Source organism: Ambystoma mexicanum, chromosome 8, assembly GCF_040938575.1.
Source record: "Ambystoma mexicanum isolate Mex_15411 chromosome 8, UKY_AmexF1_1, whole genome shotgun sequence".
NCBI classification, from domain to species: Eukaryota; Metazoa; Chordata; class Amphibia; order Caudata; family Ambystomatidae; genus Ambystoma; species Ambystoma mexicanum.
This window is the reverse complement of record NC_090929.1, coordinates 664,811,784-665,100,141: the sequence shown is the minus strand read 5'-3', so window position 1 is coordinate 665,100,141 and position 288,358 is coordinate 664,811,784. Positions and strand designations below refer to the sequence as shown.

General features: G+C 44.7%; 1 protein-coding gene across 1 annotated transcript; it reads left to right on the top strand.

The window, feature by feature from the left end:
- The first annotated feature begins 58,089 nt into the window (after window positions 1-58,089).
- On the top strand, window positions 58,090-238,385 carry TAS1R1 (taste 1 receptor member 1). Its single transcript, XM_069610529.1, has 5 exons — window positions 58,090-58,277; window positions 97,266-97,572; window positions 167,847-168,059; window positions 226,307-226,427; window positions 237,381-238,385. Exons 1-5 carry the CDS (start codon window positions 58,090-58,092, stop codon window positions 238,310-238,312), a joined length of 1,761 nt encoding a protein of 586 aa, XP_069466630.1. The 3' UTR covers window positions 238,313-238,385.
- Window positions 238,386-288,358: the final 49,973 nt, after the last annotated feature.

The following is a 288,358-nucleotide window of genomic DNA, read 5'->3' as shown; positions in this document are numbered from 1 at the left end:
TTCGTCACCACTCTCAGGGTACCCGCTGTTTTGATGTGTTCATCCACAGTCCAGGTCATGTAATTACACTGTCCATTTGGGGTACAGTAGACCCATCGTTCCACGTATTTCTTATGATCCTTTGGATACCCGACCTTTGTTCCCTCAGGTACTACAGTGCTGGGCTTTATGTATAACCCCTGATGGCTTCACCAGTCAGCTCCTTTGCTTCCGGTTCATCCTTGGCATCAATCATGATCTTTATTCCTACTGCCTTCTTGGCAGTTTTCGTAATTTGTACAATTATTATCCTTATCATACAGAATCCAAATATGATTATCACTAATATTGCTCTAAGGAACTTCAATACGTTTGCCATCTAATAGGGAATCATGAGAACTGGAAGGCAAACCAACTGTCATCTTCAATAGATGAGGTCTCGTCCATCATTTTTATGCGTCAATCTGTCAACATCGATGTAGCCTCTGTCAACATCTCGTTTTCTCCGTCATGAGATGATTTGAATGTGCAACATGATGTCCTGATTTTGGTGCAAACCCCTCCTTCCAGAGCTGTGATCATGTCGAGGACATACAGGTTCTGGAGGGTCATCAACTTTATGCCCTCAGTTCTTCCTTTATTGCATTGAATCCCTCTATAGTGGCATTGATTGTTTGTAGCAGCTCCCATCTGGTAATTTGTAACTATCTGGTGTTTACAGCAACCTGAATACAAGGCATGAACATAGATGTGTACTACACTGCAGTTTTACTGAACAATTTGTGCTAATCTGGAATGTCATCAAAAGCTGCTGAGAAGTAGTTTGATCTCTTTTTTGCCGGAGTTCTATTGACCTTCTTCTTCTCAGGTGATCATTTACTTTTGCAGTCTTCAATCTTCATATCACTTTGTGGGATCACCAATACTGGAACATGGATGTATACCAGAGAGCACACTCCACCCCAATTCCTCTGTAATTTCATATAGGCTCTAGATCCTCAGGCCTAATACTGATCCATTAGGCCATCCATCCCTCTCTACATTCCTGGAATGTCCATGGTGTTTTTACACCCCTTGATATGTCTGATATAATTATTTCCCTTGCTTTGAAAGCACATGGTTGCATTTATTAATGGGACTATGATACTGGCCCAGCTTGATTCTCCACCCATGTCAGCAGTTTAGAGTACTTAGACCATGACTTCAACCACTCATCGTTCATGCTTCTGTTCTTAGTAGATGAGCTGCACATAACATCAATCCATCTCGCCCATAGATCAACAGCTATGACCAATCCTAGCATCCAGGCATTCCAGTCTTCTCCGTCATGTCAGAGCAGTTAATTCTCTTCATTTCCTCAATGATTACCTCATCCTCCCTGCAGCAGGACACACAAGCATCCTATCCGTCCATCCAGGTTCCTTCTCCATTTGTGTTGTTTTGATATAATCATCTTGGTATGGCAACAACTGTCTTGATCTCCATTGCAGCATTGCCCAGTTCCCTTGGAACTGTCCTCTGGTAGTCCACGCCGCCAGATGACTGAGGTACTTGATCGCTGCTAAGAGTCTCCTTATCACTGGAGCATTCTTGGGATCATCCAAAAAGGTGTGAATTTTAACATGTCTCCTTACAAGGGCAGGGTAGGATTGAAGTATGATCACAAACATATGAAGACTTCTGGAACCATGTATTTTATCAAATTAATACAGTTGTTCTCCACTAAATGAATCTGGATATTGATCCCTCTTTGAATTTCTAATCAGGAACTGGCATTTAGGCATAACGCTGATGCAATATTTATTTCTTCAAAGAATGTATAAAAGTTAATTTCAGCCTCTGGAATTTCTCTGCAAGTCATTGCACTCCCTGCAAAAAAATATAGAGAGTGTCCATTGAATTCCAGTCCAAAAGATATATGTGCTAATCACATGCTGCTTTATTGTCCTTCTTCTTGGTGATTGATCATGTTTGCACGCGTGGAAATTTTTCTTCTTGTCTTCCTTCTGGGTCAGCAACCACTGGAGGGAAGGTCTCACCGTTACAAACCTTCACGTCACCTAGATGCAGCCAAACTCATCTTCCCAATACCTTAACTGCAGAAGGGGAGACTTCCTCAACAACAAAGGGGTCATTGAATTGAGGTTTGTGCCACCTCATAGTGAAATTCTTGATGGGGATCAGGTCCCCAACATATAATTTTGGTGGTGGCAATAGTTCACTTGGGTTCATTATTGGATCATTATATTCCGTGTTCCTAGAACTCTTCCCCCCGATGCTTGACTTGATCTGAAATAAAAGAAATACTGGTAATCATACATGTCAAATAATTGTGCATTTCATCACCTAGAGTCGTTGCTACACTCTGTGCATCACTACATACTCTAGAGGGAGGCATAAGAGGCATCCTCATACAATGCCTTGTCACTAATTCATGAGGGGTAAAGTGGTGGTCAGAACCTGGCTGATTGCGAAGGGCATATAAGGCTAGGGGTAGGCAATATTGCCATGCCTTCTTTTAAGATATTTTAATCTTGGCGGTCCTCTACTTTAGGAGGCCGTTGAGTAGCTCACATATTCTGTTTGCTTTAAGGTGATACGCAGAAGAAAACTTGTGCTTTATACTTAATAGGACCCTCTTTGTTTGAATAGCTCATTGACAAAATGATGCCCATTACCGGATCTTAGTACTTCGCACACACTCCACCTTGGGAAGACTTCACAGAATAAAAATGTTGCTGCGCCAGTGGCATCATGGTGTGCAAAAGGGCCGTCTTTGATCCACATGGAGAAGGGGCACACTACCACTAGTAAATACCTGTATCCATTACATGTCTTCAGCATATCAACATAGTCAATATGTAAATGCTGAAAACAGACCATTCAGTCGAGGTATTACTCCTCTTATTGTTCTCAGTGTATGCCCAGTAGTAAACATTTGACACACAATGCAATTCACCATGAACTGTGCAAAGTGTTCCAGCAAATTAGGAACTAACCAGTCTTCTGCAATAGTGGCAACTAGACTTTCTCTGGGTATATGCACCGGGTAATGCAGTTGTTCAGTGTGACGTTCAGGAATTCCATTGGCATTAATGGCTTTCCAGTGCTTTCCTGTCACCATATAGCTTCCGTGGGGGATAAAGAGCACCCCCTTTGTTTCCATAGCTCTTGCTCTTCTTGGGAGGTGCTTCCCTGAATCTCTATTAGTTGCATAATTGACAGCATATTAAACCCTTCTCGTACTAACATGCCTCTAGTTGAACCTTCTTTAATATCTTCAGTGTCAAAACTTGAAATATCTGGGGAATATGCAACCCTTTTGGCTTCTATGTCTGCAGCATCACTTCCGTGAGAGATAAAGTCTGTTTGTTTAGTATGGGCTGCGCATTTTACGACTGCTATGGCTACTGGGAGTTGTAGGTGGACACATGCTGTACTGGAGCGCCGTCTGCATGGAGATAGCCCCTCCTTTATTAACGTGACAGCCCTGCATGTATGGTTGACGTCACATAAGCAGAGTCACTGTACACTGTCACTTCCTGCCCTTCATGCTTCTTGAGTATGACAATACGTGCTACTAATTCTGCTGCATTCACTGAAAAGTGAGACAGTAGTCTTGCACTTGCCACTACTTCAAATTCACCATTTAATCTGTGTTTTACCACTGCAGAGCCTGAATGTCTTTTCCCACTAGTGTGGTCAATTTTCGAAGAACCGTCAATAAAAAACAATACCACCCGCCCGCCAAAGCATTCTCTTTCACACAGGGTATGTCATCATAGAATTCGACATAATTTGCACAGTTATGCGCATGATCACCATCTTCTACTGGTTCAGCTACAAACGTGGCTGGGTTCACTATTTTACATCTTGCGATTTTAATAGCTGGATTGGAAATCATTACTTCATAATATGAAGCTCTTTGCGATTTTAGCGTGCCTTTGCGTTTCTCTAAAATGGCAAATAAGTCATGCTCCACATAAAGAGTCATAGAACAGCCCATGACGATACTTGTAGACTTCTCAATTTCAAATGCGGCAGCAGCCAAAGATTGTTCACAAGGGAAATGTCCCTGCATAACTGGATCTAAAATCCTGCTATAATATGTCGATGGATTATACCTCAGGGTCATCCTTTGTGGAAGCACTGCTGTCATTACTGCCACATTTGTGTGTGAAAATAAATAATATTCCTCACTGTAGTAAGATATCAGTAAGATGAACTAAATTCATATCTCCAGAGAACCCTTGAGCATTAATGGAAATACCTGACATTTGATATTTTCCCTCCCGTATGCATGAGCAAGTCGCCCCAGTCTCTACAAGAAAAGAAAAGGCTTTGCCTCCTATCGTCAAATCGACCCTTTTTTCCTCTTGGGGGTCTCTGGTGTCACACATAGTACTGAACATATCAAGTCACCCTGTGAGCTGTCCTATAGGGGGTATAAGTTCATCCCTGTGAAAGGGTTTCCTTCTACCACAGTAACACCCCCTATGCTAGGTGTGAGTGCCCTGGATTTGCATTTTGGTGTGTTTGCATAGGTGCTTGTTGTGACTGCCCTTGCGGTGGGTACTGCTGTTGTACTTGCTGTAATTGTGGTCCCTGTGCCTGATAAGATGTCTGATCCTGGGCAAAGCCCTCTCTTGTTTGTGTACTGTATGGTGCTGGATAAGCTGTCTCCACATTTTGTACACTCCCTCAGCTCCTAAATACGCGCTCAATATGCCGTTATTGCACAATTCTAACACACTGGGGGTGGCCCTCTGGCAAATCCTCCTTGATTATATCATCTCTGTGCATTCTGACTCTCATTCTGAGTGTTCTGAATCCACCCTGGTTATTTTGAAATCCGCCTCCTCTTTTCCTAAAACCTAAAACTCTGCCTCATGGTGCAAACCCATAAGCACCTTGATCCACCGTGCGTAAATTATTCGCCTGTGATGTACCTATTGCTTCTTGCATTCCCATTCATTCTACGCTTGTCAATACCACCCCTTCTATGGCACATTTTGACAATTTTTTCTGAACCAACTTTGTTTCCTTGATTTTTCTATTTTCATCCTTCTTTTTGTTTTTCTTTTGTAATAACCGACAGAGATGTACTATAGTCAACTGTATCATAGCCCATGGCTTTGCTTCCATCCCCACTTGTTTTTTCATCAGTCTTTGTACTGGCTCTGGTAACCCCTGACATAAAATATGATAGAATAGTGCCACTGTCTTTTCCCAAGGCTCACGAGTTTCAAGCTGCCATTTCTCCTGAATATACGCAATGGAATATTAATAACATTTCTTGCTTACAACAAAAAGTTGAACTTCTGGCTGGAAATAAATTAATGAATTCCCATACTTTTTACAATGACTGTATTCAGATCATTGCCCAGTCATGTAAAGGTATTAAACCAACTTTTACCCATAAATATAAATGGAATTCAACTTTCAATGATCTAAAAAAGGATTTACGTAAGGCCCTTCGAAAGCTGCCTAAAAATGTAAGCAGTATGCAAAAGATAGCCCTGAAAACGGGCTATCGCAATAAAATTAAACAGATAATTCACATGATGAAACAGAGAGAAGCTGAATCAATGCTTGAAGCCTTGCTTCTAAAATCTGCCTCTGAGATCTGGATTATTATTAATTCTGCCTCTGGGAACTGTTTTAAATCTACACAACTAAATGGTATTGATGAAGGAACTTGGAAAGACCACTATCAAACGCTTTTGTTTAAACAAGACTTAAAAGCCCCTATCCATTGATTGTGATCTTTCCGAACTTGCTCAATTCAAATTCGATTCCATCAATATCTTACTAATAATCAAAACACTCAGTTCATCACGGGGTCCGGGTCCAGATATGCTCACAAATTTTATATTTAAAGCGCATCCGGAAGTCTGGGCTGAGGTCCTAAATCAAATTTTTCAAATTATAATTAAGACCAAGACAATTCCACCCTCTTGGCAGACTGCCATAGTGTTACCAATTTGTAAACAAGGGGACAGAACAAATCCCTGTAACTACCGTCCCATTGCTCTTCTAGATGCACCTGGCAAAATACTAGCAAGACTCTTAATCAGAGATTTTACTAAATGGCTGATTAAGGAAAATCTAATGGATCCTCATCAATCGGGTTTTGTCGCCGGCATCGGTACAGCACTAAATTTAACATTAATTGTTGCAATTAAAGCACAAGCAATAAAAACCAGACAACCGGTTTAAGTAGCATTTGTGGATTTTAAACAAGCTTTTGATTCAGTTCAGAGAAATATTTTATGGAATAAACTTTTATCTGCAAAGTGTCCGTCGTGTATTATATTTTTAATTCACCAATTTTATTCTAATACCTCGATTAAAATTAAATGTTTGACTAAAGGTCTTTTATCAGAATCTATTGAGACAAACGTAGGGTTGAAACAAGGGTGCCCATTTGCTGTGATTTTATTTAATTTTTATATTAGTGACTTTTATAAAGCTCTTAAGAATATCCAGACTTTCTCTCCTAAACTGGGCGCTTATCATATTCACATTTACTCTACGCAGATGATCTAGTTCTTTTTGACTTAACTCCAATAGAGCTGCAAAGAAAGTTATCAGCCCTATCTGCATTTGCCGAACAAAATAATCTGGAGATAAATGCCAAAAAGTCAAATGTTCTAATATCTAGTCATGTTAATAAAAGATCCCAAACTACATTCATCTGGTCCCTTGCTAAGCACCCACTGGTATGTGATAGCTCGTACAAATATTTGGGAGTGATTGTTAACTCTCATTTATGTGAGAAACCATACAAAGAAGAATGGTGGCGACCTAAGCTAAGGCACTACAGAGGAAGTATGGTAAATTCTCCTTGATTCCTGCACGAACATATTATTTACAAAAAGCTGTCCCCATCATTACTTATGGTGCCCAGTCTAAATTACTGGATAAAGATATCAAGTGGGATGTATTAGAAGGAATTTTTTGGAAAATTATCTTACCTGTTCCTACAAGTATGCCAATTCCTCTTATCCGCTACGAAATGGGGCTAATATCCTTAGAGGTAGCTGTGCAGTGGGCAATGTTAGCCCTGTATAGGAAAATCCAGTTATCCTCGGACCTCTCTAAAAATCTGTTCTCAGTTCTAAAAAATCTGTCAAATAACACTGTGAATACGCCTCTGTCAAAATGAGAACTTCAATGTGATGCTCTTCTAGCAGCAGCTGATATTAAACTAGAAACTTTCATTCAATTTCCAGATAAAGCAAAACTACAACTTTATAGGACTGACTGGATTAATACTGGAAATAGATGCTTAAATTATAAGGCGTACAAGGCCAGATCCTTTTTATGCAAAGCACTGAATGTGATACCTTTATATATTCAACATTTTCCAGATAGATCCTACGCAGACACTTTTCTACATTTTCGCTTAAATCTGTTACCTACTAAATCCCAAAAGGCACTTTATGACAAAGATCTGGCTCTGTCGACTGAATGTAGATTCTGTAAACTTGTGAATCATCCTGAGACTAGTGCTCATTTCATCTCGGAATGTATCGGTTTGGTAGACCTGAGGAAGAATTATTTTTGTTAGCTATTTCAAAGAAAGACCTTTGTTAACAAAAGATCAACTGTGGCACAAGATTTTTAATGCTACGTCCGTCTCATTCGTAATTGCAACTGTACATTTTATTTTGAAACTGAATTCATGACATATTAGCCTTGTTTGATGCTACAGTAACTGAATTTTAATCTAAATTGCTGTAATTGATGTTTATATTATGTGTTTTAATTAGTGTTTTATATTGTTAAAAGCTTCTTACTAATCTTATTTTACTTCTGTGGAAGTGTCTTTGCTGCTGTAACGGTTGTGCTAAGGTATCATAATACCTTATGTTAATGTAAGATAATATTGAAAAAGTTGATGTGTGAACTAACACAATGTTTTTTCAATAAAAGAAAAAAAAATATACGCAATAAGGTCTTCATCTTCCTTCATTTTGCGGTTCATAATTGCACCCATATCAGAGGTGTCAGGATACTGTACGAGAGCCCTCCAAACATCTGACCTACAATTATTAAAGGGCGCTCCATCATGTGCTGTGTTTTGTGCCATCACATTTGCGTACCCCACTCGCCTCCATATGTCATCAGTCCTCTCCCCAAGAATGGCTGCCAGGAGACCTGTTATGTCTCCTATAGCCAACATGTTTCCCCCTGTCATTTTTTCTAATTTGTATATCCATTTCCCAGCCCCCGAATACAAACTAGGGAGCTTGCATTTTAAGTTATCCTTATCCATCTGTGGCCATTGAATGTAATGTGGTCTTGATCCCCCCTTCTCTAGGAAGGGGAACTGTGTAAACCCCATCCCGTTGTCGGATCCTACTATTAGTACATCTATGGCAGGGGTAATCGTCCCTATCCGCCTTCTTGCTGGTAACAACCTTAACCTGCTCACATACAGTGGGGATTCTCTCTTCTCACTACATGATCGTCTTTGGGGTAGCTCAGGACATGATATGGGATCTGGCGTTCTTACTTTAGGGTACTCCAGATCTGACCATCTTACTTCCTTATCCATCTGTTGGCTTCCCAGGGGGCGCACGCACCCTCTCCTTCTACCTCACGAGTTGACTCTCTTTCTTCGTCTGACATTTCCAAACCCCAACTGGTATGACTATCATCCCCCTCGCCTTTTTCTAGATTTAACCTACTCAAAGACAGTGCTTGGCGTTCATCACTAAACATGTTTTCTTCCTCAAATTAGCAGTTGAGATACAAGGGATCGATTAGTGCTCCCCAATTTCCATACTCACTATCCAATCTTAATTGCTGTTATATTTTATCGATCTTTTCTTCAATGTCTTGCGCTCATATCTTTCTTCCTCTAGCGCTTCTCTAGGTAGTTCTGGCATTACCTCCTTTATTGGGCGAATCTCTCTCATTCCATCCCATCTTATTTCTCCACTTGGCCTCATTTTTTTCATTAAGGATGAGATTGGCATCTAAACCTCGCTGCCTCCTGTTCTGTTTTATTTCTTCATCCACTTCCCTTTGCTTTCTCGCATCCCTTCTAGCTTTCTTTTCCTCTTGCCTTCGTTCTTCCCTTCTTGCTCCCTGCCTTCGTTCTCATTCTTCTCTCCTCTGAGGCCCTTCTTTGTGCTGCTTCCTCCTCTCTTTCTTTCCTTCTTATCCCTTTCCTCTATCTGTCTTTGTCTCTTGTCATACTTTCTTTGTTCTTGCGCCCGCTTCTCATCTTTTTCTTGTTCTTCCCTGTATATCTGTTCCCATCGATCCCTGCTTTTCCTTCCTAGCTCATCCTCCCTAAATCTCCTTTCTCTTTCCCTTTCCCTGTTACCTCATCGGCCCTGTCCTTTTCTCCCTTCCATTGCTTAATTTCTCGGTCTACATCTGTTGATATATTCAGCCTCTCACCTTTTTCTTCCTCATCTCGTATAGATTTACAGACATCTTCCTTTCTTTTGATTTCTTCTTGACTGGCCTCACTACTAGAAGCAGGGGGTTCATATGTCGGGTTACTATACCCAGCCACTGCTTTCAGTTCCTTTAAAGGATAAACTCCTATCCCTTGAGTAGTTACACTCTTAATCTCAGACAGGGTAAGAGGAGCTGAGGGCTCATTGCCCACTCCCTTATGCTGATTAAGCATCCACTCCTCCGGTGGTAGGTCCTCCTTTTCCTCTTGGTACATCTTGCAGAGTTCTAAAATTGCCAGTCTTTTCTCTAACTTCTTTCCTGTGTATGCAGCGTGTACGGTCATGTGTTGCAATACCGCTTTTTTGACAATGATCCCCCTTGTGGCCACGACATGAACATTTTATCCGCTGTGCCCTTTACCCATTCTGCACTGTACTGTTTGCACTTGGGCGCATGTTTTGGCAGTGTCTTACAAAGATGCATGAGATGAGTGTCCTCCATAATGGCAAGTCTCTATTGACTGTTGCTACTTACCAGGTCATTAAAGAAACCTTTTATCCAACTCAAATCACCACCTTTAGTTTTAAAACAAATATGAGCAAGCAGCATCAATCGCTGCTCAATTCTCTTTTATTTCAAGAACCTCTCTATCTTTTGATTGGCGCCAATCGTTTACTACACCTTAACTTCAAACACTGTCACCTTCGACCTTTCACAGTTCTATTACTTCTTGATAATTCACATAACAAACAATATTTAGAATAATCACACACTACACATTAATAACCCTGTGATCACCTTCCCTTCATTATTAACCATTTATAATAAGGGGTATACTTCTCTAGCCTCTACTTATTTTAACCTATACAGGGTTTAACACGTCACCTTTCACGGTTTTCTCTTTTATCACTACTCATGTTGGAGTTTGAGACGTCTCCTTCCAATTCCCATGAACTAGGATTTCTTTTAGGCGCTATCTTAATCTACACAAAATGTCCTGTTACTCTAAATATCACAATCCCTGCCCCTTTATATTATATTGCCATTTCGCTCAGTCTACTTACATTCGTTAATCGACTTGAGGCCTTCGGTTTCGACTCCTCCTTCAATTCATCAAGTTCACCTTCTGCCCGCAGAGCGCCTGCGGAAACCGAGCAGGGATTTCTTCAAAGCGGGACCTTCCCACCATCTCGACTCTTCTTGCAGGTTTATTTCTGTCAACCGCTCTTCACAGGAAACACTGCAATCTTCCAGCTAATGGCAGAGTATGCCCGATCATCCGAAATACTAGCGCAAAACTAGTTTGGGTCTTGAAACCATCCGCACTGCTACCACGTGAGTTTATGGCCCTAAGGAACGTGTATATGGAATGGATGGAATTACACCAGAGTAATTCTGAGTCCAAATAACAGAACCAACTCAGGAGGGTGGCAAAGTACTGTTTTATTAACAATTACCTAAAACGGGGAGGTTACAACGAACATCAACGGACATACGCTCAGTCTCTCAATGATCTCAATTCAAATTCGATTCCATCAATATCTTACTAATAATCAAAACACTCAGTTCATCACGGGGTCCGGGTCCAGATATGCTCACAAATTTTATATTTAAAGCGCATCCGGAAGTCTGGGCTGAGGTCCTAAATCAAATTTTTCAAATTATAATTAAGACCAAGACAATTCCACCCTCTTGGCAGACTGCCATAGTGTTACCAATTTGTAAACAAGGGGACAGAACAAATCCCTGTAACTACCGTCCCATTGCTCTTCTAGATGCACCTGGCAAAATACTAGCAAGACTCTTAATCAGAGATTTTACTAAATGGCTGATTAAGGAAAATCTAATGGATCCTCATCAATCGGGTTTTGTCGCCGGCATCGGTACAGCACTAAATTTAACATTAATTGTTGCAATTAAAGCACAAGCAATAAAAACCAGACAACCGGTTTAAGTAGCATTTGTGGATTTTAAACAAGCTTTTGATTCAGTTCAGAGAAATATTTTATGGAATAAACTTTTATCTGCAAAGTGTCCGTCGTGTATTATATTTTTAATTCACCAATTTTATTCTAATACCTCGATTAAAATTAAATGTTTGACTAAAGGTCTTTTATCAGAATCTATTGAGACAAACGTAGGGTTGAAACAAGGGTGCCCATTTGCTGTGATTTTATTTAATTTTTATATTAGTGACTTTTATAAAGCTCTTAAGAATATCCAGACTTTCTCTCCTAAACTGGGCGCTTATCATATTCACATTTACTCTACGCAGATGATCTAGTTCTTTTTGACTTAACTCCAATAGAGCTGCAAAGAAAGTTATCAGCCCTATCTGCATTTGCCGAACAAAATAATCTGGAGATAAATGCCAAAAAGTCAAATGTTCTAATATCTAGTCATGTTAATAAAAGATCCCAAACTACATTCATCTGGTCCCTTGCTAAGCACCCACTGGTATGTGATAGCTCGTACAAATATTTGGGAGTGATTGTTAACTCTCATTTATGTGAGAAACCATACAAAGAAGAATGGTGGCGACCTAAGCTAAGGCACTACAGAGGAAGTATGGTAAATTCTCCTTGATTCCTGCACGAACATATTATTTACAAAAAGCTGTCCCCATCATTACTTATGGTGCCCAGTCTAAATTACTGGATAAAGATATCAAGTGGGATGTATTAGAAGGAATTTTTTGGAAAATTATCTTACCTGTTCCTACAAGTATGCCAATTCCTCTTATCCGCTACGAAATGGGGCTAATATCCTTAGAGGTAGCTGTGCAGTGGGCAATGTTAGCCCTGTATAGGAAAATCCAGTTATCCTCGGACCTCTCTAAAAATCTGTTCTCAGTTCTAAAAAATCTGTCAAATAACACTGTGAATACGCCTCTGTCAAAATGAGAACTTCAATGTGATGCTCTTCTAGCAGCAGCTGATATTAAACTAGAAACTTTCATTCAATTTCCAGATAAAGCAAAACTACAACTTTATAGGACTGACTGGATTAATACTGGAAATAGATGCTTAAATTATAAGGCGTACAAGGCCAGATCCTTTTTATGCAAAGCACTGAATGTGATACCTTTATATATTCAACATTTTCCAGATAGATCCTACGCAGACACTTTTCTACATTTTCGCTTAAATCTGTTACCTACTAAATCCCAAAAGGCACTTTATGACAAAGATCTGGCTCTGTCGACTGAATGTAGATTCTGTAAACTTGTGAATCATCCTGAGACTAGTGCTCATTTCATCTCGGAATGTATCGGTTTGGTAGACCTGAGGAAGAATTATTTTTGTTAGCTATTTCAAAGAAAGACCTTTGTTAACAAAAGATCAACTGTGGCACAAGATTTTTAATGCTACGTCCGTCTCATTCGTAATTGCAACTGTACATTTTATTTTGAAACTGAATTCATGACATATTAGCCTTGTTTGATGCTACAGTAACTGAATTTTAATCTAAATTGCTGTAATTGATGTTTATATTATGTGTTTTAATTAGTGTTTTATATTGTTAAAAGCTTCTTACTAATCTTATTTTACTTCTGTGGAAGTGTCTTTGCTGCTGTAACGGTTGTGCTAAGGTATCATAATACCTTATGTTAATGTAAGATAATATTGAAAAAGTTGATGTGTGAACTAACACAATGTTTTTTCAATAAAAGAAAAAAAAATATACGCAATAAGGTCTTCATCTTCCTTCATTTTGCGGTTCATAATTGCACCCATATCAGAGGTGTCAGGATACTGTACGAGAGCCCTCCAAACATCTGACCTACAATTATTAAAGGGCGCTCCATCATGTGCTGTGTTTTGTGCCATCACATTTGCGTACCCCACTCGCCTCCATATGTCATCAGTCCTCTCCCCAAGAATGGCTGCCAGGAGACCTGTTATGTCTCCTATAGCCAACATGTTTCCCCCTGTCATTTTTTCTAATTTGTATATCCATTTCCCAGCCCCCGAATACAAACTAGGGAGCTTGCATTTTAAGTTATCCTTATCCATCTGTGGCCATTGAATGTAATGTGGTCTTGATCCCCCCTTCTCTAGGAAGGGGAACTGTGTAAACCCCATCCCGTTGTCGGATCCTACTATTAGTACATCTATGGCAGGGGTAATCGTCCCTATCCGCCTTCTTGCTGGTAACAACCTTAACCTGCTCACATACAGTGGGGATTCTCTCTTCTCACTACATGATCGTCTTTGGGGTAGCTCAGGACATGATATGGGATCTGGCGTTCTTACTTTAGGGTACTCCAGATCTGACCATCTTACTTCCTTATCCATCTGTTGGCTTCCCAGGGGGCGCACGCACCCTCTCCTTCTACCTCACGAGTTGACTCTCTTTCTTCGTCTGACATTTCCAAACCCCAACTGGTATGACTATCATCCCCCTCGCCTTTTTCTAGATTTAACCTACTCAAAGACAGTGCTTGGCGTTCATCACTAAACATGTTTTCTTCCTCAAATTAGCAGTTGAGATACAAGGGATCGATTAGTGCTCCCCAATTTCCATACTCACTATCCAATCTTAATTGCTGTTATATTTTATCGATCTTTTCTTCAATGTCTTGCGCTCATATCTTTCTTCCTCTAGCGCTTCTCTAGGTAGTTCTGGCATTACCTCCTTTATTGGGCGAATCTCTCTCATTCCATCCCATCTTATTTCTCCACTTGGCCTCATTTTTTTCATTAAGGATGAGATTGGCATCTAAACCTCGCTGCCTCCTGTTCTGTTTTATTTCTTCATCCACTTCCCTTTGCTTTCTCGCATCCCTTCTAGCTTTCTTTTCCTCTTGCCTTCGTTCTTCCCTTCTTGCTCCCTGCCTTCGTTCTCATTCTTCTCTCCTCTGAGGCCCTTCTTTGTGCTGCTTCCTCCTCTCTTTCTTTCCTTCTTATCCCTTTCCTCTATCTGTCTTTGTCTCTTGTCATACTTTCTTTGTTCTTGCGCCCGCTTCTCATCTTTTTCTTGTTCTTCCCTGTATATCTGTTCCCATCGATCCCTGCTTTTCCTTCCTAGCTCATCCTCCCTAAATCTCCTTTCTCTTTCCCTTTCCCTGTTACCTCATCGGCCCTGTCCTTTTCTCCCTTCCATTGCTTAATTTCTCGGTCTACATCTGTTGATATATTCAGCCTCTCACCTTTTTCTTCCTCATCTCGTATAGATTTACAGACATCTTCCTTTCTTTTGATTTCTTCTTGACTGGCCTCACTACTAGAAGCAGGGGGTTCATATGTCGGGTTACTATACCCAGCCACTGCTTTCAGTTCCTTTAAAGGATAAACTCCTATCCCTTGAGTAGTTACACTCTTAATCTCAGACAGGGTAAGAGGAGCTGAGGGCTCATTGCCCACTCCCTTATGCTGATTAAGCATCCACTCCTCCGGTGGTAGGTCCTCCTTTTCCTCTTGGTACATCTTGCAGAGTTCTAAAATTGCCAGTCTTTTCTCTAACTTCTTTCCTGTGTATGCAGCGTGTACGGTCATGTGTTGCAATACCGCTTTTTTGACAATGATCCCCCTTGTGGCCACGACATGAACATTTTATCCGCTGTGCCCTTTACCCATTCTGCACTGTACTGTTTGCACTTGGGCGCATGTTTTGGCAGTGTCTTACAAAGATGCATGAGATGAGTGTCCTCCATAATGGCAAGTCTCTATTGACTGTTGCTACTTACCAGGTCATTAAAGAAACCTTTTATCCAACTCAAATCACCACCTTTAGTTTTAAAACAAATATGTGCAAGCAGCATCAATCGCTGCTCAATTCTCTTTTATTTCAAGAACCTCTCTATCTTTTGATTGGCGCCAATCGTTTACTACACCTTAACTTCAAACACTGTCACCTTCGACCTTTCACAGTTCTATTACTTCTTGATAATTCACATAACAAACAATATTTAGAATAATCACACACTACACATTAATAACCCTGTGATCACCTTCCCTTCATTATTAACCATTTATAATAAGGGGTATACTTCTCTAGCCTCTACTTATTTTAACCTATACAGGGTTTAACACGTCACCTTTCACGGTTTTCTCTTTTATCACTACTCATGTTGGAGTTTGAGACGTCTCCTTCCAATTCCCATGAACTAGGATTTCTTTTAGGCGCTATCTTAATCTACACAAAATGTCCTGTTACTCTAAATATCACAATCCCTGCCCCTTTATATTATATTGCCATTTCGCTCAGTCTACTTACATTCGTTAATCGACTTGAGGCCTTCGGTTTCGACTCCTCCTTCAATTCATCAAGTTCACCTTCTGTCCGCAGAGCGCCTGCGGAAACCGAGCAGGGATTTCTTCAAAGCGGGACCTTCCCACCATCTCGACTCTTCTTGCAGGTTTATTTCTGTCAACCGCTCTTCACAGGAAACACTGCAATCTTCCAGCTAATGGCAGAGTATGCCCGATCATCCGAAATACTAGCGCAAAACTAGTTTGGGTCTTGAAACCATCCGCACTGCTACCACGTGAGTTTATGGCCCTAAGGAACGTGTATATGGAATGGATGGAATTACACCAGAGTAATTCTGAGTCCAAATAACAGAACCAACTCAGGAGGGTGGCAAAGTACTGTTTTATTAACAATTACCTAAAACGGGGAGGTTACAACGAACATCAACGGACATACGCTCAGTCTCTCAATGATCTCCACACAAAGTATGGTCTTTATACTAAATAATGTGTCAGAGTGACGTCATGCTACGTAGCAATAGTGAAAAATCTATCAAGGGTCGGGATTGGTTAAGGGAAACATCTAAGGATACATTTCTATAGGAGCTAGGATTGTTATTGACTGCCCATTATCAGGTGGACAATTTATGCCTATCTCTAAAAACATGTAATTTCAGGAACATTATATTCACAGTTTCTCATTGGTCTTCAAACTACAAGGTCCTTTATTATATATGACCTGATATAATTGGTTGCCACACTTGTGCCATGTCTGGAGCATTTGGTTAATCTAGCAGCACGTAAGCCCAGACCCAGACACAGGGAGATAGAACAAGAAACTACCTCACCACCCAATTAGCGCAGCATTTCTCATTGTCCATGACTTCTGCCATGAAATTGTCTTTGTAATTGGCCTTGCAGAGTATCCTTGTCTTTGAGAATGCACGGGTGGGAGGGCACACACTATCGTGTCTGGAATTTGAAGTTCAAGCTCTATTTCTATCCTTGACTCACGTGACAGGAGACCAATTTGGTCCATTTCACAGCTTTTAAATGCGCCAACTGAATTCAAGTTTGGCATCCTTTGTGTTCATTCTTGCACCTTAATGTGTGAAGGTTCATCCTCTGCATACTCGTCCTTCTTCAGAATAGATAGCTGACCTCGCTTCTTGAATCTTGCCTCCAGGCCAGAAAACCTCGCCATGCAGCTCCATGAGCCTATTCTTGCTACAACATAGTTTTCCATTCCTGCTTCATGGGTTCTGGCTTACTAAATTCATGATACTAATGTTGAGTTTCTGTACAATGGTGGCTTTGCCTGCATTCTATTTACTACTCATAGCTAGCTTCTATGGTGACTTAATCTATCTTGTTTTTCAGCGTCTGTACATTTATTGAACGGTTGTGTTCTGCAGCACTTTGCTCACGTGTAATCTTTTTCTTGTATACTTGAGAGTTCACTTGGGCCTTACTTCACCATTAGCCCTCTAGGATCCATACATCATCTTCAGCCAGTGTCTTGAGATGTTGTGCATACTCTTTTATGATGTCATCAGTTCACCCGTCCAGCTTCTCTTTATACTCCTTCAGGGTTTTCCTCCTGTGTGTTATCATCACGTCAAGGGCACATTCGGTAGGGTTGTCTCAATGGGTATCTTCTTTCAAACACTTGCTGCGATATTGGTATTATGGCTGGTGTTAGGCATGGCACAATCTCATGTCTCCAATACAGGGGAGGTGGGGGGCGGGATCTCCTGCATATGTACATAGCTGCTCCTCTGCATTAGCCTTAGTCATTACAACACATATTTACCCTGTATTCACACTAAAATCAATACAGCACAAATGTAAAACATTTTTCCACAGCATAAATAAAACATCACTGTTCACCTAAAAACCCCTTTCTTTGGTACATAGTCCTTTTCATATAGCACAGAAGGGCCATAGCTGCTAATGCTGAGTCAGCGGTCAGAAGGAAAAGTAAAGCCGGCCTTTATAAGCGAATGTCAGTGTGCCTAACAACCAGCAAAATTGTAGACCTTCTCACTTCCTTATATGTCGGACAAAACAGCACAAAGTGCTTCAGGTCTTCTCTTGCCGCCCCACATGCTGAGCAGCTGTGGCTATTGGGAAGGCCAGACCACTTTGCAGTGTTTCCTCTTAGTTGTAAACAGTCAAACCTGGATCTCGTGATCAGCCAACTTTCTCGCTTTTTTGTACTCCTAAGAAGGTAGGGCTGAATCTTGTTCATCCAGGGTTCTGCAGGGTTCCTATCTGAGTTGGTGTCAAATTCCATACTCTCCCTTTTTTTCTTCATCATCCAATAGATAATCTGTTCATAATCTCTCACTTGGCTGCTGGATAACAGGGTATCGGGTGTATGGAGCGTAAAGATATTGCTATTAGACAGAGACTCTGTAACATGGGCTAGCCAAGGAATGTTAAGTCAATTTTTTTTCCCGATAAGGCTCCGGATAATAAAATGGCACAATGTAGCTCACTCAGTGGCCCACAAACGGAGACAAAAATTACTTGGAGCTAGTGCCCATTGGTCTTCCCAGAACTTCATCCCCAGTACTGAAACACAGGGGGAGGAGCCCGGGAGTACCAAGAGCCGTCAAAAAAAAAAAAAAAAAATGTTTCCTTCACCTGAAGCTCTGCTGCATTCATATATCCTCATAGTGGCTCTCCATACAGAGTGGCCACCCTGGTCTAGGTCACGTAAACCTTTAATTCCAAATCCAAGGGATGGCCCTGACAGCATGACAAAAATACGGGAAATAGCACCTAACTTCTGGGTCATCTTCATAGATTATTTTTTTATGTGGGCACTGCCGTGACTGACTCTGAGATTCTAAAGCCCAGATAATCGAATTCCTTCACTCTAGGAAGTGTGGGAACATCCTTCATGTCCCCGTTACACACCATGGTGCGCATGTTTGCAGGCCTCTTTACCCCTAGACACCCCATTATCGCGGTCTTGGAGGTGTTAATTTTTTTACCCGAAATTGTCCATAAATGCTGCATAGACATCTATCAGAATCTGTAAGGCCCTAGGTGTTCTGGCTACTAGCACCTCATCATTAGCTAAAGCCAGAACCGGAAAGAGCCTCCCACCCAAATGCGGGCAGCCTGCCCTAGTGTTCACAAGAGTTTTAGAGAGCCCATTTATATACAGAGTAAACAATATAGGGGCCAGACGCAGCCCTGGTGAACCCCAAGCCCAACATCAAAACAGCATGTGCACTGCCCCCCGGGTCCAATGCGAACACAAGCCCTGTATTCCCTATGAATTTCTTGCAACATGACCAGAAATACTTCCAGGCATACCAAGGACCCCAGCACTGCCCACAGCTTTGCTCTGTCCACTTTGTCGAAGGCCGTGCTTAAGTCCATAAAAGCGAGATAAACCGCCTTCCCCATACAAAACACAGAATTGGAAATTTAATAAATACAGATTGAGGCTCTGTTCCATGTTTCCCAGGCCTGGACGGAAGCCAAACTGGATGTCTGAAAGTATGCCCCCCTCCAGAAGCCAGGACTCTATATGCCACAGCAGGAACCTTCCAAATATTTGAAGGAGGTGTCTAAAGGGAGACATCGGACACATGTGGTCTCCCTTTTTGAAAAGCAGAAATAGTGGCAGTTTTCCATGATGGGCGGACATTGCCAGAATTTAAACAGACATTAAACGCCAGGGACAACAGTGGTGCCCATAGGTCAATCAGGTCCAAAACCAGGTCTGGCATCTGGGCCAGGGGCCCGATTTCAGGCTTGGGCTTTCATGGCCGAGGAAACCTCCTCTAGGGTGAAACGCAAGGAAGTACTGTTGCTCCTTACTTCTTCAGGTGATCCACTGCCTCCAGACATCGAGGCAAAATGTGCCACCCAAGCTTGCGTTGCCATATGAGTACCCTTTGGACTTTCGGATGAATTATGATTTGGTCCCCCCTTCACAAGTTTCCAGAAAGCTTTCGAATCGTTTGCCCTCATGGCTTCTAAGAAGCCTTCCCACACTTCCTCTTCAATGTCCAGTTTCCTTTTCCCCAACACAGAGCGATAATGAGCTCTCGCCCGAATAATGTCCTCCCTGGAGATGACAGATGATTTCAGAGCCTTCAGAAATTATTGTTTAGCAGATGTGCAATGTGCATCAAACCACCCCTCCTGCAAGTTTTCCGTTTTTGCCTACACTGTACCACAAAACCCTCAGTGAGTGCCGCCAATAGACTAATGAAGCACTCCACTACCCGCTCCAGGCTAACCTCATTTTCTAAAATGCCACTTATTTCCAAATATTTCCCAGCCAAGATGCTGAAATGCCGACCGGAGGCTTTATTTAATTCTTTCCCAATTGATTCTTCTTTAAGAGACTGCTTCTGCTTCAACCGGACAGGGGACGCTATCAAGTGGGGTTTCCCCTCCCACAATCCCCCTCAATGTCAAAGTTAAGGGGTTGTGATCACTACTAGGGTCTGCCACCACATCAAGACTTACTATATTTCCCCACGAGTCCAAGGATAAACAAATGCGATCTATTGTAGAAGAGCCCTGATGGTTAAGAGATGTCAGGTTTCCCGGGATGTCAGACACGATGCAACCATTTACGTACCGCATCCCCCATTGTATGAGCCAGGCACCAAACTCTAAACACTTTGCACAGGCTCGGGGGTCCTTCATTATTGGTTTCGGGATGTTCCAGACATGCAGGCTGCAATTTTGACAGAAAGAGGCCATAACTGCCACATGTCCAGCACAACCACAGCCATGAAATTACTTGAGTAAGAGATGACAGCATGTCTCCTGCCGTGATCCATAGGGCCATCTTTCGAGGGATGTATACAGTAAAACTTTGTACCAAAGCAAAGGCATAAACTTGTGCAGTAGGCTTCCAAGTATGCTGTTCATGGTACATACCCATTCAAGTCAATGAGGAATTAAACAGGGCCTCAACAGACATTAGAATAACATATGTTACTACCTCATATTCTGACATACAATCAAGAAGAACAGGGACGATTGAAGTCTTGGCCACAATAAATGGGCCTTATTATTAGTTACCCGGATCCCTCAGGGTATTACTGCCAGGATACTGGAAAACGGTAATACCAGCCTCTGACCTGCTGGAATTGGAACCACCCTCTTTGAACTCTGAATCAGATCATGAAGGTCGAACCAACAGACCTTGACTCCAACCGCTGGAGCAGTGCGTCACTCATCGACACAAACCAACGGACCCTTGTGAACCATGCAAACTCTATGACCCAAATGCAGCATTCACACCACACCAAGCTCCTGCTCCAAACCAACTAGATGCTATCTTACTGCTGATATCCAGCACAACCCACCACTCCCGCAAAATGTTCCACCCACACCACCATACAGCTCAAAGCCTGGTTTGAAACTGTCAGACTGCCGAACACTGGAATAAGTGACTTACCCTTTCTCCCTGCTCACCTTTTGGGGCCGAAGAGACTGTTTAAGTGCTTTTTTGCCCCATTATGTCCTACAAGCCATACCCTTTTTGAGTTCCTTGTTGCATTTCCTACCTGTTTTTTCTCCCTGCTGAATATACAGAGTGCTGCATCTTTACATTCTGCATTCCCTTGTCTTCCTTTAGAGTGATGTTTTTTATAGTGTTTTTGATAGTTAAGTGTACAATTGATTTGTTTAATTGTAGTATGTATTTGTATAGAACCTTGATTGGACATTCTTTTATTTTGGAACTGTTGCTATATTGCTTTTCTGTGAAGGTTCCTACTGGCTCACATTCACACCCCTTATGAGAGGATGGCCTTCCCTCGGCCCACGTTACCACAAAAGGCAAAGGAGGTATCTCTTAGCTGTGCCTGTTTTACATTCATGATTGGGATCATTATTGGTATGTAGAAGCGTGAGGGCTGAGTAGGGAGTTTAGCCAATACTCATATGTACACCCCCGCAGAGCAGAAGCCATTTTGTCATAACGAGGGCCTGTTTTTTAGTGTGTCTTCAAACTTTAAGGAAGTTGTATAGGTATCTGAAAATGCAGCCATTTGGACTATGCTAGGATGGAAGCCGGTGGAGCAAGACATTGACTGAAACCTGTAGTAGTATGTTTAGTGCTTTAGAAGGAAACTCTGCAGCTGGCAGGAGATCAACCCAATTATAGTCAGCGGCAGAGGAGAAATCACACCAATATTGTTTGGGTGTCGTCTGATTTAGCCTTTCTGTTTGTTCATTGGTCCTTGGTTGGAATCCAGAGTTTAGGGCTCTCTTGATTTCTAACATAAATGAGTCCAGAAAATGTTGATGCATTGTGGTCCTTGGCCAGAAAGAAATAATGGTAGTTGGCAGACCATGTAGTCAAAAGATGCCTATGAGAAAGATCATGGCCATTTGTGATGAAGAGGGCAGCTTGCTGAAGGGAGATAAATGATCTTGTTTAGTGTATGAATGAATTGTCACCATTATAGGGGTGCACACGTTGCATAGAGGAAGTTTGGTGAAACTATCTGTGAACATTATTTGCGATGGTCCATTGGGCAGTGGCAGCTGTAAGAGCTCCGTGTGGACTGTTGCTTAGGTGCCTGGCTTGCCTGTGGTCCTTGCAAACATGTGTGTGTACAATGGAGTCTAGACATGGCCGCCAAATGGAGTCTTGAAGAGTTTTCTTAGTGGCAATGAAGATTGCCCATGCTTACAGCGCAGGATAATTTTGATTCTATTAAAGACACAGAGGCGAGCATCAAGCTGTACTTTCTTTAATACTGCAACTCACAGCATTTCAAAATCTGAACATTTAAACTCAACTTTTTCATTTTGTGATTTAGATGACATGAAACGTGCACGAGTTTAAAAAGTTTGACTGAAAACTACTAACCCCATGAGCCTCTAGTGTTCAGTAGTCCTAAGGCTCCCATTGTCCACCTATTAGAGCCTGCGGTACAGTAGAAGTAGCTTCAGGCCCGGGTTCTTTCCTCTTTCTTTTGGCAGTGAAACTCTGCCTGAACTTGAAACATAACACTTCTTGCACCATTCCAATACTTCTGCGCTCCGAGGACTCCAACTCTTGTTTCAGGGCCTCGGTTGATCTGGTAAGACTGAGCTTAGACACGTGCTCCAGAAAAAACAAAACTTGCTCTCTTTCACTTTGTCCATCTCAAGCCGTCTTCTGCTCATCTATGAGAAATTGAGAGCAAAATTGTAAGGGTGGGAAATACGTCAGAGAGTTTATACACATGAAACTTCTCGCCGTATTCTGGGCGGGATATAATGCTCGCCTCCGTGTCTTTAATAGAATCAAGACTACCCTGTGCTGTAAGCATGGGCAATCTTCATTCTATGCCAAGACAGGAGGTGAGCATTATGCTTGTTCAAAGCTCTCTACAACTCTATTAGATATTTCGGAGACTGGTTTACAATAAAAAGTCTTAAGTGTCGCTTCGGAAGACCAATCAGTTGATTTCATAATGTCTTGTAATGACACCACTGCTGTGAAGGCTCTAGATGCCATTGCTCCTCTCGCAGAATGCGCGCCAAATCTGGATAAGTCTATGCCCGCCCACTGCATAACCTCTCTGATCCTTCTGGATATTGTGGCTGTGGCTACGGCATGATGTGGCTTCCAAGGCGCTATAAGCAGCTGGGTCACTCCTAATGGCCTAATGGTGGCTGTTGCTAGTTCGCAATCTTTTATGCATTGTGCTACGCAGATTTTCTTGTTGTTTGGAAAGTAGGGCTAGGAGATAATGTTTGAATCGCATTTTGTTCTTTTTGCTATGCTGAAAGCTACGCCTTCTGGGTAAAAAATCTTCCTATCTATTTCTAATGCCCTAACATCCGATACTCTTCTACACGCTACTAAGCAAATCAGCATTGCATGCTGTTTGCTAATGTTCACATTTTGAAATTCTGTGAGTTGCTGTATTAAAGAATGTGCAGCATAATGCTTGCCTCCTGTCTTGAGATAGAATTATTTTTTGTACACTGCAGGTCTGCTATCATGGCACACGGTCATGACATGTACCTGTAATTCGCTGGTAGGAATATCAAGGGATTTTTTTTGTGGCTGTTTCTTTTGATTCCAAGGATTTTGGGTAGCCAGGGTCTAAAAAGCTAGAGAACTGAAATACTTGTCTTTGGCATTTTTGTTCCTCACAGTAATCACATCCAATTTTTGTGCGGCCTTTTAGCGTTCTGCGAGAGAAGTATAACACAGTCAACTAATTTCGCACTCACCACGACTTCCAGATTCCCGACAGCCTTGTAAATGAATGAAAGGTATACATTATCAATCTTATAATCTATCAAATTAATACAGTTGTTCTCCACTAAATGAATCTGGATATTGATCCCTCTTTGAATTTCTAATCAGGAACTGGCATTTAGGCATAACGCTGATGCAATATTTATTTCTTCAAAGAATGTATAAAAGTTAATTTCAGCCTCTGGAATTTCTCTGCAAGTCATTGCACTCCCTGCAAAAAAATATAGAGAGTGTCCATTGAATTCCAGTCCAAAAGATATATGTGCTAATCACATGCTGCTTTATTGTCCTTCTTCTTGGTGATTGATCATGTTTGCACGCGTGGAAATTTTTCTTCTTGTCTTCCTTCTGGGTCAGCAACCACTGGAGGGAAGGTCTCACCGTTACAAACCTTCACGTCACCTAGATGCAGCCAAACTCATCTTCCCAATACCTTAACTGCAGAAGGGGAGACTTCCTCAACAACAAAGGGGTCATTGAATTGAGGTTTGTGCCACCTCATAGTGAAATTCTTGATGGGGATCAGGTCCACAACATATAATTTTGGTGGTGGCAATAGTTCACTTGGGTTCATTATTGGATCATTATATTCCATGTTCCTAGAACTCTTCCCCCCGATGCTTGACTTGATCTGAAATAAAAGAAATACTGGTAATCATACATGTCAAATAATTGTGCATTTCATCACCTAGAGTCGTTGCTACACTCTGGGCATCACTACATACTCTAGAGGGAGGCATAAGAGGCATCCTCATACAATGCCTTGTCACTAATTCATGAGGGGTAAAGTGGTGGTCAGAACCTGGCTGATTGCGAAGGGCATATAAGGCTAGGGGTAGGCAATATTGCCATGCCTTCTTTTAAGATATTTTAATCTTGGCGGTCCTCTACTTTAGGAGGCCGTTGAGTAGCTCACATATTCTGTTTGCTTTAAGGTGATACGCAGAAGAAAACTTGTGCTTTATACTTAATAGGACCCTCTTTGTTTGAATAGCTCATTGACAAAATGATGCCCATTACCGGATCTTAGTACTTCGCACACACTCCACCTTGGGAAGACTTCACAGAATAAAAATGTTGCTGCGCCAGTGGCATCATGGTGTGCAAAAGGGCCGTCTTTGATCCACATGGAGAAGGGGCACACTACCACTAGTAAATACCTGTATCCATTACATGTCTTCAGCATATCAACATAGTCAATATGTAAATGCTGAAACAGACCATTCAGTCGAGGTATTACTCCTCTTATTGTTCTCAGTGTATGCCCAGTAGTAAACATTTGACACACAATGCAATTCACCATGAACTGTGCAAAGTGTTCCAGCAAATTAGGAACTAACCAGTCTTCTGCAATAGTGGCAACTAGACTTTCTCTGGGTATATGCACCGGGTAATGCAGTTGTTCAGTGTGACGTTCAGGAATTCCATTGGCATTAATGGCTTTCCAGTGCTTTCCTGTCACCATATAGCTTCCGTGGGGGATAAAGAGCACCCCCTTTGTTTCCATAGCTCTTGCTCTTCTTGGGAGGTGCTTCCCTGAATCTCTATTAGTTGCATAATTGACAGCATATTAAACCCTTCTCGTACTAACATGCCTCTAGTTGAACCTTCTTTAATATCTTCAGTGTCAAAACTTGAAATATCTGGGGAATATGCAACCCTTTTGGCTTCTATGTCTGCAGCATCACTTCCGTGAGAGATAAAGTCTGTTTGTTTAGTATGGGCTGCGCATTTTACGACTGCTATGGCTACTGGGAGTTGTAGGTGGACACATGCTGTACTGGAGCGCCGTCTGCATGGAGATAGCCCCTCCTTTATTAACGTGACAGCCCTGCATGTATGGTTGACGTCACATAAGCAGAGTCACTGTACAGTCACTTCCTGCCCTTCATGCTTCTTGAGTATGACAATACGTGCTACTAATTCTGCTGCATTCACTGAAAAGTGAGACAGTAGTCTTGCACTTGCCACTACTTCAAATTCACCATTTAATCTGTGTTTTACCACTGCAGAGCCTGAATGTCTTTTCCCACTAGTGTGGTCAATTTTCGAAGAACCGTCAATAAAAACAATACCACCCGCCCGCCAAAGCATTCTCTTTCACACAGGGTATGTCATCATAGAATTCGACATAATTTGCACAGTTATGCGCATGATCACCATCTTCTACTGGTTCAGCTACAAACGTGGCTGGGTTCACTATTTTACATCTTGCGATTTTAATAGCTGGATTGGAAATCATTACTTCATAATATGAAGCTCTTTGCGATTTTAGCGTGCCTTTGCGTTTCTCTAAAATGGCAAATAAGTCATGCTCCACATAAAGAGTCATAGAACAGCCCATGACGATACTTGTAGACTTCTCAATTTCAAATGCGGCAGCAGCCAAAGATTGTTCACAAGGGAAATGTCCCTGCATAACTGGATCTAAAATCCTGCTATAATATGTCGATGGATTATACCTCAGGGTCATCCTTTGTGGAAGCACTGCTGTCATTACTGCCACATTTGTGTGTGAAAATAAATAATATTCCTCACTGTAGTAAGATATCAGTAAGATGAACTAAATTCATATCTCCAGAGAACCCTTGAGCATTAATGGAAATACCTGACATTTGATATTTTCCCTCCCGTATGCATGAGCAAGTCGCCCCAGTCTCTACAAGAAAAGAAAAGGCTTTGCCTCCTATCGTCAAATCGACCCTTTTTTCCTCTTGGGGGTCTCTGGTGTCACACATAGTACTGAACATATCAAGTCACCCTGTGAGCTGTCCTATAGGGGGTATAAGTTCATCCCTGTGAAAGGGTTTCCTTCTACCACAGTAACACCCCCTATGCTAGGTGTGAGTGCCCTGGATTTGCATTTTGGTGTGTTTGCATAGGTGCTTGTTGTGACTGCCCTTGCGGTGGGTACTGCTGTTGTACTTGCTGTAATTGTGGTCCCTGTGCCTGATAAGATGTCTGATCCTGGGCAAAGCCCTCTCTTGTTTGTGTACTGTATGGTGCTGGATAAGCTGTCTCCACATTTTGTACACTCCCTCAGCTCCTAAATACGCGCTCAATATGCCGTTATTGCACAATTCTAACACACTGGGGGTGGCCCTCTGGCAAATCCTCCTTGATTATATCATCTCTGTGCATTCTGACTCTCATTCTGAGTGTTCTGAATCCACCCTGGTTATTTTGAAATCCGCCTCCTCTTTTCCTAAAACCTAAAACTCTGCCTCATGGTGCAAACCCATAAGCACCTTGATCCACCGTGCGTAAATTATTCGCCTGTGATGTACCTATTGCTTCTTGCATTCCCATTCATTCTACGCTTGTCAATACCACCCCTTCTATGGCACATTTTGACAATTTTTTCTGAACCAACTTTGTTTCCTTGATTTTTCTATTTTCATCCTTCTTTTTGTTTTTCTTTTGTAATAACCGACAGAGATGTACTATAGTCAACTGTATCATAGCCCATGGCTTTGCTTCCATCCCCACTTGTTTTTTCATCAGTCTTTGTACTGGCTCTGGTAACCCCTGACATAAAATATGATAGAATAGTGCCACTGTCTTTTCCCAAGGCTCACGAGTTTCAAGCTGCCATTTCTCCTGAATATACGCAATGGAATATTAATAACATTTCTTGCTTACAACAAAAAGTTGAACTTCTGGCTGGAAATAAATTAATGAATTCCCATACTTTTTACAATGACTGTATTCAGATCATTGCCCAGTCATGTAAAGGTATTAAACCAACGTTTACCCATAAATATAAATGGAATTCAACTTTCAATGATCTAAAAAAGGATTTACGTAAGGCCCTTCGAAAGCTGCCTAAAAATGTAAGCAGTATGCAAAAGATAGCCCTGAAAACGGGCTATCGCAATAAAATTAAACAGATAATTCACATGATGAAACAGAGAGAAGCTGAATCAATGCTTGAAGCCTTGCTTCTAAAATCTGCCTCTGAGATCTGGATTATTATTAATTCTGCCTCTGGGAACTGTTTTAAATCTACACAACTAAATGGTATTGATGAAGGAACTTGGAAAGACCACTATCAAACGCTTTTGTTTAAACAAGACTTAAAAGCCCCTATCCATTGATTGTGATCTTTCCGAACTTGCTCAATTCAAATTCGATTCCATCAATATCTTACTAATAATCAAAACACTCAGTTCATCACGGGGTCCGGGTCTAGATATGCTCACAAATTTTATATTTAAAGCGCATCCGGAAGTCTGGGCTGAGGTCCTAAATCAAATTTTTCAAATTATAATTAAGACCAAGACAATTCCACCCTCTTGGCAGACTGCCATAGTGTTACCAATTTGTAAACAAGGGGACAGAACAAATCCCTGTAACTACCGTCCCATTGCTCTTCTAGATGCACCTGGCAAAATACTAGCAAGACTCTTAATCAGAGATTTTACTAAATGGCTGATTAAGGAAAATCTAATGGATCCTCATCAATCGGGTTTTGTCGCCGGCATCGGTACAGCACTAAATTTAACATTAATTGTTGCAATTAAAGCACAAGCAATAAAAACCAGACAACCGGTTTAAGTAGCATTTGTGGATTTTAAACAAGCTTTTGATTCAGTTCAGAGAAATATTTTATGGAATAAACTTTTATCTGCAAAGTGTCCGTCGTGTATTATATTTTTAATTCACCAATTTTATTCTAATACCTCGATTAAAATTAAATGTTTGACTAAAGGTCTTTTATCAGAATCTATTGAGACAAACGTAGGGTTGAAACAAGGGTGCCCATTTGCTGTGATTTTATTTAATTTTTATATTAGTGACTTTTATAAAGCTCTTAAGAATATCCAGACTTTCTCTCCTAAACTGGGCGCTTATCATATTCACATTTACTCTACGCAGATGATCTAGTTCTTTTTGACTTAACTCCAATAGAGCTGCAAAGAAAGTTATCAGCCCTATCTGCATTTGCCGAACAAAATAATCTGGAGATAAATGCCAAAAAGTCAAATGTTCTAATATCTAGTCATGTTAATAAAAGATCCCAAACTACATTCATCTGGTCCCTTGCTAAGCACCCACTGGTATGTGATAGCTCGTACAAATATTTGGGAGTGATTGTTAACTCTCATTTATGTGAGAAACCATACAAAGAAGAATGGTGGCGACCTGCACGAACATATTATTTACAAAAAGCTGTCCCCATCATTACTTATGGTGCCCAGTCTAAATTACTGGATAAAGATATCAAGTGGGATGTATTAGAAGGAATTTTTTGGAAAATTATCTTACCTGTTCCTACAAGTATGCCAATTCCTCTTATCCGCTACGAAATGGGGCTAATATCCTTAGAGGTAGCTGTGCAGTGGGCAATGTTAGCCCTGTATAGGAAAATCCAGTTATCCTCGGACCTCTCTAAAAATCTGTTCTCAGTTCTAAAAAATCTGTCAAATAACACTGTGAATACGCCTCTGTCAAAATGAGAACTTCAATGTGATGCTCTTCTAGCAGCAGCTGATATTAAACTAGAAACTTTCATTCAATTTCCAGATAAAGCAAAACTACAACTTTATAGGACTGACTGGATTAATACTGGAAATAGATGCTTAAATTATAAGGCGTACAAGGCCAGATCCTTTTTATGCAAAGCACTGAATGTGATACCTTTATATATTCAACATTTTCCAGATAGATCCTACGCAGACACTTTTCTACATTTTCGCTTAAATCTGTTACCTACTAAATCCCAAAAGGCACTTTATGACAAAGATCTGGCTCTGTCGACTGAATGTAGATTCTGTAAACTTGTGAATCATCCTGAGACTAGTGCTCATTTCATCTCGGAATGTATCGGTTTGGTAGACCTGAGGAAGAATTATTTTTGTTAGCTATTTCAAAGAAAGACCTTTGTTAACAAAAGATCAACTGTGGCACAAGATTTTTAATGCTACGTCCGTCTCATTCGTAATTGCAACTGTACATTTTATTTTGAAACTGAATTCATGACATATTAGCCTTGTTTGATGCTACAGTAACTGAATTTTAATCTAAATTGCTGTAATTGATGTTTATATTATGTGTTTTAATTAGTGTTTTATATTGTTAAAAGCTTCTTACTAATCTTATTTTACTTCTGTGGAAGTGTCTTTGCTGCTGTAACGGTTGTGCTAAGGTATCATAATACCTTATGTTAATGTAAGATAATATTGAAAAAGTTGATGTGTGAACTAACACAATGTTTTTTCAATAAAAGAAAAAAAAATATACGCAATAAGGTCTTCATCTTCCTTCATTTTGCGGTTCATAATTGCACCCATATCAGAGGTGTCAGGATACTGTACGAGAGCCCTCCAAACATCTGACCTACAATTATTAAAGGGCGCTCCATCATGTGCTGTGTTTTGTGCCATCACATTTGCGTACCCCACTCGCCTCCATATGTCATCAGTCCTCTCCCCAAGAATGGCTGCCAGGAGACCTGTTATGTCTCCTATAGCCAACATGTTTCCCCCTGTCATTTTTTCTAATTTGTATATCCATTTCCCAGCCCCCGAATACAAACTAGGGAGCTTGCATTTTAAGTTATCCTTATCCATCTGTGGCCATTGAATGTAATGTGGTCTTGATCCCCCCTTCTCTAGGAAGGGGAACTGTGTAAACCCCATCCCGTTGTCGGATCCTACTATTAGTACATCTATGGCAGGGGTAATCGTCCCTATCCGCCTTCTTGCTGGTAACAACCTTAACCTGCTCACATACAGTGGGGATTCTCTCTTCTCACTACATGATCGTCTTTGGGGTAGCTCAGGACATGATATGGGATCTGGCGTTCTTACTTTAGGGTACTCCAGATCTGACCATCTTACTTCCTTATCCATCTGTTGGCTTCCCAGGGGGCGCACGCACCCTCTCCTTCTACCTCACGAGTTGACTCTCTTTCTTCGTCTGACATTTCCAAACCCCAACTGGTATGACTATCATCCCCCTCGCCTTTTTCTAGATTTAACCTACTCAAAGACAGTGCTTGGCGTTCATCACTAAACATGTTTTCTTCCTCAAATTAGCAGTTGAGATACAAGGGATCGATTAGTGCTCCCCAATTTCCATACTCACTATCCAATCTTAATTGCTGTTATATTTTATCAATCTTTTCTTCAATGTCTTGCGCTCATATCTTTCTTCCTCTAGCGCTTCTCTAGGTAGTTCTGGCATTACCTCCTTTATTGGGCGAATCTCTCTCATTCCATCCCATCTTATTTCTCCACTTGGCCTCATTTTTTTCATTAAGGATGAGATTGGCATCTAAACCTCGCTGCCTCCTGTTCTGTTTTATTTCTTCATCCACTTCCCTTTGCTTTCTCGCATCCCTTCTAGCTTTCTTTTCCTCTTGCCTTCGTTCTTCCCTTCTTGCTCCCTGCCTTCGTTCTCATTCTTCTCTCCTCTGAGGCCCTTCTTTGTGCTGCTTCCTCCTCTCTTTCTTTCCTTCTTATCCCTTTCCTCTATCTGTCTTTGTCTCTTGTCATACTTTCTTTGTTCTTGCGCCCGCTTCTCATCTTTTTCTTGTTCTTCCCTGTATATCTGTTCCCATCGATCCCTGCTTTTCCTTCCTAGCTCATCCTCCCTAAATCTCCTTTCTCTTTCCCTTTCCCTGTTACCTCATCGGCCCTGTCCTTTTCTCCCTTCCATTGCTTAATTTCTCGGTCTACATCTGTTGATATATTCAGCCTCTCACCTTTTTCTTCCTCATCTCGTATAGATTTACAGACATCTTCCTTTCTTTTGATTTCTTCTTGACTGGCCTCACTACTAGAAGCAGGGGGTTCATATGTCGGGTTACTATACCCAGCCACTGCTTTCAGTTCCTTTAAAGGATAAACTCCTATCCCTTGAGTAGTTACACTCTTAATCTCAGACAGGGTAAGAGGAGCTGAGGGCTCATTGCCCACTCCCTTATGCTGATTAAGCATCCACTCCTCCGGTGGTAGGTCCTCCTTTTCCTCTTGGTACATCTTGCAGAGTTCTAAAATTGCCAGTCTTTTCTCTAACTTCTTTCCTGTGTATGCAGCGTGTACGGTCATGTGTTGCAATACCGCTTTTTTGACAATGATCCCCCTTGTGGCCACGACATGAACATTTTATCCGCTGTGCCCTTTACCCATTCTGCACTGTACTGTTTGCACTTGGGCGCATGTTTTGGCAGTGTCTTACAAAGATGCATGAGATGAGTGTCCTCCATAATGGCAAGTCTCTATTGACTGTTGCTACTTACCAGGTCATTAAAGAAACCTTTTATCCAACTCAAATCACCACCTTTAGTTTTAAAACAAATATGAGCAAGCAGCATCAATCGCTGCTCAATTCTCTTTTATTTCAAGAACCTCTCTATCTTTTGATTGGCGCCAATCGTTTACTACACCTTAACTTCAAACACTGTCACCTTCGACCTTTCACAGTTCTATTACTTCTTGATAATTCACATAACAAACAATATTTAGAATAATCACACACTACACATTAATAACCCTGTGATCACCTTCCCTTCATTATTAACCATTTATAATAAGGGGTATACTTCTCTAGCCTCTACTTATTTTAACCTATACAGGGTTTAACACGTCACCTTTCACGGTTTTCTCTTTTATCACTACTCATGTTGGAGTTTGAGACGTCTCCTTCCAATTCCCATGAACTAGGATTTCTTTTAGGCGCTATCTTAATCTACACAAAATGTCCTGTTACTCTAAATATCACAATCCCTGCCCCTTTATATTATATTGCCATTTCGCTCAGTCTACTTACATTTGTTAATCGACTTGAGGCCTTCGGTTTCGACTCCTCCTTCAATTCATCAAGTTCACCTTCTGTCCGCAGAGCGCCTGCGGAAACCGAGCAGGGATTTCTTCAAAGCGGGACCTTCCCACCATCTCGACTCTTCTTGCAGGTTTATTTCTGTCAACCGCTCTTCACAGGAAACACTGCAATCTTCCAGCTAATGGCAGAGTATGCCCGATCATCCGAAATACTAGCGCAAAACTAGTTTGGGTCTTGAAACCATCCGCACTGCTACCACGTGAGTTTATGGCCCTAAGGAACGTGTATATGGAATGGATGGAATTACACCAGGGTAATTCTGAGTCCAAATAACAGAACCAACTCAGGAGGGTGGCAAAGTACTGTTTTATTAACAATTACCTAAAACGGGGAGGTTACAACGAACATCAACGGACATACGCTCAGTCTCTCAATGATCTCCACACAAAGTATGGTCTTTATACTAAATAATGTGTCAGAGTGACGTCATGCTACGTAGCAATAGTGAAAAATCTATCAAGGGTCGGGATTGGTTAAGGGAAACATCTAAGGATACATTTCTATAGGAGCTAGGATTGTTATTGACTGCCCATTATCAGGTGGACAATTTATGCCTATCTCTAAAAACATGTAATTTCAGGAACATTATATTCACAGTTTCTCATTGGTCTTCAAACTACAATGTCCTTTATTATATATGACCTGATATAATTGGTTGCCACACTTGTGCCATGTCTGGAGCATTTGGTTAATCTAGCAGCACGTAAGCCCAGACCCAGACACAGGGAGATAGAACAAGAAACTACCTCACCACCCAATTAGCGCAGCATTTCTCATTGTCCATGACTTCTGCCATGAAATTGTCTTTGTAATTGGCCTTGCAGAGTATCCTTGTCTTTGAGAATGCACGGGTGGGAGGGCACACACTATCGTGTCTGGAATTTGAAGTTCAAGCTCTATTTCTATCCTTGACTCACGTGACAGGAGACCAATTTGGTCCATTTCACAGCTTTTAAATGCGCCAACTGAATTCAAGTTTGGCATCCTTTGTGTTCATTCTTGCACCTTAATGTGTGAAGGTTCATCCTCTGCATACTCGTCCTTCTTCAGAATAGATAGCTGACCTCGCTTCTTGAATCTTGCCTCCAGGCCAGAAAACCTCGCCATGCAGCTCCATGAGCCTATTCTTGCTACAACATAGTTTTCCATTCCTGCTTCATGGGTTCTGGCTTACTAAATTCATGATACTAATGTTGAGTTTCTGTACAATGGTGGCTTTGCCTGCATTCTATTTACTACTCATAGCTAGCTTCTATGGTGACTTAATCTATCTTGTTTTTCAGCGTCTGTACATTTATTGAACGGTTGTGTTCTGCAGCACTTTGCTCACGTGTAATCTTTTTCTTGTATACTTGAGAGTTCACTTGGGCCTTACTTCACCATTAGCCCTCTAGGATCCATACATCATCTTCAGCCAGTGTCTTGAGATGTTGTGCATACTCTTTTATGATGTCATCAGTTCACCCGTCCAGCTTCTCTTTATACTCCTTCAGGGTTTTCCTCCTGTGTGTTATCATCACGTCAAGGGCACATTCGGTAGGGTTGTCTCAATGGGTATCTTCTTTCAAACACTTGCTGCGATATTGGTATTATGGCTGGTGTTAGGCATGGCACAATCTCATGTCTCCAATACAGGGGAGGTGGGGGGCGGGATCTCCTGCATATGTACATAGCTGCTCCTCTGCATTAGCCTTAGTCATTACAACACATATTTACCCTGTATTCACACTAAAATCAATACAGCACAAATGTAAAACATTTTTCCACAGCATAAATAAAACATCACTGTTCACCTAAAAACCCCTTTCTTTGGTACATAGTCCTTTTCATATAGCACAGAAGGGCCATAGCTGCTAATGCTGAGTCAGCGGTCAGAAGGAAAAGTAAAGCCGGCCTTTATAAGCGAATGTCAGTGTGCCTAACAACCAGCAAAATTGTAGACCTTCTCACTTCCTTATATGTCGGACAAAACAGCACAAAGTGCTTCAGGTCTTCTCTTGCCGCCCCACATGCTGAGCAGCTGTGGCTATTGGGAAGGCCAGACCACTTTGCAGTGTTTCCTCTTAGTTGTAAACAGTCAAACCTGGATCTCGTGATCAGCCAACTTTCTCGCTTTTTTGTACTCCTAAGAAGGTAGGGCTGAATCTTGTTCATCCAGGGTTCTGCAGGGTTCCTATCTGAGTTGGTGTCAAATTCCATACTCTCCCTTTTTTTCTTCATCATCCAATAGATAATCTGTTCATAATCTCTCACTTGGCTGCTGGATAACAGGGTATCGGGTGTATGGAGCGTAAAGATATTGCTATTAGACAGAGACTCTGTAACATGGGCTAGCCAAGGAATGTTAAGTCAATTTTTTTTCCCGATAAGGCTCCGGATAATAAAATGGCACAATGTAGCTCACTCAGTGGCCCACAAACGGAGACAAAAATTACTTGGAGCTAGTGCCCATTGGTCTTCCCAGAACTTCATCCCCAGTACTGAAACACAGGGGGAGGAGCCCGGGAGTACCAAGAGCCGTCAAAAAAAAAAAAAAAAAAATGTTTCCTTCACCTGAAGCTCTGCTGCATTCATATATCCTCATAGTGGCTCTCCATACAGAGTGGCCACCCTGGTCTAGGTCACGTAAACCTTTAATTCCAAATCCAAGGGATGGCCCTGACAGCATGACAAAAATACGGGAAATAGCACCTAACTTCTGGGTCATCTTCATAGATTATTTTTTTATGTGGGCACTGCCGTGACTGACTCTGAGATTCTAAAGCCCAGATAATCGAATTCCTTCACTCTAGGAAGTGTGGGAACATCCTTCATGTCCCCGTTACACACCATGGTGCGCATGTTTGCAGGCCTCTTTACCCCTAGACACCCCATTATCGCGGTCTTGGAGGTGTTAATTTTTTTACCCGAAATTGTCCATAAATGCTGCATAGACATCTATCAGAATCTGTAAGGCCCTAGGTGTTCTGGCTACTAGCACCTCATCATTAGCTAAAGCCAGAACCGGAAAGAGCCTCCCACCCAAATGCGGGCAGCCTGCCCTAGTGTTCACAAGAGTTTTAGAGAGCCCATTTATATACAGAGTAAACAATATAGGGGCCAGACGCAGCCCTGGTGAACCCCAAGCCCAACATCAAAACAGCATGTGCACTGCCCCCCGGGTCCAATGCGAACACAAGCCCTGTATTCCCTATGAATTTCTTGCAACATGACCAGAAATACTTCCAGGCATACCAAGGACCCCAGCACTGCCCACAGCTTTGCTCTGTCCACTTTGTCGAAGGCCGTGCTTAAGTCCATAAAAGCGAGATAAACCGCCTTCCCCATACAAAACACAGAATTGGAAATTTAATAAATACAGATTGAGGCTCTGTTCCATGTTTCCCAGGCCTGGACGGAAGCCAAACTGGATGTCTGAAAGTATGCCCCCCTCCAGAAGCCAGGACTCTATATGCCACAGCAGGAACCTTCCAAATATTTGAAGGAGGTGTCTAAAGGGAGACATCGGACACATGTGGTCTCCCTTTTTGAAAAGCAGAAATAGTGGCAGTTTTCCATGATGGGCGGACATTGCCAGAATTTAAACAGACATTAAACGCCAGGGACAACAGTGGTGCCCATAGGTCAATCAGGTCCAAAACCAGGTCTGGCATCTGGGCCAGGGGCCCGATTTCAGGCTTGGGCTTTCATGGCCGAGGAAACCTCCTCTAGGGTGAAACGCAAGGAAGTATTGTTGCTCCTTACTTCTTCAGGTGATCCACTGCCTCCAGACATCGAGGCAAAATGTGCCACCCAAGCTTGCGTTGCCATATGAGTACCCTTTGGACTTTCGGATGAATTATGATTTGGTCCCCCCTTCACAAGTTTCCAGAAAGCTTTCGAATCGTTTGCCCTCATGGCTTCTAAGAAGCCTTCCCACACTTCCTCTTCAATGTCCAGTTTCCTTTTCCCCAACACAGAGCGATAATGAGCTCTCGCCCGAATAATGTCCTCCCTGGAGATGACAGATGATTTCAGAGCCTTCAGAAATTATTGTTTAGCAGATGTGCAATGTGCATCAAACCACCCCTCCTGCAAGTTTTCCGTTTTTGCCTACACTGTACCACAAAACCCTCAGTGAGTGCCGCCAATAGACTAATGAAGCACTCCACTACCCGCTCCAGGCTAACCTCATTTTCTAAAATGCCACTTATTTCCAAATATTTCCCAGCCAAGATGCTGAAATGCCGACCGGAGGCTTTATTTAATTCTTTCCCAATTGATTCTTCTTTAAGAGACTGCTTCTGCTTCAACCGGACAGGGGACGCTATCAAGTGGGGTTTCCCCTCCCACAATCCCCCTCAATGTCAAAGTTAAGGGGTTGTGATCACTACTAGGGTCTGCCACCACATCAAGACTTACTATATTTCCCCACGAGTCCAAGGATAAACAAATGCGATCTATTGTAGAAGAGCCCTGATGGTTAAGAGATGTCAGGTTTCCCGGGATGTCAGACACGATGCAACCATTTACGTACCGCATCCCCCATTGTATGAGCCAGGCACCAAACTCTAAACACTTTGCACAGGCTCGGGGGTCCTTCATTATTGGTTTCGGGATGTTCCAGACATGCAGGCTGCAATTTTGACAGAAAGAGGGCATAACTGCCACATGTCCAGCACAACCACAGCCATGAAATTACTTGAGTAAGAGATGACAGCATGTCTCCTGCCGTGATCCATAGGGCCATCTTTCGAGGGATGTATACAGTAAAACTTTGTACCAAAGCAAAGGCATAAACTTGTGCAGTAGGCTTCCAAGTATGCTGTTCATGGTACATACCCATTCAAGTCAATGAGGAATTAAACAGGGCCTCAACAGACATTAGAATAACATATGTTACTACCTCATATTCTGACATACAATCAAGAAGAACAGGGACGATTGAAGTCTTGGCCACAATAAATGGGCCTTATTATTAGTTACCCGGATCCCTCAGGGTATTACTGCCAGGATACTGGAAAACGGTAATACCAGCCTCTGACCTGCTGGAATTGGAACCACCCTCTTTGAACTCTGAATCAGATCATGAAGGTCGAACCAACAGACCTTGACTCCAACCGCTGGAGCAGTGCGTCACTCATCGACACAAACCAACGGACCCTTGTGAACCATGCAAACTCTATGACCCAAATGCAGCATTCACACCACACCAAGCTCCTGCTCCAAACCAACTAGATGCTATCTTACTGCTGATATCCAGCACAACCCACCACTCCCGCAAAATGTTCCACCCACACCACCATACAGCTCAAAGCCTGGTTTGAAACTGTCAGACTGCCGAACACTGGAATAAGTGACTTACCCTTTCTCCCTGCTCACCTTTTGGGGCCGAAGAGACTGTTTAAGTGCTTTTTTGCCCCATTATGTCCTACAAGCCATACCCTTTTTGAGTTCCTTGTTGCATTTCCTACCTGTTTTTTCTCCCTGCTGAATATACAGAGTGCTGCATCTTTACATTCTGCATTCCCTTGTCTTCCTTTAGAGTGATGTTTTTTATAGTGTTTTTGATAGTTAAGTGTACAATTGATTTGTTTAATTGTAGTATGTATTTGTATAGAACCTTGATTGGACATTCTTTTATTTTGGAACTGTTGCTATATTGCTTTTCTGTGAAGGTTCCTACTGGCTCACATTCACACCCCTTATGAGAGGATGGCCTTCCCTCGGCCCACGTTACCACAAAAGGCAAAGGAGGTATCTCTTAGCTGTGCCTGTTTTACATTCATGATTGGGATCATTATTGGTATGTAGAAGCGTGAGGGCTGAGTAGGGAGTTTAGCCAATACTCATATGTACACCCCCGCAGAGCAGAAGCCATTTTGTCATAACGAGGGCCTGTTTTTTAGTGTGTCTTCAAACTTTAAGGAAGTTGTATAGGTATCTGAAAATGCAGCCATTTGGACTATGCTAGGATGGAAGCCGGTGGAGCAAGACATTGACTGAAACCTGTAGTAGTATGTTTAGTGCTTTAGAAGGAAACTCTGCAGCTGGCAGGAGATCAACCCAATTATAGTCAGCGGCAGAGGAGAAATCACACCAATATTGTTTGGGTGTCGTCTGATTTAGCCTTTCTGTTTGTTCATTGGTCCTTGGTTGGAATCCAGAGTTTAGGGCTCTCTTGATTTCTAACATAAATGAGTCCAGAAAATGTTGATGCATTGTGGTCCTTGGCCAGAAAGAAATAATGGTAGTTGGCAGACCATGTAGTCAAAAGATGCCTATGAGAAAGATCATGGCCATTTGTGATGAAGAGGGCAGCTTGCTGAAGGGAGATAAATGATCTTGTTTAGTGTATGAATGAATTGTCACCATTATAGGGGTGCACACGTTGCATAGAGGAAGTTTGGTGAAACTATCTGTGAACATTATTTGCGATGGTCCATTGGGCAGTGGCAGCTGTAAGAGCTCCGTGTGGACTGTTGCTTAGGTGCCTGGCTTGCCTGTGGTCCTTGCAAACATGTGTGTGTACAATGGAGTCTAGACATGGCCGCCAAATGGAGTCTTGAAGAGTTTTCTTAGTGGCAATGAAGATTGCCCATGCTTACAGCGCAGGATAATTTTGATTCTATTAAAGACACAGAGGCGAGCATCAAGCTGTACTTTCTTTAATACTGCAACTCACAGCATTTCAAAATCTGAACATTTAAACTCAACTTTTTCATTTTGTGATTTAGATGACATGAAACGTGCACGAGTTTAAAAAGTTTAACTGAAAACTACTAACCCCATGAGCCTCTAGTGTTCAGTAGTCCTAAGGCTCCCATTGTCCACCTATTAGAGCCTGCGGTACAGTAGAAGTAGCTTCAGGCCCGGGTTCTTTCCTCTTTCTTTTGGCAGTGAAACTCTGCCTGAACTTGAAACATAACACCTCTTGCACCATTCCAATACTTCTGCGCTCCGAGGACTCCAACTCTTGTTTCAGGGCCTCGGTTGATCTGGTAAGACTGAGCTTAGACACGTGCTCCAGAAAAAACAAAACTTGCTCTCTTTCACTTTGTCCATCTCAAGCCGTCTTCTGCTCATCTATGAGAAATTGAGAGCAAAATTGTAAGGGTGGGAAATACGTCAGAGAGTTTATACACATGAAACTTCTCGCCGTATTCTGGGCGGGATATAATGCTCGCCTCCGTGTCTTTAATAGAATCAAGACTACCCTGTGCTGTAAGCATGGGCAATCTTCATTCTATGCCAAGACAGGAGGTGAGCATTATGCTTGTTCAAAGCTCTCTACAACTCTATTAGATATTTCGGAGACTGGTTTACAATAAAAAGTCTTAAGTGTCGCTTCGGAAGACCAATCAGTTGATTTCATAATGTCTTGTAATGACACCACTGCTGTGAAGGCTCTAGATGCCATTGCTCCTCTCGCAGAATGCGCGCCAAATCTGGATAAGTCTATGCCCGCCCACTGCATAACCTCTCTGATCCTTCTGGATATTGTGGCTGTGGCTACGGCATGATGTGGCTTCCAAGGCGCTATAAGCAGCTGGGTCACTCCTAATGGCCTAATGGTGGCTGTTGCTAGTTCGCAATCTTTTATGCATTGTGCTACGCAGATTTTCTTGTTGTTTGGAAAGTAGGGCTAGGAGATAATGTTTGAATCGCATTTTGTTCTTTTTGCTATGCTGAAAGCTACGCCTTCTGGGTAAAAAATCTTCCTATCTATTTCTAATGCCCTAACATCCGATACTCTTCTACACGCTACTAAGCAAATCAGCATTGCATGCTGTTTGCTAATGTTCACATTTTGAAATTCTGTGAGTTGCTGTATTAAAGAATGTGCAGCATAATGCTTGCCTCCTGTCTTGAGATAGAATTATTTTTTGTACACTGCAGGTCTGCTATCATGGCACACGGTCATGACATGTACCTGTAATTCGCTGGTAGGAATATCAAGGGATTTTTTTTGTGGCTGTTTCTTTTGATTCCAAGGATTTTGGGTAGCCAGGGTCTAAAAAGCTAGAGAACTGAAATACTTGTCTTTGGCATTTTTGTTCCTCACAGTAATCACATCCAATTTTTGTGCGGCCTTTTAGCGTTCTGCGAGAGAAGTATAACACAGTCAACTAATTTCGCACTCACCACGACTTCCAGATTCCCGACAGCCTTGTAAATGAATGAAAGGTATACATTATCAATCTTATAATCTATCAAATTAATACAGTTGTTCTCCACTAAATGTATCTGGATATTGATCCCTCTTTGAATTTCTAATCAGGAACTGGCATTTAGGCATAACGCTGATGCAATATTTATTTCTTCAAAGAATGTATAAAAGTTAATTTCAGCCTCTGGAATTTCTCTGCAAGTCATTGCACTCCCTGCAAAAAAATATAGAGAGTGTCCATTGAATTCCAGTCCAAAAGATATATGTGCTAATCACATGCTGCTTTATTGTCCTTCTTCTTGGTGATTGATCATGTTTGCACGCGTGGAAATTTTTCTTCTTGTCTTCCTTCTGGGTCAGCAACCACTGGAGGGAAGGTCTCACCGTTACAAACCTTCACGTCACCTAGATGCAGCCAAACTCATCTTCCCAATACCTTAACTGCAGAAGGGGAGACTTCCTCAACAACAAAGGGGTCATTGAATTGAGGTTTGTGCCACCTCATAGTGAAATTCTTGATGGGGATCAGGTCCCCAACATATAATTTTGGTGGTGGCAATAGTTCACTTGGGTTCATTATTGGATCATTATATTCCGTGTTCCTAGAACTCTTCCCCCCGATGCTTGACTTGATCTGAAATAAAAGAAATACTGGTAATCATACATGTCAAATAATTGTGCATTTCATCACCTAGAGTCGTTGCTACACTCTGGGCATCACTACATACTCTAGAGGGAGGCATAAGAGGCATCCTCATACAATGCCTTGTCACTAATTCATGAGGGGTAAAGTGGTGGTCAGAACCTGGCTGATTGCGAAGGGCATATAAGGCTAGGGGTAGGCAATATTGCCATGCCTTCTTTTAAGATATTTTAATCTTGGCGGTCCTCTACTTTAGGAGGCCGTTGAGTAGCTCACATATTCTGTTTGCTTTAAGGTGATACGCAGAAGAAAACTTGTGCTTTATACTTAATAGGACCCTCTTTGTTTGAATAGCTCATTGACAAAATGATGCCCATTACCGGATCTTAGTACTTCGCACACACTCCACCTTGGGAAGACTTCACAGAATAAAAATGTTGCTGCGCCAGTGGCATCATGGTGTGCAAAAGGGCCGTCTTTGATCCACATGGAGAAGGGGCACACTACCACTAGTAAATACCTGTATCCATTACATGTCTTCAGCATATCAACATAGTCAATATGTAAATGCTGAAACAGACCATTCAGTCGAGGTATTACTCCTCTTATTGTTCTCAGTGTATGCCCAGTAGTAAACATTTGACACACAATGCAATTCACCATGAACTGTGCAAAGTGTTCCAGCAAATTAGGAACTAACCAGTCTTCTGCAATAGTGGCAACTAGACTTTCTCTGGGTATATGCACCGGGTAATGCAGTTGTTCAGTGTGACGTTCAGGAATTCCATTGGCATTAATGGCTTTCCAGTGCTTTCCTGTCACCATATAGCTTCCGTGGGGGATAAAGAGCACCCCCTTTGTTTCCATAGCTCTTGCTCTTCTTGGGAGGTGCTTCCCTGAATCTCTATTAGTTGCATAATTGACAGCATATTAAACCCTTCTCGTACTAACATGCCTCTAGTTGAACCTTCTTTAATATCTTCAGTGTCAAAACTTGAAATATCTGGGGAATATGCAACCCTTTTGGCTTCTATGTCTGCAGCATCACTTCCGTGAGAGATAAAGTCTGTTTGTTTAGTATGGGCTGCGCATTTTACGACTGCTATGGCTACTGGGAGTTGTAGGTGGACACATGCTGTACTGGAGCGCCGTCTGCATGGAGATAGCCCCTCCTTTATTAACGTGACAGCCCTGCATGTATGGTTGACGTCACATAAGCAGAGTCACTGTACACTGTCACTTCCTGCCCTTCATGCTTCTTGAGTATGACAATACGTGCTACTAATTCTGCTGCATTCACTGAAAAGTGAGACAGTAGTCTTGCACTTGCCACTACTTCAAATTCACCATTTAATCTGTGTTTTACCACTGCAGAGCCTGAATGTCTTTTCCCACTAGTGTGGTCAATTTTCGAAGAACCGTCAATAAAAAACAATACCACCCGCCCGCCAAAGCGTTCTCTTTCACACAGGGTATGTCATCATAGAATTCGACATAATTTGCACAGTTATGCGCATGATCACCATCTTCTACTGGTTCAGCTACAAACGTGGCTTGGTTCACTATTTTACATCTTGCGATTTTAATAGCTGGATTGGAAATCATTACTTCATAATATGAAGCTCTTTGCGATTTTAGCGTGCCTTTGCGTTTCTCTAAAATGGCAAATAAGTCATGCTCCACATAAAGAGTCATAGAACAGCCCATGACGATACTTGTAGACTTCTCAATTTCAAATGCGGCAGCAGCCAAAGATTGTTCACAAGGGAAATGTCCCTGCATAACTGGATCTAAAATCCTGCTATAATATGTCGATGGATTATACCTCAGGGTCATCCTTTGTGGAAGCACTGCTGTCATTACTGCCACATTTGTGTGTGAAAATAAATAATATTCCTCACTGTAGTAAGATATCAGTAAGATGAACTAAATTCATATCTCCAGAGAACCCTTGAGCATTAATGGAAATACCTGACATTTGATATTTTCCCTCCCGTATGCATGAGCAAGTCGCCCCAGTCTCTACAAGAAAAGAAAAGGCTTTGCCTCCTATCGTCAAATCGACCCTTTTTTCCTCTTGGGGGTCTCTGGTGTCACACATAGTACTGAACATATCAAGTCACCCTGTGAGCTGTCCTATAGGGGGTATAAGTTCATCCCTGTGAAAGGGTTTCCTTCTACCACAGTAACACCCCCTATGCTAGGTGTGAGTGCCCTGGATTTGCATTTTGGTGTGTTTGCATAGGTGCTTGTTGTGACTGCCCTTGCGGTGGGTACTGCTGTTGTACTTGCTGTAATTGTGGTCCCTGTGCCTGATAAGATGTCTGATCCTGGGCAAAGCCCTCTCTTGTTTGTGTACTGTATGGTGCTGGATAAGCTGTCTCCACATTTTGTACACTCCCTCAGCTCCTAAATACGCGCTCAATATGCCGTTATTGCACAATTCTAACACACTGGGGGTGGCCCTCTGGCAAATCCTCCTTGATTATATCATCTCTGTGCATTCTGACTCTCATTCTGAGTGTTCTGAATCCACCCTGGTTATTTTGAAATCCGCCTCCTCTTTTCCTAAAACCTAAAACTCTGCCTCATGGTGCAAACCCATAAGCACCTTGATCCACCGTGCGTAAATTATTCGCCTGTGATGTACCTATTGCTTCTTGCATTCCCATTCATTCTACGCTTGTCAATACCACCCCTTCTATGGCACATTTTGACAATTTTTTCTGAACCAACTTTGTTTCCTTGATTTTTCTATTTTCATCCTTCTTTTTGTTTTTCTTTTGTAATAACCGACAGAGATGTACTATAGTCAACTGTATCATAGCCCATGGCTTTGCTTCCATCCCCACTTGTTTTTTCATCAGTCTTTGTACTGGCTCTGGTAACCCCTGACATAAAATATGATAGAATAGTGCCACTGTCTTTTCCCAAGGCTCACGAGTTTCAAGCTGCCATTTCTCCTGAATATACGCAATGGAATATTAATAACATTTCTTGCTTACAACAAAAAGTTGAACTTCTGGCTGGAAAAAAATTAATGAATTCCCATACTTTTTAAAATGACTGTATTCAGATCATTGCCCAGTCATGTAAAGGTATTAAACCAACTTTTACCCATAAATATAAATGGAATTCAACTTTCAATGATCTAAAAAAGGATTTACGTAAGGCCCTTCGAAAGCTGCCTAAAAATGTAAGCAGTATGCAAAAGATAGCCCTGAAAACGGGCTATCGCAATAAAATTAAACAGATAATTCACATGATGAAACAGAGAGAAGCTGAATCAATGCTTGAAGCCTTGCTTCTAAAATCTGCCTCTGAGATCTGGATTATTATTAATTCTGCCTCTGGGAACTGTTTTAAATCTACACAACTAAATGGTATTGATGAAGGAACTTGGAAAGACCACTATCAAACGCTTTTGTTTAAACAAGACTTAAAAGCCCCTATCCATTGATTGTGATCTTTCCGAACTTGCTCAATTCAAATTCGATTCCATCAATATCTTACTAATAATCAAAACACTCAGTTCATCACGGGGTCCGGGTCCAGATATGCTCACAAATTTTATATTTAAAGCGCATCCGGAAGTCTGGGCTGAGGTCCTAAATCAAATTTTTCAAATTATAATTAAGACCAAGACAATTCCACCCTCTTGGCAGACTGCCATAGTGTTACCAATTTGTAAACAAGGGGACAGAACAAATCCCTGTAACTACCGTCCCATTGCTCTTCTAGATGCACCTGGCAAAATACTAGCAAGACTCTTAATCAGAGATTTTACTAAATGGCTGATTAAGGAAAATCTAATGGATCCTCATCAATCGGGTTTTGTCGCCGGCATCGGTACAGCACTAAATTTAACATTAATTGTTGCAATTAAAGCACAAGCAATAAAAACCAGACAACCGGTTTAAGTAGCATTTGTGGATTTTAAACAAGCTTTTGATTCAGTTCAGAGAAATATTTTATGGAATAAACTTTTATCTGCAAAGTGTCCGTCGTGTATTATATTTTTAATTCACCAATTTTATTCTAATACCTCGATTAAAATTAAATGTTTGACTAAAGGTCTTTTATCAGAATCTATTGAGACAAACGTAGGGTTGAAACAAGGGTGCCCATTTGCTGTGATTTTATTTAATTTTTATATTAGTGACTTTTATAAAGCTCTTAAGAATATCCAGACTTTCTCTCCTAAACTGGGCGCTTATCATATTCACATTTACTCTACGCAGATGATCTAGTTCTTTTTGACTTAACTCCAATAGAGCTGCAAAGAAAGTTATCAGCCCTATCTGCATTTGCCGAACAAAATAATCTGGAGATAAATGCCAAAAAGTCAAATGTTCTAATATCTAGTCATGTTAATAAAAGATCCCAAACTACATTCATCTGGTCCCTTGCTAAGCACCCACTGGTATGTGATAGCTCGTACAAATATTTGGGAGTGATTGTTAACTCTCATTTATGTGAGAAACCATACAAAGAAGAATGGTGGCGACCTAAGCTAAGGCACTACAGAGGAAGTATGGTAAATTCTCCTTGATTCCTGCACGAACATATTATTTACAAAAAGCTGTCCCCATCATTACTTATGGTGCCCAGTCTAAATTACTGGATAAAGATATCAAGTGGGATGTATTAGAAGGAATTTTTTGGAAAATTATCTTACCTGTTCCTACAAGTATGCCAATTCCTCTTATCCGCTACGAAATGGGGCTAATATCCTTAGAGGTAGCTGTGCAGTGGGCAATGTTAGCCCTGTATAGGAAAATCCAGTTATCCTCGGACCTCTCTAAAAATCTGTTCTCAGTTCTAAAAAATCTGTCAAATAACACTGTGAATACGCCTCTGTCAAAATGAGAACTTCAATGTGATGCTCTTCTAGCAGCAGCTGATATTAAACTAGAAACTTTCATTCAATTTCCAGATAAAGCAAAACTACAACTTTATAGGACTGACTGGATTAATACTGGAAATAGATGCTTAAATTATAAGGCGTACAAGGCCAGATCCTTTTTATGCAAAGCACTGAATGTGATACCTTTATATATTCAACATTTTCCAGATAGATCCTAGGCAGACACTTTTCTACATTTTCGCTTAAATCTGTTACCTACTAAATCCCAAAAGGCACTTTATGACAAAGATCTGGCTCTGTCGACTGAATGTAGATTCTGTAAACTTGTGAATCATCCTGAGACTAGTGCTCATTTCATCTCGGAATGTATCGGTTTGGTAGACCTGAGGAAGAATTATTTTTGTTAGCTATTTCAAAGAAAGACCTTTGTTAACAAAAGATCAACTGTGGCACAAGATTTTTAATGCTACGTCCGTCTCATTCGTAATTGCAACTGTACATTTTATTTTGAAACTGAATTCATGACATATTAGCCTTGTTTGATGCTACAGTAACTGAATTTTAATCTAAATTGCTGTAATTGATGTTTATATTATGTGTTTTAATTAGTGTTTTATATTGTTAAAAGCTTCTTACTAATCTTATTTTACTTCTGTGGAAGTGTCTTTGCTGCTGTAACGGTTGTGCTAAGGTATCATAATACCTTATGTTAATGTAAGATAATATTGAAAAAGTTGATGTGTGAACTAACACAATGTTTTTTCAATAAAAGAAAAAAAAATATACGCAATAAGGTCTTCATCTTCCTTCATTTTGCGGTTCATAATTGCACCCATATCAGAGGTGTCAGGATACTGTACGAGAGCCCTCCAAACATCTGACCTACAATTATTAAAGGGCGCTCCATCATGTGCTGTGTTTTGTGCCATCACATTTGCGTACCCCACTCGCCTCCATATGTCATCAGTCCTCTCCCCAAGAATGGCTGCCAGGAGACCTGTTATGTCTCCTATAGCCAACATGTTTCCCCCTGTCATTTTTTCTAATTTGTATATCCATTTCCCAGCCCCCGAATACAAACTAGGGAGCTTGCATTTTAAGTTATCCTTATCCATCTGTGGCCATTGAATGTAATGTGGTCTTGATCCCCCCTTCTCTAGGAAGGGGAACTGTGTAAACCCCATCCCGTTGTCGGATCCTACTATTAGTACATCTATGGCAGGGGTAATCGTCCCTATCCGCCTTCTTGCTGGTAACAACCTTAACCTGCTCACATACAGTGGGGATTCTCTCTTCTCACTACATGATCGTCTTTGGGGTAGCTCAGGACATGATATGGGATCTGGCGTTCTTACTTTAGGGTACTCCAGATCTGACCATCTTACTTCCTTATCCATCTGTTGGCTTCCCAGGAGGCGCACGCACCCTCTCCTTCTACCTCACGAGTTGACTCTCTTTCTTCGTCTGACATTTCCAAACCCCAACTGGTATGACTATCATCCCCCTCGCCTTTTTCTAGATTTAACCTACTCAAAGACAGTGCTTGGCGTTCATCACTAAACATGTTTTCTTCCTCAAATTAGCAGTTGAGATACAAGGGATCGATTAGTGCTCCCCAATTTCCATACTCACTATCCAATCTTAATTGCTGTTATATTTTATCGATCTTTTCTTCAATGTCTTGCGCTCATATCTTTCTTCCTCTAGCGCTTCTCTAGGTAGTTCTGGCATTACCTCCTTTATTGGGCGAATCTCTCTCATTCCATCCCATCTTATTTCTCCACTTGGCCTCATTTTTTTCATTAAGGACGAGATTGGCATCTAAACCTCGCTGCCTCCTGTTCTGTTTTATTTCTTCATCCACTTCCCTTTGCTTTCTCGCATCCCTTCTAGCTTTCTTTTCCTCTTGCCTTCGTTCTTCCCTTCTTGCTCCCTGCCTTCGTTCTCATTCTTCTCTCCTCTGAGGCCCTTCTTTGTGCTGCTTCCTCCTCTCTTTCTTTCCTTCTTATCCCTTTCCTCTATCTGTCTTTGTCTCTTGTCATACTTTCTTTGTTCTTGCGCCCGCTTCTCATCTTTTTCTTGTTCTTCCCTGTATATCTGTTCCCATCGATCCCTGCTTTTCCTTCCTAGCTCATCCTCCCTAAATCTCCTTTCTCTTTCCCTTTCCCTGTTACCTCATCGGCCCTGTCCTTTTCTCCCTTCCATTGCTTAATTTCTCGGTCTACATCTGTTGATATATTCAGCCTCTCACCTTTTTCTTCCTCATCTCGTATAGATTTACAGACATCTTCCTTTCTTTTGATTTCTTCTTGACTGGCCTCACTACTAGAAGCAGGGGGTTCATATGTCGGGTTACTATACCCAGCCACTGCTTTCAGTTCCTTTAAAGGATAAACTCCTATCCCTTGAGTAGTTACACTCTTAATCTCAGACAGGGTAAGAGGAGCTGAGGGCTCATTGCCCACTCCCTTATGCTGATTAAGCATCCACTCCTCCGGTGGTAGGTCCTCCTTTTCCTCTTGGTACATCTTGCAGAGTTCTAAAATTGCCAGTCTTTTCTCTAACTTCTTTCCTGTGTATGCAGCGTGTACGGTCATGTGTTGCAATACCGCTTTTTTGACAATGATCCCCCTTGTGGCCACGACATGAACATTTTATCCGCTGTGCCCTTTACCCATTCTGCACTGTACTGTTTGCACTTGGGCGCATGTTTTGGCAGTGTCTTACAAAGATGCATGAGATGAGTGTCCTCCATAATGGCAAGTCTCTATTGACTGTTGCTACTTACCAGGTCATTAAAGAAACCTTTTATCCAACTCAAATCACCACCTTTAGTTTTAAAACAAATATGAGCAAGCAGCATCAATCGCTGCTCAATTCTCTTTTATTTCAAGAACCTCTCTATCTTTTGATTGGCGCCAATCGTTTACTACACCTTAACTTCAAACACTGTCACCTTCGACCTTTCACAGTTCTATTACTTCTTGATAATTCACATAACAAACAATATTTAGAATAATCACACACTACACATTAATAACCCTGTGATCACCTTCCCTTCATTATTAACCATTTATAATAAGGGGTATACTTCTCTAGCCTCTACTTATTTTAACCTATACAGGGTTTAACACGTCACCTTTCACGGTTTTCTCTTTTATCACTACTCATGTTGGAGTTTGAGACGTCTCCTTCCAATTCCCATGAACTAGGATTTCTTTTAGGCGCTATCTTAATCTACACAAAATGTCCTGTTACTCTAAATATCACAATCCCTGCCCCTTTATATTATATTGCCATTTCGCTCAGTCTACTTACATTCGTTAATCGACTTGAGGCCTTCGGTTTCGACTCCTCCTTCAATTCATCAAGTTCACCTTCTGTCCGCAGAGCGCCTGCGGAAACCGAGCAGGGATTTCTTCAAAGCGGGACCTTCCCACCATCTCGACTCTTCTTGCAGGTTTATTTCTGTCAACCGCTCTTCACAGGAAACACTGCAATCTTCCAGCTAATGGCAGAGTATGCCCGATCATCCGAAATACTAGCGCAAAACTAGTTTGGGTCTTGAAACCATCCGCACTGCTACCACGTGAGTTTATGGCCCTAAGGAACGTGTATATGGAATGGATGGAATTACACCAGAGTAATTCTGAGTCCAAATAACAGAACCAACTCAGGAGGGTGGCAAAGTACTGTTTTATTAACAATTACCTAAAACGGGGAGGTTACAACGAACATCAACGGACATACGCTCAGTCTCTCAATGATCTCCACACAAAGTATGGTCTTTATACTAAATAATGTGTCAGAGTGACGTCATGCTACGTAGCAATAGTGAAAAATCTATCAAGGGTCGGGATTGGTTAAGGGAAACATCTAAGGATACATTTCTATAGGAGCTAGGATTGTTATTGACTGCCCATTATCAGGTGGACAATTTATGCCTATCTCTAAAAACATGTAATTTCAGGAACATTATATTCACAGTTTCTCATTGGTCTTCAAACTACAAGGTCCTTTATTATATATGACCTGATATAATTGGTTGCCACACTTGTGCCATGTCTGGAGCATTTGGTTAATCTAGCAGCACGTAAGCCCAGACCCAGACACAGGGAGATAGAACAAGAAACTACCTCACCACCCAATTAGCGCAGCATTTCTCATTGTCCATGACTTCTGCCATGAAATTGTCTTTGTAATTGGCCTTGCAGAGTATCCTTGTCTTTGAGAATGCACGGGTGGGAGGGCACACACTATCGTGTCTGGAATTTGAAGTTCAAGCTCTATTTCTATCCTTGACTCACGTGACAGGAGACCAATTTGGTCCATTTCACAGCTTTTAAATGCGCCAACTGAATTCAAGTTTGGCATCCTTTGTGTTCATTCTTGCACCTTAATGTGTGAAGGTTCATCCTCTGCATACTCGTCCTTCTTCAGAATAGATAGCTGACCTCGCTTCTTGAATCTTGCCTCCAGGCCAGAAAACCTCGCCATGCAGCTCCATGAGCCTATTCTTGCTACAACATAGTTTTCCATTCCTGCTTCATGGGTTCTGGCTTACTAAATTCATGATACTAATGTTGAGTTTCTGTACAATGGTGGCTTTGCCTGCATTCTATTTACTACTCATAGCTAGCTTCTATGGTGACTTAATCTATCTTGTTTTTCAGCGTCTGTACATTTATTGAACGGTTGTGTTCTGCAGCACTTTGCTCACGTGTAATCTTTTTCTTGTATACTTGAGAGTTCACTTGGGCCTTACTTCACCATTAGCCCTCTAGGATCCATACATCATCTTCAGCCAGTGTCTTGAGATGTTGTGCATACTCTTTTATGATGTCATCAGTTCACCCGTCCAGCTTCTCTTTATACTCCTTCAGGGTTTTCCTCCTGTGTGTTATCATCACGTCAAGGGCACATTCGGTAGGGTTGTCTCAATGGGTATCTTCTTTCAAACACTTGCTGCGATATTGGTATTATGGCTGGTGTTAGGCATGGCACAATCTCATGTCTCCAATACAGGGGAGGTGGGGGGCGGGATCTCCTGCATATGTACATAGCTGCTCCTCTGCATTAGCCTTAGTCATTACAACACATATTTACCCTGTATTCACACTAAAATCAATACAGCACAAATGTAAAACATTTTTCCACAGCATAAATAAAACATCACTGTTCACCTAAAAACCCCTTTCTTTGGTACATAGTCCTTTTCATATAGCACAGAAGGGCCATAGCTGCTAATGCTGAGTCAGCGGTCAGAAGGAAAAGTAAAGCCGGCCTTTATAAGCGAATGTCAGTGTGCCTAACAACCAGCAAAATTGTAGACCTTCTCACTTCCTTATATGTCGGACAAAACAGCACAAAGTGCTTCAGGTCTTCTCTTGCCGCCCCACATGCTGAGCAGCTGTGGCTATTGGGAAGGCCAGACCACTTTGCAGTGTTTCCTCTTAGTTGTAAACAGTCAAACCTGGATCTTGTGATCAGCCAACTTTCTCGCTTTTTTGTACTCCTAAGAAGGTAGGGCTGAATCTTGTTCATCCAGGGTTCTGCAGGGTTCCTATCTGAGTTGGTGTCAAATTCCATACTCTCCCTTTTTTTCTTCATCATCCAATAGATAATCTGTTCATAATCTCTCACTTGGCTGCTGGATAACAGGGTATCGGGTGTATGGAGCGTAAAGATATTGCTATTAGACAGAGACTCTGTAACATGGGCTAGCCAAGGAATGTTAAGTCAATTTTTTTTCCCGATAAGGCTCCGGATAATAAAATGGCACAATGTAGCTCACTCAGTGGCCCACAAACGGAGACAAAAATTACTTGGAGCTAGTGCCCATTGGTCTTCCCAGAACTTCATCCCCAGTACTGAAACACAGGGGGAGGAGCCCGGGAGTACCAAGAGCCGTCAAAAAAAAAAAAAAAAAAATGTTTCCTTCACCTGAAGCTCTGCTGCATTCATATATCCTCATAGTGGCTCTCCATACAGAGTGGCCACCCTGGTCTAGGTCACGTAAACCTTTAATTCCAAATCCAAGGGATGGCCCTGACAGCATGACAAAAATACGGGAAATAGCACCTAACTTCTGGGTCATCTTCATAGATTATTTTTTTATGTGGGCACTGCCGTGACTGACTCTGAGATTCTAAAGCCCAGATAATCGAATTCCTTCACTCTAGGAAGTGTGGGAACATCCTTCATGTCCCCGTTACACACCATGGTGCGCATGTTTGCAGGCCTCTTTACCCCTAGACACCCCATTATCGCGGTCTTGGAGGTGTTAATTTTTTTACCCGAAATTGTCCATAAATGCTGCATAGACATCTATCAGAATCTGTAAGGCCCTAGGTGTTCTGGCTACTAGCACCTCATCATTAGCTAAAGCCAGAACCGGAAAGAGCCTCCCACCCAAATGCGGGCAGCCTGCCCTAGTGTTCACAAGAGTTTTAGAGAGCCCATTTATATACAGAGTAAACAATATAGGGGCCAGACGCAGCCCTGGTGAACCCCAAGCCCAACGTCAAAACAGCATGTGCACTGCCCCCCGGGTCCAATGCGAACACAAGCCCTGTATTCCCTATGAATTTCTTGCAACATGACCAGAAATACTTCCAGGCATACCAAGGACCCCAGCACTGCCCACAGCTTTGCTCTGTCCACTTTGTCGAAGGCCGTGCTTAAGTCCATAAAAGCGAGATAAACCGCCTTCCCCATACAAAACACAGAATTGGAAATTTAATAAATACAGATTGAGGCTCTGTTCCATGTTTCCCAGGCCTGGATGGAAGCCAAACTGGATGTCTGAAAGTATGCCCCCCTCCAGAAGCCAGGACTCTATATGCCACAGCAGGAACCTTCCAAATATTTGAAGGAGGTGTCTAAAGGGAGACATCGGACACATGTGGTCTCCCTTTTTGAAAAGCAGAAATAGTGGCAGTTTTCCATGATGGGCGGACATTGCCAGAATTTAAACAGACATTAAACGCCAGGGACAACAGTGGTGCCCATAGGTCAATCAGGTCCAAAACCAGGTCTGGCATCTGGGCCAGGGGCCCGATTTCAGGCTTGGGCTTTCATGGCCGAGGAAACCTCCTCTAGGGTGAAACGCAAGGAAGTACTGTTGCTCCTTACTTCTTCAGGTGATCCACTGCCTCCAGACATCGAGGCAAAATGTGCCACCCAAGCTTGCGTTGCCATATGAGTACCCTTTGGACTTTCGGATGAATTATGATTTGGTCCCCCCTTCACAAGTTTCCAGAAAGCTTTCGAATCGTTTGCCCTCATGGCTTCTAAGAAGCCTTCCCACACTTCCTCTTCAATGTCCAGTTTCCTTTTCCCCAACACAGAGCGATAATGAGCTCTCGCCCGAATAATGTCCTCCCTGGAGATGACAGATGATTTCAGAGCCTTCAGAAATTATTGTTTAGCAGATGTGCAATGTGCATCAAACCACCCCTCCTGCAAGTTTTCCGTTTTTGCCTACACTGTACCACAAAACCCTCAGTGAGTGCCGCCAATAGACTAATGAAGCACTCCACTACCCGCTCCAGGCTAACCTCATTTTCTAAAATGCCACTTATTTCCAAATATTTCCCAGCCAAGATGCTGAAATGCCGACCGGAGGCTTTATTTAATTCTTTCCCAATTGATTCTTCTTTAAGAGACTGCTTCTGCTTCAACCGGACAGGGGACGCTATCAAGTGGGGTTTCCCCTCCCACAATCCCCCTCAATGTCAAAGTTAAGGGGTTGTGATCACTACTAGGGTCTGCCACCACATCAAGACTTACTATATTTCCCCACGAGTCCAAGGATAAACAAATGCGATCTATTGTAGAAGAGCCCTGATGGTTAAGAGATGTCAGGTTTCCCGGGATGTCAGACACGATGCAACCATTTACGTACCGCATCCCCCATTGTATGAGCCAGGCACCAAACTCTAAACACTTTGCACAGGCTCGGGGGTCCTTCATTATTGGTTTCGGGATGTTCCAGACATGCAGGCTGCAATTTTGACAGAAAGAGGGCATAACTGCCACATGTCCAGCACAACCACAGCCATGAAATTACTTGAGTAAGAGATGACAGCATGTCTCCTGCCGTGATCCATAGGGCCATCTTTCGAGGGATGTATACAGTAAAACTTTGTACCAAAGCAAAGGCATAAACTTGTGCAGTAGGCTTCCAAGTATGCTGTTCATGGTACATACCCATTCAAGTCAATGAGGAATTAAACAGGGCCTCAACAGAAATTAGAATAACATATGTTACTACCTCATATTCTGACATACAATCAAGAAGAACAGGGACGATTGAAGTCTTGGCCACAATAAATGGGCCTTATTATTAGTTACCCGGATCCCTCAGGGTATTACTGCCAGGATACTGGAAAACGGTAATACCAGCCTCTGACCTGCTGGAATTGGAACCACCCTCTTTGAACTCTGAATCAGATCATGAAGGTCGAACCAACAGACCTTGACTCCAACCGCTGGAGCAGTGCGTCACTCATCGACACAAACCAACGGACCCTTGTGAACCATGCAAACTCTATGACCCAAATGCAGCATTCACACCACACCAAGCTCCTGCTCCAAACCAACTAGATGCTATCTTACTGCTGATATCCAGCACAACCCACCACTCCCGCAAAATGTTCCACCCACACCACCATACAGCTCAAAGCCTGGTTTGAAACTGTCAGACTGCCGAACACTGGAATAAGTGACTTACCCTTTCTCCCTGCTCACCTTTTGGGGCCGAAGAGACTGTTTAAGTGCTTTTTTGCCCCATTATGTCCTACAAGCCATACCCTTTTTGAGTTCCTTGTTGCATTTCCTACCTGTTTTTTCTCCCTGCTGAATATACAGAGTGCTGCATCTTTACATTCTGCATTCCCTTGTCTTCCTTTAGAGCGATGTTTTTTATAGTGTTTTTGATATTTAAGTGTACAATTGATTTGTTTAATTGTAGTATGTATTTGTATAGAACCTTGATTGGACATTCTTTTACTTTGGAACTGTTGCTATATTGCTTTGCTGTGAAGGTTCCTACTGGCTCACATTCACACCCCTTATGAGAGGATGGCCTTCCCTCGGCCCACGTTACCACAAATGGCAAAGGAGGTATCTCTTAGCTGTGCCTGTTTTACATTCATGATTGGGATCATTATTGGTATGTAGAAGCGTGAGGGCTGAGTAGGGAGTTTAGCCAATACTCATATGTACACCCCTGCAGAGCAGAAGCCATTTTGTCATAACGAGGGCCTGTTTTTTAGTGTGTCTTCAAACTTTAAGGAAGTTGTATAGGTATCTGAAAATGCAGCCATTTGGACTATGCTAGGATGGAAGCCGGTGGAGCAAGAAATTGACTGAAACCTGTAGTAGTATGTTTAGTGCTTTAGTAGGAAACTCTGCAGCTGGCAGGAGATCAACCCAATTATAGTCAGCGGCAGAGGAGAAATCACACCAATATTGTTTGGGTGTCGTCTGATTTAGCCTTTCTGTTTGTTCATTGGTCCTTGGTTGGAATCCAGAGTTTAGAGCTCTCTTGATTTCTAACATAAATGAGTCCAGAAAATGTTGATGCATTGTGGTCCTTGGCCAGAAAGAAATAATGGTAGTTGGCAGACCATGTAGTCAAAAGATGCCTATGAGAAAGATCATGGCCATTTGTGATGAAGAGGGCAGCTTGCTGAAGGGAGATAAATGATCTTGTTTAGTGTATGAATGAATTGTCACCATTATAGGGGTGCACACGTTGCATAGAGGAAGTTTGGTGAAACTATCTGTGAACATTATTTGCGATGGTCCATTGGGCAGTGGCAGCTGTAAGAGCTCCGTGTGGACTGTTGCTTAGGTGCCTGGCTTGCCTGTGGTCCTTGCAAACATGTGTGTGTACAATGGAGTCTAGACATGGCCGCCAAATGGAGTCTTGAAGAGTTTTCTTAGTGGCAATGAAGATTGCCCATGCTTACAGCGCAGGATAATCTTGATTCTATTAAAGATACAGAGGCGAGCATCAAGCTGTACTTTCTTTAATACTGCAACTCACAGCAATTCAAAATCTGAACATTTAAAATCAACTTTTTCATTTTGTTATTTAGATGACATGAAAAGTGAACGAGTTTAAAAAGTTTAACTGAAAACTACTAACCCCATGAGCCTCTAGTGTTCAGTAGTCCTAAGGCTCCCATTGTCCACCTATTAGAGCCTGCAGTACAGTAGAAGTAGCTTCAGGCCCGGGTTCTTTCCTCTTTCTTTTGGCAGTGAAACTCTGCCTGAACTTGAAACATAACACCTCTTGCACCATTCCAATACTTCTGCGCTCCGAGGACTCCAACTCTTGTTTCAGGGCCTCGGTTGATCTGGTAAGACTGAGCTTAGACACGTGCTCCAGAAAAAACAAAACTTGCTCTCTTTCACTTTGTACATCTCAAGCCGTCTTCTGCTCATCTATGAGAAATTGAGAGCAAAATTGTAAGGGTGGGAAATACGTCAGAGAGTTTATACACATGAAACTTCTAGGCGTATTGTGGGCGGGATATAATGCTCGCCTCCGTGTCTTTAATAGAATCAAGACTACCCTGTGCTGTAAGCATGGGCAATCTTCATTCTATGCCAAGACAGAAGGTGAGCATTATGCTTGTTCAAAGCTCTCTACAACTCTATTAGATATTTCGGAGACTGGTTTACAATAAAAAGTCTTAAGTGTCGCTTCTGAAGACCAATCAGTTGATTTCATAATGTCTTGTAATGACACCACTGCTGTGAAGGCTCTAGATGCCATTGCTCCTCTCGCAGAATGCGCGCCAAATCTGGATAAGTCTATGCCCGCCCACTGCATAACCTCTCTGATCCTTCGGGATATTGTGGCTGTGGCTACGGCATGATGTGGCTTCCAAGGCGCTATAAGCAGCTGGGTCACTCCTAATGGCCTAATGGTGGCTGTTGCTAGTTCGTAATCTTTTATGCATTGTGCTACGCAGATTTTCTTGTTGTTTGGAAAGTAGGGCTAGGAGATAATGTTTGAATCGCATTTTGTTCTTTTTGCTATGCTGAAAGCTACGCCTTCTGGGTAAAAAATCTTCCTATCTATTCCTAATGCCCTAACATCCGATACTCTTCTACACGCTACTAAGCAAATCAGCATTGCATGCTGTTTGCTAATGTTCACATTTTGAAATTCTGTGACTTGCTGTATTAAAGAATGTGCAGCATAATGCTTGCCTCCTGTCTGGAGATAGAATTCTTTTTTGTACACTGCAGGTCTGCTATCATGGCACACGGTCATGACATGTACCTGTAATTCGCTGGTAGGAATATCAAGGGATTTTTTTTTGTGGCATAGAAGACCCTGCTGTTTCTTTTGATTCCAAGGATTTTGGGTTGCCAGGGTCTAAAAAGCTAGAGAACTGAAATGCTTGTCTTCGGCATTTTTGTTCCTCACAGTAATCACATCAAATGTTTGTGCGGCCTTTTAGCGTTCTGCGAGACAAGTATAACACAGTCAACTAATTTCGCACTCACCACGACTTCCAGATTCCCGACAGCCTTGTAAATGATTGAAAGGTATACATTATCAATCTTATAAAGTACTTCAAACCTAAAAGCCATTCAGACAAGACAACCCGTGTTCTTGAGGTTTTTTCATGCAAATAACCAAAGCAGAAACAAATTAGGTCCTTTTTACGCATACGCCACAGCACGCGTTTGCACAGCTCTGCCTTAGCAGCACGCAGGATGCTTGGCTCCACTGTCGTGCTCGGTCTGCTGCTGTTTTCGAGGGCAAATTTAGCCTTTGGTTGCCAAGATGCAGCTCCGTTTTCCGAATTTCGACGCCCAGGAGATTACATCATTGCTGGAGCCTTCCCAATCCACCGTGGAAAAACAGTCTCGAAATCAAAACCAGAGATTGACATATGCCAGAGGTAAGTGGGCTACAGAGAATGGTCAAGTAAAACAGTCTTTGTGCATTTGTTTTAAAAAAAATAAATAAAACCTTTGTTGTCTGTCTTCAGTTAATTGCTTCATTTTAGGCCTTCTTGTAGTTCATTTTTTATAAAGCTCCACGAGGTTCTCGCCTATTTGAAAGTTTTCCTAACAGGTGGAGTCTGACTGACATTGTCTGGCCAGCTCTACCGACCTTTGAGTCGCTCTTAACTTGAACGTAGATCTCCTGATTTCCATCATAGTCCATCATTGGTAAAACAAAGGGATGTTGTTTCTGATGGTTACACGTTTTGGGCACGCACGATTACGTTATGTTTGCGCATGCACACAAGTGAGGGCCTGTCCTTGTGTCCTAAAATGAATGGGCATAGAAAGGGCACCTTACACGCACCTGCAATTGCATTAGCGTCAGTGCAAATATTAGACACATGTAGGAACTGTTTTTGTAGATGTGCAAATATAATGTAATTCTGTCCATGCTGCTCTTTTGCACAGATGCACCTCTTTCATTTGCTTCATATTATTCACTCAGAGGAGTCCTTTCTTCCAAGCAATGCGGATCTTTGATGGTTGGGGCAAACAAATGCTGCACACTCGGGTGACAAGCTTTTCCTCACTGGTGTCTGGCCTATTGAATTGCTCACCTGTGAAGAAATACCTTCCCGAATTGCAATTAAATAGGAAATTAAAACACAATTCAAAAAGTGAATTGTTTTCCCCAACACGTGCTTAATGTGCCCACCATCTTAATAAATAATTGGGCATGCGCTTGAAAACACCTGGCCTATATTGATTATCTATCTATCTATCTATCTATCTATCTATCTATCTATCTATCTATCTATCTATCTATCTAAATAAGGCAGAAAATCTGTTTGTTCGTTATACTATTCTTCACCGTTCCACCAATCTGCACCACATTTTGCAGAGTTACCTGTTTGCACCCTCCGGACGTCACTGGCTACAATACATTTGCACACCCCATCTATTTCCCCAGATTTTACAGTTGCCTGAAATTGATCGGTGAAATCTCAATGTGGTCATAGAAGGACCAGACAAAGCTCATTTTAAGTGTCAGACACGAGACACAAAACTCAAAGGTCCCTATGGCACCTCGTTAACCATGTTTCAATGCCGCAGGACACGCTGTTTCCCAAGATATTTGCACCGCATCACACATCACTGTTCCAGGGTGAGGTGACAGGTGGGGAGAGCGCACAGTAGGGCCCAGTATGCTGCAGCACGCCAACTCTCGCCTCCCCTCCATACCTGGTCTGGGGTATATAAGCCATCCACGTGCTCCCATTCTCAGTTTAGTTTACTTCAGGGTGGAAAACACATCAAGCGATAAGCGACTTGGAACAGCGACCTACAGGATCATTGCTTTCCAAAAATTGAAGAAAGTGTTTCCATGTCTGTCTACAGAACCCGTGCGGAGTACGGGTACTTTTTGCTAGTCTTATTATAATATCTTCATGTTAGTTCTTCTACAGGGCGTGCATCGTTTTGGTAATCTCCAGTCTTTGATGATGCTCCTTGACCAAAGGCACGCCTCATGTTTATTTGTTAATCCACCCCAACTTGTACCTTTTTCACCTGGGTATCAAACTTATTGTACAACATGGGTGCCTCTGCAAATAGATTTGCCTCTCTTTCCACTCTCTCTCGGCACTGCCAATGGCATTCAAAAGGAAAAACATAATATCCATTCCTGTAGCACGCGTGTTATCCAGACATTTCTTCTTGCAGGTGCCATCATTTGTTGTTCAATAAGACACCAACTCCCAGAGACAGTTCATTGGCTTTTATTTTTAATTCAGCAGTGGGCCTAATGGCTGTCCCTCTCGCTCTAACCTAGGAAGGGGCAGTTGCACCCTAACTATTGCGTCCCTTGAACACGGACTGCCATCAGCGATCGTAACCCATACTGCCTAAAAATACTGTCTTCTGGTAATAGCCTAAAGGCTAACGCCTTTTTTATCTAAACCTCTTCCTCGGTTCCTATCTATTGGTTTCCCCTATAAGAATGACCTAAGGGTTTTGCCTTTAAGACAATCAAGTATTCACCTTTACTGTTCCTGCCATGGTCATATATTCCTCTCCTGGAGTCTCCCTAACACTTGCTCTCTTCTCCTTATACTCTCCTTGCTCTAACTCTGCCCACCGTCTCCCCTCTCTGCCTTACACTCTCTCCACTGTCCCTTTGATGGTCCTATTTCCTCTCTCTTATGACTCCTTCCATCACACTTCGATCTTACTTATCACCATTAATTTTCTCTCTGCACACTACTACCCTCTCTACTTGACTACTACCCTCCCCTCTCCAGAGAAATACTACTATCTCCTCCCCATACCACTACAACTCCCCCTTCTCCACACCACCGCCACTACTCTATCCTCTCCGCACTATTACTACTTTCCTCTCTCCACACCACTACTCCTCCCACCCCATCTATCACATTCACTCTCCTTTCACTTTCCCACTCATCTCATTCACTCCCTACTCTCTCCTACCACTCCACTCACACACATACACATTGGGCCTCATTACGAGTCCGGCGTTAACCAAGGCGGTAAAACCGCCTGGTTAACGCCGGACTCGTATTACCATTCCGCCTCCGTGATTCCCGGAATTACCGGGGCATTACAACCCCGGTTTTCTGGGAATCACGGAGGTGGAATGGTGTAAATCCCCATTCCCATTGAGTCCTATGGGACTCGATGGAAATGGGGATCATGGAAACACCGGCAGCATCTCGTAATGCTGCCGGTGTTTCCTCGTCCGCCTGCATGCGGGAGGTGTTAAACCCGCCAGGTCAGACCTGGCGGGAACGTCACCTCCCGCCTGCAGGGGTCGGACTCAGGCGGTCCGGAAACAACGGTGGCGGCGGGTTTACCGCCATCGTTATTTCCGGACCGCCTGGGTCGTAATGAGGCCCATTCACTACAATACCACTTTCTTTCACCAACCAATGCCCCAACTTGCACACTGTCTGTATAATTCTCCTCCACGCTCCTCTACACCATCCTTCCTCTTCCTGGTCTCTTGGTCAAACTGCTCCTCCTCTGACCACACCAGACTGACCTTCAACTTCCTGTCTTCCAGGTCGCCCTTTATACTGCCGACCTTCTTCCCATCGGGTATCCCTCCCAAATGGTTCTGGGGACAATCTTTCCCTGTTCTCCCCTGCTGTGTGGTGATACAAACTTCAAAAGGTACAAAAGATGGTCTAAGCCCTGCCCCTTCTCTGTGTGCGGGTCAGCCGTGGATTTGCAATCGAAGCTCTTGCTGTTGAGTCATGGCATACAAGTACCAGTTCTTTGGAGGACTACACCGACCTGTTACTCCTTTTTTGTGGTTGCGGAGCAGTCCTGGCTTTTCCCAAAGCAAGTACAATATCTCTGTAGCACTCTGTGTATGTGCAGTTAACTGCTGTTAGCTGTTTCTCTGGTGTGCATGGCAGCCTCTCTCTGCTACGTTGTAGGTTGTGGTCCTCAAGGTCGCTGAGCTGTTCTCTTCCAAACAGTGATGCTTGTGTTCACAGGTTCGTTGTCACTTAGAGAAACGTTGGTTTACCTGGTGATTATTCTTTCTCTGTGTCACCAATACAGGTGATACACAAAAACCCCACAATGGACCTCAGTCGAGGTCAATCTATCTTTGCAGTCTGAGGCAGACCCAACTATGTAAGTAACAAAAAGAGACAGATAGATATCATAATCAGAACATTTCTCATAGATGGTGACAGGCTCTTATCTTATCCCACTAAGTTCTGAACATTTTTACCCAGTAGGCATAAAAGTAAAAAGTAAAAAATCAATTTATTTTGTCAATATGACATATATCAACCATTAAAACTCATAATCAATAACGCCCAACAAGACACAAAGAAAATCATATACCCGCACACTAGAATCACACATCAATAACAATACATAAACATAAACAATTTATCGGACAAACACAATTTCACAAGAATGATAACTCAATTCAAATAATATGTCCCAATTTCATAGTCCCAACATGTTTCTGTAAATTGCACCACGTGGGTAGAACATCAGGGCATGTCCTTTACAAGTTGGTGATTTTGGTGTTCCAAATTGTTGTGCTTTGGGTGGACTTTACATGGAATCATTCAATGCAGTTTAGAAAACACAAAATAATTTTAAAAAAAGGAAAAGTAAAGATACTGTATCACCAAATTGCCTACTAATGCTATAATTGCATCTATACACAGCATAACACTGAAGTATTAATGCATTATGGTGAACGTTAGTAACGCACACAGACAAACATTTTTGTATATGTAGAAATACCTGCCACCTACTCATGATGCTCCTGCCATGTTGTAGTATTAATTCCACGATTACATTCAATTTGGAATCCAATAACTCTCAAATGCTTCCAAATACCACACGAGCCTCACTGTCAACAGAAACATAACAAAGCACTAGTCACAATAGTATTTCTTCCAACAGGAGTCCACCATTACACTCCCACCAACAGCCACTAGTCAATAACCAAATATAACCTCTCCTACCTTGTAATGACTTAGCAATAGCCCAAACTTGTTGACATCTTTTTCATGGTTAGTGTTTCTTTAATGCATTTCTTTTCTTTTGTGCAATCTAAGGATCATAAAGTATACAGTACACTGATATTTAGCCTTTCTCACGCACGCATCTTTAATTGATTGTGAGTCGCCTGGTAAAGTATCATTAACAATGTATCCAACTACTTTCAAAGCATTGTAATATCGCTAAGACACCTGTGAACATGCCCTGTGATTAATTAACTAATTTACTTTACGGTGTGATAATATTGCTGCAGTATTAGCGGAGTAGTGCAGACAATCACCTCCAAACCACCTTGCAAAGCCTTCATCAACACTTGATAACCACGCTTAGACCAAAGTAAATTTGCGCCATCAGAACGCTGTTTCCCATGTCTTATTTAAACGGCTGCTGTCACATCAACACAAAAGACGGACTAGTTTTTGCCGTCAAACTCTGCCGGCAGCCATGTTGGTTTCCCTAATCTTGTACAGTACAGGTACTATATAGAAAGGTATCGTTCCAACCCCTCAAGTCTTTATTGCACATTGTTGCACTGCAACGCACTTGGCTGTATCATCACACAGTACCATTATTTATACTAAGTGAATTAACCTGCATCATCAGTAAATCAGAATAAGAGGATCGCAATGCCTTATAACAATGCCCCTCAATCAAAACCTACACGGAACTATCACAATATCAATCTGTTGCTAGAATTTGGCCAATTCCTCTGTAGAAAGATTTGAGAAATCCATCATCTACTCCGACGGCAACCCTTATAAACCGTAGTTAATAGGTATTTCTACATATGCAAAAATGTTTGTCTTTGTGCGTCACAGATCTTCACCATGATGCTTTAATCATTAAATGTTATGGTGTGTATAGGTGCAATTATAACATTGATAGGTAATTTGGTGATATGGTATTTTTTCCTTTTCTTTTGTTTTAATTTTCGTGTGTTTTCTACACTACAATGAATGATTTCATGTAAGGTCCACACAAAGCACAAAGATCTGGAACATAATCACCAACTTGTAAAGGACATCCGCTGATGAATGTTCTGCCAGCGTGGTGCGATGAAAAGAAACTTGTTGGGACTATGAAATTGGGACACATTATTTGGATTGAGTTATCATTCTTCTGAAATTGTATCTGTATGGTAAATTGTTTTTTATTGTTATTGATGTGTGATTCTAGTGTGCTGGTATATGATTTGCTTTGTGCCTTGTTGGGTGTTATTGATTATGAGTTTTAATGGTTGATATATGTCATATTGACATAATAAATTGATTTTTAACTTTTTACTTTTAGGTCTACTGGGTAAATTCTTTCAGGACTTACAGTGGGATAAGATAAGGGCCTGTCACCATATATGAGAAATGTTCTGATTATGATATCTATCTGATTATTCTTCTTCTTCCAAGGGATGCAGGGAGATGTAATCTTCTGGAAATAAATAGAGAGAGATTGGGCAACATCATGCAAGGAAGGTGTTGGGTGATTATCAGTGGCACTGTATGCAAGCAACCTGGCAGTACAAGAGGGGACAATGATTGTGGCCATGCCACCTGACACCTTTACCCTCTATGGTAGGACTTGCTCTGGTAGGCCTACCAACCCAGACCCATAGAGGTGCCCATCCCCTCTTGACAGGGTAGGCCTACTAACCTTGTCGCAGGTCATACATCAGTAACTAAAATGTGTATTTGTATTGTATTTTATTGATTTTATATAATGCTTTCACCAAAGTACTGCACAGAAAATCACAAAACAAAACAGTAGATATGAGCAAACCATCTCTGCATTACATGATTTAGTGAATGGACAGAAGAAGGTTTCTTAGATTCACATGAAAGTTAGAGAAAGAATGAGAGGCTCTGATTTCAAGGGGGAAGGAGTTCCATTGTTTAGGTGCCAGGAGTCAGAAGGACCAGAAGCAGGAAGATACAGAGAGTGTTTGGGAATCATGAGACTGAGGCGGCCTTGGGAATGGAAAGAGGGTAAGAGGTCCTAAAAAGAGAGTCAAGAAGCATGATGGGAGGAGCTAGCCAATGTATACATATAAATATGATACAAAGACAGTTGAAAGTAAATATCATTCAAAGGATAGGAAGGAAAATGTGAGATGGGAGGGCGATATGGATATACGAGAAGAGAGACAGCAAAAGGTCAGAATGGAAGAACTAAAGATTGAACGGAGCTTGGCGAGATGATAGTCCAGGAGACCAATGAGTATAGCAGAACAATAGTCAAGGTGGGAATGAACCAGTCTAGAGTGTAGTAGCTTGGTGGTATGCAAAGACAGGTAGGGACGGCTTTGCGTATATCGAAGAGTTGCTAGCAACAGGAATGGCCTGTATTGGTGATAGGGCTAGGAAAAGAGAGGAAAGAATCAAAGTAGATACCAAGATTGTAAGCAGAGGTGGAAAGATGAAGATTAGAAGGGGGAAGAAGATGGAATGGGACAAGGAGGAGGAAAAGTGGTGAAAGGAAAGAAAGGAATCTCTGTCTTAGAGAGGTTGAGATGTAGGACGTTAGCATGCATCCAAGTAACTCAAAATAGATTCATGTTGTTAAAAATACGATACAAATACCAAACAACACTTCACAGTTAACAGTTAAAAACAAACACAAAGTATCATTATACAATAAGTGCAGTCATAAAGAACCACAGGGGATAATACTAAACGAACCAGACAGATACTTTTGAGGAGTTCGTCCAAATTGACATCTCTAACTCATAACATTGATGCATAAACTGTCATGAGTAACAGCAAGTGACCACAATATGTCCCAAACTAACCTTTCAAAAATAAAATAGACTAACAAGCTCGGAAACCCACATATACAGAAAAGCTGCCCCTATTCAGACAGAATCAATGTGCACGTTTGAGTGAAGTTTTTTGCTGATTGTTAAAAGTACCCTCAAGTAGGAAAGCAGAGTCCATGGAATCACTGGGATTTCACCCATTAAATTAAAGAAAACATGGCAGGGCACGTTGGTTAAAATTATAATTTTGCTGAGGATCTTAGCATAAGCCGGTGAGAAGAACAGAAAACGTAGCAGATCTTCAGCCCTCGCCTGACACAGTCCGCAACTGGTGGTAGATGGCAAGGAAGCTGTCCATTAACTCATTTCTGCCCTTAAAGGGAGGGCATTACACCTGGCTCTGGTTATGAGAGTTTTCTCTAAAATCTTAGGAATGAACAAGGTAGTTTTGGGTGGGGGGTTTTAAGTGTAACAAAAGCGTGCAGACGATTAAAGGTTTCATTAGTTCCCTATGTTCCCTCAGGAGAGCCAAGTGCTCTGCTAGTCTTGTGTCATGAGTCCCAGCTGCTTGACTGGTGATAGCAGCAGAGTTGGTAGATAGTGCAGAGGCATTAGTAAAAAGAGAGAAACTTATATGATTGAGCAATGGGATAGTCAAAATATTGTATTCTGAGGACAGAAGACGACGCAGAATGTGTTGGCACAGTGCAGCACTACTGTTTAACCATAGCTGGTGAGCATGATATGCTTCAAAGTTTGCAGCAGAAGCTGGTGAGCCAATTACCAGTTTTAAGAACTTATTTTCCTGTACTTGTAACCGGGCTACATTTTAATTCCTATGCCATATTAGCGCTCTGAGGCCCAATATGATGACAATGGTTGTCACTGGCAAAATGAAATACGCCAGCTATAGCCAGCTATAGCCATACGGTTTAGTTGTTATAGAGTGTTTAGCACCCAAAAGTCATGTTATAGGATGTGGTCCCTGGCATCTGTCTTTTTTACAAAAAAGGAAGGTAGAGGCCCAATCTGCCTTTTATGGGAGATTGTTTGGCATATCATCACAGCCGATTTGGAAACGTTCATTACAAGATCTAAATCAGTAATCAAATCAGTATCGGTATAGAGATTAATTAGAGTTTGCAGGGCTCGAGGTGTTCTGGCAAGCAGAACAGTGTCGCCAGCAAAGGCCAAGATAGGCCAAGATAGAAATTGATTTCTTGCCAAAATGGGGGGACATCTGTTTTTTGTTCCTCTAATTTTTCCATTATAGATTTGTTAGCATAAAGTGAGAATTATGTAGTTGTCAGAACACAGCCCGGCATGACGCTTGTTTTAACCGAGAACCATCGAGGGCACTGGCCATCACCTCCACTACACACACATGCTCTTGAGTTTTGATGGATCATAATAAGAATGTAAACTGGGTCTTCCTAGCAAATGTAATCTCTCAGACAACCCCATAGTTTGTTTCTGATTACTTTATTGAATGTCATTTTGAGGTCCATAAATGCAAGGTAGATTCTCTCCTTCTTCAGCAATAATGAATTATCCACCACCTTGTACAGATGTAAGGCCTGTTCATTGGCACCGAATCCCAGTCTTAGTCCAAGTTGAAATTCAGGAGAATGTCTTCTTTGATCATCCAGGTTTGGAGATTAGCCAGGATGACTCTTCCAAAGGGCTTGTACTGTGAGTCCAAGAGAGAGATGAGCATGTAGGAACTTGGTAGATCTCATGGCCTTTCTTGTAGATTGGATAGATGATGTCAGACTTCCAGGACTGGGAGTAGCGATTAAGCTTTACAAAGGTGTCCAGGCAAACTGATAGAAGTGGGCCCACAATTCTTGTAGCTTTTTAAACAGACCCACAGGAATACCATCTGGTCCAGGACCTTTAACCAGGACTAGTTTGTTGAAAGTAGTAGGTACTTCTTCCAATGTGATCTTTAACGAGGATAGACTTGCTGGCGGCGCAAAGCTGCTTAATACTTCTCTTTCCGTGGCCCTCGCCTTCTAAAGGTTGCTAAAATGATCCATCCAAATAGACTCAAATACATTAACCACCACTTTGTGACGTCTCGTCAAGTGGCCAGGGCCATAGTTTACTAGTTCCCAGAAGGTGTGAGTATTTTTGTGGCCAGAGCCAATAATAAATCCTTCCAGGCTTCCTGTTTGAGAGATGCTTTCCTGGTGGCTATGACTCTTTAATATTCTTTGCCTGCCGTTACAATATCAACTGTAGAATGGCCAGGGGCCTTCATGATATGATATGGCATTCATAACGTGCCTGTACACAAGTGTTTCTAGGCATGACAAGCCAAGGAGGGGGAAACAAAGGGAGGACATAACAGCGATCTTACTAGGCCTTGTGTCATTCAGATTGCACAATTGCAGGGAAGAGGGGAGGGGAGAAGTCCCTGGGGGGAGGGGAAGGGAGAAGTGCAGGTAAATCAATAAGAGTTGCCAGCCGGTGGCTCATAAGTGCAGAGGGAAGGAACTGCAGGCTTGCAGGAACTAACCCTTAAGTGCTGGGGGAGCTCAGAGGCAGTGCAAGGGCAACTGGACATGTAGGAGAAAGGCTGTAAGTTCAGAGTGTGGTGTGCAGTCATAATGTCGACAGCAATAATGTCGACAGTCAAAATGTCGACAAATTAATGTCGAAAAACAATAATGTCGACAAACAAAAATGTCGACATTTTTCGATATTTTTTCGAAATTTAATTTAGTGTATGTATAAATAATTAAATAAATATATATATGATGTGTTGAGTATGAGGGGTGGTTGGGGGGGTGTGGCAGGGGGGTGTTGGGTGAGGGGGGGTTGGGGGGGGGACCCCCCATAGTAAATACAATTTTTATTTATTTAATTATTGAATAAATAAATAAATAAATAAATAAATAAATAATTGGTATGTGTTGAGTATGAGGGGTGAAAGGGTGGTTGAGGGGGTGTGGGGGGGTGGCAGGGGGGTGTTGGGTGAGGGGGGGTTGGGGGGGACCCCCCCCCCCATAGTAAATGATCCTTTTTTAGGTTATTTATTTATTGAATAAATAAATAAATAAATAAATAAATAAATAAATAATTGGTATGTGTTGAGTATGAGGGGTGAAAGGGTGGTTGGGGGGTGTGGGGGGGGGGGTGGCAGGGGGGTGTTGGGTGAGGTGTTGATAGTTTTAAGGGTTTATAGTCATAATGTCAAAAAAAAAATGTCGACATTTTTTTTTCGAAAAAATGACTTTTTACATTATAAGTATAGGATGTCGACATTATTATTTTCGACATTTTTTTTTCGACATTTTTGTCTGTCGACATTTTTTTTTCGACATTATGACTATAAACCTCAGAGTGTATCCAAGTGACCAGTGCATGGAGCAGTTAGGTTCATCAGCAGGGGAGAGGAAGAGAGAAAGTGGGAGCGAAAAGGAAGGTCTTGAGTTGCTTCCGGACCCATAGGTGGTTCTGCTCAAGTTTGAGGGATGCAGGGATGCTATTCCAGAGGGAGGCCCTGGCCGAAGAGAGAGGTCTGCCTCCAACCCTCTGCTTGGAGCAGCGTCTGACCCTCAGAGAGCTGGAGGTGGATGACCAGAGAGCTTGAGAAGGAATATGTTTTGGAAGAGAAAGTTGGAGGTAGAGCGGTCCCAGGCCCCAGAAAGCCTTGTGAACAATGCAGAGGGTCTTGTACTTGTTCCTTGCAGCCACAGGGAGCCAGTGAAGAGATTTCAGTGCCAGAGAGATACAATCCCTGGGCTTGAGGCCAAGGACAAGTCTTGCAGAAAAGGAAGACTACCTCTCAGGAGTTGCAGCTGGTAGTTAGACTTCTTAGAGATGTCAGAAATGTGAGGAGAGAAGGAGAGGGTGGAGTCGAAGATGACACCAAGGTTCTTAGCATCACAGGAAGGAGCAGGAAGAGGGCCCTGAGTGGGTGGCCAGAGAGAGAGAGGAAAGGATGGTGCAGGTGTCCCAATGAGGAGGATCTCAGTTTTACTGGTATTACGGCAGAGATCGTTGGTGGCATGCCATTCCTGAATTGCGGCCAGACAGTCTGGTATGAGAGAAGGAGCAGAGGTGGCTGTGGGGAGCCTGAAGTAGAACTGGGTGTCAACCGCATAACACTGAAAGTTGGAGCAGAAAGTAGCGATGCAGTGGGTGAGAGATGCCAGGTATTGATTGAGCAGCCAAGTATTGCCCAAGTTGACCGTGGCTGATTTGCCCGCGACCATATTGGCTGAGTTTTTTGCAGCCGTTTTGACCGCAAATATATGTGGGGGGGTGGGTTTGGGGTAATGCATTATATAGGGGGATTGGAGGATAGGTCCGGGGGGTTTCCCCTCCATGTATTTACATTCAAAACGGGTGCATAAAATTCATCCAAATCGGCCACGGGCAAATAGATACAAACAATTTGTATACATCCAACAGCCAGGGAGAGAGGTTAGTGTCCTGGGGAACACCACAAGTAGAGAGAGAAATAGAATAGAGGAAAGACCCCTGTTGGACCTGAGAGGGTTGGTCCATGAGAAAGGATGTCAACTAGGTCAGGGCCTGATTGGTGATACCCATGTTGTCACATAGGTTTTCGAGCAGGTCAACCATGGCATGGTTGACCGCATCAAAAGCAGAGGATAGATCGAGGAGAATGAGGACAGAAGGAAGATTGGAGTCAGGATTTGAGAGTGGGTCTTCACAGGTGTTCAGGTGAGCAGTTTCTGTGGTTCTGGCAGCTCTTAAGCCAAACTGGTGGCCGTGGAGGCAACCAACAGATTCAGTATGCAGATTAAGTTGGGAGATGTCCAGCTTTCCCAAGAGTTCGCCCAGCAAAGGATTGATGGAGGTGGGGCGATAGTTAGCCAGAGAGGAAGGAGCGGCCGAGGGATTCTTTAGAATCGGGTGCACAAGGGAGTCCTTAAGGGGGAGGGGAAAGTTCCAGTGGCAAAGGAGTGATTGAAGAAATCAGCCAAGGCTGGAGCAAGGGTGTCGATGTGGTCCTTTGAATGTTTCTGGATGAGCAGAGGAGAACCTGCTTTGACAAGACTTTCAAAGATCAGACTTGTCTATAAAGGAGGAGGAGAGATGGCCTCAGACAGGCCAGGAGTTATAGAAGAGGAGGAAGAAGAGGCAGAGGAAAAGAGGCTGGATAGGATGTCTGGAATTTTAGTGATGAAATGAGAAGCCAAGGCCGTGCAGAGCGCCTCGGAGGGAACAGGAGAGGTAATGTTAGGGGTTTTGTCAGAGGGCTATTACATAACTTGGGTGGTATTTTAGTATCATGGTAAAATAGTGGTAATGTGGTAGGACAGCGTATTTATAGTAATGCCATATATGATGGGACAAGACTCCCCCTCTAATATTTGTATTCTGTTTAGTGTTGACTGTAAGAGCACAATAATGGATTTAGCACTCGCAGGGGCAAAACAGCACTAACTGCCATTCCAGTCACTTATGTACGAAACTGGACTACCGTCTTTAACGGATTGTTCATAACACTCTTCATTATGTTCAATGATCCACAATATACATACATCATATGTTTTCTACCTTGTTAGCTGGTTCCCAAACTTTACCTCCCACTTTTGAACATGTGGTAAAATATTTTACTGCTTTTGATACACTGGGGCGCTTCCCTGTGGTTTCCCCTCCTGGTTGATGAATTCACATAGGCACAGAAAACACAACCCCACAGATTCATTGTTTTCAAAATGTTTTTCTTTTTTTATATGCGCTTAATATACATTAACATTTCTGCATCAGATGCATGATTAGCCTGTGTTCATAATAATGCATTCACTTCACAACGCTTAGGCAGACCTTGAACCCAAAGACAGTAGACAGAGTGAACCATCTAAAAGAAAAGACAAAAGCGAATAACATCAACAAGCTAACTTTTTCATTTTCCGTTATGCCACAGTGTTCTCAATTACAAATGCGAGAAAGAAAAATAACATCTCTGTTCAAAAATAACAGTCTAATTCTGACTGACTGAAAAGATAACATACTCTCCGCACGCCTCTCAAGTTTTACCAATACTCACTTCGAATATGTAAGACTTCTGTTTTGTTTATCATGAAAAGCCCCTCTCTGAAGTGTCTTATCAGCAAACAGGAGTGTTGCAAATTCTGCAACCTTGACAGCCCAGTTAGAACCCGGCGACCTCTCTGCGACCCATCCTCTCAGACTGCTGCCTGGGAGCAAATCTTGCCTTTCAGCATAGCCTGGAACTGCCCTCTCTGCTCAGCTGCTCTCCTGATCTCCTCTCTTTGAAAAATAATGAATAACCCTCTACCCCTCCTTCCAGCTAGATTTATACTCTAGGCCTATCAATCTTACTGAACCTGCCCTTTTCCCTGATGTCTCACATCACCCCAGCTTTCTAGAATCATGGCATTTCTCTCTCCCAACACCTCCTCCCATGTATTTGTATCCATTGCTTCCTGGATCACACAATAGAGCCTTCTGAATGGAAGCAAAGCCCATGCATTCTGCATGCACATTTAAACTTCCACTTGAACAAAAACAGAATCTGTCATCTGAATCACTTTGCACTGTTTTGTTAAAGGGCAAATTAATTATTGGGGAGTGTTATTTGATGGGAAAGTGTTAGTTAATTAATTTAGGTTAGCATATGTATTCATTGCAAACTGTACAGATGGCCCATTCGCCATAACATGGATTATTTCAAATGTGCTCAGTGTGCATGTCCATTTGCTGTCTTTATTTTTGCATTCAGCTTATTGGTTCCACTGAAAGTAATGTCATGTACTATAGCATCCAGTTTACTGCCCCCCACGAAAATAAATGCATTATCTTTCCCTACATATCTAGGCAGAGCCTGGCACTGCCCTCTCTGCTCAGCTGCTCTCCTGGTCTCCTCTCTTTGAAAAATAATGAATGACCCTCCAACCCTCCTTCCAGCTAGATTTATACCCGGGGAGAACCTACTTTGGCAAGACTTTATTAGATCAGACTTGTCTAGAAAGGAGGAGGAGAGATGGCCTGAGACAGGCCAGGAGTGATAGAGGAGGAGGAAGAAGAGGTACAGGAAGAGAGGGTGGACAGGATGTCTGGAGTTTAAGTGATGAAATGAGAAGCCAAGGCCGTGCAGAAGACCTGGAAGGGAACAGGAGGGGTAGAGACTGCAGCAAGATTGGCCAGCTCCTTGCAGATTTTGAAAAGTTTGTCCGAGTTGTTAGGTGCAGCAGAGACACAGGCTTGTATATAGACTCTCACCTTAGAGAGGACAGAGAGTCTGCACTGCCTTTAGAGCAGGCGGCAGGCCATTTTGTCGGGGGTGCACCCGATACCCTCCACTTCCTCTCCGCTGCCCTAAACTTGAGTTAAAACATGGCAAGGTCAGAGTCATACTAAGAGTTGCACTTGGATTTGGGCTTCAAGCAAGGACATCCAGAGTGTTAGAGATAGAGAGATGGAAGTTAGAGAGGGCTGTGTCAGGGTGTGAGTCAGCTAAAGGTGCAGGCGGAGGAGAGGAAGTGGCGTCAAAAGCCTCAAATGACACACGCTTCATTGGTCGGATGACTGAGAAGGTAGGTGGCAGTGCTGAAGTCAGCTTGGCCTGAGGGGAGGGTCGGACTGGGACAAGAAATAGGCCCGGACACGCAAAAAAACGTGGCCCACCTCTCGCCTCAAAAAAGTGGCCCACCCCTTGCCTCAAAAAAGTGGCCCACCCCTCGCCTCAAAAAAAGTGGCCCTCAAACCATCATCCGTGAATCGCGTCAATTCACAACTTTACAGAAAATGCACTTATGGAGGGTTCATGTGTCTGTTACATCACAACACAACTCATAAAATAACATAACTCTGCATACAGTTCTGTGACAGGGTGCACAGCTCCGAGGCGCAGGAGTGGCATGAACCAACCACCCCCACTGCGGTTTTGGGACCTGCTGCAAGTCGATGCTTATACAGGGCTCCGCAACCCCAGCAGGGAAGGACGGTTAGGGTGACGATGGTTAGATAGGAAGGGGGAAGTAGGGAAACCGGAAAGAGGTTTAGGGAGAGGTTATGGATAGGTTGGGGATGTTAGGGTAAGGTTTTGATAACTGCGCATGCTTCCAATGAGCTGTTACACTCATAGAAATATGACATTTTATAGCACTTACGCTTAAGCTCTTTTTTATTGAACAAATATGCATAAAATATCACCCAACCTGTGTTGGTACTCATTCATCGACCTCAGAAGGATGAAAGGCTGAGATGGCCTTGCTGGGATTCGAACCTGCAGATCACACTCACATTGCAGCAATGAGCGCTCAACCCACTGAGCTATCATATCGGCTATAGTAAAATTAGCAATTATTTTGTAATGGAACCATTAAAATGGTAACTGAGATTTAACAGCAGACCAGTTAAGTTGATCTGCAGGTCTGGTGCAAAGTTGACCACATATCAAGCCTGCGTGCATCTTCTTTCAGGCTTCAGAGGTTGGCAAAATAGGGAAAGCGGTGCACTCACAGGACATCCCATACTCTGAGCACTCGTTACCTCATACATGCAAACAAACATCCTGAACATCATGCCAGGGAGTTGGGAAAGAGAGACACATTACAACAAAGCATTTATTGTGGCACAATAAAGTCAATGACCACTTGATGTGATATGGTTATTGCAGCACTTGGGGGAAGAATCTGCAACGATGCGCAATATACGAAGTGATCGCATTATGAAATATACAAAAGGCAAACATTCACGGGACAACTATGGATTTCACTTAGGTTTAGAATGGGGAATACTCGCTACACTAAAACATATGGACTGTGTTTTTTGCAACCATGCATCTATTTAGCGCCTAAATCGGTGGGGGCACATGTGAATTAGTGTGTCATTGTCCCCCCTCAGCATGTAGCTTGATGCAGCCTCACGTTGCAATCACCAGTCATTCGCTCCTCTTAAGGGCCATGCCCAGGACCATGGCCACTGACACACCCCTGCCATTACCTGCCAACACCTCTGTGCCTACACAAGCTCCCCTGTGCCCCCAGCAATTCCCAGATTGCTGCCCTAATGCTTGGGAATGGGCTTCATGTGCAAGCAGTCCTTTGAAATAAACAAATCTTAGCCAGCACTTTAGAGTAAGCATAATGAGGATTAACAGATGGTTGTTACGGGGGCAGAGCTCAGGTTCGAATCCCCAGCAGGGGGGAAATTATAGAAAAAAAAACAAGTGGTCATTCCTACCGTCCTGGGATTGTATACCAGGTAACATACAGTAAGGGAATAAAGGCAGATTTCCCTGAGAAGTAATGGAAAGTCCTGTACCCTTTAGTTCACTTCCTCTTTGCCCTCTGCGATAAGCAAACCAGATGCAAATGGGGGAAGCGTAATTTCACAAGCACAGGAATGTGTAGGAGCGAGGCTCCAGCGTTGCGTCCAAGTTGCTACACTTTTATCAGTTCCACAGTAAATGTTGTCATGCAATTTGATAATTAATTTGCCTTGCAATTGGGGTTCGTCTCATTTCTGATTTGCTTGGAGAGAAACGTATATTTAACTGTTGAGTGCGCAGCACGGTGCAGCATTCCTCTCTGACTGTGCAACCCTGCCGTCTGCCCTCCTCTCACCCTCGGTGTGTGCTTGTTCTGGAGTTTTGTTGATGCAGACTTTTGCTCAAAGGCCGTGGACAACAAAAGGATCTTAGCTCGGGCCAAAAAAGCATTTCTGTTGCTCAGTGTATTGAGCGATATGACGAAAAACATTTCACATTTTGTTGTTCCATAAAGACTGTGCATGTTTTTCGGAATAATTAGCGTGACTGGTGGCCAGCAGAGAAAGATTAAAACATAAGATGTCTTTGTAGCAAGCAGCACCCTGGAGCTTTACCAAGAGCCCCAAGGCCATGCCTCCCTACCCACCTGCACAGCACTCAGGCCACCCACCGTTACTCACCTCTTTCTGGCAGGAGGGGGGGGTGTCCACGGTCAGGTGACGATGGCTGTGTCTCCATGCACCACAGCCAGGTCATCCACCAGCACGGCTTCTGGCAACTCCTCATCAGCGGCAATCTCGATCACCTGAAGGCCCAACTTCTGGTGCAGGATGCCTGTGTAGACCATACTGCCGGTGGGCCTTGGCCAGATCCACTGGCTCCTCTGCAGCCCGCCTGTGTGTCGGTGATGTGAGTGACACCGGCTCACCCACTGGTGCAGATTCCTGGCCCAGAGATTCCAGGATAGCCCTCTCCTTTCTTGCAGGAAACCCCTCTTTTCTCCTTTAAACTGCAGTGGGAGCAGCTGGTCTGCTCTCTCTCCAAAGTGCACTGATGGGCAGCAGGCTCTGGCGCAGAGGGCACGGACATCAAAGGCAGGAAGGGAAGGGGTCGCAGGGTAGCCGCTAGCCAGGGACTCCCTGCTGGAAAGGGGCTGCAGCAGGTGGAGTGTAGGGATGTCATGGTATTGATTTTTTGACGGTATGATAACCTTAATGTGACATAACGGTATACCGTGGTTATCACGGTATAGCACATACGCATGTTTAACCATTATCTTAAATACTATTTTGCCAGGAAAAGTCACACATTTTCAGCAAGACACAAAACACAAACAAGAGTGACGCCACTGTTGTCTTAGTTCTTCTTACATTTTTATTTTAGTTTAACTCAGCAGAGGGGAATCTATGCATTTAGCTGTTTTGATAATTGTTATATGCCATGGACAGCAACGTTTGAAAGATATTCTTGAGAAACAAAAGTAGATTGTACACTATAACACTTGTACCTATAAGGCCATGCCACAGTAATACATGACTAGACTGGCTGCACCAAAATGTCAGTGTAGCCATGTAATAAAAGATGTCATACCTACCATACCACATATGCTGAAGAAAAACAAAGTGTGCACAACTGCACATAAGCCCCTACCCTCAGATGTGAAAGTACACATATTGTGGTTGTAAGTTGGCTCGCATCTGTGGGGGGGGGGGGCCTGATGTGAGCATTTGATTTTGCTGAGCAAGAAGGGCGGTGGAAGCCTTTGAAAGTAGCAGCTTTAAAGTTTCACTGCGTTTGTGCAAGTACATTTTTCTGCATTTGCACAAACACAGTCAAACCTGAATGCCGCCAGTTTCAGGAAAGGCTTCCCTCCTCACTTGTCTGCCATACGTAAGTGAGCACATCAGCCCCTTCGAGGGGTGCACGTGCGCCTGGACTAAAATTTCAGGGGCTGGGGGGGTCGGTGGAGCAAACAAATGTTGATGGAGGCGCTAATTTCAGAGAATGTGGGGGAAGGGCAAACGTACTTGTATGGGGGCATCTAACTTCTTTAAACATTCCAATGAGACTATTCTGGTGAAGTTTCAATGTTAAAAGCTGCCCTTTACCTCTTAAAGCACCCACTTAAGGACTGCTGTGAGAATGGGCAGTCTCCTGTACCCCATCTACGCTTCCAATCACTCCCCTGGCATGCAAGTGCTAACCCCACTACACGATTTCAATTGCCTAAAAATGTATGCATAACTGGTCTCGTAATTTGCTTCTGTAAATCATTTGACATGGGCATTAGAGCATATATAACATTCCTTCTCGGACAATGTGTCTTCTTTCATTGTTCGGTGTGTAACCTTTATTAAATGTAGTGGTTTTAGTGGTGTATCTGGAAACACTACAATGCCTTAAGTTACCCCCTTTATTCTGTAGCGATTAGGTTCTTTTGTGGTGGTTCTACATCTAATATGTATTAGGTGCTTCTGCAAGTTTTTCTTGGCAAACATTAGTTGCTATTTACCAAATTCAAAATCTTCCCATAGTAAAGGCAAACCTCGGTTGCACTTTACCAACAAACATTTTCCAATAGTTGCCAGCATTTCTTTTACCATTGCTTTGATTTTGCAATTTATTTCTTCACTACCCATTGCCTCCAGGCACCTCTCGCATTAATGTGTAGCCTGACATTTTTCTCTTTTTAATTGTCGAGTTGATTTTATGGACAGGGATGCTGGCCACCCAAAGGTTGAAAGATGGCAGCAGGGATGTCACTTTCTCACTGCAAACGTTTCCCCCATACTTGGTTTCCCATTGGTAAAGAATCCACCATGTCCTCTCTGGGAAGCCCTCTTGCAGCACAAAGCATGACCCTGCCTGCCCGAAAAATATAAAAAGAGCAGAAATGTTACACATTGCTCTCCAGACAGCCAACATCAAAATATGAATGTGCTGTCTAGTGAGCAGAAATACATACCAAAAAGAGCCTTGTCCACATCATACAATACATTTGCCATCTGGTGGTACCAGTGAATTATTATAAAGCCGAAGCTAAAATGGGACACAACCCCATAACGACCTCATTTGGCTATACCCCCACTTCCTCACCAACATTTTGTTTGGCCCTCCTGAAAAACAGTTTATAAAAATAATAATGTATTCTACATCCCATCTGCTTGTGGTTTTACTAACCATTCTGTAACCCATATTGAGTGACTGGTATGTTTGTTGTTAGGCAAATATGCTTCTCAAAAACCGCTCCAAATAATATAAACATAGTCTAGATTATGTTTTACAGAGCAATGCAAAATGGCTCACCATGTATGAATGAACTTCAAAACTTTCCACTTTCAAAACCTAACACACAAAGCACGGCGGGCAACTCTGAGCGGTCATCTCTTAAAACAAGTTGGAGGGCTATTCATAGAAAGTTGCCATCTTTTGCATCTTGGAATGCGTTCTGGTTATGGAGCATGAAGAACAACACTAGCCAAGGAAAGTCTCTATCTCCCAATCTATTACACTCTTTCGTGCTTTCTCTAGCTCACACACATACAGGCAGTCACACTCGTTCTCCAAGAAGCTTAACCATCTTGCACATATCCTCAAAAGACAGCGCCACTGTTTAGAGGCATGGTAAAACACAGTTCAACCCTGGGATTTATGTTGCACAGTACATACGAATGCAGGTGCACCGCTAACAGTGAAATGCGTTGTGTTAGTAATTGCAGCGCCTCTGTTTACACGAAGCCCAGGCGCCTTTTAACTTATGTGTCATGTCGGTCCAGCCATGGCTGTAGGTCAGCCAGGTCAAGTCAACATCACACAAACCTTCATGGGCGTGGGGGAGAGCTAAAGCCCAATCAACTCAATGGTGTTGTGCCACTGCTGAACATAGTTTTCACATACCAGGGACGAGCACAAAATACAAAGGACTTGAGACAGGTCCCGACTCCTGAAACTCACCTGAACTAAGAGCAGCTAGCTGCAGATAAGGGTTCAGCAGGGCGCCCGCTCCAATGCCGGTGTGGCACACACGCCTGCCACTAACGCTTCCAGTGACTCGAATCTTCTCAGGGACTTTAGTGGGCCACGATGGCTCAGGCTCCAGTGGTGGGTACTGGGCTGGGCAGTTAACTTTAATGAGTTAAACATGGGCATTACTACACGAGCGCTGCCCTGCTACACGTGTAACTATCTCTCTGATTACAGCATGGGGAAGGGGGGTAGGGCATCCCAGCACAGGCAGACTCTGCCTGCGCTCTCACGCTCAGCCTCGGGTGGAGAAAGGAGCACAGAATCCAGTGCCTGTCTGTGCCCACGGTGCTTAACGCCGCTCATTGTGCACAGAGACTGCACAGCACACTGTGCGCATGCCGCACATGTATTAAAATGAAGGTAATTCGGTAAACCGTTGCAAATAAAGTAACAGTAATGAAATACAATTAAATGAAAGTGATGAGGATATTTATACCGGTACGGAATACCGTTACATGCCTAGTGGAGAGAGAAGAAGATGAGAAAGGAATGGGGCACAGGGCCTGCAAAGGCAATGAATCGCAACAAAAGGAGCGGCTCCCCCAGTAGCCGCTCCTTTTGTTTTGATTAATTGCATTTGCAACAACTGGCATCATGCTGGCGCCGGATCGGCTCAGGGCCCATGGCACTGCCAGGCCAGCAGGCCTACGGCTACGTGATACATTCATCAAAGAAAGGTAACACTTCTGTGTTACCTTTCTTTAATGAATGCATCCGCTGTGGCGGGTGATGGCTGCTAAGCGGGCTGCAGGCAGCCCGCAGGCAAGCCAGCCAGTGCCCTGAGCCAAGGTAACCTGGCACACCGGCCCACATTAGAAGACCGGCCCCCAGGGCCTCAGATCTCATTGGGCACGGGCCGATTGGCCGCTGTGGCCAGTCCAACTTGCCTGAGGGGTAGAGAGAGAGGTGGGAGGAAAGGAGAAAGTGATCACTCCAAGAGAGCAAAGTGGTCAGATGGTTAGAGAAGGGAAGGTCTGAGGAGATCAGAACATCCAGAGGGTGCCCTGCAGAGTGAGTCGGGCAAAGGGAAAAATAGAGAGAGAGAGAGTCGCAGAGGTTGTGAAAGAGTCCCGAAGAAGGTTCTGGTAGTATCCAGCTGGATGTTCAGGTCTCTGAGGAGGAGAAGTTAATAGGAAGAGGTAAAGAGGGAGGAGGAAAGGTCAGCCCCCTCAAAGAGGAAGAGGGCAACCTGACCTGACAGCCTATAGATATTGGCTACAGTGAGAGAAAGGCCAGGAGAGATAGGGAGCCTGCAGACCAGGCATTCCAAGGAGTCGTAGTCATGCATTGGTATGATTGAAGCAGGGATCCACTCATGGAAAATCAGGGCTACACCCCCACCAAGATGGTTGGTTCTTGGTTCAGAGAGGATTTTGTAGCCATCAGGAAGGAGAGTGTCAAAACTTGTGACTGAGGTGGCTGTGAACCAAGTCTCGGTGAGACCGAGTAAATCTAAATCAAGCTCTTCCAGGAGACAGCAGATGTCAGAGGAATGTTTGACAGCTGAATGAGGGTTGAGAGTAGCGATGTGGAGCAGGCTGCCACATTTGAATGACTTCTGGGGAGGGGTTCAGGCTGGAGGTATGCCCAGCAGAAGTGTTGTGCAGAGGAGAAAGGAAGAGAAAGCAGAGTAGTAAGAGAGAAAGAAGAAAGGTCAGAGGGGTGGCGGAGGAAGGAGGCAACATTGTGGCCTGCGAAGCAACAGGAGGTGCCTGTGAGGTGGCTGAGGATGGAGGTGGCAGAGGAGCTTGAGAGGGATAAGAAGGGATAGCAGGAGAGGAAAGGAAGTTGGTAAGGCACGGGAAGCATGGGAAGCATCTATTTAAAGGAGGAGATTGGTCTCAGGGCCCTAGACCAAGACAGCACCATTTAAATAGACATTAATGATGGTCTTAGAGGAGTGGAAGGGGGCCGGGAGGGCCTCCCACTGAGTACCACCATTAATGGGAGAAGAGGAAAAAGGAGAGAGAACATACATCATATGAGGGTTCTATAGGCCTGGAGAGGGAACAACAAAAAGTATGTTGGTAAGGGTCTGTCTGGAGGAAGCACTGGTGTAGGTATCAGCGATAGGGAGGCCTGGGGTGGAGACCAGGATGTCTCTTTTGAGCTTCTTCCTGCCAGACTTAGTGAGAAGGATAAGATAGTCGATAGAATTGCAGTTAGAGAAGCTAAGTGAGACAGAGAGCACCATAGGGGGCACAGGTAGGAATAAGAGGGGAGGGGGAGGCAGAGGGTGGCCCAAGCAGGAAGAAGGGGGGGATACAGGAGGTAGGTACAAGGAGGGTAACACAAGAGATAGAATAGAACAACAAAGAGCAAGAAAAACGGACCTAACAATCAGATGCAGTACATAACCAACAACAAAGCACAGAGCGCAATCAGGAACCTAGAAGTAAGAAAGCATATTTAATACAGAGCCGAAAAGCAAAACACAAGAGCTCAAAAGGAACCTGGAAGTGAAGAATATAGGCAATGCAATGTATTGCCACAGACCGTGGAGAACAACACAATATCAAAACCATAGAGAACAACACAAATGAAATACCATCAACAAGGCACAGAGCACAACAGGAACCTAGAGGAAGGAATGCAATAGAGCACAACACAATGTCGGAAACAGTACACAATAGATGGAAGAAGGAAGGGGATAAGATGCGGGAGGAAGGGAACGCAGGGTGGTGGGGGCAGCAGAACAGAATGAAGGGACCTTTAAAGCAGCTAGTTGATTTTTTGTAGCCTTATGACATTTATTATCAAACCAAGAAGTTTTGGATGGTTTCATGTTATAACCTTCTCCTGCTTCTGTAGGAAAGGCCAGACATTTTGGGCATAACAGGCAAACAGGCTGCCATTACCAAATTAGTAGCAGTGGAAAGGTCTGATATATATATGTGAGTCATCAGCAAAATAATGGGGCTCATTACAAGTTTGGGGGTATCTTGTCAGTAAATCTGCCGAGATACCCCCAAACAGAATTACAGTTACTGCCCCTTGGTCCGACAGATTACAAGTGATGGTAGGCGGTGTTAGTCCCCATTTATTGGAATCTGTAGAACTTCATGGGAGATTTTGACGGTATTACTGCCAGCAGTAAATCTTCCAAAATGTACTTATTTTGGTGGGAAGGTTGTGGATTTACCTCCAGCTCTTAGCTGGGGCTGAATCCTCCACCTCTCCGCAAAACTCCTAGTTGGGCAGTGCGGTAATGTGGTAGTAACAGTATTATAGCAGCATTTTTACCGCACTCCCCAACTTAAGATGAGGCCCAATGTGAGGAAAGACCAAAAGAGGAGACGGTAAAGGATAGCGGAGAGGTATAGAGTGAACAATTCAGAGGGCCTAGGACTGAACCCTGAGGAACGCAACTTGTGCCTCTGCTAAGAGTACACGTTGTGTTCAATGCAGACCTGCATATTTTTATTTAATGTTAGCCCATGATTTTAGAGTGTGCTGGAGCTTTGAATGTTTAACAAATAACCATGAAAAGTCGATCATGAGACTACAAATATGAATTAGGAGCCAATGCTATTTTGATTATATGGATATTAATTATATTGCAATGTATTTAAACAACGAGGAGTAAGTTTTCTTTAATATGTATGTATTCATTGATGAATTACTGTTTGTGGTATTTGATGTTTTATAGTTGATTTTATGGATGCTCTGCATGTGTTATTTGAGTAACTTGTTTCGAAATAAATATAGCATTGCTTTCCTGCTTACTTGCCTGTGTATGTGCCCTGCATTCACACCAATGTCACTCATACAACTTTTACCATTATTATGAGGACTTGACTTACACTCTTATCGCTCATGAGCTGCGTACACAATTGTGCTACTGTTGCTCTGCCATTGTGATGGCGATCAAGGTGGCTTGACCAGGGGATCCTGCCCATACCACCGACATACCCTTTAAGTCACCACCTTGCCAGTCCCCAAGACCAGGCACAAGGCTTTATCACATATCCCCCTCGTGCCTCTCTCGTTGAGTTTTTAGAGAAGGCTGGCTCGTCTTTTTCTGATAGGAAATCCCAGGGCCACTCCATCTTCTTAGGAGGTTCCCAAACCAACCACCTTAGTCCTTTTGTACTGCGTTTAATTCCTCCACTTGGACCATTTGGAACCATCGATTGAATTGGGATAAGTCTGTATCCAATATGATTTCTTCATACAAGCCAAGTAACAATGCCATTTCTGCTTGGCACTGTTCCTTCCCCACATCGAATCTTAAGCATGCCTTTTTATACATGTCATGCTCTGCTTGGATGCAGGTAACTGGCACCACACGTAGGTGAGTAGCTTGTTCATCAAGGATTCAATATGGTCCAACAGTGGTCTGTTGGCTCCCAGAATCCAACATGGCCTGAACCTCTTCTACATTAAGGTCGATGCAATGTAATGCTGTGTTCTTTCCTGGGCAAGGATTTCTGTTCTTCTAGCTGTCTCCGGTGTGTGATAGGCATACAATTGGAAAATGGCTTTCTCTGGTGTAGTTGATGCTGACCTCCGGGTATCAGCACCTTCACCGGACTTCCCTGGTACACTCACTGATTACAGTTTTGTGGTGTCAGTGCCATTTCTGGTCTTCAGTCAAATATATCCTGGGGCCTATTGTCCAACTAGAGTCATGGATCTCCCCAAAAATGTGGTCTCTCTTCTCTGTGATTGTGGATCTGGTTTCTGGGTTGATAAGTCCAGTGGACCCTGATTTCTGAGCATACTGGACCCCTATGCCTGATTGTACGGCCAGCTGCTGAGTTCATTTGTGGAACTGGTTTATTGGACACTGCAAGGGTGTGGGCAGAGATGCCACAAATTGTTCAAAAACCATCTCTTCTTTATTATCCTCCATTGTTTTCTTTCCCATCCACTTCTCCACAAGAACTTTATTTGCTACCACAGCTTTATGGAACTACCCTGGGCATTTCAATGGACTTCCAGAGGTGTTGTTGGTGATATTCTGAGTTCTAGCCCATTCTTTCCAGAATACTGTTCTGAAAGTTGTCATAATTGGTCAGCCGATAAGCATTCGGAACTTGATACACCACCTGGAGATGTCCTGTAAGTAGCAGAGAGATGTAGTGGGGCCAGAGGTTCTTCTTCCTTCAGGAGGCTCCACTTTCCTTTTTCAAAAAACACCTCCAGATCCTAGCCTAGCCCCTGCTTCTGCAGGATGGAAACTGGTGGTTCTGGCGTTCTGATGTTCAAATGGCGAAGGAAGACCAGTTGCCCTGTTATTAACTTGTTCATAAAATGGGCCAATGTTAGGGCTCCTTCTTCATCGCCAGATCCTACGAAAGCTCAGGCCCCTGCACCGGTTTGTATTCCAGTCGGGCTTTGTTGATGATGTCCAAGAAGGGTGGTGGTTTCGACGGATACCAGCTCCACCAGTTCTCCTTGGTCTTCCTCCAGCATGGGGTTATGCAGTATAGTGCGTCGAAACAGGAGGTGCTGTAGTTGCCGTCTCCCTGAGTGAGTGGTGTTGTCTGATTGAGGATCTTGTTCCCACCAGTTTTCACTCAAGAGCACTGCCAGAATCTTCATCGTCAGAATCCTCATCATCAGTGGGCTTATTTATATAAGAGTTCCACATCTTGGATCTTACTTTAAGCCCCAAAAAATCCTTACAGCATAAATGGGTCAGTTCTTGCCCTCGTTGTCTGAATATTGATTCCCGGGGTTTTGGTTAGGACTTGTTCTTGTAGAGTGAGTGGTTGGGCCACTAGGGACAATGGTGGGGTGTGTCTTCCTCTTCTAGGATTCTCTTCTACATAGGGAATGCATGGGAAAAATGTGTTCTTTCATTAGGGTGGGCGAGTGAGTGTCCATGCCCTGAGTGTGTGGTCTTGGTGTAATGGGCTGGATAGCCAGTCTAAGCCTTCCCAATACCACTTCTGACACCACCTGCCATATGTTTCTGCCTGGGACCAAGAAGAACATGGAGGCCATTTGCTATATTTCACTATCTTTATGAGGGAATCTAGCGCAAGAATGAGCAACTGAAATGAAAATCAAATCTTTGCAAACAAAACAAAGGTTGGGATGGTTCTTCTTAAATAGGATCGGTATCCCGTCCCTTCAGAGACCCTACCGTTGTCCAATGTCTCTTCCCCTGGATACGTGTTCCTAAGCTTCCTTGGTAGCTGAGGTAAATGTCCGAGCTCTTACTGAGAAAGGGGGTGACTCACAAATCCAGGTGTTAAAGGCAGGGTGATACAAAACTGTCTTCTTGATCTGGACTAGATCCAGGCTTTCCAGGGTCCTATCACCCATGACTCACTCAAGTTATGTTATGTTGATTTGTACCATGCATCAATGCCATTTACATGATCTCCAGGCGATCACGGGGCTCTGCAAGAAAGCGGGTGGGGGCAGTTAGTAGGGGACGAGGAATAGGATAGAGGTTATGCTCTTCTGTTGGTGCTTGCAGAACCAGGAGAAATTGGTTTCTATGTGTCGGCTTTCTGAGTGTGCTTTGATTGAGTGCACTGGGGTTATTGTGTCCGCAGAGGCTGCGTCCAGTGTCTGGGTTGTTTTTCTTTTTTTTGTGGCAATTTGTTGGGTGTGTGGCTTGTGTGTGTGTGGTAGTAAGGCTAGCCCAGTGGGTGTGTGTGTGTTGCGTGAGAGATATTCAGGAGTGGAGCAATTATCAGGGTTGGTTAGTAGTTAGTACTGTGTAGTTGTCTTATTGTTGGTTCCAGTGTCCGCACTGTCCAATGATTGCTTTGGTCTGGGATATGAGTTATACATGGTGTCTGTTTTTATGCTTGCCTATGTGAATTGCTGTATAGTCTTCTGAGCGTATGTTTCAACAGATGTAGAATGTTGTGAGAGGTAGTGAGGTGTCCCTTGGCCTGTGCTTTCTCCTTGGTTCTCTTGCCCCATCTCTCTCATCTAACAAACACCTCTCTCACCGTGGCTCATTCCTCCTCCCATTAGCTGGTCCTGCCTACGGATAACTTGGGATAAAGTGGCTTGCTGGGAACTGCCTCCTGTGGATATCTAAATGTCCTTCCACTCTCTACACTTCAGTCATTCTCTCACCACCTGATGTTCTTGTTTCCACTCCTACCACTTCTGTTCTGGTCGTTCCGCTCTCTTTGGTTGTCTCTATGCCAGCTCCTACTATGGGGTGTTTCCCCCTCTGGTATAGCTCCTTCCCATGATGTTATTCCTTCAAACTCTTCCATACCTCCTACACTACCACCCTACCGTGTAATATTCCTTCCTATACTTCTGTATCACTCTCTCTTCCTGATGTTACTTCCTCTTTGTCACCTGTGTCACATCCACCCACTTATATTGTTAATGGTTGCTTCCCCTGGGCTCTCACCCCCTCCTCTGGGTTCCTACCACCTCCTCTTGACTTACACTCCCATGACCTCATGTTATCTCTTCCTTCTATAACATCCTCCTTCAGAAGTTATCACCTCTTCTATTATCCCCTTAACTCTGACCCCCTCCTCCTGCCCTCTCTCACCCTGTGCTGCAACTACCGTCCACTTAGCTACCAACACTTCCAGTACAGTTCTTCCCTCTGTTGTTAACATCTCCTCCTGTACTCTCTTACCCTTTGATGTCACCACCTCCTCTTTGGCCCTGTTAGCTCTCACCACCTCCTCCTGCTCTCCACTGCTGGCACCCCTCTGCACCCATTCTCCTCTCCAAGCTGTGCTTCTTGCACAAGTCTCCATTCTCCAAATGCAAGTCTCTTCCTCTTCCCCTTCCGACCCACACTGTGCAACTGGGATTGGGTGCTTTTATATTGTTTTCCCTCCTCCCCATTTCTGGAACTTTTAGTGAGCATCTACACCTGTGACTTGCAATTCGGCTCCCTGAGAGCACCTTAGGCTTCTTGTGGCGCAAAAGCAAAAGCCAGCACAGGAGGGCCTCCATTTCACAAAATGGCGGTGCCCCTGTGCTTGCTTTTTCGAATTTTGAGCTTGAATAGCTCAAAATTTTACATACGAAGTTTTAAAACGGAGGATGCTAGTATATTTTTTTATGTGGCCTATCTATTTTTTAAATAACATTTTTTACTAGAACATCCCTTTAAGGAACTTAAATTGCAATAGGTTTTGTCTATGCATCATGGATATCCTCCCAGTGTGTTTGCAAACATAAGCCCATTTATCATCATCTGTTGGGGGGGGGCAACGTTGTCTCCCACACTCTTTCAGTTTGCCTCTGTGCCCTCGATCTCCAGCTTCGAGCCATTTTATAAAGTGTAGAGACTGCATTTTTCTACAAGTTGATCCAGGTAACATGGTTCAGAAACAGGTCGTCTGCAGCAGAATCTGGAAAGGGCGGGAGTATAATCCGCATTTCCCTATGCAAGCTATAAAAATAATCATTACCTTTGGCAACAATGCTGCCCCATCCACCTAAACACATGCACTGTTAAAACACACCCTCTCTAAATAGGGCTCAGCCCTAACAATACTTAATTTGGCTAATTCTCTACAGGTCCTTCTATAAAAGGTACGACCCACCCTTCATATTCTGTCAAAGCAAGTATTTGTGGCTATCAATGGAGGTCAGTTGAATTTTCTTAATAGGCCAGACAGAGCTGTTTGTGCCATTTGGATTGTGTTAAGTACCCCCTGGGGACCACTCTGGACCTGCCACAGGGACAAGGTTAATTTAACTGAGGCACCTACATCTCTTTCTAACGCCAGGTGTTGTGTGTGCAATGATAGTTCTACCACAATATAACATGATATATTTGGGATGCCATATAGTACGCTTCCAAATCTGGAACAGCCAATCCACCCTCTTCATATAGCAAGGTCAAGACCTCCCAGGATACCCTAGGTAAGCGAGCCTTCCAAATTACGATCAATAATAGTGATCTCAGCTCCGCCAATCAGGGGACTGGAAACGCAGGCAAGAACTGCCAGTAACTGCCTGCTTTTCCAGCCACCCGAGACCCTTCTCCGGGTGCCTCCATTAATTTACGGTGCTGCAACCCCGCCTTCAGCCTCTCTGCCCCTCCCTGATCTTCCCCCTGGTGATCTACCTACGATTACTCCAGGATAATAATTTACTCAGACGTTTCGCTTCCCTTTATATTCTGGCTGAGGCTTTACTAGCAATATACTTGACGTCCCTGTCTGGAGCCTCCCAGAGTATGTCCAGTTTCTTCTTAATCTCAGCCAAGACATTCCCACCAGTGGCTGCCATATATTTGTGTTCAGGAGCTGTAGAGGGGCTTTTCATGAGTAACTCTAATTGATCTCAGAACACTAGCTTCCCTGTACATACAAACACAACATAGGTAGACATTGCATGCTTCCCACTATTTAGCTACGCGTTCTACTGAACCTTTGTTTATACTTAATTGTCATTTCCATTGACAGGGCTGCTTTAAAGGCTCATCCATGAGGGCGCATGCACTGTGGTCAATTTAATACTAGAACTTGGTTCCGAACACAAATGCTCCTGTGTATAGGCAGAAACAATTCTATCAATATAACCAAGTAGAAACGGTTATCTCTTTAGAGAAAGCCTGCATAACAAATATTTACTGTATCAGCAATAGCTCAAAACAGATTCAAAAGATCTTTGACATTCACAGTGATTTTGCTGTCCTAAAACATTTGATCTAAGAGTCAGTTAGACTTTATAGAAATGAACTTCAATGAGCAATGAAACAGCCATGTGACCCAGCATCTACAATGTAGTACATACAACCAGGTAACATTCATACTGTTCCCAGATGAAGAATTGTTTGAAAGATCTGCATTTAGCTTCCTTTTGCCAGTTAGTACCCGGCCGGCGGGATAGGGGGTGCCAGCCTCTCAGCCAATGAGAAGGCTCGAAACGGGGGCATTACCAGCAGTAATCCCCCGCTTCAAGCCGCCTCACGGCTGGAGGCCGCCATCTTTCCCCGCCGGGAACGAGGTAAGTGTGGTCCCCAACCTGTTCCTCCTCGCCATCCACAGAATTCCCTGCCTAAACCCCACTTACCTGCTTTAAAGTCCATTTCTGTCCCCAGCGCGTTCACTGCTGATCTGCGGCAGGCCATCATGGAAAGGAAGAAGGGACTGTCTTCTCTCCTTTCCATGGCAGCCATTTTTCTAATTAATTTTTTTCAATGGCCACCATGGAAAGGGAAAACTGACTTTGTTTTCTCTTCCCTGGGGGCCATTTAAAAAAGAAATGTCTGTTTCAGAAAGTCAGAGCGTTTCGGAACAGAAACAAAAATGCTTTTAGTACCTTGGTCTTACGAGCCAGGGTACTAATAGCAGTAAGCCCCTCGCAGGGGGGCATTACCACTTCAGGTAATGCCCCAGAGCTTTCGTTAAGACCCTCACTTCGCTCGGGCCTGTAACTATGGGCCAGGAGCATTACCTGAAGTTAAATTAATGTTAAAGATATTTGTAACGCACACCATCACGAACGGAATTGGTCCCCAGATGCTCTGGTGGATCTGCAAACAAAAAAGGAGGGTGGGTGGATAGTTTGGTGAAGTGGGAGTAGGAATGTGAAAAAGGTGGTGTCCTGTATGCAGCTTCAGTTCGGTTTTCAAGGTGCGCTGAGCTTGGGTGTGATTATCGGATCGATGTGGGTACTCATGTGCTGTTGGTGCGAGTTATGTGTTGTTTGTTGTTTTGCGGTGTGGTGAAGTACGTGCAGTTTGCTGTGCGGAGAAGTTGTTGGTTGGGTTTTTGTGTGAGAGATGTATGCGGAAAGTTGAGCTTTTGGGTTAGTGGATTTTATGTCTCTTAGTCTTTGCATTTCTTGTACCACGTCTCTGATTGCCCAATGGAGTTGGTATTTTAGTTTGTCTGTCTAGTTGTTAGCTGTGATGGGATGGCAAGTAATGCCCCCCTGCTCGGGGCTTATTGCGTAATTATATCGTTTAGCATTGATTTGACTGGCGACTTGCTTCAATGACAGGTTACAAGGTTATAACTAGTATTTGCGCTGCTTCATCACCATCAGTACAGCGGATTTGTTTTCCTTTCCAAGTCAACAGCAAGATTAAAGGGAAATCCACTTGGATGTTTTGTATTTTAGACTGGTGCAGCTTTCCTGTGATTGGTTGGAAGACTTCCATTTTGTAATGTTACGTAAGGTAGCAATGGCCTGAAAAATTACAAGGGATTGTTCTGGAAATGCAATTGTCCCCGTTCATCAAGTGGCTCTTGGGATACATTCTTTCATTCTAAAAGAGTGAAATGCCATTACCACTCTCTGGGCGCAGAATGACTGTTGATTTCTGATTGACTTGATTTCTTCAAAGAGGGCCTACGCTATGTATGCAGCCTAATCTGGTCTTCTGAGCTAAGTGAGGGAATACTACTCAGAGAATGGATGACGTCCAACCCTTGAGATCGGTGCCCTCGGCGCCGCCCAACAGGCTGTATGCTCTAAGGTTATCTCACCTATTTCACAATGTTCAGGGTCATCAAGATTAGGAAGGACCCGACCTAGCCTTTCTCACGTCTCTTCAAGTTCTGTTTGCATTTGTATCATAGATTGTTCAAGTGTTTGAAGAGAGGATGAGTTTCCACCATACTGCTTCTGGACTGTTCAACTAGTTGCTTGAGACATGTGAATCTTCTAAGTTACTGAGACATGCAAGGGAGTCATAAATGATGATGCCTCAATTTCTTGGTGCACTTTATTAGAGATATCATCTCTTAGAGAGGTCATGTATTTGTCTAAACCTTTTTTTTGTTAAAGGGTCCACCTCCACATTCGAGGCTGAAGTACCTGCCCCAAAGTCTGACATACTCAATGTGTTGTACTGCACAAAAGAGTAACCAAACCTTGTGCTAGTTGAGAGGATGTCCAATATGCATTGGTAGTTTTGCTATTGTGCTTTGATTTCCTGGTAGACATCCAGAGGTAGTTGTTTGTGCATTGTAACCAAATCTATAGTTAAGGTTTTGGCAACAATACTTCCACTACACATCTTCTTGTCAATCCTAGACTTTACTCCAGAAGCACAACCAGCACAATATTGACTGGATGACTGCAATGCTATGTAAGACTCCTGACATTATTGGGGAAAGCACACAAAGGTTTTGGAGCGAGCAGTGAAATGAGTTATCAGATTTCTGTGGCAATAGAATGTTTGCCACTTCCAACACTTGCATTCAGCCTAGTGCATGATGTTGGAACTGCGCCTTTGGCAAAGATTCAGAGAAAGTTGAGCGCCGTAGGGACATCAATCAATGTGGGTGGCAACACACGTGGGACTAAAGGAGAATCCCCTGTGTTGCGCAAAACACCCCGCCCGATGGGACACCAGCCTCATCTTTGTGTAAATCAAAAGGGGATTGGCGATTTCTGGAGCTCCCACTCAGTATCTCGCTTTGCTGAACTCACACACCAGGATTCAGTTCATCAGCTGCATCATTCTGAGAGAATTTTAATCGATACGCCAAGGAGGGAGAGGGAGGTCCCAGACAGATAGTGCCCAGAGATGTGGGTCTGTGGAACCCTTAACTTCTCGTTCAAAAGTAGCTCAAGTCCACTGAGGGGGGTCTCTCAGTGCCCCTCCAAACTGTGCCGCTTCCAAACCCTAGAGTTTATGGGCCTGAGCGCAATTCAGCCCTAGCAGAGATCTGCCCGTCGCACCCACCATTTTGTGCTGCTGTGTGCAGAGCCCTGCGCACCAACACCAATCCACTACTCACACCAAAGCCACGCTTTTTAACAGATGCGTAGGACAGCCGGTGGTTCCACACATATACAACCGAGTGTCGATGCCTTTTTAGCAGAGATACGCTTGCCAAGGTGAGCGAATAAGGGGAGGTCTTGTTCAGAATACCAGAGATGAGTCCTCAATGGGTTGTTACAGGCATGCCGGTCCTGCACTCCATATCAACCTTTAATACCATTAGGGAATTTCTGGTAAGCATTCAATCCTACACTGATGACACCCAGTTGCATGTTGTAATCTCAGGGGCACTGGATTAACTCTTCCCTCCCTCCAAACCAATTCTGAAAAAGTCCAGCAATGGATGAAAGACAACTTCCTCCAATGAAATGGTCACATTTGGGGCCAAATAAATTGTTCACTTATAAGTGTCATATTAATTCCTTTTTTGGTAGGGCATAATTCCACCTTAAATGACAAAGTTCAAAATCTTGCATTTTATCTCAGTGCTGATATGACGTTATCCCCATAGATGAACTCTATTGGTAAGAGCTGTTTTATTCAATTTAAAATTAAAAAATGTTTTTCCTTTTTTTGCGCTTATGAAAAGAGTATATTTTGTCAGTGCAGCTATTAATCCTATGTCTGGATTATTGTCTTTTTCTCTGTATCGCTCCCCACTAAAAGGGGATCCTTAGAGGATCCAATACACAGCAGTTTGCCACATCTGTGGCCCTCAAAAGAGAACTCATGTGTCTGAGCCACAACCCACTCCATGTTGCCTGAATCTGACCTAAAGCATCCAATCCAAACAGCCCCGCCCAGCTGTCAAATGTTTCCATCATGTGCCTCTCAAAAACCTTGTAGGTTGGATCTCTAGATAATGTCATTCGTATTGGCCCAGGTCAACTTCTCCTGCAGTTGTTTCATTCAAACAGAGCTGTAGAGGAAGTTGCAGGTTCTCTGTTGAGGCTGCAAGAACCTGGAATCATCTACCTCTTGAACTTTGCATCTCTACAATCATCTTCATATTTAAATCCAGTCTAAGTGCCTTTTTTGTTTGAGTAGCTTTGCCCCTAGAGCTAGTCCCTAGAGACCTTTTCATGGTATCAGTGTGCAATAAAAGTGCAATAAATGAATAAGTCAATCAAGGGGTGAGGCAGACATAGAACCTCTTTGTCTCGGGAGGATAGCTCATCGGCAACGTGCTCGTCTTGGAAGCAAGACAACACAGATCAACACAGGTTCCCACCCTGGGTCTGTGCTTAAAAAACTCTGGGTATTAAGAGCGTTATAAATAACCAATCATATCATATCATAACCACATCTCCTGGTTCCATGGGCCTAACCGAGCTTCTTGATCTTATTAGCAAGGCCTTGTTTCACTGTCAGCTACGGTTGGGAAAGGTTCTTTTTGTGGGAAAGCTTGGATCAACAAAAATGACGGTATGTAAACATGGTATCAGGTAATAATGTCACCATACATAATGTCCCCTGTAAAGGGATTTCAATCAGGCACACACCCAAGTCTCGCCCAGCATGTAGTGTGCAATTGAAACCCTTATTTATTTTTGTCTGTAAGTTCAATATTCTGAATTATATATCACTCATATCACACCCTTCTCAAAATACACCCCTGGTCACACTGAACCAGGAATCAGGCTAGTTGCAAAGGTAAATATTTGTTTATTGATTTAGAATTTATATCACAATATATTTTAATAGGTAACAACAATCACCAATGGGGTGACAGAACACTGAATAATATCTTTAATGCACTGGGAATTAGGTAATGAACACAAAAAGAATGCAGCACAGAAAAGGATACTTTTGGGTTGGTTTGGAAACTTAAAAATACCTGTCTCCGATTCGGTCAAAACTCTTGGTGTCTATTTGGATTCCAGCATCTCCATGGACAGACAAGTCAACGCAATAGCCTCCTCAGCTGCGTACCACGCCAAACTGATCAACGCAGTCAGACCCTTCCTCTCCAAAGAGAATTGCACAAACATAGCCAGAGCAATCACCGGCTCCAGGCTAGATTACTGCAATGTACTCTTCCTAGGAACTTCCAACAAAAACCTGGAAAGGCTACAAATCATACAGAACAATGCCCTCCGCGCTGCCCAAGGTATCACGAAAAGAGAACACGTCTCTGAGGCCAGAAAACTAGCCCACTGGCTACCAATAAGGGAAAGAATCATCTTCAAAGCTCTGACACTGACCCACAAGTGCATCCACCTCACTGCCCCGGTCTACCTCTCACAAAGAATCCACCCCGTCTCCTCCACAAGGCCAACCAGGTCACCATATACCAACATGCTCTGTGTGCCACTAGTATAAAGAGCCAGAGCTGGAGGATCCAGCTTCCCTTATCTCGCACCATCACACTGGAATGCCCTACCTCCCACAATCCGAGGTGAGCCCTCCCTCATTGCCTTCCGGAAAGCTATGAAAACCATCCTCTTCACATAAGGTCTCTCGCAGCACCATGTTTGCCAATAAACTGTCTGCAATGTAATAACCAAAGATGCATGAGCTGCAATGACTAATCTGTTTGTAGCAATCATAATGTGCCAACGACTGCTACCAATCCTGTACCCCCTGCAACTAAGTTCCTGCAAGTAACAGCGCCACAATGCCCCTGGGCTGTCTGTGCGCTATATAAATATAAATAAATTAAATAAATAAATAAATAGCACTATGGTTAGAGGTTCCACTGCAACACCCCTCCATCCACCAAGACGCAATTTAAATAGATGTGAGGAGAGAGCGGGTACTCAGGAATAAGACAGACCAAACATAATATCACTCCCACCTTCCCCCCTTAAACACAAGAGAAAAACGGATTTGACTTTTCAACTGTCAGTATGGCTTTGAAATTGGCTGAGCAAAAACACTAACTGAGTTCAAAAATGCTTAAATTATTATACATTTCTATGGGAGCCACTTTGAACAGATGCAAGCAATCACAAGCAATGATTTAATCAAAAGAAAACAATTGGAATCTCAAAGAAAAAGTGGGAAATCATTTAAAGACCATTCACACGTGTAAAACCTTTGCAAAATGTAAATTCGCAGCAAACTTTTACTATGCGATTGTTGACAAAAACAGGTCAAGCGCACTGTTTCGGTAAATAAGGTTTTGGGTTGGAGATAGCTAAGGATGTTAGGTGTCGGTCGGAATTGAAATTTCATTTCTATCTTTAAAACTGAGGGAGATATAGAGGTTTTAGTGAGAGGTGTTTTTTGGAAATAAAAGACATGAATTTGGACAAGAACTTCAGTTTAAAATCAGAAAATATGGATGATGCTTTTACTCAAGACTAGAGCATGCAGGCTAGACAACCAGGTTGGGACGAAGTAAGCTCTGAGACTGATTCATAACTTAGTTCTCTCTAGCGTCCTGTTAATACTCACAATCCACTGGGATTGAAGATTTTTGGCCCTTCAAGATTCTGGTCAGTGGATCAGTCTATCAGGGAAGGACAGCACATCAGCTAGGCCGATCACCAGAACTGCACAGGATCTGCCCTTCTTGTTTCAGGATATTTCAGATCAGCGGGATGGTGAGTTCATCAGGCAAGCCTTATGGTAGCAAGCCAGATAGTTTCAGGTTGATTCCCTACACCACAGCACTTCACTGGGTTGTAAGGATTAGTTAAGGATGAGGCCTAGCTGAAAATGGTTCAGCTACTGCTTGGCCTGGTCATTGGCATCTGGATCTGGAAGATGTAGAAGGCTGGATGTTGAATGCTGGAACAAAGTGCTTCGCTGAAATCAGGAGAGTGTCTATGTGTTGTCAGCTGTCTCTATTTATCCTTTCAAATGACATCACAAAAATGGGTGTATGGGCCTGCTTAACTAAACTTGCCTCCGTGAACTGGGATTGGATCAGAGCCTCATCTCCGCCTTTCATCCGAGTGATTGGATCAAAAGACAGATGATGTCAAGTTTATGGTTTGGTTTTAACAATCCTAGAAATCTCCCCTAGCCACTAGTATCAAAATCGAATTTTGTCCTAAATACATATTTATACATTTGTAACCTCTACAAAAATCACATACAAGGATTACATATTTTATGGAATATCTGTTCATCAGAATCCCACAGCTGTGAGACCTTGTTTCGCTTTTTTGCCACATATTGTCCATTTCGCCATGAAAATATTTTCCAATCTTTCTCCAACTTTCCACAAATATACGTGTTTACCATAGGAATGTGTGTGCAAAGTTTAACAATTTTAGGATAAATACAGTTCCCATAAAACCACATATATTGCCATTCCTGTTCAGAATATACTACACAGTTCCACCATGTTTTGAAATGTAGGGACAAAAGTTAAATTAAAATCTGCCCTTTTTATCATTTTCACCACTTCTGATAGCGAGTTATAAGTCTCTAAAAAAATGTTCATTCCATATTCTTAGCAGCAAATGGTCCGCCTTTTGTCTGTCTCTGGAGGCAAGGAGCAGCCCCCACCTTTGGGATTTCCTTCAAGGAGCAGCCCCCACCTCTGGAATTTCTTTCTGCAAGCCTAGTTTACAACCTTTTCATACGTCCATTTCCTAGCTTGGAGAATCTGCCATTGTTCAGTCCTTAGCTGCAGACACAAGTCTGGCCTACCCCACAATTATCATGTGCCAGTGAGCATCTGCTGAGAGGAATGCCTTCCCCCTGGGTGGAAACCTGTTTTTCAACCTCTTGCAGGCCCAGCCAGCCTAAAACAAACCTGTTGCATCAGATGACATAGATAAATTACATTCTTAGATCTAAACATGTGGGAACAAAACAACTGAGCTCTGTGTTCCTTTCAGCAACAATCCTTTTATATTTGCTAATCCGGCAGATCTTTAGTTTCAGACAACGTTAACATTTAATCAGGAGAGCCCATTTGACAGGGGCTGTAACTCATAGGTAGCTCAGTGTGGCTGCACACAGATTTTTGACAGGGGCTGTCGTTCACAGGCAATTTAGTTTTGCTGAGAAGGTGTGTTGTTCTTCACATTTCAGGACCTTGTACATTCACAGTTCTTCATTATATTAACTGAATATTAGCGCAAAGCAAGATTTTGAGTGTTGGAAAGTGTTATGTACAGGCATTTTGAAGTTTCAGCAGCAAAGTAAATGTCATTTACAGGCAACTTTTTGGAGTTTCATTTGCAAAGTGCTGCTTCTCCCTCTGTACTCCATGTTTACTTTTCATGGAGCCCACTGGCACTTTTTCTGCATCGTGTGCTCTGTTCCACCACATGTGCACCATGGGTGGCAGGTTGTGCAGCCATCTTTTTGTGTGGTGAAACGCGGTTTTGGAGGTTTTGGCGCTCACATGGGTTTTGCAGCTATTTTGCTGTTTCTCGCACCATAGACAGCAGAGTGATGCTGCATAGCATAGCAGAGTGGGTCAGTACATCCCACACCCCATACATAATGTCGCCGGGGAAATCCATTGGCAACATTATATATGGTGACATTATGTATGAGGAAGGGTTGTGGAAATGTCCTCTGCTACCATTTCAAAAATAAAAAATAAACAGGTTGCAGGGGTGTCCCACATGTTCAACTTAATAATGTCTCCACAAAAACCAGCAACTTTTTTGTCAGGGGACATTATTGCGGGGACATTATTACATGGAACCGTAAATATGGCCATTTGGCAGATAGCCCAGGAAGGAGCACACAAGGATTATACTTATTAATGTTGACCAGAGCATGCATTCCCAAGAGCAAGTGAAGCAGACTACAAGACTGAGTATTTTTTCCATCCTACTTTTCAGTGTGAGTACCTTTGATGACCATGGATTCCATCTGTTCCAAGCAATGACGTTTGCTATTGAAGAAGTGAACAACTCCAGCGATCTGCTCCCCAACGTCACATTGGGCTATGAGATATTTGACACCTGTTCGGAGTCGGCTAGCGTGTTTGCAACATTAAAGATACTCACCCAATGTGCACAGCCCTATGTGACAATAGGACACAGCTTTTTGGGATATCGGCCCAAAGCCCTGGCCCTGATTGGACCAGACAGAAGCACGTTCTCTAGCACAACTGCCAGCATTCTCAGCAACTTCCTAATGCCACAGGTGAGCCATTTCTATGTACTGTACTGTGAAAGTAAACAGAGAGGGAAGAGCATACTGTGACACATCTGTGCTTCTCAACAGCAATGCTGCAACATGGCACCCTTCATACATGCAAAAATGTACATATTTAGCATAGCCTATTTATGAAGGTTTTGGGAGTTGGCAAGAGGTCTCTACAACATAAGAAGTGCTTCCAGAGTTTAAAGCATTGGCATGGGAAGGTATTTTCTATTATGAGAACAGTTAACCTTTGGTATAGGTACCCCGTTGATGTGCTTTTTCCAGCAACGGTTTGTGTTTTCGAAGTCAGGTCAATGTGTTCTTGAAGATTATGGTTTTGCAGAGAGCTCAGAACATTATTTTCTTCACTCCTTAAAACATGGTAGACTAACTTTCTACAGAGGACTTTTTGGATGTTTCTTACTGGAGAGTCTGTCGTTTGTTTTGATTAAGGTTTATTATAATTGACATGTTGTCAGCTGTGATCCATTCTATCCTTGTAAGTACATTTACTGATGCCAACATAGAATTTACAGCTTAAAGAACCACATTTTAGAGTAATGAGTACTGTACAATCGATACCCTCATGCTGTCATATGAGCGTTTTCGAGGCACTAACCTGTTGGGAAATGTTCGACTCTACAGTGTGACAGAGCCACCTCCCAGTCACTGCCAAAGTGATATCACCACGTCCTCGAAGCCAACATTACCAGGATGGGCTTTCAAGGATGCATTCCAAGGAAACAATTCCCTGGCCATTTTGAATGACCAAGAAAATAAGGACCACATCTCCCAGAAATCTCCTCTAATACAGGTGGAACCAGGGGCAGATCCAGGACGCTCAAATATCAGTTCAAGGGAAGAGAGGCCATGCTGATACTATAATAACCACACAGAAGCATTTCCCCACCCTGACAAAAGCAGCTTTAAGGAACCTGCACAACTCTACAAGGCAACCTCCAGGGGATCAGGGAGGCACACAGCTCATTCCTACACATCATCCAGAGGGGCCTCCACTTCTGCTCACGGGAAACCTAAGGAAAAGGACACACATGTCCCTCCTACAGCATCCACCCGGTTGATATAAAGTCTCTTACTGCAACCATCTCCATTGAAGTCAATGTGAGAAACCTGGGCACAACAATGGATTCAGGGGAAATGTTGTTCTAAATTCCCTATGCACCAAAAGGAGTTTACAACACACACATTTCCCTGCCATCTACAGGAGACAACCAAGGGAAGCACTGCAGCAAAAGTGTGTGGGTGTGGGGCAGGAACCACAGTACCATCACAGCAGTCAGGAATCATACACAGAAAAGACATCACAAGTAGCAGCTAGCTCTCTTACAGACATCTGTCCCAAATGCAGGACTACAGAGCATCAAGGCAGACATCTACAGTCACTCATTGAGAAACATTGAAGACCATCTCTGCATGAGGGCCTACACCCAGAAAAATGTGGGAAGGGGAGTTTATCAGTTAATGAGGGTAATATTTGAAGGTTGGAGGAATGTTGGAGAAGTAGGCGTGATCTGTGGAGTGTAGCAGGTGGTGGAGAGAAGGAGAAACCCACGTCAGTGGGAAAGAGTGGAAAGAAATAGAAAACCCAGAGAGTGGAAGAAGGTGGGAGGAGAAAACACAGAGAGTAGAAAATGCTAGAGAGAAATACAAAATCTGCACATAATAGAAAGGGGTGAGATAGAGAAAACCCAGAGAGAGAAAGCAGGTGGAGAGAAAGAGAAATCACAGAGATTGGAACAAGGTGGCTAGAAGGAGTAAACCAAGAGAGTGGGAGAAGGTGAAGAGAAAGGGGAGTCTTGGAGAGCAGTAGAATGTGGGGAAAAGAGGAAAACCTGATAGTGAGTAAGGGAGGATAGATAGCAAACCCCAGAGAGGAGGGAGGTGAGAGCTAGAAACAGCAGTACCGTGACAGCAGTCACCAATCCCATACAGATAAGAAACCAAAATGGCAGTTGACCTATTTAAATACTTCTGCCACAGATGCAAGGCTACTAAGTATGCTGGGACAGAACACCTGGCCTCTCCAGTCACTCAATGAGAACCATGAAAGACCATCTCTGCATGAGGGCCGGCACAAAGAACAACAGGGAAGGGAGTTTAGGAGTGCCAAGTTGATAGGGTATAGTATTTGAAAGCTGGAGGACTGCTGGAGAAGTAGGCCAAGGCTGCAGAGTGTGGAAGGAGGCGGAGTAAAGGAGAAAACCCAGACAGTGGTAGAAGGTGGAGAGGAGAAAACACAGAGATTAGAAAAAGCCGGAGAGAAATAGAAAGCCCATTTAGAGAGGAAAGAGGTATATCAAAAGAGAAAACTGAGAGTGAGGAAGAAGGTGGAGAGAAAGAGAAATCCCAGAGTGAAAGAAGAAGAAGGTGGATAGAAGGAGAAAACTGATTGAGTGGAAGAGTGTGGAGAGAAAGTGAAAATCTGGAGAGTGGAAGAGGGTGGTGAGAAAGGAAAAACCAGCTGAGTAGAAGGTGGAGCGAAAGAGGAAACCCATTGAAAGGAAGAAGGTGGAGTGGAAAAGAAATCACAGAGAACAAAGAAGGTGTAGAAAAGGGGATCAACCCAGAGAGTGGAACAATGTGGAAAGAAAAGGAAAACCCAGAGAGCAGAAGAAGGTGAAGAAAACGGGAAAACACAAGAGAGTGAAGAAGGGTGAGAGATAGTGAAAGCCCTGGCAAGGGGAGGAAGGAAGAGAGGAAGCGAGAAACCTGGGAGTGAAGGAAGAGGAGAGAAATAGAAGACACAGAGAGTACAGGAAGGAGGAACATTGGAATATCAACAAGGAGGAGAAGAGGTCGAGGGGAAGCTGCTTTCCAGGAAGAGGAGAAGGTGAACAGAACAGTATCCCACAGGAACAAAAGATGAAAAATGTGTCAAGAGGCATCAGAGAAGCAAAGACGATTCATGAGACACCGGACTCCAGAGAGAAGGGGAGAGAGTGAGTTGGGCACCAAAGAGAAGTCAGACGAATGACATGGGCACTAACCCGGAAATTATGATTTCATAGTAAACATCTAAAAACCCAAAGGTGTCCATCAACCGTCCTGAGAAAGGAGATAAACCACCTTAAGGGAGAATCCTTGGTATTTGACATCTCTAGCACTGTTTACAGCACATAATGTTCTGTGTGTGCTGTGAGGAGTGAAAAGATATATTGATAATAATCCACAATCTGCTTGCCAATGCATTGCATTATTTCTCTTGATGGACTCTTCTGCCACATTCCTTAAGACCTATGGTTTGAATAATGTGTGAGTCCAGCCCTAAGAGTGAAATGTGACTGTATATTTGAGCTGATGGATCTATCACTGTACTTTGTGGGACACCAAGCAGACATATGTTTCCATCACTCCTATATGTCAGATTTCTATTGTATTAAGAAATTACTGCAGTGGTTGGCCCTTATCTGTTCATTAAAGTCAATGTTTTTCATGTACAATTATTTATGGACTAAAAGCATATTTTATGTATATTAGTGACTAAAGATAAAATGGTAACCTGGATGCTTAAACTGACCGCTGAGGCAACAAATATTCACTTCATGAGGTGTTCTGGCACCAGAAAGTTTTGTTCAACTTCATTTAGGGAGCATCACAAAAGAATAAACAACTATTCAATGGCACAGAGTGAGGATCCCCAGCACACAATGTTAGTAGCATGTCAACAAATCAAGCAGGGCCCTTGGAAATCATCTGCTCACCCACCACACCATTGCAGCCCTTAATGATGGGTTTTTGTACTAGAGTCAATGCACAGGCAGCAGGTGTTGGTTGGTGTGCACATTTTCATTGGACAATATCACCATTCAAGATTTAATGGCATCCAGGAAACAGCACAGAAACAGGTCATAATCCGAAGGCAGAGCCTATTCAAGTGCCGCTTTGCTCCCTAAATGGAGACAGACTAATGGCATTCAGGGAAATAACTCAGGATCATGTCATAATCCGAAGGCAGTGCCTATTCAAGTGTCACTTTTCTCCCTAAATGGAGACAGGCTAATGGCATTCAGGTAAATAACTCAGCATCATGTCATAATCCGAAGGCAGTGCCTATGCACGTGTCGCTTTGCTCCCTAAATGGAAACAGGCTAATGGCTTTCATGGAAATAACTCAGGGTCATGTCATAATCGGAAGGCAGCGCCTATTCACCTGTCACTATGCTCCCCACATGGAATCATCTCTCAGTGATGTCATATAATCAAAGCACTTTCCACCCTGTTTGGAGGCCTCTTCTGTATGATGTTTTACATAATGCACTGCTGCCATTTCATGGTCTCCTGGCACTTTAGGACCTGCAGGAACGTGGGTTGTATTTGGCTAAAGGGATCAGAGAGGGCAGCGACAGAGCCCGGTTCTGTGTGTGGGGACAGCTTTAGGTGTTTTGGGGGCATAGTTCACTAGGGCGTGGCCTCAGTGTACCCTGAGATGAATACAAGTGTCTATATTGCCAATGTATTTTAGTATTTTAGTATTTATTTATTTATTTATAATGCGCACCAAACCCAGAAGTAGCCAGGCGCAAAGGCGGCAAGAGGGTTGCAAAGCTTAGTTACATACAGTAGGGTGAGGTCCAGCTGTGGTTACAGTGCCGGACGTATCACACCAAATAGGAAGGGTAGGACATAAACATTGTAGGCTGCACTATATACATAATTTACAATCAATGAGGTAAGGAGCCACATGGTAGTGGCGCATCTGGGTATCGGAAGTCATTATGAGTCGAGAGATTTGAGCCAGTGGACAGTCCAGGCTCTGAACTGGTGGTAGGGTAGGTCCTCCCTGCAGGTAGGAGGAAGGGAGTTCCAGAATTGCGCTGCTTTTACTGGGAAGCTACCTCCAGACCTTGTACGTTTGAACCTGGGCACCAGAAGAAGGTTGGAATTGACCGTTCTCGAGGGGCGAGAGAGGGTGGGTCTAGTAAATCTGGCGATGAGGTATTGAGGTATTGAGGGGCTGCTTGGTGGAGGCATTTATGAATCAGAGATACCGATTTAAGGAATATCTTGTCCTTGGTGGATAGCCAGTTGACAGATCTTCTGGAGATATGGGCTTTCATCGGGATACTGAGGGCCGCTCTAAGGGCATTATTTTGGAGGATTTGGATTTTATTTGAGATATATTTGTTACAACCTACATATAGAGCGTTACAGTAGTCCAACTTTGGCAGGATCAGCGCCCTGGCCAGGGTGGTACAGTTGGTGGGGGAGAGAAAGGGTTTGGCTGCCCTAATGAGTTTGCAAGTGTAGGAGGTGGCGGAGGCCATTGCATTCACTTGTTTGTTGAAGGTGAGGGTGGAGTCTAGATAGAAGCCGAGGGTTTTTAACCTCCTTAGCTACTTTGATCTTGTTGTCGTCAATTATGAACAATGAGTATTTGTGGCCCAGTTTGTTGAGGTAGTGTGTAGATCCTAGAATAAGGAGTTCCGTCTTGTCATCATTCAGGCATAGACCGTGTGAGGCCATCCATGCCTGGATGATGAGGTACACTTTATTAACGAAGGCCAAATCCTTGTCGTAATCCCCCGACAACGGGATGAGGATCTGGGTATCATCGGCGTAATTAGTCTAGGTGATACCCAGATCGTCTAGATCATCGAAAAGGGGCTTCGTGAAAATGTTATAAAGTGTAGGGGAGACGCAAGATCCTTGAGGCACGCCGCAAGTGATAGGTGTAGGGTCGGCTGCTGCTGACAATGAGAAGACTCTCATCGTGCGGTTATCGAGGAAGGATTGGATCCAGTTGGTTGCTTCTTGAGAGAAGTGGGCAGCTTTTTGTAGGTGGTTGCACAAGATCTCATGGTCGACCAGATCGAAGGCCGCAGAGAGATCGAGGAGTAACAATAGTGCTGTCTTGCCCTGGTCTCTCAGCTCGTCTATCTGTGCCTTGAGATCTATAAGTGCAGTTTCGGTTCCATGCTGTGGCCTGAAACCCGATTGTCGGACGCCTAGGAGATGGAAGTGCTCAAGGTAATGTTGGATCTGGTGGTATGCTGATTTGTCGATGATTTTAAGAAGGAATGGTACTGTGGTGATGGGGCGGTAGTTAGTTGGAGTGGATGGGTATAAGTTTGTTTTTTTAAGCAGAGGGAGGACCCAGGACTGTTTTAAGTTATTAGGTACGGTGCCTGATGTGAAAGACGCATTTATTAGTTTGGTAATAAATGGTGCGAGATCATGGGCTGCATCCTTAATCAGTTGAGCGGAGCATAGGTCTCCGTGGCAATTTGAAGGTTTGAGGGTGAGAATAGTATTTTCTACCTCTTTGGTGGATACTTTATGGAAGTTAAAGGTAGGGTTGTGCGCTGGGGGGGGTTGATTGAGTCGGGTGAGCCTTTTTATGGGAGGCGGTACTCAGCTTAGTAGAGGAGAGCAGAGTTTCTTTTTTAATGCTTATTTTAGTCTTAAGGGAGGAGATTTTGTTCGCTAGGGCATTTTGTATGCCCGTGCACCAGTTTTTATCTTTGATACATGAGTCGGGCACTTGGATCGGGGATTCAACCTCTTTAAGTATTGTGAAAAGCTCTATAGTGTTAGATTTATCTTGTGAGATTTGCGTACTATAAGACGTTTGTTTGGCCAATATAATTTCTTTTTTATATTGGGAAGCTAGACTGCTCATGTTTTTTTTATTATTTTCTGAGGGGTAAGCTCGCCAGATTTTTTCACAGCGTCGCTTTTCCTGCCTGAGGGCTTTAAGATGAGGCGAAAACCAGGAGTTGATGTGTTTCCGGGGCTTGCTCTTTTTTAGCTTTAAAGGCGCTATGGCATCAAGGGATGAGAGCATGATTTTATTATAGATATCCACCATCGTAAATGGATCTGTATGAGCCGGGATGGCATTCAAGGTTGGTGTGATTAGCGGGATCAGGTTTTCGGGGGTGATGTTTTTTTTATTTCGGGATTGGACAGCTGGAGCTATGCTGTTAGCTTGTGCTGGGGTTGCCTCTAGGGTGAACGAGATCAAGTAATGGTCTGTCCAAGGCTGCGGGAGTATGGCAGAGACTAGACTGGGCAGTTGTGCACAGCTAGCCAGTCCAGAGTTCTCCCTTTGATATGGGTGGGCTCAGTGATCTTCTGGGTGAAGCCCAGTTCCTCTAGGGTGTTATTGATTGTACTGGCATTGGCGTCTGCGGGGTCGCTAAATCCTAGGTTAAAGTCTCCTAGTAAGATGCGTTGTGAGGAACTTTTAAGATTGTTTGATAGGATGTCTATGAGGTCTTCTTCAAATGACCCTAAGGGGCCCGGCGGTCGGTAGATAAGGTGAATGGAGATGGATTGGGTATTAGATAGTGTTAACTTGGCGGTTAGAGATTCACAGGAAGTAACATTAGTGGGTGATTCAATTGTAATAGGGAATTTAGTTTTGGCTATGATGGCAAGACCTCCGCCTCTAGAGGTGGTACGATCAAGTCTTAATAGCGTGTAGTCATCTGGTACCGCTAGCATAATTGCAGGGCCTGCCGTCGGGTGGAGCCAAGATTCGGTGACTGCTAAGAAGTCCAAGTCTTCGTTGTGCAGCAGGTCGGCAATGTCTGAAGCATGGGCTACCATGGAGCGGGCATTTATTAGTGCACCCTTAGTCCCGAGATCTACTGGGTATAGGGGTGGTGGCACAGATTCGTGCGTGCTTTTCTGGTCACGGATGGGCTCACGGTGGAGTCTACTGTTCAGTTGAAGAGGGTATGGGGATGGAGTCCTAGTCACCTTATTGTGGGCTAGTTTAGATAGAGGGTCATGGAGCCTTGAGAGCCTGGCACGTAATCTAAAGTTCCTCATGAGAACAGGGCAGGGTGTGGAGGTCATTTCAGTTGATGTGTATGGGTTATATGTGGGCTCAAGTGCTGGTAAATTGGGTAGCATGGTTAGGTATTGGCTGTTCAAGATGTGCAGTATTGATCTCAGTAACACTGTGTAAAGCGCATGGATATACATTGTGATATTGGGCAAGATAAGGCTAGTACAGTGTAGTTGTTATCCAATAGCGTAAGGTCTAGTCTAATGGGTCACTTAAATTCGATTTTTTCAATCGAGGCACAAAGGCATAGGTCACTAGCAGTGTGCATAGGCAAAGGGTCACCTAAATTCGATTTTAGCAATCAAGGCACAAAAGCATAGGTCACTAGCAGTCAAGGCACAAAAGCATAGATCACTAGCAGGGTGCATGGGCAAAGGGTCACCTAGATTCAATTTTAGCAATCAAGGCACAAAAGCATAGGTCACTAGCAGGGTTCATAGGCAAAAGGGTCACCTAGATTCTATTTTAGCAATCAAGGCACAAAAGCATAGGTCACTAGCAGGGTGCATAGGCAAAAGGGTCATCAGAAACAAAATTAGGCAATACCTATGTGCTAAGGCTAGTAGCAATTGGGGGCGATCAGACTCAAGTTCAAGTTGTGAGGCGCAACAGAGTTCGGCTATACAGTTATCCTAATGTTAGCGTCAGATGTGGGCCTAATAGGTAATGGACAGTGCAACATATACAGGCATAGTCCAAGTGTCATTACATGGTGATTATTAATGGGCAGAGCAGTAGTTAGTTAGCAGGGCTGGAATGCATTCAGTAGGACAAGCATTTCAGGTTATCAATGAGAGCTGGTTTTAGACATAGCGCCAACAGCAACTGACTTTGAATGGCAGATGCAATATTACAAGAGTTACGGGTCAGGTACAGTATAGTGATATGAGTCCTGCAGTAAATGCCCCTAGGGCCTTACCGTGTGAGTCTCAGTGGAGCCGGAGAGGTAGATAAGGTGCAGCGCCTGTGCGCTACCATTGCGCTAACAGGCGCAAACAGGGCCTTTATAGGCCTTCGTGCAGGCCGGCGTATCCGCCTACCGGCGGAGGCAAGGGGATTTGATGTGCCCGGAACGAGGCTCAGCCTCGCTGTGGTGCCGCGTCGCGCCCGGCATGGAGGAGTCAGGCAGGTGGGAGGGACACGGTCAGGCAGGCCGCTGTGTGTTCTGCAGCGGGTCTGCAGTTGCTGCATGGGCGGTCTGCTGGAAGAGGGGGGGGCTCCTGCCCTCTACCCTCATCGGAGGTCGTCTGGAAGGGGGATCCTGGGGGCCAAACAACGCCTTTATAGGCCTTTGTGCAGGCCGGCGTATCCGCCTACCGGCGGAGGCAAGGGGCTGTGATGTGCCCGGAACGAGGCTCAGCCTCGCTGTGGTGCTGCGTCGCGCCCGGCATGGAGGAGTCAGGCAGGCGGGAGGGACACGGTCAGGCAGGCCGCCGTGTGTTCTGCAGCGGGTCTGCAGTTGCTGCGTGGGTGGTCTGCTGGAAGAGGGGGGGCTCCTGCCCTCTACCCTCATCGGAGGTCGTCTGGAAGGGGGATCCTGGGGGCCAAACAACGCCTTTATAGGCCTTCGTGCAGGCCGGCGTATCCGCCTACCGGCGGAGGCAAGGGGCTTTGATGTGCCCGGAACGAGGCTCAGCCTCGCTGTGGTGCCGCGTCGCGCCCGGCATGGAGGAGTCAGGCAGGCGGGAGGGACACGGTCAGGCAGGCCGCCGTGTGTTCTGCAGCGGGTCTGCAGTTGCTGCGTGGGTGGTCTGCTGGAAGAGGGGGGGGCTCCTGCCCTCTACCCTCATCGGAGGTCGTCTGGAAGGGGGATTCTGGGGGCCAAACAACGCCTTTATAGGCCTTTGTGCAGGCCGGCGTATCCGCCTACCGGCGGAGGCAAGGGGCTTTGATGTTTCTTGTGGTATGGTTGAGCCTTATGGTTGCGTGGCATTGTTTATGGGTTTCGGTTCGGACTTCAAGCATTGCTTTGGATGGTGACACCCATCAGTTCATATCTGTGCTATGTGGTTGTTGTGGTCATTGGGTATGGTGTAGAGTGCTAAATGGTGTGGCGGGATGTAATGTTGGTTATGGTGGGATGCTAGAAAGGTTGGTAGGGTGGAATATGGATGGTACAAGGCAAATATCACAGTGCACTTTACCAAGGATCAACAATATTCATGTGAATAGTGAGTCACATATATCAAAGTGCAAATATCAGAGAACATATATTAGGCCTCATTCCAGCTTTGGCATGGCAGGAAAAAGAATGGTAGCAATTCCATTACTGCCACCTTTTTGGGCGGAAATGGAATTACCACAATTTTTCCTGCACTGACGAATTATACATTTGGAGTTAAAGGGGAAATTTGGTTCCTAGTGATTCCATTGACAGCCAAACCACCGACAACCATACCATTGAGAAAAAAAGCATCTATAAAAAAAACACTGAATGCATTTTTTAAATTTTCTTTTTTTAAATGTGTAGGTCCTCCCCGAACACCCCTTTTTTAAAACATTAAAACACATTTTTACTAAACTAAACCCTTTACCATTTAAAAAAAATGCTTTCAATGGGGGGTTTTTGATGCATTTTTCTCAATGGTATGGTCTGTCTGTAGATGCTTTGGATTCGATGCAATGACCGGATACCGAAATTTTACCTTCAACAAAAAGCTGGAGATTAATCTGCCACGTTAGATCCAAAAATGACCATGCAGTAATTCTGCCAGCAGTAAATCCACCAACAATCTCTATGGACTGCTATAGACTAAAAATGGGCAATTGCCACCACTTGTAATCCCATGGTAACTCCAGGGGACCAAGTGGTAGGAACGGTAATCGATTTTGGTGGTACTTTGGCAGATTTACCACTGAATTACCAGCAAAATCATAATGAGGCCCATTGTACGTAAAATGTTTTAATTTAAGACTCTTTGGTTCTTTGGAACATAACTCTGTAACTTGCAACCTACTTCTTTTTTTAAATAGTTTATTGTGAAATATATTCATAACATTTTTTTCACATAATAAAAACATGTAAATACAGCAATACCAACAATACCAACATTATCATGAGACCAATATGTACATAAAACACAAAACAGTAAAAATTACACAAACAAATTCTTCTCAATTCAATTAATACAAAAAATTTAAACAATTGATGACATGTATGCAAAAACTCAAATACTCAAATACTCTGCCAGTCCCCATTCAATTAAACAAACAAATCCTTCAAAAATCGAAGCGCTGCTAAACCTCAACACTTATTCCCAGATGTCATAATTTGTTGCCAAACAAAACCAGCAGATAAAATGTTAAAAGCTCGAATAAGATGATCAAAATGTAAAATATGACGTTAATTTGAAGACTCACACTACGAAAGAACATGTGCAATCGTTTTAACAGTTTTTGCATACTTGCAAAATCTGCAAGTTCTAAGACTCCGCTCCACTCCCTCCCGAGCACCTAAAATGTCTTTTGTCTGGAGTAGGTTAAGTCGCAGACATAGAAATTGGGATCTACAGGAGGAGGACGGAAACTTAAACAAGATGGCAAAACACTCAGAGACCTAACATCAACAAGAACACCCGAGAACGATTTGGTCCTACATACCCCTTGTAAAGTTAAAATCCAAGCCCACTCCCACATTTTCTTTCTTTCAAGGTGGGGAGTAGTCTGCAGCAATAGTAAATCCACGTCATATTTTGCCATTAAGTTCTTACATTCAGCAATCCATCTGTTGAGTGAAACTAAGATTTCCCCTCCGCAATCTGCTTCAATTGCCACCACAGTGTAGGTCTTTCTCCTTTCATTTTAAGAAAGAGGCAAAGTTGCTTCCACGCCACGTGTGCCTCAATGAACAGGAGCCCCAACTTGTCTCTCAAGACAGCAGCAGGGGACCTCAGGAGGAAGAGAGAGTACTTTTCTCCAAAAGCAGCCTTCAAGTTTGCCCCAATTTACCTTAGGGTAAAAAAGCAGCGTCACTGCCCCGAATGCTACTCGTGGGAGAACTTTTTTTAAAATAAAATTCAACCACGGGGGGCCACTGAAAAATTCCCAAATGTCATGTTAACTTGAAATGCCTTCAATGAGAAGGAGACAATCTTAGCGTTCTGTTTGAGAATGGAAACCGAGTGATTGTGACCCTCAAACAAATGAAATCCCAAATAAACAAAATTAAGCAATTGTTTATAATGGCATTTTTCAAATACCACCTGAACTTAGTATAGTGGTTTTTATTTCCTGCTCTACATTGAAAAACCTTGGTCTTTGCAATATTTATCGTCAATCTATCGTGGGTCATATAATCCAACAGGTCTGTGCGTTGTCTTTGCAGAACGATCGGAGTAAAATCTAGCAAAACAAGGTCATCTGCATATAAAAGGTAATTGGTCTTGCTGACAGCTAAAAAAGGTGGGAAGCAGTGGTTATCCTTAAAAGCATCTGCAATGTTGGAAATAAAAAGGTTAAAAAGAAGAGGGGCCAGGACGCAGCCTTGTATAAGGCCGCGTGAGCTTTCAATCTTACTTGACAGTGTACCCATAGTATTCAGTCTAACCCTCACAGGCGTGTTGGCGTGAAGAGCAATAATCATGCATAAAAGAGCCTTTGGACAACCCCAATTAAAAAGTTTCCACCAACGGAGATCACGATCCCTGCTGACGAAAGCTATTGAAAAATTGATAAATTAAATCAAAACAGGCTTCGACTTTACCTTTGCCTCGCATTTCGGGATACTCAAGACAAAACCATTTGCACTGGTCCCAGTTCCTTTTATGAAACCTGTTTGATAGGGATCAAGTCTCCCAATCTCTGTTGCCCATACGTTACGCAACAGGATAGAAGCAACATTTTTTGAAGAAACGTCCAGTAGGGCAATCGGACTGTAATGAAGAAGGTTGGCCTGCGAGCCATTTTTATGAATAGGGACCAGTCTTGAGGTCAGCCTTGAGACCGGTAACTTATTTCCCTTCAAAATCTTCATGAAAATCTTCATTAAAAAATCTGCCCAAAAGGGAGGAATCTGTTTCAGCATCCATCAGGGCCTGGAGCCCTTGAATTAGAGCTACGGATGATAAGGCCAATCAGATCTTCCTGCTCCATGTTCAAACACCATGGCTCATGGCATATGTTTCCCAAGAACGCATCTTCACATGGACCGCCATATATGTCACTATTATGTGCCACCCATTTGGAGTCACAGATGGGATTTAACTGAGACCTTGTTTGCAAGTTGGAGTTGATGATATTCCAAAAAGATTGAGTATCTTAGGAAATCATCACCTCCAGCATTCTTTGTGAGTCTTTTAGTAGTTGGGTGTGGTTATAATTATGCAGCCAATTCCTGTAACTAAATAAAGGCTTCTGTGCTCCCTTAAGTCCGTTAGGCATGTTGCTCATAGAGCTCTTCGTAATGCCTTTTTATTGCCCATTAACGCTGAGCCATAAACATGATTATGGGCTACCAATGATTTTCTGCGGGGTTGCATTTGGATGAAAACAGAATTCAACACTCTGGTGTAAGGAAATTTCCTTAGTAAGACATACAAGTCTTTGCTCTCCAATAATGTCGACAAAGTATTGTTGAAAGAGCTGATGTTATGGTCGTTCCAAGCCAGGAGATTTTCCCCTGAATTAACCTGAAGTACAAGTGGATAACCAACTGGTTCAATTTCCCTGACATGAACTCTCCAATTCAAATGGAGGAAAGGGTGGTCACTCATTGTGGTAGGTTTTATGTTGAGAGACGTAATGGATATAAATATATCTGGCAAAGTGAAAAAGTAATCCAATACATTACTCTGGGTGCCTCTTTCCCAAGTAGGGTGCGCTGGATCCTCCCCTAAAACATTTCTGCTGATAATGTTCAAGTTCCAGGCTTCCATCAAGGACACAAACTCCAAACCTCTTTTACCAATAAAAATCCTTGTTACTAGATGGCCAATCAATGCACAAGGCATTCAAGCCGCCACAAATGATGATAGAGTTAGAATTCCTATGTGTCTGCCAACAAAAAATGCCATCAAAGAAATCTTCTTGGGTGATTTCTACCGGGTTCCAGTAAATGTTCAATAAAAGGGTATAGATCATGTCCGGCTAGATTGGGTGATCCCACTCAAGATCAACATCCTCTTTAAACGCATTTGGTTGGACAAAAAATGTAGGATCAACAGAAAGATCAGTTTGAATACCCTGCAAGAATCCAGATTCTTTGAAAACAGGTAGCAGGCGCTCCTCTCCAGAAAGAACATGGCATGATAACCTGTTCTGAGATGAGAGTTTGCAGCACACGCTTTTTGCTCACTGTACCTTTCACAGATGGGAAATATCCATTTGCATATCAGTCTTTGTCCCGCCCACATGGGCAGTCCAGCACTGAAATGCTATGTCAATTCCTCTCTGAACAAGAGTACCAAAAGCAACCCCATACACGTGTTTCAGCCTTGTTGGGCCTCATCAGTGAGGTGAAGCTTTATCTCTCTGAGCACAGTGAGCAGGGAGCCCACGGCTGGTTGCCCCCAGGTAACTCAGGGTGACCAACCTCAAGTTCCTTGCAAATATTTGAAAACAGGTAGCAGGCGCTCCTCTGCAGAAAGAACATGGCATGATAACCTGTTCTGAGATGAGAGTTTGCAGCACACGCTTTTTGCTCACTGTACCTTTCACAGATGGGAAATAACCATTTGCATATCAGTCTTTGTCCCGCCCACATGGGCAGTCCAGCACTGAAATGCTATGGCAATTCCTCTCTGAACAATAGTACCAAAAGCAACCCCATACACGTGTTTCAGCCTTGTTGGGCCTCATCAGTGAGGTGAAGCTTTGTCTCTCTGAGCACAGTGAGCAGGGAGTCCACGGCTGGTTGCCCCCAGGTAACTCAGGGTGACCAACCCCAAGTTCCTTGCAAATATTTGAAAACAGATTCTGTACACCCCATTTCCTCTTTATAGGCCGGATTTAACAGAAGAGTGTACCCATCTAATATTGGAGTTTCCAAAATCCACATTTCCTGGAGGCAACAGACCTCTGCCTCTGCCAAGTGTACACTGAAATCATGAAATAAAGGAGCTGATCCCCTAGTGTTCCTTGAAATAACGTTAAAATCTTTACCATGGCCAGCTAAAGATTACTACCCTTGGAGGGTCGACTTGGAGGCCAAAGAGGCGCCAACCAACTCCAGCCTGAATTATCGTGTACATTGTTCAGGCCAACATCAGGAGCAAATACTTCCCTATGCCTGCCATAGACCAAAAAACATTTTATTTGAAAAAAGGTTTGCGTAGGTAGATTTAAATCCCCCTTTCTGCCCAGAGTAGCAGAGTTTTGAGAAGGAGGAAGTAGCTTTGAATCAAACTGGCTTACAGCATTACCCCATGTTCTGATATAGACAGAAGCATAGACAACCTGATTCAATACCAAATGTGAATGCAAATGTAGAATAACCTTGTCTAATTGTTGGTCGTTCCAAAACGCAACCTGAGTGATATCAACAATGCTGATATGTGAAAGCAGGGGAACACTCCTCAATAGACCAAGAACATCCACTCTATTAAGGGCCATGTTCTCCCTGCCCGGAATAATCGATTCTAACAATAATTGTTAGGCATTGCCTCACCCTGATGCAGACCCCCTACCCCCACTGAATCCACAGACACCCAGGCCATACCACTTTGGTGTCTCCTCTCTTCCAAATTATGGAAAATAGTCACTGGAAGGTCAGACCCAGAGTGCACCAATTCACAGGACAAGGGCTGGACACTTGGAGTAATTGCTTCTCCCATTTCTTCTTGAATAACCCTCAAAGTGGTCGTCCTTACCACTGATCCTACATAAAATGAGAAAGGTGGTCTAAATTCGGCAGCCCGAGGATTGCTAGCAATTAGGGCACCAACGGGCGGCAACTTGAAGATCGCAAAAGAAATCGAACAACCCACTCCTACTACTGACTCCTGGCCAGAGCCCAACCCCTCAGTAACTTCTCTAGAAGCCACTGATGTTGCCATCTCATCACTCCAGCGTCCGAAGGGGTCGGCCCGTTGGGGTAATCCAGACCTCCCTCTACCAGCATTTCATTAGTAGAGCCACCATCCTGCTGAAACAATGGTAAGGCCTCACACTCGGCAGGAGGTGCATGGGGAGTGCGGGGGGGATAACCTTTGCAAAAATGCATAATAGCCCCTGGAGGTCTTATTTCTTACCATCTTTTTATTTTCGTTTTTTTGGTCTCAATTACCACCTCTCCCTTCTTCTTACGTTCTTATTTTTTCTAATTTTGAAGACAGGGAACTCGTCCCTTACCTCACTCCCACAGACTCCCCCGTCTACAGTTACTTCCACCTCAACCGCCCCCTCCCCCAACAGATCATCTGCTACCTGCAATACACTTTCTCTCAAGGGGGAAGTGTTGGGGGTTTTGGGTGGGTAGTCACCTGATCAATAGAAAAACTTCAATCAACCAATGGCAATGAAACAGGGAATAGATATCTCTTCGACAGTTATAACCTCACCCACCTCTGGGCACACATTACTGCCATTGTTACTACCATTAGAGGTCACAGGTTGGGTTAGTAAAGGCACAGGTCTACCTACCGGATGCACCACCTTTGCAACACACCCCTCACGACACCCATGAAGCAGGTGAGCGTTTTCCTCACCTTTTACATGTTCCTTAATATATGTAAATCTATATTTAAGCTGTTACCTGGTCCCCAAGAATCCCGCCTATCCTTTCATGAGGGTCGGTCAGGGCTCCAAGGGCCAGGTTTAGGCTTACGTGCAAGGTAGAAATCAGGGTTAACATAGAATAGACCCTGGTATCAGGAATTTGCTCTTGTGTAGGTGGCAGACCTGCCCTACCTAAGACTGGGGAAACATCCACAAACTCAAATAGCCTGTAATTTTTATTCAATGGGTACCAAGCCATGCAACGTACATTTTATAGAGATTATAGGAATTGAAACATCAGTAGGAGAATATACAACTGGGGGTGGGGCTACTACTTCTAAAGAGCTCGCAAGCTCATTACTCGGGGTGCAGAGGCAGTTAATAACGGCACTGAGCCTAACCCCTCACTACAATTTCTTCCATAACGACAAGCCCTTCACGGGCAAGAATCGGGTAGTCAACCCAGAAGAAAATTCAAAATAGGGTCCTCATCAGAAACGTTGCTCTCACACTGCCTCACACTGTGCGCATCCCGTGCTGTTTCTAGGCATTTAGGGTGGATCTTGAGTGTTCCAATGTAGAAAACAAAGGAAATTGGCTTCCAAAACACTCGCTTGCACAGTCTCTCCTGCAGAACTGTAGATCTCACACTGCATCACACCGCAACCAACATCTTAATTTGCACTCACATATTTAGGACCTTCTTTCATTTCATTAAATGTTTGTTGGGAACCATGCTCAGCTGCAGGAGTCTTTCTTTGACTTCTACTGAGTTGGGAGGAAACAAATTGAAACCGCAACCACAGAGCTGGCATGCGAATGCTCACATTAGGCGTGCTGAATACAATCCCATCATCACACACTCGCACCAGCATGTGCCGGCTCAAAATTATTGTCTGACTCTTCATAAGGTAGTCTTCTACTCTGGGCCCTGCACTTGCCACTTACAGACAAGGTAAGAGAGTCAATCTAAGATCTGGAATTATGCAACCAATACTTAGCAGAAATGGCAATCTATTCTACCTAGGTAAGCACTGTACTTACCTTTGACACACCTTCTGGTAACAGATCATACTGAAGGACCTTTCTCCAAAATAACTCAGCCCTAACAATGGTAAACTGATTTACAATAACAATTCTGAGAAAGGTCAGAATACAATTCCTTTTAATTTCTAGGACTGATAATGGATGATTGAAACCCTATCATATCACGGCTTTAAAATGATTACCGAAAATGTTACTTGTAAGAAAGGCAGCAGCCTGGCTTCCATTGCTAGTGAGAGTCTTTGGATCACACTTTTGCTCTTTAAAAACAGTCATGATGTAAAGACTCTCCAGGGTCTATTTATTGTGACAAAGTCCTCTGCCTTATTTCACTTGTGGAGGGTGGGGTCAACAAGGGGTCCGGGTGCTGCCACAAACAAAGTCATGCTGGTCCCAAGGGTGTCATGTGGAAGATCCCTTGACTACCTCCACCATGCTAACAACAGAAGATAGGGGTTTGTCACATGAAAGCTCGAGGGCCCACTGTCCTTTTAAGTTAATCGAGTATGAACAGCAATTTCATGAAGCCAGATGCACCTGCACGTTCAGTGCCACCAGTGCTGGTGCCAAAATGCGATATACAGCTATCGGGGGAAAGAGCGGAATCAGAAGTAGTGAAGGAAACTTGAGCAGTCAACCAGTCACCTCACAAGCTCTCCCCACTCATATACCTAAACTGGATTAGGCTATGGAAGTCTTCTCTGAAGGCATGGCCAGGGTATGATAATCAGCGAGAGGATCATCCAAAGGAAGGGACTATCCAACCCCACGACCCATATCAGAAGTGTAAGTTAATGCCCAGGTGTAGGGCCCATCAACCAATCCAAATTCCAGCTGTAGAGGGAGACACTCTGAGTTCCCTTAAGCCAGTGGAAGAAGCAGAAAGGTGCGGTTAAGACCCCATAAAAGTAAGGGCTGTGGCAAAGGCAGTGAATGCCCACAGTAGGAGCTCATTTGGGGATGGCCAATGAAAATGGAGCTGGAGCAGGAGACCGAAAGCCAAAGGAGAGACCGTGCAGGCTGGGAAAAGGAGGACCCATGAAGCTGAAAAAAGAAGGATGCAGGAAGGGAGGTTGGGGTAAGGTGAAAGTATGAGGTTAGTGGGTAGACCCGGGGCTGGGGATAAAAAGAGGTAGGGGACTGGAGGAAGGTAGACTGGGGAGGCTGGGAAGAGGAAGGCCCAGGGGGCTTGGGATCGGTGGACCCAGAAGGCTGCGTCAGAGAAGGAGAATTGATGTTGGAGGCGGGCCCGCGAGGCTAAGCAGAGAAGGAGCTAATTGATGCTTTGAATAGTATGGAGAAGCTGGCCTGTTACAGTGGTACCTGAGGATGAGGATATTCGATATAGTGAGGAGGAGGTTGTACCTAATCCAAGGGTGACTGAGGTGGAGGTGATGTATAGTGAGGAGAATGTGGTTGCTGACACAGGGAGTGCATAAGGAGGAACTGAAGCAACGAGCCAAGAATGAGTTGGTAAGACTAAAGGCAGATTCTCAGGATAATCTGAAGAGAGGAAACCAGGAGGAACAGGAGGGGAAAACTAAGGAGGGGAGGAATAGAGGGATTAAGGAGGAGGTGGCGAGAGGAGCTCAGGAGGAGGAAGAACTGATAAGAGAAGGAAGGAGAAGGAAGCAATAGGAACTCAGAAGGAGAAACTAGAAAGAATTTGAAAATGGAGAAAAGAGAAGGCTAGAGAGGGGCACCTCACCAAACGTCTTCAGGTTGTGTGAGCAGGGTGGGTGGATGAACAAGCATGTGGCAGAACAGTGAGGGGTATACCCGGTCTCTGAACAGCTCTAGGAAGAGGGAGAGGTGCTACGCAAAAGACGCCTAACTATGGGCTCATGGCAAAACAGCAAGAAGGAGAAGCAGCTTTGGTTGGGCAGCTATAGACTACGTCTGTGAAAGGGGGCAGCAGCAAGAGTACCAGTACGTACCCCAAAGATAGCATAGGGAGGCATCCTTTTTTCCTATTACCCTGGGCCTATGTTTAGGGGCGGCTCCAGTGAACAGATTTGAAAACCCTGAACAGGAGGCCTCCCCTTAGGCCTCCAGCTGTAAAAGAACATAACCAGGAACACTAGAAATTCTAGAGCAGGGGTCTGCAACCTGTGACACACCTGTTGTTGTGGAATATAACTCCCATGATCCCTCACCTTGACTGTGCTCATTAGGGTCAATGGGAATCTTAGTCCAAACTATCTGGAGATCCAGAGGTTGCGGATATCTGTTCTAGAGATTAGGTTGATAAATTGAGACTGATAGGGAGGGACCAAAAGAAGCCACAATAGAAATTATGAGTCACTTTATTTGAAGTTCCTTGCTTTGTTTAGGTCAACCTAGGCCTATTCACCATATCTGTTTTGCTGCTTTAAGCTATTGGGAGAGGCCAATACCCGGGCTCAACAAAAACTAAAGAGATTTTGTTTGAACACTTTTGAACCTCTCCAAGAGAGACCAACTTTCCAGTTTTGCTCTGAGAACAGACCTCTTCCTGGTGGACGACTAACTTGACAGAGTAAGTTATTTTATGTGCATTCTTGCTCATAAGAAACTGATTTGCTGTGCCCTTGTAAGATAACTTAATAAGGAAGGGTGAAGGAATTTAATGTATGCATGTTCTCTATTTTATCCCACTCCGCTTCGTGACAATACCCTCTCTCCACACAAAGTTGAATATTCTCATCATATAGTCCGCCCGAATCTAAATCATAGTATATCACTGTTTCCATTGATCAGGGATTATCAAATTTTATTCCCACACTCCTCCCTTGACAATATGTGGGTGACTTTAACACCATTGGTGAACAGAGTATTACTCATCCTATGTTGGCCATCTACCTCTACAAAGCATGGAATATCTCCAGCTAACAGTCACCGGTCTCACCCATGAGAAAGAGCACACACTGGGTTTCAGTTTCAGATTTGAGAGACCTGACCTAAAAGAAAAACAACAATTTTCCTCAAGTTGGTGAGATCACTATGTTTTTCCTTTCCCTTTCACTGGCCTTGAAGAACCCAAACTATTAACAACTCTTTTGTCTCCTTCCATAAGAGCTTGGAGAGATGTTTAAGTCATCACATTAGTAGGTTTCCTTAATTCAATTGCTGCTGTCATCAATTTTACAAAATTAACTTTAACTCAAAAAATGAACAAACATTACTCCAAAAAACCTCCACAGGCCTAGACTCTTCTATACCATTGCAACAACATCAAAATCTCTATGCAAGCCCCAAAAGGAAAACGACAAATGATGTAGTTCATGTAAAAAATATAAATAAAAGAGCTAAAAGAAAATGGAGATGTACATATGATCCTTGTCTAAAAATCTTACCCTAGTTGACAACTATAAAAAAATCCTAAAAGCAGAAAAGGGAACTTTTCACAACTTGTTATGGTATGTCAGTAGGTGTATCATAGCAATGTGTTTGTCCTTAAGCGCTGTGCTAATTGGATTGTGTTTCCAAGGGTGATTTGGAGAATTATGTTAGGACACAGTGGGCCTCATTCCGAGTATGGCGGTAAGGGATAGCGGCCACCGGTAACGAGACCGGTGGCGGTAATCCCTTACCGCCATACTCCGAGTTCCCTTCGCGCCCTCGCCCTTAACGCCGGCTTTGAGCAGGTGTTAAAGTCGAGGGCGCAAAGGGGCCTCCAAGCCAATAACGGTGACCGTAATGAACGGTCACCGTTGTTTGCATCTTCCCCATTCCCATTGAGCCCTATGGGGGCTCATTTGGGAATGGGGAAGAGCCTTGGTGAATGGGGAATTACCGCCCCGCCAACCTTGGAATGGGGCGGTAATTCCGCCATCCACCAAGGCGCTGCCGGTCCGGGTGCGGCGTCAACCAAGGCGTTAATAGCGCCATTGGTTAGCGCCGTACTCGGAATGAGGCCCAGTGTGATGTTAGATGCATGAGGGGCATGAGAGGGTGCTTGGGTAATCCTGGATGGTTGGTTGCTTATCTTTCCAAGCATTTTTATATGTTCAATTCCAAGTCAAACTCCAGAATGTTAATTCTGGGCCTTCCACGCCTAAGCCAAGAGTGGCATAGGCAACAATATGTGTATATAGGTCAATGTTGTTGGTGACAAAAGTAAGGCACTAGGCTATTAAAGATCAATTGAAATTGCCTGGCACCTTGATGTCAAAACGTTTCTTAAATCCATGGCTGGAATAGAGCTTCTATCAAGGAACCTATAGCTCTTCCAAATAGGAGGCAAATAATGTTCCTGTTTTGGAATCACTTGTAAATGATTTCACTTAACAGAAAGTGCCCTAGCTGGCATTAACTCTTCCAAGATATCTTTACTTCACGATTTATCATCGATCTGCCAAAACCTAACCCAAGCCCTCACACAATTGAGCCAGAGTAGATGGCCAGTCCAACCTATGTTGAGTTGGCTGTGGACCACAAGAAAAGCGTAAGAGCACTCAAAGGAATTAAGGGTTCCTATCTCACTATCATAAGTGACCTGCACTACAGCCTTGTCGCGGAAATGCAATTGCTGATTTAAGAGCAGTCTTCTCATTCTCCAATGAAAAACAGAAACGTCGCCAGTGTCTTGACTCATTTTCAGCTGGGCTTGCTCAACATGGGCTGCCCTTCATAAATTCGAGGAGGAACGTATTCCCAAATAGCTATATGTTGTAACTAACTTGAGAAGTTAATTATTAACCACAAATCTTATTTTGAGGTTCGTTTTCTGTCCAGCCGCCATTACTTCTTATTTACTTATATTTCAAGCACACCTTAATTCTTTACAAAAGATGACAAACTCTGCTAATTATTTAATTGAAGCTTTTTCAGTTTTGTCGAATACCATAGCAATTCCCCACAGATATTTGTAGAGGTGTTGGCCCACCTTAATTTTCTGCACATTTACAGTCACCTGAGGGAGTCTGTGGTCCGGATCTTTGTATATAGAGCAAACAGAAGTGGGTCCAGGGCAGACCATTGGCATGCTGCCAGGGGTGTTGCTAAGTCTCGAAAAGATCCGGGGCTACACTAATGTCGGGATTGTCGGGACTCGGGGCCAGCTAGACTTTTGGTTATAGGTGGTTTATTTTTATTTTTTATTTTAAAATGTTTTTATTGGCATTTCTTAAAATAACATAGTGCCATCAATATGCGTAGTTGCTATCATATAGCATATAACACAAATTTAAGAACATTGTAACCGAACAATAACCAACAGTGACTGTCTCATAATGCGTTTCATCCTATTAGTTTACATCCCCTTAGAGTGGGGTCATTTTTTGTAACGCATTCCATTAGCTTTTGTATTAGGTGCATATAAATAGTACAGCGTTACCAAAAATAAAATGTCTAAAACTAAACAACGACAGTCTACATATGGACGATTCATCCGACTCAGATGGGCATGGTTACAAGTAAGGGTTCAACGTCTCAGGAAGTGAAGGGGGCAATGGTCGAGGGGACATCGCCTCTGTTAAATGCTTGGGTTCGGGTATAGCAATAATGATAAAGTTCTTCAGGGGGGCTTATGATCTGCGCTGAAGTGTATGTCTCGCAGGAGGTCCTTCCAAGAGTAAAGGGTACCACTCGCTATGTCCCCACCAGGGATGATTCCATCTTGCCAGGCTCTGGTTTCGGCTGTGGTCCATCTTTCTAGTTCTCTCAACCAGCGTTCATGCCTCGGTCCTCCTGGTGTCTTCCATGCCATGGCTATGGTTCTCTTCGCCAGTATGCATGCGATATCCATCAACTTTACGACGTGTTTATATTTGCTTGGTCTAGGGTAAGTCCCTAATAGGCATTCTCCGGGTGTCCCTGCATATCTGCGTACTTCGGCGTCTGTGCAGGTCTCTTGTACTCTGGACCACAACGCCATTGCCTTGGTGCAAGTCCAGAACATGTGGATGAGATCAGCCTTGTCGGTCCCACACCATGGGCATGCTGAGGAGGCCTATTTGTTAAAGGAGGCCACCCTGTGTGGGGTCATGTACGTCCGGTAAAGAACGTTTAGTTGTATCTGACCAAATCTAGAGTTTCTCAAGACCTTCTTGGGGTATAAAAGTACTCTTTCCCATTCTTTGTCTGTGAGTGCAGTTTCAAGGTCTGCTTCCCACTTCGCCTTTAGTGGCGAACTTTTGGGATTGGGTTTCTCGTTGAGTCTTTTATATAGTCGCGAAACAGGTTTCCAGCTATCTGTAAGGTCGTGCATTTCTTGTAACAGTGGGTCCGGGGGGGGTTCCTCAGGCCAGCTGCTCCAATTTTTCTTAGCAATTTGTTTGATGCGATGATACCAGAGGAATTGGCCACTCGATAACCCTTCGTTGGTTTGTAAGGATTCGAAGTCCCTGAACTCGCCATCCTCGAACATATCTCCCCATGTGTAAATTCCAACGTCCTCCCATCTCCTAGCTATTGAGAGATCCGTTTGTGTTTTGCACATGTCAACCAGGATGGGGTTGTCTGGAGAGTAGGGATGTTTCACTTGCCTAATGTAGCAAGTTCTGGACCAGATCTGCCTTCCAAGTCCGACAATCATGGGGGCATCGGATTTCTGTTGTAAAGGGTTCCAAAGTGTTTCTCTGGGGAGTACTTTGGAGGAAGCTTGTCGTATCAGTCCCAGCTCAGCTGATGGATCGTCCGAGAGCCACTTAGTCACATGGCTAAGCTGTGCCGCAAGATAATACAACTGGAGGTCTGGGAGTTGTATTCCTCCTTCCTTATGCGGTAGGGATATGGTAGCTGAAGACAATTTGTGCCTGGTGGGTCCCCACAGGAAGTCCTTGATGAGTGACTCCAGTTTCTTAAAGAAGGGCGGTCTGACGTAGTGGCATATGTTGGCAAAGAAATATAAAAAACGGGGGAGAACTATCATCTTGATATTTGCTGCTTGTCCTACCATCGCAAGTGGGAGTCTTGACCAGAATTTCATGGATCTGTGGAGGTTGGTTATTGCTACTTCAGTATTGTATTTGTGTGTGATCTCCGGGGTGTGGCCCACATTGATTCCTAAGTACCGGAACTTGTCCAGTTGCCACTCCACCCCTATATTCGGGAGTTCTGCCTCTTCGAGGCCTCTCAAGCTGGCCAAAAGGAAGGCTGAGGATTTCAGTCTGCTGAATTTGATCCCAGAGTATTTTGCGAAGTTGTCCAGTACTTCCAGTATGATTGGTGCGTTGGCTTGGGGGTCCCTCAAGTATAGTAGCACGTCATCCGCGTACAGAGATATTATATTGTGTTTGTTGCCTACCGTGATGCCTGCATAAAAAAACTGCTTCCTAAAATATATGGCAATCGGCTCCAGGCCCAATATATATAGCATGGGCGACAGCGGACACCCTTGTCTGGTGCCCCTCTGTATTTTCAAGGATTTGTACACCATTCCGCCGGTCTTTACTCTTGCTACGGGAGAATTGTAAAGCACTGTGATCCATCTGATGAAGCCTTCGCCAAACCCAAACCCTCTCAGTACCTCGATAAGCCACTCCCAGTAGATGGAATCAAAGGCCTTAATGGCGTCAAGCGATAAAATCGCTAGGTCCTCTTCGCTCTCATAGGTTTCGGCCATGATGTGTTGGAGTCGTCTCAGGTTGGCCGTAGTGTTGCGTCCTGGAACAAAGCCATTCTGATCTTCGTGTATTAGGGACCCAACCACCTTAGCAAGTCTGCAGGCCAGTATGGTGGTAAGAATCTTGCTGTTGTAATTTAACATGGCCAAAGAGCGATAAGAGTCACAATCGTTGGGTGGTTTGTTCGGTTTAAGCATGGGAATTATTATCGTCTCTTTCATGGTGTTAGGTAGGACCCCATTTTCGTAAGCCTCCTGATAGACCCCATGGAGAATTGGGGTGAGAGCGGTTTCATAAGTTTTGTAGAATTCGGGCGGAAGGCCATCGCTTCCTGGGGCCTTACTGGTGGCCAGTGATCTGATTGCTGCTGTCACATCTTCAGCCGTGATTTCCAATTCCAATGCTTCTCTTTGTTCGCTGGATATTCTGGGGAGGCCTATCTCTTCCAGTGTGTCTTTAATATCCTCCCTGGATATTTGTGTGTCATGGGAGTATAACGTGCAGTAGAATTTGGCAAACGCTTCGTTAATACCCAGTTGTGTCCTGTGCGGTATCCCCTTTTCGTCGAGTATCTCCATTGGGATGTGTTTGGGGCGTTCTCGCTTGCACAACCAAGCCAGCAGTCTTCCGGGTTTGTCGGACTCCCTGTGGGATCTAGTGGTGTATGTTGCAAAATCAAACTTCTCCAGTCTATCACAGGAAGATTGGCATTTCTCGTGGGCTTCCTTCAATCTCCCTTCAACTTCTGGTGTAGTGCATGAGGTGGATTCCAGTCGGAAGATCTCCTCTTCCTGTACTTCGAGCTTGGCCCTCAGTTGCCTACGAGTGCCCCCAGCTTTGGATATTATTTCTCCTCTGACTACTACCTTCATGGCCTCCCACAGTGCGCTCCAGGTGGATACTGAGCCTTTGTTAATGTCAATATATTCCTCTAGTTTTTCGGCGAGGTCCTCTCTGAATATAGGGTCCGCGAGGGTCGCAGTGGGCATTCTCCACATGGGGATTGGTGGTCTAGGCCCCTTGACTTGCCATTGCATGACCAGTGGGGAATGGTCAGAGATTGATCTTCCCAAGTACGTTGTGGTTTCAACCAATGAGGCTTGTTCTCTGTCGATAAACAAGTGGTCGATTCTTGTGTAGACCTTGTGTGGGGCCGAATAATAGGAGTAGTTCCTTTCTTTGGGATGCTGTTCCCTCCAGATGTCAACCAAGTCGAGGTGTTCCAGCGCGTCTGTCAGAGCAGATGTTGCGGAGTTGCTTGGGTGGGGGGGGTGGTATAGACCTGTCTTTAGAGCCATCAATGACGCAATTGAAGTCCCCTCCCCATATGAAGGTCCTGTTTCGATGGTGCGTCATCCGTGAACATATTGCTTTGAGGTGTGAAGGTATTCCATGTTGCGGGAAGTACGAATTGACTAAGCAAATTGGAGTCTGCTCAATAGTGCCCCACATTATTACGTACCTTCCTTCCTTGTCAGATTCGAACCCTTGTAATTGGAAGGGTACATTCGGGTTCACCCAGGTGAACACTCCCCTCGAGTATTTGGAGTAAGGTGATCCTCTCCCGGTCCCAGCCCATTTGTCCGCTAGTTTAGACATGGCATCTTCCATGAGATGTGTCTCTTGCAACATTGCAATCGATATTTTCTTCCTGCGGAGGTAGGACTGTATTCGATTCCGTCTCAGGTATGAGCTCATCCCCCTCACATTCCACGTCATTACTTTAAGATGTGACGCCATCGGAGCAATGCTTCAGGCCCAGCAGGCCGCTCCCCGTCGGGAGTCTGGAGCGATCTCAATCGTGAGTTACGATACAGCAGGCGAGGGTATTCAGGTTCCACACCCTCTGAGTCGTAGCATACATCCTTCTTGCGCTTTTTCGGCGTCAGTGATATGTAGACTGTGTAACTAACAAAACAATTAACAGAACTCAAACTGGTGCGCCCAGCAACTACATCGTCGCTGTGGTGCTCAGGCGCTCTCGAGCCGTCTAGACCCATCCGGGTATCGGGCGTGAGGTAGGTTAGGCAGGTGGTTGGCCCGACCTAGGTTGTTTGCGGGGGATAGGGCTGGTGTCTGGCGGCGAGGCCGAACGAGGGCCGTTTCTGCGTAGCTGGCTGTTAGTTGGATTACCTTCCGTGGTCCTGCCACTTGCGCTTGTTGTGTCCTTCTATGGGGTCGTGTCTCATGTGGTCTGGGGAGCGTCTGTCCCTTCTGCGAGGTTGTTATCTTCTAGCCACATATTAGCGGCTGTTGGATTTTCCAGAAATATCGCCCGTCCCTTGAAGATGACCTTCAATCTCGAGGGGTAGAGGAGCATGTATTTCAAGTTTAGCTGTCTTAGTCTTGCTTTCACTGGTACAAATGAGTTTCTTTCCCTCTGAACTTTCTGGGTATAATCAGGGTAGATAGCGATTTTGGAGTTACCTCGTTCTATGGGACCTTCCTCTCTGGAATACCTCAGGATGGTCTCTCTGACTTGAAAGTTAAGTATTTTGGCAATTATGGGGTGAGGGTGCGATCCATGTGGGGGCCTCTTTTGGAGGGACCTATGTGCCCTTTCGACTGAGAATCCTTGGGTTAGCTTCTCGGCGCCTATCTCCTGTAGTATCAGGGACTCAGTGTAGGCCGTTGGATTCGGGCCTTCGCTTCCCTCAGGCACTCCCAGTATTCTGATGTTTCCCCTTCTGGCCCTACCCTCGGCTTCCTCAGATCTTGTCTCTAGCGCTGCCACCTTCCTCTCTAGGTCTATGACTTTGGCTTTCAGGGCTACGGTGTCTTCGGTCGTTTCACAAATGGTTGTCTCGGCGTTTTTCACCCTCTCAGTCAAGTTTCTGGCATCTTGGCGCATAAGTTGGATGTCGGATCTGAATTCGTCAATTTTAGTGTCTATGTGTGTTCTTAGCGAAGCTATAGCCTCCATTACCTGGGTATGGTTGTCAGCTGTTTCTCCCTCTCTTGCCTGTGCCGGTTCCGGGGTGGGAGGGCGAGTATGCGTAGGGTTTTTTGATTTAGTGGAAACATACGAGTCCATGGTAGCTGGTTTCCCTTTGTTCCTGGCAGCCATGTTCAAGTCGTGCGTTGTTCAACTTGCTGCAGGGGCAAGGCGTGCAATTTATGGAGCAATCCGGATAGATTCAGGACTGGACGGGTGTGCCAGTCTTTTTTTTCAATGTCTTGTATGAGTTGGGGCTAGGGGGCAGAATTGTGGCCGTCAACACAAAGTGGTTGGGAGTTGATTGTCTTGTGCCCCGGACCCTATTGCGTGTGCGTGGTCCTCAAAGGTCCGTTGTCCATTTATATCCGGTGGACAGTTTCTGGGGCGGGGGCCATTCGCCTCTACTGAGTGTGGTGGGCGCAATGGGTGATTCCCTCCAACTCCTCACCTGAACTGTCCGCCTCCGCTTCAATGAGGTCGGGTGATCAGGAATCCGCCACCTCAATGCTTCCCCACCGCTCCTCTCCCTGGCCGCAGGCTCGAGCTCCCGGGTATGCGGGCGAGTGTGCTTGGCGTCTCCAAGCTCGTTGCGGGCCTCTGGGCAGCGAAGGGAAGGAGTCCTGGATGGCTGACTCCGGGCCTCTCGAGCCGCTTCCTCCACTCCAGGCGGCACGCGATCAGCGCCGTCCCCAGTCCCGATCGTGGCAGGGACCCCGCAGCAGTCCACAGCTGCAAGCTCCGGAAGGGAGCGCCCACGGGAGCCGCAGCAGATGGCTTCTCCTCCTCAGGAGAAGCTGCATTTATCGGCGGTCCGCCATCTTGGAAGCAGTCGAGGACGGGCAGGGGGGGACCAGTTCGGATGCGGTCCCTCACGTCCTGTTGGTCCGTTTTAACGGCGGATCAGCTCTACCTTGTTGGGGACCGCTTCCTCCGTCCTCGCAGTCGCTTTTTCGTCCCCGAGGGTGTAAATCAGGTCGGCAACAGGATCTAGAAACGGCACCACGGCCGGAGCTCGGCAATTCAGCCTCTGCGCGCCATGAGCTCCAGGCCACGCCCCCCTATAGGTGGTAACCATGAAGGGTGTTGTCATTGATCGTTCCCACCACAGTACATAGATGTGTTATCTTTACACAATGCTATGATGCACACAATTAACAAGGTGGAAATCCCAAGGTTAAAAACGACAGCCCATAATTTCGCTATGGCAATCGTGTAAAAGGCCATGTTAAGGTAAATGCACAAAAAAATGCCTTCTTTCTTACATGTACGTTTGCTTTTCTGAAAACCCTGTTGGTAACACGATAAAATGCCATTTTCTCTTACCCATTTTCATTATCACCTCTGCAATACTTTGCCAAATGCTTTCACATGTAAATCTGTTAAGGAAATGGGGTTGTGGGATTTTTGTTCCCCACACTGACCTTAGTCATACGGTTCTGTGTTCTTACATCCCCAGATTTCTTTTTGCTGAGTTTTTTGCCAAATATTTTTGCCCGAAAAAACTCATCACATTTTTTTATTATATATTTGGGTGTCACCCCGAAACCTCGATTTACCCATTATCTAGTCCCTATTCCCCACATCCCCCATCTCTTATATCCCCTTACCCACCCCTCACCATATTTTTCGATGAGTTTTTTCGGCCGAAAATGTTCAGCAAAAAACATGCTGGCGTTGTAATAACGTTATACCTCTCATAGATGGGCATCATTTCTGCCTCCCTCAAAGATTCAGGAACTTGCAGGTTTAGGATCACAGTATTGCAAACCTTGGTTAAAAAGGTGCCCAAATCATTACTGCAGCCTTGCTTAGACCTGGGAGAACCCTAACCGGCCCCAGAGCATTACCATTTTTGTGAACTTAATATGTATTTATATTTATTTGTTTATGTGTTTTATAATGCGCTAACTCGTGAAAGTGCTGCTCCAAAGTGCGTTGGACAAACAAAGCAAGACATTGACTGCAAGATGAAGGTGTGACATATATACAAGGAAAAGGAAGCTTGGGATGAGGTTACACGCCCAAGTATGCTGCTTTGCTGCATTCAGTATTACAGATCTGAGCTTATAGTTGTGTGACATAGTATGAGTGATGCTTTTGCGAAGTCTCCATGGGCTACAGAAATTCCGCTGCTTGAAGGCTATTCAAATTACAACAAACACAAACAAGCAAACCCATCAACACATCAGATAACCTTTCAAAGGATCCCGGCTGGCAGATGTGAAGTCATCAGGTATTGGCTACATGTGGCCAGTGCGATGACGTACTAGTCATAAAGCATAAGTGCAGTAGACTATAGGTGTCATTGTGATAGAGAAGGTCATCTGGTTAATTACATGGGAACATGGGAATATCTGAGTTATATCATATTTCATGGTGAACATTTTCACATTCCTGTTGAATCTCTTGAGGATATATTCTATTTTCAGGGTTTGTGGGGAGTTGTTCCTGAATTTACGACCTAATACTGCAAGCGATCTGCCACCTTGTTTCAGTCTTTTGAACCTGGCTGTAGGTAGGTTGCTATCATGTGATGGTAAGAGTTCTGGTACTTATGAACAATGTTGTGGAGGATTTGGAAATTAATACAAATAATTTTGTGTCTTATTCTTTTTGCAACAGCGTAGCCAGTTAAGTTTTTTTCAGTTCTCCTGAGATAAACTACCAGGTTTTAGTCCCACAATCTCAGGAGGATAGCTCAGGGTCAATGTGCTTGACTTGGAAGCAAGACGACGTGGAACAACACCTGTTCAATCCCCGGGTCTACGCTCAGATACTTCTGGGTATTAAGCACGTTATAAATAACCAATCATATATATAAAATAGGCCTAGCTTTTGATTTTGAATAAATGGCAGCTGGATTGGTTGTTTTTGCTTAGTCCTTGAAATAAACTATTATATTATCTAGCCGAGAATGACTACAAGCTCAATTCTCATGAATTCTTGGTGTCATTTCCAAATAGGGGATATTTATTTCTCAAAAGGATGTGGAGCTGAAAGTGTGATTTGGGGGTTAGTGGGTCTATTTGTGGTAGTTCTGAGAGTTTAGGTTTGAAAATTATACCTCGAATCATTGCCAGGCCTGACATGATGAGTAGTGTACCCATGAGGGGTGACCATTTGAAAGGTTGCGTTGCCAGGCTTGGGATCCCAAAGAAGACAATCTCCTTTTTAGAAGCGTTAAGGCAGAGATGATTATCTAAGTTCCAATCATGGATTCTCTGGCAGAGTTCAGTTATTAGGTGACTGTTATTATCAGGTTCCCGGTTCAATGGTATCTGAGAATCATCGCTGTATTATTGGAAAGGTTTTGAGGAGAGTCTGATAATTTCTCCTAGAAGTTTAATGTAAACCAAATGTAGCCATGTGGATAAGATGGAGCCCTGGGCTACACCACGCCATAAGGGGAAGAGTGTTAAATTGAAGTCCCCATTTTAACTCTCATAAAGTAGGTTGATAATCCACTTTAAGGCAGTACCATCTACTCACATCTGAACATTTAATCTTTGTATTAGTGTCTGATGGTTGATTGTACTTTAGGTGGTTGAAAGTTCAAGGAGTATAAGGGCTGTTGGTGTATTGCTGTTGGTGAATTGTTGTCAAGTGCTTTCAGAGATTCCAAAGCTCATGAAAAGGAGGCTTGTTTCCTTTTGACTCCTGTTTGAGAGAACATCAGTATGTTTTTCATGAGGTTGGAAGTACTCTTTACTGTGGAAGACAACATGAGTGGTAGTTATTTTTTCCAGGATTTTATCAATGCAAGGAATGTTAGATATAGGTCTAGTTATTTTGGGTATCTCTGGATTTGCGCACAACATTTTATGAGGGGTGTTATGCTGACATTCTTTAATGATGTTGGGGTACTGCCTGATGCTATTGATGTATTATGAACTTTGATCTGTGATTCCAACAGGATAGGTTTGTTTTCATTGACCCGGGGGTGTGGGCATGCATCAGTTATATTAATCAACTCTTCAGTTGTAATGTAGTTGAATTCCATAAACGTAGGTGGACAGCCCTAGTTTATGGTGGCTGCTCCCTCGGCTCGTTTCTGGTGATCAATGTTGGTTTGAATTTTGTCAATTGAATCCTGGAAGACCCGAGCAAGAGAGCTTGCAATTTCCTCTAAGGGTTTCAGCTAAGTACTAGTCTTTTGTGGGTGGGTTAGTACATTGTACATTTTGGAAACGTCTTTAGTTTTACCTTGTGCAGAAGAGATACAGTTTTGATAGTAGATGTTTTTCTTTCTCACAAATCTACTATCATAGCCCCTGCTATGGAACGTACATGGCAATTTGACATTAGGTGACTTTGATTACCTCTGCACATGTTTTAAATTGCAGGTTGTTCTTTAAAAGTGTCCAGTTTGTCATTGAACTATTTCTGTTACTTTTAGTTGTGTTTTGTTTAAATATTTTCAGTTTCTTTGGTGCAGTCATGACCAGTTATTTCTATGTTCAGTTTTTCAATAAGAGGGAGAGGTTTTTTCTGGTATTCTTGTCCTTCTTGGGTGGTTTGAAATTCTGCTCAAATCTTTGTCTGTTGACTTTGAAGTAGGATTATAACCAAACAATAGGGCAAAATCTACAAAGTTGACAGGGTATTGCCCTTAGTAGATTACGTTCACACAAAAAGAGTAGGCAACATACATCTGTGTTATAGGCTACAAGCAGCAGAAAAAGACCCAAGAGAGGTCCAGTTGGTAAACCCAAACCCAAGAGTAACTGTGGTGTGGACTCTGAATATTAATAAAGTGAGAAACAAGGCTGTGGCGGAAGACAGAAGGATAGAGCGAAAAAGAGGTACTATCCCTGCCTACTGTGCACTCTCAACTAGGTTGCGGTGTTACAACGCCTGTCTAATAGTGACAGAATAAGAATGAAATTCCCCAACTTCTATGATGTGTAATACATTCAGCTTTGTATGTCCAGTACCACTCTCCTCCAGATTAATTGAAATCGGAAGAGACTACGAGTAAAAGAAGAAACACACCAGGGAAGGTAAAAAAGATACATTTCTTCTTTTTTAGAAAACTTGTGTGGCATCTAATGGGATAGACAATCCTTTAATAACCCATTGATTGTCACACTGACCCTGGGTTGCTAGGGTTAAAATGACACAAACATACAGGAAGAGGATAAATTCCTATTCCAACAACACAAAGACAATACAGTCACTGCTTCCCATGCAGGGCTTATTTTTACTAACGGGAAGTAGGACAATATAAAACGGTTTGTTCAAGCTAAAAAATAGGCAAATTGCTGCCTTTTTGGATGTAACAAACACCATCGACCAGTTTCAGTAGCCTAACTTTGATAAAGCCACATTCATCAGGACAGTCTAAGCTTCCTCAAAAGCTGGTATATTTCGTAAATCGGAGACCAGTTTGTGAGAAATAAAAAACGGTAGATGGAGTAGTACGTTACCACCTTGCTGTTGGTGTCATAGGACTGGAACAGTCTGGGAAGGAGTCCTCAATTTTCCTTCCCCTCAGGTTTAAAGCAGAGTACGAGCATTCGTGTCGGGCGTTTTTGTTGTAATCCAGGAGATGTCCTTGAAGGGTGTCAACAAATGAACACCACGTGGACTGGTCAGCTAAGCCGTGCCACATTTTGAGGCATACTGCATTGGACAAACATACAAGACAAACATACATCTGGCCTTTTGTTATTTTGTTAGATAATATAGGGCCTTGGGGGACATAGTCAATTATTTTCAAATGAAGGTCAAATGCAGATTAAACATACCATCAATAATGCTGTGCTTCGGGGGCTAGATTCATTTTTGAATGCATGTCAAGTGCGCCATCAATATGCCAGCATTAATACAGGACCCTGGATCCTGAAGTAATTTTTAAATGCACAAGAGAAAACAGAAATATTGATGAAATACAGAAGAAGATACGAGGATTCACTTTTAAATGGACACGAAACACAGATCAGAATGTGTTCTTTAAGTGCACCAGACTTTATGGAGCCTTAGATCTTATTTATTTAATTAATTAATTAATTAATTAATTAATTTGTAGAACATGCATAGAATCCGGAGGCATTGAGGCACTGTTACAGATACAAGTTCTTACAATGGTTTCATGAGACAATAAAATAGCGCAGGTACATGTTATCATAGCAGCATTGTCATACAGTATAGCAGTGTAACAAGGTTAGTCTTTCTGGCATAGTGCGAATAGGGTTCAGGGATAATCATGGTTTAGGAGAAGAGCTGAGTTTTGAGCACTTTGCAGAACACTCAGTAGGATTTTTCTGCCCTGGGGGAGGGAGGGCAGTTCCAAAATGTAGCAGTTGATAGGGGGGAAACTTGAGCCACCGGCTTTGGATCTCTTTACTTTGGGCAAGATTAGGTGATCATTGTAGGGAGTTCTGATGGGTCTTGAGGAGTATGCTTTAGCGATTCTTTGAGAGAGGTACGGGGTCTGTGTTGGAGACGCACTTATGGGCAATGGACAGGATTTTTAAGGTGATGCGCTCCTGGAAAGGGAGCCAGTGTGCTTCCTTTCTTGCTTTGGAGATATGTTCTTGAACTGGGGTGTCTGACCCAGACCTGTAAAACGAGGTAGCACTACTTTGAGATGGATCGAGATGCAGAATATACTCAAACATCAATAATCAAACTAACTCAGGAAATTGGCAAAATGTAACTGTTTTAATGTCAATTATCTAAAACAGGGAGTTACAACGAACATCAACAAATTTGCTCGATCTTCACACTCAATGCATTTCATGAAAAAAGTGACTTTTATACTAACAACTCATCATCGATGACGTCAACCTACGTTGCAAACTTCAAAAACCTACTTGGGAAGGTGATAGGTTTAACGGGAACATCTAGGTATACTTTCCATACTTGTTGGGAAGGTGACTGGATCTCTATCATAAGGTGGGGCAACTAAGCCCTCCCTTAGTGCAGGTCACTAGGAACGTCATCAAATACACAACGTCTCATTGGTTATACAAACTATAGGGCTCTCTATTACGTGGCCCTCTATAATTGGTATACACCCTTGTACCGCTCTGCAATAGTCCACCTATGCAAGCAGCACGCAGGCTAACATCCAGGTGCTGGTGGGCTGGTCATAACCATAGCTTGGAAACAACGGTTCTCTAGGAAGGTAGTCATTCATACAAATCAAAAATGCAAAAATAGGGCAAGATGATTGCTCACATTCTAACACAAAGGAAGGGGGCCACCCGGCTCGGCGTATCTCACCCTAAAGAAGAACACCCTGTCCCTGGCAGGAGTACCTTTCCCTGGGTGGCGCGTGATGTATTGCCTATCTAACAGATATAGAGGAGAGAGCTGTCCCTCAATCTTCTAAGCTAGTGGCAATGTCTAGAGGTAGACAAAGGGATTCAATTCTCGTTAGAAGCTAAAAAAAACTGTGTTCTCGAGAGTGGTATAGCAGCATTTCATAGAACTGCAGATTAGATTCTGTGACTGCTGGGACTTAGACATAGGTACAACCTGGGAGGCAGGTCAACTGTTTCTATTCTATCCACAGTATAATCATTTAATACAGCCCGTAGGTCACACTTGAAAACAGTACAACTGGAGAACCCACTGTTGGGTAATGCACTTAAAAGGCAACCCAAGGGGCTGCAGGGCTAAAAGTTGGCTCTTATAAAACCTGCTCACTCGTTAGTACTGAGTGTGCACAAGCAAACAATTTCCAGACAGCAAAGTCTCTTTGTTGGTGTGATAGAGATCAAAGGTCGGTCAAGAGAGCCCTCATGTCTGAAAAGGGTCGACCGGTTTCAATGGCGTTAATGATTGAAGCCTTCTTCATCAGGACCGTGATTCATGATACAAGCTGTCTTGTCGGAGTTCAGAATTGCTGAATTGAAGAGAAGTGTTGGTGTCTCCTGCGCGGAGACAAAAAAGGGGGATATGGGGGGGGAACGGAAACAACAGGGAAGGGGGTTAAAATGGACCACTGGCAACAATAAATGTGTGCTAGCGTGAAGGTGGTCTTCATGCATTAGAATGTGCAAATAGAAGAAACCAAGTGATTTAGGTTGGTAAATTCGAAGGTGTCTGGGCACTTGTGAGATGTCTTTTCTGCCGAAGAGGGGTGGAGAGGAGGAGGGAAAGGGAACTGAAGTGACCCTGGAGCCAAGGGCCCCGGTGTGTACAGGTGCCGAGACGGGTGCGGGAGGACCTGCTGGTGTCTATGCGTGGGGGGTGGTGGAAGGTAAATGCATATAAATAATATTATAAACATGCTCTATGTATGGGTGGGGGAAACAAAACCATAACTCTTGGGTGGAGATATCCCACTGTGCAGGTGGAGGGATGGGGAACCCATGCCTTTATAGTGAATGAAAAAAACCACCTGTACATATGGAGGGAACCATAGCTAATGGAGGGCATCCAGGGAGCAAGGAGGCGGTAGAATGTCAGAAGACACTCAGGTGACAGGAAGCAATGGCAATCAGCAACTCATGCACGCATCTAGGCCATCTAGGAGAATATGATCACAATGTGGCAGATTAGCGAGAGTGATTATCTACTAGTGGTCAGAGAGGATCTGGCTGGGAAAACAACGTACCTAAATGGTAGTGGTTGCTAGCTTCCATACGCGGCTAGTGCTGTAGCAACGTATGCAGCTCCGGAAGGGCAGTATGGTGGAAGAGGGCCAATCGCCCCTAAAGAAAAGAGAAGAATGCGCTCGTGCTTGCATCAATGTAACGTGCTGACGTCAATATGACGTGGTAGTGTGGCTCGGACCTGCCAGCCGTGTAGAGAAAAAAAGGCCCAATCGCCTCTAAACACAAGGGAGAAGCCCGGTCATGTCGGCGAATGAGTAGTGCTGTCCCAGATGTAGTGGAAGAAGCTAACACTTGTACTGGAAAAAATAGAAAAATAAATCTGGGAAAAGGCTAGGGGGGAGAGGGGGGAAAGGGGAAGGCACTAAAAGGGGCCTGGTAGGCTGCAAAGGGACCCAAATGCAGGATGCAGGATGGAAAGGGTAAAATGCTGAGACCCAAGAGGTGTTACATGCTGGGCACTGATGATATTAGTGGAAAAAGATTTAAGGCAGTACAGCTAATTTGTGCCACTGGATTTGTTCATTAAGGCCTTCAGAACAGGTATTAAGCCTAAAAATCCACATCTGCTCTTTCCTGAACAACATATTGTGAAAGTTGCCGCCTCTGCGGGGCGGTATGATTTTCTCAAGGATGGTCCACTTGAATTGGTCTGCAGTGTGTCCTTTGGATGAGAAGTGAGACACTAGGGGCGCAGTGAGCTTGTTCGTTCTTATGCATGATCTATGTTCGATCATGCGTGTGCGGGCGGACCTAGCAGTCATGCTAATGTACCTGAGATTGCAGGGGCAGGTGATCATATAGATAACGCCCTTGGTGTTACAATTGGTGAAGGTGTTCTGTCTCCATGGTGTTTTCCATCCAATCTCTATTTCTGTGGTTCTAGAGGTCTGGGGCACATGGAGCAATTTCCACAGGGTGCATGTCCCATGATGGGTGCAATGTTCCATAGAGTGCCCTGGCTAGGCTCCGCCCTGGGTGTACTGGGTATCAGGGTCTTGACGACCTTATCTCTCACGTTACAACGTCTCTTGAGGGCGAAACGTGGAACAGGAATGTTAGAAGGGCCCGTGTTGAGGATGGGCCATAATTTCTTCACTTCCCGTTTGATTTTGTTAAGCAAGAGGAATAGCTGAAGACAGATGTGAAGGTTGTGGAGTCTCTGGGTTTGGTATGTTGCTGTAGGGTGATTGAGCGTGATATGTTCCTGGCTCTTTTATAGGTATCCTTGATAATCCTCCTACGGTAACCTCTGTCGGCTAATTGTTTTCAGAGTTGTTTAGACTGTGAGGTGTAGACTGTTGACTGGGTACATAGCCTCCTGTAGCGAAGAAATTGCCCAAAACGGAGATTGTCTTTGAGTGCTTTGGGATGATAGCTAGAATAGCACAGCAATGAATTTCTGTCTGTAGTTTTTTTGTTTACGCACAAGGAGAGATTCCCATTGTTTGCTGAGATAGCCAGGTCAAGAAAATGGGTGTTGTGTCTATCTCTGTCCATGGTGAACTTCAGGTGGGGGTTGAGGGAGTTCAACCAGGTATGGAAAGCGTCTACATCTTGATCAGAGCCTTTGAACATCACAAAAATATCAGCATTATATCGCCGCCACACGGTTAGTTGGACGAGGTAGGGATTGGTCTCAGGGTAGATATGTTGGCATTCAAAAAGGTCCACATATAGGTTAGCGAGGCTGGGGGCGAACGTGGCCCCCATTGCGGTTCCTGAAATCTGTTGATAAAAAGTGTCTTCGAACAGAAAATAGTTCCTAGTCAATGCTATTTCTGCTAGTGATGCAATGAAGCTGGGTGGTACTCCATACAGTTCCATACCCGAGTGTAACAATCCACTAAGCATTTGCAATGTCTCCTGCTGGGGTATCTGGGTGTAAAGGGATTCTATGTCTATGGTGAGTAACCATTCTGTTTCTGGGTTGAATGTGAGTGTATCTAGAAGGGTCAGCATGTTAGTAGAATCTTTTACATAGCTAGCCATTTTAGGGACCTGGTCCTTAATGAAGAAATCCACATATTGTGAAAGGGGTTCCAAGACTGAACTGATGCCAGAAACAATCGGTCTCCCAGGCGGGGGAACAATTCCTTTGTGGATCTTAGGTAGTGCATACATTGCCGGGATCCGGGGGTGGGTCAGAAAAGCAGCCTCACAGGTGCTGATGTGTCCCTCTGCCTCTGCCTCGTGAATGATGGGTGCTATAAGTGCCTGTAGAGAGGATGTCGGATCTCTGGGTAGAATGCGGTAGCTATTAGTGTCGCTGAGGAGGGTATTAACCATTGTGATGTAATTGGTGGTATCCATAATAACAATGGCACCTCCTTTGTCAGCTGGTTTTATCATGATATCTGGGTTGTTGGCTAGGTCTGTTAAGGCTAGAAGTTGCGGTTTGGAGCAGTTGTTGTGGATGAATGGAATGTTGGATTCAAATTCAGAGATCTTCTTGAGTAAAACTTGCTCAAAAGTGACTGATTCGGCTCTGTTGGCACGATGTGGAGGAAAGAACTGTGATGGTGGCCGCAGGCCTGTCACACCTTTATCTTCATAAGTGTGGTTGGCGAAGTACTGTTTGAGTCGTATCTTACGCATCATTTGTGTGACTTCGACCCGAGTTTGGAACGGGTTGTAGCGAGCTGTAGGGATAAAGGAAAGTCCTTTCTGTAATATCTCTTGTTCAGGTCTCGTGATAGTGTGAGCTGATTGGTTCACAATCAACGAGGGAGGAGCGATGGTATTGCCCCTTGACCCCGGCTGTGTGTGACCACCGTTGGTTGTGGGTGGTTCTGCCAACGTGCTCGATTCTGTCCTCTCCCGCGTTGTCCTAAAAATGGAACCGCAGGGGGGGGGCCTTGGTTGGGGCTGCTGAACTGTACTCGTCTGTTCTGCCATTTATTGCTGTTGGAGCTATTGCTCGAGTTGCTGCTAGAGCTATTCCAGGATCTATTAGAACTAGATATTTGTAGGTTTTGGAAGCGTAATTGAGCGGCGTCGCGTCTGGCTTGTTTCGCTTCTTCTGTGAAATACTCCTCTCCTACATAGGGGTAGATTTTCACATTGGGTAAAGGCTGTGATGTCTTTTTTCAGCTTAATGATCTTTCTATTCAAGTTATTATCTTTAAACTCTTTCAGTGTGGTTTCTAAGAGACTGAGTTTGGCCGAATAGATGTCTGCAGTGAGTTTGGAGTTTAGTGCCTCACTTTTGTCGCTCAGTTCTTGCAGCAGTTGAACAGTTTTTGCAGTGTTAATGATGAGTACAAGCCAGTCTCTGGTGCATTTGTTTGCTATAAAGGACCAGTCTTTCCTAAATTTGAGATTGTCCAAGAATATGCGGGGTTCAATACGGATGATGAGACCGTTTGGTGCAGCATGTGCCCTGAGGTACTCGGTCATCAGTGCACCGTGTAGTTCAGTACGAATTATCTTTTTTTTCAGGATCTCAATGTCATTCCATTCATCGTTGTTTGAAACATTCTGTGGTGTGAGGTCTAGTCCTAGGAGGGATGGGTTAGCTAGGATGCCATCTACTAGTTCCTCTGCAAAGGCTAGATAGTGGCCGTCGGCCATTGGGCAAAAGGGATGGGGTAAAGGGGGAGAAAGGAATGGACAGGGAAGGGGGAATGGCGGAAAAGGGGCCAGTCACCTGAAATTCTGTACACAATTGGCAGGAGAGAAGGAAATCCTTCCTCTTGCATTAGTTGGATAAATCTATCCCAGCAACTGGGGGCAGTTGCGCGAAGCAAGTCTAGAAACAAACAGGGAAGGCTTGAGAAAGCTAAAGAGCACGGACAGCTGTGGTCGTCCTTTTAACCGTTAACAAGAAAACATGTGGTAACACAGAAACAACGGTTCTCTAGGAAGGTAGTCATTCATACAAAACAAAAATGCAAAAATAGGGCAAGATGATTGCTCACATTCGAACAAAATTCAATCCTGAACTCCGACAAGACAGCTTGTATCATGAGTCACGGTCCTGATGAAGATGGCTTCAATCATTCAAACTCTAAACCAGAGTGACCTACGGCTGTATTAAATGATTATACTGTGGATAGAATAGAAACAGTTGACCTGCCTCCCAGGTTGTACCTATGTCTAAGACCCAGCAGTCACAGAATCTAATCTACAGTTCTATGAAATACTGCTATACGACTCTGGAGAACACCATTTTTTTAGCTTCTAACGAGAATTGAATCCCTTTGTCTACCTCTAGACATTGCCACTAGTATAGAAGATTGAGGGACAGCTCTCTCCTCTATAGCTGTTAGATAGGCGATACATCACGGCCACCCAGGGAAAGGCACTCCTGCCAGGGACAGGGTGTTCTTCTTTAGGGTGAGATACGCTGAGCCGGGTGGCCCCCTTCCTTTGTGTTAGAATGTGAGCAATCATCTTGCCCTATTTTTGCATTTTTTATTTGTATGAATGACTACCTTCCTAGAGAACTGTTGTTTCTGTGTTACCACATGTTTTCTTGTTAACGGTTAAAAGGACGACTACGGCTGTCCGTGCTCTTTAGCTTTCTCAAGCTTTCCCTGTTTGTTTCTAGACATAACCGTAGCTTCCCACTAATAAGCCTGTCATCTATCATCACACTTGCACTCTGCCAGTCAATTAAACTTTGAACTTAGCCTAGAAAATGTTCTCCGAGCGCGAGAATATGAGGGAGTATAGGCATACTCTGTCTTCTTGGTTTCGATACAACTCACCCCAGTGTCTATTTTCATCCAACCACGTGACTGAAGACCATGTTTTCGAGTCTTTCTCTCATTTAAAATACTATTAAATGATGAACCTCTGACATCTTCAATGTTCTCACCCTTCACCTAAGACAGACATTTTGTTCTTTCACACATTCTGTAACTACTGTGTGAACATTCAGGCACAAGGTGGCTTTGACTTCTTGGTGTTGAGCCAGCCAAGACCTTCCTTGGTTCACCTCCATGGTTAAGTTTTCAATTTCTAACTGCAACACACTGAAACACTTTCTTTTCACTGGACCTAGCTCTGATAAAGTGTGTTGTGCAATCATCCATAGTTCATATGTTTCCTATGCATATACATTAGCGCATTGCCACAATATATTCACTACATAGCTAGCCTTTAAAAATACTTTGTCTACTTTCGTTACTGCTTCTGTACAAATGTAAAATGACTTGATATGTTCACCATTATTTCTGTTAGCTGAACATCATCATCTCGAGTCGGAAATGTTGTTCATCTTTGGCACCTCCTCATTAGAGTGCATATACAGTGTTTATATTCTCTCGTCTCTACATCTATTCGAGGCGTGTCAGCTCTGTTCTTTATGACATCACCAATCTTCTCTTTTGCTCAGTTTTCACACTTCTTCCGGGATTTCATTCAAATGGCCATCATATTGTCGTGTATGCCTGTATGGCTTTATCAATGGAAATCTTACTTTCAGGATTCTCTTTCGTATTGGTAGTATCACTGGTATTGCACGTGTCTCTCACTCTGGGTCCCAATATATAGGCAACATGGCAGAGGAGCTTTGGGTGAGGATACTTGGCTTCACCTCTACACTCTCTTTTCGGATGTTAATTGCTCCTAAGGGCATTATTTTGGAGTTTATGGATGTTGCCAGAGGAGGTGTCTACGAATAGTGCATTACAGTAATCAATCCTCGATCCAATGATAGCGCGGGCAACAATCAGGCAAACTATTTTTAGAGAGGAAGGATCTGGCCGCATTAGGACCTTGGTGGCATAGGGTGCTGAAGGGGCAATGGCGCTCACTTGTCTGGACATGGTTAGTGAATGTGTCGAGGTAAACCCCTATCGTCTTTTTTTCTGTAGTTCAGATGAAAATAGAGCACTTGTTGATCTGGAAGGCAATGTATTGGTTGATAAGATTTTTTAGGGTGCTCGGTGGGCTGACAATTAAAATTTCAGTTTTATCGCTGTTTAGGCATAGGTGATTGGCAGCCATCCAGGCCTGTATTGTGGAGTAGATGTTGTTGAGGGTGTTAGAATCATCTGCACAGTTGCCTGAGAGTGGGATCAGGATTTGGGTCTCATCGTAATAGTTGGTGTAGGCTATACCGAGTGAGTCCAGAGCATTGAAAAGGGTCCTGGTAAAGATGTTGTATAGAGGCGGGGAGATACAAGACCGTTGAAGTACCCCACATGGGATGGGGGATGGTGAGGCATTGGCGATCTCTGAGATAACGCTTGTGACTCTTCCTTCTAGGAAGGATGCATTCCAGGAAGTGGCAGAGAGGAGAAGTTGGCATAGGTGGTGAAGTGGTGGAAAAAAATTTGGTGGTCGACCAGGTCGAATGCTGCCGATAAATCAAGAAGGAAGAGAAGAGCAGAATTTCCTTCATCCTTAATCTTGTCTTGCTGATTTTTCAGGTTGAGAAGTGCAGATTCAGTGCTGTGCCCTGGGCGGAATCCCGATTGCTGCATTCCTAAAATTTGGTTATCCCCAAGTAACTGCTGAATTTGCAGGAAGGCTGCCCGATCCAGAATTTTTAGCAAGAATGGGGCAGTGGTGATTGGCCTTTAATTGAAGGCAATAACCGGGTCTAATGATGTTTTTTTTAGGAGTGGGAGAGTCCAAGCTTCTTTGAGGAACTGTGCTCTTGGCAAAAGAGGTGTTTATGATGGCTGTGTTGATGGGGGCTAGTATTTAAGCAAAGTCTTTGATGAGGGGTGCAGGGCATATATCTCCTTTGCATTTTGAGGGGTTCAGACTTTTAATTAAGTTTAAGACTTCTGTTTCCGATAGGTCTCTGAAGATAAACTGGGGGGTGGAGGGATTAGGGGGAGGGATGAGATGCTGGTGCCTTTGGCTTTGGTGTCTTTGTGGAATTTGGCCTGTTGTAGAAGAATGTTCTTGTTCAGTGTGTCGATTTTGCCTAATAATGCTGTTTGGATGTCTGAGCAGCAGGTTTCATTTTTAGTGAGGGTGGAGCGGGGTGAGACTGGAGATTCCTGTTCTCTAAAGATGGTGAAGATCTCTTTAGAGTTCGAATTGGCATTGCTGATTCTGGTGTTGAAGGAATTCGATTTTGCAGAGATTATTGCAGATGAGATTTACAAAGTTTGGAGATTTTGGTGAAGCCTTCTTTCATGGTGTCAGCGGGATTCTTTAGCCATGTTAGCTGGGCTTGGCATTTCTGGTTGTGAAGATCTAGAAGGTCGGGGGGTAAACCAAGAGTTGGAGTGTCTGATGGCTTTGGTTTTATCCGGAACTAAGGGGACAATGGTGTTCACTGCCTTTGACAGGTTTGAGGTGTATACATCCACTAAAGACTTGGGATCAGTGGTGAAAGGGGGTTTGTGGCGTGTGGTGTCCAGTAGAGGCAAGATGCTATCTTTGGTGAGCTTCTGTGAGCTGCGCGTGACTGCTGGTGGCAGTGGATTGGACATGGTTTGGGGATTTTTTGGGTGTGGGATGGAGAAGATCTACGTCAGGGACATGGGATCAGAAAAAACGAAATCAGACTGTAATCGGTAGAAAGAAGCAGGTTGCAGTCTTTCGAGATTGTAACTTACTATGCAGTTCAGTGTAGCTGTGTTGGTCAAGATGAAGGATGACAAGGGAGAGCTGAATGCCTTTACCAGGCCCTACAAGGGCCAAACTGAACATGCCCTTGTCTGTGCAGCCCTTTGCTATGGACGCCACGTAATGGAACACATCAAAACAGATATTTATTGGATGCACACAGGCTTGAAGGACCAATTAGGAACTACCTGCTTCCAAAATGGCTGCTCATGGACAAAGGCCAAGCAAAATGGTGGTCCAAATGCTGGGATCTTCTTTAGCTCCAGTTTCATGAGGGAGTGTGGAGAATCCTGTGGATCCTCCACTAAAACCCTGCCTAGAGTGGTAAGATGTGCTTTCATCGCCGTACATTTTAAACGCTGGCATTTAAACGTGAACATTATAATGAAAATGTTCATCGAATTTTGGGGGTGGGGGCAAATAAGGGTTTGGGTCAGTACGGAGTAGGTAAGAAGAGGCGGGGGAAAAATCAATGAATATTTTCATTAGAATGTACACGTTTAATTGCCAGGCATTGAAATATACGGCGATGAAATGACATAGAACCCCTAGAGTCTCCTCTCAGGTGGCCAGGAGAGGGCAGACACTACCTGATCCCAATCCTGGGGTTGGTGTACTGCGGGAGGATCACATGGGTGTAGTCCAGGCCCAGGGAAGTGGGGTGATTTTGCAGGGTGAGACACAGTATTTTTCTTTCAAGAGGAATACTTTTACCTCAGACTTAGAGGAGGAATGGGTCTATTGCCATTTTGATATATCTCAACCTCCTATTAAGGATGACAAGGTAAATTCTAAAGAAGTGACTTAATCTAGTGTTTGATTTGATTTGATATGATATTTTATTTGTATCGCGCTCGTACACAAGTGTTTCAGAGCGCGACTAGGCAAGGCAAGGGAACATGGGAGAATACAACACAACACAACAACGATCTTACTAGGCCCAGTGACATTGAGAACGTGCAAGTGCATGGGAAAGGGAAAAAGTGGATGGAAGGGGAAGTGTGGAAAGTGCGGAGCAGAGGAGAGCAGATACATAATAATAAATAAAAATAAAGGGAAAAAGAGGCAATAAACAATGGAAGTGCAGCCAGCAAGTGGCAAGTGCCGTGTTTAAGGCAGCAGACTGGGTAAGTCTGGTAAGTGCAGAAAAGGAAGAACAATGGTGGGGGGCTGTATGGGTACAGATACAGTCCCCAGTGCAAGGGGTGGCCAGGAGGCGGTGCAAGAGTGTGGCAGGATGAGCAGGTACCTGGGCCCAAGAGAGAGCAGATTGGCAGGGGAGAGGGCGAGCAAAGGCAGAGGCAAAGAGGAAGGTCTTGAGGTGCTTCCGGAACCGGAGATAGTTCTCCTCAAGTTTTAGAGTATCAGGGAGGCTGTTCCAGAGGGAGGCCCCAGCCGAAGATAGAGAACTACCCCCAGAATGTTTCTTTGAAAAACGATTGACCCAGAGGTAGAGGAGCGAAGAGCTCGAGACGGGAGGTATTTGCAGAGGGATAGCTGAAGGTATTTTGGACTCAGGCCCCAGAAAGCCTTGTGGAAAATGCAGAGGGTTTTGAATTTAATCCATGAATCCACTGGGAGCCAATGGAGAGATTTCAGAGCTGGAGAGATACGATCCCAGGGCTTGAGGCCAAGGACAAGTTTTGCAGTCCTGTTCTGGATAAGTTGCACAGGGCAGAGAGTAGAGGCAGGTAGATTTAGAAAGAGGCTGTTACAATAGTCCAACCTAGAGAGAACCAGAGCTTGGGAGACAGTGAGCTTCTGAGGGAAGGAGAGGAAAGGCAGAGTACCTCTGAGGAGGTGCAGTAGGAAGTTTGACATTTTAGAGACCTCAGAGATATGGGCAGAGAAGGAAAGTGTGGAGTCAAAGATGACCCCGAAGTTCTTAGCCTCGCAGGTAGGGGTAGGAGGAGGGCCAAGGGAGGCCGGCCAGAGAGTGAGGGAAAAGGATGGACATGGTGTGCCGATGAGGAGTATTTCAGTATTGCTGGCATTCTGACAAAGATCATTGGCGGCACACCAATCTTGAATGGCAGTTAGGCAGTCAGAGATGAGAGAGGGAAAGGAGGTGGCCGAGAGCAGCCGGAAAATGAGTTGAGTGTCATCAGCGTAGCACTAGAAATTTGAGCAGAAAATGGCAATACAGTGGGTGAGAGTTGCCAGGTATTTGTTGAAAAGCCAGGGTGAGAGGTTAGACCCCTGGGGAACCCCTCAGGTAGAGAGGAAAATGGATGATAGGAAGGACCCCAGTTTGACCTGGGAGGGTCGATCAGAGAGGAAAGAGGTCAGCCAGGCCAGAGCTTGATCAGTGATACCCAGGTAATCACGGAGACAGTTGAGCAGGATGGTGTGGTTGACCATGTCGAAGGCAGAAGAGAGATCGAGAAGGATGAGGCGAGAGGGAATGCTAGTGTTGATCTCAAAGAACCCATCCTGTATACCCCTAAATCCCCATATCTCCACAATGCCAAAGGTATGCCAACAGGAACGGCGAACATGTGACTTTTCCTGCCCCATCTGTCGCTCAACATGTTAAACCTTCTAATTAATCTTTTAATAATATCAAGGGAGAAAATACATCCTTAAAACTTTTAAAGAATGAGAGAAATGTATTTTTCCCAAAGTGGACTGCATGTCCCAGAATCTCTAAGGCACTGTGAAGAAGAAGAGGGCTGAAGAGGAATGCAAGAGCCAAGATCAGGCAGGCAAGCCTAATAGCATTTGGCAAGGTCAGGTAATTAGTTGTAAGGGCCTGTACCTGAAACCAATTAACCCACCTGAGGGGCATAAAAGGCTTCAGCAGGGATGAGTAGTAGAAAGAAGCTGGAGCAGGAGCTGGCAGGTTGGCAGTAGTAGAAGCAGGAGAGCACAAAGCTGGCAGTTCACAAGGAAGTGTGACTACAGAAGGGACGCCGGCGCAGAGGAAGAGCAAATTTCACCTGCAGGCTCTGAGTTGTTCCTGTGCTCACAAACCCTGTTTGACTGTGGCAGCATTGGAAGAGACTGGAAGAAACAGGCAGTCTTTCCAGGTGCACTTATTGCTGTGAATGCAGAGCTGATGTCGTGCATCCACCCAAGGCCCATGTGCAGAAGCAAGCCGAGGGATGCTGGAGAGTGGAAGACTCTCCCTTATGGAGGCCGGATCGTAGACCCCCGTGGAGCAGAGGGGTGTGCATCCCAAGAGGACCTGTAGCAGTAGCAGTGGAAGGAACCAAGCCGGGCAGCAGAAGCAGCCCACAGTCGTCGGAATTGTGGTGTCGGAAAAAGGAAGCTCCGTACTCCAAATCAACAGAAATACCCTGCTGGTAATTGTAGCCAGCTTTATTCATACTCGCGTATACATCAAAGCGAGTAAAATTTGTTAGAAGAAGCGGGAAGTCTTTCTAACAAGAGAAATGTAACACACTCTTATGTTAACAAAGCTGAAGTGCCCATGCATAGAGAAAGCATCTCTTTTCCCCATTGTTAGAAGTAACTGGTTGCTGAGCGGTAACAGGCTTCTATTAACGAGGAAAACACTGCCGGTAAACATATTGAAGCAGAACAGGGATTCCTGAAATGTTGCAAGCACAGTATGATGTCCAAAAAGGTCACGCATGAAACAGTGTTTCCCCAATACCATGGAAGCATAATGCTGACCGAAATGAGGGAATGTGCGTCTTTTGAAGTGGCTTTTCAAGATCAAAACGAAATCGTGTGAGCCTAATTTTGTTTGCATTAGGAGACTTGCATCTTGTAACACACTAAACAATAAAGTAGGAGTTGTAGAAGTGGCTGAAGTGGAACAAAGAACAAGTATTACCCAAGCCAGCAGAACAAACCCTGTTAAAGTAAAGACAGCTCGATTAAGATCTGCACACCATCATTTTAGAGTCACTGAAGCTGTTGTTAACCAAGAGTCCTCCAGTATAAAGGAGTAACTACTGGCATAACTACTGGATGAAAGAGTGTATTTGAAGCTGGGGAAATAGTCTGAAATCTAAAGACAGATTTTGTGGTCGCTACAAGACAGAAGGAAAGGCAAAGAGGCTGCCCTTTCTTGCCATTCAAGAGAGAAGAGAGCCTTCCCAACCTGTAGAGGTCGAAGAAGTCTTGTTGAAGTTGCCTAAAACTTTAAGTTTCAGAAGTAGAAATGTAGTACTGTCAGAACTCTAGCAGTTAAATGGCATCCCTACAAAATATCCCCACCAAAAATATAGCCGTACATATGGCCGTTTGTCTCGCCATAGGTCGATATTTTTTGGGGGGATAATTTGTGGGAGCGGGGGTTGCGAGTGTGTCCCCCGCATATTTTAAAATAATGCACGGGTGTCCCCTGCAGGGTCCATGGGTCAATATCGCCGCAAAAATATGGCAATATTTTTGTATCGTGATATTTATGCGGGGATATTAACACATGGAACCAGTTAAATGTAGTAGAAGCAGAAGTCAACTGTGGTGCAAGGGAGCCTGCTAGCACAGTAATATTAGTAGAAGGGAGTTGCTGGAGAGAGATCAAACCCTAAGCAGAAGCATCCTGGCAAACCTTATGTAAAAGACACCATAGAAGTTGTAAGCAGAAGATGTGTTGTTAAACAGAAGTGGTACTTTTGTCTTCAACCTTCATCCTTCTTTCATGGAAGGAATTTATCCAGGAACCCCATTGGTGATGTTGTTTTCTTTGAGGAACTTTGAAAGGGAATCTTTTCATCAAGCGAAGAAGGAACTGTTACCAGTTGATTTTTATGTGTGTAAACTTTTGTTTCTTTGAAACTTTTCAAGACTTTGTTCGAGACTTTTATTTCCTTGGACGAAATTGAATTTGGGACATTCCTGGGGGAGCAAGATCTGCCCAGGACAAGTAGAAGTCATCCAAGACACTGGTTGTTTGGTAACCGTATATTTATGTTTCTTTCATGTTGCTTTGAATGTTTATTATGTTTAGTGGGAGGGTTTGTTTTGTGTATGTTTTGGAGGTTTCCCTTAGATCCTAGACTAGGTAGGGAATCCCTTGGTAGAGTAGGTTTAGTTAGGGTTTATTTTAAAATGTTGTTTCAAATAAAATGTCAAAACTTGAGAAAACTAAAAACAGTTGTGAGTCTCACATTGCTGACCCCTCAGAGGAGTGAGCAGAGGTTGTGGCTGCTGGCTGATGACTTCAAAGGAACTATGAGAAGCACTCTCCTTACAGCGCAAAGCTGGTAAAATGGATTCTTCAATCCTCCAATCACTTAGGCTGGAATGACCAGTCAGGGATAGCTTCATGAGCTTTCTGCGTAGACAGGCATAAGTAAACCTGCTTACTTTCGTTTACAAATCTGGGCTGTAACCCAGTAGCAGGTGTTACACCTACATTAATCAAAAGTTATAAGTCTCTAAGTAGGGGGGGGGCAAAGAAACAAAGCCAACCTAATGCATTAATACCTGTTTCCATATGTTCATGTGCCCAGAATATGCATTGAGCATAGCTTCATAATGAGAATTCTGAGTGCCCTCTTTTTACAATCCATTTAAGCAGTAATCCTGCAATGGCATTCGGCCCGAGCGAAGGCTCAAATGAAGCAGTTGCACAAGAAGGTATGATTATTTCAATAAGAACATTGCAACAAATGAGGATGAAATGTTCTGTTTAAAACTTGGAGAGAGAGAGAGGACACACATCGGAATGTTGAGACAAAGGGCTTATGTCAGCCATTTTTGCCCTCTGCCAGTGCATTATCTGCAATACAACTTTCAACATTCTGATGTTCTAATCGAGCAATAATCACCCGTTCTCCAGTCTGTATCTGTTGGCACCGGCCGTTGGACTCAGATAACAAGGGTCCCCAGGCCATTGACACCCACTACAGCCTAGGGAACAAATGATTATTGCTAGTAGCACCCTAGGTTTTTAACCGTGTGCTAAGAGCATGTATCTGTCTGAAGTAATGGGCTTTTGCGAGCACTTAACCCATTGATTGAGACAAAAAAATATCCCCAGTTTACATGGCCACCATGGAAATGAAGGGCCCACTCTTTGCAGAGATCTTCTTCCAGTTGGATGGTGGTCGGGGAGGTTGGTGGACATGGAGAGGTAAGTGTGAGCTGTTGGAAGAAGGGGACAGAGGAAGCGGTTGGGCGAGGGTAGAGGATTGGGTGCAGATGCAAGCAATGGAGCGCTTGCTCAGAATGTGGGATTCGATCAGGAAATTCGGCCTACATTTTGAGCAACCTGATTTGCTGCAGCACAAGCCCAGGGGGCTGACAGTTGTTGGTACACTTTCCTAGCTAATCTAATTGCTAATGGATCACTATCCCTTTTCGAAATGAGCTATAACAGTGCTATCTTCGATTCCCTGTAATTGGCATCAAACCATTTTCTTGTCTTTGTAGTTATCGTAGGGCTTTCAGCAACAAAAAAAGGGAGCGCACATGTGTGACCCAGATGCCTCCTTAAATTATCCTTGGCCTTCATAATGTTGTCACTCACTGAGCACTCATCTAATATGGCCTTGATATCAGGTAGAACAACCAATATAGTCTCTCCAGTACTTTGGACTACCTTGTCTGAATTCCACTCGATGTGACATTTGGAACCCTCTATTTCCAGGGGATCAGCATCATCATTACACACCTCCGCAGGAGGACTTATAAAATGTTGAATAAAATGTAATAAAGCTGGTGTTCAACCATAATGCGGCTAGTTCAGGTGTGTAGTATAAGGTGGAAAGTAGATAGATGAGCAGGTTGGTGAGGAGCACAAGCAATCAATAAGACACAAGACTTGGAATATAGTAAGGAATAACATAGCATCCTCCCTAATCTCTTACCACTGACTTCTGCTCTCATGCTCACTTTCTCACTGTTAAACCATCCTTCTTTCTCTCTCTCTCTCTCCCTCACTTGCTCGCTCTCTCTCCCTCTCTTTCTCTCTCTCTCTCTCTCTTTCTCGCTCCATCTGTCTTTCTCCTTCTCTCTCTCTCTCTCTCTCTCTCTCTCTGTCTCTTTTCTCTTTCTCCTTTCTCTCTCTCTCTGCCTCTCTCTAGCTGTATATTTGATCAGGGAATGGCATATGAGCCCCAAGAGGTGACTAGAAACTCCACTCATTATACTAATTGAAGCATCGAGGGGCCAGGGAGGCATACACATTTTGGTTTCAGGTTGGAACTGTCTGACATATGAAAACCACAGGTGCTCATTTAACCCTTCTTAGTAGGTTGGTTGACAGGCAGAGAGCAGCCTCAAACTCCACTCTAACTTTGCAAAGTGTGGGAACCCCACTACTGCGGACAAACATAGTTCAAATAACCTGTTTGGGATGTATCCCATCGTGGAAGGTCTTCAATAACATGTTAGCTCACTGTACCCAGCACAGAGTAGAAGTACCCCTTTGCATATTAGTTTGGTCTCAAGCACCAGGGATGTCCGGCACTGAAATGCTAGACATCCTCCTCTGAGCATGAAAATCATCAGCAACCCCAGACACGTGTTTCATTCTTGTTGGACCTCATCAGTGAGGTGAAGCTCAACCTCTCTATAAGGCACAGTGGGCAAAGGGTCCATGTCTAGATTGCGCTCAATGAAACTTACCCAGCATTTGTGTCCTCTGAGGGGTCAGCAATGAGAGTCGGACAACTGCTTGTGTTTTTCTCAAGATTAGACATTTTATTAAAGAAAAATTTAACAAATAAATCCTTGCTATTCCTACACTATGAGGGAATTCCCTACCTCGTTTAAAGGCTAAAGGGATAACTCCTGACATAAACAAGTTGGCCTAACACTAAAAACCAAAACATTCAAAGGAAAGAATAAACAATATTTTGTTTATTCACCCACGACCTTCACCTGTCCTGGGTAAATCCCTTTGCCAGGTTTTTCCAAAGTCAATACTGCAAATGGTCAAAGTAAAATGTCTTAAACCAGTTCTTATGAGTTCCAAGTCAACACAAAAGTACATTAAACACAAATTCACTGGTAGCACTTCTTCAGCTTTCAGTTGGAAAGATCCCCTTTCAATTTTAACCAAAATAATAGCACCAATGGTAATCCTGGATACCTTCTTTCCAAGATTAATTGCCACAGTTCAAAGATTAGGTTAACAACGTCTTCTATGATTTTACAATTGATTAAGACCTCTGCAGTACATTTGGTATAATTTACAGGATGCTTCTCTTTGGGTTGTTGCTTTCATCTTGACACCACCCTTCTACCACTGTTACGGTATACTCCAAGAAAAGGGCAGCCTATTTGCCTCTTCTGTCTGCCTCACTGCCACTGCTTCTTCTACATGACTCTTTTGCAAACACCCAGCTCCCTTACCAAGTTTTGTTCCCACCTTCTTGGTTCCAGTAACAACCATGAAGCTGTATTGTTACTCTTCCAACTTTTGGTAACAATGCTAAACTTGTATCAGAGGACACTGGACCTTTAACAACCTCACAGATTAGGTCAACAGCCACACAGGGCACCTGGGGAAAGCTCCACTGTCAGCACGTCTTCCTCAGTGCAGCGACAGCAATGCAGGTTTTGAGAACACAGGATGCTCTCAGAACTTGATGTTCAAATCTGCTGTCTCCACACTCCGGCATCTTTTCTGTGATCACACTTCCTCTTGAATTGCCAGCCTCACACTCTTCTACTACTGCTACCACTGCCAGCCTTACAACTTCTGCTCCAGCCCCTTCAACCTCCCCTCTCCTGCTGCAGCCTTCTATGCCTCACAGGTTTGGCAATTGACTTCAGGTGTGAGCTATTATTATCAATTGCCTGACCCTTGCAAAGGCTGGTAGGCCTAATTGCCTGACTACTACATCTACATGCTTCTTTAACCCTCTTCTTCGTCTCAGTCCCTGTAGGATTCTGGGACATGCCGTTTTTCTACTTTGATTCCCTTAGTAATTATAACAGAGGGGTTGTAGGTTTTAACTTTGCTAGAGGAAAAAGATCCAGAGAAGACAACATTCCCACCATTCTTTGTAGTGTACCTTTGGTATAGAGGAGATCATTTGATTTTAGAAACCAAAATAATTATTTCGTTTGGTATAATATGATTTGGTGTTACAGCCTCAGGGGTTATCACCTTAGATTCCATGGGTGGTTGAGAGACATTAAAATGACAGTAAGCCATAACCTCTTCTGGTACACTGGTAAGAGTCTCCCTGTTAGAGGAACAATACCAAGCCTCATCACACGGAATCTCCCCACTACCCTGGTCCTTGTCTCTACCAAGGTGATCCTCCCACAGTACACCACAACCAAGGTTGGGATCAGGAAGCCTCTGCCTCCCCAGGCCACCTGGTAGGAGACCTTAGGTAGGGTTTCAGTGAGGTATCCATAGGATTCTTTACAGTCCCCTGTGGCCTGCTCTTTATCCTGCAGGTTTCAATCCTGTCTCACAAGGTGCAGTAATGAGCTTGCAGTGTAGCTAAAACCAGAAAAACACCCAATGATCTGGGGTGTATCCAATAGGGCTATGCTCATCAACCCCCCCAAATAGTAAAATCCAGTCAGCTATTCAGAATGGGCAAAAAAATATGCAAACTACTATCAAAGTGAGAAAAGCAAGAACTAAGAAGCCTTGTAAAGAATAGACAAATCGCATGCCATTTATTGGAGTTGCAAGTCAACAAACAGACAGCATACCTTCATGCCAAAACACCCGAGCCAACCTAATCCGCCCTCCAACTCACCTGCCCTTATATTACCCCTGTGGTCAGACCCCCTCCAGAACAGGTCAGTTCCATTTAACCTTTCCCGCCCCTCAACACAACAATGGGCACTCTCGTACCCTATCTTAGTCTTTCCTCCATTGACAGTTCATTACAAGAAAGTCACGTGATGCTCCTCTTCCGGTTCAACTGCCTTGATCTCACGACATCCGATATCCACAAACTCAGGTGAGGGCGTCGAGCCACAGCCTTCCTACGCACATCCTAAAGCACTGTCTCAGCAGTGTTAGAGTGCATGTCCCATCAGAGAGCCCTCGAGTGCAAGCATTGCCCACAGTCCATAGATGGGGATTACCCTATCAAATGACTGCTACGATTTAAAGAGAAATAATAACTCAGGCTTGTAAGATGCTAATAATGATTGAGATATTCAGAGTCTGGGGCAATAGTGGACAAGACTTTCCCCTGCCAACATTGTCATTTACCCACATGTCAAAACTGCACATCATATGGTGCCTTTAAGCACGACCACATCACTGATCCTCCCACCTCCTCAGAGATTGCCAACGTTAACACTACGGCCACTAATGTTCATTGTAGGTAAATATTTCTCCCACATATACATTTCAGATATCTGTATAACCTGAGTTATTTTACTATGTAACTGGTCATTGAACCAAGCCCTTGTAAAGAAATGTCATAGAAAAACAAAACAAGCACATTGTAATATCCTACGGAATAATTCTGGGTGTTTTTTTTCAGTTGTTTTCATGATAAGCGAATCAGGTTGCAAAGGTGAAACAGTTGGTATTCTGCTACATAACGAATTGGGGTTATATACCTGCAGATTTGAATGATTGAATTGTGAATTGCTATTATCTGTTAATGAATTGATTTGTTTTTCTAAACAAATCACCTATTAACAGAGCAAACAAAATGCAGGTATTTCACAATTTGCAAGCAAAGTGAATTTCGCACCAAAAACAAGACAAATTTGCTTTTGAGGCAAATAGAGATAATCCCCATTATACTCCATACACCTCACAGCCGTATCCGTCATCTGTAGAAGATTTACCTAAGCAACTTCGAAACAAGTAATACCTTTTAAATAATGATGTTTCATTGAATACATTTCATGAGGTATTTAATCAACTGAGTCACTGATATAACCTGTACTCTGTTTTTTACTCCTTCAGATTGGTTATGAAGCAACGAGTGAAAGTTTAGCTTCAAAGAATTTATATCCATCATTTCTCCGAACCATCCCGAGTGATGAGCTCCAAGTGAATGTGATGTTGCTCCTACTGAGGAAGTTCAAGTGGAGCTGGGTTGCAGTGATTGCAAGTGGCAATGAGTACGGTCGACAGGGCTTACAGAGCTTGTCCAGATTGGCTGTCAAAAACAGCATCTGTGTGGCCTACCAAGGAATCATTCCTGACAATGGAGAGGACAACAGACTAGCAATACAACAGATGCTGAGGCAAATCAACCAGGCCAGGGTGCAGACCGTGGTGTTGTACTCTAACAGGCAAACAGCAAAAACATTTTTTGAAGTGGTCATTGTGGAAAACATCACAGACAAAGTGTGGCTGGCCCCAGAAGACTGGTCAGGATCACCCTTGATCACCAGGCTCCAGAACATTGAACGCATCGGCTCAGTGATGGGAGTGTCCGTGAAGCACAGTGTGGACATTTCACTGAAGGAGTTTGAGGTTACCTATTTCAACACTGTCAAACAACATGGCCAGCCTGTTGGTGGCAGGGAGGGGTGCAATCAGGTCTGCGAGAAGTGCCGTTCCTTCATTGCAGAGAATATATCCCTGCCGAGTGGCTCCCGTTCCCCAGCTGTATTCAACGTTTACTCAGCTGTGTATGCAGTGGCACATGCACTCCATGATCTGCTAGATTGTAAAAAAGAGTGCAGTAAAGAGACAGTTTATCCATGGCAGGTTAGTCATTTTTCCAGAAAAACTATTTGACTTATTCTGGGGAATTTAATTTTTTCTGGGAGTGAGGCCGCAGCAGACTATGGGGGTCATTACGAGGTTGAAGGTAACCATGCCGTAATTTGCGGCATGGTTACCTCCTTATCGGGTACCGGGTCCGGGTTCCTCAAAGGAGGACTTACTGGGCCATTCCAACCTTGGAGGACCCGGTAATTCCTCATTCGAGGAACCCGGACCCGGTACATCCCCATTCCCATTCAAGCCCCCATAGGGCTCAATGGGAATGGGGAGGGAGCTAACAACGGGCCTGTTGATAATGGGCCCTTTGTTAGCTCCCTGGTCTGCTAGCGGGACCCGCTAAGGGCGCCTGGTTTTCCCAGGCGCCCTTAGCGGGTCCCGCTAGCAGACCAGGGAGCTAACAAAGGGCCCATTATCAACAGGTTTTACCAGGCGCCCTTAGCGGTCCGCGAGCAGACTCGTAAGAGGGCGGTAAGGGGTTAACGGCGCCGGCACCATTACCGGCGACGTTAACCCCTTACCGCCCAGCTCGTAATGACCCCCTATATATTGCATGTGTTGGCTCATCCTTCATGTCCTAAATTAAGTTTTAAGTGATAACTTTCTAAATACCATAAGCAAAGAATCTCAATGTAAAGTATATATCACCAAAGCAGTTTAATTACTGTTTTACTTTGTACCTGTCTGCACGGCCTAAGAGTGATCTTGAATTACTCATTAAGATCATGATAGTCTCTTTGCAAACAAGTGGTATTTTAAATCCCTGCTATTTGCAAAAAAAATATGGCCTAAGTATGAATTGAGATTGCATAGGAAATGTACTGCATGGGGTACTGTTGGAGAAACCACCTCACACGTCAATTTAGGGTACTGACAATTAGAGACATATTTATTTATCTTGCAAGTGAAAAGACCAAATTCATCTTCACCTAACAGGAACTGACCGCAACAGCCTGTCAGCCCCTCCAGACCTCTACCTTTGTAGGCCACTACTCAGGTGACTAATTTGAAACTAAGGTTGAGAACCTTCCAGAACTTTACTGTAGGCCGTCCGGTGAAAGGAAACCTCCTACCTCACACAAGCACATTGCAACCGCTCGTAGCATGATTCAGTTGTTGATGGAAGTGTGGGCAGTGCATCGCATGATAAGCTCCATCTGTGCCCTTCCCATTAGGGATCTATGCTCGACTCTCCCACAGAAACAACTCCCCTTAATACTTCAACTTTTCCTTTTGCCTAAGCTGGACAAACCCAGTTCCAGCAGTCACATGGCCCTCGTAACCTTGGCGCAAAAAAAGTGGCAGACCGGATTAGTGGGGACTATGATGTGGGCATGTCCAAGGAAGAGAGTTCGGGAGAAAACAAGCATTGCCAGGAGCAAAAGATTTGATAATAATGAATCCCACTGAGACAGAAATTAATTAAGGCTAAACAAAAACAATGCATTATGGATCTCACCATCAGGCATTTGTCAGACAGAGATGCAGGAAGAAATAACACTGCCTGACAAGTACGTTTGAAAGTCCTACATGGGGTATATAACCCATATTTCTCCCACGCAGTACTTTCTTTTTGACTCTTGTTGTAAATATCCCACATGATTCCAACTCATAATTGGGTGGTATATTAAACCCCTTAAGTGTCAGGCTATTATGCAAGTCTATGCAAAATGGACGAGCATACTCGTCCTTGGCATTTAAGGGAATAGGAGATCTTTAAAATCCCACTTGTGTTTATAATTCTCACCATATTTGTATTGAGGCCCCCTGTACAGTTTTTAGTTTACTTTAGTATTAACTTTCCACAAGTATATAGTTCCTGGAGTAGTTTGTGAAAAGCTTTTAAATTCCTCAAGTGCAGTTGACATTATATCTGTCTACATGCCTTAAGTGCAGTTTTAATTTTCATCTTCCTGCTTGCCCATACTGTAGTGGCATCATATTGTCCAAAGGGCCTTGAATGTAGTTTTAGGGTGCATGTTTCTATGAGGAAATGTTACTGTTGTGAAGTGCTTGTAATGTATGCATGTGTATGATGAGATGAGGGAATGTTTGGGTGTGAATGACGTGTCAAGGTTCTAGTAAGTGTCAGTTGGGAGAAGTCGGTCTGGGTGATGGGACCCAGTTGTTTGCTCTATAAAATCTTGTAATGAACGGTTAATAAAGCTTACTTGAAGAACCTACCCAGAGTGACAAGAAGATAGCTTTTCTAGATTGGCAACGAGGAAACTAAGGAAAAGGAACCTGTGTGCAAAGATAAAGGAAAGATGAGCAGTCTTCTGAGGGGGGAGCAGCAGAGAAGGAGAGGAACCACTGCCCCCCAAGAGATCACCCAGGGGGGAAAAGAAGGGGAGAAGAAGCCCAGGGAGAAGAGGAGCCCCAGTGCAGTGCCCAGGGAAGAGAGAAAGGGGCGCTAAGGACAGAAGTGAAGCCGTGCCATGTAAAGGTCACAATCCTGATCAGGGAGAAACCCCTTGCCCAGAGAAGACTGAAAAAAAGGGGGGGTGTCCGCAACCAGAAGAAGTAGGGCCAGGACAGAAGAAGGGCAGGCACTGTGAGAGATCCCCCACCTGGATCCTTGAGGGGTACACTAGAAGTAGGAGCTCCGCCTGATAGTAATCTGCTGATTTTCCTGTGAAAGGACTAAGGGAAGATGTGTGCCAGTATAGTGGAGACCCTAAAATAATTGCCGTGCAAAAAGGGAAACAGTTGTGGCTAGAGGACGGTGAGTCCTCAACTGTGCTGCATATTATGGTGTGCCACTTTGTACACAATGCGGTATCCCTGGTGGGCAGTGCAGCTTAGGAACAGGAGCTGCATATGGTCACGTCAAATCCACGTACTGTTGTGATTAGAGTCGCCACAGCCGGCCCAAGGGTTGTTTTCATGAAGTCCCAGGTAAGGAGAACCCCAGAGAGTAGGGTCAGACTATTTTAGGGGTTGGCAGGTTTCTGGGTGCAAGTGAGCCCGCGACTCATGTGGCATGAGGAGAGGTTGTAGCTGCGGTGGTACCCCGTCTGCTAAGAGGGCTCCCAGAGATGTGATGATGTCACTTGCTTGCAGGAGGAGGTGGTGAGTGCAGTATTCCTGCATCAGTGACGTGGCTCAACGGTCATGTCCTGGGCATCAATGAGTGGGCATCAATGAGACTGATGTTCCGCAATGCTTTTCAGTGGAGCGTTGGTCCATTCACTTAAAAGAAAGGGACCTTACGGCATGGAAGAGCCGTACCATGCCGACGTGCTTTGCTGTGACAAAGCATCGAAGAAATAGAGGATAGGAGGGACAGATCTTTAAGAAACGGTGGCGCGGATTCCGTTGGGCGTGAGAATTAAAAGGATTTGGTGACAAGGGAATGATGGAGGGCCACCCGATCGGGCCATAGCACATCAAAGCCATATCGTGAGCTGGATACATTGTTTTTGTTTGGCAGCACTTGACAAGGGTCATTAAGGGATCAGTGGTGAGGCATAAGTAGTTTTCTCAAGTTACTTAAATGACATTTGGTGAGAGATGGAATGCCTGATGTTGGGCAAACGAAGGCAGTCCAGAGTATATGATGAAAGGGGGGAGGGGCCATGAGGAAGAAGCCCCAACGCAAACCCAGAATCCTTTGCCTTGTATCAAACAGCGGCCTGTGAAGTCTCACTCAATGTGCATGTTGTGTCAAACTTATTTTGTTGTTAACATGTTGTTGTTGAAGAGTTGACTGAACGCAATTGTTGTGACAAGTGAGGATGAGGTGGATGCCTGATGCGGCGTGTGTTAGTAGAGGATATGGCTGTATTTTGTTGCACTTTAGATTAACCCTTTGAGGAATTGCAGGTTAGAGTGCAAAGCAGCTATGGACTTTTAGAAAATAAAGACATCGCGATAATAAGGGCAAGGGAAGTGCCAAAATGTTGTGAAAGGATGAAATGTGGGTTAGTAGTAACATTTTGAGGATTTTCAGGTCTAGGGTTGTTACACAGCATGGACATTTAGTATTACAGTTGAAAGTTCCAGAAGATCAATGTTAACTATGTGTGTGGGGCATGTTGAGTTAGTGGATGGGAAGGGTATGAGAATGGCATGAGATTGGAGGGTTGTGCCTTCCGAGAGAGTGTGGGTATGGTGTCCCACATGGATTTGAGGGACGCGCCTTCCCAGTGTGTGAGTGTGGGTGTGGTGCCCATGAGGAATGGAGGGTTGCGCCTTCCCAGTGTGTGTGTGGGTATAAAGTTCCACAAGGATTGAGGGTCTCGCCTTCCCTATGTATGTAAATGGTGTCCCACTAGGATAGGAGTGTCGTGCCTATCCAGTGTGTTAGTGTTGGTGTGGTGCCCACGAGGAAGGAGGGCCACGCCTTCCGTTAGAGAAGTGAGAGTGAGAAGTAGTATTCCGTACCAAGTCAGGGGTATAGGCATATCCCAAAGTGTTTGAAGAGTGCTGCATGAAAGTCAGCAAATGTAGAGAGAGGGGGACGCCCTGCATGTACGGATGTGAAGTATGTTGGGGGGGGACGCTCCCCACACTTTTAGGAGTTGCATCTCTCCTTAAAAAGATGCTGCGTTAGTGTGTTCCACATGTCTATCCTTTTGTGGTTTTTTGTGTGTGTGTGTGTGTGTGTTTAGAGAGGCAGATGTGTTGTGAAGTGCTTGCAATGTATGCATGTGCATGATGAGTTGAGAGAATATTGGTGTGCTGCGGCGGAATGTTTGGGTGTAAATGCTGTGTCAAGGTTCTAGTAAGAGTCATTTGGGAGAAGTCAGCCTGGGTGATGGGACGCAGTGGTTCGCTCTATAAGATCTTTTAATGAACTGTTAATAAAGCTTACTTGAAGAACCTAAATAGAGTGACAAGAAGATAGCATTTCAACAGTAACCACATCTCTCAATCCTTGGAGAATTACACTGGCTACCCATCAGAGCCCAGACACACCTCAAAGCTGTTTGCCTCACTTAAAAGGTAATTACTGACCGAACACAGCGTACCGAGCCACAAAACTCAAAACTAGTGGAATACCATCCTCCAGGAGACCTTTGTGAGCCTCGAGACTAAACTGGTATGCAAAGAGTAAACTGGGACGCAGGGATTCTTTTGCTACACCCCAGCCTACTGGAACACCATCCCAGTCACAATTTGGACGGTTCCAATGCTTTTGTGGTTGAGGAGCGAACTCACGACCTTACCCTTCAGGAATGCCCAGGGGCCACTTAGCACCTGCTATTCCTAGGTGTATATACCGCCCCATCCACGTAGGAAGGAATATCCAAGCTACTATCATCTGTAACCTCCCCCTCCACTGAATTCTGTTAACCCTAAATGACTTGCACATGCTTCATTACTTCCTTGATTGGTTTGCGCTATCTAAACACAAATGCAAAATATAATCCAAATACAATTGAACGCCGTGTGCACTCTTATTGTTCACCTATGTACACACCTGAAACATAATTTGAGGGAATTTCTTTTGACATACCATAGGTGTATTGCTATGTATTGCTCTCGCACCTTGAAACACTTGTGTATAGGTGCGCTATAAATAAAATATCATATCATGTTACAGCTATTTGTGCATTTGTCTCATACGTGCAAGGCTATGTAGTCTTCGGTGCCCCAAGCAGCTTCCTTATAAGTAAAGTGGGCAAGAGATTGGAGGTGGTAATTTGTCTAGCTGCTGTTGTTAGAGGAGGTTGTAGAAGATTTTGCTGCTGCACGCTGGTTTGACAGTCTGTCTTTGCTGTCTGTGAAAAAGAGGAGGAGCCGGCTACAAATACTGTTCTGCAGCGCGGAGCGCCGCAGAGTCAGCTGCAGAGTTTAGCTGCAGTTGTTGGCAGTTTGTGGCAGTCTGTGGATGTGGACCTTGGACAAGAATCCCTTTACAAGCTTGGGAACGGAGCTCCAGGTAATTCATCGGCTAAACGACATTTTGGAAAACCGGTGAGTTAATTTTTAACTGTGATCTGTTGTGGAAAGTAAGAAATAACAGTACGAGTCGCCTAGTACTAGTTCTGCCGTTTAAGAGCTGCATTGCCTAATTTCAGTGACTTTGACCTGGAAATAATGAGCCCCCCTTATTCCCCACGCTTTCTCTGATCCTTTGAGCACTAATCAAAGTGACTACCAATGGTATATCATCTGAGAAGAAGAGCAATGATGGATGATCTAAAGGCCCCTGAAGTAGATTGTGAACAGCCGGAGTGGCAACTTGGGACGCCTGCTTCTGTAGACAGAGTAGCGGAAAGCACTAGATGAGTCCAAGCACAACTGCATATGAATGGTTCAAATCAATGGGGTCAGGATGATTTGTCAAAAGCAAATCATGGTATATCGGAGGGAGACGTTTCGATTATTTCCCAACATGCAGTGATCGCAGCAGACACTGGGATGGAGAGGGAAACACGCCTCCTTTAGGTCAATGTGTGAGAGCGAATCTTTTCGCTGGTTTAGAATGGACTCTCACACCGACAGCCATGAAAAAGAAAATTCATGACTAGTTTCCCAAAAGAAGAAGCTGCAGCCATGGGGAAATGGGCCCTAGAAATATGTCTATAAATGAGAGTCGTTTTGACATGGAGCGACAAGAAGCAATCATAGATCAAGCACAGTCTCAGCAAACAGTGAAACACAGTACAATGAGCAATTCTGCTGAGTCACGAAGCAAAACTCTCTTCTCGAGTCCATTTTCAAAATATAACAATTAGCTAACTCCATCTGCAGATACACAGTTTAATCAAGGTCAAAGCCCTTTGTGAAATTTGTAAGGGATGCAAACCTCCGATGTCACGCTCCAAGCATTGACCTCTGTTTTGAGTTCCCTGGTAAATGTCTTAGAGAAACTTAAATGTGAAGTGCAGTTGCATTCAGGGATATTATTGGAACTAACAATGGAGATTGGAACTGTAGAATCCTCGTTGGTGGGATTTACGAAAGTGTTAAATACTACAGTGACCCAACATATTCAGGAGCTTAAGTTGGTTACAAACTCAAATGTGAGTGAATTAGTGAACATAAAGGAGAAGGTGGGGTTCATACATACAATGTTGAAAACAAAGCAGTGTAGACCCAAAGTCACTTGGGCCTCCCGAGTTGGAGCGTAAAGTTGTCGAGGTTGAGATTGCACCAAACATGTCTTCAACCACGATCTTTGATGACACCCCCTTGTCAGATTCTGTTCTGGAAGAGTTCAGAAGGTTGACTTAAGAGGCAGAAAACAAGGATCAATCAACAGTTGAACAAAACATTGAGGAATCTGAAAAGATGGAAGTTAGTATGAAAGATAAAAGGCAGAGCTCTGATAAAATAATTGATAATCAGGTGAAAATAATCAAAGGAAATAAACAAGTGTGTAAGCACGGAGAGGATTCACAGCCAAAACCCAAAAATCAAAAAACCAAGAGAATCAGAAACAGTCTCACTGCGAGTTTTGTACAAGCTCTCTCAAACCCTACTCCACAGTCAGATGAATTTAGAAGCAGACAATCGAAGCGCAAAAAAAAAGGTGTGTGCAAAATCAAAAGAGTTTGCAACAACCGAGAGGGAGGGAGTTGGTGGAAAGAGCTTAGCATCCACGGTGGAGGGAAACTTGGAATCTGCATCCTGAGTGGAAAAAACAAAGTATTGGCATTCAGACAGTGGTGGCTCTAGCAGTTCGAAAAGATTGCTCTCTGAAAACACAAAACTCGGATCCTCCTGGAGAAGTGATGAAACTGCCCCGATATTCCTAAGGAAAAAAACATACTCCCAGCAAGAAATACAGCTACCGGAGGTTCCTTTGGTTGTAGTTCCAGCAGAAAATGGTGAATTGATATTGCCACTGGGGCAGTTCATCTCCACTTCATGTGATCATCATAATGTTGGGGTGGTGATTCAAAATTCCAGGATGGGTGCTTTTGAAAATTCTGAAAGAAATATTTGTATCCCAGCCCAATCCAACATAAAAGAGTCCCATGAGCCTCAATCTTTCTGTCCTGTGGTTGAGATATATGAAGCCAAAGATGGCTAGGAGAAAATTAAATCATAGTATGACCTAATCAATTTTCTAAACAATTTCGGATCTTTACCTACTATCAAGGGAAGACATCGAATTTGTCTGCTTCCCCCAATAGAAAGGATACATCATTGGCGGACATAGGTTTTAAGTCTAAATTAGTAGCAGAGGCTATTTTGGCTGCTAGGTGCAATTTACGAAGCCTGGACTATAAGTGCTAATTGATTGTCCTATAAAAGATCTGGCAGCTATTAGAGAAAGATCTCCATCTAACTCTGGAAAACTAGCCAATTCAACAAAGAGGGATCACCCTCAGAATGAACCCAAGACTAAAGTTTGGTCCATGTTGCCAGAAATCTTAAGCCAGTTCTTTGAGAAATTGGGTGTCACTGAAGATTCTCTCTAACTACGGGATCTTGGAGATTCATAAATTGGAACACTTGAGGTCCCAATTCTTTTAGAACAAAGGCTATGAAAAGTCTCATCTTCGATGATAATGACTTGATCCTACTTCAAGAAACTTGGTTGATTGATAACTTCCAAATAGATGTATTTACTAGCTTTCATCAGCCTGCTACTATAAACAAATGTGGCTGTCCATCAGGCGGTTTGACAATAGCAGTGCAAAACTCTTCGGTCTCAGATATGGAAGTGATTCCAGTTAGGGTGAAGGGTTTGCAAGCTATTATACTAAAAATCCCTTCTAGGTCAGGAGAAAAATGGGTGGCTGGAATTAATATATACTGGAATGCCGCTTGGGGTGACCTGATCTCCTTACTGGAAAATGTATCCAAACTTCTCTTCTTGATAAAGTCACAAACTGAACCGGTTGAAATTATTCTGGCAGGCGATCTAAATGCTCAATGTATAACTGCATGTGATTTGAATGGAGTAAAGGGCCTAACGAAGGCCTATCGGAAGGGTGTCCAATGGTTAACTTGTTATGCTGATTAAATGGTCTCTAGAAAATTCATGAGAGATAAAATTGGAATTGATTGGAAAGTCCTTCGCTTCTAGGGCCTCAGGTCCAAATGGAATGACCAATGGAATTATGGAAGCAAAATGCACCTCTATGGTCAGATTTGTTGAATATTCGCATGTCCAAAAAGAATTTCTATCACATAAATGTGATCATACAAGGTTTGTATCATACAATGCAAAATTATCAGTGACACCAGTCCACATATTTGAGCATACTCAGTCAATTGTGCCTGAACATCAGCCACTTCTATCTTAGGCAAAGTTTCCAGTACGTCTTTCTGTTTTATCTGTTTAGTGATAAGATCAGAATTAGTGTCTATGGTAGATACTTCTAAGGTTTCTTGTGTATGACTTTTCATTTGTTCATTTTTCTGATGGAGATCTATGATCTCATCTTCTTTAGACAGGTTACATTTGTTTTTAACAGAGGAATTATGACCCATTATTTTATTAATTTGCATGTTTTGGGATTTTTTTAATGGCAATTCAGTTTGCTTGGTCCTGTTGGCTCTTCCGTTATTGGCTCTAAGCTCTTTAGGCTTAATTCTACAAGAAACAAAGGCATCAGGTGTCGTGGATCGTTGTTCTACAGGTATGGATGAAGATTTATTCAACAGATTCCGTTCAGACGTTTTATCCATTTGTTCCATCAGATCAGTCAAAGGTGAAGGACTGTTGGCGGCATCGAGATCATATCGTATTGCCTCTTCATCCGTTACTAGTGAATGCGTTTTACCCATAGGGTCATTCCTCGCTAAATCCTGCAGAGTTTTTATATTTAGCTCAAGTTCAACAATCTAAGCCAAATTAGTGTTTACAGTAACCCATACATCCTTACCTTTGAGCTGTAGAGTGTCATCAGAGACATGATTGGAGCCCTGAGTTACATTCTCTCTCAACAGTATTGAATAGACTTGCGAAGAATAAGACAACGTTGTTTGAGAAGATTGAGTAGTAGTATGAGTATCATCAGTTTGACATGTTCTAGAAAAGTGACACGCCCGTTGGGTGTCAGGGCTCCTTTCAAGTTTGGTATTAAGTCTGGTCTCTTGTGCAAAAATAAAGCCCTCCAGTTTATACATTTTGGCAAGCAATTTTGACAGAGTTGTCTTAACTTCCAGAATCTCATAATGAGTTACACCATGCCCCTTATACAACAAATTTAAAATTCTTGTTAGAATCAGGAATTAATACATATTGGGAGCATTTAAGGCTTGTGATAGATTAATGTTCAATAAGGATGTATTGATAGGAGAATCCCTTCAAACATTGGAAAATGTAGGCTCATGTTTTAAAGAGCACAGGCCCTCCAGAGGCCCATTGTTTGAGATGCTGATCTCACGATGTGTGTTTGTAACCGTTGCATAGGAGAGCTAGCGACAGGTGGGTCAGAGAGTAGTTGTTTGGTGAAGTAGCAAACTGAGTATCGTTCATGACTAAGGTTGCGGTGTTCGCAGTAGTATAGAGGCAAATGTCATCCACTGACCGAGGTAGTAGAGCTCTTGGTGTAGGAGAGTCTAATGATAGTCTAAGCCTCTTTCCCAATTCCTCCATGACTACTGGGGTCAACGTAGAAACATCAGACACAACATCAGTCCCTGCACTGTTAAACATGTCGACCTGGTGCGCTTCAGTAAGTTTACCAGGATCATTACTAGCTGACTGATTCTCTGATACATCCAACTCATTTACTTCATGCAGTGAGTAAGATAATGAATCAGGTTGGGTAGCGCAAGAATGATGAATCTGTGCTCGAATGTCAAGCCGTATGGGCTCTTGAGATGTCAAGTCAAGGGTCGTTGTAATCTCATGATCATCAAAGTTAAGATGATTATTGGATGGTTCTTCTACTTGAGCGCTTTTCTGATTCAAGCTATTTTCCTTGGAAGCACTTTTTAGGTTTGGTAATCTGTTCATGTTTACAATTGTGAATGTGTTTGTTCCAATAAGGCACCTACCACTTCTAAGACCAACAACCATCAATACAAACAAAGCACAAACAGCTTTTAAGGAGTGAGACCAGTTTTATCCTAATACCAGATTTACTTTTCTTTATATAACTTAAAAAATGAGTTGTCCAAGCTTTTTGAATCTTAACCACCTGGAAGGGCGTACCTTTCAGGATTCAGCATATCTCACAAGTACTTGAACCGTAGATAGAAAGAACCACCTTATATTAAAAGAATTCTCCTGTAGAGTTTATCTAGAATATAAACTTGCGCAACTGTGGGTCCTCAAGAAAATTGCTTAACATACACCCTATTATCAGCTTTCAAACACAAGTTTATAAACCCAGTAAGTAGGAACGTAATATTACCCTAACATCACCTGTAGGATCACAAGCTAACAAGGGAATGAGCTCTCAATGGACGCTCTGGTAGAATTCCACCCTTCTAGTTTACAAACTTGTAACACCGAAAAGCAAGCAATGTTAGTCGTTGCAGGACAGATGGCGTAGTTCTACAATTTGAGAAAGTCCAAGTCAAGAGAGTTCCTTTGTATGTATCCAAGTGGTGAGTTAAACCACACACCACTATAGCGTTCAAAGGTAGATACAGTGAGTGACACAAATCTGAATAGAACACTATGGTTCTAGCAAGCAATTAAGAACCAAAGTTAGATAAATTAACATAAAAGACCTACAGGCTATGGCAGGCTATGAACATGACTTGAATGGTATGCACTCTTGCCACATTCCCGTTCAACAGTCAAAAGTGAAAAGTGAAAAAGGTAATGAACCATAGCTAAACGTTATCCAATAATAAATTAGCAGAAAATTCCTGTATCTTGGAAATCCTCCTTGGTAATCTCCATTTTCATGGGGGGAGATAGAATGAATCCTGGGAATTATCGCCCAATCTCTCTCCTTGACGTAGAATATAAAATGTTGGTGGGTTTGATCCTGAGAGAATTGGAGGACTAGGTTAACCAAAATAAGATCGTCTGAAAATTCCAGACCGTTGTTCAGAAGAGGCTTATCATCATCTCTGAACGGCTGGTATTGAATGTGGTGGGAGAGAGCTCGTTGGTATGGGGTAAAACTCTCTATTGTGCCTGGATCAACCTCTCAAGAGCCTTCGATACAGTGAATAGAGAGCAACTCTGGTCTAAACAGGAAGCTTGGGGGATCCCGAGGCCGCCTCTGGCAATTCTGATCAGTATGCATGATGACATCTCTTTGAGGATTAGACTGAATGCAACTGGCCAACTAGTAGCTTGGTTAAAGGTGGAGAGAGGGGTGAGTCAGGGCTGTCATCTAGCCCCCCTTCTCTTCAACCTCTATCTCTCAGATCTAGATGAACATCTTGGGCCACCAGCATTTGCCAGTCCTAGTATAGATGAAGTGAATGTAAGATGGCTGGCTTACGCTGATGACATTGGGCCTCATTAAAACCCTGGCGGTAGCCCTGCCTGTAAAAAAGGCATGGCTGCCGCCGGAGTTGCATTTTTTCTGGCGTCCAGAAATGGGCAATTACTGGGTCATTACGGCCTTGCCGGACCCGGTATTTGCCCATTCCTGGGCGCCGGAAAAAATTCTTCCCCATTCCCATTGAGCCCCATAGGGCTCAATGGGAATGGGGAAGCCGGATGCACAGGCACATTTCAGAATGGTGCCGGTGCATCCAAAAAAATGCTGTGCTCACGGGGGCCTTTCATTCCACAAGGTCAGACCTGGCGGAATGAAAGGCACCCGCGAGCACAACTTGGAGCTTGCCGGTCCGGATACAGCGGTACCAGTAAGATTACTGGTACCATTGTATCCGGACCGGCAAACTCGTAATGAGGCCTATTGTATTGCTGGACCACTCACATGTGGGGTTGCAATGATTACTGGATGCCATGGGGAAATATGCAGTGGATAATGAATTAAGTATAAATGCTGATAAATCAAAAATTGTGATCCTCAAAAGACCTGGGAAAACGATCCACTGTCGAAAGTGGACCATAGGGAAGAATATAATCCCGATTGAGAAAATGGTGACATACTTGGGTTTTAAAATATATACATTTCCAACATTTAAACAACTGGGTCTGGATCAGAGTTCCAAGATTTGCCAATTGGCATGTCATATGGGAAAAGTGTTATCAACTTAATGTATAAGTACATTTCTCTAACACCCTTAATTAGATTTTACACAACACACATTCTGCCTGCCTTGCTCTATGGGATTGATACACAACCATTACTGTGGGTAATGAATTGCGGAAGAGTTGAGGATCGCTTGTGGAAAAAGAAGTTGAGTCTCCCTAAATCACTCCCCATGTCCAGTTTGAGGTTTGAACTGGGGATCCTGTCCCTAAGGATGCATGTAGAATGGTGCATTATTTCATTGTGTAGGGCAATATTGGTTTCCCGGACAGATTCCTTATATGAAAATATAGAAAGACTGCTAAACAAAAAATCTTCAGTATTGCTTATGAAGCTAAAGAAATGTTTAATGGAAATCCTGGAGGATTGTGATAGTAAAGAAACAAGTTTGGCAGAGAATCCATAAAAAGAGTCGTTACAAGAAGAGATTGGATTCGCACAATAGATGGGATGTAATGTTTGAAACTAGCTAAATCCTTTCTTGGCACCGATAGAAAATTGGGAGTTATCCCGAAGTATCTGAGGCTCTTTCCTAGTTCAAAGATCACGCAGGCATTTCTAAGAGTACTCATGAACCTGAATCCGACTGGAGAAGTGATCTGTCAGCAGAAACAGGTGGAGCCGGTGGAGGTAGGGTTCAAGTTATGCAACGGAAAAATAATCCAGTCACTTAAACACATTTTTTTTACATTTTACTTATTGATTGCATAGTTTATATCAAACTTTTATCAATTCCTTTAAAATTTAGCAAGATAATTCCCTCACAATTGTGTCCATCCTACATGAAGTCCTCCACTCTCCCTACCCACGACCATGGGAAAAAAAAACAACACTAAACACATTCTACAGTCTGAATCATCCCTTTATTTTTTTTATATAGAGCACTTCTTTCAGAAACTGTATCGAAACACATTTTGCTGGACTGTAGTGGTTCCTGGGCAACCGGAAGGGTTATTTTCAGTAAATGTGTGGAGAATGAAAGAAGTATGAACGCAGATATGTTTTAGAATAGGCTAATTGCAGGTGAAGTGGTGCACCCAACCTTTCAGGTTATTCGAGTTTTACAGGCTCTGGGTTTTGTTTTGCAGTAAAAAGCTGTAATATGAAATTATGAATGCATTTTAATTGTAAAGGTATGTATGTATCTAATGTATTGTTTTAAAATGGAAAAGTTATTGAACCTTGATTTTTGTATAATTATCTAGAATGTATTTTGATTGTTATATTCACTGTGGGAAAGGTTCATTGTTAACTATAGTACACTGTATGAATAAAAAAGAAATAGAAATTGTATTGCAAAGTCCTGGCTGTACAGCTCAAACCAGAGCATATAAGAAAATATGGGAGGCTGAAAGAACATTATCCAAGCATCAGTGGTTGCTACTCTGGTGCTGATTTTCCAGTGTAGATTCAAACCACAATACACCAGTAGACCCAACTTGTGTTCCAGGCTTCCATAGAGGGGTCCAGTCAGAAAGAATTATGTATGCTGTATCTTATCCAACATTACATTTGCAATATCCAAACTGTATTCTCTCTTTCAGCTTTTGGAAAAAATTAAAAAGGTCAACTTTACGCTTCATAACCAGTCAATATCATTTGATGATAACGGGGAACCTCTTACTGGCTATGATATTGTTATGTGGAACTGGAACGAGCAGAACGTGTCTGTGCGTGTGATTGGATCCTATAGCCAACGCCCATCAAAATTACACATCAATGAAGAAGGTTTAAAATGGCACACAAAGGACAACACGGTAAAGTTGGAGAGTGATATTTTATGAGCTATGGCTCGTTCCCTTTTTAAAAATGTTGCTTTACTTTTTCAACCAGTATAGATGGCCATACTACTCATGTTATATTGTAGAACCTTGATAAAACATCTAACAAACAGCTGCATCCTTTACCATTCACAATCTTTAGTTCAAATGGCGTTACCTTTTTCCTTGATGTGGGACACCGTCATTGGTGGGTATTACAGAATTATTTTTTAATGAAGTCATTGCGGCAATTTTCAATAAAAACCATTGATTCTTTAAGAGAACCAGATAATTACTAGATTCATATTTTCGTCCAAAATATGTTTTTTGGGCTTTAACTGATGGTATTGCTTGGAACCTTATAAGAGAATCAAGAGGGATTTCTCCACTTAAATATTTTGATGTGGAAAATAATTGTGGGTCTTTAAAAGCTTGTTTTACTCCAGTCCCCTCCCGTTAAGTTGGGTATTTAGAATATTTGGCTGGAATATATATATATATTTACATTAAATGTGTCACATTTCTCAAGTTGCAATTTGTCAAAGGGAACCAGATTGCAATTGATGCAACTTGCAGATGTTTGGCATGAGTGTGGGGTAAGTTATGTATTGCTGATTATGATCACAAAGATGGATTGTTTAGTGGTGTGTATTAGGTAATTACATCTTGATTGGTCATTTGCCTCTTTCAGTAAGGGCATTATGGGTAATGTGTGACACTTTTCCAGATGATGACAGTGTACTTTGGCGAAAACTTTATATAAAACAGAGATTTATTTTTTATATTGCTGTGATGGATGGCCATCTGAGAGGGTGTAACAGCCCCAGTACTCTTTGAATGTTTTAGTAAATAACATGATATAGGTAATTCTGTTGCTGAACAGAAGCATTGTTAATCTAGACTCCCTTTCACAAACAGGAGTGGGACATCGGCTAAGGGGGGAGTTGACAGGCAACGCTTGGCTTTGGATGATTTACTTTTGGAACATGATCTGAAGGATGGTTGGAGGATGGAGCATCCGACCTCTCGAGAGTATAGTTTTTATTCAGGAGCGCATTCAGTGTATTCTAGACTGGATATGTTTTTAACAGCTGGCAAGATGACAGAATCTTATAAAACGTGCGAGATAGGCAGTATACTATTAACTGATCATGCACATGTGACTCTGCAACTGCAGTTGAGGTATTCCTTAAGGAAGTGTAATTTTTGGAGGCTGAATGTCACCTTATTGCGCAGAGATGACGTGGTGGATACATTGCGAAAAGAGGTTGATTATTTTGTGACGAGTAATCATACGGGAGAAGTTTGTCCTGGTATAGTTTGGGAATCTCTGAAGTGTACTATGAGAGGACACTTGATAGCTGTGTCTAGTGGACTGAGAAGGCAGGCTGATGACAAGGAAGCGGTACTGGGGAATAAGTTGAGTGAGCTATCCAGAAAAGTTATGGCTGGACCGGTGGGGGTTGAAGTGGTGACAGAACTGAAAAGGAGGAGGAGGGAGTTGAAATCATTGATAGATGAGCGCAGTGAGCGTAGTAACTTTTTTCTCAAATGTGCTTATTACGAGAAGGGTGAGAAGTGCGATAGATGGTTGCCTTATAGGTTGAGGAAGAGGGAAGCAGAGAGAGCCATACTGGCGATTCGAGATAGGAATAACAAAATTACGTATCATCCAGGTGAGGTAAATAGGGTTTTTCAAGAATTCTATATGAATCTATACAAAAATGAACTGGAAGTGACTGGAAGGGGCAAAGAGTTTGGGCAGACTGGTTTTGGAGTGGAGTGTGTTGGGTGGCTGATCTGTTTAAAAATGGTATTTGGATGACAGCGAGGGAATTGCAACAGCATTTTAGCATAGAGAATTTTAAGGCATCTGATTACATGAAGCTTAAACGGGCGATTGGGAATGTGGACTTTGAGCAGAGAATTGATTTGTGTCTATTTACAAGAAAGCCAATTGGAAGGGAAGGAGACCTGGCCAGTCGAGTATATAAGGAGATTGTGTCGCATTATAATGGTAATGACTTGCTAAGAGACGAGTGGAGTAGAAGAATTGGGTCGCATATTTCTGAAGATTTGTGGCGACGGATGAGTGAATTTGTTAAGATGTGCTCTTTGGGGCTAGGTCGAGACAGATTAAGATACTCAATCGAATTTTTTGGACACCTGAGAGAATGTTGAGTAGGGGGATGTCGGAAAGCTCGGATTGTTGGAGGTGTATACATGTGTCAGGGACGTTGGAGCATATGTTGTGGGACTGCAGGTTGGGAGGTTGTTCAGGGGTGAGATTGGTCGGGTGTGTGGTGAGGTGATTGAGGGGTTGCCTGCTTTGGACTTCAAAATGGTGATATTGGGAAGCGATGAGTCTTGGGATGATCTTACTCTAAATCAGAAGAAGTGGTTGTTCCGAGGGGCAATGATCGGTAAGAAAATTGTTTTGCGAAACTGGAAATCTGTATTGACTCTGAATATTGAGACGTGGTTGAATGAAATGCGAGATTGGTGGAAATAGAAAGGATGCTTTATAGGAGAGAAGGAAAATTGAGTTTATTTGAGAAAATCTGGGGTAAATTTCTTCAGTTATACTAGACTTGGTGTTGTACATGTGTAAATAGGGGTTGTGGGGTGGGTAAATGTGAGATGTTGGGGATTCGGTTGGGGGCCATCTATGATTTATATCTCGCAATGTACATAGTTGTTATGTAAAATGCTTTGATTGTTTTGGGAATTTTCATGTCTCATGGAGTATATTCTATTGTATGTGATTTTAATGTTATGTAAATAAAGATTTTTTTTAAAAAACAATTATAATGCAAAGCCATTAAGGCAATGGTCAGGGCTGGTTCAAAAATCACATGTGCATTCCTTACAGCTACTAGAACACAAAGTGAGTCCCATTGTACATAAATCCCACCCAACCTCTTCTTTGAACTTGAATGTGGCATTGTTATGCTGTTGTTGACACTATGGGCTTTAGTACCTGAAGCATTGGAGCCTGCACCAGTGGGCTTTAATGAGTGATAGGGAACTATGCCCAAGTCAGTGGTTGGGAATTGGAGGGTTGGGTCTCTAACAAAGGAGAATGTTACTTAGCAAACAAACAGCCTGTTGATATGGGCTCTAAAGTTATTACAGTTTATTTAGGAAGGAAAAAAAAGAAGCCGTGCATTATCCAGCCAATAACAACCCATACCTTACTTCAGATTAATCAAGTTAATCTTCAGAACTTCATAACACATAAAAAAACTATTAATACTCACAGATAAACAAAACATTTAATAATTGTAAATTCTAATGTACATACAAGTATGCATCTCTAATTCAAAACCTAATAATTGTGTACCTTAGTCAGTCTAGTGGCACATCAATCTTTAAATATAGTGACAACAAAAGTGATGGGTGGAAGGTTTTGAATGAATCTGTGCCACTGGTGTTGCTCTGGGCAACCTTCCACACCACCGTTTTTTAGCCCATCTGCGCCATTGCAAAAGGGGTCCAGCCATATGCAAATCAGTCTGGTACTGCGACCAATGATCGCAGCCCAGCCCGAACTGCTAGACCAGGTCCCCTCTGCACGGAAATACAATCAACCCCAGACATGTTTTGGCCTAGTTGGGCCTCCTTGGTTCCCTGAGGTTAAGATTTATTCTAAACCTTCCAGCCATCACCTCTTTTGTTTTGCTAATCTTTAAATATAGACATGTCTGATTGTGGCATGGTAACTACTAAGGTCATACAGTAATACAGCCACATCAATTTGGCATCATATAAGTTCAGCTCGGTGAGCAGGACTGCAGCTATGACGGGTGGATTATATCAGCATTTGGCCTGATTCCTCCACTATGGCCTCGTGGGACAATGACCAGGAAGCTGCCTTGCTTGTTCCTCCAGAGGAAGGGTAAAACCTTCCTTCATTGCACAGGGACACTCCCTATCAGATCTCCTCAGAAACAAGTGCTTCAAATGCAGCACTGACATACCCAAGCCATTGGAAGGAGCAGAATTAGAGTAGTAAAAGGAGAGAGGTAGGCTGGGAGAGGGGTGTCAACATCTTGGTTTCTGCTAGGGCTCTACAACCTCCTGCTCCGCCACACCCCAATGTCCTGCAAGACCAGGCACTCTGGGTATGATTTCAGAAGTCAAAGGGCACTTGTTACAGCAGAGGGGATTGGGCCTCTTAGAGCAGGCTTGCTTTGGATCAATAACATGTGACAGTTTGCCTTTATATGAAGGGGAGACAACCCTCCTTCTTTGATTCAACTCTGTACTCTCAGAAGAAAAATAATTAATCTTGAGCACTCTTGGGCATACAGTATTTCCCAGAGTCCTCTACTATGGAGGTGAAGTCAGAAGGCATCTAAGGTAGAAGCTGTCAGCGTTTACACCTTCTTCACTAGTTTGTAGTGAACTCCCCTCCTCCTCACCTGAATCGGAATCCTCCTGTTGTAGTTCATGTAGTCTCCTCTCCCAAATGCTTCTTTTTTTTATAGGTGGGTATGGCTTGCCACGGAATGAAGCCACCGTGGGAGTTGGTAACAACGACCCAGGGCCCCCCTTCCGGAACAGCCGGAATAGGGGAAAAAGCCCTTACGCACAAAAAAACCCTGGTATGTGTAAGCCGTGATAGTTCTTCCAATAAGTATCCGTGAAGACTGGGTTCCTGTCATGATGCCTACCTCCAAGGAGCCAGGCCGGGCCCAGCAACCCCAGAGGCAGACATCATTTTCCCCAGGGAAGTCTCAGCGGGCCCAAGTCGGGGCCCTTTGGACTCAGTCCTGGCGCCTTAGGCGCCAGGCTCATAGAAGAGGATATGTGTTTAAGTGCTTGGGTGCACACTTACCTGATGCAGACCTTGCAGCTTCATCCAGGCCCTCTGGAGGCCTGAATGGGACTACTTTACCTGTAGGATTACTTCACCACCCGGGTGTGGTCGGGGAAGGATACATACCTGATTGGTGGAAGGATACATACCAGGAACTTCTTCCAAGGCTATTTAAACCCCACCCGAACAGCCCCACGTGCTTCGCGTTGTTCTGCACCTAGCAGCTGGACGCTCACCGTGTCAGCTCCTGCATCCTGACTTCAGCCACGCCCGCCAGCACCCTGGAACACCTGCAAGGGGAGAAAGGAAGAGAATAGGAGAAGAAAAGCCCTTACCTGCTAAATCTGCATCCCTGAGTCATTTCTCCAACGGCCCTGAAAAGGAAGACATCATTTAAAGGCATTTTGTTTCGATCGCTGCAGCGCTGCATTTTACTCACCTTTGCAAGTCGCTTCCATCTTCAGCAGCGATCTTCCGGATTCAGCTACCCCCCGGCGCCTAGAGGAAAAAAGACAAGAACAAAGGTGAGAGGGAGAAAAGGAATAAGGAAAGCTCAGTTTCCTTTTAAGTCTTACCTGTTGGATTATTCCCACTGCATTTCGGGTCCTGCCGCTTCCTGGCATCTCCGGACCCCGGCCCCTATGGGGAAAAAAGACAAAGACATTGAATGAGCGAATGCAAAGACATTACCTGAGCGCTCATCCAGAACTGTTTCACTTCGGGTCGGCGCCATATCTCCGGCACTCCGAACCCCGGCCCCTAAGGGGAAAAAGACATAAGCATTAGCGCTTGCTGCAATTAGACAACGAACATTATTATTAAGCTTGAACTTTTGAACAGAACTTTTACAGCGCCTTACCTGAACAGTCAAGCTTACCTGAACTCCCATCAATCCTCAATCCAGTGAAGTAACTGGGTTTCAACGCGCCCCTGCATCAGGAGCAGGATGGAGAGCTCATCCTTCCAAACCCTAAGGTGAGGCTTCACAGGGAATCGTGGAGGAGGTATCGTGGAGGGTTGGAAGGGAGTGGGAGGCTTGAGCATTGTTCCACAGTTGGTAATACTCCCTTTTCACGCACAGGAGGGTATCCAACGAGCCAGGGAAGCCAGAATAGAGGGGCCCTTCCTGTCCATCTTCAGAGTTCTGCGCCTTCGACGCCGCGCCTCCGTGGGAACCAGGTGAGCGTTACAGAACGCGAAGCCTTACCACAATTTCCCACCTGCGCGCTGTGGAGACTTCCGAGACAGATCAGCTGGCCCATCTTTTAGGGGAATTACGGGCAGAAGTGCACTCAGCCCGCCAGGAGACTAATGCTCTCAGAAGGGAACTAATCCTATCCAAGGAAAGAACTGATGATCTGGCCAAAAGGTTATTGCAGGGCCAGGCAGAGCACACTCCTTTACCTGTTTCCGGAGATATTTCTACAACAATGGGTTCGAATAACCCGGTACAAATCAATCTACCTGGACACATGCCTTTGGCCCCGCCGGAACGTTTTGCGGGGGATCCCAAGAAATATGCCGTTTTTATGAACCAATGCAGTTTACACTTTTTATGCAGGCCCGGGGCCTTCCCCAACGACCAGACCAAAGTAGCCTTTGTACTATCTTACCTCAGTGGCTGTGCTGCCGATTGGTCTATTCCATTGGTAAATCAGGATGATCCCATTCTCCGGGATTTCCAGGGCTTCCAGGCCAGCATGGAAAGATTGTTCGCTCGACACTCGCAGGGACAGGCCCTTGACAACGAACTGCTATCCTTACGACAAGGTAATCAGGATCTTTTGTCCTATATCGCCACCTTTAATAGACTAGTTGTGGAAACCGGATGGCCTGAAAATAAAAGGATCACATTGTTTCATCGAGGCCTGCGCGGAGAGCTTAAAGATGTTATAGCTCAGATAGTAGATCCACCCCAGGCCTGCGCAGACTACATAGACTTAGTGGTTCAACTTGATCACAGACTTCAAAATAGAAAAGCAGATCGGCTCAAGTATGAAACCAGAGTACCTATCAAGACCCACGTTAACTCCAAGAGTACTGACGTTTCCGAACCTATGCAAATTGGCAATGTTAAAGGACCATTAACGCAGAAGGAACGAGAGAGAAGGCGACAAATGCAACTTTGTCTGTATTGCGGAACTTCCGGTCACTTTCTTCAAAGTTGTCCAGTTAAACCACCCAAGAAGGTGGTTGGAGCCACTGATAACGAGTTATTGACACCTGGTTCGGGAAACGACCTAGCCCGACAAGTGTAGGGGTCAGCTTGCCGAGCTTGAAAACAAACTCTTTGACCTCGCATTTTGTCATGCCAATGGTGCTTGTGAACCCAAAACAGCCTCAGCAGTTGCATGCTATAAAAGCATACATAGACAGTGGAGCTATTGGAAATTACATAGACCGTGAATTGGCTTCCAGGATTAAGCTTCCTCTCCGCCCGAAAGTAACCCAAGATGTAATTACTACAGTTGATGGAACCGAAATAGCCTCAGGGCCTGTAACGCATTCCACAGTTGAAATCACTCTGGTGGGTCAGGACGGACATCGGGAAGCAATCGTGTTTGATGTGATCAAGGCCCCACAATTTCAAGTACTTCTTGGTATCCCTTGGTTAGAAACACATAATCCGAGAATAGACTGGCGAGCAAAGAAGATAACTTTTCCTGATTGTGAACCAACCTGTTACCCAAGGAATCCAGCTATGGGTCTAGCCTCTGTGACTTCCACCCCTGTACAGCTACCATCTGAATACCAAGAATTCCAAGACGTTTTTCAGAAAGAGCAGGCTCACACCTTACCTCCCCATCGATCTTACGATTGCCAAATCGACTTGGTACCCAATGCACAACTACCCTGTAGTAGGATTTATGCTCTTACTGAACCTGAGAACCTGCATTTGCGCCAGTATTTGGATCAATACCTGGCCAATGGCTTCATTCGCCCATCAAAGTCACCAGTCTCTTCCGCTTTGTTCTTCGTACCTAAAAAGGAAGGAGACCTTAGGGCCTGTATTGACTACCGCGCCCTAAATCAGATAACGATTAAGAATCGTTACCCTTTGCCCCTGATACCTGAGCTTATCGACCAAGTAAAAGATGCTCGTGTGTACACCAAGCTAGATCTCCGAGGAGCTTACCACCTGGTACGTATAAAAGAGGGCGACGAGTGGAAGACTGCATTCCGCACCAAATTTGGGCTCTTCGAATATCAAGTAATGCCCTTCGGTTTGTGCAACGCACCTGCCGCCTTTCAGTACTTCATGAATGATGTTCTTCGGGAACTTATCGATGTTTGTGTCATTGTTTATATTGACGACATCCTGGTGTATTCCTCCTCAGAATCTGATCACAGAAACCATGTTAGGGCAGTTCTTGAGAAATTGCGCCAGCACAAATTATTTGCCAAGCTCGAAAAATGTGTTTTTCATACCACAGAAGTGGAGTTTCTTGGATTCATCCTGACACCTCAAGGAATCCGAATGGACTCGCGGAAAGTGGACGCCATTCTCAAATGGCCATCTCCTAGCTCTGTGAAGGGAGTGCAAAGCATGCTTGGCTTTGCCAATTTCTATCGAAGGTTCATCCCGGAATTTTCTCGAACTGTTCAACCCATCACAGCTCTCCTAAAGAAAAATAAACACTTTGAATGGACTCTTGAGGCTGAACAAGCCTTTCAGGACCTGAAAACCAAATTCACCTCTGCACCTGTATTGAAGCACCCGCGCCCAGATCTCCCTTACATCGTGGAAACCGATGCATCCAGTTCGGCCATGGGAGCTGTCCTGTCGCAAAGAGACCCAGAAACTAACCAACTACACCCTGTAGCCTTTTGGTCCAGAAAATTCTCTCCACCTGAACTCAATTACGCAATTACCGACAAAGAACTACTGGCTATTAAATCAGCTTTCAAGGCTTGGCGTCACTATCTTCTCGGTGCAAGACACACCATCACCGTAATTACGGACCACAGAAATTTGCAGTATTTAAAGACGGCCAAAGCTCAATCTTCGCGACAACTCCGATGGGCTTTATTCTTTGCGGAATTTGATTTTGTAATTACCTATCGCCCTGGTTGCAAGAATGGTAAGGCAGATGCCTTATCCCAGATAGGCATGGAAGAACCCAATTCGAGTTTAGAACCTGTGCCAATCATACCGGAACAAAGAATTCTGGGCTTGACTTCATTGCAAACCATTGAGGACATCCAAGCTCAAGTAAAACAGCTTTTTGACTCTTCTGCCTTACTGGAATGGAGTCAAAAGGGTCCTCACTACACCGTTAAGGATGATTTACCCTACTTCCAAGAGCGGTTATTTCTGCCAAGTAAAGAATTGCAGGAACTTGTCATTACCCGTCATCATGAATCATTAATGGAAGGACACCCCGGTATCGCGAAAACAGAAGAAAAGATCAAACGCCACTTCTGGTGGCCTTCTTGGAGAAAAGACATAAAATCATTTGTGTTGTCTTGCGGAATCTGTGCCCAAAATAAGAGTCAAAAGAAAAGGCCAGCCGGCCTACTTCAACCTTTGGACATTCCACCAGCACCTTGGCACACCTTGTCAATGGACTTTATAACTGACCTGCCTCCTTGTGGTGGTTACAACACGATTCTCGTAATAGTGGATCTATTCTCCAAAATGGTCCATTTTATCCCTTTAAAAGGATTGCCGTCAGCTTCCACCTTGGCCAAGGAATTTATGGAAAATATAGTGCGGTTACATGGTTTCCCTTCCATATTAGTCTCAGACCGTGGAAGTCAATTTATCTCCCACTTTTGGAAGAAATGTTGCCAACTAGCACAAATAGACGTGCGGTTATCCACCAGCCACCACCCCCAGACCGACGGACAAACCGAGAGAACCAATCAGACTCTCGAGCAATATCTGCGGTGCATGTTACACCAATCCGAGTTAAATTGGAAAGACATCCTTTGGATTGCAGAATATGCATACAACAATTCAGTGCATTCTGGAACCGGACAGACTCCTTTTTATATATATAGACCCTGTATGGTCACCATCCTCGGACCTCTGACCTAGATCCACCTCTGACCCTGGAGATGCCTGCAGTAAATCACCTACATTCCACAATAACCAAAGCCTTCAAAGAAGCTACAACCCACTTACAGCAAGCCAAGAAAAAGTATAAAGAAAACGCTGATTTGCACCGAAGTAAAACTCCTCCTTACCAAGTAGGAGATCAGGTATGGCTAGCAACTAAACATCTACCCCTCAAGGGTCAGCAAACTTTTAATGCCAGATTCATTGGGCCTTACCCCATCAAAGCTATTATCAACCCAGTGGCCTTTAAACTCGATTTACCATCCAACATGCGGATTCATCCCGTTTTTCACGCATCTCTTCTAAAATCAGTACAACCTGGAACCAGACTGTCTGAGCCCCCAGGCCCTGTCCAAATTGATGGAGAATTAGAATTCGAAGTGAAAGACATTTTAGATTCCAAGATAGTTAAGTCGAAACTCTTCTATCTTGTTGATTGGAAAGGATATGGACCTCAGGAAAGATCTTGGGAACCCAGTAACTATGTTCACGCACCACGATTAATTCAACGATTCCATCGAAGATTCCCGCACAAACCAAAACCCCCAGAGGAAAAGACCTTGGGAGGGGCCTTGAGGGGGGGTACTGTCATGATGCCTACCTCCAAGGAGCCAGGCCGGGCCCAGCAACCCCAGAGGCAGACATCATTTTCCCCAGGGAAGTCTCAGCGGGCCCAAGTCGGGGCCCTTTGGACTCAGTCCTGGCGCCTTAGGCGCCAGGCTCATAGCGGACCCCAGTCCTGGCGCCTTAGGCGCCAGGCTCAAAGAAGAGGATATGTGTTTAAGTGCTTGGGTGCACACTTACCTGATGCAGACCTTGCTGCTTCATCCAGGCCCTCTGGAGGCCTGAAAGGGACTACTTTACCTGTAGGACTACCTCACCACCCGGGTGTGGTCGGGGAAGGATACATACCTGATTGGTGGAAGGATACATACCAGGAACTTCTTCCAAGGCTATTTAAACCCCACCCGAACAGCCCCACGTGCTTCGCGTTGTTCTGCACCTAGCAGCTGGACGCTCACCGTGTCAGCTCCTGCATCCTGACTTCAGCCACGCCCGCCAGCACCCTGGAACACCTGCAAGGGGAGAAAGGAAGAGAATAGGAGAAGAAAAGCCCTTACCTGCTAAATCTGCATCCCTGAGTCATTTCTCCAACGGCCCTGAAAAGGAAGACATCATTTAAAGGCATTTTGTTTCGATCGCGGCAGCGCTGCATTTTACTCACCTTTGCAAGGCGCTTCCATCTTCAGCAGCGATCTTCCGGATTCAGCTACCCCCCGGCGCCTAGAGGAAAAAAGACAAGAACAAAGGTGAGAGGGAGAAAAGGAATAAGGAAAGCTCAGTTTCCTTTTAAGTCTTACCTGTTGGAATATTCCCACTGCATTTCGGGTCCTGCCGCTTCCTGGCATCTCCGGAACCCGGCCCCTATGGGGAAAAAAGACAAAGACATTGAATGAGCGAATGCAAAGACATTACCTGAGCGCTCATCCAGAACTGTTTCACTTCGGGTCGGCGCCATATCTCCGGCACTCCGAACCCCGGCCCCTAAGGGGAAAAAGACATAAGCATTAGCGCTTGCTGCAATTAGACAACGAACATTATTAAGCTTGAACTTTTGAACAGAACTTTTACAGCGCCTTACCTGAACAGTCAAGCTTACCTGAACTCCCATCAATCCTCAATCCAGTGAAGTAACTGGGTTTCAACGCGCCCCTGCATCAGGAGCAGGATGGAGAGCTCATCCTTCCAAACCCTAAGGTGAGGCTTCACGGGGAATCGTGGAAGAGGTATCGTGGAGGGTTGGAAGGGAGTGGGAGGCTTGAGCATTGTTCCACAGTTGGTAATACTCCCTTTTCACGCACAGGAGGGTATCCAACGAGCCAGGGAAGCCAGAATAGAGGGGCCCTTCCTGTCCATCTTCAGAGTTCTGCGCCTTCGACGCCGCGCCTCCGTGGGAACCAGGTGAGCGTTACAGTTCCCGGAGAAACAGCAATGTAGATGTATGCGTCGGGGTGTTGAATCAGGAACGAGGGTGTCAACGAGAAGTTGGGATTGTGAGAAGCACAGAAGAAAGCCAAGGAGCAAATATAAGGTAAGGAAGAGGGAGGCAAGGAGCAGCGAGCTTGGGAGGAGCCACAAGCAAGGAGAGAGTGGAAAGGAGGGAGAAACAGCGAAAAGGGCGCTGAAGCGGGGAAAGAACAGAGCGAGATAAGCAGCGTACCGTGTGTACAGAAAGGGAAAAACACTAGTGAAGCCTCCCAAAGAGGAAAAAGCAAAACGCCAAGCCAAGGGTTGCAACGCGCTGTCCGCTGGAAGGGGAGGAACAATATACTTTCCGGCGGGCAGTGTCCGCACAACTAGACCGCTAAAGCGCATCGCTGGTGAAACGTGACAGCGCTAGCAATGGCGGTTCAGACACCAGCGATCTCACAGGCGTCTGCCAAATCGGGGCATGACAGAAGCAGACTCTGTCCCCTAACAATCCCCAGGGAATAGTGGGTGTGAACTGCTGTCGACCAAAGCCTCTCTTCTGGCTGTGGCTCTGGAGCCATGATCCTGCAGGATTCTGGAGGTGCCATTTGGATTGCATCGACTTGAACATTTCGACATTGGATCGACCACAGCAAAAGCCCATAGAAGCCTGGGTCAATGCTGTCAAGCACTAAAGGCAATACTTGTATGCACTGTGAAGAAGCCCTGTCTTCCTGGATAACATTCTGGCGCCATAGCTAATTTTAAGGCCACCTTCAGTACCTTTTCTACAAGACATACCATTGAACTATTGACATTGTTGCCAGTTATGTTACCTGAACACCCTGGCTATCAACTCATTTTACAAAAGTTGTTCGGGTGGCTACTATCATCAGTCCATGCCCCTCCAGGAGATAAAGCCTGGTCTCTGCTATGTTACCAGAAGAGGCGAAGGAGATATGCGTTTTGGGCATTGACTGGGATCACTGCTGGTTTAGTAGTAGTGTGGGGCTGAGCAGAGGGTTTAACCAGTACTCACAATGTACTCCTGCAGAGCAGCAGACACTTACAGTTTCCGTAATGAATAGGGGGCAGAATTATGGACAAGCTTCTGTAATGACCCTCTCGATATGCATCTGGTGGCATACTCCCGTGGGGGTGCCAACTTTGGGTATGCAACGACTATGTCTGCATCTACTTTTTATGTTCACCTTCACATCCCTGATCCACAAGCCTGACCCCTTTGTACTATTTACATATTGAAGAAGTTAAATATTATAATCAATTAAAATAATTATGCATAGACCCCCCTTGCATGGTCAGTTTTGCGACATGGTTTGGAAGCTCTCTTTTATGCCGCATTCAGTGATGCATAATATGGACGACCTGATCAGCATCACAAGGCCATAATTTATAGAAGTATTCCGCTACTCGGATCTTCTATATTCTCGCTGGTAAAGATACAGTAATCACAGAGCCCAACCACAAACCTATTATCTGAAAATACAGAAGACATTCCAGCCTGGTCTAGTGTGCATGAACCTTATTGCTAACTTCCTGTAGAGCTCACATTTTACATTGGTGACCTTCAACACTGACTATCTTCTGTCCCCTTTTAATGAGTACTTGATTACCTAAGGCTGCATGTTATTTTATTGCTTCATGTCCCTCTAAATGTGTCATTCATGACAGCTGACCTCTTTGTATGTACAGGCTATCCATTGTATCTCATACTTTGTGAACTCCAAGCCACCATCTTTGAGTAGATTGTGTATTAAGCAGCAATGTGTTATAATGGTTGTAAGGTTTTCAGTGCCATTTTACTTTTGGTCGAATACTGAGACATTTGCTTGTCCCCAAAGGCTTTTGATACTGCATAGACTCTACTGCTGAATGTCATCTGCCAGTTGTATATAAACACAACCCAGCCCCTCCCTTGAACGTGACTGGGGCATTGATATGCTGTTATTGACACTAAGGACTTTAGCTGCTTTAGAGCTCGTACCAACCGGCTTTATTGGGTGATAGGTAATTGTGCCCAAGTTAGTGGTCGGGAATTGAAGGCAGGGCCTCTAACAAAGTGGAATGTTACCTAGCACACAATAGAATCCGTTGATATGGGCTCTAAAGTTACTATCGTTTATGTAGGGAGAAAAGAAAAGGAAGTAGTGCATTATCCTGCAGTAACGACCCCTACCTATGAAGAAAGGCAAATATACGTGTCCATCATTGCTTCGGCCCTCCCCTGTTTCAACGGTATAGGCATGAATGGCGCACTTCGCTCATAGCGTGTACCTCCTCACCACCGCTATATCGACGATGCAAGAGATGTTATTCCCTGAAACAACCGTACAGACACCACCAAGATGACGTCACCGAAACAATAAACTTGCATGCGATCGAACCCATGGACTTGTTACAGGCACGAAGAAGACAAATGGCATCACAGCTGAGGTCAACACACGTAGGCGCATTAAACACGAAACACATGCATCCAAGCACGAAGAGAAATGAAAATTTGGTCAAACTGCATTTAGACACAAAGAACATGCTTACAATCATTAAGGTAGAAAACACACTGGGCCTCATTACGAGGTTGGAGGTAGGTTAGCGCCATGACTACCTCCAATACCGGTACCGAGTCAGCCCTCGTTCAATGGGGACTTACCGGTCTATTCCGACCTTTGCGGGACCGGTAAGTCTCCATTGAAAAAACCATTCCCCATTCCCATTTCAGCCCCCATAGGGCTCAATGGGAATGGGGAAGGCGCTAATAACAGTACCGCAAATTGTGGTACCGTTATTAGCTCTGAAGTCCCTTAACGGGCCCCGTCCATAACACCTGGTAAAACCAGGCGTTAAGGAAGGGACCCGCTAAGGGACCTCGGAATAGGGTGCAAAGGGATTACCGGCATCGATGTCCTTAACGGTGCCCGGTATCCCTTTGCGCCCACCTCGTAATGAGGCCCTTCTCTTTCCTATGCCGAAATGCAGGTCACACAGTAATAAACATAAACACTTGCTTAATCCAGAAAGCAATTCAAATGAGCGGCCATGGAAATCAAGAATGAGGATGCAGTCACGTTTGGTGAATGGGAGACATTGGAAAGCAATACGATAGCAAAGAGACCCTGTCTCGCTAAGCCAGCAGGAGAGCTATACGCCTGTACAGCACAGATAGCAAGTGCACAGATTGCCAAGGTTGGCGGAGAAAGGCATGTTCGGACCAACACTGGAAAAGTACAGACAAAGGGTACATCCAAGACGGCAGACACAGTTTTATCTAAATCAACAAGAAACACATGTTGTGTGAAGGTCAGGTCCTCATCAGCTCACACCTGCCAGAGAGAAGAGTGTAGCTCGAACAAGTGTCCAGAGGTCAGGGAGGCAATACCACCCGTGGTAAAATCAGCTAACATTTGTATAAATTACTGAACAGGATAACTCGAAGTATGGTGCCCTGTGAGAAACCTGAGGGTATTCTCCCAGTTATACCTTGAGAATCCCTTATTCAGGTGGCCAGGACATGGCCATCGCTGTTGGATCCAGTTCCTAGGGGTGGACCAGTGGGGTAGGATGACCTTGGTTGGGGAACCCAGGGCTATGTTTGGGGAATACCACAGGCGAGACGCAGCACCATCACAGGGAGGATGGCGAGGGGAACCAAGTCCTTGAAGCTTTTATAAGCTATTCCTGCTCATCATCTCTTCCACCGATTGAATCTCCGTAACCCAAAGGTAAAACCAATAACCCATTCACATCCGATAAATACCCTAGGAGCACGAACCCCATCAGGATCAAAAACACCTCTCTCAGAATCATTGCTTTCCTGTTCCCTATCCTAATACTCCCAGTTATTCTTCTTCATGTCCCTCTAATTATTATTCCCCGAAACCCCAGTATACTGCATTCATAGAACACTATGATTCCCACAATCTCCTCTGTTCACTCCATGACACCAGTTACTCTCATTTGCTCCACAAACCCTACCAATCCCATCCCTCTGATTGTCATCTATTGAAACACCAACTTGCTTAGACAAAATACTACAATTCCCACAATCCGCTGTGTTCTGTTTTCCATCCCAGCCATTCTCAACCATTTCACAAACCTTCCCTATCTCATCCCGTAGGATACTCTGACATTCCAACGCACCCTTTTCTGAATCGAACACCTTAAAGGATAGTTCCGGGACTTTTTTTTTATTGTCCCTACGGTTCGGCCATGTGTTTTTAAGCATAAATCGGTAGATCGTAGAAAACTTTCCTATGGACCTTACCCGACTTTTCGCCCATTATCGCACTCAAAATCAGCCTCCATTTTGTGATAATCCTATCATTTGGGCCCATCGACCTGGCTCACCTGCCTTTGCGGCACTAAATGAAATCCCCCGCCCCTGAAACAGACTTTATCAAAACATTCATATTCCCCGCCTCTATCCGTGACGTGACTGTGCTGCGTAGGCAAACGCGCCCAGGCGTCTTCTACGCGACTCCACACAGAACCCGGAAACCAACACAGATCAGCTCACAACACAGCGCGCCACAATTCGGAATATGAAACTGTACTTTTAAATCAAACCGCAAGATTGTAAATGTGGTAAAGTACATTTATTTGACATCAAATGTTTAGAGAATATTCAGCGGTTTGCATTTTTATTTGCTCACGTTCCAAAAAGTTTGTTTTGAGGAACGCGATGTTCCTTTGCTGTACACAGGGTCTTAGATCATCTCACAATACAGCGCCACAATTCGGAATGTGAAACTGTGGTTTAAAAGCAAACGGCAAGATTGTACATTTGGCAAAGTACATTTATTGGACATCAAATGTTTAGACAATATTCAGCGATTTGCATTTTTCTTTGCTCTCGATCCAAAATAGTTCGTCTTGAGGGAAGCGATGTTCGTGTGCAGTACACAGGGTGTTGGTTTACGATAAAAATAAGCTCTTCGGTCGCACTGATAATCGCATGGCTGTTCCAACAACGAGGCACTAGGCCACCACAACGGTATGTATGTTGCATCTAACCGTTAGTACCGCGTAAGGGCATACTTGTACTTGGCGATCGTCCCATAAAATGGTCAGGGTGGTAACGTTGTTCACTCGGAGAAGCAACTGGCGGTTAAAGAAACCGTCCGCCGGTGTCTGGTACTCGTGACACAGACAATAATGCAGGATGTACCTGTTTTAAAAACATAAAAAATGAAATTAGTCTCACCATCAGATCTTTATTAAAATTATTCATTTCATAGCTAGGACAGCGCTACTGGGTGTACACAAGTGTTTGAAGGCGTGGCGGGGGGGGAAGTGGAGTACAAGGTAAGTAGCATAAAATAATAAATACATAGGGCTAGCTGGTGACAAGTGCAAGGTAAGTGCAGAACAAGTGCTGGGAAGGGGGGGCTGTAGGATACTGAGACAGTCCCCCAGTGCAGGGGTTGACAGTGAGGCAGTGCAGGTTTTGAGGTGCTTCCGTAAAAGATAGATAGTGCGCGGTACAAAACAATATGCCACATAGATCGAACAAGTACAACTTAACCCGTCTTCAAAGCCACTGTATAGTAATTAAATTGCGGTATAAACTCATCAAAAGTTACTTACATTATATTTGCATTTTCCATTGTGTCTGTGTTTAGGGCAGCCCCGAAATACCACTCCTTCTATGCCGACGTTACTTCTTCTAATGAACGTGGCTTTCGTTTCTGAAATTTTATTCGTTATCGTTTCTTACGTTATTCCACCACACCGCCAAAAAGAAGTCTTTCGGGATGGTCCCGGCCTGTCAAGGTCAAATAACAATAGAACCTTATACTGAGTCGTGGGCCATTCCGGCACCCGAGCAAAACATCAAAGCAGCTGACCTTCACTTTGAACGAGCGAGCACACATTCCTAGTTAGCTACAGCAATCACTTTCAATTACACATTACACACATTACATAGATACACATATTCAATGGGCCTGCGACATGAGGAGACTCGAGAGAACAGACAATCAAATTACAATCATTTAAACCGTGATGTGTATTTCTCAATGAGCTCTGCTTTAGGTGGACATGGAACAGAGGCAATGTTGGGTGGCAATGCAGTTGTCCCCTGCATAGGTTCGTTCACCACTCCATGTATGTGCCTATCGAGGACATCTACGATAAGTCTCTCAATAAACTCATATTGCATATCCTCAAACACTGGTTTGATCACCCATTGTTTACTTCTTTTAGTGAAGGCCTTATTGTAGCGAAGCGTCCCTAAAGTTCCGGTCGTCCTACTTTGTTGACGGCCAACATTATGGTTATGTGCCAAGACCGCTAGAAGAGTCCGATTTATCATGCCCTCCATGCCAAAATGCAATCGTTTTGGCCTGTACTTTAGGCACATATTGTGGAACACCTCCAAATCTCCTGTGTGGCAGAATTCCGTGAGTCCCCTCAAATCTCTTGTTATAGTTTTATCAAATACAATCTTTTCAATGGCTTTGTGAGTGGGTGACGAAGGAATCAACCACTTCTTCTTCCGTGCCTCCTCTGTGGACAAATGGCCATGTTCACAATTGTGGAAATGTTGGTTTGTCGACCAGCGGTGAACGTTGGTACAGTGCAGCATTACTGACCGCCATTTTTCCAGTAGAATTTCCAACGACCCTTCACATGTTTTTGAGCTCCACCAAAGATGGTTGCTGATTGACTTGGACCACTGTGAAATACCTTGCATATCTTTTTTTTTACCTGCAGCCGACATTTTTTTATTGATTGTTTTTGCAAGATGCCATACGTCAAATTGGTGATTTATATTTTTGTACTCTTCTCTCATTGTCTTGGCAATTGAAACGTGTCTGTCCGTGGCTATCAGGTCGATCACCATTCCCCGCGATTGTAGTTCTTGCAATGATGCTACAAAGCCAACTTTCTCCATGGCCACTGAGGATGTACTTTGTGACACCTGCACGACCACCGAACTCACAATTTTCTTACTTTCCATGTCCTGAAAGTGGTAGGTGCAGTACTTGGCTGAAAATCCTGGGCTGTCGCACTGTCCATCACCGGCTAGCCTGAACCGTTTGCCCGCGAATGTACTTTCAATAGACATTTTTTCCATTCTCCAAGCTTCGCTAATGGCTGGAAATAGATAATCGGTTTGGTATTTGTAGAACTGAGTTTTCGCAATGAAATGGATTCCCACAAACTGAAAGAAATACTCTAACTTTTTAAAACTTGAACCACTAAAAAGTGCGGCCGCTGCACAAAGTAGATTGCCTGCTGGCAGTTGCCCCAGCATGGGTTGTGCAGACCATGAGAACTGATGATATTGTGTACAGGTGGCATGTATTTTAAGGTTAGTGCCTCGAATTGCACGAGTCACATTAATCAATGGCTCCCCACATACTTCCCCACCAACCCAATGCCCACATTTCATCATCATAATAATATCCATCAAACAACTATCGAATACAATGAATTTGGCCTCTTTCCTTATACTGTCACTCTGCATCCCAGCTGGTTCGGCCTGTAACGTTGAGGACATGTCACTCACATGAAAGGTACAATCTCTGATATCGTCTTCCGCTATGTTCAGTGATATTGATGGTGTTTCATTGTCGTCCATTTCATTCTCTTCCATTGCAACATCTGTTCCTTCTCCAGCGATGGGAGAAAAAAACAATTTCTTCAACTTTCTCGCGTTCTTTGTTTTTGCGGGTGTGGATTCTGTGAATTGATCTCCGACTGCATCCAAACTACCAGGAGGACATTCACTATCAATGGCTGTTGGTGGTATGGCTCCGTTGTCAATCACTTCATATTCTTCCCATTGGCACGATGCATCTCCAGTCTCAAGTCCCTGCCAAAAGGTTTGACAAGCAACATCTCTCGTTCGCTTCACTGTCTGTGTAGATCTAGTTCGTACACCCACTCGCAACTAGAGGACAGATTGGAAAAGGGATGTTCAGTTTAAACACAACTTACAGTATTGAACTATTGACAGTGAAAAACAATATAATATAGTGACCAGGACACTAACCTTCTTTTGCTTTATTTTCTTTGAAACTTTCTTGCCTCGAACTTCAACATCTGGACGCTGTTGCTCCGACTCGTGTGTGCATGTCTCCACTTCCTCTCGCGCTGCAACGACTATATTTTCATGATAAGCACATCCATCACGCACTGACGCTCCATCGACTCCCTGAAACATAGAACTTTCATTAGTATGTATAATAATATTGAAAACACAAAATGTACTTGGGGACCAATACCAATACGTACATCTCAATAGCAAAACACGAATGAACGCATTGTGTAGAACATTCAAACGACAATTATTCACGCATTGTTGATCTAGTTAGATGGAACTGTCAAGATCCATACCTCGGGCTCCGCATAGACTTCCATTGATGATATTATTGAAGATGACGCTTCAGCAACTCCCTGAAACACAGTAATTGCATTAGTATGGTTTTCTATTTTGCTAAAAAGAACATAAACTTTGTGCAGGCGTCAACGGCTCATCTAAATAGACCTGCACAAACGATCAGTTGTCTAAAATAAATAACGGATATCTAAATATGATTCGATTTGCTCCATCGTTGGAAGTGTCACCACCCAGAGATCTGCATCAACTACTAGGGGTGATGTTCTTGTAGAAGAAGCTCCGTCATCTCCCTGAAACATAGTACTTGCGTTAATAAAGAAGGAAGTATAGCGGATGTAATCACGTCATATGATCTCGCTTGATTGAACTGTCAGTATCCATACCTCGAAATGCATAAGAACATCAAGGGACGCTGTAACTGCGGTGCACACTTCTGCAAGCTGTTGCGCCGACCCGTAACTGCATGCTCCCCCTTCTTCTTGGACTAATGCTCCATCGACTCCCTGAAACATAGGACTTTCATTAGTAATGAACAGAATATTGAAAAAAGAAGACACATAGGAGGGCGACGACAGAAGGACATATCAATGGCTAAAAACGAAAGAAACATTGTGTGTAACAATCACGCTACAAGAATGCAAGATCTGATGATCTCCATCGATGGAACTGTCCGGAAACGTACCTCGAGCATCTGAGTGACATCAACGGTTGTCGTCAATGCGTTGGACTCCTCAGCATCTCCCTGAAAGACAGTACTTACATTATTTTGGATAACAATAATTATAACTGAAAACAAAGACTAGAGGACGAGTACTACATGCCTAAAACAAGTAAGTGTCAGAATAGCTAAGTAAGATTACCCGATAGGCGCTTGAAGTGGCTGATGACTGCAATAACGACACGGATGGAGAATCTTCCGCCTGCATATTGAGTGGATACATAAATGGTGAAATTATTGTTAGCTAATGCTACACACTACCGCAAGGCCGAGAGCTAAATCCGTAAACTTGACTCACCAGTGGAGGGATGTGGACGAATAGAGTGGGAATAGCGGTTGAGAGCAATTTTCGCTTCGCTCTTGGTGTTTTCTTCTTTATTAGCAATGATGTGGAGTACATGTCTGAGCTAAAGTGCCTGCTGCAGATGCGGTATCGATCACCCCTCTTGTCCGCAAAGACTTCTAGGACTCTACTTTCAAGCTCAGACGGTGGATATCCGCAATATCGGACCCATTCTCTTATCTGATCTATTGTCTTAGGGAAAACATGCATTATAGTACCTTCAGATTTATTATGGGTCTTCGAAGGGCAACCGCCAATGGAACAGGCAGGCATTGTGGAAAGTTCTGAAAAGTAAAGATCAACAATTCTCTATGAATACCAATGTGTTAAAAAATTAAATGACACATAAAAGGTTCAATGCAATGTTTGTTTTGGTTCTTGGAACTATACACGTTATTGACATGCGGATAAGTATTTGAATAACTTTAAAAAAAATAGAAAAATAATTTGACTAAACTCAGAACATGTGACTATTTCCTTGCATGTACTGTCGTGAACGAAAAGAAAACATGGATGCAATTTGATGACTACTAGCAAATAGATATAAATTAAAAAATTGGACGCAAAATGATTATGGTACAAGGCCTTACCTTGACGAACAAACAGTTAGATGCAGGGATCAGAGTAGTTTCTTGTCGTAGAACAGGGAGCAGTTCACAGGTTGCAAACTGACGAGTTTGCTCGAAGTGGTCAGAAGTGGTCACGGAAGTTCACAGAGACGAAGAGCAGATAAGCAGCACCTTCACGGGTTGACTAGCAAAGCGCAAAGAAGTTCTCATTAGAAATATGAAGTGGGTTTTAAAGAATTCGAAACAGGGGTGTGTTTGTGAATGAATGACGTGGACACACGTCCAGCGTGAGGGGGGATGCTTGGCAGGAGACACGGGGTCTGGAGGTAGACATGGGAACAACAACCCATGCTCTATAGACCCCTTTGAAGTGTACATGGTCTTTGGCACCTCTTGGCCTTTATCGCTCCCTGACAGCTCCACTTGCCAGCGCAAGTACCCCGGTGCGAACTGCCTTTGATAGGGCGGGGGGTGGATTGGGGCGGTGGTCGTGCAGACAAGACACAGGAAGACTCGTGAATGGAGACACACTTATGTGGATTGCAGGGGGGCGTCCAGCGTGAGGGGGGATGCTTGGCAGGAGACACGGGGTCTGGAGGTAGACATGGGAACAACAACCCATGCTCTATAGACCCCTCTGAAGTGTACATGGTCTTTGGCACCTCTTGGCCTTTATCGCTCCCTGACAGCTCCACTTGCCAGCGCAAGTACCCCGGTGCGAACTGCCTTTGATAGGGCGGGGGTGGATTGGGGCGGTGGTCGTGCAGACAAGACCCGTTTGCCGCAGGGCCTCACCAAGGAGAGGCCATCTAACTGCATGTAAGAGGCAGGCTGCAGGATCTAGTACATGGAAGGCAGGGGGGTGAGTTTATAAATACCTCACCCTCCCAGGAGAATATATGGGTGCAGTTCACCCTGGAGACCATGGATGCCTAGGCAGTTAGTCAGCAGCAGGCTGGCCTGTGGTGGCAAGGCGGCACGGGCCAGAGGGGGTCATCTCTGTACACGGTGCCCAAAAGGATGATTTATTATGATCAACCATATTGATTCTTTACCTGTAACCATGTTTTGTATCAATAAAATCCAACGGCTTTTTATTGCCAACGTTTGAACAAAGTGGTGTGGTAAGTATTTTCGGGGGAGGAGGCAAGGCCGGGAGGCTTGATGTCAACCCGCAAAATAATATATGTATGACTGCTGCATATGGGTTCAACGGTTATGTGGATTGAAGGTGGGCGGCCAGCGTGAGGGAGGATGCTGGCCGTAGACATGTGGTGTGACAAGACAAGGCACAGGAAGACTATTCAACGGAGACACACTAGATTCATTTAAAAAATCAAAACAACCATTGTTAAAATATATGTTGGGCTTTATTTTAGATCTTAATTTCCATTGAACATAAATAATAAACATTACACATTGTAAAGTTCCGGTTGCAGCACATCCAGGCAAAACCCGCGGTATTGTCCACTGTCGCTGGGGAAATGTTGTCTAATGGCAAGTACCGCACAGGCAGGTATTACTCTCCGAACGCGGTGTCCGAGCCTCCCGTGAAGCCACCAAGTGAAGCAACGATAGGCCACCAGCCTGTACCACCTGTGAAAAAGAAAGATGCAAACTGTATTAAAATGACAAAACTTTCTTATTAATGTCGATTCAGGTAAAACATGTCATTTTTCTTTGAAAAAAATTATATCTAGAAAATGCACTATATGGAACCAATTTACATGCGTTCGAATGATATGAAGATGTAATTTCATATGTGGGAGACGACCATGAAATAGTAGTGGCATCACTGACATCACAAGCAGAGTATACTTACTCGTTACTCGGATTACGCGGACGAACAGTGCCGCGAAGTTCGTGCATAAGCACCATCATCATCCTCAACACGGTCCGTGAAAGGCAGGCTTCCCTGAACTCTGGCAGCTCGGTGATGCATTGCGGACTTTGCTCGCCTTCCTGCAGACTTTGCTCGCCTTCCGAAATGTAGGCCAAGCACCCGGAATTTTCACGGCAGCAGCAGTTCTCCTCCTCAGTTGGCATTAGCTCGCACCGATTGCACGTGCACCAGGTGGAGACGCCGTCCATGCGACATGGTCCAGGCTCTTCATCCGTTGACTGGTCCTCCCAACTGCCGTCCGAATCCCCATCGTTTTCGCGTGCTTGCCTTTCCAGTAGTTCCTCCTCGGTGTACTCGGGCTCGTACATATAGGGCATTATTGTAGCCATTGTGTGGTAAAGAAAGTAAAATAATTTACAGAGATGGTACAGGTGTTCACAAGGCCTAGAAGCGGCGAAGGTAGCTGACCAGAGCACAGAAACGAGTCACAGAATACTCAAAGTAACACAGAGAGAGGAATGGAATCGAAAATCTGCTGCTGTGTGTTGTGAAACGGTCTGTTTATACTTATTGAGGAAAGAGGCGTCCTGCCATTTCCATGGCGACACGTCATTAGCTGAGGCGCAGCGATTGTTGACACGAGACGTGCTTTGGCGTTGGGAAATGGGCGGTACGCGTCTGCTGATGAAAGGTTCGGGGGCGGGGGATTTGATTTAGTGCCGCAAAGGCAGGTGAGCCAGGTCGATGGGCCGAAATGATAGGATTATCACAAAATGGAGGCTGATTTCGAGTGCGATAATGGGCGAAAAGTCGGGTAAGGTCCATAGGAAAGTTTTCTACGATCTACCGATTTATGCTTAAAAACACATGGCCGAACCGTAGGGAGAATAAAAAAAAAGTCCCGGAACTATCCTTTAATACACCCAAGAAAACAAACAAACACTTTTGTGAACTGTGATCAAAACCGGACTAATGTTAAATCTGCTTACCTGACATGTCCCAACCCAAGGGTCAGGCAAAGTCAGACAATTAATCTGAATCACCCACACCTGACGGTCCTTCCTTTTCCCCACATGGATAAAAGGTAGAGCAAGAGAGCGCAGTATGAGCAAGCCAAGCACGGCAGACAGCAAGATGAGACGGCTAAGCAGGCACAGCTGTTCAAGCGAAGGAGAAGGCAGCAGGAATCGAGAGGGTGGTGAGGAGAGAAGTGACCTTGCCCTTTTCATGCCAAGCTCAGAGAACCTTCATGGAAGAGAGCCTAAGACTGCAAACAATAGCACAAGTGTCTTGCAGCAGATGCCAACGGTACACGGGGCAAGCTTATGCCGATAAACAGGACAGAACAGGACAGAGGTAAGCTCCTGCGCCTGTGGTACCAGCGTTGACTCCAGGAAAACCAAAAGCCAAGCGGTTCATCACAGTCAGTGAGTCGAGAGGAGAACCAGGCTGTGTTGATTGAGAAGCACAAATAGGCAAGTTTGAACCAAGTTTAATGAACTGTGTAAAGAATAAACAGTGTTAAGGGGAGACCAGCTGCAGAGGAAAAATCAGCACCACGTGGGTGCTTTTTTAAGAGACTCTGGTCGATCCCCATCTGACCAAAACTACGGGTACCAGAAGGCCGCAGGAGAGTCGCTGAAAGAGGTCAAAGTGCTCATACAGGAGGTCTAGTAAAATCCCCATAACAATCAAATGATTTTGATCTATACCAGTGAGAAAGTAAGGGAAGTGAATCCCCCAAATGCAAACAAATGTGAAGTTGGCAAGAGTGAGCCCGACCGAGGAATGCTAACGAGAAGGGGGCAGGTCTAAAGTCCCAGGAAACAGTGTTTTGACAAGAGTGAACGCTGCAGCGGGATGTCCACTAGAACTGTTTGAAAAAACATCAAGATTTGTGAGCAAACGAGAAGCCGTAGTGAACCCAGAGAAGGGATGTTTAAAGTAAAGAAGGGTCAGCGCTCAGAAGAGGGGGACACAAGGGTGAATCAACCACCCTACGCAGAAGTATAGTAGGCAATTGGGAAGGATCAGCACCCAGAAGAAGGGACCAAGGGGGAAACCATTACCCAGTGAACATTGGAAACAAACTTTCATTTTGTAAAGGAGCTTTATTTTTGAACCTGATAGGCCCTCTAAAGCAAGATAACATAGCTATCGGGTCTTCATATCATTAAAGAACTTTCTATGGATTTGCGCCCAGAAAAGGGGAATCCCAGGCTGAAAGTAGTCACCCAAAGCCCATGTAAATGAGACTGTGTATTTGTTTTGTTAGTTGAATACGCCAGGTCCTCGAAGGCAAGAGACTTTCAAGGAAACAAGACTTGGCCATTGACGTTCCTGAGAACTGCCATTGGTACTGTTGCCTCGTGCTGGAAAATCCAGAGACAGTGCTGTGGTCCAAGCTTCCATCTTACCTCATGTCTAAAACATGGGGAAAAGATACCCAGGCTACTGCATCCTGACATATTATGTGAGAACACATTTCTTTGAGAAAGTATCCCACACCCTTTTTATTTTAGTTGTAAGGTTTGGCAATAGATTTCTTAGTACAGGCCTATTTTTATTTGGCACAACGCCACCAGGACTGTCTTATTTTCATTTGACGGTTGAAGCTTGCTCCCATCTTAGATTTAGGTTTAGAATAGGCGTTTTTCCAACCTGCATACAGCCTTCATTTTTCAATAAACACCCTGGAACTGTCATCAGTTGTGTCTGTCTTACTTGTGGCCACCAGGTGTTCCTCACACCCCACACACGTGTCTTGCAACTGGCAGAGAATATCTTTTCATTAGAACTAGACATGGACAGACAGAGACCTTCCTTCCCATCCATCTCTTTGGGATGAAAGATACAATACAGTGTAAAGTTGGAAGCTAAATGTCCTGGCTCGAGGCCTAACGAATCAGAGAATGGTAACTTTGGTGGGACACGCAGCACCTTTGAGCCATTCTCATCACCTTCATTTGTTGTTCATGTGCTGGTAACTGTCCAACCTTCCAAAACTGAGAAGCTACCTTTGACCAATCCCCGTCTACCTTCCATGTTCACCTTAACCACTCATTACTGGCCGTAATGACATGTTCCCCATGTATCCTCTTGTAGGTGGTCCTAGGTGGAGTTACTAGTATCGCCGGACCAATAAGGATACTAACCCCATATAGGATCCATACTCTACCATACTACTCACCCAATCGTATCCCCCTAGATTTGCTCAATGTATCATTTGTTTGTGATGTCATTTTCAGGTAATACTCTGTGGCAAGCCTGTGTCCGGTGAGAAGAAATTGGAGATCACTCAATGCCCATGACTATCCATGTTTAATAAAAACATATTTTTTTACCACAATATTGGTCTCATCCATTTTTTGGCTGTGGAACTTTCTCCTGCCTGTCCGCTGCATACATGAGTGAGGGGGCATCCTCGACACAACTCGACAAATTTTAGCAGAGGATGGTTGCCGACGCCCTCAGTGACTATACCACCTTTTTCCTGGCACAAGCCTGAAGGAGTGCATCGCGCCCCATGAGGACCAGATTGTCAATCACATGTGAAAACTCACACGGTCATCAGGAGCCCACTTGGAGAAATTCCTGCCCACTCCCCTTGGGACGCTTTGCGAACCAGAGGGCGGAGTGGCGGAATGTGGGAGAAGGCGGTTCCAAAGGTGTCAGCTGACCAATGGATGTAAGTATAGGAAAAGGAATCTGACAAATGTAGGGGGGTAGGGAGATAGTGTACATATTGTGTGGAGAAAAGAAAGACAGATTACCTGTGACAAGAAGCTTTGCTTAAGTTGTGGAAGGTGATACTTTATGAGATATCACAGAAAAGAAAAAAGTATTTTAAAAAAGCGATGATTCCCTGTGACCGATTGAGGCATAGATAGAGGGCCACAACCCCAATGGCCTAATAGGGCTATTATAAGTAATGATTCCCTTGCCATAAGTGGACAAGAAGACGGCCATAGGAGGTATTGTGTTGTTTTACGAGTGCCCTCGTGTGTTGTGTGTGTGCAGAATTTGTTGTTGGAAATAAGTTTTAACCACACCTTGCACTTGAAGTAGGAGATTGTTGCCCCATGGGGAGGGGCCCTCCGATTATCATTAATTGGTGTAGAAGACCTTGGGCTTTTAGAACAAAAGGGTAGGAGCCAACAAGTGAGGAGCCAGCTTGAGAGCTGTCCTGGTTGTTGAGGGTGCGAAATAGAGACAGAGGGCAAGATAATAAAACCTTGGCCCAAGGAGGGCAGTTTTTTAAAGAGTGTGCTGCAACACATGACCACATATTTACGTGCCACATACAAAGCCAAAAAGTTACAAAACAGAATAGCGGTTCTAGAATTATGGAAGATGTTCGGGGACAAGGTGGAGGACCCACCTGGGAGTGAGTGGATGCTGAATCAGCATGGTGCTGGGGCAAAGCACCCACAGCTCCTCCTCCCTAGAGCACCAACCCGCCAAACTAAGGGCAGAGGTTTTACCCATTGAAAGAATTAAAGGCTGCAGCAGGATACACCAACCCAATGTACACCACTCCCAGATGTAACAGCAAAGATACAACAAGCATAACCAAGTCAAATGACCCAAAGTCACCACCCATGGGCGATGAGTATAATGAGTGCTGCAAATTACAGGTGAAGCTAGCAAAAAGTGACAAGGGAGAGATGACCACAGATATGGGTGAATGGTTGGGAGGACAGATATTGCTTAAACTAGATGGACAGCATAAAACTGACCCTGGGGACAAGGAAAGGGAATCTAGGGGAAGGTGAGATTAAGTGGAAGGCGCAGCGTGTCAGAAACAGAAGTAGGAGGGGGAGGAAAAAGAATGGGAAAGAGCAATAGAAGAAGTGGAGGATGGGGGGAGGAGGGAAAGAAGATGGCAGGAGAGAAGGAGAAGGGAGGAAGCAGAGGGGGCGACGCGCAAGGAGGAGGCAGAGAGTGTAGCAAGAGAAGCAAAGGAGGAAAGGTAGAAACAGGTGCAACTGAACTAAGAAAGGAGGAGACAGGAGGTTGAATGGGCTCGTTCAAGAGGATATACACAAGAGCGAGGAAGAAAATAGATGGCAGGAGCGGGAGAGAGAGAAGTGTTGAGAAAGACGAGTAAGGAAGGTGGAGGAAATAATGACAAACCGTACACTCCCGGAGGAAAACAAGGAAGAGGGGATAGAGAGGAGGATTGGAACATTATATTGGGATAGAAGAAATGGTAGGGTTATTTCTAAGGCAGCATAGATCACAGTGGGGGTCTTCACAGTAAAGAGAGGCAGGATTATTAGATAGAGCTCTAACGGGGAGAAGGGGGAGGGGTATACTTAAACAACTGAACTTCGAGAGTGACGAGGACGAGGTGAGCAATGATAGCTGTACAACCATGGGGTCAGATGAGGAAAGAGAGACAGGTGAGATTGGAGAGGAAGAAAGAGACACAGTAGACCTCTCAGAAAGGCAGCCTTAGACCGGGAAACACAATGGTTCAAGGAGGAAAGGCCCGTCACACACTAGGCACCTGAGAGGCCGCTCACATAGCATAGACAGATAGAGTTATCTCATATGCTGAGGTTGAGGGCGCTACCGGGACGGAAGAAGGCAAGTGTGACCAGAGCATTTGCAGTGGCAAGGGGGCTGGAAGAGCATAAGAATAATGTGGGAATAACCCAATAACCACTGTTGGAGAAAGGAGGAGGACGGCCACAATACATACCATAGCCTCAAAAGGATATGGACAACTTAAGGTGTAAATTATTATTGCTGACCGCAGGGGCAGGGAAATGGACCCATAAGATTGAGAAATTGACAGCAGGGATGACTTTAGCAGTTGGCGATGTTAAAAATTGCTCTCTGCCATCCCTGGGAAGAGAGCGGACGACATTTGGAAGCAAGCAGGGTACCCTGGGGTTGATTGAACAGAACACATCACATGAGGGAGCACCATTCAATAACTGCAGGGCAGCTGTATAGAACGTGCTTAGAGTACACAGTATCCTGAGATTTTGGACATAAATGCGATTATGGTACGCAAAATGTGTGAGGAAGAAAACCGCATTGCGAATATTCAGGAGATCCAACAGCTTTGGCGTCTGGAAATGCGTGAACCGTGGAATAAGAAGGTGGGTCTATTTTATTATATATTATGTCAGGGACTGCCACTGTACATACAGAAGCAGCTGAAGAAAGGAGTGGGAATGGAAGTAGACCGTGGCCAGAAATTCAACTGACAACAGTAAACCACTGTCAGTTAATGCAAGAAAAGGCTGGGAAGAAATGCGAGGAAAGAAAATAGGATGAGGCAAAATTAATTCAGAAGAAGTTCTCAAAATATTTGATGGAAGGGGTGCTGCTGACGAGTGGAGAGGGAGTGGTTGTGCAAGATCAGCTTCACAGCCAGCAAATGGCAAGATGGAGCTCGGCAGGAAGGGGAGAGTTTAGCAACTGGCCCCAGGGAGGGGGGTATGTCCAGAGGAAAAGGGGGTGGATTTCAAACACTGTTTTAACATAGGATAGCCCAGACCTATGGGGCCACCACAGTGTTGGGCATGTGGGAGGATGGGCCACATGTACTGAGTATGTATGAGCAGGGGATGCAACAGAATTGGCAAGATCCAAGAGCGGGATGACATATTCACCTGCATATACAGCGGAGTCACCAAACTATTATGCCCAAGACCACACGCAATCCCAGACACATGCTCTGCAAATGCACCAAGCCCGCCAATGGTCAGCAGAGCCACCACAGACACACATACAGACACCACCACAGCAAGCATACATGCAGACACCAGCCTATATAAATATCTCTCATTGACAAAGTAGGGTGATTGATTTTCCTGGCACTGTTCGTCCTAAAAAAAAGGACTCAGTACTCATCTAGATCCAATTATACCAATTGATTCAATTTATTAATATCAAAAATTTCATACAAAATTCATAAAAATTCATAAAAAAACATCAGGTAGACCCTTATGAAACACAAGGCTGAAGGTTACCATGTGTGCTAACCATTAATAAATCACAAAAAACAACATATAACAATTTACAGACACAAACGACCTAAAATACAACATTAAGCACTCTAAATGTGTCTCTGAAAAACATATCCCAACATGTTTCTGTTCTTTTCATCAAAAATGGCTGAACATTCTTCAAGGGAATATCTTTAAAAATGTAGATTCCTTCGATAGCAAATAACAAGGGTCGAGAGACATCATCAATGTAATGCAGATTAAAACCTAAAATAGGAAGAAATAAAACCACTCTTACGATTGCTACGAGGTCCGGCTTACAATTAGCATCAACCCGACCTACACTGTGGAAAATCAGTGTGGTGGGGTCAAGAGTCAGGTTATAAATACACCAACTCCAAAATACAATTACAGACTTTACCTCAAAATTATGCTCTGTCTGCGGCGTGCTCCCTCTTGGGTTGATCGCCTTAAGCTTAATAATTAAAGCATATGTGTTAATAGTCACTGCTACCAAATAGCATCAGAATTCACAAATATCTGTAGAGACATTAAAACCACAATAACTACTTCCAGAAGCAGGCGCACTCCAAGTCACACTCCAACTGAGGTAGAAGAACCTCATCAATCCATCTGGCACTGACCAGAAATTTACAATTTACAATTGGTCTACCTGAATGGTTTTATTGCTGAGCACCAGATCCGCTGTTTAGCACTGAGTACTGAGGATATCCAAATCACTTTCCATTACACCGCACTTGTATAATCCTGAGTCCCTTAGTGCATCAGTCACCTTAACTAGGGTACTCACACCTGTAACAAGAAATCAGAATTATCCCTCAACTACACCTGCTGGCACCGCATATTACAATCCCAACATTCGCTAGATTTAATTCAGTCACGGTGTAGGCTACTCACGCTTATCTCAGTGAGGTAAACTCAAGGGAACACATTCAAGCATGTGTGTATTGCTTTTAAGCCGATCAAATTAGTTGAACCCCAAGCTACATAAACACAGTCACTGAATTTTATTCAATAGTGGCACAAACACTCCCTCATCCCTCGGTGAAGCCAGCCCACACACGCATCAACAGGAAACATAAGGCAAAGTTCCACTAGTATGCCTCCAAAATCAAGTTTTAAATACCGGGCCATTCCGACCTTGGAGGGGCCGGTATTTCCCTATTCAGGGAGCCCAGACCCGGTACATCCCCATTCCGATTTGAGCCCCCAGAGGGCTCAATGGGAAGGGGGAGGATGCAAACAACGGGCCCATTAATGACGAGCCCATTGTTTGCATCCTGGTCTGCTTGAGGGACCCGCTAAGGACGCCTGGTTTTACCAGGCGTCCTTAGCGGGTCCAGCGAGGCGACCTCGTAATGAGGCAGTAGGGGGGGGGTTAATGTGGCCGGCAGCTCTACCAGCCCCGTTAACCCCCTACCGCTTTCCTCATAATGAGGCCCATTCTCTTTTCTTGTAGATATGTGGGCCAACAGATCCTGTGTTAGCAAGTTGCTATGTATGCACAAGGCTTTTCTGGGGCTACAAATTCGGTTCCATTCACTGATAAATAGCCCCTCGCAGTTGGGAAACATGACCTTAACATGCCACTAATATATTCCCATCAGACCCCAGTGAACATAATGGGAATGGATATGATGAACGCGCTCAACGTGACTATCTCATTTGCAGAGCAGGGTATAGTGTTCTCTACTCCAGTAATACACTATATGAATGTGCAAGAATGTATTCTAATGTTCTGTGGGCAGACAGTACTGTTACGCTCACCTGATATCCCCGGGAGCGTCTGGAAGGCTCTGAGATCTGGAAACCTCGGTGCATAGTTGCCCAGTTCGAAATAATGAATCTGCAATTACACAAGGGAGGATTTGTGATAACTGTCTCTAATGGGTGAATCTGCCACCTTCCTCTGACCAATTCCCTTCCCACTGGGTTCTTTTCTCACCTTAGTTATTTGTAGGGTGAGCTATCCGTCCTGCGTTTCTTGTGCAGGGGCGCTTGACGTTTATTGGCGAGCTGCCTGAGTTGCGTCACTGGTGCAGTACACCTACCTTGGGCCAAGGCCTGCTGTGACCCCAAATCTGCTGGTAGGCAGATAGGTCTGTTAATTGTAAGTCTTTGTTCTGTTTATGGTGGGAATTCGTTAATGTCTTTATCTCCTTCTTTTCAGGTGCGAAGGTCTTGATGCTGGTGTGCCGGATGGAGAGGCACGTTTTCTAGGTAAGAGAAAGCACGAAGCACAGCGGCTTTATTGTCTTTTAAAGCTAACCTGTGTTTTCTTCTTCTTCTCCTCACAGGCCGCTGTGGTGCTGCGAGTGGATGAGAGCGCGATGAAAAACAGCCCCCCGGAATCCGTTAAGGTAAGTACAGCGCTGTGCGGTTGTTTAATATTGAAAGCGAACCTGAATATGTCTCTTTTCCTTTGCAGATGTTGCTGTGGTGCTCCGGATGGAAGCATAGCGTGGCGCAATGGAATTTAGGTAAGAATGATGGAATTCAATGTTTTGGAAGCGCGCATTCTAATATTGTTTTTCCCTTTCTCGTTGTTGCAGGTCACAATGTTCGAACAGCAGCTGTTGTAGCGGTTTGCCGGAAGTCCTTAAGCTAGTACTCACAGGTGAGTGATGTTTCTTATTCTCTCGGTTTCCACAGATTGCAGCCCAGCTGAGATGCTGAGTCCTGTATGGTGTTTTCTCAGGTAAGACAGAATAATCTTGTTCTTGTTCTTGCAGGATTACAGGAAGATGCTGAAGCCATGAGCTGGACACAGTGAGCGTGATGTTGCGGGTTGCAGAATAACACAAAGCGTGTTCTGCAGTCAGGGTGCGGTTTATATAGCCCAGGTAAAGTAGTACCAGGGAAAGTAGTTCCAGGCCTGCCACACCCAAAACACTAGACCGCATTGCTTGGTTCTTAGAACTAGTCTGTGTGGGTGCTTCCATGTTGGATTTAAAGGCCCATGTACATAAATGGGACCTAGTCTGAACAGCCCTTCCTTCCTACATATGCGCCTGGTGCCAAAGGCGCCAGGACTGGCTCCAGGAGCCCTTTTGCAGTCGTGTTAAGGCCCTCAGGGTTCTGATGGGAGCATGTTTGTGGCACAACTTGTGCCCCCTCACAATGGTCATGACAGCACTCCCCCACAAGGCCCCTCTCATGGTATCCTTCCTGTCCAGTTTGGGTTTGGTGGGGTTATCCAGGTGAAACCTCTTAATCAGACGTGGTGCGTGAATATGTTCACTTGGTTCCCAAATTCTGTCTTGAGGCCCGTACCCTTTCCAGTCCACTAAATAGTATAGCTTAGATCTGGTACGTTTCGCATCCAGGATGTTTTTAACTTCAAATTTAGGCTCTCCATCAACTAGCACAGGTTTTGGTGGTATTAAGACTCGTGTTCCTGGTTGTACAGGTTTTACAAGTGACACATGGAACAACGGATGAATTTGCATGCTTGGTGGTAAGGCTAACTGGACGGCCACTGGATTTATCACCGATTTGATGGTATAGGGTCCTAGATATCTTGGATGAAAGGTCCGGGTACCTTTTATGGGCACATGTTTTGATGCCAACCAGACTTTGTCTCCAACTTGGTAATCGGGAGCTTTCTTTCGATGCCGGTCCAAGAATTTATTTTGTCTGTCTTTGGCTTGCAGTAAATGTTCATTTGCCTTTTTGAAGGCTTGGGTTATGCTTGTGTGTAGAGTCTTTACCGCTGGCATTTCCAAGGTCGTGGGGGAGTCTAGTTCAGAGGTACGTGGATGTCTTCCGTATATTGTGTAGAACGGGCTTTGTCCCGTGCTGGTGTGTATGGAGTTATTGTATGCATATTCCGCTATCCGTAAGAAGTCTTTCCAATTCTCTTCCACTTGATGCAGCATGCAACGTAGATACCGTTCTAATGTCTTGTTTGTTCTTTCTGTTTGTCCATCCATTTGGGGGTGATGGCTAGAAGATAATCGAACATTGATTTGTGCCATGGTACAACATTTCCTCCAGAAGTTGGATACAAATTGACTTCCATGATCTGAGATTAGCACTGCGGGGAAACCATGCAGTTTTATAATCTGTTTAAGAAATGCTTTTGCCAGACCGGTAGTGTTAGGAAGTCCTTTGAATGGAATGAAATGTGCCATTTTAGAGAACAGGTTTACAACCACCAGAATGGTATTTAAACCTTGACAGGGAGGTAAGTCCGTAATAAAATCAAGAGAACGAGTATGCCAGGGAGCCGGTGGAATATCCAGTGGTTGTAGGAGGCCAGCTGGTTTCTGTTTTTGTGATTTATTCTGTGCACATATCCCACAGGATAGAACAAATCGAGCAATGTCCTTACGCCAGGTTGACCACCAATAATTCCGTTTAACCTTGGCTAGAGTCTTAGCAATTCCAGGATGGCCTTCGATCAGGGAACCGTGATAACCAGATATGACCAATTCTTGCAGAACTTTACTTGGTAGATATAGTCGTTCCCTGAAGTAGGGTAATCCATCCAGAACCGTGTGATGTTCATTTTGGAAATTCCATTTCTGCAAGATCTCGGGGTACACTAAGGTTCAAATCCTATCTTGAGGTTCACTCAGAGTCAATGTGGGGGTGAGTCCCAGTAGTTTATCACTTGGGATGAGGGCAACAGGGTCCAGGGTACTATTCATTTTCTCTTCAACACCAATACGAGACAAGGCATCGGCCTTCCCATTCCGAACTCTTGGTCGGTTTGTTATTACGCAATCGTATTCTGCAAAGAATAGAGCCCACCGCAACTGTTGTGACGATTGGGCTTTTGCTGACTTTAGGTATTAAAGGTTTTGGTGATCTGTGATTACTGTGATGGTATGTCTGGCACCTAATAGATACTGCCGACAGGCTTTGAAGGCTGATTTTATTGCCAACAATTCTTTGTCTGTAATTGCATAGTTAAGTTCTGGTGGTGAGAATTTATGTGACCAAAAGGCCACAGGGTGTAATTGGCCTTTCTCTGGATCTCTTTGAGAGAAAACTGCTCCCATAGCTACGCTAGAAGCATCAGTTTCCACTACACAGGGGAGATCGGGGCGAGGATGTTGTAAAATTGGCGTGGAGGTGAATCTTTTCTTGGGTTCTTGAAAGGCCTGTTGCGCCTCTTCAGTCCATTGGAATTTTTTGTTGTTTTTTTCTCAGTAACGATGTGATTGCATGGACTATCCGTGAGAAATCTGAAATAAATCAGCGATAAAAATTCGCAAAGCCGAGCATGCTTTGGGTTCCTTTAAGTGAAGAAGCTGACGGCCATTTAAGGATGCCATTTACTTTGTATAAATCCATCTTGTCTCCCTTTGGCGAGAGAACAAAAATGAGGAACTCGACTTCGGTGGCATGGAAGGAGCATTTATCGTATTTAGTGTACAGTTTGTGCTGGCAAGGTTTTGCAAGGACTGAGCGAACATGTTCCACATGATCTCTTTCAGAGGGAGAATACACCAGGATGTTGTCAATATAGACCAGGGCACAGACATCGATTAATTCCCATAATAAATCATTCATGAAGTATTGGAAGGCTGCGGGAGCGTTGCACAGCCCGAAAGGCATTAACTGATATTCGTACAGGCCACACTTGGTGCGAAATGCGGTTTTCCATTCATCCCCTTTCTTAACACGTACAAGGTGGTATGCTCCTCTGAGGTCTAGTTTGGTGTAGATTCGGGCATCCTTGACTTGGTCCAACAGTTCCGGGATAAGGGGCAAAGGGTAGCGTTTTTTTACTGTGATTTGACTAAGTGTGCAGTAATTGATGTAAGTCCTCAAATCTCCTTCCTTCTTGGGTACGAAGAATAAGGGAGAGGCTGCCGGTGACTTTGACGGGCAGATAAACCCATTAGCCAGGTATTGATCCAGATAGGACTTCAAGTGCAGATTTTCGGTTTCCGTAAGTGCATAAATTCGACCACAAGGAACCTGTGCGCCAGGTATCAGGTCGATCTGACAGTCATAGGGCCTATGTGGCGGTAATGTGTTAGCCTGTTCCTTCTGAAAAACATCTTGATAATCCTGATATTCTTTTGGTAAGGTCTTCATTGGTTCCGCGATCTCCAATGCTATTCTTTGAACAGATTTCAGGTTTGGCTGTGGTATAGATTTCGGGTAGCAAGTGTGGGCACATTCGTCGGAAAAGGTCAGTCACTTTGCACACCAGTCTATGTGGGGATTGTGAGTTACTAACCATGGCATCCCTAAAATCAACCAGAACTGAGGAGCTTTGATGAGGTCAAACGTGATTGCTTCTTGATGTACATCCTGACACAGAAGGGTTAATTCTGTTGTGCATTGGGTTACTGGTCGGGAAGCAATTTCTGTACCGTCAACAGTAGTTACCTTTTCAGTTGTTGGTTCTGTGCTTAAGGGAAGTCCCATTTCTGTTGCCAGATCTCTATCTATGTAATTACCAACTGCTCTGCTGTCTATATATGCCTCTTTGGCATGCATCCGTGACGGTCATTGGTGATTGATCAAGGTTACTGGTAGGGTGAAATGTGAGGTCTGTGACTCATCCTTCTCGCTCGACAAGCAGACCTCTACGCTTGCCAGGCCTGGTAGTTTTCCGATTCCTTTCCATCATCTTCTTTCTCTGTAGCACCTACCACCTTCCTTGGAGGTGTCACTGGGCATTCTTTGAGGTAGTGACCTGATTTACCGCAGTATAGGCATAACTGTAGCTGTCTCCTCTTGTCTCTTTCACCCTTGGTGAAAGGGGGTCGTACTCCTCCAATTTGCATGGGTTCTGTGGTATTTTCTGATGGACGTTGAACATTATCTTTTGAACGTACGTACATGGCATGATTTTTGAGTCTACTTCGGTCTGTTCTTCGATCTGTAATCTGTGGTCCAACTGAACTACCAGGTTGATAAACTCTGCAAAGTCGCTAGGTGGGTCTACCACTTGAGCAAGGACATCCTTCAGGTCTCCTCATAGGCCCCGATGAAACAACGTGGTTCTTTTATCTTCTGGCCACCCCGCTTCTACAACCAGTCTATTAAAGGTGGCATTATAAGTCAGCAAATCTTGATTCCCTTGGCGGAGGGGCAGGAGTTCGTTATCAAGAGCTTGTCCATGCAAGTGTTGAGCAAATAACTTTTCCATCTCCTGTTGAAAACCCCTGAAGTTCTGCAGTAATGGGTCATCCCAGCTCACTAAAGGTTCCGACCAGTCTGCAGCATTTCCACTCAAATATGATAACATGAAGGCCACCCTTGCCTGGTCGTTTGGGAAAGTCGCAGGCCTACAAAGAATTTGGAGGCAGCACTGGTTCATGAATGTTGAGTACCTTCTGGGGTCTCCATTAAACCATTCTGGTGGTGCCAGGAGTACTGCTCCAGGCAACATTATCTGTACTGGATTGACTGATGATGGTGTAGCGAGGGATGGGACGAATCCGGACAATGGAGCCTGCCCCGCCTGTCTTTGTAGTTGCTGTTTGCTTAGTTCATCAGTACGGTCTTTTGTGACTATTAACTCTCGTCTTAAGGCATTGGTTTCCTGCCGGGCTGCGTGTACATCGGCACGTAATCGTCCCAAAAGATGGGCTAACTGATCAATTTCAGATGTCTCCATGATGCCCAGGTGGATAAGGTTTAAAGGCTTCGTGTTCTGTTACGCTCACCTGATGTCCCCGGGGGCGTCTGGAAGGCTCTGAGATCTGGAACCCTGGATGCGTAGTTGCCCAGTGCTGAATAATGAATCTGCAATTACTGAAGGGAGGATTTGTAATAACTGTCTTTAATGGGTGAATCTCCCACCTCACTCTGACCGATTGTCATACACTCAGGGAAGAATCCCTCCTCACTCACAGCTCTGCAAACCCATTCTGGAGATAGGGACGCCCAGACACCTAGCATAGCCAGAATGCCCACTACACAATCGCCTCCTCATTATGCCCCGTTACCTGTGGTGCGTGGGAAACGTCAGCCTCCGTGGCCTAGTGTCAGCCGCAGGAAGCAGCTTAGTTCGTTTCCCCGTCTTCGCTGGCAGCTGCCGTGCCTTCCTCCCATCAGCTTTGGGGTTCTCGACGCTGCTGATCCTGTGAAATACCATCCACCTGTGGTCCCAAGGCTCGCACAGGGAGTTCATTCTACCTCTCTGTGGGGAACTTGGGAACGGAGGTCCATATTCTCTTCACTACGTGGCAAGTCACGACAGACTGTGAAGCCATTGCATTACGGAGAGTATGGAGGGCGTGCCCGATGACCCCATGGCTGCATTGGTACAGGCAATAACAATACTTAGGGCAGATATGACAGCCGCCAATGCCGCCATCCATCAGCACTTAGACCTTATCCAAAGCACTCAACACCCTCTACCCGCTGATGCTGAGTTAGGTGATGTCCCTGCACCACCCCCCATAGCACAAGCACAACCTGCTCTGTCTCCTCAGGTCCCAGTGTTCCTGCCTACGCCCCTTCCTTTGGCCACTCCTGAGAGATTCCCTGGAGACCCCAAGAAATTCCAGACATTCATAAATCATTGTAAATTGCATTTCCTATGCAAACCCCAGGCCTTCCCTGATTCTACCACCGAGGCGGCTTTTACTCTGTCTCATTTAGCTGGCACTGCCGCTGCCTGGGCTAACCCCCTACTAGAAAACAATAGTCCTGTTCGCTATAATTTTATTTGTTAGTTACTGAAATGTCTCATGTATTCGACACCCGCCACAAGACCCTATCTCGGGATCTCGAGTTATTAGATCTAACTCAAGGGAAAGGGTCTCTCTTGGACTACATAGCCCGGTTTAATCAATTAGCTGCCGAAACAGCCTGGCCCAAAACAAAGATGGCTGTAGTATTCTATAAGGGCCTTAATAATTCCATGAAGGATGCTATGGCAGTCATCCCTTCCTTACCCACGACATACAGGGATTTAGTAGATCTCGCCCTCCAAATCGATGCTAGGCGTTCTGAATGTAAAGACGAAGCAGGGTTTACTAACACAGGTTTGAACCCCCCATCCACGGATACTGGAGGAGAGCCCATGCAAGTAGGTGGAATTCGTAGTCCGATTTCCCAAATGGAGAGAGAACGCTGAAGAACCGACAACGCTTGCTACTACTGTGGGTTGAACGGCCATCATGTAAAGAAGTGTCCCCGACGTCCTAAGTTAAAGAACCCGGTTTTTCGGATTGCCCGATCCTAGACCCAGGGGCGGGATCGAGCAGTTCTTCTTCCCCCTCGGACTCAGTACCCTCTTTTGGGAGGGTCAGACCTGTGTTGGTTCAGTCCACCTTAAAACCCACTTTGGACATTGTCCATACAGTATCAATTGTTATAGACTCTGGGGCCACGGGTAATTATGTTGATATTAAGTTGGCGGAATCCTTGAATTTACCACTGGTGACCAAACATCATCCTGAACCGGTAGAAGCAGTGGATGGCACGGTACTGGTTTCTGGTCCTATCCGACACCAAAAGGCCCCAGTCACTCTAACCATACAAGACACTCATCAGGAGGTGATATCCTTTGATCTAATATCCATGCCTCAATTTGGTTTCATACTGGGTCTTCCCTGGTTGAAACAGCATAACCCCTTAATTGACTGGAAGTCGGGGCAGGTTCATTTTGAATCTGAAGATTGTCAGAACTTTTGCCTCATCGCACCTGATGACAATGGATCTCCTTCACGAGCATTAGGAGCCGTTGCACAACTCACATTGCAGGAGGAATCCACCTCTCCCCTTGGGTCTCACGTAGTGGGAGTGGTTTCAATCGGAGTACCTGTGCAGTATAAGGACTTTCATGACGTCTTTGATAAGGGGTCGGCTGAAACACTCCCACCACATCGTCCCTATGACTGCCCCATTGACTTAATCCCTGATTCTGTCATCCCTTCAGGACGCATTTATTCATTGTCGCCCTCAGAAGAACAGGCATTAAAGGACTACATTCAGAAGGCTCTTAGGATTGGCCACATAAACCCTTCCACCTCTCCGGTGGCCAGTCCTATTTTTTTTGTCCCGAAAAAAGAGGACGATTTGCGCCCTTGCGTTGACTATCGCCGTTTGAACGCCGTTACCGTAAATAAACGGTATCCGATTCCCTTGATAACCCCGTTGTTGGATAGGTTGAGTCATGCCTCTATCTATACTAAACTCGATCTTCGTTGGGCTTATAACCTAGTAAGAATCCGCCTCGGAGACGAATGGAAGACGGCTTTCTGTACACGGTACGGATTATTTGAATACGTAGTCATGCCTTTTGGGCTTTGTAACGCCCCAGCCACGTTCCAAAGTTTTATGAATGAGATTTTTCATGACTTACTGGACGTGTGTATAGCGGTCTATCTCGATGATATTCTGGTCTTATCCCGTAATATTAAAGAACATGTGCAACACGTCCGTGAGGTTTTGTCCCGTCTCCAACGGTATTCACTCTTCGCCAAACCTGAAAAGTGTGAGTTTCATACTGACAATGTTGAATTCCTGGGTTTCCACATATCTCCAGGCGGACTAACCATGAATCAGTCCAAAGTCCGCGCAGTGTTGGATTGGCCAAAACCCAGTAATCTCAAAGCATTACAGTCGTTTGTTGGGTTCACTAATTTTTATAGGCGGTTAATTCAGGATTTTTCATCCCTAGTAGCCCCACTTACCGCCTTGACCAGTCCCAAAGTGCCCTTTTTGTGGTCAGATACCCACCAGGATGCTTTTGACGCCCTTCATCGTGGAGGCAGAAGCTTCTTCCTTTGCTCTCGGGGCAGTGTTGTCCCAAAACTGTCCGTTTACAGGCCACCTGCATCCGGTGGCATTTCATTCACGAAAGTTCTCTTCCGCTGAACACCACTATACAGTCACAGAAAAGGAGTTGTTGGCCATCAAGGATGCTTTTCAAACCTGGCGGCACCACCTTTTGGGGGCCAAATACACAATCACAGTATACACTGATCATTGTAACATCCAAGATTTAGCTTTGCTTAAGTGTTTAAACAGTCGTCAGGTGCGTTGGCATTTGTTCTTTTCTGCCTTCGACTTACAGATCAAACATCGGTCAGGCCTATCCCATGGAAAGGCAGATGCCTTATCTCGTTCCCCTGGTGGTATCTCCTTGCCAGTCTACCCTGAAAGATTGTTGGATCAGCATGTCATCTGCCTTTGCATGCCCCCTATGTCACTAGTACAATCTACAAGGACGTGGTTTTCCTTACATCCCGAACAGGTCTCCGATTGGAGTCCGGTGTTTCATAACGGCTTACCGTTCATCCAGAATAGGTTGTCCGACAACGGAAGCCCACAATCTTGCCTTGGAATGGTCCCACGACAATGCTATCAATGGGCATCCCGGGCAAGGACGCACTTTAGACCTTCTCAGGCGCTGGTGTTGGTGGCCCTCTATGAAACGGGATGTGGAAGGATACGTTAACTCGTGTGCGATATGTGCCCAGTGTAAACATCATCGGGGATGCCCCGTGGGTCTTTTGCAGCCCTTGCCTATTCCACCTCCCCCTTGGCGCACAATCTCAATGGATTTTGTGACAGATTTGCCCCAGACCGGGGGTTTCAACACCGTGTGGGTGGTGGTCGATTCCTTCTCTAAAGTAGCCCGATTCATCCCATGTTCTGGCATCCCCTCGGCCCCTGCCTTGGCCAGCCTCTTCTTCAAATCAGTCTTTTGCCTATTTGGGTTACCCACGGTTATCATTTCGGACAGGGGATCGCAGTTCACGTCTCGTTTCTGGCGAGCACTCACAAAACTCTTGGACATTGATTCCCGTTTTTCTTCTGCCTATCATCCGGAGACGGATGGCCAAATGGAAAGGGTGAACCAAGCCATGGAGCAATACTTACGTTGTGTCATTTTACAGCACCAACAAACATGGTTAAGGGTCTTACACCTTGCTGAGTTCGCATACAACAACAAAGTCCATGCTTCCACGGGTTTTTCTCCTTTTGTCTTGTATGGTCAGCACCCTCGAACCCTTCCTATTCATGATATCGCGCTTTCCGACAACCCAGCAGCGGCTGCCTGTGCACGCGATCTGTCGGCCATTCATGCTCAAACACTCACTCACCTTCGTGAGGCCCAGATATCTGCTAAAGCAGCGGCTGATCGACGGAGAAGCGTGGCGCCTTCTTATGTGACAGGTGACAGGGTCTGGCTTTCTACACGCCATCTCCAGCTGCCGGGTTGTCGTAAACTGCTTCCCCGTTTTGTGGGTCCCTATAGGATTTCTGGGGTTGTTAACCCGGTGGCCTATCGCCTTTCAGTCCCTGCGTCTTGGCGCATCCACCCGGTGTTCCATACCTCTCTCCTGAAGCCTTGCCCTCCTTCTACCCCCCTCCGTCCTGCCCCTGGTCCCGTTTCTGTGGGTGATTCCATTGAGTACGAGGTTTCTGGCATTTTGGTTTCACGTTTGGTCAGGGGGGTCTCCAGTACCTCGTGGATTGGGCGAGTTTTGGTCCGGAGGAGCGGAGCTGGGTCCCTGCGGAGGATGTCCATGCCCCGAGGTTCGTTTCACGATTTCATCGGGACCATCCCGCCTGCCCACGTGGTCGTGGGCCATTGAAGAGGGGCTCTGTCATACACTCAGGGAAGAATCCCTCCTCACTCACAGTTCTGCATACTCCTTCTGGAGATAGGGACGCCAATACACCTAGCATAGCCAGAATGCCCACTACACAATCGCCTCCTCATTATGCCCAGTTACCTGTGGTGCGTGGGAAACGTCAGCCTCCGTGGCCTAGTGTCAGCCGCAGGAAGCGGCTTAGTTCGTTTCCCCGTCTTCGCTGGCAGCTGCCGTGGAGAGTACGAACGCGCTGGAGCAGCCAATCGCGCCCGCTTCCTGGTTTCGCGTCGGTATCCCGATCACGTGTCACGAAACCAAATCACGTGATCGGATGTCGACGGACATAAAATCTGGGTGATTCAAATGCTCCTCGCTTCACAGCTGTTTTCTACACTGTTAAGCGTTCGCGTTACGGATACTTTTGTTCAAGACTTCATCTCACGACACTCGGACTGGCTTTCTTGCTCCTCGAAAAAACTCTTCCCTGGATATTGCTCGAACTTTGATGCTTGGACTTTGGCTAAACGGAAACGGACTGGCTTTGGATGTTCCCTTTTCTGAATTGTCAACCTGGACCTCGATCCTCGGATCATTTTGCTGACTGCTTTTGGATTCCTCGAACCACGTTTTGTCACAGTACTACGAAAGACTATAGTGTCTCAGGTGATTCTCCCATAGTCGGTGTTTCTTCATCTGGCTTTCAGGATCGCTGGTGTTCCCTCGTACCACAGCTATGAACACCATAGCCCTTGACTTTGAACTTAGGTAAGCCTTATTCTAGTACTTATCACTGACTCAAGGTACTGTTATTGCTTGTGTTAACCTTGCCTTCCTCCCAACAGCTTTGGGGTTCTCGACGCTGCTGATCCTGTGAAATACCATCCACCTGTGGTCCCAAGGCTCGCACAGGGAGTTCATTCTACCTCTCTGTGGGGAACTTGGGAACGGAGGTTCCTACTCTCTTCACTACGTGGCAAGTCACGACATCGATTCCCTTCCCACTGGGTTCTTTTCTCACCTTAGTTATTTCTAGGGTGTATTGCTCCCCAAATGCACGGACAGTAATTTATCACCAGTACAGCCGCAGAGCCAAAACATGTATTGCTCGCCAATAGTGCACGGACAGTAATTTATCACCAGCGCAGCCGCAGAGCCAATACTTTGAACGCAGGTAGACAACGCAATGACTTACAACCACACGCACGCTTAGAGAGTAAGTAGCACTTATACGGCTATTTATTCATAGTTAGGCATATATACAATACAAGCATAAATCAGATAAATCATAGGAAATTAGCAGGAATACATCACCATGGGCGTAACTTGACAAAACCTCATCTCGCCAGAAGCGGCTGAAAGACCCCGACAACAGCCAGGCCAAGAGCACAACAGCCCACAGGTATATCGGACCAGGGCGTCCCCCCTCCGACTGAGGTCTTTGTGCATGTCCCGTCTGACCGTTGAGGGCTTCCGCATATATGCCCTCCTCAACAAGGGGTGGCACCTTCTCGAACCTTCTGGCAAATGCGCTTGCGCATTGATGGGTGACCGTTGATTGCCAGCTGGGTCAACCGACAGTAACCTCAAGGAGCAGAGCGCTTCCCTCTCCTAAGCGCCCCGGAAAACAATTCCATAACTCATCTCAAAACCTTGGCGCAAGCATAGCAAACCAAAACAAACTTCGTTATCAGGTACCAGCCGGCACCTGCGGATCTTAGCTTTCCCAGCGCCGTGTCCTTGGCTGAGAAGGCCTGCATTCCAAACCCATCAGCGAATAACGTTGAAAACATGTTGTTTCGCAAAGCAAGTGCAGCTTTCCACTGAGGCATGGATAAATATCCATCATGGCTCTGAGTTCCCCCAGAATGCACTGCGCACCAGCGCCATGTTTTTTAGCTCGAACACCACATAGGGTGAGCTATCCGGCCTGCGTTTCTTCTGCAGGGGTGCTTGACCTTTGTTGGCGAGCTGCCCGAGTTGCTTCACTGGTGCAGTATGCCTTCCTTGGGCCCAGGCCTGCTGTGACCCCGAATCTGCTGGTAGGCAGGTAGGTTTGTTAATTGTAAGTCTTTGTTCTGTTTATGGTGGGAATTCGTTAATGTCTTTATCTCCTTCTTTTCAGGTGCAAAGGTCTTGATGCTGGCGTGCCGGATGGAGAGGCGCGTTTTCAAGGTAAGAGAAAGCGTGCAGCGCCTTTATTGTCTTTTAAAGCTAACCTGTGTTCTCTTCTTCTCCTCACAGGCCGCTGTGGTGCTGCGAGTGGATGAGAGCGCAATAAAAAAGAAAAGCCCCCCGGAATCCGTTAAGGTAAGTACACCGCTGTGCGGTTGTTTAATATTGAAAGCGAACCTGAATATGTCTCTTTTCCTTTGCAGATGTTGCTGTGGTGCTCCGGATGGAAGCGTGGCGTAGCGCGATGAAATTCAGGTAAGACATTGGAATTAGATGTTTTGGAAGCGCATGCTCTAATATTGTTTTTCCCTTTCTTGCTATTCCAGGTTGCAATGTTCGAACAGCAGCTGTGGTAGCGGTTCGCCAGAAGTCCTTAAGCTAGTACTCACAGGTGAGTGATATTTCTTCTTCTCTCTGTTTCCACAGATTGCAGCCCAGTTGAGATGCTGAGTACTTGATGGTGTTTTCTCAGGTAAAACAGAATAATCTTGTTCTTGCAGGATTACAGGAAGATGCTGAAGACCAGGAGCTGGACTCAGTGAGCGTCACGCTGGGGGTTGCAGAATAACACGAAGCGTGTTCTGCAGTCAGGGTGTGGTTTATATAGCCCAGGTAAAGTAGTACCAGGGAAAGTAGTTCCAGGCCTGCCACACCCAAAACACTAGACCGCGTGGCTTGGTTCTTAGAACTAGACTGTGTGGGTGCTTCCATGTTGGAATTAAAGGCCCATGTACATAAATGGACCTAGTTTGCACAGCCCTTCCTTCCTAAATATGAGCCTGGTGCCAAAGGCACCAGGACTGGCTCCAGGATCCCTTTTGCAGTGGTTTTAAGGCCCTCAGGGTTCCGGTGGAAGCCTGCTTGTGGCACAACTTGTACCCCCTCACAGTGGTCATGACAAGTACAGAGGCGGGCACCCCTAGATCCCGAGGTGTTCCAGTACCGGGTAGGCATTATTCTAACATGGCTCCCGTGGATACAGGGCAAGCCATAGAGATTGCCTCAAAACATCCTATTCAGACCAGAAATTCTTATGAACAAGGAAGAGGGACATGTGTTTGCACTATAGCTAGAAGCGATTATCTTCATTGGCGAGCAAGTGTTCCTCCTTGGGACAGATGACGTGGGTAAAGCCTGGTGAGCAGTAATTGCCCTTAACGAAGGGCACAGACTGACTGACCTGACTGACAAAGAACTATTTAGAGACGCCTATTCATACAGAGAGGTGGTGTTCTCTATGAGCATTACATACTGGATGAGAATATAGTACAAGGAAGTGCCATTGAGAATGGCACTTGTGAAAAAGACACCCTCATTCCTGGAAGATGATTTGGCACAGGTGCCTGCTGTCTTGTGGACCAACAGTCCTTCTGACGTTGGCCTACTAAAGTAGCAGTAGGGGCAGTCAATATAAAACTGAAGCGAGGAGCAATTGTACCTAGAGTGAAACAATGTCCAGGGAAGCAGACAAAGGAATTTTTGAAACAATTTCATCATTAGTATAACAGGGAATTCGAGTGCCCTCCGAGTCCCTGTGTAACTTGGTGGTGAATCCCATGAAGAGGCGACAGGGGAGGGGGGGTCATGGAGATATATACAGGAGTTGTGCCTGCTAAACAACAGAGCCGAGGCAGAATTTCCATTATTTCACAATTCAGCAACCATATTATGCAACATTCCAACAAAAGCCACACATTTCACAGTAATCAATCTCAAAAACACATTTTTCTCAATTCACCTTCCTGAGGAGTAACAAGTCCTGGACTGCTTTTCATATAGAAACCAGGAAGGGAAACATACAAGATTACCACAGGGGTACTGTAAGTCCCCATCCATATTCAACCGGACACTTCAGATGGATTTGGCAAACATACACATGGACAGTACTGTAGTTTAGTATGTCGACTACATTTTACTGCGCAGTGAGACAGAGGAACAGTGAAGACGAGACTCAATACAAATGATGACAGTTTTGGCAGTACTGTCAGAAAGAGGTTTTGTACGTTGGCCAGTTGATTTCACAGGGAGGCAGGAAAGTAACCCCAGAAAGAGCAGAAGCAATTACCAAAACACCACAGCCAAAGACAATGAGGGAGATGCAACAGTTTCTAGGCCTATCCAACTATTGCAGGGCATGGGTATTTGATTATAACACATATATTAGGCCCCTCCTAGTAGGACCCGGGGAAGCTCAGAGAGATAACAGCAAGATAGCATGGAGTAGTGAGAGTATAGAAGCCTTTGACAAACTGAAAAAAACAATCTGCACCACACCAGTTTCAGGAACCCCTGATTACAAGTAGGAGTTTTACCTATTTTCCCACACCAATGGAGTAGTGGTGACAGCAGTGCTTACACTGGGACACAAACCACTGTCCCACTACAATGGACTTTTAGATCTAGTGATGAAGGGCCATTACCCCTGCGATCAAGCATTGGCTGCAGCGGCCGTTGCACTAGAGAAGTTAGAGGATATCACCATGGGCTGCGAAGCAACACCGTATGTGGAGCATGCTCTTTTTGTCATTCTTGAGATGCCCAAGAGCATACTGACAACACAGAGGGCATCAGGTTATGAAGCAATAATTTAGAACCCAGCAGTGAAAGTAATTGCAATTGGTTATTGATAACAGGCTTAATACCCAGAGGTTTCTAAGCGCGGATCCAGGGATCGAAACTGTGTTGCTCCACATCATCTTGCTTCCAAGGCTAGCGCGTTGCTCCTGAGCTATCCAGTAGTGAGACATTGGGTAGTGAACCCCGCAATATTCATAGTGGAGCCAGTTGAGGGGGGATTATGTTGACAACTTCGCCAAATACACAGAATACTATGATGACATATCCCACATGAGAGAAAATGCCCTTGTAGGGGGGAAGTGCTCTTTATTGACTGGTCCTCCACAATTGACCAGACCTCAGAGGAAAGACACACAGGGACAGCAGTGGTGAATGCAAGACAGTGTGGGGCTTTTGAGGTAGTAGCAAGCATGAAATTTCCCTCACATTTTTCAGAGCAAGCAGTAAAGCTAGTAATGCTTATTGTAGCCCTTGAATCACAAGCAGATGAGGAAATCACAATATAGTGCAACTCCGCCAATGTGACATCAACAGCACATGGAGGACTATCACAGTGGAAAAGGTGTGAATTTCTATGTGTTTACAGCACACCGTTGCAGCACGCACCCGTATTGGGCAGATTCATAAATGCACTACAATTCCCAGCACCTATTGCCGTTGTGAAGTGTGTGGGCCACACGAGAGGGGTGGACCTAATCTACCAGGGCAATGAAGCTCAGATGTAGAGGCGAAAAAGGCAGCATATTTTCCCATAACTGAGTTTGACACCCTAACCAACAAGCACATGCAAACACACAACATGATACTGCGGGAAGGGTTTAATTCACTGCCCCTCAACCAAATCACAAAAGTACAGGGGAGAGCTCCACTGGAAGAAAAGAAGCTGTAGAGGAAAAGGGGGTGTTCAGTGTCCCCCATGCACACCTTATGGTGCAGCAGATCCCCAAGAACTACTGAAGCCCCCTCGCTTATATTCGGTGGACACTGTCCTCTTGAAGAACTTTAACAGGACATAGCACAAACACATATTTAATAGTCCATTCTCAGTAGAGAACGTCACCCCCACTGCTATCAAACTCATAGGGAAAAGATCCTGGTTCCATCTCGGAGACGTCAAGCGCTGTCCTGGAGAGACTCCCCTACCTCACAACTGAGATGAAGCAGCCCAGGAAGAAGACGAAGGAGGAGTGCTGACAAGGATCATGACCAGACATAGTCTAGCCCAAACAAAAAATAGTATAGGCACACTGCCCCTCCTTTCCCAAGGTTACCACCGTGAACGAAAGAACAATGCTTCTGAGGGGAAAACGTCTACATACAGAATAAAGAGAGCCACCGAAAGTACACTTGATATACTGAACCTCAAACATTCAATGTTGCCTGTCCAGCTTCTTATCTGTGCCTTTCTAGCATATGTTGCCAGTCTTAGCTAGGAGAAAGGTGCCCCTTGCCATCTTATCCAGTGACCAAAAGACAATATTCCTCTTGAACGCAGCTTAGTAGAGGTTCTAACACAAGTTCCTTGCTATAACATTTATCCCTTGATACAAGAGTGAGAAGTACAAACGACGGTGGTGAAATGATCGTTCCCACTAACATTGTGAATTCTGCTAAACGTGAAGTGATTGCTCACAGACAAGGAAATAGATGTGCACACATGCAACACACGGCTCATATGATTAAAATTATAGTGATAATGTTCCTCACATTCTGCTGTCTCTATCTCTTTCCCCTCCTAGCTTTGAAAAAGGTAAATAATGTATTATGCCCTGAATGAACAAATGCCAACATGACACTCCTCTCCCCACTAACCGAAGTAACAACCCATCCCTTAGCAGCACCACCCAAGAGCCAAAGAGACTCAAAGAAGCATCACTGATGAATCTTGTACATGTGAAGGCATATATGACTAGTTCAGCACCACATGTCACCAATAACGTGGTACCTCACATGACCTTTGTGGAGAAAGAGGCATCAGAGGAAAGCTGCTATGTGTGTTTGCTAATTCCCTACACTATGAGCACCTCCAGGATATTCATAGTCACTGAGATTCCAGTGACAAGGGCACATTGTCTAATGCATCTGGCACTTTGCAACACTAGAGGTGAATTTCATGGAAATTGGGCCACACAAAGATGCGTGTCACAGTAGACAATCCCATAAGAGGACAGCTACACAAGGACACAAATGAGGATGGAAGACTATTGGAGATCAAACAAAATGCTACAATATATATTGGATGGCCTACATAGAGGGGAGACCAGGAAAGTGGCACAGAAGGAGCGGCAGTGCCCGAGAACAGGAACAAGGGAGATAGGAGGAATGCCAGGATGCTGGCCAGGATCCCAGCTGCTAGTGTCATACAGATCTTCACAGTATGCAAGTGGGGGAATGGGATGGTGGGGTGTAAAGCATATGCACTCCTAACAGTTCCAGTAGAAGAAGTGCAGAAAATAAATGATTAGTGTCTCAAGGACTCGGCAGAGTATTTGAAATTGCGCACATGGGTAGAAAACAATGCTGATCCCTTGCTCATCATACCCCTCGAAAACGCATTAGTATGCTACCAGAATGAGGTTCAGCAAAGGTTGGTGTGAATAAAGGCTACAAGCACATCTTGAAGATACCTGGCATGAAGGTAGGAACATTAGTACTGATGGATCACTACTGGCCCTGTGGATCCCAAGCATACATGCAGCTGCCCCCAGACTGCGGAGGAATATGTTCCTTATTACTACTGTACACACCAGCCTTGATAGTACCTCAGAATGGCAACAAGCTAGATGGCTTCTCTAGAATGGACACACACTTGTGGAAGAAAAGGATCTGTGGAGCTGAGCAGAGCAAAGAGAGGACATTGCATATCCACAAAGATGGAAGCAGCACCTGATGCAATACCAGAGGAGCAAAGGCTGTTATGATATGATATGAAATTTTATTTATATCGCGCCCGTACACAAGTGTTTCAGAGCGTGACCCAGCAAAGGGAGGCGAACAAGGGAGAACAAAAAATAAAAACAACAATCTTACTAGGCCCAGTGACATTAAGAATGCGCAAATGCATGGTGAAGGGAAAAGGGGGAAAGTGCGTGGAACGGAGAGAAGTGGAATGTGCAGAACAGAGGAGAGAAAAGAATAAGTTAAATAAATGAATAAATAAAAGCAATGAAAAAGTGGCAGTGCGACCAGCAAGTGGCAATTGCAAGACTAGTCAGATAGGGTATATCTGATAAGCGCAGAGGAAGAGTGGGGGGCTGTATGGGTACAGATACACAGATACAGAACCCAGTGCAATGGGAAGCCCGGAGGCAGTGCAGGAGGAAGGCAGCGTGAGCAGGTTCCTGGGCCGAAGGACAGAGCGTGTCCAGGTGCACAGTGTCAAGAGAGAAAAACAGGTCAGCAGGGGAGAAGAGGGACAAAGGTGGAAGCGAAGAGGAAGGTCTTGAGGTGCTTCCGGAACCAGAGATGGTTCTCCTCAAGTTTCAAGGTGGCCGATAGGCTGTTCCAAAGGGAGGCCCTAGCCGAAGACAGAGATCTGCCCCCAGCTCATTTCTTTGAAAAACGACTAACCCTAAGGGAGTTAGAAGTAGAGGAGCGAAGGGCGGTATTTGCAGAGGGATAGCTGAAGCTATTTTGGACCGAGGCCCCAGAAAGCCTTGTGGACAATGCAGAGGGTTTTAAATTTCAGCAGAATGGAGATGTTCTTTGCCTCCGCTGTTCCTGGTATACAGACAATGTGAATGCCAAGTGGCTGCAGATCAAATGATGGGAGTTGCTGCAGACAATCAACTCAACAGTGAAGGACTGTAAAGGAGGAGCTCAGAGCCTTGATGAAAAGGTATATCCTTGATCTTATCACAGCATTGGAGGGCAGCGTGTGCACAAAAATGGGGCCGTCCTGTTGCACATGCAAACCTGCTCGTGATGAGGAAAATATGACCCTCGCAGAAGCAATAACATTGCTGTCCAACCTACATAGTAAGATGGGGCAAGAGACTAATGCAATTGAGGCTGAGGCATACATATTTTCCTGGATTGCATCATGGATGGCAAAAGTTCTAAAGGATTTTTCTTCTTGGCCTAAGGCAGCCTTCTCCTGGTTTATTGGGTCTTCCTGATTCAGTAGTTTTTGATGTTTTTGGTTTTTACTTATTTTGGCTTCCTGCTTACTCTTTGGAGATGATGATTTCAACCTTTTTTTGTTACTACTTTCTTTTGATTTTCCTTCTTCTTTGATAATTCTGGTGTGTACCTTCAGTCCATGCTTTTTCATTTGGCTCCTCTCTATCGACCAAGTTGAGCTCTTGATCTAGATGTTTCTCTTTCAATTGCACTTCCTCTCCCTCGGTTACTTGAGCCATTCTTCTAAATTCTTCCAAGATCGATTCTGAAAGAGGGGTATCATCAAAAGTGTGTATTGACCTATCATCCACGGGTTTAGCATCTTCTCTATTTCCACTTCATCTATTAATCTGATTCACTACTTCACTCAGCATTTCCCAGAGCTCCTTTCCTTCATTCTTTATATTCTGCAAAGCTCCCAAAATTGGAGTTATGTCCAGGCCCTGTTTAGTGACCTCCATTAGTATGTTACTTAATGCTGGTGATGTTGCTGTATTGATTGCATTACTGACTCCCACTATTAATGAGTCACAGTTACCCACTTCTCTCGTGAGCTCCAGTAGTATTCCTGCATGGGACTGGACTTCACATTTCAGGGTATCAGGTAATAATGTTCCCATACATAATGTCCCCATACATAATGTCGCCGGGAAAAGCCATTGGCGACATTATATATGGTGACATTATGTATGGCGACACGTTGCAGGGTTGTCCCCTGTTCCCCTTGTAAGAAAAAAGATAATTCAGGGTTTGCAGGGTTTTCCCCTACATGTTCAATGCAATAATGTCTCCACAAAAAACGGCAACATTTTTGTCAGGAGACATTTTTGCAGGTACATTATTACATGGAACCCATTTAAGTAGGTCAAAGACAGTTATTAGGGAATTTAACACAATGTTCAGTGGCAAGAGCGTGACCTTGCCTGTTTGATGGCATTTTGGATCAGCTTCTTGTCTTTTACAATCTCTCTTATCCTGGTGATCTTGTCTTGGACTTATCTCAGACACTGAGTGCTGTTTCAGTCCTGGGTCTCCTGGCATTGGTCGTTGTTGTCCCACCATTGGTTTTAGTGGGTGTATCCTTTCATTTGTCATGTTTCCCCCCAACGTAGAATCTCCCTCTAATTCAATATCTAAGCATCGGATGGGTGTTGTCTCAATGATTCTTATTGCCAGATCTGAATCTCCCAAACTCTGATGTCTTTTTTTTTACAAAGCCATCCTTTATTTTCTTTTGGATTTTAGAAGTAGTTAAGGCATAGTCTAGTCCTCACTTTAATAGATGCTTTGCATCTAATGGGGCCCCTCCACACCTTTCTTGGCTTTCCTGGGCCAGAGTAGGTTCTTGGGTGTGCATTTGAGCATTCACCATTAGATCCTGTTTTATAACTTGGGACAAGCTGCTCTGAGTCGTCTCTGAGGAGCCTATAGCATTTGTATAGAATGCATCTCATTCCTGTGCCCTATGGGTCATCCACCATGGCTCCACTACGTATGTAGTATTTTGCCAGTTTCGTTGGTATCCGGTTGACCTTCTTGAGGGGTCAGTGCATTGTAGAGGTTTATATATTTAGCTATTTAGATATTTTAGATTCCCAATTCTACTTCAATCACACCTGCCCACCAATTGTTAGTTCTATGGTGACTTTTGAGACATTTACCCTGTGTGTATCATTTACTATTCACAATAGACCAGACCGGGCGCAATAAGATTTTTTGTGCGCTCCAGACTCATTTTTCAATCCGGCTTTGGTTGTCAGTGGGGAGTTCCCACTGACTTTTTCCGGTTGATGGAGATGATGAAGTCGATAAATATCGGCTAGTAGCGGTGTTGTGAATAGTGCAGCTTCTGTTGATGTATGCCCGCCGCCCAGCAGACCAGTCAACCAACGAACACGAACACACTGCTCGCACACCGAGCACGCTCCGCGCTTATCGTGGGTTTATGTGCTAGATCTAGTGTTCAAAGCTCCTCCTCCAATAATGATCTGCAGGGAAAGCAGACTTCAACCAACGCTCTGCTCCAGTACAGAGTGACACGAAACATACTGCTCGCACACTGCAAATTATGCTATTTGTTGTACTGGGTATTTTGAGGGGCTTACAGTCTTTTTGTTTTTCTGTAAATTTAGTCTCAGTATCAGCATAGCAATATCGCACTAAGGTTGAAGGATCAGTTTTGCGGAAGGAGTAACAAGCGTACATTCTCGAGGACATGGATCACGTGGAACCAACACCCTCCATGAAACCATCTGCTGAGACAGAGTTCTGTGTATTCAGGTGGCTCGCCCCATTTGACACATGTTGCCCCATATTATCTTAAACGTTATGAAATCAGATGTCATGTGATGTCATGATTTGACCTTCAATCCATCGAGTGTGCTGCAAGTACAACCAATGTTGACCACACATTTCAAGCATCATCAACGTAGAGGTTGCTCCTATGTATAAGGAGGAGTTAATAATGTATTCTTTAAAATTCTTTATTGTGGCTATAGACCAATGATAACAGATGTCAAGAAGGGAGAAAAAGTATTCATTTCAAGAAAGAAAATGGAGAACAATTTAACATCATGCTTAGTCTTCTTGTATGAGATGTGAAAGAATTACATTTATAAATAACCCACTCACAGGAACCACAGGGGATAGGGCTTGCCTGATTCACAATAGAGGCTATGTGAGGCTTGTTCACTGTGCTGAGATGGCCCACTTTCAGAGTAGGATTGGCAATGCAGATAACTCCAAGAAGGATCTGTTCAGAGTCATTGAGGAGCTGCCCAGGTCACCGTCTCCAACCTTCAAGACATCACAACATCGTGATGACTTCATGATATTTTGCAAAGATTTGATTCGCCTCTCACTTTCTTGTATGGCTATGACAGGCTTACGGTATGTCTAGACCCTATTCCACTTGTTTCTTACTTCAGTACAAGACATGTATCCCCTCCTTGCATGGCTTCATCGCCTGTTCGGTTTGCCTGGACTGTTAGTTTTTTAATGTCTTTGTACTCCAAAGAGAGAGTTCCGAGAGACTGTGTAAAGATACTGCATGCAGGGAGTCATATGCAACATTTCAGACCCTCCGCAATGGCTGCCATTCAGAACACGGCCTAAGAGAGCTTTGATTGGTTCTTTCACTCATGTGCCATCATAAAGAAGCCTTATGCAGCTACCTAGAGTGGGTTTGCGTAGCAGACATGGCAATGATGCACTGGAAGCAAGCCCCTGCCTGTGCCCGTCTGCGCATCACGTGGACCAGTCACAGCCTTTAAGGGCCAGCAAAATGTTACTGAGGTATGAAACGCATCTACTATGCTCCAGAGCTGCTTACACTCGCACAAACATATTTATTCATTTGTACATTTATAAAGAAGCGTGCAAAGCTCATAGGCATCTAGCCGCTGGTTATGAAGGCAAAGAAACAGTAGTGGTAAAAGTGAGACATGGGGGGAGGGTGGGGAATGGGATAGTGTCAGTTGAAGAGGTAGGTTTTGAGATTCTTTCTGAAGGAGCTGTAGGAAGGTTAATCTCGCAGGTAGGGTGGGTGGTCTTTCCAAAGAGAAGAGCAGCAGACTGGGAAGCTGGGGCTGCCTGATATTTTCCGGTTGAATCTGGGTGTGATGAGGCAATGTTTGTGGGTGAGTCTTACAAGCCTTGCCAAAGAATGTTTCTTGATTTTTTGGGGAAGGTTTGGAGGGGGGTGGTTAGAAAGGCATCAGTGGGTGATGGACAAGATCTTGAACTTGATTCTGTCCTTGACCGGGAGCCAGTGGACAGATTTTTTCTAGCCTGGGAAATGTGATTGTGCTTGCCAATGTCCAGTGCCTCACGGAGGGCATTACTTTGTATTATTTGTGGTTTAAGCACATTTTCTTCAGAGGTACTGCATAATAGTGAGTTACAGTAATGAAGTTTAGATCCAATGAGGGCACGGGCCACTTCAAGATGATTCTTAGCAGACAGTAAGGGTTTACTGGCATTGATGAGCTTGATGGCGTAGCTCGAAGACAAGGCAATGTGGTTGACCTGATGCGTCATGCTTACTGAGGAGTCAAGGTACATTCCTAACGTTTTGACGGAGGTAGCAACAGGAATGTTGTGACCGTCGATGGTGAAGGCTTTGTATGCCTGGTTTAGATTTGCCATGTGAGGGGGATGGCCGATGAGGAGGAGCTCTGTTTTTTCATCGTTAAGACAGAGGCTGTGTGGGTGGCATCTAGGATTGGATAGCTTCATAGATAGAGTTTATTCTGAGAGTGTCCTTGGAGTGGTCGCCAGTAAGGGGGATGAGCATTTGTGTATCATCGGCATAGTTAGTATATGAGATGCCGAGAGAGCCAAGATGATCAAGCAGTTTTTTTGTGTGCACATTGTAGAGTGTGGGGGAGACACAGCAGCAGCATCTCCAGCAAAGACTCAGGATGATCTGTCAGCCAGGAACGTGGCCGCCCATTTGGCAGCGTCAGGCGAAAAGTGGGCTGAGGAGATGAGGTCTTGGCATAGGATTTAATGGTCCACGGGGTTCAACGCCACTGAAGGGTCAAGCAGTCGAAGAAGTGAGAGGTTGGTACGGTTGTTTGCGTCATCAAGCTGATTCTGCTGATACTAGCACTTACACATAAAACAATTGAAATTCTCAAATTATGCTCTCTATACCTAACCCTACCCCATTGTCTGAAAGCCATTCCAAAGCGAGACTATATAAATAGCATGCTAATTAATGCCATATCAGCCGTAAAAAGCAGTGATGAGCTGCATAGTCTTAATTATGCAACAGAGCCTGGATATGCTTGGTATCCTCAGACCTGGCTTGTGAAGAATTGGTACATGCAGTATCCATGCAGAGTGCTGTAGGCCACCAGCTGAATCTGCAGGCCTGAGCTGGGTCTCGGACTTGGCTCTAGGCCGTGGACTTGTACACAGGGTTACTGGTGGACTGCAGATGTACAATGGGGCCAAAGTGGCCACTGGGCCTGGCTGCACACCATGGTCACTGACCCGCAGAACCTCAGTCTGGTACTTCAGTGGTCTGGTCCGGATTAGGACAAAGAGGGCAATTTTAGTTGCCAATGGCTACTTTGGATGACTTGGGGAAGTTTCCACTGGGATTGGCCACAGCAGAGAAACTGGAGGGCCATGGGAATGGCTGAAGGCCATGCTCTGGGCCGAGTGCCCTCCAGCTACGCCCTGCGAGCCAATCAGGTGGCTAGGAGGTGCTGGGGTAGGTCTTAAGGTCATGCCCCAGGCGCAATCACCACAAAACATGGGCAAGGGCCTGTCCAAAGAATATTCCCAGTGTGTACTGTAGCTATGCCAGTGTATATCATAAAAAAATAATTCAGTGCATTGTGTTTGTTGAAGGGACATTATGGTTGCAGTGCAAAACATCAAACCCCCACAAAGTTGCGATGTATGGTTCCTAATGCAAGAATAAATCGGCCGCCACTATCATAAAATAACTATAACTCATCCTAGCCATGCACTTCACATGACGCCATGTATGCTACCACAAATGACATGAACATACCTACAGTTCATGCATAAGTCCAACAAAAAAAGTTAAAGAAAAATAGTCATATCCCAAACCCCACATGCACCATTATCAGCTGAAGACAGTCTCTGACATGACTAACATTCAATCAATTAACCAGCAAGTCATTTAATCAAGCTACATAAACTCTCAGAAAGGTCCCAGTATCACCTGGAATAAACTTCTGACATGCACTATTATTACCTGAATAAACTTTCTTACATACCCCATGATCATATGAAGACATGTTTTGATATGAACAGAATGTCACTTGGAACCCTTTTGGTCACCTGTGTGAAATTTGCGTTGGTTTGTGAGCCCCAAATAGATGTAGAGAGGCCCAACTGTGGTTTACTAGAACATGTGCTTTACTTTTTGCCAGCAAAGCCCAGGTGGTTTCTGGTACAGATAGGATACTTCTTATCCCAAATGCCATCTAACAACGGGAAATGTTTTCCAGTAATGTTGATGGAAGTGTGTGTGGGAGACTGATGTCTGGAGGTGGTGCCAATGCATTCCCTTCTCGAAAAGCTTGTGATCTATGATCCCATTGGATGGGGTCTGCAGTTCCTAAATGATAGAAGCACCACTTCTTTGTCAATGCTGATGCATGGCTGACTTACTTTCTTGCTGATTTCACAAGATTCCAGTGTCCATTTGCTCCAAAGAATGCAATGCCGGGGAGAGGAAAATATTGACAGGGGTCCACCTGTGCTGCTACAGCTGCAAGGCCTGCCCAAAGATGACATTCCTCAATGCAAGCAGTAAGTGATAATGCGACAAGCTTCTATATGTAATATGCTTTATTTATTTATTTATTTTTACTTTCTTTGTCCATTAATGGCTAGAATGGGCATGCAACAATTTTTGCCAAATGCATTTTCGCCAAATTTATTTCCACTTATTTTTTTTTAACACAAACTTGCAGATGGTAAGTATGGGTAAGGGATATAGAAAAGAGTCGAGTGGGAGTGGAAAGGGGGGTGCAAGATGTCTTCCCCTGATGTTTGCGGTAAAAAAAGTGGAACAATCAGCGAAAAAGCATTCAACAAAATGCCATACGGTAAAAAAAAAAAAAATGCTGCAAACATTCATAGAACCATAGAATGCCCGTGTATCACTGACCTCAGAGCTAGAAAACTGTCTGAAATATTTATTTTTGTTGCCACTGCGTTCTGCCCAAAGGCTGACATACCAACAAGATGCAGTTTGCTTTGGTGTTTTCTTCATAGGAGTCTTTTGAAGGATTGTTCACGTGTCTTTTTAGGGTTGGACTCGTAGCTGTTGCTTAAGGCCAAACTATGAGAGTGAGGGCAAGTAAGGTACATCCGTCACCACGGAGCAAGTGACGTCATCGCCCCTGCACTACATTCCCTCCACTGGCTTCCTGTTACAGCCAGGATATCCTTCAGGACCCTCCGAATCATCCATAGGACCTATGAGGGCCGTGGATTCCGCTACCTCCAAGACAATGGATGTCATTACGACCTTGGAGGTAGCCTGCTGCTATTTGCGGCATGGCTACCCCCATTCCGGGTCCCAGGTCCGGGTTCCTGGAATGGGGAAATACTGGGCCATTCCGACCTTGGAGGGCCTGGTATTTCCCCATTCCAGGAACCCAGACCCTGTACATCCCATCACCATTCGAGTCCCCATAGGGCTCAATGGGGAGGATGCAAACAACGGGCCCGTTAATGATGGGCCCGTTGTTTGCATCCTGGTCTGCTCGCAGGACCCACTAAGGAGCAGGTCCCGTGTGGAGACCTCGTTATGAGGCGGTAGAGGGTTAACAGGGCCGGCATCTCTACCGGCCCCATTAACCCCCTACCGCAGGGTCGTAATGACCCCCACTGTGCCTAAATGCAGCCCATGCATTTTCCTGAGACCTTCCTCTTCTAGATACCCTGTCATCTTGATGCCAAAAAAGAAGACATTTGGGGGACGGTCCCTCGGCGGATATGTCGCCGGTCTTTGGAACTCCATAGCTCCTGACTGGAGAGAAGAGGAAAGTCAACATCATTTCAGGAAAGATCTAAAGCCATAACTTCCAAAAGACGTCTTCAACCTTTGCGAGGCACATAGCTCTGCCCTGTAATTTGCAATGCCTCCATGTTCACTGATCTAACCTGCCTTGTGTGCTTCCTGTTGTCCATGTTGCTGTTGTGGCTCTCTTGCTTCTTCCTTCAAGCATTCCCGTGGCACTTGCACTCCTGGATCTTGTTGATGTGGCTCTCCCTCTGTTTGCCTGCTCCTCCCTTAGCCCTTTGATGGATCTCCCGGGCTCCTGGCTCTTGTTGATGCAGCTCAACCCCTGTTCGCTTGCTCCACCCTTATCTCTTCAGTCCTTCTACTGGGCTCTTTGCTCTTGTTAATATGGCTCTCCCTCTGTTCTCTTGCTCCTCCCTTATCTCTTCGGTTGATCCCGTGGGCTCCTGTCTCTTGTTGATGTGGCTCTCCCTCTGTTGGCCTGCTCCTCCCTTAGCCCTTCGGTCGATCCCCTGGGCTCCTGGCTCTTGCTGATTGACTCTCCCTCTGTTTACTTGTTCCTCCCTTAGCCCTTCAGTGGATCTCCTGGGCTCCTGGGTCTTGTTGATGCAGCTCTCCCACTCTTTGCTTGCTCCACCCTGATCTCTTTGGTGCTTCTCCTGGGCTCTTTGCTCTCGTTGATATGGCTCTCCCACTGTTCGCTTGCTCCACCCTTATCTCTTTGGTCCTTCTCCTGGGCTCTTTTCTTGTTTATATGGCTCTCCCTCTGTTCGCTTGCTCCTCCCTTATCTCTTCAGTTGATCCCCTGGGCTCCTGGCTCTTGCTGATGTGGCTCTCCGTCTGTTCGCTTTCTCCTCCCTTAGCCCTTCGGTCGATTCCCTGGGCTCCTGGCTCTTGCTGACTGACTTTCCCTCTGTTTGCTTGTTCCTCCCTCAGCCCTTCGGTGGATCTCCTGGGCTCCTGTCTGTTGCTGATGTGGCTCTCCCTATGTTCGCTTGTTCCTCCCTTATCCCTTCGGTCGATCCCCTGGGCTCCTGGCTCTGGCTGACTTTCCCTCTGTTTGCCTGCTCTTCCCTTAGCCCTTTGGTGGATCTCCTGGGCCCCTGGCTCTTGTTGATGCAGCTCTCCCACTGTTCACTTGCTCCACCCTTATCTCTTCGGTCCTTTTACTGGGCTCTTTGCTCTTGTTTATATGTCTCTCCCTCTGTTCGCTTGCTCCTCCCTTTTCTCTTCGGTTGATCCCCTGGGCTCCTGCCTCTTGTTGATGTGGCTCTCCCTCTGTTGGCTTGCTCCTCCCTTAGCCCTTTGGTCGATCCCCTGGGCTCCTGGCTCTTGCTGATTGACTCTCCCTCTGTTTGCTTGTCCCTCCCTTAGCCCTTCGGTGGATCTCCTGGGCTCCTGGCTCTTGTTGATGCAGCTCTCCCACTGTTCGCTTGCTCCGCCCTTATCTCTTCGGTCCTTCTCCTGGGCTCTTTTCTCTTGTTGCAATGGCTCTCCCTCAATTCGCTTGCTCCTCCCTTATCTCTTCGGTTGATCCCCTGGGCTCCTGGCTCTTGCTGATGCGGCTCTCCCTCTTTTCGCTTGCTCCTCCCTTAGCCCTTCGGTCAATTGCCTGGGCTCTTGCTGACTGACTTTCCCTCTGTTTGCTTGTTCCTCCCTTAGCTCTTCGGTGGATCTCCTGGGCTCCTGGCTCTTGTTGATGCAGCTCTCCCACTGTTCGCTTGCTCCACCCTTATCTCTTCAGTCCTTCTCCTGGGCTCTTTTCTCTTGTTGCAATGGCTCTCCCTCTATTCGCTTGCTCCTCCCTTATCTCTTTGGTTGATCCCCTGGGCTCCTGGCTCTTTCTGATGTGGCTCTCCCTCTGTTCGCTTGCTCCTCCCTTAGCCCTTCGGTCAATTGCCTGGGCTCCTGGCTCTTGCTGACTGACTTTCCCTCTGTTTGCCCCTTCGGTGGATCTCCTGGGCTCCTGGCTCTTGCTGATGTGACTCTCCCTCTGTTCGCTTGCTCCTCCCTTAGCCCTTCGGTCCTTCTCCTGGGCTCTTCTCTCTTGTTGCAATGGCTCTCCCTCTATTATCCTGCTCCTCCCTTATCTCTTCGGTTGATCCCCTGGGCTCCTGCCTCTTGTTGATGTGGCTCTCCCTCTGTTGGCTTGCTCCTCCCTTAGCCCTTTGGTCGATCCCCTGGGCTCCTGGCTCTTGCTGATGTGGCTCTCCCTCTGTTCGCTTGCTCCTCCCTTAGCCCTTCGGTCGATTCCCTGGGCTCCTGGCTCTTGCTGAGTGACTTTCCCTCTGTTTGCTTGTTCCTACCTCAGCCCTTCGATGAATCTCCTGGGCTCCTGGCTGTTGCTGATGTGGCTCTCCCTCTGTTTGCTTGTTCCTCCCTTAGCCCTTCGGTCGATCCCCTGGGCTCCTGGCTCTGGCTGACTTTCCCTCTATTTGCCTGCTCCTCCCTTAGCCCTTTGGTGGATCTCCTGGGCTCCTGGCTCTTGTTGATGCAGCTCTCCCACTGTTCACTTGCTCCACCCTTATCTCTTCGGTCCTTTTACTGGGCTCTTTGCTCTTGTTTATATGGCTCTCCCTCTGTTCGCTTGCTCCTCCCTTTTCTCTTCGGTTGATCCCCTGGGCTCCTGCCTCTTGTTGATGTGGCTCTCCCTCTGTTGGCTTGCTCCTCCCTTAGCCCTTTGGTCGATCCCCTGGGCTCCTGACTCTTGCTGATTGACTCTCCCTCCGTTTGCTTGTCCCTCCCTTAGCCCTTCGGTGGATCTCCTGGGCTCCTGGCTCTTGTTGATGCAGCTCTCCCACTGTTCGCTTGCTCCACCCTTATCTCTTCGGTCCTTCTCCTGGGCTTTTTTCTCTTGTTGCAATGGCTCTCCCTCAATTCGCTTGCTCCTCCCTTATCTCTTCGGTTGATCCCCTGGGCTCCTGGCTCTTGCTGATGTGGCTCTCCCTCTGTTCGCTTGCTCCTCCCTTAGCCCTTCGGTCAATTGCCTGGGCTCCTGGCTCTTGATGACTGACTTTCCCTCTCTTTGCTTGTTCCTCCCTTAGCCCTTCGGTGGATCTCCTGGGCTCCTGGCTCTTGTTGATGCAGCTCTCCCACTGTTTGCTTTCTCCACCCTTATCTCTTCAGTCCTTCTCCTGGGCTCTTTTCTCTTGTTGCAATGGCTCTCCCTCTATTCGCTTGCTCCTCCCTTATCTCTTCGGTTGATCCCCTGGGCTCCTGGCTCTTGCTGATGTGGCTCTCCCTTTGTTCGCTTGCTCCTCCCTTAGCCCTTCGGTCAATTGCCTGGGCTCCTGGCTCTTGCTGACTGACTTTCCCTCTGTTTGCTTGTTCCTCCCTTAGCCCTTCGGTGGATCTCCTGGGCTCCTGGCTCTTGCTGATGTGGCTCTCCCTCTGTTCGCTTGCTCCTCCCTTAGCCCTTCATTCGATCCCCTGGGCTCCTGGCTCTTGCTGACTGACTTTCCCTCTGTTTACCTGCTCCTCCCTTAGCCCTTTGGTGGATCTCCTGGGCTCCTGGGTCTTGTTGATGCAGCTCTCCCACTGTTCACTTGCTCCACCCTTATCTCTTCAGTCCTTCTCCTGGGCTCTTTTCTCTTGTTGCAATGGCTCTCCCTCTATTCGCTTGCTCCTCCCTTATCTCTTCGGTTGATCCCCTGGGCTCCTGGCACTTGCTGATGTGGCTCTCCCTCTGTTCGCTTGCTCCTCCCTTAGCCCTTCGGTCAATTGCCTGGGCTCCTGGCTCTTGCTGACTGACTTTCCTTCTGTTTACCTGCTCCTCCCTTAGCCCTTTGGTGGATCTCCTGGGCTCCTGGCTCTTGTTGATGCAGCTCTCCCACTGTTCACTTGCTCCACCCTTATCTCTTCAGTCCTTCTCCTGGGCTCTTTTCTCTTGTTGCAATGGCTCTCCCTCTATTTGCTTGCTCCTCCCTTATCTCTTCGGTTGATCCCCTGGGCTCCTGGCTCTTGCTGATGTGGCTCTCCCTCTGTTCGCTTGCTCCTCCCTTAGCCCTTCGGTCAATTGCCTGGGCTCCAGGCTCTTGCTGACTGACTTTCCCTCTGTTTGCTTTTTCCTCCCTTAGCCCTTCGGTGGATCTCCTGTGCTCCTGGCTCTTGCTGATGTGGCTCTCCCTCTGTTCGCTTGCTCCTCCCTTAGCCCTTCGGTCGATCCCCTGGGCTCCTGGCTCTTGCTGACTGACTTTCCCTCTGTTTAACTGCTCCTCCCTTAGCCCTTTGGTGGATCTCCTGGGCTCCTGGCTTTTGTTGATGCAGCTCTCCCACTGTTCACTTGCTCCACCCTTATCTCTTCGGCCTTTCTCCTGAGCTCTTTGCTCATGTTGATATGGCTAACCCCCTGTTCGCTTGCTCCTCCCTTATCTCTTCAGTCCTTCTCCTGGGCTCTTTTCTCTTGTTGCAATGGCTCTCCCTCTATTCGCTTGCTCCTCCCTTATCTCTTCGGTTGATCCCCTGGGCTCCTGGCTCTTGCTGATGTGGCTCTCCCTCTGTTCGCTTGCTCCTCCCTTAGCCCTTCGGTCAATTGCCTGGGCTCCTGGCTCTTGCTGACTGACTTTCCCTCTGTTTGCTTGTTCCTCCCTTAGCCCTTCGGTGGATCTCCTGGGCTCCTGGCTCTTGCTGATGTGGCTCTCCCTCTGTTCGCTTGCTCCTCCCTTAGCCCTTCATTCGATCCCCTGGGCTCCTGGCTCTTGCTGACTGACTTTCCCTCTGTTTACCTGCTCCTCCCTTAGCCCTTTGGTGGATCTCCTGGGCTCCTGGCTCTTGTTGATGCAGCTCTCCCACTGTTCACTTGCTCCACCCTTATCTCTTCAGTCCTTCTCCTGGGCTCTTTTCTCTTGTTGCAATGGCTCTCCCTCTATTCGCTTGCTCCTCCCTTATCTCTTCGGTTGATCCCCTGGGCTCCTGGCACTTGCTGATGTGGCTCTCCCTCTGTTCGCTTGCTCCTCCCTTAGCCCTTCGGTCAATTGCCTGGGCTCCTGGCTCTTGCTGACTGACTTTCCTTCTGTTTACCTGCTCCTCCCTTAGCCCTTTGGTGGATCTCCTGGGCTCCTGGCTCTTGTTGATGCAGCTCTCCCACTGTTCACTTGCTCCACCCTTATCTCTTCAGTCCTTCTCCTGGGCTCTTTTCTCTTGTTGCAATGGCTCTCCCTCTATTCGCTTGCTCCTCCCTTATCTCTTCGGTTGATCCCCTGGGCTCCTGGCTCTTGCTGATGTGGCTCTCCCTCTGTTCGCTTGCTCCTCCCTTAGCCCTTCGGTCAATTGCCTGGGCTCCAGGCTCTTGCTGACTGACTTTCCCTCTGTTTGCTTTTTCCTCCCTTAGCCCTTCGGTGGATCTCCTGGGCTCCTGGCTCTTGCTGATGTGGCTCTCCCTCTGTTCGCTTGCTCCTCCCTTAGCCCTTCGGTCGATCCCCTGGGCTCCTGGCTCTTGCTGACTGACTTTCCCTCTGTTTAACTGCTCCTCCCTTAGCCCTTTGGTGGATCTCCTGGGCTCCTGGCTTTTGTTGATGCAGCTCTCCCACTGTTCACTTGCTCCACCCTTATCTCTTCGGCCTTTCTCCTGAGCTCTTTGCTCATGTTGATATGGCTAACCCCCTGTTCGCTTGCTCCTCCCTTATCTTTCAGTTGATCTCCTGGGCTCCTGGATCTTGTTGATGTGGCTCTCCCTCTCTTGGCTTGCTCCTCCCCTAGCCTTTCGGTCGATACCCTGGGCTACTGGTTCTTGCTGTTTGACTCTTCCTCTGTTTGATTGTTTCTCCCGTAGCCCTTCGGTGGATCTCCTGGGCTCCTGGCTCTTGTTAATGCAGCTCTCCCCCTATTCGCTTGCTCACCCTTATCCCTTCCGTCCTGCCCCAGGGCTCTTTGCTCTTGTTGATATGGCTCTCCCCCTGTTCGCTTGCTCCTCCCTTATCCCTTCCGTCCTACCCCTGGGCTCTTTGCTCTTGTTGATATGGCTCTCCCCCTGTTTGCTTGCTCCTCCCTTATCTTTCAGTTGATCTCCTGGGCTCCTGGCTCTTGTTGATTGATTCGCCCTCTGTTCGCTTGCTCCGCCCTTATCTCTTCGGTTGATCCCCTGGGTTCCTGGCTCTTGTCTGAACTGCACCTGCTGTGTTCTCCTTTCTTCTTATAATCTCTCGCTACACTCTACCATGCTCATGTTTGCCTGCATGAAATCTCCACTTGTTTGGTCGGGGTTGCTCCAGGAACGTGGTACTTAGTGCCATCCTTGCCCTATGTACTTACCTCTACCTGGCACTTAACCCTTCCTTGACCCTTATACTTATCTGGTCTGAATATTACAATGCTTTGAATATCAGATAATTCACCCTCTCCATTACCACTTGTGGTGCCACAAAGTGACTAAGTTTCATAGACTTCACCTTATAAATAACCAATCAGTAAAAATAAATAAGTAGTGGGGAAAACACTATTGGTATGATAGTGATAGATGGCAAATGTGTATGAATACACATCAACCTAACGGATGTGTCATTATTCCCTTCTTTTTAATGTTTCTGGTATTATGATTTACTGAAAGGTGAACATTTCATGGAAAGAGTATCAGATGTCCAAGCTTGAAGGAACAGTATTTGTTTTGCTGTAGTTTTTATGGGTGAAGGATGTGCGTGTTGTTTATCAAGTTATTTAATTATAATTGTTGATTCTAATGGTGAACACTTTATTGCTGTCCTTTTGTCATGTCGTGACATTTTTTAGGTCGATTTAACCTATAAAGAACAAAAACGATGTTCACATTCCTTACATCAAAAGACACACACAAGACTCTCTCTCTCTCTCTATCTCGCTCTACTTCACATCGTAGGATATTTATATAGTTCAGTGCCAATCCATTTTGGCTCTTTACACAGAGATGGAGGATGTTTGTGGCCGCAAAATTATACAAACAAAGGAGCCGTTTTGTTTAAAAGCTCCCCAAGCCGAGCCGTTTTGTTTAAAAGCTCCACAAGCCTGGAGTTTACCGCAGCGTTTTGCCTGTGTCTCCCCGCTTCCTAGCACCTGCTGAGGTAATTGCAATGATGTAGAGGTTTTTATGGGGGCAGGACGAGTTTATATGTGTTACACTCCCCTCCCCACAAAAAGCTAATTCCTGTCACCTAAAATGTTAGACATTAATTGGGGAAAAAGAACATTCGTTTACCATTGATGGATTAATGTGATTAGCAGGCAAAAATCTGTCAATGAAAAGCAAAACGAATTGTTCTCTTATTATGCTATTTTCCATATTTTGATATGGCGTGGGTTCCCCACTCCTAACACCCACTTGCACTCATGTCCTACCTCCTGCCATCTATATACTAAGCCCATGGGCCCCTGTGATATGTAGCCTTGTTAACCAAATTATGTTTTCACTTTCAAAGGAGTTTTGTTTCATTGTAGACTTGTTCGGTTTTTACATATATGCCCTCCACTGACAGTCCCAAAATTCAGTATCAAAAGGAAAAAGCCTAAGCAACACGTGAACACACCAGCAATCTCATCATTGCAAACCTATGTGGCAGTGTGGTGCATGGCTGCTCACTAAAGGAAAACTGGCATGTCCATGAAAGCCAAGTGCAAGTCAATGGCCAGTCTGACTCTCATCGCGAGCTTTGAGAAAAGCGCTGCTCGTTTTAGAGTGCAGCATTTGCATGTAATGTTATGTTATTGTGATTTGTGACACCGCTGCCATTTTCCATGGTCTCCCGGCACTCAGGCGGATCGGAAAGAGAAGGGGATTAGGGTGGTTAGTTAGTAGGGTTGAGAGCAGTGGTCGAAGTGAGCAGGAACGGTCGGGAGCAGCGTTCCACTACTTTTATTTTTATTTGTTTTCCATTCCTTTACTTTTTACACCAATATTCACCATTGTATACAGAGGATTGGTCCATTCATGTCCTTGTACAAGTGTAAAGTTGTAATAGGAGCCTTAATTACTAGTCACTTAGACTATAGCAATGCCCCAACCACGACACTGTGTCACATGTTGCACTGTGCTTCCGCCTCCCCTCTCCTGCCGAGACCACAGTTCACTACTTTCTTCGGTACACTTCTACCACTGGTTGAGAGGAAAAAGCGCAAGAGAGCTTTGATGTGCTGTTGGTAGCTTCAGTTCGGAAAAAAAAACGGTCACTGTGTGCTGGTATGGTTTTAGTTGATTGGCATTGTGTGATGTTTTGGTGTGGTTGTATGCAGGTGTTTCATGTGCGTGTTGGGGAGAGTAGGTAGAGTGTCTGTAGTTTTGGTGTTTTGTGGTGAATGTCTGGGTTGGGTGAATGGTATACAGAGTGTTAGAGAGTTATTAGCAGGTTTAGTCTGGGTTGTCTGGGTTGTTATTGCGTTGGGTATTTCTTTGGGTGGTCCAGTTTCGTGGTGTTTTTGCGATTTTTAGGCAGTGGTAAAAGTGCCACTAGCAGATTAGTACCAAGGGTGTCAAGATTACCCAGAAGAAACAGAACTATGACCCAATTGCAAGGAAGGAAATGGCCAAAATGGAGCCTCGCCTGATGAGGCACAGGTCCTTGCATGAAGCCCATGGCAACATGGGGAATAAAATAGACGTACCAGCAGAAACTATGATGTGACTAAAGCCTTGCAGGGAGGGTGCAAAATAATGGCTTAGTAGGTCATATGCAATTAGCGGTTAATTCGATGGTTATAATACCACACGAGAAAAACCTGGAATTATCGACCAAAAATGCACCAACAAAAACCTGATGTTGCTTGCACCCCTTTTTTTAGGTATAGCTTTACCTGCGATAGCAACAAAGAAACAGCACTACTGCACAGTTGTGGGCACACTTAGTCAGGGTCTTAGCATGCCCTTGATGAGCGCGCTTAAACAGGAATCTCTTGGGTCTACAGTGAATTGTGGTTGGACGAACATAGGGCATAGCATCACTACTTGTGGAGGAAATGAGGTAGGCAGGACAAAAATAGTGCAGCAATACTAGGTTCAAATACTACCCTCTCATATATGGTGTTAAGTGGGTGAAGTCTCAGTTCTAAACAAGGTGGACCCAAAATCAGACTGGATTGCAAGTCTGGAATGAGAGTAGCTGTCCCGTCCCTGATTAGGGGTAGGATAGAGGAGACAATGGGCCTCATTACGAGGAATGCGGTAGAGGAATAACGGCACCGGTAGAGCTGCCGGCCCCGTTATCCCCCTCTCGCCCCATTACGAGGTCTGCTGGCGGGTGCCGCTAAGGACGTCTGCTAAAACCAGGCGTCCTTAGCGGGACTCGCTAGCAGACCAGGATGCTAACAACAGGCCCGTCATTAACGGGCCCGTTGTTAGCATCCTCCCCATTCCCATTGAGCCCTATGGGGGCTCAAATGGGAATGGGGATGTACCGGGTCCGGGTTCATGGAATGGGAAATACTTAGCCCTCCGAGGTCGGAATGGCCCGGTATTTCCCCATTTCAGGAACCCGGACTCGGTTCCCGGTATGGGGGAAGCCATGCCGCTAAAAGCGGCATGGCTACATCCATACTTGGAATGAGGCCCAATGTCATCAATGTGGATGTGGCCATCCATAATCTATTGCAAATATTACTACTTCTGTGAATAGGATCCCCTGCAGTGTCCGCAGTTCACAAGTCTTGATTCTGCAGGTCAACATATTGCATGAGGTAAATGTAACTCCAATCGAAAATGAAATCCACTCACCTGTGCTATTTAAGGTATTCAGTTGTCAAGAGAATTAATAGTTTGTGTCTTTCCTGTCCAGATCCGTTTTCCTGTGAACCTTGTGAACGAGATCAGTGGTCTCCGCCCAGCAGCGTTACCTGCCTCCACCGGACTGTGGAGTACCTTTCCTGGTCCAATCCTCTCTCCCTGGTTCTCCTGCCTGCCATCACTATCCAGCTCTTGGTAACCCTCGCCATTGCTGTTGTCTTTATGCACAATTTGGACACACCTGTTGTGAAATCGGCAGGTGGCATTAGGTGCCTGATCATGTTGGCGTCACTGGCATGCGCCTGTGGATCCCTCTACCTTTACTTTGGAGAACCCACTCAGGAGACCTGCCTTTTGCGACAGCCCTTGTTTGCTGTCAGCTTCACCATATGCTTCTCTTGTATCGTCGTCCGATCATTCCAGATTGTCTGTATTTTCAAGCTGGCTTCCAAGGCGCCCAAGCTCCATGATTTTTGGGTAAAGAAGAATGGGCCAAACATTTTTATCGGGGTCAGCTCCACCGTGCAGTTGCTGATATCCATCCTCTGGGTGAGCCTCAAACCCCCCGAGCGGGTGGCCGATTACATGAAGTTTGAGAATCAGATTCTTCTGGAATGTTCCGAGAGCAGCTCTGTGGGCTCTGTGCTAGGAATACTCTACATTGGCCTGCTGAGCATGTTCTGCTTCATCTTCTGCTACATAGGCAAAGACTTGCCGGCCAACTACAACGAGGCGAAATGCATCACTTTCAGCCTCCTGGTGTACTTTGTCTCTTGGATTGCCTACTTCGCCATCTACATTGCCTACAAGGGAAAGTACATAACTGCTGTCAACATCCTCGCCATCTTGAGCAGTCTCCTGGGCATCCTGAGCGGTTACTTTCTCCCTAAATGTTATGTGATACTTTTCAGGCGAGAGCTGAACACCACGGAGCACTTCCAGTCATCCATCCAAAACTACACCAAGAAGCGGAGCTCCAACTAGAAACTTCATGCAATGCCCATCGGGGCAAAAAGCCATGTCTATGAGGGGCATTCTAGACTAATTTTTATTTTAAGACATGAATATTTACCAACTTCTCTTCAACTAATGCTTTTCAATGCTTACCTTGCTATTTATGTTCGCTTTTCTCTCACGCAGATGACAACACTTTCCTCCCAAACACACACATTTGAAGAGCTGTACAATCTCTCACCTTCAACTCCTTACAAATGCATCTAATTATCTACCCCACGCTCTACTGCATCACCATAATTCAACTGTATCTCTGCCTGTATGCCTCTTGACCAACTCAAAGGTTCTACCATGTTCAACTTACCACTATAACTCAAACGTATCCCCGCCTTATGTACCTCCACCCATGTAACTGCAATATGTCTATTGCCTATGTCTGTAACCTTCTTTTTTGCGACCTAACTACCTATGTATGTAACCTTCATTTTTGTGACCTATCTTGCGCCCAGATACCTCAGGGTCAGGTGCGCTTTAGAAATAAAATAAACAAACAAACAAACAAACAATCTCTGACCAGGACATCAACTCTTCTACATACCCTCTGCAGAAACACCCCGGTGGCCCCTCTCCTCCAAAGTTCATATCAAATAGCCACCGACCGATCAGGCGGTCATGGCAGCTAACCATGGTAACAAACACCTGCTGTTATAACATCCAACTGGGCGACAAGTGTTAAGATGTGGGCGAAAGGCAAAATATAGCTGTCGACAAAGCACCAAAATACATGACTTCCTACATAAACTCTTGCATGTCTTTCGAACGTTTTCGGTAAGACTCACTATCTCTCATGTAATTTAATGTAAGTGATCTTATGGAGCAGCCTTTTGCCCACATCCCATACCCAACCCACACATAGGGCAAAAACAGTGGAACCTGTCCTCCATTGGCGCGTGCCTGAGTGCGCACAACCACAGAGACACAGACACACACACATACACACACACACACACACATCCTTTAACTGCTCCCTAGCTCATCCCCTAAACGACTCCTTGAAAACATTTGGAGGAAGCCCAATTACTGATCCACTGCCCTTTCGTTTGTCCCAATCCACTGATATTGATCACGTCACCTCTTTATCTGGATCGTCTTTTTTTCTAACACTACCCAACTCAATATGATCAGGAGTCCATAGTACCTTTACCCCCTCCCATAGCAGGTAAAGCACACATTTGCATACACTTTTCAGCAGGGTATCCCTCACCATCTGGCGTCTGGGGAATATTAAGCTGCTGACAACGCGAGTATAAATAAACACATTCAAACGTCAGCAAATTCGCCTTTGTCTCTGACAGGTGATTTACACGGGTGTGAGTGATTTGCATGTCTGGTGTGATAGGCCTTGCCTCTAAAGGCCGGTTACTGGGGTAAAATAAGTGTGAGGACTAGTGCAGAAGTGGGACATGCTTTTTTGGACAGTCCAATATCTTTTTATGGTGGGGCGCTAATGGTTCTAGAGTACATTTGTGACATCGGTGGCCCTGCTGCATCCCAGTTAATGGGTTTGTTTTGTGCACACATTTATTGAAACTATTCCATGGTGACCTCTGCCCACTACACCTTAGAACAAATGTTTACATTCATTGCTATTTCTTTTGTATAGTGTTGTACAAGAGTTCGGCGTCTTATAAGTATCCAAGCAAACTGTGGCCAAAAGTCACACTGGCCCTTTTCATGTTCCTGTTAGCATTGTTATAGCTGATATTCATCGTATGCAGTCTTTCCAACAAAATATTTTCCATTGAAAGTGTTTCCATTGAAACTTTTCCAACGAAAAAAAAGTGCATCGAATGCAAATGTGTGTGGGGTAAATGGTTACATTTGTTTGGGATGGATTTTTAAAGGTTTTAAAACGGGGCAAAGGGGACACCCCAAAAAATAAAATAAATGCATTCGATGCACTTTTTTCCATTAGAAAATATTCGATGGAAACATTTTCAATGGAAAATGTTTCGTTGGAAAGAGTTCTTTTTTCGGGTTTGCAAATTAAATCATGTTTGTTGCTTGATAAAAGAACCACATTCATCAAATATAATGCCTCACAAAAATAAAGTAACAAAGTTCAAAATGGAATTCGTCAAAGAAAAAATAAATGTATACAAAGAATGGGAAGATAACTGAAATCCCTCGCCATCTGTCAAATCCTTGGTCCTAGGCGTGTCTCGCGCCCTATTGAGCATCTATTTCTGTTTCTTCCTTAAATAATGGAATTGTCATGTAATGAAAGTAGCAGCTTACACGTCTCTTCAAACATGTTCTATTCTTAAAGTGCTATGTTGTGTTATTGGGATTTACACTGTACACCGCTGCCAATTGTGTCGCCTCCAGCCACTCTGGCTGATCTTAAATTGAGGGGAAGTGTGCTAGATTAATGGGGAGAGAGGGGGGAATGCAAGATAGCTTTGCTGTTGTGTGGATGTGTGCAGACTAGAAATACCTTGAGCTCTGTGTGTGAGTATGTTTCTAGGTGTTCTTTATCAGGATCATTGAGGTATTTGTATGCAGAGAGGAGGCATGGCTGCCCATGGTGCTACGATGCCCTGGGCTGGACTGTGTTGTGTCAGTCATTCAGGTGCCGTGTATGAGTGTCTGAGGTGGGATATGTGGAGTGTATATGAGCTAGAGAAAGTTAGTGCAGGGAGATTAGTGGAGGGCCTGGTGTTCAATTTGGAGCATCCATCTGCTGTTTCAATGGCAACTTCTCAGAGGTGCCGTTCAGGTAAGGTAGTTGGGAGGAGATGTTCTGAGACACCTTGGAGTCAGCCAGTAACTCGGCAGTGGACTATGTGCAGTGACTGGCCTTTTACCAGAGTGGGGGATCTCTGGGCGGAGCAGAAACCCCAGGGGGCTTCCAGCTCAGTAAACAATGGTAATGAAAGAACAATGTTACAAGCATACAATAATTATAGAAATGCAGAATAGGTGCCTTGGCTAAAGTCTAGAGTGAAAAGTTTGTTGGGCTCCTTTTCCTTTGGGAGGCATTTGGGAAACCAGAAACTATCATAGGGAAGACTTACATTGATTAAACCAAGGGCCACTTTTACAGATCGTATTTATGCCCCTTTGTTCTTAGTACTTTGAAGCTTGGACAAAAACAAATGAAATGGGCTGGAGTTCACATGAAGTCTCCATTGCAATGACAAGAGGCTCTTGTGGTTCCTTTCCATCTGAAAGTCAGCCAATGAGAGGACCACTTTAAAATGTACACACACGTTCATCAGATGGGGGTGTACATTCCATTCAATAGTTTTCCACTCATGATCGTCTTTGGCTTGAAGGTAGAGAATTCCCAACTTTGTCTTCTCCAGCGCAGGTAAATTACCTTCCAAGGGCCCATTCCAAATACCTCTCTTTAATCTGGGGAATGACCAATTTGTCAAGAAAAACGCGTTCTTCCCAGGTTTATTGCCAGTCCATATTGTACAAAAAAGTCTGCCGATGGTTAGGACAATCTATGTTAAATCATCTACTAATTTAGGAATGATTTCTTAGGGAACATGTTAGACTAAAGGAACGTACATCAAAAGCATCTCTCGCTGAAGTTATTTCCACGAAGGCTTTTCTCCAATGGTAAAGAATCTCACAATAGATGGTATACAACCAAACCATAAGGCTGCTTCCATTTATATAAGATGGACCATGTAATCCGCAAAGTTAAATAAAGAAATGATCCATTTGTAGAACTAGCTTTTCAACATGAAAGAAAATGGATAGTAATGCAGTCATCATATATCTGATCACAGACATTAGAAACAGAAAGCAACCAGAAGTAAACATCTGAAAAAGAGAAAAGCAGGATTCCTAAACACTCTTTTTCCCTTTCCATTATCCGTTAATGAAATGTAAATTCGGAGTTCATACTTACAACGATTGACTCTTCTGCTGCGGAACTGGTCAGTAATGCCACCAAGGTGAAAAGTAAGCTATACACTAATCAATGGCTGAAAAACAGGTTCATTATAATGAATTACCCATATTTCAATGACCCTTACAATATAAAAAGCTACAACTATGTTTTTATTTGAAAAAGCACCCATCCAGGGATTTCCGAATGAAGGCCATGAGATTAAGATTTAACTTGCATTTGACAAAGGAGGTCCAAGGTTGTCGAGAATGCATGGATCCCAGAGTGATAGTATGTTATTACTGTAACGAGGTGCCAGAGTCTCTAAAACACTTATGTGTGGAATACCCCCAGATTAACCACCTCCGAGTTGAGAAGCTGGGTAGAGTCGTCCACATTCTGGGAGTTATACCTGTCGACCACTTATAGATTTGTATCTTAAACTTAAATGAAATAAGCATTTTAATTGCAACCTTTGAATTTTTTAGAAAATATTGTATCTTCTGATATGTGATTTAATATGCAATTGACTTTTTTTGTATTTTTTTTAAACGCATCTAAAGTTATATTGTAGAATAAAATAATTAATGGCTAAAGTATATTTTAAAATGTTGGTGTGTAAATTGATGTACATTGTTTTTCCCTCTGTGAAAGGTTTTAAATATTAACCAAATGCACAATGAACAATTGAATTGAATTAATGAAATTATCCAATTTCATAAAACGACTGGAAATTCCCTTGCTGCCAGCAATCGTCCCAGATAATACTAGGATATCTGCACCTGTCAATATTCAGTGTGGGACTGAAATTCCTCCACAATAAAAGGTATTTAAATGGATTGTCAAAGAAACGATGAATCAATGAAATAGACTCTAGCAATTGATTCTTCAAGAGAAAAGTCCTGTGGGAAATTCATGTTTCCCAGTTACAATCTATGTTGTTTTTGTAATCTACATGTTTTTTCAATAAAGGCGGTAAGCAAATGTAACTGGACATCCCCATAGTAAAGATAAGAACAAGGACAATTCAACTCTTGGCATAAATCAGCCACGTCTGCAGTCCTCTGGAAATATGATAACATTTGGAGAAGCCCGACAGGGGAGTGACGTACAAGGACAGATGTATTACTGTCAGACGTGGGACAGGAGGGGGCGGGACAAGGGGGAAAGGCAAAGAAGAGAGGGAGGACACATTTGCTCATTCTGGCTCAACTGCATAGCCCCTACTTATTACCATTAAGCAGGTTAGAGCACCTCAGTCAATGAGCTATACATGGCTAATGGTTAGTGACTTAAACATGGTTAAAGAAATAAAAACAAACCAAAAATTCTTTCAAATGCCTCTAAGTCATCACTTCTTTTAAACTGAATCCATTCCATCGTAGGCTGTTGGAGCAATGCCTCAATACACAACTCGACTGCCGGCTTACCTTTATCCTTCCATAGATGTTGTATTTCCATTTTACCATGCCCTTAGAAGCCATAGTATTCTGGTTTCCCCGGGTCCACCAATGACAAAAATGGAGCTTGATGCTCTCGCACAACACCAGCATTGTTCGTTCTATGATTGGCCGAACTAAAACTCTGTGATTGGTGTTCAGTACCACCTGAAGACAATAATCTACTCTGTGAATCTTAGCTGTGGGCCAACCTACTATGTCTGACGTCAAGCACATGTTCACTTCTACTGGGAGTCTGACAGCCTTAAACCTATTCCCTTGCACCATCCTTCAGTGGTCTTCCTCTGTGGAATCAGAAAAAAAACAATATTACGGCTGTTACACCAAGCAAAGGAAAATACTCCGACACGGCTTATAAAGATTCCCAGAATCTTTATTACAAAACTGAACAGTATTCAACAAAGTACACACATAGCTATTTTGCCGTCAACACATCACAGAGACCACCAGCAGGGTTCAATGTGAGCAGTGAGCAGAATTTGCTAGCTGGACATCAACGTATTTATACAATTTGTAAAAATGATGTCCAGCGTCTTTACTCCATTATTCTTTAATTTAACGTTACACTCTTTACATATGGTTTTAATACAGATCAAACAAATGTTTTGCATATCATATTCGGATAGCATTACTGTTCTTGTATATTTGTAGTTTAACATTGCTGATTCAAGTTATCCCCTGCTCCCGAGGTCAACAAAGGACAAGGTCTACATGACCCTAACATGTGGCCTGAAGGCAGGTTGGACATTAACTCTCCTACAGAGTTTGAAGAGGTTAAGGCAAGAACAAGAGCACATGAGACGGCCATTTTAGATTACAGGGTGACTTTGTACAAAAACCCCAAAATGGCGGTTCTAACCTAAAATGGAGGCTTGATTCACTTGAGGTCACGACCTTGTCATACGGATTTCCTCGCAAAGCGACTGGGCATAGGCCAACATATACGATGAGGACGAAACAATATTATATCAGTTCTAACACCTCTACCACCACCCATCCAAGGATTGTCCATATTCAAGAACAAATTTGTGAGGCGGAGACAGTAAAGGTGCGAAGAGACCTATCTGTTGATAGGAAACATACCAGGCCATGTGCCATTCAACCCTGTCTCTCTCCTCTAAGAGATCCTGCAGTTTCATATATCTGTCTACAACCCTGCACATTATTTTGTATTTGAACCTGAGGTTATCAAGGCCTGCCATTCTCTGAATTGTTCACAAATCACATAACCTACATATGCCCACCTTGATCCGCATAGGCCAAAATAGTTTTACGTTTATGATAGTCTGCACAGAATTTCCTCATACGGATGCCTTTTCATGCTAAAAGAGATTTGCAGCCCCTCACTAGAGGTGATGCTGCCATTATTTAATTGAGTACGAAACCACTAATAGGGGATTGCCTGGCCTGTTAAGGATTGTTTCTAGAGAGATCAGCAAAGCAGGTGAGAATTGGGCACAGGCTACCTCCTTCAGTGGCACCAAACTGGGTGCATCAGACTCCCTTGCGTCAACCAGTGTCGGGAGTCTCTTACAATAGACACTCAGTGCTACCCTCGATTACTGGGGAAGCCAAAACCACCATGCTTAACCTAGTACCTACAATCAGAGAGCTTAGGACAAATGCCCTCCTCTTATAAGAAATATTTGCTGCAATCTGTTTTTTTAAGAGGGGCAGGAGTATAGCTTTTAACTCATAAGGATCATTTGGCAGTAGGCACTTATTAAGTGTATTTATTTTAGCATAAATTGTTAGGTGGAGTTTCCTACATCTTGCAGGACCCCTCTTAATCCCTTCTAACACCATAGTAGGATTGGATAAATATGTAAATTACAAGTACATTACACTATCTTCAGACCACTTCAGGGCCTTGTCTCTAAAGTGCCCTCTAAACACAACGAAAATGCCTCAGATTTCCCCCAATTAATTTGATATCCCGATACAGTTGAGTATTTCTGGATTAAAGACATCATCAGGACCCTTGAGTTAACTGGATTTTTCTACTTAGATCACAATGTCATCCATGTACAGCATCACCTTCAACTCCACATCACGGATATAGAGTCACCCGAGCTCCGCAATTTGTCTGAAAGCTGCTGCTAAGCGTTCCCTCGTGAGGTTGAGCAGAAGGGGTGGCAGCTGAAATCCCTATATGGAAACCCTTTTCTGAAGGAAACAATTGACAGGAAGCCAGTCTTCCAAATTCTTGCCTTCTCATTAGCGTGGAAGGTCTCGAAAGCAGGATTCAGCCGACAGCCATGACAAACGTACCCTGAGCTTAGCCCAAATAAGACCATGCCACCTGTTAGAAGGATTTCTGAACATTGACACTTACTGCTGCCATGGGGATTTGTTGTTTCTTATGTCTGCATTGTAGCTTTAGCAGGGTTGAAATGTTGTCATTACCATGCCTACCTACTAAGAAACTGGTCTCAGATGTGCCAATCAACCTCCACTGTGCCACTTTAAGGTAGCAAGCGTGCAATTTCATAAACACTTTAACGTCAACAGTGACATAGGCATAACGCTGTCTTTTCCAGATTTAAGAATCAAAGTTATTATAGCCTCTTGCATAGAGTCTGAAATAACCCGGTCTCTCTCACATGTATTAAAAAGCTTAGTTAGAAAAGAGGCAAGGACATGCTGAATTGTTTTGTACAATCCGACTATAACCCCGCCTGGTTCCAGTGCCTTGCCAAGAGTCATGGCCTCTAAAGGCACACAGATCTCTTCCATTTAGAAAAGCCCTTTCAGGCTGTCTCTTAACTTACTATTAAGGGAAAGGAGGCAGACATCCTCAAAGCAACGATCCGGAAATAACTGGTCAGTGATTGCATGCTACTTTTATAAATTCTCACTTAAGTATTAACACTCCTTTTTAATATTCACAGCCACAGAGTTCAGGGAGCCATCCCTCGCTAGTACTACTTGTACGTTACTGTCCCAGGCAGTTTCACCAAACGACTGGTAATACTTTTCACATCTATCTCCCCACGACTGTACCTCTACCACGTACAGAAAACAGACCTCTCAGACTCTGACAACTACCAGGAGGGTAGCTCCTCCATCTTCCCAATCATTCTTACTTAATCTAATTCATCTCATAAACTGGGTCAGCAAAACCCAGCTATGTGGCTTTTACTTCCTAACAGATGCAGTCTAGCTTTGACCTCCAAGCCTTAGAGTGGGACAGCTGATACATTGCCACTTAGGTGGGCTTTCACACATGACCTGCATGTCCACATATGCCTCATTCTCCAGGAAGAAGTGCCCAATTTATTTTTTGACATGTTCCATAATGTATGTGTCATCTACCAGGGTGGTGGCACGGATCCATCTTGCTCCCCTCATCTGTCCATGCACCATCTGGATTGTATGAAAAACCTCGATCCCTCATTGAAACCCTTCCTAAAGTCTCCTCCCAGGCGGCCAGAAAAAGGCAGATGCTTCCTGATCCTACCTTGGGGTGGTGTACTGCGGGAGGATCCCCTGGGAGGAGACAAGACCCAGGGTGCTGAGGAGATCTGTCGCTCTGTGCACAACTACCATAAAACCTGACCAAACCTTAACACCAGAAAAACCATGGGCCTCATCACAACTCCAACGGTAGCCGTGCCGGTAAAACCAGCAGGTTGCCGCCGGAGTTGTGATTTTTTCTGGTGCATGGCTTGCCGGTAACAGCAGAGGATTATAACCCTGCCAGTCCGGTAAGTCAGGCGCCAGAAAAATAGTATTCCCCATTCCCATTTGAGTCCCATAGGACTGAAATGGGAATGGGGATGATGGAAGCACCGCCCCCATTAATAACAGTGCCGGTGCTTCCCGGAAAGTCTGCGAGCGGGTGCCGTCCTGTCTTCCAGGTCTGACCTGGCGGGAGGAACGGCATCCGCCTGCAGACTCGTAGTGTGCCAGTCCGGTAACAACGGTGCAGTAGGCTTACCAGCACCATTCTTACCGGACCGGCACACTTGTAAAGAGGCCCCATGTAAGGTACTTCAGGATAAAAATACTCTTTACTCCCAGCGGCAGAATATAAAGGAATCTAGAAATATGTCCTTAAGTAAACTGTCTTCCTCTGTAACAAAGAATTCTAAAGGTTCATCTTTTGATGATTTTAAGGGAAATTAAACCCCCATTAAAACCAAGAAGTTGCTTAAAAGAACTATTTTTGTTATAGAGGACTACAAGTCCCATAATCCTACAGGTACTGGGATGAGGAAGAGGACTGAAGAGTTATGCTGTAGCAGTATTCAGGCAATTAAGCCTAACAGCCCACACCTGAAGGAACCTGGGAGGCATAGAAGGCCCCCTCAGGTGCAGACAATTAGGTGGAGCTGGAACTGTTGGTGGGGTGCGTGCTGTAGTAGCAGAGGCTGATAGAAGAAGACACAGTTTTGGCAAACCAGGCAGAAGTGGGAGAACCAAACAATCGCTGGTACATTGATGTTCTGTGAGGGTCCTGTTCCCCCAAACTTTGGGTTGCAGAGGCTGCGCAGCAGAGCGTGTGCGAGAAGCCTGCCTTTCCCCATGTGAGCCTGATTGTGAAGATTACGTGCCAGAAGTGTGTCGAAATTACTGGAAGTGGCGGCAAAGCATCGTGACTGGGAATACCATTGGTGCTATTCGGAGGAAGTGGAAAGTTCATATTTCACCAAGAAGAAAAGATTTGCTATTGTTGGAACTTTGGCTAACAAAACTTTACCCGGACATTGAAATAGCAAGAACTGATCTGAGACTATCTTACCTACAGGGATGTCCTTGTTGTTCTTTTTTGTTGTTGAACATTGGAGTTACATTTACTTGGAATCCTGGGGAAGGAAACTCACGCAGGTTGTTGAGAGGTTGTGAAGAAACTGTGAATGTTGTTGATGTTATTTGAATTGCCATATATTTATGTTGTTATGTTTAGTGTGAGGGCCACACATCCTGGGTTAGAGTTTTTCCCTTTAGTTTTGGTTAGGTAGGGGAATTATCAGCAGTGTAGCGATAGTGAGACATGTATCATTTATACTTTAATAAAATGGCATGTTTTGAACAGTTATCAAACAGCTGTCCACCTCGCTGGCCCCTCACAATAGGCATGCACAAATTTGCATGGAAAGAAATAGCAATTTTCCCAATTACAGCCCTAGACATGAAGTTGATGAGAGTACTATTTACACACATGTTGTCATGAGACAGTGATTAAAATGTTAACTGCATGGATGAAATATGTGCCAAATATCCCATCAACAAAACTTCTGAAGAAGCTTAGCAAGGGAAGAGTCACTCCAAAGCTGACCGCATTATCCACCATGGTATCACATTTGAACCAATTTAAGCTTGATAAGATGGTTGTCAGTTACCCGTAGAAGACCTTGGACACACAATTATTGGCATACATGCAGCCATGCAAATTACACCATTCATGGTTACCTGGGCTAGTGCATACCTCTCTTCATCACCCCCACTACAGTCACCACCTAACCAAAATAGTTAAATCAACCCCAGGAAATCTAAAGTGTTACAATTCACAATGCTTAAGAGGAGAGCTACTTGCAAATGGAAGGTGAATGGGGATCCACTGGAATCAGTGGACATTTCAATCTATCTTGTTTATCCTGTTGTTCGTAGGCACAGTAAACATTAAATTACGGGTTATTTGAAGAACAGGACCTTGGTTTTGGCATCTCAGATGGTTCCTATTTTCTAAAAGTATTGCAAGTTCTCTTTGATTGACTTATTAAAGTATTACAAGGGAGAGGTGATGCTAAAGCTAATTTATGGAATTGAGACCTTGCAGCCTTGGGTACTTGATCTTCTTAATAAATTTGAAAGCATTATTTGGCGCAAGGTGTTGAAAATTCTGAATGCAGTGGCGACTATTGCAATTCGCTATGAACTGGACATGAATTCTATTTTAGCTAGAGCAAAGTGGGAATACCTTCATCTATATTTTAGAATGTTAAAACCTTTGGAAAATACACTGGATAATGATTTGGAAAACATTATCAACACCAAAAGTCAAATAGTGATCAATACCTTTTGCGAGCTTTGTGATAATATACTGTCAGATTTGCATTTATGCTTAAATGACTTAAAAGAGAATCCAGGAAAGGTGAAATTGGTCCTCTATGAGTGTGATTGGTCCTGAACACCAGATAGTTTTCCTGGATATGAATCCCTCTCCCATTTGAAATATGAACACAAACAGAAGGGTGTTCTCAAGCCCTATTTTAAAAAAATCCTAATGCTCAGGCTCGGTTAGTATACCAAAGATTGATCTTGCGGAGTCGGAATCTGCTCAGTTCACACCTGTTTTACTGCAGGCCTTTTAAGGAACAAAATGAACCTGAGACCCTGAAGCACTTGTTAATATACTGTTCTAAATTGCTATCATTACGTATTTGTTATTTTAAAAATTTTGGCCTTCATTAAAAGTTTACTGGCATACTGGTGGCGAAACCGATAGGATACCGACAAACCGTATTACTGTTACCAGCAGTCAGACCGAGGGAATGTCCACCGGATTCTGGGTGCCAGGTGACAGTGTAACTCCCCATTCCGTGGAGTCCCATTGGACTCCATGGGGAAGTTTGCTGGTATTACAGGTGCTGGTATTACCAGCACCTGTAATACTGGCGATTTGTGCCAGTAAGGTGGCGAAATGACCTCCAGCATTCCGACCACCTCACCGGTAAACTCTGAGTCGGCCGTGTGGTAATGTGCCAGTATACATTAAGCTAGAAGCTGGAGGTCATTCTGGCCACCTCACTGGCAAACTCGTAGTTGGCCGGTGCAGTAACGTGTCAGTATACATTAATACTGGCATGTTAATACCGGACTAGGCTACTTGAGAGTGGAAAATTATGGGCAAAGTGTTTGGAAGGTCATCCTACTTCTATTGTACTCGCTGATGGGGGGTTTGTGAATAGTTTGAACCTGGAAAGGTGGGACTCCGATGCTTGAACTTAATTGATTACTTTTTCATCCGAAATCTAGTTCTTGTGAAATTTCATTTGTATGAATTATTTTGTTCTGATTCTTGTTGCGTGGAATTTTATCAATTATGAAAATTGTACTTTTCTTATACATGTCCTTTTTCTGTATTGTTAAGGTTGAAACATGTTCTTTAACCAATGTACAAACAAATAAAATAAAAATAAAATAAATAAAAACCCTCGCACCTCCAAAGATTAGGAGGCAAAGCAGGTTGTCATCTAACAATGTACCTTATATGGAAATTATCTTGTTTTCAACCAATAGATGGGTCTCCTGAAGAAGCACTAAATCCGCGCTCCATCTGTGCAGATGAGTCCAAGCTTTCTTTCTTTTATCCAGAACATTCAATCCCTTAATATTCCATGGCCTAACATGGACTTTGTTCACATTCATTTTCTAGAGGAAATTGTAAGTATGGTAATGGAGACCAACAGCATCACAAACTCATCACAGGTCTGTTTGGATTGCGGTTTTGGTACCCCACAAAAATCTAGGCCACCCCACTGCTCGAAGGCTAGAATAAGAGTTAAGGTCCAAAAGGGACCCCATAGATTGTGCACAGAAACCTATGAATACACCATACGGTAGGAAGCACACAGATTGGAGAGTGGCTGTGAGCCATCAGAGTCTTATAAAAAAAACTCAGAGTCTCTAGAAGAGTACACACCAGACATTCTGACCTATAGAAGTAATAGCAGAGTCTAAATTGGCAAGCATACAGCATAAAAATATAACTCCTCTCTCTAAATATTACCACATTCACCTTGAAACGTTCCCAAAATCACCCACAACGCAGACCCACCAAATGTAGATCACCAGCTGTGTATCCTTCTAGAGCTTGAACGTTGTGAAGCCATGAGTGAAGTCCAACCCCCTAGGTGCAAAACGCCAAACACCCAACACTCAACTTAACCCCACATAAGGTAATGTCAAGGCTGGTGGCCCTCTCAAGGGTCCCTATCGCTCATTGTTGTTCCATTTCTGAGGAGTTCTGCCACTGTCGTGGGCCACCTCTCACCTGCTATCGATTCGCTCTTTTGGCTCCCCATTCTGCAGGGTATCAAATTCGGGGCTATGCCCATCATACACCAGGTCTACATTGGCATAAACCCTTGCTTCATTTTTGAGAAATGCAACACATACACACCAGCAAGATTTCCCAGATATGCCAATAAAAATTCTGCCTCACAAGTAAAGGTTGTTGCACCTTCTCAGCTCAGGCGTGCAACCTCTGGTACTCTCTCGCATTTCACATCTGCGATCTAGAACATTGTCTTGGTTTCAGAAAAACATTGAAAACATGGCTATGCCATCAATCATTCTAACCCCTTCCGTCACCTCCCTTTACTGTCTCATCACATGGTCCTCATCAGTGCCAAGATGCCCTTTGGTAAACACTGTACTTTATAATCCCCGAGTAAAAATAAATAAAGTATTTGATAAGTTTACCTAATAAGAGAATGTGCTTGATCCAATATGAAAACCTCTTGAAAGTGAGTCTTTTTGACATTTTCAGCCAAAGTTGCATCCAAACCAATATAGGTTTTTTGTTTTTTTACAAGTACGTTTTTATTAGCATTTTGATTAAACAGATTAAACTTGAACTGATAACCCAATCCCCCCACGCCTCCCCAGACATCCTTCCATACCACCTCATAAGTAAGATTGTGGATCTTCCCTTGGTACATTGGAGGTGCCCAGAAACAGGTACACATCAATGCTCTAATTAGCAATGGCTGATGAAGATTTGCAATTAGTTTCTTCTGATATAATCCAGGAGGTGTAGGATGTGATTCTAACTCAGCCTACCGTGTTTGTGGAAAGCGATTGAATCTTGGGAAAATGGATCCCCAAAATCAGCCCGCCATCTCGTGTTCCTCTTGTCTGCTGATCTCTGAGTCATCCTCCATTCCAGAAAAAATGATTCACTTTCTGCTTCATTATCTGACACCCTCCAGCTTATAACCAAGTGTTTGTTCAGGCTCCTGAGGTTCCCCAGCTCCAATCCCCACCATTTCAATACACAGTGGTGTGTCTTCATCACACCTCATTCTGACAATAAATTGAGGGTGTGTTTTCCCTGCCAGGGCTACACAGGCCAACCCTCCTCAGAACTGAGCATGCACGCAACCCTTAAAAGAGACCCATCTCTTGTTAAACCAGTATTACAAAGATGTGTTCTGATCATTTTGCATTTCAACAACTCATGTGCTTGGGGGGCGTGGCCAACGGGCGTGCGATGAAGACGTGATCCTCTGTCAATCCCGGGCCGCCAGCCTAATCCTGCATTCATTTTGATTAAATACTACTTTGAAGATATCCAAATACTCTCCAACGACATGCGAAACACTGTTGCAACAGAACGCGGTACAGTGGACCGTAATCGGAGTGTATTCTCAGAGTTACGGGGGTTGGAGTTCAGACAAACAAACTGCGAGTGAAGACATCCAAGATGGCCGCAGGAGATACGAGGCGAGCGGAGAGCACGGCGACCCAGTGAAGAAGCCACCCTAGCAAGAGCGCCCACCATCTCCTGCTGCACAGACATTGAGGAGGCGGAGGTCGGAGGGCACATCGGCCCCATCTGGTGACTCCCAAAGGCTTAGCGGATCGGCTCGCCTGTGAGGCACGAGGACAATGAACCCCCTCCGCATGAGACGAAGTGCGGGGACGGAGCCCGGAACATCTGAGGCGTGCAGGCGGACCTTGCGAACCAGGAGGAGTGCCTGCATAACCTGCCCTGTCCCCCCCACCCGGCTGATAAGACCCGCGACGCGACATGGGTGCTCCGATTGACGCGGAGCGTCTGCTACCCTTCCCCCAGCGCTCCAGCACTGTGTCCTGGAGCTGTAACACGACACAGAGCGGCAGTAAGGAGTGGGAAGAGGGGGTGACGAAGGGCAAGAGGGACAGGACGCTGAAAGCGGCGGAAACACACATATCAGCACCACAACAACGAATACGGCTGAATATCTGTGAACTACAGTTACTCCCGCCTAAAGTGGTAACTCATGATATATAGCCAGCGAGCACCCAAGGCATTTGGTGACAGAAAACTCCGGAGCACCAGAGCTCCTCCACAGGCTGAACCCTCACACGCACAGGTGGAATACCGCACCCCGATTGCAGATCAAGTCATACGAAGCTCCGAGATACTTTTCTGGTGTGTCGGTGACGCAGATGCCTTGTGGAAACTACACTTACACGTATAGACCTCATATACGATTGTGGTCTGGATGAACTCAAAGCAATCCCAGCATTTGTAGCCCGTAAAAACGCTTGGCCAACGAAATCGCCCCCAGGAGTTCCTAGGCCCTGGTGATCATCGACACGCATGCTACAACCCTGGACACAGCTGGCAAGACCTGTAACACGGGCGCGGGTGCTACGCTCTGCGTAGAGCGCCTGCCGACTCTCCTTCATAGCAGCGAAGGCGGCTCTGCGGACCCAGATACCGGGGCAAAGGTAAGGAGTGGGGGAAGAGGGTAACAATAAGGGCAATTGACCATCGCAGTCCCCGGCCCACCCTCTTGGACTTCAAGAGCTCGCGATCTACGGGCCCCCCCCCACGAACCGGAAGAGAGCCCAGTAACACAACCACGCCAAGGCAATATGGGGAAAGATAAACCCAGGAGAACCACCACACAGAGCAGGATAGACCAATACGCCAACACACCACTCTCTCGCTCACCGGAATGGCCGGCATCAATTGAACCTGACAATATGGAGGATGATATCTCCCTCAGAGATGTCATGAGTGCCATCGCCAGCTCCAGAACATCAATGGAGAAAAAGATGGACACCATAGGTGCGGACGTATCCCTACTGAGACACAACCTCCAAAAACTGACCTCACCCACTGGTGAGTCAGAGGCACGCATCCCTCAAACTGAGGATGGCCTTCGTGGAGTCAATCGAGGCATGTCTGGAATGCTAGACCATATCAAAATCCTGGACGCAAGAGTGGATGAGAGTGAAGGAAGATCCAGGCGCAATAACATCCGTATACTCTGCCTCCCTGAGAAGGCGGTGGGAGCAAGTATGGAACTTTTTATTGAGGAGTGGCTCATGGACATATATGACGCAAAATCCTTCTCCAAATTCTTCTCCATAGAGCGGGCGCACCGCATTCCAACGGGTAGGATTATACCAGGAGCACCACCACGCACGGTCATCACGAGATTGCTAAATTATAGGGACAGAGATGCTGTGCTACAGATGGCAAGGGCGAGAGGAACTGTCACTTATAATGGATCTAAAATAGCCTTCTTCCCTGATTTCACCAGAGAAGTGCAAAAAGCGCGCCAGTCCTTCGATCCACTCAAAAAACGACTGCAGCCTGTGGGTACGAAATATGGCCTAATCTTCCCCGCCCAGCTTAAAATCTTTCACAATGGCACGACAGTATATTTTACGGACCCAAAAGAAGCGTGGAACTGGGCAGAAAACCACATAGAAGGCGACTGGACCGCCAGAAAGAAAATGGGAGGCGAACACAACAGACCACTTCCTGAGAGGCCACCGGATATCAGACCCCAACAACAACAGGACGCCATCCCGCCACAAGGAAACGAATAACAATGTACAGCAACGTTTGAAAATAGCACAACCACTGTGAATTGGAGCATAATGGATCCTCTGCTTCAACGGAAGCAAGTATCAAAGGGCGCAAAACGGCTGGCGGCCAAAGTAGAGCTGCCCCCCAACGAGGAAGCGACTATATATCAGCAAGCAAGAGTACTGGGCTCCCAAGCTTCAGTGTATACACACAAACTGTGAGGCTCAAACAGTACGGAGCTGAGCTACGTTAGAAAGTTTATGCTTTAGTTTAAGCGCAAGTTAGGTTTTACTTATGTTTGGGCGACAGGTACTTCGTGTTGGGGTGGAGTATGGGGTGGGGGAAAAGGGCAGTTCAGGTTGTTTTTGTATTGTTTTTAAATTATGGTGCATTCATGGATTCACTGAGCCACTCTGACCAACACATGTTGCCATGTGCTACCCCCAAGCGGCAACACACCCTCCCCGTGACCTGCCCCCGCAAAATGCCCCTATGCAACAGCTCTCAAGAACCTATGAACCCGACCCTAGAAGTTATGAATGCCACCTACAATGGCCCACTCACCACTCCATGACCGGCCCAAATCCCTCAAATTGATCACATGGAACGTGAATGGGCTAGGCTCCGGAATTAAGAGACGTCTTGTGATGCAATTCCTGAACAGACACTCCCCAGACATCGCCCTACTTAATGAAACACCAAGTACCAATTGCACTTTCATTTGAAGAACTAATTACTGTGTGGCACTACATGCGGGATACACCATGGGATCCAGAGGGACACTCATACTGGTTCATAAACGCCTCCCACTCAAAGTACTGACAGTAGAACGGGACCCCAGAGGTCGTTATGTGGTAGCAATTGGAACACTAGGGGGAGAAACCTTGGCCATAGCATCAGTGTACTCTCCACCAGGGCTCAGAGAGGAGTTATTAAAAGACCTCGTTATCCTCATGGCAAAACACCAACCCGACATGTGGGTGTTGGGGGGCGATTTTAATGATGTTGTATGCAACAGTGGGGACCGCACTCACATTAGAGACCGCAACCCGAGCGCCTCCACTAATCTGGCCAAATTTCTCTCAGCTCTGGGCCTCCGAGATGTGTGGCGACACCTTCTCCCTGACACCAAGGCATACTCATTCCACTCAGGTGCACATGGCTCCATGTCTAGATTGGATTACTTTCTCCTCCCGAACACCGACATACAGAGGGCGACGGCCGTGGACATGCTCCCCCGTGGCATCTCAGATCACTCACCCCTGACAATGGTGTTGGGGATGCAAGGCAGTGCCCCTCCCAAGTCATGAGATTGAACAGTTACTATCTGGGCTTCCCCGACTTTGTCGACCGGGCCACCGAAACAACGAATGAATACTTTCAAAACAATACCACCACAGTGGATGACCCCGTTATCATCTGGGAGGCATACAAAACAGTGCTGAGGCGGGAGATAATCTCCTGGACAGCAAACAAAAAGAGGGAACGGCTCCGGGAACTAGCAAAAGCAGAAACCGAAATGAGTGACTGGGAGACCAAGTATGTTCTCGACCCATGCTCTGAGACCCTTACATCCTTCAAGGGCGCTAGAGAAAGGCTTCGGAACATCGAACTAGACAACGCTAAACAGGCCCATTGGGAGTCCAGAGCGAGGGTCTATGAACATGGTGACAAGGCGGGGAAAATGTTGGCTTGGCTTGAAAGGAGAGATGAGGGTCAACGCCATGTCAGAGAAATTATAACTCCGCAAGGTGAGAGATGCCATGCAGACCGCAAAATAGCGAAGGCGTTCGCGGACTTCTATGTCGCGCTGTACGGCTCCCCGGTATCTCCATTGAACCCTTTTCTCCTTGAGGACATTGCACTGCCCCAGCTGTCGGAACAGCAACAGGAGCAATTAGACGCGGCTCTGACCAAAACAGAGATAGCTGAGGCCACGGCCCAATTACAGTTCGTGAAAACACCGGGCCCCAACGGATTCATGGTTGAAACTTGGAAGAAACTGGGTGGGGAGAAACTAGCACCATACCTACACGGGATGTTCCTTGGGGCTTGGGAGCAGGGTACCCTCCCGCCAGACCTGCGCAAAGCCACGATCGTCGTCATTCCCAAGCCGGGCAAACCACCGGAGCAGTGCGCCTCTTATCGGCCCATCTCACTACTTAACACTGAAACCAAAATCCTTGCCAAACTCCTAGCTAACCAGCTATAATCAGTCATTACCTCCCTGGTCCATCCAGACCAATGTGGGTTCATGCCACACAAATCAACGCGGATGAACATACGACGCCTTCACCTATTGGAAAGAGCCCCAGTCATAGACGGACCGCTGGCATTACTGGCCATAGATTTTGAAAAGACGTTCGATTCGGTTCGCTGGGACAGCCTCTGGGAAACCATGTGGAAAATGGGCTTTGGAAACAACTTCCTGAGCTGGGTACAACTCCTTTATACAGACCCACATGCAGAGGTGAAGGTTAACGGGTGGCCCTCGGAGTCCTTTCCCCTCGGTAAAGGCACACGACAGGGTTGCCCCCTGTCCCCCCTCCTCTTCGCTCTGGCAATAGAGACACTCGCTTTATGGCTCTGCCAAAGTGAGGAGTGGACCGGATTTAGATGGCCGGAGGGACATGAGGATAGGGCGTCTCTTTATGCTGATGACCTTTTGATCTACCTGGGGGACCCGATACAAACCTGCCCCATAGTGACACAGATGCTTGTTCGCTTCGGTGAATTTAGCGGGTTGAAAATTAACTGGAGCAAGACAGTCCTCTTCCCGGTGAAGGGCGGTACACAAGCCAATCCCCAGGATTGCCCGTACAAAGTAGAATCAGCCGAATTCCGATATCTAGGGATTTGGGTATCAGAGGACTTGACTCGTTACACATCCCATAATCTCCGACCAATCATGGACCGTTTTAGAGACGATATCCGCCAATGGAAACTCCTCCCCTTGACACTTATGGGCAGAGCCACCCTCTTTAAAATGATTACCCTGCCCAGATGTCTTTATGTGTTACAGAATGCCCCGCTTGAAATCCAAGACTCCGAATTCAACCGCCTCGAAAATCTCCTTAGAGAACTCATATGGGGAGGAGGTCAACCCCGCATTGCATTAGCCACACTGCAGAGATCAATCTGGGAGGGAGGAATCAGCGTGCCCCGCCCCCGGGTATACTACTGGGCCTCGCAGCTAGCTGTGGTCAATGACCTACTGCACGGGGACTGGGAGCTACCACATATAAAGGCCGAAATAGCAGCCCTGCACGATACAGACCCACTTCACTTGCTCTATCAGCCCCTGGGAAGACCCTCCCCACAAACAATGGCAGCGCATGTTACCATGGTTGGGAGACGGGCACATGCTTTTGTAGGTTGGAAAGACAAGATCCCTACTGCACAACCTCTGTGGTACAATAGCAATCTGAAAGAGCTGGGTAAACTTAAACCATGGTCCAAAACAGGAGAAGGCCGGTATCACCAAGATCAGGGATGTCCTCGAGGGCGGGGAAATTGCCTCATTCGACACTCTGCAACTAAAGTTCCAGATCCCAGCGACTGAACAATATCATTACACTCAGTTGGCCCACGTTCTACGAACACATATTCAGTTGAACTCTGCCATTCCCGAAAGGACACCCATAGAACGCAACATACTCCCGGCATACATCCCCACCAAATGCACCTCTATATTGTATAACGCCATGGCCTCATTTGCCACCCCGGAACTCCCTCACCTTAAGTCCAAATGGGAGGAAGACGTGGGAGGCATAGACCCGGAGGACTGGATCCAAGTCCTAATGCACCCCAGGGAAATTGCAATCTCTTCCAGGCTCCGCCTGGTGCAGCTGAAAATCTTACATAGAATATATTACCCTAGAAATGTAATATACAGATGGGGGCAGGCCCCAAACCCGAACTGCCTCCGATGTGGGACAGAAACTGGAACATTCATACACATCCTTTGGGAATGCCCCCGAATCCAGACTTTCTGGGGTGAATGCTGTGGGGAGCTGTCCAGATCACTGGGTCGAAGCATTGCACTAGACCCCAAAATGTTGTTGTTAGGTACGCCCGATGAAAACATTGCAAATAAATGGGAGGGATTGCTCCTGGCAACACCTGCAGGACTGATGAAATGCAACATCGCACAGAAATGGGGAGCTCCGGACTCCCCGACACTGGATCAGTGGGCAGATGACATGGACACTTGTGCAATGTTGGAACATAGAATCTACAAGACACAGGGATGCCACACCAAAGCTTCCAAAATCTGGGGGAAGTGGGAGGAGCGCGACTCCCGGTAGCTTCTACCAGTCGGCGGAAACGTGCACTGGGAACACATGAAGCCGGCTAAAAAGGGGACTCGTCGGACTCTGACCATACTTAATTATTGATTTAAAGGATAGTTCCGGGACTTTTTTTTTATTGTCCCTACGGGTCGGCCATGTGTTTGTAAGCATAAATCGGTAGATCGTAGGAAACTTTCCTATGGACCTTACCCGACTTTTCGCCCATTATCGCACTCGAAATCAGCCTCCATTTTGTGATAATCCTATCATTCCGCCGCATCGACCTGGCTCACCTGCCTTTGCGGCACTAAATCAAATCCCCCGCCCCTGAGCCTGACATCAGCAGACGCGTACTGCCCATTTCAAGCACGTCTCGTGTCAACAATCGCTGCGCCTCAGCTATTGACGTGTTGCCATGGAAATGGCAGGACGCCTCTTTCCCCAATAAGTATAAACAGACCGTTTCACAACACACAGCAGCAGATTTTCGATTCCATTCCTCTCTCTGTGTTACTTTGAGTATTCTGTGACTCGTTTCAGTGCTCTGGTCAGCTACCTTCGCCGCTTGTAGCCCGTGTGAACACCTGTACCATCTCTGTAAATTATTTTACTATCTTTACCGCACAATGGCCACAATAATGCCGTATATGTACGAGCCCGAGTACACCGAGGAAGAACTACTGGAAAGTCAAGCACGCGAAAACGATGGGGATTCGGACGGCAGTTGGGAGGACCAGTCAACGGATGAAGAGCCTGGACCATGTCGCATGGACGGCGTCTCCACCTGGTGCACGTGCAATCGGTGCGAGCTAATGCCAACTGAGGAGGAGAACTGCTGCTGCCGTGAAAATTCCGGGTGCTTGGCCTACATTTCGGAAAGCGAGCAAAGTCTGCAGGAAGGCGAGCAAAGTCCGCAATGCATCACCGAGCTGCCAGAGTTCAGGGAAGCCTGCCTCTCACGGACCGTGTTGAGGATGATGATGGTGCTTATGCACGAACTTCGCGGCACTGTTCGTCCGCGTAATCCGAGTAACGAGTAAGTATACTCTGTTTGTGATGTCAGTGATGCCACCACTATTTCATGGTCGTCTCCCACATATAAAATTACATTTACATATCATTCGAACGCATGTAAATTTGTTCCATATAGTGCATTTTCTAGATATAATTTTTTTCTAAGAAAAATGACATGTGTTACCTGAATCGACATTGATAAGAAAGTTTGGTCAGTTTAATACAGTTTGCATCTTTTTTTTTCACAGGTGGTACAGGCTGGTGGCCTATCGTTGCTTCACTTGGTGGCTTCACGGGAGGCTCGGACACCGCGTTCGGAGAGTAATACCTGCCTGTGCGGTACTTGCCATTAGACAACATTTCCCCAGTGACAGTGGACAATACCGCGGATTTTCCCTCGATGTGCTGCAACCTCAACTTTACAATGTGTAATGTTTATTATTTATGTTTAATTAAAATCTAAAATAAAGCCCAACATATATTTTAACAATGGTTGTTTTGATTTTTTAAATGAATCTAGTGTATATTCTCCTGGGAGGGTGAGGTATTTATAAACTCACCCCCCTGCATTCCATGTAGTAGATCCTGCAGCCATCCTCTTACATTCAGTTAGATGGCCTCTCCTTGGTGAGGCCCTGCGGCAAACGGGTCTTGTCTGCACGACCACCGCCCCGATCCACCCCCCGCCCTATCAAAGGCAGTTCGCACCGGGGTACTTGTGCTGGCAAGTGGAGCTGTCAGGGAGCGATAAAGGCCAAGAGGTGCCAAAGACCATGTACACTTCAAAGTGGTCTATAGAGCATGGGTTGTTGTTCCCATGTCTACCTCCAGACCCCGTGTCTCCTGCCAAGCATCCCCCCTCACGCTGGACGGCCCCCTGCAATCCACATAAGTGTGTCTCCATTCACGAGTCTTCCTGTGTCTTGTCTGCACGACCACCGCCCCGATCCACCCCCCGCCCTATCAAAGGCAGTTCGCACCGGGGTACTTGTGCTGGCAAGTGGAGCTGTCAGGGAGCGATAAAGGCCAAGAGGTGCCAAAGACCATGTACACTTCAAAGTGGTCTATAGAGCATGGGTTGTTGTTCCCATGTCTACCTCCAGACCCCGTGTCTCCTGCCAAGCATCCCCCCTCACGCTGGACGGCCCCCTGCAATCCACATAAGTGTGTCTCCATTCACGAGTCTTCCTGTGTCTTGTCTGCACGACCACCGCCCCGATCCACCCCCCGCCCTATCAAAGGCAGTTCGCACCGGGGTACTTGTGCTGGCAAGTGGAGCTGTCAGGGAGCGATAAAGGCCAAGAGGTGCCAAAGACCATGTACACTTCAAAGTGGTCTATAGAGCATGGGTTGTTGTTCCTAAGTCTACCTCCAGACCCCGTGTCTCCTGCCAAGCATCCCCGCTCACGCTGGACGGCCCCCTGCAGACCGCATAATGCCACGACATATACACGTCATTCATTCACAAACACACCCCTGTTTCGAATTCTTTATAACCCACTTCATATTTCTAATGAGAACTTCTTTGCGCTTTGCTAGTCAACCCGTGAAGGTGCTGGTTATCTGCTCTTCGTCTCTGTGAACTTCCGTGACCACTTTGAGCAAACTCGTCAGTTTGCAACCTGTGAACTGCTCCCTGTTCTACGACAAGAAACTACTCTGATCCCTGCATCTAACTGTTTGTTCGTCAAGGTAAGTCCATGTACCATAATCATTTTGCGTCCAATTTTTTAATTTATATCTATTTGCTAGTAGTCATCAAATTGCATCCATGTTTTCTTTTCGTTCACGACAGTACATGCAAGGAACTAGTCACATGTTCTGAGTTTAGTCAAATTACTTTTTCTATTTTTTGAAAGTTATTGAAATACTTATCCGCATGTGAATAACGTGTATAGTTCCAAGAACCAAAACGGACCTTGCATTGAACCTTTTATGTGTCATTTAATGTTTTAACACATTGGTATTCATAGAGAATTGTTGATCTTTACTTTTCAGAACTTTCCATAATGCCTGCCTGTTCCATTGGCGGTTGCCCTTCGAAGACCCATAACAAATCTGAAGGTACTATAATGCATGTTTTCCCTAAGACAATAGATCAGATAAGAGAATGGGTCCGATATTGCGGATATCCAGCCTCTGAGATAGAAAGTAGAGTCCTAGAAGTCTTTGCGGACAAGAGGGGTGATCGATACCGCATCTGCAGCAGGCACTTTAGCCCAGACATGTACTCCACATCATTGCTAATAAGGACGAAAACACCGCGAGCGAGGCGAAAATTGCTCTCAACCGCTATTCCCACTCTATTCGTCCACATCCCTCCACTGGTGAGTCAAGTTTACGTATTTATCTCTCGGCATTGCGGTAGTGTGTAGCATTAGCTAACAATAATTTCCCCATTTATGTATCCACTCAATATGAAGGCTGAAGATTCTCCATCCGTGTCGTTATTGCAGTCATCAGCCACTTCAAGCGCCTATCGGGTAATCTTACTTAGCTATTCTGACACTGACTTGTTTTAGGCATGTAAATCAATAGTTTTAATTGATCGTGTAATTATTTTACCTAATGGTACACCACAGTACTCGTCCTCTAGTCTTTGTTTTCAGTTATAATTATTGTTATCCAAAATAATGCAAGTACTGTCTTTCAGGGAGATGCTGAGGAGTCCAACGCATTGACGACAACCGTAGATGTCACTCAGATGCTCGAGGTACGTTTCCGGACAGTTCCATCGATGGAGATCATCAGATCTTGCATTCTTGTAGCGTGATTGTTACACACAATGTTTCTTTCGTTTTTAGCCATTGGTATGTCCTTCTGTCGTCGCCCTCCTATGTGTCTTCTTTTTTCAATATTGTGTTCATTACTAATGAAAGTCCTATGTTTCAGGGAGTCGATGGAGCATTAGTCCAAGAGGAAGGGGGAGCATGCAGTTACGGGTCGGCGCAACAGCTTGCAGAAGTGTGCACCGCAGTTACAGCGTCCCTTGATGTTCTTATGCATTTCGAGGTATGGATACTGACAGATCAATCATGCGAGATCAAATGACGTGATTACATCCGCTATACTTCCTTCTTTATTAACGCAAGTACTATGTTTCAGGGAGCTGACAGAGCTTCTTCAACAAGAACATCACCCCTAGTAGTTGATGCAGATCTCTGGGTGGTGACACTTCCAACGATGGAGCAAATCGAATCATATTTAGATATCCATTATTTATTTTAGACAACTGATCATTTGTGCAGGTCTATTTAGATGAGCCGTTGACGCCTGCAGAAAGTTTATGTTCTTTTAAACAAAATAGAAAACCATACTAATGCAATTACTGTGTTTCAGGGAGTTGCTGAAGCGTCATCTTCAATAATATCATCAATGGAAGTCTATGCGGAGCCCGAGGTATGGATCTTGACAGTTCAATCTAACTAGATCAACAATGCGTGAACTATTGTCGTTTGAATGTTCTACACAATGCGTTCATTCGTGTTTTGCTATTGAGATGTACGTGGGTATTGGTCCCCAAGTACATTTTGTGTTTTCAATATTATTATACATACTAATGAAAGTTCTATGTTTCAGCGAGTCGATGGAGCCTCAGTGAGTGATGGATGTGCTTATCATGAAAGTATAGTCGTTGCAGCGCGAGAGGAAGTGGAGACATGCACACACGAGTCGGAGCAACAGCGTCCAGATGTTGAAGTTCGAGGAAAGAAAGTTTCAAAGAAAAGAAAGCAAAAGAAGGTTAGTGTCCTGTTCACTATATTATGTTGTCTTTCACTGTCAATAGTTCAATACTGTAAGTTGTGTTTAAACTGAACATCCCTTTTCTAATCTGTCCTCTAGTTGCGAGTGGGTGTAAGAACTAGATCTACACAGACAGTGAAGCGAACGAGAGATGTTGCTTGTCAAACCTTTTGGCAGGGACTTGAGACTGGAGATGCATCGTGCCAATGGGAAGAATATGAAGTGATTGACAACGGAGCTATACCACCACCAGCCATTGATAGTGAATGTCCTCCTGGTAGTTTGGATGCAGTCGTAGATCAATTCACAGAATCCACACCCGCAAAAAATAAGAGCACGCGAAAGTTGAAGACATTGTTTTTTTCTCCCATCTCCGGACAAGGAACAGATGTTGCAATGGAAGAGAATGAAGTGGACGACAATGAAACACCATCAATATCACTCAGCATAGCGGAAGACGATATCAGAGATTGTACCTTTCATGCGAGTGACATGTCCTCAACGTTACAGGCCGAACCAGCTGGGATGCAGAGTGACAGTATAAGGAAAGAGGCCAAATTCATTGTATTCGATAGCTGTTTGATGGATATTATTATGATGATGAAATGTGGGCATTGGGTTGGTGGGGAAGTATGTGGGGAGCCATTGATTAATGTGACTCGTGCAATTCGAGGCACTAACCTTAAAATACATGCCACCTGTACACAATATCATCCGTTCGCATGGTCTGCACAACCCATGCTGGGGCAACTGCCAGCAGGCAATCTACTTTGTGCAGCGGCCGCACTTTTTAGTGGTTCAAGTTTTAAAAAGTTACAGTATTTCTTTCAGTTTGTGGGAATCCATTTCATTGCGAAAAGTCAGTTCTACAAATACCAAACCGATTATCTATTTCCAGCCATCAGCGAAGCTTGGAGAATGGAAAAAATGTCAATGGAAAGTACATTCGCGGGCAAACGCTTCAGGCTAGCCGGTGATGGACAATGCGACAGTCCAGGATTTTCAGCCAAGTACTGCACCTACCACTTTCAGGACATGGAAAGTAAGAAAATTGTGAGTTCGGTGGTCGTGCAGGTGTCACAAAGTACATCCTCAGTGGCCATGGAGAAAGTTGGCTTTGTAGCATCATTGCAAGAACTACAATCGCGGGGAATGGTGATCGACCTGATAGCCACGGACAGACACGTTTCAATTGCCAAGACAATGAGAGAACAGTACAAAAATATAAATCACCAATTTGACGTTTGGCATCTTGCAAAATCAATCAATAAAAAATTGTCGGCTGCAGGAAAAAAAAAAGATATGCAAGGTATTTCACAGTGGTCCAAGTCAATCAGCAACCATCTTTGGTGGAGCTCAAAAACATGTGAAGGGTCGTTGGAAATTCTACTGGAAAAATGGCGGTCAGTAATGTTGCACTGTAGCAACGTACATCGATGGTCGACAAATGAGCATTTCCACAAATGTGAACATGGCCATTTGTCCACAGAGGAGGCACGGAAGAAGAAGTGGTTGATTCCTTCATCACCCACTCACAAGGCCATTGAAAAGATTGTATTTGATAAAACTATAACAAGAGATTTGAGGGGACTCACGGAATTCTGCCACACAGGAGATTTGGAGGTGTTCCACAATATGTGCCTAAAGTACAGGCCCAAAAGATTGCATTTTGGCATGGAAGGCATGATAAATCGGACTCTTCTAGCGGTCTTGGCACATAACCATAATGTTGGCCGTCAACAAAGTAGGACGACCGGAACTTTAGGGACGCTTCGCTACAATAAGGCCTTCACTAAAAGAAGTAAACAATGGGTGATCAAACCAGTGTTTGAGGATATGCAATATGAGTTTATTGAGAGACTTATCGTAGATGTCCTCGATAGGCACATACATGGAGTGGTGAACAAACCTATGCAGGGGACAACTGCATTGCCACCCAACATTGCCTCTGTTCCATGTCCACCTAAAGCAGAGCTCATTGAGAAATACACATCACGGTTTAAATGATTGTAATTCGATTGTCTGTTCTCTCGAGTCTCCTCATGTTGCAGGCCCATTGCAATTAAACCAAACAGTAATATAAATCATTTTTACAAAAATTATAGAATGTTTCCGTATTACAAACACATGGCCGACCCATAGGGACAATAAAAAAAAAGGCACGCAGACAAGATGCCCTTACACTAACTGGAGCTAACTAGAAATGTGTGCTCGCTCAAAGTGAAGGTCAGCTGCTTTGATGTTTTGCTCGGGTGGCGGAACGGCCCACGACCCAATATAAGGTTCTATTGTGATTTGACCTTGACAGGCCGGGACCATCCTGAAAGACTAAGAAAAGATAATGAATAAAATTTCAGAAACGAAACGATGAGCCACGTTCATTAGAAGAAGTAACGTCGGCAAAGAAGGAGTGGTGTTTCGGGTCTGCCCTACACAGAGACACAATGGAAAATGCAAATATAATGTAAGTAACTTTTGATGAGTTTATACCGCAATTTCATTACTATACAGTGGCTTTAAAGACGGGTTCAGTTGTACTTGTTCGTTCTATGTGGCATAGTGTTTTCTACCGCGCACTATCTGGAGGAGAAACATCTGCTTTTACTGAAGCACCTCAAAACCTTCCTCTTTGCTTCTGCTTTCTCTCTCCCTCTCCCCTGCTACAACTGGTCCACTGTCTGCGACCTCGGTCCTGGGCCCTTCCACTCTCCACCTGCACTGCCTCCCTGTCAACCCCTGCACTGGGGGACTGTCTCAGTATCCTACAGCCCCCCCTTCCCAGCACTTGTTCTGCACTTACCTTGCACTTGCCACCAGCTGGCCCTATTTATTTATTATTTTATGCTACTTACCTTGTACTCCACTCCCCCCCCCCTCCATGCCTCGCCACGCCTTTAAACACTTGTGTACACCCAGTAGCGCTGTCCTCGCTATGAAATGAATAATTTTAATAAGGATCTGATGGTGAGACTAATTTCATTTTTTATGTTTTTAGGTACATCATTCACTACTGTCTGTGTCACGAGTACCAGACACCGGCGGACGGCTTCTACAGCCGCCAGTTGCTTCTCCGCGTGAACAACGTTACCACCCTGACCATTTTATGGGACGATCGCCAAGTACAAGTATGCCCTTACGCGGTACTAACGGTTAGATGCAACATACCTACCGTTGTGGTGGCCTAGTGCCTCGTTGTTGGAACAGCCATGCGATTATCAGTGCGACAGAAGAGCTTATTTTTATCGTAAACCAACACCCTGTGTACTGCACACGAACATCGCTTCCCTCAAGACGAACTAATTTGGATCGAGAGCAAAGAAAAATGCAAATCGCTGAATATTCTCTAAACATTTGATGTCCAATAAACGTACTTTGCCAAATGTACAATCTTGCCGTTTGCTTTTAAACCACGGTTTCACATTCCGAATTGTGGTGCTGTATTGTGAGATGCTCTAAGACCCTGTGTACAGCAAAGGACCATCGCGTTCCTCAATACGAACTTTTTGGAACATGAGCAAATAAAAATGCAAATCGCTGAATATTCTCTAAACATTTGATGTCAAATAAATGTACTTTACCACATTTACAATCTTGCGGTTTGATTTCAAAGTACAGTTTCATATTCCGAATTGTGGTGCGCTGTATTGTGAGCTGATCTGTGTTGATTTACGGGGTCTGTGTGGAGTCGCGTAGAAGACGCCTGGGCGCGTTTGCCTATGCAGCTCAGTCACGTCACGGATAGAGGCGGGGAATATGAATGTTTTGATAAAGTCTGTTTCAGGGGCGGGGGATTTGATTTAGTGCCGCAAAGGCAGGTGAGCCAGGTCGATGCGGCGGAATGATAGGATTATCACAAAATGGAGGCTGATTTCGAGTGCGATAATGGGCGAAAAGTCGGGTAAGGTCCATAGGAAAGTTTCCTACGATCTACCGATTTATGCTTACAAACACATGGCCGACCCGTAAGGACAATAAAAAAAAAGTCCCGGAACTATCCTTTAACCTTCGAATGCACAAGTTTTGTTTCGTTTTTTGTTTATTTTTATGATCTTGTCTCTTGGCTTGTATGTTAACTGTGCTTGTTCAAGAAATCAATAAAATATATTATAAAAAAAACAACTCACGTGCTTAATCCAACTCTACACATGGAGGCGTGGAATGCGAAGACTGATGCTGGCTACAAGGCCCAGCAAGTATACGCATCAACTTGTCCACTGACAGCACGGCAAATCCTACATGCTACCTATCGGCTCAGGGACTTGTCAATTTGCTTAATATTTATGTTTCCATCTTTGCATGGAAGATGTGTCTTGCATTTGCTAACATTTACAGGAGAAATAATTCTAATGCTACTCCACAGCCCCACCTAACTTTCTCTCGCAGACTGTGATCTCTTTAGGAGTGAGATGTATAGTTAAACCTCCAGCATGGTTATTGTACTCAAACAACTTAATGAGTCGGCCTATCCGAAGACAACTGTGTCATTTGTTTTCCTTCCCCCTTTTGGAATTCACTGTGTAAGATGCACTTGTATAGATGAGCACTGTGAGTGTTCTGATCAGCATTGCTCTGCATATGTCCTTCGAGAACATGGTATAGCCCCTCAATATCGTGCTCAAAAAGTGAGGCGAAGAGTTTTGGGAATGTGACCCACAGTACAGTATAGCTAAAGGTGCTGGAGTTTCACGGTGAACCCGTTAGAGTCCTGAGATACGAAATGAGAATAGTTTTGAATTTGGTGAATCTTTTCTTTGGATAAGGTTTCCTACACCACTGGTTTACCGGCGTTCTTTTTGGTGCCATTAGTCTGAGGGGCAAAGATTTGCAGTGGAGTATTCAGTTCAGTTTGCAAGCCTTTTTTCGACAATATAATCTCATAGGCAAACAATTCATCAAGACAGGTTTACAAAGAGTGCCATACCAAATGAAAAGCTAAAATAATTGCCATAATAATACAAATACAAGTTGGGCACCGAGTAGATTACACAATTGCAAATTGCCATCAGTCCGTGCTCCAGTTCTCAATAGCTTACGGCTTGGTCTTGATACTTAAAATACCTGTTTCCACAAACGAGACCTGCTAAAAGCCAAGCTCTATGCAAACATTTTACAACAAAATAAACAACATTTAAATCCTCTGATGATTTATAAAAATGCATAGCCTGAGGTACGCTAAGCGCATTGTAAAAATGTAAAACCGATTTCAGAGACCTCACTCTCAGGTCTTTAAAGCCCACAAAAAAACATAAAATGAGTAATCGTCTCCTCCCCAGAACCACATATTTGACAGCGACTTGGACATGATATGATAGATTCATTATAATGCGCTTAAAACCCATAGGTTTCTATGTGCGGACCCAGCAAGGTGAGCACATCGCCCCTGAGCTATCCTCTCCTGGTGATTGGTTTCCCAGTTGTGCATAGATGTAGCCACACTCAAAGTGCTCATCCTGAGTTTTAAATAAAGTATATGTGCAAAGGAAGGACTAACAACATCCAAGAAGATTTCATACCCCAAATCCATCTTAAATTCTAGGTATTGCGCCCCTGTTGATAGGTAGTATTTTATTTATTTTATTTATTTTATTTATTTATTTGTAACGCGCCGAAGCTCGCAAGCATCAGGGCGCGACAAGGACACAAGGACGAAGAAGAACGGGACAACACATAGAGAGCATAGAGAGGGAGGAAGCAGAACGATGGCAACTAGAAGCGGTGTGGAGGTTGTCTAATTATATGAAGAGAAAGGTCTTCAATTGTTTCCTAAAGCGTTGGAGGTTGTTTTCCAATCTGAGGCTGCAAGGCAGTTTGTTCCAGTGGAAAGTCGCCAGGTTCGGAAAAGCTCGGCCGAGACCAGTGGCTTTACCTGGAGGGCTGGGATTGATCAATCCTTGTTTTGCAGATCTCAAGCTACGGCTCGGCTCATACCAGCTGAATTTATTCTTAAGGTATGCAGGTGCCGTGCCATATAGGCATCGGTGGGTTAGGATCAGTGATTTAAACTTGATCCGTTCCTTTACAGCCAACCAATGAAGATCTTTTCTGTCCTTGGTGATGTGTTCACGTTTGGATTTATTAGTGATGGACCTAACAGCATTATTCTGGATAATCTGACATTGTTTCAGGCAGTTGTTGCTGGCGCCGAGCATTAACGCGTTCCCATAATCTAAGCGGGATAGTATGGTGGCTCTCCCTATCGTGGTGCTGTTCTTGGTATTAAGAAAAGGTCTTAACTGACATAGAAGCCTTTGGTAGTATTGACAGTTTCGCTTTAAATAAGCGGTTTGGGCTTCTGCACCTAAGGAGGATTGTAAGTAAATACCTAGTGTTTTAACCTTATTAGATACCTTAATGGTAGAATCTTTTATAGTGAATGTGGAGTAATCCGAACCAAGATTGTTTAAGGCTTTAGCGCTTCCGAAGGTCATGAGTTCCGTTTTGGAGCTATTAAGACACATCCAGTGTGCAATCATCCAGTTTTCGATGATGTCGTAAATAGCCGATAGCTTCTCGTTATCTGCGTGATGGTCTCCGCTCAGCTCTAGAATGAGCTGTGTATCGTCAGCGAAGTTGGTGAAAAAAATTCCGAGCTGAGATAAAAGAGTACAAAGGCAGCGGATATATAAGTTGAAGAGCAAGGGTGAGAAACTGGCTCCCTGGGGGACGCCGCAATCTACAGGTTTGGGTGAGGTAGAATGACCTGCCCAATTGATTTTTGAGTTCCTGTCTTCTAAAAATGAAGACACCCAATCTATTGCATCATGGGAGCAGTTACCAGTAGCACGCGTCAACAACCTAGTAACAGTAACTTCTTTAGGAAAATGTTATCGGCATCAACAAGGAAGGGCCTGGATATTACAAGGTCCCCATATTTCAGCCCCATCAGTTGCTGTGGGCGGGTGCTGGGCATTGTATACTTTAATCGCTGGTAACACAGCCCAGCCATCTTGTCTCCGAGCAAATCTCCTCACGGCCTCACTATTCTTAGTAAGGATGGTAGTAGCTTTGGCAAGGTGTGAAATCCGGCAGCAGTCTTTTGCAAATCTTTGGCCCAGATAGTCATATGATAGGCCTAGCTCCAACCTGCTGCCGTCCATCCGCGAATCTAAAGAGCAAGCCTTTACGATATTAAGGCTCAAAGATCATTGCCCTGCCATTACTGGCATTTATCTCTAGTCCCAGGGCTTTACATTTCACGTAGAAACTATCCAGGGTATTCCTGATCCCCGTTGGCGACGTGGACAACAACACAGCATCGTCTGCAAAAATAAGGGCGGGTATCTTATCTACTCCTAACCTGGGCTGATCCACTGAATTTTCTAAGAGATCCCTTATAACCTCATTAATGTATACATGCAAAATAACAAAGGGGCTGTGGAATATTATGGGCAGCGGGAATGATCGAAAAGGGAGTGGTGAGGAAGTGGAGGGCTTGGAAGTGGAGATGAAAGTGCAGGTGTGAGGGAGATGGTTTGTGTGAGGTAGCAGAAAAGCTGTGGATTTATGTAACTATAAGGCTGCTCAGCTTGGCGGTCTCCTTTTCTTGCAATAAGAAACAGCCACTACAGGGTCGGAAAATGGTTGTGAAGTGGTTTATGGGAATTTCAAGGAACTGCATGGAGTGAATTGAAGATCTTCAGCCATGTGTTGAACAGTCTAAAGTGGAAGACGTAGGAGTAGTCGTCCATAGCCAGGCTTGGGATAACTTGTGCATTGATCAAGGATTTGGTTAAAGACATATTAGTGTGTTGTACGCGTCGATGGAGGAGTTTGGCGGTGGAGGTCATTAGTCACCACAATACTTAGTGGGAGCTGCCTAAGCGGTACAAAGGAAGCAGAAGACGCCTTAGTCTGATGTTGTAGACCTCGGCCAGATGGTTGTGGCGAGTGGTAGCCATGACATTGGGGATGCGTGAGTGCTCTTTCAATTGAGTTCAGTTTTGTAAACCCTGATTGCTGGGACGTGTTGTTAATAGAGCGGATTGATGGCAAAGCTGATAGAGCAGGAACCTCTCAAGTGTCTTTGCATAAGGCCTGAGGACAAATGAGTGGAAGTTGTGAGCGATGCTGGTGATAACTCAAGGCTTTTGGAGAATTTGTATTTATTTGTCATTTTATTTGGGGGTTTTCTGCAGTTCCGGGAACACTTCCTTGCAGCCACTTCACAGTCTAGCTGTACCGGGGATGCATTAGCTGGCAGCCAAGGGGCAATGCAGGTTCTGAGTCCTCTATTACAGTGGAGTAGGGTTAATCGTGTGTTAAATGGTTTGGGTGGGCAAGCCTGTGTTGTATTAGATGCAACCATTTTCTAGGCATTGGGCCTCATTATAAGGTTGCTGGTCCGGATACAACGGTACCGGCAAGCTTACCGGTATCGTCGTATCTGGACCTGCAAACTCTGAGTTGTGCTCGCAGGTGCCTTTCATTTCACCAGGTCTGACCTTGTCGAATGAAAGGCCCCTGCGAGCACAGCAAGCCTGTAGCACCGGCACAGTAATGATCCGTGCCGGTGCTATGGGAATGGGGATCTACCGGCTCCGGCACCCGCGAAAGGGCAATTTCCGGGTCCGGCGGTGCTGGAATACCCCTTTAATTGCCCATTCGCGGGTGCCGGACCCTGTTGCAAGTTTGGAGGTAGCCTTGCCGGTTTGACCAAGGCTACCTCCAACCTTTAAATGAGGCCCATTGTTTTTGGATAGGAAAAAAAGGGGGTTCACTGAATGAACAAGCTTAGGCAGTCAAGAAACCGGAGCGGGATTAGGGAAGAAGTTAGTGAAGTGGGAATAGGAATGTGCAGAGATAGGTGAAGGGGAATTTAGGAGTGGAATGCGGTACAGACTTTTGCGAGGTTGGCTGCTTCGATTGTTCATCATCATCAAAATAAGTTTATTTGGATAAATCCATTAAACATTAATACAGTAGAATAGCAGCAATGGGGCTACATTAAAATACAATTCACGCAATAAATTACATACAAATCCATTTTTAAAACTATAAATGCTCCCACACTAAATGTTGTCAGTCAAGCAAACAGTTCAAGCAACATTGTCCAAACAACGTTTCCTTGCGTTCCAGGCCTTCCTCAAAGAAGATAGAAATGCCCAAGCAACGTAAAGTGGCTCTGCTTGTAGAAGGCAGGTAAATGCCTAAACCATTGTGTAAATTGTTGTCGCTTCGATATCGGGATAATCGTCTGCTTTCTCAGTATGGGCACAATAAAACTAAATGCAGAAGATTTTCTACCCATAACCTTGCCAGTTTGCAGTGTTTGCTCTCAAAAATAAAAGATCGAATCAGGCTCTTGTTACAATCCAGTGATCTACTGAGTTACAGCTATGGGTCAAGTAAGGTTGCAAGGAGTTAACTTAAATCCAAGTGATTTGCCGGCGGCTGAAATTACAGCGGGCAAATCGTTCGCATGAGAAAGGTGCGAACTACCAAACGTTAGCACCTTTCTCATGCGAGCGCACTTACATGCTAACGGGGCTGCAGGGGTGGCCCCCCCAACCCACTCTCACTGTACTGTAAAGTATAGTGAGCGGGGTCTTGCGGCGGAAACCCCTGCAGCCCCCGTTTATTTTATTTTTTTGCGAGTGGGTTGCAGGGATGTCCCCCGCAAAACCCTGCTCACTATACCAGACAGTATAGTGAGCGGGGTGTTGCAGGGAACACCCCCGCAGCCCCCTCAGTCTTTTTTTTATACTTACCTATAATGCTACCACCAAAGGTTCGAACATTTGGTGTTCGAACCTTTGGTGGTAGAATTTTTAGGACTTTTTGACCATGCAAACTTTTGCATGCAGTCCAAACGACCTAAACCGTTAACTTTGGTTACAATAGCACGTTTCCGGTTTGAGTCTAGTAAAAGCTCAGTCGCCTTGCGCCCCTCCTTAGACAAGGTACAAACATTCTTTTTATAGACATTACGCCCACTCTGGCTCAGCAAACTAGCTGGTGGGAAGATGCTGGCAGCATTTAACTGAGCCGTCCAGTCATGAATAAACGTCAACGGTGTCCAGTCAAAGCATCGAAAATAAAGGATCCAATGACCTTTTGCTCGAATGCAAAAGGATCGAAAAAAAAGGATCAGATTTTTTTTATTTATTTATATATTTTTTTAGTTTGGGTTGGTAAAAAAAGTGTTTTTAATAAAGAAAACGGGGGGTTGGGTGGGGGAACCCTCCCATAAAAAAAATAATAATGATAATTCGATCCTTTTTTTTGGTCCTTTGACTGCCGAACAAAAGGCATTCGATCCTTTTGTTTTCGAAGCTATGACCTACAACCAACGTCAACCATGGAATCTTACTCCAGGCACCACTTGGCATAAGGGCCCAGATAATCTCTTGCATTAGTGTCTTAGGGTTTCACCAGATGCCAAGCCAATGTAGCAATGGTGCCTGGTACCGGTCATCTACCAGGTATTTGGCTCCAAGCTCGGCGTGCACAGCAAAGCTAGAGGCTGAGAACAGCAAACCCAACACTTTGGAGTGCAGGGACTTTTTCTTGTCCCCATAGGGAGACTCCATGATTGGTCGCCACTCTTGTTTGAGAATTATAAACATTCATATCAGGTCAAGCCGTTTCCCCTGACACAGCTGCATGAAACGAATTACCCCCACAATGCCTCACTCATCATGATTCTCTGTTTGTAAATATGTGCATTACCCTTCCAATTCTCAGAGAAACAAATACCCAGGTAATCAAACTCTTTCACCCTCAGGATTGCTGACCCATTGTTCAGCATTCTATGCACTTTGGTTTTCTTCTTTTGCCCTACGGCACATGCCATGATGGCTGGCTTTGTTGTATTGATTTGCAAATCCAAATTGGTCATGAAGTCTGTGTACACATTAATCAGTCTCTGCAAGGCGTTAGGCGTGCGAGCAATGATAACCGTATCGTCAGCATAGGCTAACAAAGGAAAGGGTTTATTGCTGACATGAGGGTAGTCTGCATTTGAATCAACAAGAACCTTCTAAAGACCATTTATGTATAGTTTACAAAGACTACTGTGTTGACATCAAAGAATCTGGTACATTGGCACAACTCCCCAAAGCGGACACACGCCTTGGTGCCTCCATGAACCAACTGCAGGACCCCCTGTATCCCAGAGGCGCAAACCATGGACCCAAGCACAAACTAAAGCTTGTCTCTGTCTACCTATCAAAAGCGGTGCTTAGGTCCATGAAAGCCAGATAAATTGGTTCTCCCTTTACAAACAAAGATTGAGCCCCCACCCGATATAAATTCAAGGCCTGATCGCAAGTCCCCACACCAGGCCTAAAACCATATTGAATATCTGAGAGCACAGAATGTGATGAATTCCATTCCTCAATGCTGTCCAACACACTGCGGCCAAAGATTTTAAATGATGTATCCAAAAGCGATATGTGTCTGTAGGCCAACAGGCTTTGGCAATCGCCTTTCTTAGAAATGGGATAAATGATGGCACTTTTCCATGAGGGCAGGAATTCCCCTTTTTGCAAAAATGCATTAAAGCAAATTGTCAGCAACGGGGCCCATAGATCCACCAATATTTTATTGGGGTCCCCTGGGACTGAGTCTGGATCCAGTGCATGAGTATGTGCTTGCTGACCAATCGCATCCTCCACTTCCTTCAATGTAACGTGAACTGGTGAGTCACACACCTCAAGAGTAGAATTAGCTGCAGGGCCTCAAAATAAGGTAGAGAAATGGTCTACCCAGGCCTTTGCTTCCACATGTGTTTCGGTCAAGATCTGCTCTCTCCTGTAAGGGAGGCTCTTTACTAGAAACTCCCCAAAGCCTTTTGAAATCCTGGAGGATAAGGCTCTCAGTAAGTCTTCCCATGCTTGTTTTTCCAGGGTCTCTCTCCTGTTCTTTACAGCCACATTGTATACAGCTCTGGCCCTGATAACCCCCCTCCTCCATCTATCCGGTTCCTTCAGAACCACCAATAGTTCCGTTTTTAATGTTTTGCATTCCCTATTAAACCAGATCTTTTCCCCACTCTTTTTACGTGTGAAGTCATGCTGCAATGTGTTCGATTTTGACCGCATCAGTGCTTTAAACATTTCAACTAACGGTCATCAAGAATTGGGAGGATCCGGTGCCAATTTGAGGACACGAGTTCCTGGTGGAAGGTCACAGGATCATGCTGGACCCATTTTATTCTTCTTCTACAATGTGGTTGACCTCATATGAGTCTAAATGAGGTAAATTGACCGAGGTCACCTGAGTGCATTCCCACTGGAGGCCTAACCTTAATGGAAATCGATCACTACAAATTTCTTGTATTATCCTGAATTCTTTTATCAAGTGCCAGTGTTGAACATGCATACGAAAATAATCAATGGTTGAAGACACCTGAGTGTTTCTAAATGTTACTGCACCCGGGAACATCAGATGTAACATGTCCATTCAGGGACCATAGACCCCATTTGAAGAGACACAATCCAACTTGTGAACCCCTGGGGCAAATCCATGTGTCCCTCCTTTGAGGGTACACAACTACCTATGCTGCATCCTCAGATTCATCCTGCAGGCCCCCAGGGTTGCCATTGCCCAGTTCAATAATAAAGGCGGCACCCATTGCTAACACTGTGTGACGGTCTAATTTATAAGTAAGGTGCCTTCCACTAACTTTTTCAATGTCCCAAGTCTATTAGATTCGGAAATATGGGGGCTGTTATAGAAATTCATAATCAATATGTGGTCACCTTGAGTCGTGGCCAATGTGATTTGTTGTATACAGTTTGGATGGGTATCTGTCGCCTTAATATGATAATTGATAGATGCCTTTATCATCGTCACTAGAGCGACAATAACACTGTCCTCTTTTGTTCTTGCAAGCAGGGGCTGAAAACGTCACAAACCCATCCATCAACGACTCCTTAGTGGCCCATGTGTCCTGTAATATGATGTATTGTTTTATGAACTCCAGTGTATCTTGATTCCTAAGTTTGGACCTAGCACCCGCTACATTCCAACTAAGGATAGACATGGTGTGTGCCACCATGGTACTAGTAGAATGCGCTTATAAATGGGGCCCCCTCTTATCGGGTGCCACTTGAGTTTGAATTGGAACCTCTGATGGAGCGGTCTCCGGTCAATCTTAATCCTCAATAGTAGGGAGGGCTTCTAACCATTGAGATGTTATAAGCACCCTCTCTTTCTCTGTGGCTTGCTCCTGTCCCTTAAAGTTGCAATAGTTATTTTTGCTAACGGTGGCCACCCGCCATCTTTGTCCCGAGTACTGTTCGGGGTCCTCAATCTTTTATCAACTCCCCTCTCTGGAACCCTCGGGTAGCTGCGCTCCTGTTGCAATGGATAGAAGAAGATTAGGGGGACAAACTGGCTCTCATAGGTCCGACTATCCACTCTTTTATAACTAGGATTTAGTGCAGTGACCAAGTAGCTTAGTATAGCCAGAGCGGCCACCGTGACAAGCACACAATCCCCCTTCACCGTTTTCGCTGTATGTCCAACCCATGACACTCTTTTATACATTAGGATAGAGCAGGGGTTTATTTTGGGACCGACCAAATGGGTGTTAATGCAATGGCTTGCCTTGTTAATCAGAGAAATGAAAGATTCTTCTTGCCCGCCCCCCAGAGCAGGGATGTCAATGATAGCCACCACCATTGGGGCTGCGGCTGGTGGAAGACCAATGACTGCATGGTTGCCCAACATCACTGACTTTGTTCTGTTCGGCGATGGCTCTTGGATAAATGGCTGCTGGACCATGCTGCGTGGGCATGAATCAGCTTTAATACAAAAGGACTTTATGTTGGATTTAATGTATTCCTCCCCTACAGTCCCCATGATTGTCTGTTTTGTCCCTAATGGTGCTACCTTGATGTTGGGAGTAGTACTGAGGCCAGGGATTACCTGTTTTAGCTCTGCTAAGTCTTTTTTTTTATCTCTTGAATAATGTCATCCATAATTGCGAAGTAAGTCTTGAACACATTTTTTATTGAGAGTACACCATCTATTAGGGGGCTCAGTTTCCTATCCAGGACTTCCTTAAAAAAAGTAGTATCGCTACACGTCGAGGAGGAGCTAGCATCCACAGAGATACTTGGAGATACAATGATGTCATCTTCCTCCCCTATATTCCCCTCCCCCTGATGGCCAGTAGGGGTGAGTGAGCTGACGGGTAAAGGTATAGTACACACTTTCTCCTTAATACCTTCTAAATCTCCCTTGGGTGCTGACTCCTGCAAAACAGTATTTAGGGGCAAAGGGTCTGTTTCAATGGCAGACAAGGTGTTAACCATTCCTGCTGCCCCCCAATTGGAGGCTGCTTCTTTTGCCCTCTCTGTGTCCAGGATACGTTCCTCAGGTTGCCCAGCCATCTGTTTTAAATAAACATCCAGTGTAGATGGTGGCCCTATAGTGCTTTTTTTCCCTGTAAATGCGGTGTGTTCTCAATTGTTGTGACTTTCCTGTTTGCCAAATGATCATCTTTTCGTTCACGCCTTACCAGCGTTCCACGAGTGAAATGCAATAATACTTATAACACGGGACACCAATTAATAAAAGCCAATCAAAAACAATTAATTCAAGACATAAAACACATTAATAAGGCTAATAGAATAATAAAATAAAATCAATGTTCAGGGTCAATGTGCAAGAACCGTTTCTCCAAATAGAGACCAGGCCTTTAAGCCCTTAAAAACTGACACCAATAATGAGGCAAAAACAGAGAAGCAAAATAAGTCTGGTGGAGTGCATGAGGCACGCCCGACTGGCTCAAGGGGCAGACTTAGTCCAACCCCCTCCCCCGTCGCACTCCCTCAGCCACTCCACCTTTGATTTACCAGTTACAACAATTGGGTCATGTGATCACTGCACTGAAGCATGCAGGGAAGGAATCCACCCAAACTCCTGCTATGGGTTTCCAATGGCTGCCTTACACCTCTCGGAAACTGCTACAACTGCAATAGTAAAGTAAATAGAATTGGAACTGCTACTTGCCAGGCTGGTCGCAGTAAGGCGGTTCACGGTCCTTTCCGAGGGTTATGCACAGGTCCACCCTCCACCACACAACCACAAGACAGCAGGTACCCTTCTCCAAATGGGCTTGGCCGCAAGGGCTGCTGTCTCAGATTTTATAGAGTCTCTTCCTCCTGCTGCAAGGACCCAGGGGGTGTGGCCAAGCTTCAATGCAGCTCAACAGGTAACAACGCCATGAGACAGCCAGCGCCCTTCTCCTAACAGGCTTGGCCACAAGGGCTGCTGTCTCGGATTTTGTAGAGCGGGTCTCGTCTTCCTACAGCTGCACGGACCCAGGGGCAATGGCCAAGCTTCTATGCTGCTCCAGAGGTAACAATGCAACAAGACAGCCAGTGCCCTTCTCCTAATGGGCTGTTTGTCAAGAAGAGTTGTGTGAAATCTAACACTGTAAACTTGTATTGGTAATTAGAATGTGGGTTGGGTAATGAGGCATTGGATGGGGTGGGAGTGTGTGTGTTAGGGAATGAGGACAAAGAAATATCATTTCCCAAATTAAGAGGATTTAGCAAGTTCAAAACATGCTTTGGCACAACCAATTATAGTCCTGGTCCAGGGCGCTGGCTATCCTCCATGAGGTGCCCTGGACACAGTCTTGGATGGCCTGCAGGTGTAGGACTTGTGTGTCCGCCAGGGTTTCCAAGCGCACATGTTACTGCTTCATGGCATCCAGCCTCCTCCCTCCACATGGCATTCTGTTATGCATGTGCTATGGTTCGAAGGGTATGGGGAGGGCTGGCGCTGAAGCAGGGTGAGCCATACACCAACCACAATACCATCCATGCCACCCGCTGACTCTAGGCCACACTGACCATGCGGCTGGCTGTTCGCTCATGTGATGAGGGGGTGTCAAGGGCCAGTTGGGTGGGTGTGGGTGCTGCTCCTTCCGCGCGCCTTCCAGCATCTGGTTCCCTTGTCACAACCACAGTAGCCGGTTATTGGGTGGCGGTTGCAGGTGCCAAGAGTGCAGTACCTGCAGCTCTGTCAGCATCGCTGCCATCGGGTTCTGTGCCGGCATTGGCAGGTGTGGCGCTGCTAGGCCCTGGTGTCACGCTCCTGTCCTTTCTCCTTCCCTATCAATTGCTGGGCGGCTGTTGGAGTTGCCCTGGACGCATAGCAATAGGATCTAGCTGGGCCTGCATCCTCCAGCGCCTGAGTTGCTTGTGACCTGAGTGGACAGGGACATGCGTTTAGCAATCATGCATACTTGTACGTGGACTTGCTAGTCATACATGCTAGATGGTGGAGGGACATTCTACACATGTGGTCTGAAGGGTATGGTCGATTGCAGGCCAATGCATATGGCCAAATCATGGTGAGTGTTGTGTCTGCTGAGTATGTACGCCCCATTGGAATGTGCCCTTTACCACTTGTGCTGCCAATGTAGCCTGTAGATGCGGTTGTGCTGGGCGTCTACTTTGGCACTTAGCCTTTCTCAGCACACATGGGTGCTGCACATAATTGCATCTTCCCACATGCCCTTTCATACTGCTATGCATTGGTACGTGCGCAGCTGCCCACCTACCCTTGCATACAGATATGATTATGATATGGTTACTTGTTTATAACACGCTTACTACCCAGAGGTTTCTAAGCACGGAACCGGGGATCGAACCTGTGCTGCTCTGTGTCGTCTTGCTTCCAAGGCGAGCATGTTGCCGCTGAGCTATCCTCCCAAGACGATACAGGGCTGGCCTTAGCCATGGCAGCACCCAGGGAAAAAGGATATTTGCCCCCCATCTCCCGGCAAGGGGGGGTGTAAAACATTCTGGCTTGCTGTGCCACCCCAGCATGGGGCAGCCGTGCAGACCCATGCTGATGTAGCTGTGGTGCTGTATTGTAATGGAAAGCACCCTGCTCCCATGTTGAGCAGGAAGTCAATCAATACAAATGAGCACTGTTGCTGTATCTGCATGGCGTAGCCTTCCAAAGGCTCTCCCAAGATGTGTGGCAGCCGTGCTCTGTTGAAATGATTGACTCCCTGCTCCATCAGCACAGGAGCGGGCGCTTTCCATTGCAATATGAAGCCTTCACCATGGCATCAAGTGGGAGACCTTGTAAGACTCATCTGAGCTGCGTGTCAAGGCGTCTGATGTGGCACCTCAAGCGATTGCCCAGATTGCCCATGCCTAAACCCAGCTCTGCTTGCATACATATTGGGTAAAGTTGCCTTTGGGAGCATTGCCATGTCTTGGCATCTTCCCCTTCCTTAAAGCTGCTGTAATACAAAGGTACTGCAGAAAGATGCAGCTTTTCAAATTTGTGCATCTGTAATCTAAATTGTAATAATTGTGCAATCTAATCAGCCTGGTGGCACGCAAATCTGTAAATATAAGCCATCGCTGGATTAGACTGATGCCTGCTAGAGTTACTTAATAATTTGGTATCACACTAGTACTAGTATCAACTTTGTGGGAAAACCCAGCTGTTATAGGACATATGTGGATTAGTGTTTGGTGTGACTGTCTCCATCATAGCCACGTGAAACAATGGCTAGGATGATGTCCATTTGATTCGCCTGCAGGAAAAGTAACACCTTCCCCCAGGACACAGAAACTTCCCCCAGGTGTTCTCCTGGGAACCAGTGCCTCAAAGTGAGCACTGATATAAAAAAACACTTTCACACCATGGTGCTGACCAGTGGAGTACTTTTGAAGTCAGCAGGCATGAGAAGGGGTGCATTAGAGTAGGGAGAGAAGGGTCCCACCATATTGGTTTCTGTTAGGACTCTTTTCCTTTTCCTGTCGCCTCCCTTTTCTGCAGGCAAGGTACTCTGGACCAGAATGTGTCATTGGACCTCTATTGGAAGTACTGGCTACTTCAAAGTCCAGTGCCATGGAGGTGAAGACAGAAGGCATCCAAGGCAGAGGCGAGCGCTGACTCCTAACCATACCTAGGGAATAATGAGGGTGACGTATATTGATCAAGGCCTCACTTAGAACCAAGATCCTGTTCACCGGAGGTGAAGGACCCCTGTAGGTGCCGGTCAACTCCCTGGAGTGGGAGTGCAGAACAGAAGCACCCATCTTTCCCCTGGATTTGGACTCCAAGCCACCCAGAGGTCCCAGAGCAGCTGGAACCCTGTTTCACTATTTGAAGATCTCTTTGAGCTGCTTAGTCCATGCTTGATGCCTTTTGAGCCAACACAGGACTCGCAATGCTGATTTTTTAACTCTATGAACTTCAAGCTGCATATCTGTTTCTTCTAGCTGTCTTGACGCTGTCTAGCACCAGTGAAATACCCACCATCTTTACTTGATCGTCGGCTCAGCACCAGGCAAGCATCCAAATTAGTGCATTCAGAGCACCATCACTACCCAACAGAACATTGGCCCTCACTATAAGGTTGGCGGAATGGGTTTACCGGCACCGGTAAAGGTGCCGGTGCCGGTAAACCCGTTCCGCCCTATTACAAGGTCTCCTCGCGGGACCCGCAATGGGCTCCTGGAAAAACCAGGCATCCTTACCGGGTCCCGCGACGGGACCAGAGAGCTAACAAGGGGCCCGTCATTAACGGGCCCCTTGTTAGCTCCATCCCCATTCACATTGAGCCCTATGGGGGCTCGAATGGGAATGGGGATGGACCGGGTCCGGGTTCCTCGGACGGGGAATTACCGGGTCTGCCAAGGTTGCGATGGCCCGGTAATTCCTCATTCGAGGAACCCGGGCCCGGATTGCGGTATGGAGGCAACCATGCCACTAAAAGCGGCATGGTTACCTCCAACCTTCTAATGAGGCCCACTGTCTCAATCCGATTTGACCCCCAACTTGAAATGTTTGAAGCTATAATTTTGCACATGATCTTGACCCAGCTGGAGCATTGTTTCGCCCGGACTGAATTGCTGACTCTGACTGTTGGGATCCATCCACTTGCATCATCTCCAGCACTGACTCAATACACACAGAGCCCTGTATAACAGCCGACTCGACGCAGAATCACCACTGGATCAGCGCACATAGAAGCCTGGTTCGATTTTATCGAGCACCCAAGAGAAATATTTAAGGTACTTTGAAGAGGTCCTGTCCCACGGGTCCCATTTATGATATCATAGTGACTTTATGCCCCCCCTATACCTTTGTTCAAGAACATTGAACATTGATATTGTTGTTCAATCGAGTGCCTCACACCCATGCATCTACTCTGAGTGCCCTTCCACAATACCCTGCATTCTCTGTATTTTCTTTTTTTTGTTATGTGTGGGTTTTCTTAGTTTGTTTGCATTTTATTCTTTAATAAGAGTGTATATTTGTATAGAACCTTGCTTGCTCATTCTTTTATTTTGAAGGCCTTGTCCTATTTCTATGTGCGGTTGCACCAGTTATCAGCTCATGCCCATCCGGGTGATATAGCCTGTTGTCAGTCTGCGCTATCACATAAGACAAAGGAGGTATAACTTTGAGGCTGTGCGTGTCCCACCTTTAACTGCTGCTGGTTTAGTAGTAGTATGAGGGTGAGTAGGCAGTTTAGCCCTACTCATCCCTGTTCTCCTGCAGAGCAGTAGTCATTTCGCCACACAAAACATTATTGGTCCAATTTTATCACCAGAAACTGATGCAAGGACCCAGAGGGCCCGATTCATGGAATTATTTGCATGGTCAGAAAGTGACTTTGCACTGCTGAAAAGTGACTTTGCACTGCCGACACAAACCCAGATTCATGGAAATGTGCAAAGTGTATTTTTGCAGTGTAAAGTCATTGCAAGGTCATTTTTGCAGTACATAATGGGCCTCATTACGACCCAGGCGGAAAACCATGGTGCTAATAGCACCATGGTCCATGCCGGTAACTTACCGACTCCGCCATGGAGAAAGGGCGAATTACCACCCCATTACAAGGTTGGCGGGGCGGTAATTCCCCCTTCCTCCATGGCCCTTCCTCATTCCCATTTTTGCCCCATAGGGCTCAATGGGAATGGGGAAGGCGCTAAGTACGGTACCGCAAATTGCGGTACCGAACTTAGCACCAAGGTCCCTTTGCGGGTCCCTACTTTAACGGCTGGTGTAGACCAGCCGTTAATGTTGGGTCCCGCAAAGGGACCTCGTAATCAGAGGCACTAATGGGTTAACGGCGCCGCAGCCTTTTACGGCACTGTTAACACATTAGCGCCAGGGTCGTAATGAGGCCCAATGACTTGCACTGAGTTTGTACTGCAAAAATACACTTTGCACAGTTGACTTTGCACTGCAAAAGTACACCTTGCACAGTTCCTTGAATCAGGGTTTGTGTCGGCAGTTAGAAGTCACTTTTCAGCAGTGCAGAGTCACTTTGAACCATGCAAAAAAAAAATGCCATGAATCGGGCCCATAGACTTGAACTCCAGTCGCTCTCATCCCACTCTTCCATCCCAGTGCCACCATCACAGTTTCTTAGAGCCAGAGTGGATCCTGATGAGGAGGATGCTACTGTGGCCCTCCTGTATCCTGAGGAAGCTGCAAGCCTCCATCATTACATCATTTGACCACATTTTACATGCATTTAGTTTACCCTAGTGAAGAATAGTTTCATTCACTGGTTGCAAGCCACAATATAATGATGAGCTTTAGGGAGCCTGAATCCACATATTCCCTAATGCAGGAAGGTTTTGGCTCCTGTTCATTTGGTATCCTGCAATCCTGTGCTTATGAAATCAAGTTAAGGACAAAGTTATACGTGCGCCTAGGGTTATATGTGATTCCAGAGAATACATAACAGAGAATGATTTTTCCACGAAAACAATAACAGTGAAAGAATGTTGTTTTTTTTGGGGCGTTTTGGGGCGGGAGGGTCCCCCCCCCGGTACCCTCCCCCAAGCCTCTGTTTCTCTATGTGCTTAAACGGTATTACCCAAATTGTTTGTTTACAATTGTTTGAATGAACAATTGACCGAATTTAAAGGGTCACAATTGACCTTTTCACAATTGACCGCATATATATATATAAATATATATATATATATATATATATATATATATATATAAATATATATATATATATATATATATATATATATATATATATTTATATATGTATATATATATATATATATATGGGGTTTTGGGCGGGTTTGGGTTGGGTGAGGGTTGCGGGGGGTTTCCCCCCCACATATATGTTACGATTGACCTTCACAATTCGGTCAATTGTGAAAAGGTCAATTGTCATTCGAACAGTTGTAATACAAACAATTCGTATACAACCGCTTAAACCAACCCCAACCCCATTCGCACCCGTTTTACCCCCTTACCCCACCCCCATATCTATTTTTTAAAATGTTCAATGATTTCTTCTCAATTTTGTGTATCTCTGTTATAGCATTCTCTGTAATTCTGTTCCCTATTATCACTGGATACAACGCCCTAGGAATATTATCCCAAAGGTGCTGAGATTATTAATTGTGATTCTACCAAATCAGACCTCCCTGTTACTCTGTTATTACTCGGTTAATAAGGAGATTGATTTCTCATAAAGCTGCAGTCCATTCTTTGCCTTTTTTTGGGGGCTGGACCGATTGAAAATAACCATTAAGCAAACCAGGGCACTGCTGGAAAATGAAAAGCTCTTAGGTGGTCTCAATTCTGGGTTCAGAGAAAGCAGGCTCATATTCCAGTGCTCGCTGAGAAGATGAGATGGGTGGATCTGGCACTGCTAGCCCTCCCTGCATCCAAAGAGAGTGACCTGTAAGGTCCAGATGTTGTCCCTCTACTTAGCCCTCAGCTTGGAGGGCAAGACCTCAAGCAAATCAAACACTTTCTGTGCAAGTATGCCAAAGGTGGGGCAATTATTTTCTCAAAAGATAGCTGTGCAGTTCCACAGGGCTGCTGACTGCCCTCAACCTGTTTCACATATGCGTGTCCAGTGTCCTTTGGCAATCCTTGGTTTTAATAGGACTTCAGGGCAAGCAACAGATGTGAGGACACACATACTACTTATAAATCAAGTGCCTGAAGGCACACTTCGTTAAGACAGTTCTCTTACACCAGTGGCTCATTTACAGCGGCGAATAAGCCATTACCTCTCTAACACTGACACGCCCTATACAACACAAAGTTTAATGTTACTGCATAATAGGGCTTACTCAAAAAGATCACAGGTCGGTGTGTTTTGCCTGGGGAGGGTCAGTTAGTGGATGGTAATTGCCATAGGTATCTAAATGGACAAAGACGCACTGCGTGGGACAATGCTGACAGGCTGTGTCCCTCCTCACATCCTACCTTCTTCTCATCTGTGCTCCAAAGCAATAGTTTTAAGTTGTAGGTGGCACTTAATAGCCCAAACTAAAAAGGATTCCAGAGAGAATTATACACCTAATCTATTGTAGAATTATTTAACTGCATTTAAAGTAGAAGCTATTTTCAGGCCAGCATGCGTCTCTATAACTACGTCTAAGAGTTTTCTGCTCAATGGCCATCGATGCAGAATCACAATTATTAAGAACTGTTTTTTGTACAATGGTTGATTAGTTTGTTAAAAGGGGGTGGTGGCGTTTACGCATTTTAGTGGTAATTTGGAATAGGTAATGGGCCTCATTACGAGGTTGGAGGTTCTCGGAATAGGGATTTACCGGGTCATTCCAACCTTGGAGGACCCGGTAAGTCCCCATTCTGAGAACCATTCCCCATTCCCATAGGGCTCAATGGGAATGGGGATGGAGTTAATAAGGGGCCCACTAATAGCGGGCCCGTTATTAGCTCCCTGATCCCTTAGCGGCTCCCGCTAAGGGGCCTCGTAATGCGTTGGTAAGGGGTTAACGGCAACGGCACCCTTACCGTTGCCGTTAACCCCTTACCACCGACCTCGTAATGAGGCCCAATGTGTGGTTGGCGTTACAGTGCACAATGACAAAATCACAAAGTATTTGTATTTTCCTGTATCCTTTCCACATATTGGGCTTCATTCTATGTCGGCCGGTCCGGTAGAAAAGTGCCGGTATTCATGGATACCGGCACTTTACCTGACCAGCCAACTACAGGTTTGCTGGTGGGGCACATGGGTTACATCCATCTGGAGGTAAGCCAGGCGCCCCACTTGCAAAAAAAGCCCGCATTACCGGCACCTGCATTGCCGGTGACGGTAATCACGGCAAATCCCTATGGGACTCCATGAATGGGGATTTACATTGTCACTCTGGCACCTGTAATGCAGCGGCAATGGCGCCGGAACGGGTGTCGGAAACAGTAACTACATTTGTCGGTATCCCGACGGCTCTACCGCCATGATACCGGCAGGGTCAGAATGAGGCCCCTAGTACCTCACCAAGCGGATTAAGCAGAAGACCAGAAACATGTCGAATTCTTCATAAATCTGAGGCACAAATAGTTTCTAAATTTGAGAGGCTTGACTCACAAAATATAAGGTTCCTTTTGGTGACAGTGGCTTGGTCGGGTTTTGGAATACCTCAAAATGTATTTTAAGAATTATTATAAGGATTCGGAGCGGTTTGACAGCCCTAATTTTGGCTGTCTGAGAACGAACTGCTTTGCTGGTCCTCACACCAAATTAATGTGGCAGACAGCAGAGCACCTGCCAGGAATGATAAACCTATAGGTACGCACTGCGAGACGATATCCCTCCCACCCACTCCCCCTTCCCGCACCCCCACCACACACATTTGACCACAAACGCAGACATGTATTCGATCAGAATAACAAACGGTGGCCGGGTGCACAAGATGGGCACCATGATACCTTCCTGGGTGAAAGCTTAGCCGCTAAATGGCAACTCCTTTAGGGTTAATAATGACAACCCGCACTGATTAACACTCCACCCAAGAAGAGCGGGAAACTACTTCTTGCCAGAGTCAACCAAAGGCCTAAGCTCTAACCTCTATTCCCCCCCCCCCCCCCACTCCCATGAGGAACTGAAAACGAACGAAATACAGCAAACCAACCTGGACAACTGGTAAATATGAAGTATCCATCCATGACTTGTATGAAGTGTACTGGTGCTTGACATGTTTCATCCCTGGGAATGCATGATTGCGACACAGCAACTCGCGCACGCTCAGCCCACATAAGACATACTCCAATCACACAGCATCCACCCGCAAACCTATCGTGACATCAACAAATATCCCTGCACTGCGCAATCTTCTCATTCTGTTGCTAGACACGAGCACGAGACACTGCCACAAGAACACTGCACCGCCGTCA

What these genes read in the sequence shown, in the direction of transcription:
- TAS1R1 (XM_069610529.1), top strand. Translation starts at nt 58,090, where the DNA reads ATGCTTGGCTCCACTGTCGTGCTCGGTCTGCTGCTGTTTTCGAGGGCA. An exon ending in GAGATTGACATATGCCAGAG is followed by an intron (nt 58,278 to 97,265) that starts GTAAGTGGGCTA and finishes CCTACTTTTCAG; the next exon opens with TGTGAGTACCTTTGATGACC. An exon ending in GACATTCCTCAATGCAAGCA is followed by an intron (nt 226,428 to 237,380) that starts GTAAGTGATAAT and finishes TTTCCTGTCCAG; the next exon opens with ATCCGTTTTCCTGTGAACCT.